Source organism: Emys orbicularis, chromosome 19 (assembly GCF_028017835.1).
Source record: "Emys orbicularis isolate rEmyOrb1 chromosome 19, rEmyOrb1.hap1, whole genome shotgun sequence".
NCBI classification, from domain to species: domain Eukaryota; kingdom Metazoa; phylum Chordata; order Testudines; family Emydidae; genus Emys; species Emys orbicularis.
This window is the reverse complement of record NC_088701.1, coordinates 7,436,560-7,677,472: the sequence shown is the minus strand read 5'-3', so window position 1 is coordinate 7,677,472 and position 240,913 is coordinate 7,436,560. Positions and strand designations below refer to the sequence as shown.

The window sequence follows — 240,913 nt, the reverse complement described above, 5'->3', positions numbered from 1 at the left end:
CCTTTTCCTTTCTCTGCTAGAACTTTTTCAGTCCTGTCTCGTTTGAGGTTTAAACAAAGTCCTAAGTTCTCACAGAGGTGGTGAAGGACTCCATCTTTCCTCTCAGTGTTTCCATGATTTCTAAAACATGCATTCTTGGAACAAAATGGCCTCTTCCATGCGGTGCTGGGACTTCTGGGGGTGATGCTGCATTTCAATGTGTAGAGGGCAATAGGGGGAGCTCTTAGAGGGGTCACACGATCCTCTTCTGTGCGGGTCATCCTGCCCCAGAACTCCCTTCCCCCCCAATTGGTCAAATCCACTCTTGGGAAAGTCCTCTGTGGCTGAAACCCATCCTGATTGGTAGAGAGCGATGGGTGGAGTTTTTAGAGGGGTCACATGACCCTCTTCCGGCCTGATCACTCCACCCCGGAACACCCCCAGATTGGTCAAATCTCCTCTCGGGGTGGTCCTATGGGTGTGTGTGAAACCCATCGTGATTGGAGGAGTTCTTAGAGGGGTCACATGTTACCCTTTACTTCTGGTCATGTGTCCGTCTTGACCCTGAAAATAGTACCCCTGGGTCAGAGATGTCAGGTGGAACTGGCCAACCCACTGGGTAGAATGTGCATCTAGGGCTGCATTTGGTGAAGAGAACCCCCATTTGCTGCAGTGCAGTGGGAATCCACATGAAGTTTCCTTAGGATCATTTTCCTAGCAAACAAAGGAGGAATTGTGAGCTGTGTCAGGTCAGCTAGTCAAGTGGGAAGGAGCTGGTACAGTCCAGAAAGTGAATCAGTCCTGTCTGGGAAATCAGACCCATGTTGATAAACATTGTGGTTGGAGGTTTTTCCCTGGGAGACTACGAGTATTCAGTTAATCTCTTTCCTCCTTAGCCAGCATGAACACAGAGCTATAAATAGAAATGCAAAGGAGTGATGTGATCTACCTGCCGAATACATGCATTCCAGCGATAGCCCTGGTTGGGGGGAGCTCTTACTGGGGCCAGTGATACCATCTCCTAGGGTCTGTCCTGGCTGGAGGGGATTATGGACAAGGACCACTGCCATTGTCCAGACAGGTGCTCAGACACCATGATGATACATGCAGTGTAAACCCCAGACAGACAGATTAAATAACAGAAATTGTGGCTCACATGCTGCCAACCACTCATTCTTTGCCCTTGCAGAGTGTGTTCCTCAGTTATCAGCATCCTTTCGGCCTTAGGTTGTCTAATGTTTGCTTAGATTAAGAAAGAAGTTGAGGTCCCATGCTAATACCAACCTTGTTTCCTAATCTAGACAAACCTAAAACTGGAACAGGTAGAGTTGGCAGATTCCAATAAGTGTATGTCACGGAGTATTGTGGTGATAGCAGCGGAGCCTGGGAAAGGCTTCTAAATACCCTAGGCAGACCAGCAGGTTCAGAATATGCATAGAAAGTATACCGTTTGTTTTCATCCTCTGAGTACTGTCACGGATCCATAGGGTTTGGTCTATGCCCCAGCCTGTAAGCAGTCCCTTGGGAGTGACCCCTTCAGTGTGACAGTCCCAAAAGACCCTCACAGTTACACAAGGGCAGGTCCGCAGCCTCCAAGACTCTGAAACTGGGCCTTCAGGCCCCAGCAAACCCTGTCTCTCTCCATTGCTCCCTGCAGTGAACACAGCCAGTCAGACTCCTGTGGGAGGTTTATACTACACCCCTTCAGGGCACAATGCTCTCCGAGAGTATTTGCAGTGACACAGGCAGTCTTTCCAAAACAAGGTAACAATTTATTAGTCACCTGGCCTAAAGAATCTGAAAGTCTTTAGGTTAACAAAGAAAAGCAAAGGTTAAGATAGAGTTCAGCCTGGCCAACCCTAGGCCTGGGCTCCCTAGTCCTAAGTGTGTGTGAGTGTCTCTCCAAAGGCCAGTTCTTAACCCCGCCACCTTACACCTTTCCTCTTCATTCTCTAGCTGGAGCCTTTGTTCTGATTACCTGTAGGGAGGTGGGGGAAATCTCCTTGTTGTTGACTGCTAGATGTGAATGTCCCAGCCACTGTGGTTCCCATTGTCTTTCCAGATCCTCCATTGATATGGGTCAGTTTCAGCCAATGCTTAACTACCTATACCACCCCAGACAGATATGTGACACAATGCCTCAGGTCCCCCTCTGCCTGAAGAGCAGCTTTTTAACCCTTTATGTTCCATGCATAGCAATGCAAAGCACAGAGGGAAAGTGAGGCATGCATAAGAATCATAAACATATTACCAAAATTCCCACTTTGTCATATTTACAACCTCAGGGAGGCAAACCGAGAGCCTGTGAGGGGAGAGCTCACACCTCACTGGGCTGATACAGGGGATGGATTCAGTCCTTCTCTTGTTTTTTGCTGTCAGACAGTTCATTGTTTGGCCAATTTAGCCCAGGTGCTTCCTTCTGGAAAAACCTAGAGATATTTTACTTTCCCTTATATTAAGCTTATTTATCACTATGGGCCAGAAATTGCATGCAACTCCAAGGGGGAAGATTATTACAGCTCCTCCAAGAACCAAAAATAGTGGGGGCATTTAAGGTGAATCACTCAGGTTGTCAACATCTCCAAAGAGGTGCCACCCCGGGGACGGTTGTATATACTGCTTTGAACTGGGTTTCCCAGAAACCAACAGACCAAGAAAAAGATTTTTATATAAAAAAGCTGGGTTTAAACTGACTCAGGGCTGTCTTCTGCCCAAGAGGGGCCTCAACCCTTGTGGAAAGTTTGGAAAGACTTTGGCCAATTAGGGCTCCATAAGACTAATTGGTGATTTCTGGTGTGTTTCGAGTGTTTAAATCTGTTTATTGTTTTTATTATGGTTTCTCTGTAATGCTTTTATCTTAAAAATAAATGTGCTTGCTTAGAAGGAGCTTTGTGATAATGTGGAACTGCTGGCAGCACACGGTTCCTAGCCCTTGGAGAGAAAGCAAAGCACGGGCCGTTAGGCAGACTGGCTTGCTGGGAATATCCCAGTGTAGGGTAGGAAGCTGTGCAGCCTTCAATTCCCTGGTGAAAAGGAAGTTGGACAAGGGTCCCTGCCAAGAGGCAAGTGACTGCAGGAGAGCTGAAACCTGACTGAGCATTCCTGGAGTGTACCACAAAGGGGGCAGACAGAAACAGGTGCAGTTACCCTGAAACTGTGACAACCATGCATCTGGGGCTGGGTTAGATAGGACAACAGAGGTTTTTCCAGCTCCTATGATGCTGTGGTTGTGGTGTCCCAGTGTTCCATGTATACATCCTTCCTGGGCACAACTGGTCTTCCTGGGGATCCTTTGGCAAGACATATCTAACCCTTAGATTTTGGCTAATGTTGGCTTTTTGTATTCATCCCATTTTGTTGTCTGAGTTTCACGACACAAAAGAACGGTTCATCTGAAAAGTAGTCTCGTTCTTCAGAGACAAAACCAAGCAGGTGCAGAACTAGCAATATAAGGCTGAGTTTGCTGCTTTCACAGGTTAGGCCAGATGGCGTGAGCAATTTAGCCACAAGCTCACCACGCAGGCTGCACCTCGGTTGGAAGCTCCTTTCTTCACAGATGAATACCTTGATCTTAGCTGTCTCCCTTGTCTCTTCATCACCTCAGCAGCCCTGTGTGGTCTCTCAAGAACTGCACACCTGACTCTGGCATGCTGAGTGCTATCAGCTGCTGAAACCACAGCTTGAACCAAGAAAGCCTTTGCTCTCACTCACTCAAGATAGATTTGTATCTAATGAAAAGAAAAATGAACCAGACTGTTCTCAGTCTTTCTCTTTAAAATTAATGTGTAGCTCAGTAGGCAGGAAATTATAGGCATGACTGTGACAACCAATTCACTAGCCAGACTCAGCATCTAATTGTAACACTGACAGACTCCAGTTGTCAGTGGGTGGGATTGAACCTGGGACCTCTGGAGCTAAATGCATGAGCCTCTACTGCATGAACTAAAAGCAACATGGCACTTGGCTGAGGCTGTAACACACTCATTAATCTCTAAGTCAGGGGTTCTCAAACTGGGGGTTGAGACCCCTCAGGGGGTTATGAGGTTATTATGTGGGGGGTTGTGAGCTGTCAGCCTCCACCCCAAACCCCGCTTTGCCTCCAGCATTTACAATGGTGTTAAATATATAAAAAGGTGTTTTTAATTTATTAGAGGGTTACAAGAAGGTTGCGAGGCATCAACAATATGGAGGAGGATCAGAATATTATACAGGAAGATCTGGAATGACAGAAATTGGATGAAATTCAATAATACAAAGTGCACTTAGGGTCTAATAATAAGAATTTCTGCTACCAGCTGGGGGTTCATCAGCTGGAAGTGCTACAGGAGGAGAGAAACCTGGGTGTGTGGGTCGATCATAGGATGACTATGAGTCATTACTTGTGATGCAGCTGTGAAAAAGGCAAAGGTGATCCTAGGATGGATCAGGCGAGGCATTTCCAGTAGAGATAGAGAAGTATTAATGCCATTGTACAAGGCACTGGTAAAATCTCATTTGGAATACTGTGTACAATTCTGGTGACCCATGTTCAAGAAAGATTAATTTAAACTGGAACAGATACAAAGAACAGCTACTAGGCTGAGCAGGGGAACGGAGGGTCTGCCTTATGAGAGGAGACTGGAAGAGTTTGGCTTGTTTAGTCTCGCAAAAAAGAAGGCTGAGAGGGGATATGATTGCTCTCTGTAAATACATTAGGGGGATAAACACCAGGGAGAGTGAAGAGCAACTTAAGCTAAAGGACAATCTTGGTACAAGAACAAACGGATATAAACTGGCCATGAATAAATTCAGGCTGGAAATTAGAAGAAGGTTTCTAACCATCAGGTGGGTAAGGTTCTGGAACAACCTCCCAACAGGAGTTGTGGGGACAAAAAACTTCATTAGTTTTTAGAGAGAGATGGATACATTTATGAATGCAATTGAATGATGGGGTTGCTTGTGATGGTAGGGGGAAGGGCTCAACAGCTTGCTTCTGGTTTATGTCTTCTGTTCCTAAAACTCATGTTTCATGATTCAGCTGGCTACCAGCAGGGATCAGGAAGGGATTATTTCCCCGCCAGTGTATTCTGGGTTTTTTTTTTAAATCTCCTTCCTCTGAAGCTTATGGGATGGCCACAATTGGAGATGGGACATTGGACGGGGCAGGTCAGGACTCTGAGTTGGCACTGAACATTCTCTCTCAGGTACTTGGCTGGCTGGTTCTTGCTCACATGCTCAGGGTCTAACTGATCGCCAGTATGGGGTTGGGAAGGAATTTTCCCCCAGGTCAGATTGGCGGTGACTTTGGGGCTATTTCACCTTCCTCTGCAGTGTGCGGGTACAGGTCACTTGCAAAGATTAGCTGGGTATATCTCACTTTAATTATTCTCTTGCCACTTCAGAGGCCTCAGGCATGGGTGCACTTCACTCCCTCCTGTTTTCTGCCTGTTGCACATAATAAGCTAGTTTCCTGAGGGTCTCATTTACTTTGGTCTCATTTCTGTTGTTGTGTTTAATGTATTGTGCCAGGTGGTGTTGGTGGCCTGTGATATACTGGAGGTCAGACTAGATGATCTAGGGGTCTCCTCTGGCCTTAACCTCTATGACTCTTTTACTCATCTGGACCCTGGAGAAGAATTTGGTGTTTGCTTTTCCCTCTCTGTACTTTCCACCTTAGTGATCTGTCAGCTGAGACGTTAAACTGACATGCCATCTGCTGCTGCAGTGGTTGCTCAGGTGCAGTTACAATTTCCCTCAGCTGCTGTTAGAGCCATGGAGAAAAAGAAGACAAAGGGTTAAGAGGTATGGCACTGAGATTAGAGGCCAAGCCAGCACCTTCTCTAAAACAATAATGGGCAGGATGGTGGGAAATGGCCGGTACAGACATTAGTCAAGCCTCCTAGACATGGAAGTGGACAAGGCAGAAAATATGAAGCCTCCTACTTCCTCCAGTAGGTCCCATTTCCTATTTACCCTGGTTTTGCCGAAGATCGTTTGTCTCTGGCTACTTTCCCTGCAACCCCACAAAGGTGCCTTACAACAACACACATAGGACAGAAAATATCAACTCAGGTATCTTGACCTCCTGCTGGAGTGGTAAGGGCTGGGCCTTAAAGGAGCACTCCACCTTTGGCCCTGACAGAGTTACTAGGTATCTGTCTCCAAGTATCACAAGAGTGTAAACACCCCGTGGGGCGTGTGTGCGTGCTATAAGTGACGGTGTAACTAGGAGGACTAAAATTGTGTTTCGAAAAAATTGGCTGAAAATGAAGGGAAACTGCACTTAAGTGAGCTGCATTTGGTTATGGAATGATCTCCTCAAGGGAAGGGTTTGGAGAAAACTTATACCAGCTTCAATAAATCTATTTTAAACCACTCCAGTTAAACTGGTGCAAATCCCTAAATAATACACATTTAAACCAGCTTACCACATCCTTAATTCACTTTAGTTTTTGTTGGTAAATTCCCTACAGCAACTGTCTAGTGGGAACAACCCCTCACTGACAACTCCTTGGACCCTGATTCTGAAGGCTCAGGCTAAGAGATGATGCTGGACAACAGCAGAAGCTTCCCACAGTTCATTCCCGGCAGCGCACAGAAACATTTCTTTTTAGTCATTGGGTGATTAGTCAGGGCTCATTTGCTGGTTAAAGACAGGCTTTGGGTGTGCACTTCTGTGCAATCTCTGCTGATGCAACGTACTCCTGACCAGTATCGCCACCTGTCCAGCACCATTCCTGCCGGTTTTGCCAATGGATCACAATCATGAACTGTAGCATCCTCTGCTAGTCCAGCTCAGTGAGGAGCAATGGTAATGCATCAGTGCAGTAAAATGCTATCAAATAAGAACACTCCAGTTGCTCACACTGGCAGCAGCATTTTACATCCTCTTTGCCCTCATAAGAACGGCCGTACCGGGTCAGACCAAAGGTCCATCTAGCCCAGTATCCTGTCTACCGACAGTGGCCAATGCCAGGTGCCCCAGAGGGAGTGGACCTAACAGGCAATGATCAAGTGATCTCTCTCCTGCCATCCATCTCCATCCTCTGACAAACAGAGGCTAGGGACACCATTCCTTACCCATCCTGGCTAATAGCCATTAATGGACTTCACCACCATGAATTTATCCAGTTCTCTTTTAAACGCTGTTCACTTTGCATTACTGAGTATTCAAGGTGTAGGGCAACAATGAATCAGTCTCTCACGCTGTATAATACTCTCTTTGCAGCACATTCCCACTTTTTGCCTAGAACATAGGTGCTGGAACAAGGGGTGCTGGAGGTGCTGCCACACCCTCTGGCTTGAAGTGGTTTCCATCATATACAGGGTTTACAGTTTGGTTCAATGGCTCTCAGCACCCCCACTATAAATTGTTCCAGCACCCCTGGCCTAGAGTCATTACATTTAAAGGTGTGCACAGAAAACAGAGTCATAGCCACATAGACTGGATTTTGCACCAGCACCTGACTGGTATCTCATCTGGTTAGGCACCTAGCATCAGGGCCCAGTGTTAAAGTTTTGGTTCCAATATATGAGGGCATCTAACCAGTGGCCTGAGAGACCTGCCATGCCATAAGCCAACTCTCAGCCCATCCAGTGGAACTGACTCAGGAATGGGCTGAAAGAGCATCGTCCTGACTTTCTGGTTTTGGCTGCTATTAGCTTTCAGTTCCCTCTGAGTCCTGCCCTGAGCAGATGGGGGGCACAAGAACAGTTTGGGTCTTGGGGTCTTTGCACCTGCAGAGAGAGGAAATGTGGTTTCTTTAATGATCTGATAGATGCCCTCCCATGAGCACAGAACGGAAGGGAAGGTGTGTTCAGCCCTTCGTGCTTTCTTGCACGTTATATTTCCTGCTTTGTTTTTTCCTTTAACCCTGAGGACTCTGAGACCACAAAGGCTCAACCACCTTTTCCTCTCCCTCTCCCAGTCATTCCCAATGGACATCTTACCTTCCACTTTCCCCAACTCCCTCACACCTTCTTAACTCTCCTAGCCCAGTTCCAGTTTCATCTCATTTATATAGGCCCCATTACCATTGTGTCAGGGCACCTCTCAGGCACTGTGGATTGATTCTCACAACACCCCTGAGAGCTAGGTCAGTATTAACGGATGAGGAAACTGAAGCACAGAGAAGTGATCAGCACCCAGACACTCCTATTGAGAACCCCCACACTCATGGGTGGCAGGTATCATAAGCTGGGGAAGGCTGTGCCTTCCCAAACAGCCAGGCATGACCCCACCCATGCTCCGCCCCCAGGTCCCCTCCTGCTTCCCACTGTGCCCCATTCTTCCTAGTTCACCCGTGCAGTGACTTGGGCTGGGGCTGGGGCTGTGGGTGCAGCCCACCTGCCCGGCGCTCCAGGGCTGGCGAGGATGGGGCCATACTACCCACCCTCCTGGCACTCTGGGGCTGGGGGGGGCTGGGACCGCTCTGGGGATAGGGGCGCTAGCCTGAGATGGGGGCCAGCAGCCGTGGTGGGGGGCTCAGGGCTGTGGTGGGGGTGGAAGGTGTTAGGATATAGATATTCAGGCCTGTCTGTAAAGGCCTATACTTTAAGAATTTAGGTATATGCTTATTATTTAGCTAGTTATAGAGATATAAAAGAAAGAATCTGTGTACGGGTCTTCTCTCCCTGTGACAGTCTGAGGCCCTGTTCTTAGGCCAATGCCTCTGGCTAAGCAGCAGAGGAAGCCATCAGCTGGGAAGCCTATGGTCCCATCCTCCCATCCCAAACCAGTCATATTGAACCAAGGCAATCTGGGGCTGTTAGACAGGGGATCCGATCGATCACCTCCAGAGAAAGGGAAGAGCCTAGAAGATGTAAAAGGAAATTTAGTTTGATAGTTTTCTATTTGGTAAGAACTCACTTATCAATAGAAACAGCTGGGAATCCCTTATGTCTTTATAGATGTAGTTGTGAAATCCTCACGTCTGCATTGTTTTGTCATTATAGTTCCCACTTTGCTGTTGTTTATTTGCAGGGTCTCTGGCTGGTTCTGTGATTGGTTCTGGCTGCTGTATAATTCATTTTGCTGGGTGTAAACTAATTAAGGTGGTGGGATATAATTAGTTGGCTAATCGTGTTACAATATGTTGGGATTGGTTAGGTAAATTTCAGTAGAATGATTGGTTAAGGTTTGGGAAACACTGGGTTAAGGTATAGCTAAGAATATTACTATATAAATTAGGGGCAAACAGGAAGTAAGTTGGGATTCGAAAATAAGGAAAAAGGAACTTGGATTTAAGCCTCCTGGAAGTTCACCCCAATAAACATTGAATTGTTTGCACCTTTGGACTTTGGGTATTGTTGCTCTCTGTTCATGCGAGAAGGACCAGGGAAGTAGGAGAGTGAAGGAATAAGCTCTCTAACAGCTTGGTGCCGTGACTCAGAAGGGGCAGGGCCTTGGCCAGAAGGGGTAGGGCTGGGGGCTAGCCTCCCCCAGCTCACGGTCCTTGCGCCTCCGATGCTCACACTCCCCTAATGGAGGCCAGGGCCGGCTCTGGCTTTCTGGCCGCCCCAAGCAAAAAAAAAAAAAAAAATGCGGCGGCCAGAACAGCAAAGCAAAAAAAAAAAAAACCTGCGGCGCGACCGGAGCCAGGGGGCAGGGGGACTCCCTGCCCTGCAGATGTGCCCCGACTAGCGGGGGGAGAGAGAGAAGGGGGGCGGCCAGGGCTTCAGTGGGGCGCTGCCACGCGGTCCCTCCCACCGTGCCCCCTGCCGGGAGGTCTCCTGTGACTGTGGGGCCTATTTCAGGTCCTCCGTTCGTTCACGTATCCGGGCAGAGTTCCTCTGGGCGGCGTCCACTGGCTCCCTTGACGCCTTCGAGGAGCAGTGCGCGCTGTCCGAGGTTCTCTGCTCGGTGTCCCCGTCTGGTTCGCTTCGTTTGACCCTCTGACCTCAGTCCTGTCCCTGTTCTTTTATTAGTTGTCCCCCGTAATTTTTTGGTCTCCAGGTCCTGTGCGCCCCCCCCCCCCCTTAGGCTGAGGGGGGATCCTTTAGGATCACTTTCCTGCTGTCCTCTGGCCGTGCTATATCACACCAGTTAGTAGGAATATGGCTTTTCCTTCATCAACTTGCCTTCCAAACCCTAGATCTTTGGAGCCACATGTTCATGATTCCATATTTACTGGAAAATGGGAAAGCAGGAACTGAGGTTGGCGCTCTGTGTCCTGTCCTTCTGAAGTCTAGTATTAATGGTGAGGCTGCAGTACGACTAGGTCACTTAACCTAGTTCTGTAACTGGAAACTCAATATTTAAACACGAGGAGCGTTAAAGGAGGACAGTACTCCTAACTTTCTCATCATTGGCAAGGAGAAAATTTGGTCTTTACTTAAATATGACGCATTCAGTCTGAGCCACAAAAGTGTCCAGGGGTCACATGTAACTTCTGTTAAATTGCAGTGACACCACTGAGCTGTGGAGATCTCTGGGGGGGAGACCCCTTGCTTGCCACTCAAGTCCTACAGGTCCTGATAGACAAGATAAAAACTACAACAAGCCAAGAAGGGAGCACCACCTCAGAGACTGAAATCGACAGGCATTTGGCAGCTGCTGAACCTCTCAAAGCAACATGGGCCATCTCTGAGGTGGTGTCAGCACTGCAGTCGAGCAAAGCTGTGCAGGAGCTGCTCCCAGAGTTGTTTCCTGTTCTCCTGCAGCAGGTCAGCCGAACCCTAGGACAAGAGATGCCTTTGCCGAGGATAAGCAGCCGGAGGGAATTCCGAGAAGACCTACAACATACTGAGGGCGACCCTTGCCGGCTTTCTATCCAAGCATTAGAGGCTGTGCTTTTCAAAGCTGGGAATGAGAGACTGGTGAGAGCGCTCAGGAAGCAGAGAACACGGAGTCTGCTTGAAAACCCCAAGACTCACCATGAGGGAGTGTGTCTGCTGGTGAGTGTTCTGCTAAGATCTGGACTAATAACACCTGAGATCTTACAGAGCCTCCTCCCCTGGGTGAATTCCCCAACAGAAAACCTCCGAGTCACCAGCACAGCTTTCCTTGCCCAGCTAATGAGTGATCCCATGCTCAGGGAGAAGAAGTTCCTTAAGTCTGTCTTGAGCATCTTGGAAGAAAGGTCACATGATAGGAACAGCATTGTCCGCCAGATGGCTGTGAGAGGCCTGGGAAATTTAGTCTATGGGGCACCTGAGAAGGTGAAAAAGCACAAGAAGTTTCTGATGGTCATACTGATCAGGGCCTTAAATGACACTCCTGAAGTCATTGGTGAGAGCATGAAAGCACTGGCCAAAGTCCTGAAGGAGCTGAAAGAGAAGGACATAGGTTCTTCCTTCAGAGACCTCACCCAAAAGATCCGGACCTACTTTGACAATGAGGATGATGCTCCCATTGTTCCCACTTCTACCCAGCCACTTGTTCTCTATCTTATTTACCTGTGGTTCGTAAAAGCATGTGCTGGCAGTCAAGGGGCACTTCTAGCCAGAGAGAGCTCATGTGTCCCTCATTCCCTCTAGGCCAAAGAGAATGCAGAACTGCTGGAGAACTTATACAAAAACACCACCATGTACTTCTATAGCAGCTGGGAAGAGATCCGGGCAGTTGCAGCCAACTTAGCTGGTGAGAGATGATGCCCAGTGTCCCTTTTGGTATTTCCATTGAGAGAGACAGAAACAATCCCACTGTGCAGCGCTGAGCTGCCATTAATCTCTCTGTGCCTCAGCTTCCCATCCATAGATGGAGATGTTAATATCCCTACCTCCCCAGTGTGGTGGATTAGTTGCTATCAAGTGCTTCGGGATCATTGCAGGGAAAGCACGGTGCAGTCATTTAGTAGTAGAGGCAGGGACATTGTCACGTAGGGCATGGTTACACTTTGAGCTGGGTGTATAATTCCCAGCTTGATGAGACATACCCGCACTAGTCCTGCGTGCTAAAAATAGAGAGTAGTTGCGATGGCAGGAGCAGCAGGAGGTTTAACCACCCCAAGTATGATCCCATCCAAACCCGCAAGTCTATTCTCAAGGTGGCTAGCTCCTCCCACTGCTCGTGCTGCCTTAGCTACATTCTAATGTTAGCATGCTAGCGCTGTCAGAGCCAGTGTTGATCCTGCGGCAGCCAAGCTCCCCCTCTCCCCCACTTCTTCACACAACGTGGTGCATTCCGGCCCCTCCGTGGGCAGCAGCGTGCCACTCAGAATCGGCTCGCGTGCCGTGTTTGGCACGCGTGCCGTAGGTTGCCGACCCCTGAACTAGCACAATGAGGGTCTGAGCCATGACTGGGGCTCCAAGATGTTACAATAATACAAATAAATCAATGTAGCTGCACCAGCGCAACCAGTCCTGGTATGCAGCACTGGTGCTAACACAGGTGTTAATGACCAGATTAAGGTGTACTGCATCTCAACAGAGGTGTGCAGGGATTTAATTAAAGCAGTTTAGTTACACACAGGGTGACCAGATGTCCCAATTTTATAGGGACAGTCCCGATTTTTGGGTCTTTTTCTTATATAGACTCCTATTACCCCCCAACCCCTGTCCTGATTTTTCACACTTGCTGTCTGGTCACCCTAGTTACACAAGGGTGAATTTCTAGTTATTCCTGCCTTATCCTTCCCATGATTTTGCTTTCTCGCTTCAGTTTGCATCTTCTACAGCACTAAGCGAATGGTTGGCGCTTAAAGAATAGCATGACGAACTCAAAGCCCTCAACCCCTGCTCCCAGAAGAGGAATGCACACCAGTGTGAACACCTTCCTCAGTGTCCTCAACCAGTTTAACTAAAACCACTTCAGTTAAATCTGTGCAAACCCGTTATGTAGCCACTCATAAAACGTAACTCAAACCCAATTTGTCAATATAGCTTAAAACAGGAAGAAACTGACTTAAGCTAAGTTGATACAAACCAGGTTTACATACATTTAAGTGCCTGCACAGGGGTTTGCACTGGTTTAGCATCACCCCTTGAGTAAAACTAGTGTGGAGACTAAGCTGTAGTAGTTTAGCTTCATGCCTTTGGCTTAGGCAACATACTTAATGCACATAAGTGGTTGTGCTAACCCCACGGCTACTTTTAATACTGGCGTGTTCTAGAGGCTCTCACTCATGGCCTCCAGACCCTGGCCCACTGTTTAGATGGCAATGCAGACCCCCCTAGTGACTGCAGGTGGGGTGAAGTGGGCATTTCCAACCCTGAATTTGTTTTGATTGAAGTGAGGCACAGCTAGGGTCCTTCCCATCTTCTAGTTCTAGGAGGCAGGGGCGATGGGTATCAAAGTTAGAGTCTTCCTCCACCCTCATCGAACAGCATTGTGGGTCTCCTCTTCATCACACTGCTCCAATGACTGCTATTAACTAGAGTTGACTAGGACATATAGTAAAACAAGGCCCATTGCTCCTTGATGTAGGAGGCAGAGGAGAAGGGTAATAATGCCATGCAAGGGCTGCTTAAAGAGTTGGGAGCTGTATACTGCATACACAAGAGTTGACCCACCTTGCATAAGAACAGCCATACTGGGTCAGACCAAAGGTCCATCTAGCCCAGTATCCTGTCTTCTGACAGTGGCCAATGCCAGGTGCCCCAGAGGGAATGAACAGAACAGGTAATCATCAAGCCATCGTGTCGCCCATTCCCAGCTCCTGGCAAACAGAGGCTAGGGACACCATCCCTGCCCATCCTGGCTAATAGCATTCACCCACAAAAGCTTATGCTCCAATACGTCTGTTAGTCTATAAGGTGCCACAAGACTCTTTGTTGATTTTTATTGATGGACCTATCCTCCATGAACTTATCTAATTCTTTTTTGAACCTTGTGATCGTCTTGGCCTTCACAACATCCTCTGGCATGGAGTTCCAAAGGCTGACTGTGTATTGTGTGAAGAAATACTTCCTTTTGTTTGTTTTAAACCGGTTACTTATTAATTTAATTTGGTAACCCCTAGTTCTTGTGTTATGAAGCATAAATAACACTTCCTTATTTACTTTCTCCACACCAGTTATGAATTTATAGACCTCTATCATATCCTCCCTCAGTCATCTCTTAAAGTCCCAGTGTGATTAACTGAAGCTGTTCCATACCCCTAATTGTTTTTGTTGCCCTTTTCTGTACCTTTTCCAATTCCAATATATCTTGTTTTGAGATGGGATGACCACATCTGAACACAGTATTCAAGATGGGGGCGTACCATGGATTTATATAGAAACAATTTGAGGCAGAACCACCTGCCCCTGCAGGGCACTTTAGATCTTACTGCGCTAGTGGCATAGTTACAGTGGTAAGTCCTGCAGGAACCACAGTTATAGCAGGGACCCACTTTGTTCAGGTTTGCTACAATAGATCACAGGATGCACTCCCCACTCCCACCCTTGTGCCCCAGTGGTTAAAGGGACCCTAATGTGCTTTACAGCAGCTGGACATTTCTAGAATCCTCTAGCCAGGTATAGCAGACAGTGCTGCCCATATACTGCCCTCCCACACCTGACCCTGGCTCCTGGCTGATGTGGAGGGGCCAGCTCTGGGGCTGTCAGAATTACCTTCTGTCAAGGCTGTATCCCCACTTTGAACTTTAGGGTACAAATGTGGGGGCCTGCATGAAGACTTCTAAGCTTAACTACCAGCTTAGATCTGGTCCGCTGCCACCATTCCCACAAGCTAATTCCCTTCCCTGGGAAGCTTTGAGAAACCTTTCACCAATTCCCTGGTGAATACAGATCCAAACCCCTTGGATCTTAAAACAAGGAGAAATTGACCCTTCCCCCCTCCTTCCTTTCACCAACTCCTGGTGAATACAGATCCAAACCCCTTGGATCTTAAAACAAGGAGAAATTGACCCTTCCCCCCTCCTTCCTTTCACCAACTCCTGGTGAATACAGATCCAACTCCCTTGGATCTAAAAACAAGGAAAAATCAATCAGGTTCTTAAAAAGAAGGCTTTTAATTAAAGAAAAAGGTAAAAATCATCTCTGTAAAATCAGTATGGAAAATAACTTTACAGGGTAATCAAACTTAAAGAGCTCAGAGGACCCCCCTCTAGTCTTAGGTTCAAAGTACAGCAAACAAAGATAAACACTCTAGTAAAAGGTACATTTACAAGTTGAGAAAACAAAGTAAAACTAAGACGCCTTGCCTGGCTTTTTACTTACAAGTTTGAAATATGAGAGACTTGTTTAGAAAGATGGGGAGAACCTGGATTGATGTCTGGTCCCTCTCAGTCCCAAGAGCGAACAACCCCCAAAACAAAGAGCACAAACAAAAGCCTTTCCCCCCCCCAAGATTTGAAAGTATCTTGACCCCTTATTGGTCCTTTGGGTCAGGTGTCAGCCAGGTTACCCGAGCTTCTTAACCCTTTACAGGTAAAAGGATTTTGGAGTCTCTGGCCAGGAGGGATTCATAGATTCATAGATTCTAGGACTGGAAGGGACCTCGAGAGGTCATCGAGTCCAGTCCCCTGCCCGCATGGCAGGACCAAATACTGTCTAGACCATCCCTGATAGTACAGTACGGATTTTATAGTACTGTACACAGGAGAGCTGTTACCCTTCCCTTTATAGTTATGACACCTTCTCTGCCCTATTCAATGCTTGGCTGAAGACTAGCAACATGCATAACTTACAGTGTGGTATCAGTTAAGCAGCAAGAATGGTCTTGCGGCTGAAGACTCAGGAGGTCTGAGTGCCAATTCCCACCCTAGCCCGATGCTTGCTGTGGAACCCTGGGCAAGTCACTTCACCAAGTTTCCCAGCTGCAAAACAAGGATAGTCCTTTTCACCCACACTCTGCCTGCCTTATCTAGTCAGGCTGTAATAATTTCCGTAGGGGGGCCACTCCATGAATGTCTGCCTAAAGATCAAGGGCCAGATCCTCAGCTAGTATAAACTGAAAGTGCTCTATGCCAATTTACACCCACTGGGGATCTGGCCCTTTTATTTTAATAGAGCTTTGCTGATTTATAGCAACTGAGGATCTTTTTCAGGGGAAAAAGCACATGGGATCTTTTTCAGGGGAAAAGGTCTGTAAAGCTGTAATCTCTGTCCCTACAGGTCTAGCTTTGGATAACGGTGCTGGAGCACCAATAAGAAGCATTAGAGGCAGTGATCTGATGAGCTCTCAGAGTTAAACTAAGGTGGCTCCCATAACCTTTCCCTCTGTGTGCTGCTGTGATACAGACAACACTAGAGCAAGGAGGGCATGGAGCAAAGAAAGGACTTACTTTGATCTCAATCTGCTCCTCCATCTCTTTGTTTTTGATTGCAGCATACTCCTTCTCCAGCCTGAGACAGACATGCAAGCCAGGTTGGATCAAACCTGCTTCAGACCCACACGCCCCCTCCCCCGCAGCAGAGCGCTCAGGGTCAGTGGGTACACCTGCAAAGGACAGGAGCTAACAATCTAGGCTGACACCACAACTCCCCTGCAGTGCCTTGTGCTGAGGCCCATGCAGCAACAGGCCACACATATTGAAGCTTCTGGGCATGATGGGGCAAATTAGTGACCCTGGATTGGGGGTTTTACATATATGCGGATTTTTACAAACACACTGCCTCACCCAAGTCTTCTATTTTTAAGTCCCCTAGCTGCATGGCTGAGGTCTTACACACTTGTAATCAACTTAAAGACCTACCACTGACACACTCCGGTCCTCAGCTCCTACTGCTTGCTCCTCAGTTGGAGCCACAATCCCAGAGAACTTGGCATCCAGATCAGCTGATGAGCAGCACAGTGGGTGGCCACAGGCCGAGGATCAGGATTTGTGGTGAGGAGTGAGCAGCAGCACAAGAGGAACAGAGAGCTTGTGTGCCTATGAGTGTCCCCAATACCATTCCTTAAACTCACCTCTCCAAGCAATCCTCCCCTGCCCCCGACTGAACCCTTTGGCTTGGTTTCATGGTTCTGCTGTTGGATAACAATCTGTCTCTCAGTACTGTGTGCTCCCAAAGGGATTCTCCTTTCTGTCCCATCTTTTGGGGAAGGGGACAGTTTTGCTCACTACACAGTACTGTTAGAGCTGGGAAGACCCAGCCTGATTGAAGGGCACTAGTCATTCAGTCAATTTACAATAAGGCAGAGCAGCTACTGTAGGCTACCACGGGGGTAGGAAGTAACTAGTCCCTTAACTGAACTACAAGAAAAATTGGAATAGGCCAATTTTGCCTGATCTTTATCTTTCCAGCTTCTGCACCCTCCTTCGTACCAAGTGTCAGGATGACTGTCCCCACTTAAGAGATTCAAATTGCAGGCTTCTATCTTCCAGGAGAGGAAGGCAGGAGGTCATAGCATCCCCTGCTTGCACAGCAGGAGATGGAAGTTCGGGGTAGGAGCTATACCCACTTCCTTGGATACACAAAATGCCCCCCCAACTCCTAACAAAGCCAGAGTCCCTGCCAAGGCCAAGCAGCTCTGCTGCCATCAGCCTGCCTTGTCTCTATAGTGCGGGAAAGCTTTCATGGCCTCCCACAAGCCCATCAGACCTGCTGTCAGAGAAGGCAGTAATTCCCTTGTTATTAGTGAGTCCTCCCGCACAGCACTCACTCATCTCTTCTCTATTTTCACTGCTGCTTGCTGTGTGGCTCTAAAGAATATCTAGAAGAGCCCGCAATGCAAGCTCCCTTTCCGTTCCCTGTCCTCCCGCTTAAGTCTAGCGCAGGATCCTCGAAACAGCACAGACCAGGGAGGGGTTTTTCTGCCAGTCGCCTGTCTAGGATCTTTCACAGGGTGAGGGAGCAAACTTACCTCTTCATTTTCTTGGGGTTGTATTTGACCTGGTATGCCTTCAGGATCAACTTGTCCGGGCAACTGTCAAACTGATGAGGAATCACCTTCTGGAAATACTGTGGGAAGGGAGCAGAGGGCAGGATGCATTTCTCTGAGCCCCTTTTGAGCACTCTAATAAATTCTACCCACTCTCCCCAAATCTCCCCCCATCCTCTTCATTCAGTACTTGCTTCCCCTCTCAAGCCAGAGCAGACAGCCCAGCAACTTGCCTTCCCTGCGCTACCTCAGCTCTAGTTGTTTCTGACCCTCTTGAGCAATCACGAGAAGTCTCTTACTAGTGACTACACCTTGGTGTTTCAGACCTGAGTGTTTCAAGTGCACCTGTGGAATGTGGGACTCTTTCTGAGCAGCACTTGGGTATGTTCAGGATCTGGAAAGTCTCCAAAGTTCCAGCTTCAGCAGCCAGGGAAAAGGGTGGGAAGCATAGCTGCATGAGAAGAAGCTGGATGGCTGGAGTCAGTAAGGGGGGGGGGGAGGGAAGAGAAAAACAGGAGGGTATTTCTAGGAATTCTGGAGGGGATTACACCCCTTCCCCCATTTATGGCCCAGGATCATGGACAGGCTCCTGCTGACAGGGCAGCATGGACAATGCACCACTCTTGGCATTTTTATAGTTCTTATCTTAACACCAGAGGGGTGAGTTAGGGGAAACTGAGGCACGGGCAGATGACATGACTTGTAGGCTCTGAGCTCCTGCACAAGGCAGGCACAGGAGCTTATCTAATACTGTCAGTTCCAAACACACAGAGGATGTTCATGTGTTTGGTCTCGGGACATCTCAAATCCAACAGAATAACAAAGTTATGCCTCATAGTGCCCAGGCTGCAGGGGACTGAAAGGAAAATCACTGCAACCTAAGCAGGCCTGAAAGCACTTCTTCACCTTCTGTCTGGTGCATGACATGGACAGCACAGCGAGTTAGAGCTGTAACTGCTGTTGGGCCAGGCTCACAAAGCCCAATTGTATTTAACACTGTAATGCATTCTCTTGTGATGCAATTGTTTTATTCGCCCTTCCCACCAACTGCTTGGACTCAGCAGTGGGTCCCACGCAGCCAAGAGGTTGGTACTGCATCATCTGCAGTCTAAGCAGAACAAGAGTCACAGTTACTGGGCTGTAAGATTAACCCTGTGCATGGCACTGCTGGGATAAATCTTACACATTGCAGGCAACTATTTCACTGTTTGGAGAGTGAGAATATCTATTGGGGATTCTTTCACATCTCACCTTTGAAATTGTGCCTGAGGAAAAAGGAGACTGCCTGTAGAAGTTGCTTAAACTCACTTTTCACAAAGTTCTGGACTCAGGTTCTGGGCTAGACAGGGACTAGAGGGTGGCAGGATGTAAGAGAGGCTGCTCAGACTCCTGGCCCACTGAGTTTCAGATGCATGGCAGGAGGAGCCTCTTCAAGGCTGGAAGCACACCAGTGTTACACAGAGCAGTGTCACACCACAAGAGCTCCAGACCACTCTGTGCTGATGCATGGGCCAGTCACTAGGAAATGGGCTGACCTTGGGAGTTATACTGGGCATCTTCTATTTATACACTGGGTATGGCCAGCCAATCAGAGCTCAACAGGATTATGGGTAGGGCCCTACCAAATTCACAGCCATGAAAAACACAACAGACTGTGAAATCTGGCTCCCGCCCGTGCAATCTGGTCTTGTGTGCTTTTAACCTATACTATACAGATTTCACTGAGGAGACCACAGTTTCTCGAATCGGGGGTCCTGACCCAAAAGGGAGTTGCAGGGGCATTGCAAGGTTATTTTAGGAGGGGGCGTGTCGCGGTATTGCCACCCTTACTACTGCACTGCTTTCAGAACTGGGCAGCTGGATAGCAGCGGCTGTTGGCCAAGCGCCCAGCTCTGAAGGCAGCCCCCCCGCCAGCAGCAGCATGGAAGTAAGGGTGGCAATACCATATCATGTCACCCTTACTTCCTGGCCAGCAGCCACTGCTCTCCAGCTCGGAAGGCAGTGCTGCCACCAACAGTAGCGCAGAAATCAGGGTAGCAGTATCACAACCCCCCTGTACTATAACCTTGCAACCCCCCTCCACAACTCCTTTTTGTGTCAGGACCCTTACAATTACAACACCATGACATTTCAGATTTAAATAGCTGAAATCACAAAATTTATGATTTCTAAAATCCTATGACCGTGAAATTGACCAAAATGGACCGTGCATTTGGTGAGGCTCTTTCTACCACAACTGCATGGCTGAAGTATAAACCCCTCCCTAGAGGGCAGTTTGAGTGCAATGTGGAGCTGCTCTGACCTGCGACATCCCCTCCATATCCAGCTGCATCAGCTCTGCCTGGTTGAACTGCAGGAGGGCCATCCCTACACGGAAGACGATCTCCAGCCCCTATGGCAAAGCACAGAGAAGTTTTAGCCCCAGACACAAGGCTCATGTGGCATTTGAGAGTGCAATAAAAATTAGGTGCCCAAGCTCTGGGCTGCAGAGAGGAGGAGGACAGGGAAAGGCACCCAAGGCCTGATTCTCATTTACAACCAGGCCCGGACATCACTCTGGCAATAAAAAGAGCCTTAAAGTAAATGTAATTGATGCCCACACTAAGCTCCCTTTACCCTGCCAGAGCAATGATGACACAAGAACTTCACTGCCAGAGCCACATAAAGGGGCCTTTAGCATAACTGAGAATTAGGCCCTGAATTTCTAGTGGGTCACACAAAAGTCTCACTGGGGGAAAATTGTGTCAGTTTCCTTAGGATCAGCTACAAGTTAAAGCTTACATCTCAAATTTGCACATACTGTGTGGTGAACCCAAACTCTGACCAGCTCAATGGTCCCTAAAGGCAACTTGCCAGGCTCAGGGAGGACAAACAACTAACTTGCAGAAAATGGGCATATGCAAATACCTCATCCTGAGTGCAGGTCTGGTCAGCCAGATTTAGGGTGACCAGATGTCCTGATTTTATAGGGACAGTCCTGATTTTGGGGTCTTTTTCTTATATAAACTCCTATTACCCCTACCCCATCCCGATTTTTCACATTTGCTGTCAGGTCACCCTAGCCAGACCCCTTGGATCAAGAAGGCTGACTAGGACCTATCTCCCCACAACTCCATGTGTTGCAGTTTGGCCACTGCTAGCATAGAAATGACTCCAATTTACACACCCACCCCAAGGATACTTCTGCTAATAGGGCCAGACTCAGTGGGGAGGAGTGAAGTGCAGTATAGGGCTCCTGCCACTAAGCTGTTCCCCTTGCTGGTCCATCAGGGCTAATCATTGCTGATTTTCAGTGTAATCTCATCTAGTCGCCCAGGAATGCAAAAGATTCAATGGGAGTTTGGGGTGCTCAGTGTCATTGGAAAAAAGAAAATCAGGACCCAGGTTTTTAAACACGTCAAGCACTGTGTAGCAGGGAAACCCCTTTTTTATTTTACAAGGCAGCCTACGCAAGATCTAACGAGGTTCTTCTATTCAAGCAGAAAATGCAGCTGTGTCTTGTTCTCAATTAATCCCTCCCAGATGCTGGCATCGTTGCCTTTGAACACTGCACTGAGAAAAGCAGTATCAGAAATCCCTGTGAGCCCATGCTCATGCCCCCAGTCGTCCTGGTATAAAGCACTTTACCTCATACATGAAGATGTCAAACACTCGGGTGGCCACAGGCAGAGGGAAGGTCGTGAGGAAGAGGGTGAGAAACCAGGACGACGAGTACATGGAGGTGAGGAAACTCTGGGAGCGGAAGTGGATGTTCAGCTCAGGCAGCTGCTCCTGAATATGAGAAAGACACAGCAGACGTTTTACTACCGCTGATAATTACAGCCAACTGGGTCCCACCATCCCCTCTGGGATATGGGAGTCTCTTGGCCAGAGGAGGCTCTCAACTATCAGAGCTAAGGACTCCATTGCAGGAACCAATTCCATTAGCCGCTCCGGTCTTCTCTAACACTCCCAGGGGAATCTGGAAAGGAGCCAGACTTCTCCAGCCTGGATTCACAGACCATTATGTGCACAAAGAAACCACTGGCCAGTTCCCCATACTTAGCCTTCTACTGCTCTGGATCACATGGTCTCATTGTCTAAGCTACTACCACCCTGGTCTCCTCGCTGTATTTACCTGCAGCATGTACTCAAACTGGTAGATGCAGAGGCCCAGCTCAGCCATGCTGGGTTTGAATAGCTCTCGTAATCGATATTCCTGCATCAGTCGCACAAACACACAGAAAGCCTCTTCTTCAGGCATCTACAGGTGCAAAACGAGACAAATCCCACATTAGTCTCGCAACAGAACCCGGCACAGAACCGACCCAGAACGATGCTCTAACATAGATCAGACAAACACTTGTTACGAGAGGTGGAGCAGCTTTACGTAGAACAATGCGTTACATTTGGGTTTGATTCCTGACACTTCTGGGCAGTGATCACGTGCAAACAGCAGGAAAATAGCTTGGCCAGCGACTGCTTACATAATCCCACTCGCAAACTGACTAGTACCTTGCCATGCCCAGTAGGTCTACATTGATTTTACGTGTCATTTGTACAGAGCATACAGTAAATTTATGCTGGCAAGGGTTTGGGATGCTGCAGAGAGCCCTGAAGAGGATCCATCCCTTCTCACTTGTGATTGAGATCGATAGATATGTGGGTGAGTAGGGAAAGAACGTTTGTGGCTCTAACCCTGTCCTAGGACTTGCCACAGAGGAAATCAAACCACCTTTGACCCTGAAAAGGATCTCAGGTTTTGCTGGGAAGGAGCATGGGGTGGGGGTGGGGATGTCTGTGCTATCAGCCTCTCAATTTCTCGCTAACCTGCCCTCTTTCCTCACCTTCAGCAGTTTCTCTTTCTTCTTCCGCCATTCGTCCCATTCGTTGACAATCCTCCCCCATAGGATCCAGGTGTCCTCCTCGAGGTGGCTTAGGTTTGAGGAGGCTGAGGAGCTGGAGACTAAGGAGGAGCCGCTGTTCCTGCGGGAGCCATTCATGGAGCGCATGGACTTGGAATCTGCTTCCAGCAGCCTGCAAGAGATGCCATTACCATGGTGAGACCAGAGCTACTGCCACCCCTTGCAAGAGATGCCACCACCATGGTGAGACCAGAGCTACTGCCACCCCTTCCCAGATTCCACGAAGCAAAGCCACAAGGGCAACAACCAAGCAACCATCCAAGCCACGCAGCAAGACCACCAGAGCAAGCCTGTCCCCTCGGTGCTCTACATCCCATGCAGGGAGCGAACACTCCTCATCCAAAAAGAAAGCTCCTCTGCAGGAAGAAGAGCTATTAAAGTCACCAACCTCTGCAGCAAAAGCAGAAACAGGAGGGAGCATTTAATGGGTTACTACATTTTATTTTTAAAAATAAGAGTTCAAGTTTGTGTGTTTCAGGAAGTGATTTGGACTCAAAGATTCCATCATGGAACACAGACGTTTTTTGTCAGGGGATCTTTGAAGAACAAAGTTTAACTAGACTTGCAATAGAGCTTTTTGAGCGGGAATTTACACCAGGAGTTACTCCTAGGGGAATTCTGCGCCAAAAAAACAACAACAACGAAATTCTGCAAAATTTATTTGCAAAACAACACTATATAATCAAGCCAGATTCAATTATTTCAGCAAGTAGGTCTGTAACAATACAAACACACAAAATTTCCCCCAGGAGTAGAGAGTTAAAGAAACTCCTACAACAACGCAGTTCCTGTTTCTCTGCCCCCTCCCCTACAGAGCCCAGCCAGGGGGCCAGACACCTCTCCTCTCCCCAGAGCCCAGCCATGTCCCATCCCAGCCCAGACACTCACACCCCCTCAGAGACCAGCCGCAACCCCCTCAGAGACCAGCTGCAACCCCCTCCTCCGCCCAGACACACTCACCCTATACCCCCAGGAGGCCAGCTGTAGGGCAACCCCCACACCCCAGACACTTACACCCTCTCCCCTCCAGAGCCCAGTTGCAACCTGCGCCCCCCAGCCCAGACACACACACTGCCTGCCCCCCTAGAGGCCAGCTGTGGGCGCCCTGCCCCGACCCAGGCATTCACACCCTCGATCCCTCTGGATCCCTGCGCTCTAGGGGTAAACAGCCTGATGCTGGGTCCCAGTTTCCTGCGCACCGCTGCCTCCTTCCTTCAGGGCTTGCTGGGAACCCTCCAGTTCCCTTCCCCCTACCCCCGGCCTTGTCTTCTATTTGTGAGCTGAGCTCTGCCGGGTCCAGCAGCCCCTAGTGGCGGCTAGCAGCACTGCAGCCCATTTCGGGTGGGGGGGGAGGAGGAGGAGGAAATTCTGCGTGCACAACATTCATTTCTGCAAAATTCTGCATTGTGCAGTGGCGCAGAATTCCCCCAGGAGTAAGGAGTGCAACCAGAGGCCAGGGCAAACCCTCTGTACTCCTGTGGGAGGAAATTAGAATCTGTCAATTTCCAATTTAAGCTCTTTAACCCTTCTTGTTTTCTGTTTCAAAGGAAGATACCAACCTTTAAATACAGTCAGAATTAACTGGCAACGTGAACTCCAGCATGTCACCTTTTGCAAGTCACTTTAATCATCTGTTTTGATACCCCTCTTAATCTAGCTGGGGGGGGGAGGGGCTATTCAGCACATTGCTACTTTTAAAAATAGATTAAATGTAAACCTTAATGTTATGTTGTTAGAACACAACACATTAAAGTTTACATTTTATAAGGGAAAGAATAACTGACATCAGCCTCTGTACAACACAGCCAAGTTCACTTATTCCTGGGCCCTTGATCTGACAACCCTAATGCTAGGGGCCTTTGCATTTAATTGCCTAGGAAAACAGAAGTCTGGAGTTAATCAGTGCACATACTTTCCACACTCCTCTGTGGCTTTATGTATTCTTGCTCCACTGCTGAACTCTCATGCCCTGGCCTGAAGGAATTCTGATCAAACTTAAAAAAAACAAAACCAACTTTAAAAAACTGCCTTTGGGCAGAGATCAAACTAGAAGGTATCAGACTAAAAGGTGAAGGATTCAGAAAGTGATGACCCTGGATTACAGGGTGTTAGGATAACTGAAGATGTCTGGAGACCTTACATAGGAGATATTGGCAAGAATCAGAGTCCTTTCACTCCGTGTCCATGGCACTTAGGGTGACCAGACGTCCCGATAAAACCAGGACTGTCCCAATTTTGAGGAGTTTGTCCTGCGTCCCGACCGAAGTACGGTATTTTGGTTCGGGCTATTTTTTTTTTTTTTAAACACACTCACCCGTCCGGGTCTTCGGCGGCATTTCGGCGGTGGGTGCTTCTGTCTTTGGTGGCAAGGTTTATTACCCGCTGCCGAAATGCCGCTGCAGACCGTCAGCGACTGAAGGACCCTCTGCTGAATTGCCGCCGAAGACCTGGACGGGTGAGTGTAACAATTAAAAAGGGGCCTCCCTGCGGCGGTCCCGGTATTTTCCACTTAGCATCTGGTCACCCTCATGGCACTTAGCACAATTGGGCCCCAACCCTGGCTGGGGCTACTGTAGCATTAAATTATTATTCCCTTATGATGCCACCACGTGGCCATTTAATATAATTGCAGGCTATGTGGTGTAAATCGGCATAGCTCTACTGAAGTCAATAGAAACAGGGCAATTTAAATCAGCTGAAATTCTGGCCCTACATTTCAGGATACCGAAGTGTTTTACAGAGAAACTGTATGCAGTGTTGTAGTTGCGTTGGTCCGAGGAGATTAGAGAGACAAGGTGGGTGAGGTAATAAGACCAACTTGCATTGATGAGAGAGAAGCTTTTGTGCTTACAGAGAGCTCTTCTTCGGGTCTGGGAAATTTAAGCAAATTTGTAACTTTGCAAGACACAAAAAATCATGGATTGAACGGACACTGGATTTATGGTTTATTACAACTCCTATCCCCCCCCACCCCCCAATGACTGGAGAGGTGTTAACAGGCCACTTCACCTTGAATGGTCCCTTGAAATGTGTTAACTGCTTATGCTAAACAATCTGTTCCACCTTGTATTTAGCTGTGACACTCTGAGTACATTTCCCAGATCTTAAGAAGAACTCCATGTAAGCTCGAAAGCTTCTCTCTCACCCCAACACAAGTTGGTCTTATTACCTCACCCACCTTGTCTTTCTTACAAGGAAACTGAAAGGCAAAGCAAGAAGAGAGCTCTTCTCCTTTCAGTGAAATGCTACCACCCCTGGGATGGGACACAGCAGGTATTTAACAGCACACAGCAACACTGTGCTACAGTTTAGGACAGGAAATGAAGATGAGCTACAAATTCAACTGCACAGGGAGTTTTAAGCATGCAAGATACAGTAACCCAATTTGTAATCTGGCCAGGGCAACAGAGATATCACCCCCCCACTCTTGCTAGAATTACCATTGATCTGCCGCCACCTCAAGCAGACAGGACCTCTGCTTTCATAGATTCTAGGACTGGAAGGGACCTCGAGAGGTCATCGAGTCCAGTCCCCTGCCCGCATGGCAGGACCAAATACTGTCTAGACCATCCCTGATAGACATTTATCTAACCTACTCTTAAATATCTCCAGAGATGGAGATTCCACAACCTCCCTAGGCAATTTATTCCAGTGTTTAACCACCCTGACAGTTAGGAACTTTTTCCTAATGTCCAACCTAGACCTCCCTTGCTGCAGTTTAAGCCCATTGCTTCTTGTTCTATCCATAGAGGCTAAGGTGAACAAGTTTTCTCCCTCCTCCTTATGACACCCTTTTAGATACCTGAAAACTGCTATCATGTCCCCTCTCAGTCTTCTCTTTTCCAAACTAAACAAACCCAATTCCTTCAGCCTTCCTTCATAGGTCATTTCATCTGAAGACAGAGTCATTTTTTAACAGGATTCTGCATTTTCCCTCCAGTCACTCAGACAATAAAGCTTAGAGCTGGTCGTGTTTCCTTTTAAACATTCAGCAACTAAGAAATCGGATGTGCTCAGGGACACTCAGGTACGCCCCCTCAGAGCAATCAGAGAGGGAAGGAAATCTACAACTGAGCTGAGTCCGATGCCTATTGGGGCAGAAATGGGTAATGAAAGTGGCTTTTGTTATCTGCAGCACAAGCTAGGGCCGTGTAGAGTGACTTCCTGATTTGAGACTAATAGTTACTCTTAATATAGTATTAAACTCAGCAATGAACCTGAACAGAAAAGGAGTCTCCCTTTCTAAAAATTCTCAACGTCACTTTAAGAAAAGTCACCTTCTTGATGAAAAGAACGTGGCATATTATGGGGCTGAGTGGGACACAGAGAGACGCAGAATGGAGGCAGTTTCAGTGCACAGGGGATACAGTATAGTTTCAGGGGACATTCTAAAAGATGGGAAAGGGTATTGAATCTGGTGCCTTTCTGAATATCAGTTCATCCTACCAACAGCTGCACCTTTCTGCTTTCAAGTTCAGCTGGCAAGGTTGTCCGCCATTTTTTGATTCAGTGTCATCAAATTAGGGACTGATTGATTGGCTGCTGAGGAACAGGGAGAGGAAAGTCTGAGGAAACAGGATGATCAGTACCTGGCAAGGTCAGTGTCCCCCATCCTCTTCCTCACACTGTGTAATTCCTCTCCCTCCCCACCACAAACTGCATCCCCCAGATGTCACCCTGTTGATAGGAACCTCCTCCAGCAGCATCCTTGCCATAGCGCAATCAGAGATCTAGGAGAAGCATTTGCTTTTGTGGCCTGGATTCTTTGAGACAGAGAATCATAGACTGAATTGTTTGCTAAAGTCCCTCCTGCTACAGGGGGAAGATTAGCCTCCGACTCATGATGAAAGGAAGGAAAATGGCATTTATAGGGTCAGGGCTGGAACTATGCAAAGCCAATAGACACAGATTCCAAGGCCAAAAGGCACCTTTGTGATCATCTAGTCTGACCTCCTGTATAACACTGGTCATAGAACTTCCTCAAAGCAACTCTGGTGCCCTCAGAATGGTTTTACCAGAACAGACCTCACTAACAAAACCATTCATTTTACACTCAGAAAAAAAATCTCACCTGGAGAATGAGAAGAGGCCTGGGGATGGAACTCAGGTTGGCAACGTGGCCATTGTGCTGTGTTGATACTGAGTGCACATACAGGGATTCACATTTGCTCTCGTGGGGTGTAGTGCTGGGCACTTGGTCAGAATCTCCTGTTAGCAGGATATGCTTCTTGCCAACGCAGAGTAGAAGATAATCAATTACTTGCTTAACTCATCTCCACTACAATTTAACAGTGGAGATCAAAGTTTTAAACTAATTATTTTTAAACTTTGAAAATTGCATTTAAGCACAGGAGATGGGATTTTTTTTTTTTTTTTTTTTTTTTTTTTTGAAGCAAGAATTATCTGGACCATCTTTTACTAGGGTAAGATGCAGCACATGATGTTATTTCAAATGGTCCTTGGCAGATACTTTAAGGAAATAACTTTAATAAAGTCCTCTTCAACAGATCCTCTAACCCATATGGTGGGTCACAACCCATTAATGGGTCATGAGAAGGCCCCAGGTGGGTGGGAAGGAGAATAAGCCCACCCTGTGCTCACACCAGAGCAACTCCTGTCCCATGGGGGTGAACCTGGCTCCCTGCTCTGGGAGTTGTGAACTGCTGCATGGGGTTGCAGCGCCACTCAGGTTTGGCCTGGCTGCAGGGTGAGTGTGGGTGGCCTTCCACTCCAATCCAACCCTGCCTTTGAGGCCTCCCCTCTGCACCTGACTGGGATTAGGGTTGCAGTGCCAGGATGGAGTGTGTTGCTGAAGGTGGTCAGTGCCTCCTCAGTGGGGCAAGGAGGAGGAGAAGCTGGCAGAGGAGTAGAAGAATGCTGGCATATGATTTTGGCCCCCACATGAATTTGGATCCTGTGTGGGTCACAGAAAAAAGGCAAGATGCAGTTAGTGGGTCATCTTAGTAAAAAGTTTGGGAACTCCTGATCCTAACTCCATCCATCTCCTACTAGGGATGTAAAATAGTAAACGGTTAACCGGTAAGCATTAGTCTTACAGGTTAACTGCTCTAACCATTAACCCCAGCTGCGCCAGCCGGAGCAACCTCAGCCCTGGGGCTGCTCCAGCTGGCCCAACCCCAACCGCACCAGCCCCAGCGGTTAACCGGTTAAACGATATAATTAGGGGTGTCAATTAATCGCAGTTAACTCACACGATTAACTCAAAAATTAATCATGATTAATCGCACTTATAATAATACAATACTAATTGAAATGTATTAAATATGTTTGGATGTTTTTCTACATTTTCAATATTGATTTCAATTACAGAGTGCTCCCTTTATATTACTTTTTATTACAAATATATGCACTGTAAAAATGATAAACAAAACAAACAGTATTTTTCAATTCACCTCATACAAGTACTGAAGTGCAATCTCTTTATCCTGAAAGTGTAACTTACAAATGCAGATTTTTGTTGGTTACATAACTGCACTCAAAACCAAACCAGTGTAAAACTTTAGAGCCTACAAGTCCACTCAGTGGTGCTTCTTATTCTGCCAATCTCCAAGACAAACAAGTTTGTTTACTTTGACAGGAGATACTGCCTGCTTCTTATTTATTTACAATGTCACCTGAAAGCAAGAATAGATGTTCGCATGGCACTTCTGTAGCCGGCGTTGCAAGGTATTTACAATCTAGATATGCTAAACATTCGTATGCCCCTTCCATCTTTGGCCACCATTCCAGAGGACATGCTTCCATGCTGATGATGCTCATTAAAAAAAATAATGCATCATTTAAATTTGTGACTGTACTCCTTGGGGAAGAATTGTATGTCTCCTGCTCTGTTTTATCCACATTCTGCATATATTTCATGTTATAGCAGTCTCGGATGATGACCCAGCACATGTTCGTTTTAAGAACACTTTCACAGCAAATTTGACAAACATAAAGAAGGTACCGATGTGAGATTTCTAAAAATAGCTACAGCACTCGAACCAAGGTTTAAGAATCTGAAGTGCTGTCCAAAATCTGAGAGGGACGAGGTGTGGAGCATGCTTTCAGAAGACTTACAAGAACAACACTCTGATGCAGAAACTACAGAACCCAAACCGCCAAAAAAGAAAATCAATCTTCCGCTGGTGGCATCTGACTCAGATGATGAAAATGAACATGTGTCAGTCTGTACTGCTTTGGATTGTTATCGAGCAGAACCCATCATCAGCACGGACGCATGTCCCCTGGAATGGTGGTTGAAGCATGAAGGGACACAGTGTATCTTTAGTGTATCTGGCATATATATCTAGCGACACCGGCTACAACAGTGCAATGAGAACACCTGTTCTCACTTTCAGGTGACATTGTAAACAAGAAGCCGGCAGCGTTATCTCCTGCAAATGTAAACAAATTTGTTTGTCTGAGCGATTGGCTGAACAAGAAGTAGGACTGAGTTGACTTTGTGTCAAGTATCAGGGGGTAGCCGTGTTAGTCTGTATCTACAAAAACAACAAGGAGTCTGGTGGCACCTTAAAGACTAACAGATTTATTTGGACATAAGCTTTCGTGGGTAAAAACCCACACAGCAAAGGACAAATTCACTCTTGCCCAGTAGAAAGTCCGCTTTAATTTTCCCTGAAGGAGGAAGCTGCAGAAGGTGTGTTAATATGAGTCAGTACATCTCCTGGTTGTCCTGGCAATGCCCCCTCCACAGCCAGTGCTATCCACTCTTTGGGCTTTATTGGCTCTCTGTGGACTCCCCACATGAGAAGAAGTTGTAGCCACTTTCTGCTACCTCAAATTTCCCATCAGCAATTTTTCTTCCAGTAGGTGCCCTGTATCATGCATAAACCTGCTTGGACCTGGCCTCTGTTAAATTCCAGGTTTATTTGAGCTCAGGCAGTGTCTGCTGAATAGAGATGGAAAATAAACTTAAAAGTGGAAGCTATTGAAACAATGGACCTTCTTCCATTTACAGCAGAGTGGATGACTTTCTGGTAGAGTCAGGGTCTCCCCGCAGTTGGGAGCATGGAAGGGACCCAGTGGAGGAACCTAAAGCTTTGTTTGTATTGGAGAGCTGCTGTAGCGTGGTATTCAGAGGTAATAAGTCTCCAGCTGTGTCTGGCACCATCCCTCAGGCCACGGGCCGTTGGTTGAGGCTGGTAGCCAGATCACAAACTAGATCCTCCGCTGGCATCAGTCTTTTGTCTCTGTTGACTCTAATGGAGTGGTGCCGATTGACACCAGGTGATGCCAATGGCATGATGTCCCTGTTCTGGGGTTAAATGGGGACCTTCCGCAGCTCTCGATGGGGCATCTGTATGTAATGGAAAACCCGCCGGGCTCGCTGCTCGGCTGTGTGTTGGCGGGATGGGGAGGGTGCTCTGGCTCAGACCCGTCGAGGGACTGTCTCTGCGACAGCGTTCATTTGGCCAAGCTCGAGTGCGAGCGGCCCCACTGCAGTCGAACACACGAGCTTCTGCATCCCCGCTCGTGTGCGTCGCGAGGACTCCTGGGAGCACCTCCCGTGGCTCTTAGAGCTGCAGTAAACTGAGCCGCTGGATGGATTTTCCCAGTGACTTGTGGGAGAACTCGTCTGTCCTCTCTGGCCACCTGGAGGGGAAGGGGGAATCGTGGAACGCCGTTGGTGGACTAGTGGCAGTCGAGGGAAGTTGGCCTGTGTCTACGCTACAGAGCAGTTGTCTTAGCAGCTGATGAGTTGGGCTAACTCACTCTGTAGCCCATTTCCTTCCTTTCATCATGGTAGCATTTCACTGAAAGGGCTCGCTCTGTAGCCCATAGCCTCTCTCGGGCCAGCCGACTTGTGGCTGGATTGGAGGCGACTCGAGTTAAGGGCTGCACCTTAGTTAACCGTGCAGTGAAGACCAGCCCTGAGCATGTATCCAAGCTCTCCCCATCTTGGAGCAGTTGCTTTCAGCTGGGCAAACTGGGCCATATTGGGCATAGATCAAAGATGCTTGCATTGAGCAACAGTGCAAGGGCAGTGGGTGCTTGTCTCCTCCCCTTTGGCTGCCTGAGGGTGTGGCTGAGCTGGGAGTTGCTCTGCCTGGGGTGGCAATTGGACAATCTGCCCCCTGGGTGTGGTGCGGGATTAGTATGTAAACGGTTGCCCACCCTACTCTGGCTCTGCTGCGATGAATCAGGGTCTGTGTGAGCCTTGAGGCGGTTGCTGGCATTGGGCAAACTGAGCCACCAGGGCCTCTGACCTCTCGGGACATGCCTGAGTGAGTCCCAGGAGGGATCAAACCGGCGACCCCTCCCCTTTGCCTGCACTGCACCTTCCCCCTGCACCCTCTCGCTTCCTCGCTGTGAGCTGCTGACCTGGGTCCCCTGTAGCAGCTACAGTGTAACAGGGGATGGGAGGGAGTGGGCCTAGGAACTTAGGACAGGAAGTGAAGATGAAGGAACCCCAGTTGAATTGTGGTGGGTATTTCAGGGATGCAGAATGGAATCACGCCAGGGTTTAACTCTGACTCTTGAGTAATGAGGAACGGTTGAGGAGATCTCTGGAGAGGCAGCCGGAGCAGAAAATCACAAAAAGGGTTAAGGGAAAACGGGGCTTTTGCAGACCTCAGGAGTAAAATAGGTACGTAGCAGAGGTGCATTAAGTCTTGTTGATGGACAGGGAGATAAAATTAATGATCTTAAAATGACTAAGAGCTGCTGAGCTGCTTTTTCTTTAATGCTGTCGAAGAAGAAATGAGGGGATAAAAATGTCTGGACAATAAGGAAGTGCGTTATCTTTCTGTCTAACGTCCTTATCTGGCTCCGGTTATTATAGTATCCGAGCACCTCACAACTGGTAATATATTTATCCTCCAACCCTCCCGGTGAGGCAAGGAAGTGCTATCATCCCCCTTTGTAGCATGGGGAAACTGAGGCACAGACTAAGTGACTTGCCCAAGGTTAGCCTGGGACAGAGCAGGGAATTGAGCCGGGATCTCCCAAGTCCCAGGCTAGCACTCTAACCATTGCACCTGCCTCCCTCTATGACGCAAAAGATCTGGTTAAATAAAACATGAGGGGTAGGTGGATGCTAGCGAGAGAAATCGGCCGGCTTGGGTGAAACGCTCGGTTCTTGGAGGGAGTTTGGTTGAAAGGCAGGGGAAGAATGCCAGCCTGGCACGGATCTTCCTGAGGCAGAAAGCAGCGCTTGCCCTCTGGCAAACCCGCATCACGTGAGATTGCTGCTGCCGTCTGTCTGACAGCAATGGCCCGTCCATCCGCAGGACAAACACAAACACACTGTCTGGAGGGGAGGGGAAAGGATTTTTTGACGCCACATGCTGCCCCTGCCCCGAACTGCAGCCCGTGAGGTTTGTGTGGCTTCCAAGGGGTGTCTGCTTGCCTCCTCGTATCGCTTTGATTTTCCTCTGCTTTAAATCTGTCGCCCTCCCAGCCCTGTGCAGGGGCAGATGCCCTGGCCTCAGACCTCCAGCCCCTATGGGGCCAAGCCCTTACCCCCACCCCCCATTGGCTCCCCTGGCCTGCCCACACCCGTCTATGGAATCCCAGAGGGCTCAGATCCTGGGTGGCCCCCACCCTCGTCCCCCAGCTACGGCTCCCTGGTGGGGTCAGTCGGCCCCACGCTTGGCAGAGTGCCGGGGACCCTGGCTGAGAGCGAGTGCCTCTCTCGCCCCCTGCAGTGCCAGGCACAGGGCCCGGGTGGATTGGCCCTTCTGAGGAGCCGTAGGCCGAGCACAGAGGAGGCCATAGGCTGGGCCAGCAAGATGGAGGCCGGAGGTGAGCCGGGGTGGGGGTGAAGGTCCTGGCGGTTTTGGGGGAATAGGACACATATGAGGACACAGGGCCTTTCCCCTCTAGGGGGTGCTGGTTATTCCCCCGCTCCGGGCCCTGTTCTGCCCCATAGGATATGGGTCACTTCCGTCACTTGTACCCTGTGGTGGCAGGGCAGGGTCTGTTTTTATCTGCCTGTGCTGGGCTGTGTTTATAGTGGAGAAGGCTGGTCAGAGGAGGGCACATAGCACTCGGAGCAGGAGATGGGGAAGTTCAAGATGATCCTTAGATCCTGCGCCAGGCAGTTCCACCGTCTTGGACGGGCCCCCAAAGCAGTTCTGTCTCTCTCACAGACGAGCTTCACCTGGGTGGTAGAAAGTGCCATGGGACTGGAGGAGTGGGGCTGTCAGCCACAATCCCCATCCCAGAGCTTTCGGCTCTAGGGGTCCTGGGCCCAGGGCCTGGAAGAGAAAGAACGAGACTCTAAGATGAGACAGACCAAAAAAGGGACCATTTTTTTGGTGTTGGGCCAAGTGAATTAGAGGCTGGTGGTGCAGAGAAGATTCCTTCATCGCTGTCTGGGGCTGCCCCCAGTTCATGTAATTGATTAGCAGAGCCTCACAAGTCTTCCTTGACCTCCAGAAGAAGGCAGAATGGCTGATCTCCCCTCCCAAGGCATTGATCTGGTGTGGATGCTGCTAGGGAAGAACAGTGGGGGAGGGGTGTCGCAGGTCAGGGCAACTGCCCCTGTATTTGCCCCTCATGGTCCAGCCAGGGAAACCACTTTAGGCTTCTGGCTCCCAGTCATCACCTCTCCTGGGCGGAGACCTGCGTCTCTCTCCTCCCTGCCCAGGGGATTTCCAGGCTGCACAGCTCCCTGCCTACACTGTGAGTTCCCCAGCAAGTCAGACCCCCTCAGCCGGCCTGCTTTGCCCTCCTTCCTCCGAGGCTACAAACAGCCCAGTCTCCCACGGGGATAAGGTACCACACAGCTGTTAGCAAGCACATGGATTCTGAAGGTAAAAGCATTGCAGGGAAACCCTCTTAAAACCCAGCAAAGAACCAACACGCCTGCTAATAAGCTTTCCAGAGATCACCCCGCTTCCAGCCTGGTAACTCACAGGCAGTGGGTTTCTCCTTGGGGAGCAGCTTCCAGTGGCTGAGGTTTTGAATAACCAGAGGCGTTACATTTGCATACCCCTCCCCCTAGAGATTTCCTGGGAAACGTACTTAACTTTAAAAGGCCCCATAGTTTCAGATGGTCCCTCAAAGCCCATAACCCTTCCCTGAGTTTCCATTGTAGACGTCGCATACAGTCCCACAATAATACATAACCGCCTGCCTTTGTAATGCAATGAACTCCTAAGCTACTTAAACTTAGTTCTGTAAGGTATGGCCAGGATAGTGCTGGAAATTGTCATCTGTCCTGTGTCCATGCAAGGATCCTCCTTCCCCCCACCCCCCGGTGCTGGGATCGATGGCGGGAGACAGTGGCTGGTGAGCCAAGCCTATTTCTATAAATAATCCGGAGAGAGTAGGAGACAATGTGAAAGTCAGTCAGACAGACTGAGCCGCGGCTCCTGCGCGCGGCTGGGGAAAGCAGATGTGAATTCAGCTCCCCTCTGTGGGGCTCCACGGGAGATGTGGTGTGGGGACAAGAGGGTATAGGGGTGTGGGCGGTTGTAGTTAGCCAGCAAATAGCTTGTCCCTGTAACCCTTTCAGGGCTGCCCTGCCCTATCCTGTGGGATCGGGGAATCCCCGTAATCTTGGTCTCCTTCCCTCCGGCAGTGAATCAGTCACATCTGTAGCATGTTGTCCTGCTTCGCTGGTGCATTTCAGGCCCTCGCCTGGCCTATTTCTCAGCCCTTTCTTTAGGACAGGGACAGGACTGGAAAGCGGTGGTGCCAGGTTTCATAGAAGTGTTGCTATTTAGTGATTCAAGTGGGGGGCTGGGAGCTAGGGCTCCTGGGGTTCTCTCCCCAGCTCTGGGACGGGAGTGGGTTGTAGTGCTGAGAGTGGGGCGGCAGGGCGTTGACTCCTGGGTTGTGCATCCGTGACCCCAAGAACCGCAGCACCCAGATCTGGATCTAGGCTTTTAGCTTGTCCCCTCCCTGGCGTCTGATCACCAGTGATCCCCGGGGGAGGAAATTAACTTTATACACCTCCGGTGTGGGGGAGACTTGCCTGTGATGGTGGGGGCAGGGGTGAGCTCTGGGTTCAAAGCCACTCCCTGCTGCTGCTCTGTGCTTGGCCTCGCGTCTGCAGCCATTCAAATCCCGTGGGCATCTCTTGCACTATTAAGAGCTGTGGGACTTGTCCCTGTTGGGAGCAGCGGGAGGCAGCGAAGATACAAGGGGCAAATATCCCTCCAGATGCTGCAGATTGCTCCAATCCCCCTCCCCCCTCCCATGGTTCTGGGATCCGGCTGCTGCTGTGGAGGCTGCGGCTGGTCGTTTTAACACCTTTGTGGGCAAAGCCCAACTGGGGTTTGCGACTTTCACGGCTGCTTTCTGCAGGGGTGTGTGTGTGTGTGTGTGTGTGTGTGTGTGTGTGTGTGTGTGTGTGTGTGTGTGTGTGTGTGTGTGTGTGTGGTACCCCCTTGTGGGCTGTTGGTGTCATTGGTGCGTGCTGCCTGCATGGTTGAGAGAAGGCTACACACAGGCCTCTGCCCTTTGAGCTAAGGGGGAATCTCCTCCCCCTTCATCCCTTTTGCTGGCAGCAGTAGTAGATCCCATATCCTCCCATTAGGGCAACGTGATCCATGCCTCTTAGCATCATTTGACTGGAGGGTTGTACGAGTGTCTCCTTGTGGGGTGCAGGTTGTGTGTTGTGAGGCGTGGAACAGGCACCCCCGAGTGGCATGTTCAGTGGGGGGGTAGAGGCACAAGTGCGCCCTTTTGGTAGGCGCTGGGGGCTGCATTAGCTCTCCCTGATGGGGCTGTTCGGTGTGTCCAGGGGCAGGCCTGGGGGTGGGGGTGTTGCGGGAGCGCCGCCGCGTGGACCTCTCTCTAGCCAATCCCCAGCTGAGCCACCCTTTGTGGCCAATCAGGCACCACCATCCCGCTGATATGCTTAAAATCCCTGCCCCCTTTTGTGCCTGCATGCCTCTTCGCTGAGCGGGGGGCAGGGAGGGCTGAAAGGGGAGCTCTGTCCACCAGGCTGGGTGCCCCACCCCTCCTGACTCCTCACGCTGCTCCCTCTCTGTTTCCCTTACAGTGAAGGAGTTCCTAGCCAAAGCCAAAGACGACTTCCTCAAGAAATGGGAGAATCCCTCCCAGGTACTGTGTCCCCAACCCAGATCACCCCTCACCCCCCCAATCAAGGCCTCTGCAGCCCCAGGCTGATTACTCTGCAATCACCCCCTGGATCTCTTTCCCCATCACTGAGCCACCTTGCCACACTGCCTCCGCTGAGGGTCTGGGGTTATTTTTGCTCCTGGGGGGCGGGACTGAGTGCTCTTCTTCCCCCCCCCCCAATCCTCCAATCTGCCCTCTGGTAACTGGAGGGCCAAGAACAATGGACGTTCAACTCCTCTCTGCTGGGGGATGGGAACACTAACCATGTGGGTCTCCTCCTGATCCAACCTGTCTCCCATCCCCCATCCTCCTCCCAAGGCTCCAGCCGAGCCCCAGATTGGCTCCCAGGGAGGTTGTGCTAACAGGGACCCTGTTCAAAGGGCCTCCATTTGCTGTCTGTCCCCACTGGAAATCCCGCCTGGGGTGGTTCTGGGTAATTCCTGAGGCAGAGCTGCTGGTCCCTCTGCAGCACTGTCACTTTGCTAGTCCTCCCGCACACCCTGTGTCATTAACGCCATGGCACAGATGGGGAAACTGAGGCCCAGAGGGGAAAGGGACTTGGTCAAGGGTATAGGAATTTGGTGGCGGAACGAGGAAGCGATCTTTTGACGCCTAGTCTCCTGCCCTCTGACCACTACACTTCACTCCCTCTCCTCACAGACCGAGGGCTAGAACCCAGGAGTCCTGACTCCCATCACCTCCCCCGCCTCTAAGCCACCAGCCCCCTCTGAATGGAGCTGGGTGGGTCGCCTGTCTGGAACTGGATTTTGGTTCTGCCCAAGGAGCAGGGAATCCCTTGTCTGTGTCTCATTCAAAATGTAGCAGTTACCTTTGTCACCCTCTGGTGGTGAAATGTGACATCTACTTCTTCATATCAATTATCAGGGGGGAGGTTTGTTAGTCTGTATCCACAAAAACGACAAGGAGTCTGGTGCTGGAGGGAGTGGGGAGCTCAGTAGGGGGCGCTCTCCTGTCACAGTCAGTGCTAATCCTGGAGGGGCTGCCTTTCTGGTGAGCTATAAAAACCAAAACTCTGACCCCCTCATGGTCATCAAATCCTACTGTCCCGGGCAGGTTCCTTCCTGATGCCCCCAGGACCAGTCTGGCCCCACATCAGGTTTATTCCCCCCCTTCCAGAACACGGCCAGTTTGGATCAGTTTGATCGAATCAAGACCCTGGGCACGGGCTCATTTGGGAGGGTGATGCTGGTGAAACACAAAGAGACTGGGAATCACTATGCCATGAAGATCCTGGATAAACAGAAGGTGAGACGCCGGGGGCTGCCACGGAGATATGGCCTGGGGCCGTGGAATCTCCAGTGCGGGGGAGGGATTTGGAGTTGAACCCTGCGTGGGGATGCAGGAGAGGGGAGTGCGTGGGAGGCGCAGGGGGTGCTGCGCCAGCAGCGGAAGATCTGATGTTGCTATTTCCATTTCTCTCCCAGGTGGTGAAGCTCAAACAAATTGAGCACACCCTCAACGAAAAACGGATCCTCCAGGCCATCAACTTTCCATTACTCATCAAACTAGAGTATTCTTTCAAGGTAGGTGTCCTTGGCTTGCCAGCCCGGCCCTGGGCTGTGTCTCCCCCCCCCCGACTCCCACAATCCCCTTGATTCGTTTCCTATTTAAAACCAAAGCTGTGCTGAAGGGGTGGAAGGGCACAGTCTGCGTCTCTTGTATCCTGAGAACAAACGTTCCTGGCGTGACGTCTGGGATCAGGTTTGGAGCTAAGAAAAATCAGTTTGGATCATTCCCCTTTTTCAGTCTCTTCTGTTCTGCTTTTGACTCCAGGTTTTGAACAGTGATACTCCCCAGCGGTCAGTTTTGCTTTCCTTCCTAGTCAGTTTCCAGCTCCCTTGTGCTGCCCTAGGGCATGAGGTCTGGCTTGCAGGGGAGTCTCAGAGGAAGTCCTAACTTCACGTACAATTGGCTTTGTGGAGACTTTGAAACCATCGCGTGGGATCGTTTCCTCCTGATGGGAGTTTCTATGGGGCTTGGACCCTCTTCTCTAAACCTGGATTTTGGAGCCTGTGAGCTGCGGAGCCCGGAGGCTAGGGTGATGGGCGTGTTAGCAGCAGGCAGTGCTGGCAGAGTCGTTTTCTTGGGGCCCCTCATCGTTCTAGAGTTAAATAGCTTTGATCTCTGGCCCCTTGTCCGCAGAAGGTGCTACAATGCAAATGTCACCCCTGCTCCGTGCCGGCTGCCTGGGACTGGGCTGGGTAGCTCTCGGGTGACACAGTAGCAGTGGGGCCAGCGGCTGCTGTTACACAGGCTGGCTCGCTGAGACAATCGATTCTCCTACGACAGCGTAAAATAAATACCTGAATCCGCGGGTGTAAATGTGGGAGAACTTTGTTGAAATCAATGCGACTGCTCTGGATTTACCCCGCTGAGCTAGGAGTCTGGCCTGGTACGTGCTGACTGGGCCCCATCAAGGTACCACTAGGGTGTTGGGGCCTGTTTAGTTGGTAGAGGGTCAGGAAGGCCCATGTCACGCAGACCAGAGCTGCCTGAGCAGGGAGACCAAGGATGGGCTGAGCTCCCTTCGTCCCCTTAGAGACAGCAGGGTTCAGGCTTCGTTCCCCTTACGCTCTAGGGCACCCACCTTTACCCTGCTCCTGGGGCTCAAGGCGTAACCGTCTTAATTTAGGCACCTAGCCTCACGCTTCGTGGGCTCAGGGCGTCACCTCACACTCTGCGGGTTTGCAGGGTCTTTTCCCAGTGAAAGAGCCTCACACAGAAATATCCTTAACCTCTGTTTATTAACAGTTACTGTCACGGACTCACAGGTCCTGCCCACTCTTGGTCCCGTGCAGTCCCTGGGGGGAACCTCCTTCAGTGTGACAGCCCTTCTCGGGGGTCCAGTCTCTCTCGGGGGTTAAGCTCCTCCAGCCCCTGGAACCGCACCTCTCTGACCTTAGCACACCTGTCTCTCGCCGTGGGCCCCCTCAGGGCGTCCACTCGCTCTGGACCCCCAGAGCCTCCACTCCCAGAGGGAATAATGCAACCCTGTTCTCTAGACCAGAGCGACTCTCAGCCAGCGTAAAACAGGAGGGTTTATTGAGCGTCTGAAGACAGCATAGGAAACTCTCAGGGCCCTCGGGCCTGCCCTCCCTCAGCACAGCACATCCAAGTCTTGCCTGCATCCAGGTAGGCTCTGCCTGCTCTCCCTCTCCAGCCCAGAGCCCCCCTGCTTCCCAGCTGGGCATCTGATATCACCTCCCCCAAGCCCCGCCTCTGTCCATTGTCTTCTCTCCAGGTAAACAGGATCGCCTGGGCCGCCTCTCCTTTCTTCTGTCCTCTGGCTGGAACCACCTGTTCAGGTCACCTGGGTCCTCTCTTCACAGCCGATTGTCTTCCCACTGGCCAGAACCAGCTGTGACTCCCGAGCTTGGCATCCTGGTCACCAGGTCACCAGTCGCTGGGGTATCCATTCTCCAGGCCATTGGCCGGAGTCCCAAGTTCCGTCCCCAGTCCTCTGGTACAACAAACTCCCTCTCCCATCACCTCATTAAACCAGTAACACCCAGAGAAACTGTGTCCCAACCCCACTGCATGCAAACCATTGAAAAAACCAAGAAAACCCCCCACTTCATCACAGTTACCAGAACAGAATACACACGCTACTCATACAATGCCCATCACTCCCAATAAGGCAGACGAATTTTCCCTGCTGGCCAGTTAGGATCAGGTTATCAGCTTCTGCATGGTGTCATTGGCAGAGTGTTGAGGTCTCGCAGCTCTGGTCTTGGGCTGTGTCCTGGAGCTGGTTCCCAAGAACTTCCTTTTGGACCCCAATTTATATAGTGAAACTTGAGTCCTGCTTAGCTCTACCTTAACCAATCATTTTACTGAAGTATTACAAAATAATGCTCTGACCAATCCGAACATAGTGTGAAACAATTCTTTACCCAGTTATACACCACCACCTTGGCTGATGTACAGCTGGCAAAATTAGTTATGTAACAGAAACAATCAAAGAAGCAGACAGATAAACAATAGAGAAGTGGGGACCAGCAAGGGAAAACAATCAAGACGTAGAGATTTCACACCCACACTGCTACTAAGTGATTCCTTTGAGCATCCTAAGATCTGTTTCTTTGCCTGGTGATGCTGGACACTATGAGGACAGGAGCCTTCTTACCAGCCCGGTATGACATTGTTCTGATATAATTTAGATGGAATGTGAGGATGTGACTTTCTGCTTCTTGGCTCCTGCTCTCCTAATCTGGCTGCAGAAAAAGGCCTCCGACCATACAGCATGGGGTGCTCAGCCCATGCCCCACCTGGACCCTCTCTCCAGGGCTAGCTGGAAATTCACCCTGGGCTCGAGGGCAGGGGCAGTGGTCTCCGCTGGCGCGTGCGCGGGTGCTTAGTGCTCATGTTCTCACCACTGAGCCGGGTAGGGTCTCCCTAGCGGAATGGCTTTGTTGGGCTCAGCGGAGTTACTTCGGAGGCTGTTCTTTGACTTTGCAGCCGCAAGGGAGGATGAAGCCAGCCTGGTCAATTTCACACTCTGCTTTTGAGAAGTTTCACTTCCTGCTTCTGCTCCTCTGGGGTGTCCAACCTGGCAGCAGGTTGGGTTTCCCCTTTGATCGTAGACGTCACAGCTGGAAATCCCTCTTGGGCCTGCCCGTCCCCGCCCCTAGACCAGAGGTGTGGGGAGGGGTTGGATTTTCTAGGGCTCTAGCACTAAATACTCCAAGCAAATAAACCTCGCGCCCTCTCATTAGTGAGTCTGTTCCCCAGCCGCGTCTGTGCAGCAACTCCCACTGCAGGTGTGTGCCTGGGACCTTCGGCACCACAGCACAGCCCCTCTGGCCCTTGAGCTAAAGGAGTAACAGCAGCAGCAGCTGGCGGCAGTAGTAGGCTGTTATCACCCAGACAGCGGGTGCACTGCATTGTGTGCTATGGCAAAGCCCGGCCAGTGCATCGGGCTCCCTGGAGACGTGTGGGGTTAGCACCCGGAAAGGGATGGGGCTAATAACAGAGCAGGGGTGTGGGGAGCACTTTCATCCTGGTGTCGCAGGCGCTGACGGGGGGCCCCCTTGCACTCCGTTGCTGCTGCATTTCCTTCTAGGATAACTCCAATCTGTACGTGGTAATGGAATACATCCCGGGCGGGGAGATGTTCTCCCACCTACGGCGGATCGGGAGGTTCAGGTGAGCGTTGCCACGGGAGCCAATGTTGGGGACAGTGTCGCTACTGGTTAGAGCTCGGTGGCGGTTAGACTCCTGGGTTGTCTCCCTGGCTCAGGGAGGACAGTGGGATCTAGCACTTAGAGCAGAGGGACTGGGAGTCGGGACTCCTGGGTCCTATTCCTGCCTCTGCCATTCACTCCTTGTGGGAAGGGGGGGGGGAATCACTCTGTGCCTCAGTTTCCACAGCTGTGAATTTGGGATTTAGTTCAGTAGAGAACTAGACCTTTTATCCACTAGCAGCATCTGCAGCGATGCTGGCTTTGATCCTCATGCTGGAGGGCGTGACCTGATCCCCAGCTGGGCTGGTCAGGAAGGGATTCCCCATGGAGAGGGCTGCTGAGGTCTTCTGCCAGCACTAGCCACAGTCAGTGGCCAGGGATGCCAGGGCTAGATGGGCCCAGGCTGGATGGAGCTGGGGGTCCATGGGTGTGTGTGTTGGGGCTGGGGGGAGATGCTGGTCTGGGAGGGGCTTGCCCTGGGTTGCCAGGCTGGATGGAGTCAGGGGTCTAGCAATGATGGATGGGATGTGTGTGCTAGGGCTAGTGGTCTGGCTGGGCAGATGGGGCCACCAGGCCTAGAAGCGTTGGGGCATCTTGCCAGGGTAGATGGAGTCAGGGATCTATAAGGAAGGTGAAGGTGGGGGTGGCAGGGGGCCGAGGGTGCTGGGCTGGCTGAGAGGGGGCGGATCTGGCCCGGGATGCCCACGTTCTCCTCCCACCTCATTGCAGTGAACCTCACGCCCGGTTCTACGCTGCTCAGATCGTCCTGACCTTTGAGTATCTGCACTCGCTGGATCTCATCTACCGAGACCTGAAGCCAGAGAATCTCCTGATAGACCAGCAGGGCTACATCGAGGTGAGGCTGCCCCCACGCCCATTCCCTTCCCCATCCCAGCACTGGCTCCTGGCTCCCTGCAGTGATCTCCTCCCTGCCCAAGTCTCTCTCTGCTGCCATCCCCTTCCCAAAGCCAAGACACCCCCAGAAATGTAACACGGATAGATTTTGGTTTTGCCAAGCGGGTGAAAGGCCGAACCTGTGTGGGACCCCAGAATACCTGGCCCCCGAGATCATCCTCAGCCAGGTGAGCTGGGGAGGGCCTCTCCGCTGCCTGATCTCCATCTGATTCCTGGTCACCAGGTGGTTCCCCCCACCACACAAATGTTCGGTGTGTGACCCTGGCCTGCTTTCCCCGGGCAGGGTTATAACAAGGCTGTGGACTGGGTGGGCCCTCGGCGTCCTCATCTACGAGATGGTGGCTGGTTACCCCCCGTTCTTCGCGGACCAGCCCATTCAGATCTATGAGAAGATCGTCTCTGGCAAGGTATTTGGGCTGGGGGAGGGGACACTTGTGTGATTTGGGGGGGCGGGGTTCGCCAGCTAAAGGGGGGTGCCAAGTCTCAGCGACTGATCAGAGTGATGCTCACACGCTGCGCCCCCGACATGCTCATGCCCTCCCATGCTCCCCCAATCCCCAACACGTGGGCATCCTCCCTGTCATGTACCCCATTCCCCCTGCACCCCAACACATAGACCCTCCCTTGCCACGTACCCCTGTTCTCCAACGCATGGACATCGTCCCCATTGTGTCCCCCACACATGGACCCTCTCTCGCCACGTGCCCCTATTTCCCCAATACGTGGACTCCATCCCCCACCCCACCACCCTGTAACTCTCATGGGGACTCCTGGAACAGGTGCCTTTGGTTTTCTTATACACTGTTTTGAATTGCAAAACCCTCCACAACCCTGTTATGTTGCAAAACTAAACGTTCCTTAAACACGTTAGTCATCTCCAGGCACTGGTAGAGCACTCATCGCCATAGTAGCCTGACAATTCATCTTTCAGCATGACTTGTTGTAGTCTCCCCTTGAATCAGTTCTTTACCCACCTTTCAACTCTCATATTAATCCTAATCTTCTCCAATTAAACTAATAATTTTCCAGGTAGATTAGATCAATTGCATTTCCTTTGCCTAGAAAATCAGTTCTCTTCTCAAAGAAAGAGATCAGGTTGGTCTAGCACAATCTACCTTTTGTAAAACCATGTGGCATTTTATCCCAATTACCATTTACCTCTATATTCTTAACGATTTCCTCCTTCAAAATTTGTTCTAAGACCTTACATACAACAGAGGCCAAACTAATGAGCCTGAAGTTTCTTAGATCACTTTTTTTCTTTCTTAAATATAGGATACTGTATTTGCAATGCTCCAGTCATAGGGTACAACCCCAGAGTTTACGGATTCATTAAAAATCCTTGCTATTGGATTTGCAATTTCATGTGCCAATTCTTTTAATATTCTTGGATGGAGATTATCCAGGGTCCCTGATTTGGTCCCATTAAGCTGTTTGAGTTTGGCTTCCACCTTGCTTATGGTAATTTCTACTTCCATATCTTGCTCCCATTAGCCACCCTGCCACTGCCCCTAAGCTCCTCATTACCCTTATTCAAAATTGAGGTAAAGTATTCATTTAGGCATTGGGCCATAATCTTTAATCTCCACCCCACCTGCAGTGCTTAGAGGTCTCACTTCTGCTTTCCTTGTTTTCTTTTTATTTATATGGCAGAAGAACCTTTTACTGTTGGTTTTAATTTCCTTTCCAAGGTCCAGCTCTGCTTGGCTTTTGGCAATTCTCACTTTCCCCCTACACTTTCTGACCCCCAAAAGGTTGCTGTCCTTGATGATCCCTCCCATTTTCCATTCCTTGTAGGCTTGCTCTTAATCATCTGTTTTAGATGTTTGTTCATCCTACTTGGCCTGCAGCCTTAGAATCATAGATGATCAGGGTTGGCAGGGACCTTAGGAGGTCATCTAGTCCAACCCCCTGCTTAAAGTAGGACCAACCCCCCAGACAGATTTTTGCCCCACATCCCTAAATGGCCCCCTGAAGGATTGAACTCACAACCCTGGGTTTAGCAGGCCAATGCTCAAACCACAGAGCTATCCCTCTCTTCCCACCCCAATATCTTTTTCCCTTCCCTACACATTTTTTCCCCTTGCTTGAGATGCAGGCTTCCGATAATTTCTACAACTTTGACTAAAAGTAATTCCAGGCCTCCTCCATATTCAGATCCTCGAGTTCATCAGTCCACTTCCCTGACTACTTCCCTTAATTTGTTTAAAGTTTGACCTTTTGAAATCAAGGACTCTAGTTACAGCAGTGGTTCTCAAACTTTAGTAGTGATGACCCCTTTCACATAGCAAGCCTCTCAGTGCGACCCCCTCCCCTATAAATTAAAAACACTTGTTTATATATTTAACACCATTATAAATGCTGGAGGCAAAGTGGGGTTGGGGTGGAGGCTGACAGCTCGCGACCCCCCATGTAATAACCTTGCGACCCCCTGAGGGGTCCTGACCCCCACTTTGAGAACCCCTGAGTTACAGCCCTATTTTTGTTTATCTGTGTCAAGTTGTCTTGCAGTTGTCCCAAACATTAAGAACAAGGGCACAAACCCCAAATTTGTTGAGTTCTGTACTTATATTTCATCAACCAATCATTAAGTGTAAACTCCTCAGGCACTATAACGGCCTTAACATGGAGTCAAAGAAAGTTCCCTGATTACTCCCATCTATCTCACCACTCAGGAGAGCATCCCTTTGTGATAGCTGGTCCCTTACACCAAGAATCACAGCAATATTCAGGTTACTCCCAGTCCCAAAGGACCAGTCACTTACACCTTAGATCTCACACCAAAGACAATGCTTGTATAATAAAATATCTAAAGATTTATTATTAGCAAAAAGGAAATGAGAGTTATTTACAAGGTAAAGCAGGTAAACATACCCACACAAGTTGCAATCATAAATTTCAAAAGATAATAGAAGCTTCTATGATAAGCAAGCCCAATGTGTCCTTTAGGGCTAACCCAGGCTGGGGTTCTCTTGCTTATGATTAGAAAACCTTGCCTCCCAGGGTCAAAGCAGCATAGAAATCCAGTTCCTTCTTGTTGGGGGTTTTTGTTCCCTCCCACCATGTCTTTTGTCCTTTTCAATGTCCCACAATAGTCCACATAGTGTTGATGCCCTTTTCCTGTTGGGGAGGACTTAACACCTTCTGCTGGAGACCAGCATTTTACATTAGTTAACATCTCTCTCCTGTCCGCTGATTTACAGTTACAGAGGCTCACAATATAAAGGTTTAAATATTAGCTTACAATATGGGATACAGATGTTATAAGTGATTAATGCTGCAGCAACTCACAAGCGTTCAATAAAGTCCAAACACATTCTCATGATCTTAATACATATTTTAATAATACTAACACACAGGTGAGCCAGACTGGTTCCAGCTGTGTATTTGTCAATGTTCAGTTGAGATGTGGGGGCCTTGGCATGAGCTGGCTCTTGGTCTGCCAGTGTCACAATCTGTCCATTTAGCTTAAACTGAATTAACTCATGATCACTCGAACCAAGGTTCCTCTACAGCCAGTTCTATGAGGTCCTTGCTAATTAACATATACTAAATCTAAAATGGCATCACCTCTTGTTGGTTTGGTGACTATTTGGTGAAGAAATCTGTCAGTGCCCTCTGGGGCACCTGGCATTGGCCACTGTCGGTAGACAGGATACTGGGCTAGATGGACCTTTGGTCTGACCCAGTACGGCCGTTCTTATGTTCTTATGTTCTTAGCTATCACATCCAGGAATATCTGGGCCTTACCATTATAAATAGCACTTGCCCTCCAATCTATATCTGGGAAATTAAAATCTCCCATAATCACACAATTCCCAATAGTATCTATTTTATCAAAAATAGTAAAAAGGTCTCTATCCATATCCAAATTGAATCCTGGGGGTCTGTAACAGACCCCAAGCACTATCCCAGTGGAGGCTCTGTTACCTTTCTTCCCCCAAAACAGATTCCATTTTATCCATTCAATCACTCCTAATTTCTTTACGGTCTACCTCGTCATTAATATAGAGTGCTACTCCTTTATTTCTGTCTTTCCCGAACAGCATATACCCTTCAATACCTGTGCTCCAGGCATGACTACTATTCCACCATGTTTCAATTATCCCTATATCTGGTTTCACTTTGAGACATCATCAAGTCCCCTGTGCTGAGGTAGGCCCAAATAAACCTAGACCACCATGCACAGGTGTTTGTCTAACCCGTTCTTAAAAACCTCCAGTAATGGGGATTGTACAACCTCCCTTGGAAGCCTATCCAAGAGCATAACTATCATTATAGTTAGAAAGTTTTTCCTAATATCTAATCTAAACCTCCCTTGCTGCAGATTAAGCCCATTACTTCTTGTCCTACCTTCAGTGGACATGGAGAACAATTCATCACTGTCTTCTTTATAAGGCCCTTAACATATTTGGAGACTGTCATCAGGTCCCTCCTCAGTCTTCTTCTCTCAAGACTAAACAAGGCTACGTTTTTTAACTTTTCCTCACAGGTCAGCTTTCTAAACCTTTGATCATTTTTGTTGCTCTCCTCTGGACTTTCTTCCATTTGTCCACATCTTTTCTAAAGGGTACATAAGAACTTAAGAACATAAGAACGGCCGTACTGGGTCAGACCAATGGTCCATCTTCTGACAGGCCAATGCTGGACATAGTACTCTAGCTGAGGCCTAACCAGTGCTGAGTAGAGCAGGACAGTTACCTTCTGTGTCTTAAATACAACACTCCTATTAATACACCCCAGAATGATATTAGCCTTTTTTGCAACTGCATCACATTGTTGGCCCATATATAACTGGTGATACATTAGAACCCCCAGATTCTTTTCAGCAGTGCTACCGCCTAGCCAGTTATTCCCCATTTTGTGATTGTGTATTTGATTTTTCCTTCCTAATTGAAATCTTTGCACTTGTTTTATTGAATTTCATCTTCTTGGTTTTAGAACAATTCTCCAATTTGTCAAGGTCATTGTGACAGGTTCCCCCCGGGGTTCCACCTGGAACTGGGGCACCACTGAGCCACCTTACCCACCAGCCTGGGCTCTCTCACACACTATATTGCTGTGACAAGCTGCAAAGCCCTCCAGCCTGCACTTTCACCAGCATACATACAGGTAGGGACACACCCAGATGCAGTTACATGCAGGCTCTCTGACCAGCCCGTGCATAGGAAGGCTACAGTTAAGACAACTCCCAGTTCCCCAGGCACGCACCCCCTCTGGAGTATAAACCCAAAATTATACCATCTTGTGTTGCACACGGAACTGTACAGCATAAGCTCATAAAATTCGCCCCCTCCCTCAATGTGGAGAGGAATATGCAACAGCCTTTGCCCTTGAGTTATGATTCCCACACACTTCACTCCAATTCACTGGTTTAGATAAAGCAAAAACAAGTTTATTAACTACAACAGATAGATTTTAAGAGAATAGAAATGATAGCAAACAGATCAAAGCAGATTACCTAGCAAATAAACAAAAAACACAAACTAAGTTTAATATACTAAATAGATTGGATATGAATTAGCAGATTCTCACCCTAAGAGATGATACAAGCAGGCTGCAGATTCTTAAGGGGAAAGCTGCACTTGTTTACAGCTTGGAATCCCCAGGTGTTTCATTCAGAGGCTAGAAATCCCTTTAGCCTGGGTCCAGCACTTCCCCCAGTTCAGTTTTTGTTCCTCAGGTGTTTCCAGGTCTTGGGTGGGGAGTGAACACCAGATGATATCACTCCCCACTTTATATAGCTTTTGCATATGGTGGGAACCCTTTGTTCCCAAAGCTTGGTTCCCAGACCAGTATTTTTTTCTGTGGAAAAATACTGACATCCCAAGATTGAGTCCATCACATGGCCTTGTAGCGTCATAGCAGCCATTACTCAGAGGCTGTCTGTGGCGTTGTCAGGAAGGCTCCCCAGGTGGGAGATAAGCTTCTCCTAAGGCCTATTGGTTCTTCCTACTGGCCCATTGCCATGACTAGGCCCTTCCCCACCCACTATCTCGACTGAAAGCATCTTGTCTAGTAAGCGTTACCCAGGTGTAACTACAGATACATAATCAATATTCATAACTTCAGATACAAAAAAGATACATGCACACAAATAGGATAATCATATTCAGCAAATCATAACTTTTCCATAGACGCTTCACATGACTTATCTTGCATAAAATACATCATAATTATGCCATACTTGTATCATAATAATATCACTGTGAAGAATATGGGGTGCAGTGTCAGTCATTTTGAATTCTAATCCTGCCCTCCAAAGTGCTTGCGATCCCTCCCAGGTTGGTGTCATCTGAACATTTTATAGGCATACTCTCCACTCCAAGTCATTAATAAAAATATTGAACAGTACTGGACCCAGGACTGACCCCTGCAGGGCCCCACTAGATACGCCCTCCCAGTTTGACAGCAAACCATTCTTTGAGTATGGTCTTTCAACCAGGTTTGCACTCACCTTATAGTAATTTCATCTATACCACATTTCCCTAGTCTGCTTATGAAACTAGTAAGTAATGAGTGGTGATATTATTGGTTGGTAGCCAATCATATGCTGAGTCATTGCCCTGATTGTGTATTTGTTCAGCATGAACCATGTGTAAGACTCCAAATTAAGGGCTGTTCTGCCTCAGCAGACAGAGATGGAGAAGGCAACACACATAGGGAGACCCAAGGGCAGATGTGAGCTCAGCTGAAGGCCAGGGTTGTGGGGAAGACACCTGGCAGAGGTACAGGGTTCTGGTTCTATCTCTGCTCAGACTCCCTGTCTGACCTGGGGGCAGGGGCCAAGTCACTCAATGCTCCAGATTCTTTCTTGTGTCAGAGCACTGCTTGGAGGGTGGGGGCAGGGAACTAGTTACAGCTCCCTCAGCCTAAGCCAGTCCCAGTTGCAGAGCTCCACACCCCCTGTGGGAGTCAGAGGGGCAGGGAGCAGAGCCAGTACTGATGTCTGTGCTAGCAGGGAGCTCCAGAGGAATTCTCTGCTGCCCATTGGCTGCCCTTTGGTGCTGTCTGACTGGCAGGAAGGGGCTGTAATGTGTTACAGAAAGTGTCGGCCTCTGTTCTCCGTCTGTAAAATGGGGTGATCCCGGCCCCTCTGGTGCATTTTGATGGGGAGCTCTATGCCAGGGACTGTCCCTCACTGTGTGTACATGCAGCAGTACAGGAGAGTTCCCTAAATGAGAGGTGTGTTTGCCACTAGTTAGTTAGTGGATATGGAGGCCAGAAGTTAGTGGATATGGGGCCAGCAGATGGCGCTCAAACACAGTGCTTGGGTTCTGCAGGCCCCGCAAGTGGCTCCCAGCATGCAGCTCTTACCACAAAGCACCTGATCTCTGGGGGGTCTGGTCTGGCCACTGCTGGGGTATGCTAATACAACACTCATTTCCCTTTGTTATCAGATCAAGCTCCCCTCCAAGGCCCCTTTGCAGGGAAATGCATCTCCTGCCATGCCCCTTGCCTTTTATACAGGGAGGTGCCAGTGTGTTTTGGAGGAATCTCTGTCCTGCTCCCAGCTGCACTTCACTATATCTGCCATTTCACTGGGCTCCAGCAGGGCCCTGGACAGGCACCCCCACAAGGAGGCCAGGAGTGAATGTCCATAAGAGCTGGACTCCCCTCGCACTCTCGGGAGCATGAGGCACATGGCCAGGGAGCGGTGGCTCAGGCAGCTTCCACCCTAGTTCAGGGCAGGCTTTTGGCAGAACCTTACGTGCTGTGAGTGCCACCTCATGGCCACAGAGCAGTCTGCACTCAGGCAATGCCTGCGTCCAGACAGCAACTACAGCAACCCCTCCCGCCCCTCGGTTCCCCATGAGTGATCTGGTGTACCCACCACCTAGTGGGTCCTAATGGCAGAGTCTCCACTCGGACTGGCAGGAAGGAAAGGGCATGATCCTTCTCCCTTAGGTGGATCCACATCACCCTCTATCCAGACCAAGGGCTAAAGGCCACTGTCTGGTCCTTAGATCTTGTCGGGGAGTCCAGTGGCTATAGAGACCATGGAAGGATTCTGCTCCCATGTACGCCAGTGTAAATCCAGGGTCTCCGGAGAGCTTCCAGCATTATAGAGGAACTTGGCGGGGCAGGGTCCAAAGGCAACCAGCATTGCCATGGCTAGGCCATTGCAGTTAAGGGGAGTTCTACCAGTGACTTCAATGTGAGCAGTTAGGCCAACGCCAAGCACCATCGATGAGCTGTGGCCGTGGGCCAGATGTTCGTGGAACTCCACAGGCCATGTACTGAATTTTCCAGGCAATCCCCATGGGCCAAACCCAGCCCGCGATGCCAGTGGAGAAGGAGAAGCTTTCTCCATCCCAAAGCAACCCTCAGCTTGTGTCGCCAATGGAAATTAGCTGAAGAAATTAGCACCCCCACATCCCAGGGGCAGGGAGAGGCGTCTGTGCAGCCAGACAATCACCATGTCACAAAGGAAGCAAGGCCAACTCCTTCAAAGCATCTTTTATTTAACTTGTCTGCATTAATTCCCATCTGTCACATTAGACACTCAACACTTCTTATCACTCTTCTGCTGGACGAGGGACACATGCTTGGGAAGGGAACCAGGAGCTTCTTCAGGGCTACAGACAGTTCACATTTCCTTTCTTCCTTCCTTCCTTCATTGTGCAGGTGTCTCAGAGGGCCCCAGCTTCCTTCAGCACCATGCAAACATAATGCATATGCAGCAAGATCATTTAACCCCACCAAGGCAGGGCCTAGGCCTGGCAGGTGCAGAAGAGAGTGATCAGCACCTTGCAAGTTGTGCCCCCTCTATGAGCCCAAGTTTCCTGGTGCAGCTGAATGCTCCCAGGATGTCACCACCACCCTTCCCCCTCCCTGTGCCTCCCCGCAGCTGGGATCGTTGGCAGCATCAGGATGATGTCACGTAGGCAGTCGCTATATACTTCCTGTCGTTGCCATAGGTGGATTTGGTCCAGGTGTAGGTCTTAATGCCCAGCTGATGGCCTCCCAAGCTCAGACGGCACCTGAAGGAGGAAAGTCCACATTTCAGCACTGCCTTGCTCCTGACTCCACCCCTCTCGCAGACGAGCAGCTCAGTGCTCAGGGACTGAGCCCATGCCAGGCAGTGCTGAGGGTAGCCATGCTGACCCCAGAGCTCAGTCCAGAATACAATTGGATTCATGTCTCCCCCACATCACCTAGGCCAAGACAAGCCTCCTCTTAATTCCCCTCACCCCATACTCTATCCAGAACCAGGCTCTGACTGGTTGCCCAGCAGGGAGGTCAGACCGAGAGGTCACCTAGAACAGGTATGCTGGGACAGGTCTGTGTGCCCACCTTGGCCCTGGAATTCCAGGGGGTGAGCGGAGCCTGGGTGAATATCCTTCCACCACAGGGCAGTGGAAGTGGGTGCTTCTGGCTCCACCGTCTTCCCCTCGGTGGGGCAGGCTGAGTGACACACAAGGTATGCAGTACTGTTGTAGCCGAGTTGGTCCAACACAAGACATGATCTCACCCACCATGTCTCTCTGACTTGGAAGGGACAGACGCTAGGGACAGGCACAGTACTTACATCTTCCCCGGCCGAGCAATGAAGCACAAAGTGTAGAGGCCAAATTCAAACTCAGGGCTGCAGCCAATGAAGGCAGAGCCCACCTCCTTGATATAGCCATCCCAGCTGAACTGCATCCCCAGCACGTCAGGGTATGAGTCCCACTAAAGAGAAAGAGAGAGAGCAAGGGATGAGAGCTGTGACCCACCCAGAGATCCAGGGTCACTCTCAGAGCGAGGGATCAGAGCTGTGACCCAGTCAGAAATCCAGCGTCACTCTCAGAGCGAGGGGTGAGAGCTGTGACCCACCCAGAGATCCAGGGTCACTCTCAGAGCGAGGGGTCAGAGCTGTGACTCACCCAGAGATCCAGGGTGGCTCTCAGAGAAAGGGGTCAGAGCTGTGTACCCAGCCAGAGATCGAGGGACACTTTAATTTGCAGAAATATCAGAGCAAGAGGATGTTAACACAAGGTAATTAATGCTTCCCCTGGGCCGTCCTTCCATGCTGGAGCTCGTCTATCCCATGCCCAGCCCTTCCCATCTTGCCCTCCGGGGTCCTGGCAGGAAAAACACACGGAAGGAAGTGTCCCCGATGTGACACTCAGACGGGGGTCAAATGGGCCATTGCTGATACTGGCTGGGATCCTCAACGGAACTGAAGAGAGCAAGCACTCAACTGCCCTTGGATTCCAATGGGATTGCACCGGCTGGGTCCCTGAGACTGCTCTGAAAACCCTCTGTGTCGCACATATGGGGCCAAACCCCCAGCTAGCGCGAATTGGCAAAATGTCATTGACTCCAGAGGAGTGATGCCAATTTACACGAGCCAGGGATCTGGCTCACTGACTCCAGTGGGGCTGTGCTGGGTTTCACTTGCCCATCACCAGTACTTACAGGCCCGTCATAGTTATGGCTGTGGTAGTCAACCAGCCCCTGCTTCTCCAGAAGGTAGAAACGAATCCAGTTGTGGAATCCGGACACTTTTCCTTTTTTGACTTCCCCTAAATAACAAAGGAGACATTCACTGGTTAGCTGCACCCTGAGGAAGAGGCCTAGCGACCCCTCAGCCCTGCCGACACTGGGCCAGCAGAACGTGGCTGGGCACACACATTGAACCCTAGGGGGAAGAGTGTTTCCTCTGCCTTCGTCTGGGAGCAAGTCTGCTCAGTACATGCTTGGCGCTGCCCATCACTCCAGCCAACCTCTGCCCGGGCTGTGTGTACCCAACACCGAGCACTGTACCTGAAAAGACGTGCTCAAAGCCGCTGGAATCCCCCTCATCCTTGCCTCTGGAGTAAAGGCCAAACCACATCTCCTTCAGGTCGCTGACAAACTCCTCCTGGGTGCTGTAGCGCTCTGGAGAGAAAGCAACATGGACAGGGCCCCGAGCAAGTGAGAGGAGGGAAACCAAATTTCAGAGAGAGGAATCTTCTGGCCATGTGTAACGCTGACAGACCCGGTTGTGTCGGTGGCTCTGGAGCTAAATGCATGAGCCTCTACTGATGGACTAAAAGCCACATGGCTCTTAGCCAAGGCTGTAGCAGACATATCAATCTCTAGCTGGGCTAGGTGCCACTACAGGGGGACAGAGCGCCACACCCAGCAGGCCTGGGTTACACATGCTCTGGGCAGATCCCCTCCAGACTCCTGACCAGGCTTTGGAAGAAGCAGAGATGAGGCTGCCTCTGCTCCAGAGCCGGCATCCCAGGTGTTACGGTGAGCTCTGGCCTGCCAGGCAGGACTTTGGGTGCTCAGCCAGTGCTTAGGCCAGTGGTCCCCAACATTTATGTGCGTCCGCCTAGTGCCCAGCAGGGGAGAGAAGCCGGGGCCCCGCGCCTGCCAGGGACAGAGAACTCAGGCTGCGGGCGCGGTGTTCTCAGTTCCCGGCAGACGCGAGGCCCACCTAATGCCCAGCAGGGGAAAAAGCTAGGGCCCCGTGCCTGCTGGGGACAGAGAACTCCGAGGCTGCAGACTGCAGGTTGTGGGCGTCAGTGTTCTCTGTCCCCGGCAGGCGCGGGGCCCGTCTAGTGCCCAGCAGGGGAGAGAAGCCAGGGCCCCGCGCCTGCTGGGGACAGAGTACTCCGGGGCTGCGGGCGCCGGTGTTCTCTGTCCTCGCAGCTTCTCTCCGGCTTCTCTCTTCTCTCTGGATTCATATATTATGTAATATTAAATATGATGGTTTTTGTATTATTTAATGTACAAATGCAAAATAAGCCTTGAAAAATTGTTAGCGCCTGCCACACTCTTCTGAAAACATGAATGTGCTACTGGCCACAAAAAGGTTGGGGACCACTGGCTTAGACAGTGCTGGGCGGCTGCCCATGCACCGTGCCCCTCTTTATATATGTTAATCTTCCCACCTGCAGGGACCCAGCCCGTTGCACAGCTAGCCTGCACCTTCTTGGTTCATAATTCTCAGTGCTGGAGAGAGCTGCTGCATTGACAGCCCTGGGAGCAGTGTGCCCCCGGCACAGCGGAAGCAGAGAGTGGGCCCCCCAGTGCCACCAGCGGGACTCACCCGTCCAGGAGGGAGGTGGTGCTCAGGTTCTGTGGCCCATTCAGACCCTGGCTTCTCTGCTGAGAGCAGCCACGGGAGCTGGTTGTAATGGAGGAGTGTCCTATAACGGTCCCTGAAACTTTGAGCAGGGGTGTGCACAGGAATTTAAATTTGACCCCTTCTGGGGGGACACAGAAGTTCGCTCTCCCCCCTTCCTCCCCAGCCCTGGCAGGAGCTCAATATTCCCTACCTCCATGGCCCCGGGACCGGAGAAGTTCTGTGCCCATGACGATTATTGGAGGGCCCATGCCCCTGCTTGCCCGCCCCTTGCGCACACCCCTGATTTTGCGGAACAGGTGATACCTGTTGCTGTCAGCCATTGGGAAATGTTTGGATGCAGCAAACACCTGTTCTCAGGGTAACTCACATGCTCAGACAGTCTGAGCAATACACTCGGCAGGAAGGTTGGTGACCAGGCCTATCCCTTGCTCAGCAGGTGCAACCCAGTACTACCCCAGCAGGCCCTGGCTGTCCAGTGCTACCCCAGCAGGCCCTTCCCAGTACAACCCCAGCAGGCCCTGGCTGTCCAGTGCTGCCCCAGTAGGGTGACCAGATGAGATGAAGAAAATATCGGGGGGCGGGGGGAAAGCCGAGTGCTGCCAGCCGGCCGAGCAAAAAAAAACCAAAAAAAGCCGAGTGATCCCGGCGGCGCAAAATATCGGGACAAAAATTGCGTCCTGACCACAGATCGGTCGGGACGCGGGACAAACAGCTCAAAATCGGGACGGTCCTGATTTTATCGGAACGTCTGGTCACCCTATACCCCAGCAGGCCCTTCCCAGTACAACCCCAGCAGACCCTGCCCAGTGCTACCCCAGCAGGCCCTGGCTGCCCAGTGCTACTCCAGGCACAGCACAGGATCCACTTACTTTTCTTGTGCAGGAAATTGTAAAGCTTTTTCATGAGCTCCGTTTTCATGACCTCCTGCAGGAAGTTCTCCTGCTCCTTCAGCTGCTCGGCACTGAAGGCTTCCCCTCTGCCCGTCATCCTTTGGTAATTATCCAGCAGCTTAATGAAGCTGGCATAGGTGGGTTTGGAGAAGAGCTTCTCATTGACATATGTGTAGAGTCTGAAATGGAGAGATCATTGGAGCTGGGGGGCAGGAACGGCCAGTACAGCAGCTTTCTGGAACCAGGGCCAGTGACCAGGGACGCCAGGTGCCCAATGTGAGGTTCCTTAAAGGGCCTGGACTGCAAGAGCCAGTGTGCTCAGCACACCCTGAGAATCAGGCCCCTTTAAACTGTCTCAGGTCCAGTGACCAAAATCACTGGGCACTTTTGAAAATTTAGGCCTCAGATCTTTGAAACTGCCCCCCACCCCACTTGCCCTGCCTGCCCCCTCCGCTCCCCCGACTCCCCCCAGCTGGGGCCCCAGCAATCAAGGGGCTCTCCCTGCTCTCTCCCACCCCCCAGGAACTCACATTCTCTAACATCGTCCCCTCCCGTGCAGGCTCCCTGCTCGGAGCCCTGCATGGCACCGGGCCACATTCCACCCTCATGCTGGAGCTGTGGGGGGGTTGGGAGCAGGTCACCCAGCCCAAGGCAATGGCGAGCGCACACAGCACTCACGGCTCAGGAGAATGATCTTCTCTGTCTCTGGTCTCGGCGGAGGACGCGAGATGCTGCGGGTTAATGGTGATGTCTGACTTCTGGGCTTTGTTGTGGTCCACCTTGAAAAGCTGCTCGGAGATGCTCAGGAGTTCTTCGTTGGTGATGGAGTCGTGACTGCTGGAGAATCCCTCTGCAGGGGTCAGGGCCATTGCACAAGCAGATGAGTGGATGTGAAGAGCCAAGCCTGGGAGCTTACCCTTGAGGGAGGGCCCAGCACCCCACTTTCAGCAATTCCAGCAACTCAGTTGCCCCACACCAGGGAGCTTGTCCTGATTTAGGCTTCCCCCTAACACAGAGCTGCAGGGAGTGGGGCAGGGCTATTGAAAGCCACAGCAATGCTGGGGAGAGGGAGAACTGAGGCTTCTAAGCAGGGGAGCCCCAAAATCCCAGTATGACCTCGCTGCTAAGGCAAAAGTCACCCCAGGGCATAGGGAGCACAAGGCTGTGGCACCACTTCAGTCCCACTTCAGCCCACAGGGTGCCCAGGCTTCGTGGTGGTCTCAGCCCCGCGCTGGATTATCTGCAGACTCCAAGTGCATTGGGGCAAGGGCATCACCTGCAATGTGCCTTGCACACAACATGATACTGAAGCTCTGGGAGGCAGTGGTAAGAGGTCATAAGGGCAGGGGAAATTCAGGAGCTAAAGGGGCTGAGCATTCCCAAAGGGGGCCAGGTTTGCAACTGAGAGGAGTTCCCAGCGGACAAGCCTTCCCAACCCTTGGAACTAGTGAGTCTGCAGGGAAGGGCCCTGGTTGTCTAGGGCAGGAGTTCTCCCTACAGACAGGCCCCTCGCCCTGGGCACCAGCAGGAGCAGTGCTGCTAGCTCTAACGATTTCACCAGGAGGCTCCCACTATTTATTTTTTTGCATCAAGCCCTGGCTCCTGGAGTCAGGTGATTATGGGGGAGTGACAGTTTACAGTCCGACTGCCCGATTTTGCCTGGGTCTAAGCTCAGGTGGCCAGCCCAAGCTGCTACCCATGCGGCAACGTCCATTCTGCTATTTTTAGAACATTAGCTCCAGCAGTGCTAATGTGTCTGTCTACCTGGGCTGCAAGGCACGCTACCAGCTGCACTGTAGACAGACCCTCTAAGTCTAAAAGGGACCACTCTGATCATCTAGTGTGACCTGTATAACACAGGCCAGAGACCTTCCCCAATTCAATTCCTTTTTTAACTAGAGCAGATCTTGTAGCACAGGGGTTTTCAACCTTTTTTCATTTGTGGACCCCTACAAGATTTCAAATGGAGGTGCGGACCTCTTTGGAAATCTTAGACATAGTCTGTGGACCCCCAGTGGTCCATGGACCATGGATTGAAAACCACTGTTTTAGGAAAGTATCCAGTCTTGATTTTAAAATGGACAGTGTTGGAGAATCTACCACAACGCTTGGTAATTTTTATAAAGTTTAATTACCCTCACTGTTAAAATTTGCACCTTATTTATCTGAATTTGTCTAGCTTCAACTTCCAACCATTGGATTGCATTAGATCTTTGTCTGTTAGATTGAAGAGCCCATTATTAAATATTTGCTCCCATGTAGGTACTTGTAGACTGTAATCAAGTTACCCCTTACCCTTCTCTTGGTTAAGCTAATTAGATTGAGATCCTTGAGTCTGTCACTATAAGGCAGGTTTTCCAATCCCTTAATCATTCACGGGGCTCTTCTCTGAACCCTCTCCAATTTATCAACACCCCTGTTGAACTGTGGGCACCAGAACTGGACACATTATTCCAGCAGCAGCCACGCCAGTGCCAAGCAGAGAGGTAGAACAACCTCTCTACTCCTACTCGAGATTCCCCTGTTGATGCAGCCCAGGATCGCATTGGCCATTTTGGCCACAGCATCACACTGGGAGCTCATGTTTACCTGATTATCCACCATGACTCCCAATTTTTTCTCAGAATCACTGCTTCCCAGGCTGTAAATATGCCTGCATTCTCTGTTCCTGGGTATAGATACAGATATAAATGCTTCCCCCAGCACCACACAGCACCATCTACCTGCACTGTGCACTGAAGGGGGTCGATGCTACAGATGCCACGGGTCGATGTCATGCCCCACATCTGAGCAGGCAGGGAGAGAGCCTGATCTCCTCACTCAGATAACCAGGGAGGGATCCCGGAGAGATCAGCTCCTCTCTGGCGTAGGAACAAAGAATGCCTGACATGCTGGCAGGATGGGCTCTGTGTGCTGGAGAGCAGGACTCTGAAAGGGACTTGGGGTTGATGATGGAAACCAACCGAACATGAGGTCCCAGTGTGGTTGCGTCTGGGAGTGTGAACACGGGGCTTGGCCATGACAACAGGACTATCAAGTCAGAGCAGGGAAGTGCTATTACCCTGTCTACAGCATCGGCGAGCCTGATACTGGATATTGTGCCCACACTTCAGACACAAGGTTGAACAATTGGAAAGGGTTCCGAGAAAGGCCACAGGAATGATTCAAAGTCAGGAAAACCGGACTGAAGGAGCCCTATCTGTTATCTTCTCCAAGAGCAGGTGAAAAGGTGATTTGAGCCGGGTCTGTAAGTACCACATGGGGAGGAGGTTTCTGGTAGCAGTGGGCTTTTTGAATGGCAAACAAAGGCAGAACGAGATCCAGCTGAACTCTGAAAAATTGAAACAGAAAATGAAATGCAAATTTGTAGCAATGGGAGAATTCCCCATTAGAGCAGCTCACCAAGGTGTATTCTCTGTCACTCGGAGTCCTTCAATCAAGCCCGGGCATCTCCTTCAGAAAGATCTGCTCTGGCCCAATCACAGACTATCACTACAATCACTGACTGCTGGGCCCATGCAAAGATCCTGGTGGATTCTCTGCCTTGTACTAGCCGGGAGCTCCAACTGGATGATCACAATGGCCTTAAAGTCTATGACTCTTTGAGGCCATAGAGGCATGTGGGGACCGAGAGGCCTTATGACATTGTCTGACACCTCCTAGCACCTTTCATCTGCAGCTTATTACAAATCCTGCCCCTCAGGTTTACACCTGGATTTACTTCTGTGGCACACAGCCCTACAACTTTTCTACCACAGACTGAACCACATTGCTGTAACTGCAGTAAAAATGCTGAATCATGAGATTCACGGCTTTGGAAACCCATGGCCTTTGTACTGATAGGAAATGCAGAAGAGCAATAACACATGTGCAGAGCCTTGTGTTTGGGGAAACAGGCAGGGGCTCGCTGGAAAATGGCCGCAGGTCACACACTTTGCTAGCGACAAGTGCAGCTACTCACCCATGGAGTCTGCAGGCCCTGCCATGGGGTCCTTCTGTCTCCCATCTACATTAAGTGAAAAGAAAAAAGAAAGCAAACGATCACTCAGTAGACAGTCCCAGACTCAGGCACCTGGGTTGTGTGGACTTCTCAGGGACTTACACTGAATGTGTTATCTAGAGAAACCGAGGGTAGCAGTTGGTGCCTGATTGTCATTGTTTTCTACTCATTAGAGGACCTCACACACGTGGGCACACACACACATGTTTGCACACGCAAGGGCACATCCAAGCACACACAGACACAAGCGCACACAGCCAGTGCATTGCTCTGCTGTGTCGTTCTCCGTGTTCCATTTGGGACCAATAAGTGTGAGAATTGGACAGACTAATAAGCATAATCACAACTGATAATAATGGTGGAATGGGAGAGCGACAGCAGTGCCAGGAAGCAACCCAGAGCCCAGCCTAGTCCCGTGTCCCCCCAGAAGCCGCTCACCCTCACTGCAGTGCATATGGTAATCTTCACAGCAGTTGCGATGTTTTTCACACTGGGTATTACAGTGACACTCATCCTGCTTGTTGTACGGCTCGTGGCAGCGCCCCCTGCAGGAGTCGGGATCTGTGTACAAGCCTGGGGGAAAGGAAAAACAAGCTTTCAGTTTAAAAGGCAGCAACACCGTCCCTTGGGCTAGTCATGCAGGAATCACGCTGCTGAATCCGACCAATGACGTGGGTCGGGATCAGGGCCGGCTCTAGGGTTTTTGCCGCCCCAAGCAGCACAAAAAAAAAAAAAAAAAAAAGCCGCGATCGCGATCTGCAGCAGCAATTCGGCGGAGGTCCTTCGCTCCGAGCGGGAGTGAGGGACTGTCCGCCGAATTGCCGCCGAACAGCTGGACGTGCCGCCCCTCTCCGGAGTGGCCGCCCCAAGCACCTGCTTGGCAAGCTGGTGCCTGGAGCCGGCCCTGGTCGGGATCCGCATTGTGACAGCTGCCCATGCCACCCACTCCAGAGGAAAGTGCAGAACACTCCTTCGTGGGTAAGTGGGGATCACCTGGGAGGATGGAAGTTCTTTCTCAGTGACCAGCAACCTGGAGCCACGTGGTCGTGTGCACAGACGCTCCAGCCCGATCCCCTGGGAGAGGCTGTTCTGGCCCAGGCCAGGAGAAGGGGCGTCGATCGCACTCAGAATTTTGCTGCTGACCGAGTCAGCTACGTGGCATAGGTGAGTAGCAATGGTCTCAACCCGCAGCGTTTGGGTCCCAGCCTGACGTTCTCTAACATTCAGGGGTGTTTGGATCGGACCTGGCGGTTCTGTTTGGGCAGAGGCTGCGAGTCATTCTGCACAGAGCGTGCAGTGGACTCTCCATGAGCTGGAGTCTGCTCATCAAGTGTGGGACTGGCTCAGCCAGGGGTCGCTGGGTGGTTCCATGCCCTGGGCGGTGCTGGAGCTTGAGCTGGATGGTCACGATGGTCCCTTCTGGCCTGGAATTTGATGACTCTGTGAATGAGGCCTAGGCAGCTCGTAAGCCCCATTTAACCCTGCTTTCATAGCTTCTGCAATTCTAAAGCCAGGAGGGGCCGTTCTGATCATCCAGTCTGAGCCCTACGCAGGCCTGAGAATCCCCTGGCCCCAGCCGCTGGCTTGTGGCAGAGCCCTGAGGTGACTGCAGGCCTGTGCTGAGGTGAATTTCACCCTGGGAAGGGCCAGCAAGGGAGTTAATAGAAAGCTGTGTTAATTCCCAGCATTGTGAATCCCGGACTGCAGCCCCTAGGCATTGCTAGAGACTCACCGGCAGAGCTGGCATGTGCTGTCTCTGTTTCCTCTTTATCCTCAGCAGCTGCAATAAAGGGAAAGGAAAAGCCATGACTGTCTGTAACTGGCGGTGGAGGGGCTGAGAGACGGGAAGGTATGAGCGGGGCTACCCTGTCTTATTTGGACATGGCCCACTCATGGCTGCACCACCCGACGAGCAGCCCATGAAAATAATTAACCACTGGAACAATATAAGGGTCATGGTGGATTTACCATCACTGAAAATTTGTAAGTCAAGTTTGGATGTTTTTCTAAAATATGTCCTCTAGGAATTCTTTTGGGGAAAGTCCTGTGGCCTGCGTTACACAGGAGGTCAGACTAGAGGATCACAGCAGTCCCTAAGGTGCCACAAGTACTCCTGTTATTTTAGCAGTCCCTACTGGCCTTGGAATCTAGGAATCTTGAATCGTGGTGGGACTGGGTTTGCTGTAGAGCTGCCTGGGAACTGGTGTTTCTTCCCTGCCAAAAGTTTCAGTGAAAAAGGAAACGGTTTTGTTTTTGCCAAAAACAATTGTCTGACATCTGGTGCGGGAGGGGGGGGTTGCTGACCAATAGAAAGCATTAGAAATGAATGTTTTCCCTCTTTTTGTAACTGAAAACTGAAACATTTTATCTGGGTGAGTGAAATATTTTGGTAAGACCAAAACTTTCCACCCAACGAGTTCATATTTTTCAGTCACCAAAAATATGAAAAAAATATTAAAACATTTTGTTTTCTGATTCCTGAAATCTGTTTTGGCCTTTGGCTTTTCACCGAAAACCCAAAGAATTTCATCTGATGCGGCCATTGTGGAATATTCCAATGAAAGAGCCAGAAAAGCATTTTGAGGTAAAATTCTCAGCTGCCTCTCGTCTGGGTCTGAAGTGAGAGGGAGCTGAGGCTGCAGGCTGGGAGAGTGCATGAAAGAGCAGGTGGGCGACACAGCCAGCCAATGGCGACTGGTGTCGCTAGCCAGGACAGGCCTGCCAGGTGCAGGCAAGAAGCATGAATGTGATGGAGAAGCAGTGGAGAGATTCCTGGGAGGGGAGTGACCCGGTCGCAGCGCAGGCCAGCGACACTTTGATCTGACCAGCCAGGCTCCAGCATGGCCCCAAGATCAGGAATAGCAGTGACTTAAAGGCATCTTTGCCCATGCATGCCCGCACGCAGGCCCCTCCCTCACTGGGCTGCACTGAGTGCTCCTGGACCCCAGCTGAGGTCAGTGTCTTTTAGCTGCACCTGGTGACTGCACCTTTGAAATGTCACCAACAGTAGCGACTAAGAGAGGCTTTTAGTTTCCCTGCCATAAATCAGCTGTAACTAGAAACTCGCTGCTGTGCCAGGGTTTATGAGATGCACTTGAAAACGGAGGCAATTAGCATTTGCCCTGGAGTGATCCCACAATCCTGTACTCACCTGCCCCACGCCAGGACTGTGGGAAATTTCTGCACGCTGTCATACTGTGATATTGCACCTGGGATCCAGCAATCCCCATGGAAGGAGCCAGGCTCCTGCTGGCTTTGCTCCGTGTGGGAATCAGTGGGGGCTGTTAGTGAGCCCATAGCATGGCCATGCCTCACAGTATCAGTGCTTCAGTGTCGTATAGCTCCAGGAGCTGGACCTGTGCCCTGGACCTGTCAGCTTCCCTGTTAATATCTTAGTTGTATGCAAATTCCTCACAGATTGGGTTCCTTTATGCAACTTCTTTTGCACTGATGCAACACTAGATGATAAGCCCCGAAGCATGATTCTCCCTGGAATGGAGCAATGCCCAGGGGCCGAAGCTGAGGGCAGGGACGGAGCTGGGCGTGACCAATAAACTTCTTTAGAAGTAGGCCACGTTATTTTAGGCTAGGTCTACACTACAGCGGGGGTCCGACCTAAGATACGCAACTTCAGCTACGTGAATACCGTAGCTGAAGTTGCGTATTTTAGGTCGGCTTACCTGGCGGTGAGGACGCGGGAAAGTCGACCGCTGCCGCGCTGCCGCCGACTCCGCTGCCGCCTCTTGCCGAGGTGGATTTCCGGAGTCGACGGCAGAGCGATCAGGGATCGATTTTACCGCGTCTTCACTAGACGCGGTAAGTCGATCCCCGATAGACCGATTGCTACCCGCCGGATCGGCGGGTAGTGAAGACAAAGCCTTAGACTAGTCACTTTCAAACAAGAATAACTTCTGCCCTTGCATTAGTCAGGAAACAAATTACAAGGGCAACCAGTAATCCTCATGCTTCAAGGGCTAATCGAATTGCTAGACAGCATCAGGAGACAAAAAGTTCCTTCTACGTGGCAGCATTGCACAAATGCCCTCTTCATGAGCGTTCAGGAGGGGGTGAGTTTGCCTTCTTCTAAAGTGTCTCTGCGCTGGCAGAGGCAGGACCTGTGGCTAGCGGGACCACTGGGCTGTCCCCATCTGCTGACTGCTACCTTCTAAAGCTGGTTGGGAATTTCCCATCACCCCTTTTTTGGATGAAGAATCGTGGATTTGACTAAATGAAAATGTTTGTGGAACGCGTCTGAAAATTCTGATTTCTTGTCAAAAAATCAAAAACCCGAAAAGAGAAAAATATTCAATGAAAAACCCCATTTTCTGAGGAGCTCTAGCAGTGCCTGATGTGTTGGAGCATGAGCAGTGCCCTGCAAATCTACTCTCTGGGCCCCAGGAGTTCTGCTGTCAGTGCCATGGCATCTAACAGGACAGATGAAGCAACAGAGCCTCAGTACGTTCCTGTCCCAGTCCTCCCACTCCAGTCAGTGCAGTGGTGCAAGTGGGCCCCAAGCTGCCTGCTTCCAGCTGCTCTTGCAGATAGATCCTGGTTTGCAAATCAGGGCAGAAGAACCTGGTTATGATTAAACGTCCCGGTCTTGGGCCACCTAATGCTGCGAACTCCTGACAAATTGTGAGTCAAACCGAGCATCTCCCGTGAGTCCGGTGTGTCCTCAGGAAGTACCGTGAGCTCAGTGTACAATGAAATCATCCAGGCCACTTGCTGCAAACCACCACCAAGGCACCAAAGAAATTCCTGACTTGGGACATCCCGGATGCTGGCAGGAGAGAAGGGTGTGGGGTTCAAGCATCACGCAGTGCTTAAGGCACTTTATTCTGTGTCCCATTCCAACTGGCTGTGCTTCCCAGCACCACACCCAGCCTCTCTGTCTGGGAAGCTCAGCCCTTAAAGCAGTGGTCCCCAAACTTTACAGGGTTGCACCCTCCCTTACCCCTGTGCACGCTTCCCCCCTCCCCACACAAGCCAGGGCCGGGAGCGGGGCCACAGCTCCCAGGGCAGGTGGGAGGGAAATGCAGATGCGGGTAAGGGGGTTGAGGCTGGGGCTGCAGCTCAGGGTGGGGACGGAGCTGGGAGTGAAGCCATAGCTGGGCCCCGGTGGGGGCTGGCAGCCATAGCCACAGACAGGTGTGGACCTGTCCTGAGGCTGGGGACGCAGCCAGAACAGACAGAGCTGGGGGTGGAGCTGAAAGTGGGGCTGGGTGGTGCTCCCTCCCCATCCCCTGTGGGGGCTGGCCCAGGCCGCACTGCACCCCAAACATTCTTGTGTGCCCCCTTAGGGGACTGCACCCCACAGTTTGGGGACCTCTGCTTTAAAGGCATTGTCCCCAGTACCACAGGATGCCACCAAACAGCTGATAGGCAGCGCCACCAAACCCGTTTAGTGGCTTGAGGAGGGGCTTGGGAGAGGGCGGAGACCAGCGAGCAGTGGGCAGGGCCTCAAAGAAGGCGCAGAGTGGGGGCGGAAAGAGGCAGAGCGGGGTTGGGGCCTTGGGGAAAGGAGCGGAGTGGGGGCAGGAAGATATGGAGCAAAGGTGGGGTCTTGGAGGAATGGGCCGAGTGGGGGCGGGGCCTCAGGGCGGAGCGGGAGTAGAGCACCCCCGGAGAAAAGTCAAAGTCGGCGCCTATGAGTGGAGATGGCTCACAAGGTAGAAGACAGCAGAAAATCAGGCTTTTGGCTAGTGATTTGGGCTGAGACTTTCAAAGCTGGCTAAAGGATTTAGTTGCACAATTCCTGGGGGTTTCTGGGACTGGAGTGTCCAGCTCCCCTGGCGGAGCAACAAGTTCATCCTTGCTGACTAAAGAGTCAAACCTGCTCCTCGGTCGTTCCCAGAGACTGAAGTTTGCCCCAGGCCTTGGGAGCTTGCACAAAGCCCCTGCACTTCAGCCCCCCGCCAGAGATCCAGGCCAGTAGAGCATGGGGGTGGGGCTAGGCCTCTGCAAAGGGATTGATTTCAACCGGACATAAAAAAGGAATCCTCCTGTTTAGAAAGGTTAGGTCATTCAATCTGGAAACAGTGACTGCGGGCTCCACGTGCAGCCAAACAAATAAGGCGCTGCTCTGCGGGGGAGGGACTCTGGCTCTAGAGGCCCCAGTGGCTGCGAGCGGCTTTCAATCAGGCCCAGCCGTCCAATCAGCCGCGCCGCACTCTGCAGGAGGGGAAGGGGGAAATCCCGGACATTTCTACCTTATTAGAAATCCCCCCCGGACGGCTATTTAAAGCTAAAAAAGCCGGACATGTCCGGGGAAACCCGGACGGATGGTAACCCTACGTGACTTGACTCACCATTCAAACAGAGCAAACACCCTATCATAGAGAGTTAATACTCACAGCAAATATAAACTGTTGAATTCATTATTCAGAAATGTAATGTATCAGAATAGGGTAATATCCCTTTAAATAGTGTGTGAGCCTTCTAGAGGTACTCACCATGTTCTCTGTTTCCATAGCTGCAAGAACCAGCCAGAGCAGCAGCCTGCCTGTAGCTAGTGTGAGCATGCTGTGTGTGTTTAGTAAACCTGGTTCTTTGGGACCTTACTGTGCCCTGGTGATTTCTTCATGTTGTCTTTGTTGCATAAAGAGCAAAAGACACACACGAACTTTGCATTAGCCACTATCATCTGATTAGCACCAGAGCTAGTCATAAACTGCTCACACAATGTGTCACTTGGTGAATAATAGTGATACTTGTGAAAGAAGGTATCTGAGGGAAAAATAGTCATGGCCTCCACCCAGCACTGGGAGACTCCAGGCTGCCGAGGAGCCCATGGAAAGTGTCTCACAGACTATCCATGAATGAAAAACAAATCAGAGCAAATCACCGCCTGAGCTTGGACAGAAAGTAAAGGGGACATTTGCAGGGATGGGGTGTAAATTATTCACAATAAATAATTGGAGGAGCCCAGGCAGTATTTCTGAGACGGGTATAACCCCAGCGGTGGCTGTGCCCAGCGGTGCTGGAACAATTTGTATAGTGGGGGTGCTGAGAGCCATTCAGGCAAACTGTAAACCCTGTGTCTAATGGAAATCACTTCAAGCCAGGAGGTGCGACAGCACCTCCAGCCCCAGCACCTATGGCTGTGCCATCACAACACTCCAAATACTAGAGCAGCCTCCAGTTTCTACCTTCTTATCAAACCTTCTCCTGCTAAGTCCTAGGGGCCTCAACTTCACAAGGAGCTGAGCAATTCCTAGAGGCACTTAGGATGACCAGACATCCTGATATTAGGGGCTTTATATAGGCCCTATTACCACCCATAGGACCCTATTACCCGCCCCTCCACCCCCCTTAGAACCCTATTACCCTCCCTATCCCAATTTTCCACACTTGTTATCCGGTCACCCTAGAGACGCTAAGCGCCCCAATGGGAAGAGGCCTCAGACCCTTCCATGGTCAAGCCCCCGTTGGGAAGATCTGCTGCCTGGATCATATGAATGCTGTCATAGCATTCTGTGAAACAAAGCATCTCTACTTACTGCCAAAGGCCAAGCTGCAGGCAATTCCTGCTGTGATGAGAAGGATCCAGGTCTTCATTGTTCCAGAGACACAGCAGATGAAGCTTCCAAGGTGTCAGTGAGACGGAGACTCCCGAATTCCCAAACACCTGTCTGCCCGTCCCTGCTATCTATGGGAGGCTCACAGCAATGCCAGGGGAGAGGGTGCTGGGGAAGTTTGCTTGAATCCCTTGTGGGAGGAGAGTGCGGTGGATACGGTGACAGCTGAGTGATGCATGGAGAGGTGTGCACATCAACCTTGCCAAAATTCCACTTTTAAAAAATTTTGATTGCTTAAGATAGGCGGAAGGTTGGAAATTCCGGCTGAGTCTACAGCTGTGCTCTGCCCGCCGCAACATGCATGTGGCCCCAGGACTCTGGGTGCTCTGGTAGCAGAAATTAATAATCCAAGTACTAATGTGTGAGACATCTCTGAGTGCCCTCTCACTGGGGAGTGTATTGCTGACGTTGTCATCCTGCCAGACTCTCCAGACCTGGGCTGCAGTGTGCTGCTCCCTCCAGTGGCCAGGAGAGTAAAGAGGAAACATGCAAATGAAAAGACTGCGGCACTCATTGGGCTAGTTACCAGCTCCTCACCCTGCTCCGCTGTCTGGCTGCTGGCACGTCCTACGCAATAGCTAACCCCCCTCACCCATTGTCTCCCAGACCCTCTGTAGGAAAGCCCCACCCCATTCCCTCCCTTTGAAGTGGCACCGGGCGCTCCCAGTTACCCAACAGCAGTCTCTACAGTTTCTTGCTCCCTGCCCTGTTCCTTCTGCCCTTTGGGGCCTTCAATTATGTTACCTCAGAGTCTCTGGGAGACGCCCGACTGCTCCTGATGGTTTCCAGTCCCAGAACACGTTGTGTAAGCTGGGCAGGACACACACAAGGACCCAGCTCATGGGAGCTGCCGGATGGGATCAAACCAGGGGCCATCTAGCCCAGTCTCCCGGCTCCGAGACTGCCAGCATAGTTGCTTCAGAGGAAGGTGCTAGGAGCCCCGCAGTGGCAGTCATGGGATAACCTGCCCTAGGGAAAGTTCCCAACTCCTGCCCCCTGGTAGTGACCAGTTGGCTCATGCCCCAGAGGGAGAGAGTTCCAAGCCCTTCCAAGCTTACTTAGGTCATGTCTACACTACAAACTGATGCAAGTGTCACTGATCCATATGATCAGTGCTAGACTCCCAGCTTTGGGACAGTCCCTTGGAGGAACCCCTTCCATGTGCCAGACCCCCAAGGGGTCTCCCTCTTCCTTCAGCCTCACTGCCTCTGGGGCTCCAGCCCTCCTGCCTCGTCCCGTGAGTTCTGCTCAGTGAGTCCAACTGAGCCAAACTCCTGGTGGAGACTTGTCCACTCCTCAAGGATTAGTGCATCTCAGCAAGCATTTGCAGTGACACTCAAACAGTGATGTCAAAACAGTCGGGTTCATAAGTTTCCTGGAACACAGCATAGGAAGTCCTTAGGTTAGCAGAGAAATGGAGGTTAAAGCATAATCCAAGTCCACTCTGGTTAGGCAGAGCCCAGCCAAGCTGTAGTGAACTCCATCATTCAAATTTTGTCTCTGTCTGACCTCCTTGGTCAGATCCCAGGTGACAGCACTGACTCCTTCCAGCAACCAACTCTTATCCCCCTCACCCCCACCCCACATACACACACCTTCCCCGTCCTTTGTTCTCGAGCTGGGGAATGTTTCTCAGCTTCCCTGCTGAGAGGTGGGGGAATCCATCTCCCTCTGGGTCGTTGGTTGCTCATGTGAATGTCCTGGTGATTGGCTTTGCTGTTGCCTTCATGTATTCTCCATGGATATGGGGTTGGCCTCAGTGTGACATTCTGTACCCCAAAGCAACACCCTGATACCCCCATTTTCACCATGGTGATATAATTATGATATGTTTTGTGCAAAGTCTGCCTTGTGAGGTATCATTTTAAAAGCCTTGATCTGTTGAGTATTAATATCCTGTTGGATTGTATGTGCTGTCATTGTATCTGGGAGTTAGGAAGTTTTGCTATGTGTGTGTTGCCAAAATATGCTGTGAGGTTAAAAGCACCCAAAACCAGCCTTTCAGATACAACAATAAAAAGGCCCAACAGTATTGATAGCCTATTGAGGGAAATACACACACTAACAAGGATTACCCCAGAAACTGTGTACAATAGAAACCTCTCAGAGATAACACATACACAGTGGACACTGTTTGAATCATGTCACAGCAAAAGATCTTTCCAGCAAGATGGAAGAAGCTATAAAAGGGGGAAGCAACTTCATCACTTGGCCTCACTCTCACTACAACTCAACACCTGGAAACACCTTAGGAGCAAAGACTTAACTGGGGAGGGTGGTCCCAGGCTAAAGGGATTTCGAGCCTGTGTATGGAAGATTGGTGGACTGATTATACCATCACAGTGAGACACTGCTTGATTCAAATCCTGTCTAGTGTATAGAACTTAGATTGTGATTTTGTTTTATTCCTCAGGTAACCAACTTTGATCTGTACAATATTACTTATAATCACTTAAAATCTATCTTTCTGTAGTTAATAAATCTGTTTTATATTTTTTATCTAAAACAGTGTGTTGTTTGAAGTGCAAAGGGAAATCTGCTCAGGAACAGCTGGTGCATTGTCCTCTCCACATTGAGGGAGGGGCGGACTGGGTAATAACTTACACTGGTCAGGCTTCTGGCCAGGGCAGGACAGTACAGCTCTGGGGTCCTAGGCTAGGGAGCTGGGGGAAATTGGCTGGAGCCTCTCTATTGTTATTTCATGAGTGGCTAGGAGAAGCATTCATGTAACTGCAGCTGGGTGTGTCCCTGCATGTGTATGGCTGTGTGGGTGTAAGACCTGCAGCTTGTCATAGCCTTACAATATGAGAGGGAGCCTAGGCTTGTGAGATAGAGGGCTCAGCAGTAGACAGTTCCAAGTTGCACCCCGGGGCAGTACATCACACTCAACCAGTCTTTTTTAATGACTCATCACAGCTCACACACCTGGGCAACATTCAGACCTAGGTCTCTTAGCCTGCCCTGTGAGCAAACAGTCCTTTTTCACTCACTGGGTAACCCTACTGTGTATAGGGGAAACTGAGGCACACATAGGATTCATAAACATATTACAGAAAATTCTCACTTTATCACATTACCTTACATTGGTGTACAGCCACTGAAGTTTGCCTATAGCTCCTGTGCATGCATACTTGGCTGCTTGCATTGGCATTCTGTGTACTCATCAGGAGAGCTTGTGGTGATGCAAAGTCTGCTGCACCACAGGTAGGTATCCCAGTGTGACGTGCTGCTGTTCCACACAATGTCTTTTGGAAATTTTTTGCAATGTGTTGTGGGACAGAAATGACTGGCCCAGGGATCTCTGGGAGCTAGGGGTCAATTTCCCTACCTGCAACATTATCCATCCCATAATGTCATCTGTGACACTCTGGCACCCCAATATTCACCACTGTCATGTAGTTAGGAAATGTTTCGTACAAAGTATGACTTGTGAGGTATCATTCTAAAAGTCTTGCTCTGCTGGACATTAATATCTCGTTGGATTGTATGTGCTATTGTCATATGTGAAGTTATGAAGTCTGGCTATGGATGTGTTACTGAAACACGTTGTGAGGTTGAAAACACCCACAAGCAGCCTTTCGGGTACAACAGTAAAAAGGGCAAACAATGTTAATGGCTTATTGAGGAAATGCACCCAAGCACAAGGATTGCCGCAGGAATTGTGTACAATAGAAACCTCTCCGAGATAGCACTACACAATGGGAACTGTTTGACCCAGGTCAGAGCAAAAGAGCTTTCCAGCAAGTGGGAAGAAGATATAAAAGGGGGAGTTCACTCTCCCTGCAACAACACACCTGGAAACACTTGAGGAATAAAGGAACGGGGGGAAGTGATGGTCCCAGGCTAGAGGGATTTCTAGCCTATGTATGAAAACCTGGAAAACACAAGCTGCAGAGCCAAGGCAGCTTGTGCCTTAGGAATCTGCCAGCCTGTTTATCACGCAGGATGAAAATTTGCTAATTCATATCCTACCTATCTAGTGTGTTAAGATCAATATTTATTTACTAGGTAATCTGCTCTGATGTGTTTGCTATTACTTATAGTCACTTAACATCTATCCTTTTGTAGTTAATAAACGTATTTTATGTTTTAATCCAAACCAGTGGATCGGCTTTTGTTTGACTAAGGTGTCTGGGGAACATCTCAGCTTGGTTACCACAAGTGTGCATGGTCCTCTTCACATTGAGGGAGAGGCAGACTGGGTGTTAAACCCATATACTGGCCACATTTGACCATGGCAGGACGGTACTGCTCTGGGGTCCTAGGCTGGGAAGCTGGGTGTGTCCCTACCTGTGTGAATGCCGGTGAAAGTGCAAACCTGGAGGGCTTTGCAACTTGTCATAGCAGCACAGCGTGAGAGGGAGCCCATGCTGGTGAGTCAGAGGGCTCAGTGGCACTACAGTTCCAGGTGGCACCCCGGGGGTAACCCGTCACACCATCCATATCCCATAATTTTCACACCTTTTTTAAAAAATCCCACAACACTTTTTGGTGTCTGCCATCCAGCCTTGAGAGAAGCACAGAACCCCCAGAGTGCTGAACTATTCTCATGACCGATGCAAACACAGGACGCACAATCCTCTTGTATTTGCAGACCTGCAGGCAGTACCACAACCACAGGGGACATGACAATTTCTTCAAGGACAATTTGCTAAAGGACATGGCGAAAATCATTCAAAGTTTTTGGTAGCATTCACAGAGGAGCTGCAGATGACAGAGCACCACTTCTGGGCCCAAGAAATGAGCACTGACTAGGGAGATCACATAGTAATGCAGGTTGGGGATGACAAGCAGTGGCAGCAGACCTTTTGGTGCAAAAGCTCACATTTCTGGACCTGTGTGCCATGCTCGCCCAAGTCCGGAAGTGTAGAGCGGAATTGACAGTGGAGAAGTGAATAGCGATTGCACTATGGAAGCTTTCAACGCCAGATTGCTACTGGTCAGTGGGAAATCATTTTGGAGTGGGCAAATCCACAGTGGGGGCTATTGTCATGCAAGTGTGCAGAGCCATTAATCATTTCTGCCATGCAAGATTGTGAGTCTTGGCAATGTGCAGGCACATACCAGGTGGATTTGCAGCAATGGGGTTCCTGAACTGCAGTGGGGTGCTAGAAGGCATGCATATCTCTATTTGGGCACCAGCCCACCTTGCCACGGAGCACCTCAAAAAAAAGGACTGTTTTTCTAAGGTTCTGCAAGCTTTAGTGGCTTCACTGATATTAGGGGCTACTTAGGCACCTGAAAACTCTGGGTTTTTGTTTGTTTTTGCAGATAACAACTTAGCAATTAGCTGACAGGAGCATGGTATCTAATTCCTATATAAAGAAAGAAAATTAAATAAATATTAGACCCACTCTGCTCTAATACTAACATGTTCTGACAGCTTGTGTCAAGTCACTTAAGGGACACTGGTTAGGTTTCAGATTTTAATGTATATTCTTACCCTTGAACACAACAATTGAAACAGTTGTAGAAAAATCTAGATTACGTTCTATCATTCAGCCTACTTACTTTTTGCAGTTCACAAAGCTTGGAATAGATCATTTAGTTGGGGATTGTCCATTTAGTTTTTGATTTAGTTGGGGATTGGTCCTGATTTAGTTGGTGATTGGTCCTGCTTTGAGCAGGGGGTTGGACTAGATGACCTCCTGAAGTCCCTTCCAACCCTGATCTTCTATGATTCTATGATTTAACTTTTGGAAACATCCTACTAGGGCAAGGCCCTGTGAGTTTATACTGCACCTGGGGCTCTAGAAGAGTTACCCCACTACAAATAATAGACTAGGCACTGACTTTAAACAGGAGTGAAACTGACACTTTCAAGTCACTTTCAAAGTGTTGCCAACCCCAAATGCTCAAAAATCATGAGTCAGGCTCACCAAAAATCATGAGATGGTCTTAAAAATCATGAGATTATGAACAAATAATAGATTTGGGTTTTTTTATTTGCCTTCTGCTTTTTGAGCCTTTAGGGTGCATTGGGGGTCCCATTTTGAAGCTTTCTCCACAGCCATCCGGGCTAGAAACTTCATTTGTCTTTAACAATGAAGGCTGAAATCATCATGTATCTACTTGGCTCCAGGAATTGGGGCTTTAAGGAGAACAAAAATTATCATGAGACTCATGACAAAATCATGAGACTCATGACAAAATCATGAGAGTTGTCAACACTGCTTTCACTTCTGTTTAAAGGGTAGTTACTTTCCAGAAGGCCCTTAAACACAACACTGCAGTGATTGAGTTGCAGTTCTCTCAGGAGAATATTTAAAACCAAACAGCAAGAAAATGTCACATTTTAAAACTGAGAAAAAAATTGGGTCTTCTGAGGTATCTCAGGGCCACTACAGGCAGGAAAGGAAAATAAACAGACACAGGAGGTCTGGGCAGCTCTTCCTCTTGAAAAAAAGTTGGAGGGTCAAATCTTCTAGTCCTTAATCAGGTAAAACTTCTATTGTCATCAGCGCCTCCACTCATCGATATAAACATGTGTGCAATAACGATACACTTCACACTTATATATCTGAGCCATCTTATCCACGGCTACACATTTTATACACATTGGCTCAGGGACTATATTTTCTGGCATATTCTGAACAGTGCTTGTGTGTCAGTGAATAATACAAATCATGACAATAATCATCGACTTTATGGACTCTGTGGATCAGTTTCTGTTCTTTGTTCTGGAATTGGCCTGAATACAGCTGAAACTTTAAGAATTTGAGGCATAACCTGATGCTCATACGACACTTTCTCATTCCTTCCTTTTCTCAAACTCAGAACAAAAAATGACAAAACAAATGGTTTTCAGTAGGGTTACCATATTTCAGCAAGCAAAAATCTCCAGCCCCAGCTGCAGTGGACGGGGCCTGTGGCTAAATCCAGACCACAGGCCTGGGGTTTAAAAGACCCTTGGAAAGTGGATTCAGTTCAGATGTTCCATGGTTGCCCCCAGAACTGGGACAGAGCAAAAGTGGCCCACAGGTCAGGACCGCCGGTGGTGCTAATAACCCTTAGCTCTTCTCTTAGTTTTTCCTCAGTAAATCGCACAATTAGGAGGGCCTGAAACGTGACTTTTGAATACTTGGGCTGGGCCATACTGCCCCGGTTCAAGAGGGGTCTCTGAACAGGAATAGCAGGGGGCTGCAGGTCAGGAGTGAGGGGCATCTGCAGAGCCGTGAGGGGGGGAACCCAGGACTGAAACAGCTGCGGGTCAGGAGTGAGGAGCTCTGGCAGAGCTGGTGTGGACAGACCAGGGCTGGCATAGCAGGGGGCCGCAGTAAAGGGCACTGGCGGAGCTGGGAGTGAGAGCTGGGATCTAAGGGCTGGGGTAGCAGGGGGCTCCAGTCAGTAGTGAGGGGCACTGGCACAGCTGGTGGGGGCAGCCCAGGGCTGGTGTGGGGGGCCGTAGCTGCAGTTCAGGGTTGAAATGCCTGTATTATGGTAGGACCCAGGAGCCCAAGTCATGGACCAAGGCCCCATTTTGCAAGGCGTTGTACATTATTCATTAGGTGTATTACGGAGTGCCAGTCATGGGTCAGGGTACCATTCTGCTGGGCATAACAAAAAGATGGTGCTTGGCCCGAAGAGCTGACTATCTAATTGCTTAGCTTGGCCGTGAAAGGTGCCCAGGAGACAGGCTGGCAGTTCCCTGAGCGGGGCATGCCTTGGAGGGGTTCTTTGTGCAGGACTCAGGATTTGAAGTCTTTGTCGTGTTGTCGTCCCCCACACACAGTAGAGGGTCCCTGGATCCCCTCCAGTCAAGAGGTGCTGGACAGGATCTGTTCTCTTGCTGCACGGGGCCAGATCCTTAGTTCAGCTGCGCTCGTATCCAGCCTGGCAGAAAGGAAGGGGGATCAGAGCCATGGCCCATCTAGCCTGCCACCCCACCACGATCGCTGACTGGGGGCTCTGCTAGGAGCACATCGCTAGCTGGCCTGAGAGCAGCCTCTGAGCCACTTCCCCGAGGGGTTCTTCCACCAGCCAGTGGGTCCTGGCTCAGGGCACAGCCGTCCCATCCAATCCCCATCACTAATCCCCATCTCTTTCCCTCGCAGAGATCCTCAGCGTTGTCTTTCGCAGCGTGAAGAAGGAAGGAGAATGGAAGGTAAGCAGGCCGGGCCTGCTGCCCTGGTGTTCCCCTGGGGATATGCTGTATCCATATATCGTGCTCCTTCCCCTCCAGCCTCTTGGGATTCATTAGGACCCTGAGGTTTTCCAGGCTGGATCAGATCCCTACTCTGTCTAGCCGATCATCCGCCCCCAGCTAGGCTTGGGTATGTCTGCCTTCCCGCTGTGCTGGATAAGACCCAGCTGGTCCAGCTAGCCCCATATCTCCCCCCACACACACCGGATCAGACCACTGGGCCCAGTGAGCCAGCCTGGGTGGGAGGAGGAGCAGGAAAGCGCCAAGCATGGGGGCAGCATGCACCATTGGGCAGGCAGGTTATTGAGCCCCCGGCATGGACTGGGCTGGGGTGTGTGGAGCAGTGAGCTTGGCCGGTGCGGCAGAGGGAGCACAGGAGACTAAGTTTCCCAGTGGCTGGATCTGGTGCAGCAGGATGCTGGGCTGCACGGAGCAATGGGTTCATTTGGCACGGCAGGAAGGCAGTAGAGATGTTGGGCCGATGGCCTACAGGGCTTTCCTAGGGGAACACGGAGACTCCCCTCGTTCCATTTCTCTGTGCCCTGATCCTGGTTCTGTCCGAGGGCTGGGGAGCGGGTATCTGGTGGATCAGAGGAGGGCACTGGGAGCTAGGACTCCTGGGTTCTGTCCCTGCCTCTTGCACTCACCCTGTCACCTGGGCCAAGAGGCTGATCTCCTCCAGTCTAGGAGGATGGAACCATTCGGAATGGCCGGGTGTCCCAGGTTTGTCTCCGACATCTCGTACCAGCCACTCTGCTCGGAGCCGCTCTCCTTGTCGCTCCTCACGCAGTCCTTAGCACGGTCAGCTCAGCCAAGTGCAGGCTTGGTAACGGCCCTGCCGCTCTGCTGTGGAAGGGCTGGGCCAGGAGCCGTCGGCTCTGCCGTTAGCAGTCGCTCTGCTCCCTTGGCTGTGCCGTGGATGATGATGGTGGGCGGCTGGGCTCAGGGCAGTGACTAGCTCGTCCAAAGCGGCGCGCTCCCCTCTCGCTACCTCAGGTGCTGATCATGGACCACCCCAGCACGCGCATCCTTTCGTCGTGCTGCAAGATGTCCGACATGGACGAAGGCATCACGCGTGAGTGGCCCCTCCCTCCCGTCTGCTCCCCCCGCCAGGGCTCCCCTCCCCCTTGGATACACCTCACAGTCGGGGAGTTGACTTGTCTACATTCACATTTGCATCTAGTTTCCCCCCTTTGCAGCCCCCTAGACACCCTCCTTGCTATTGGTACCTTCCCAGCCAGATCTAGTTCCCTTAGCCCGGCGCTTTCAGCCCCTGGAGCCTCTTCACTGCTTTCTCAGACCCCCGTTAACTCCTCGCTGTTCCTCCCCCATGCTGCGGGCAGGGTCCTGGCAGGAGAGGGGGAATGCTGGCTCCCTGCTCCAGGGTGGAGGAGCCCTGGGGTTGAGGGGCACAGAGCTGAGCCAGCGCTCTAGGGGGCTGTCCCCAGCACAGTACAGAGGGACGTTTCCTCCCTGCTCCGTACTGGGGCAGCATCGCAGCCCATGGCCCCACATCAAAGCTGCTGCTGCATTGTAGCCTGTGGAGCCCCTCAGCCTGCTGCCAGCGAACATCCCTGTTCCCCTTGGCTTCCCCTCCCCCCATCCCGGTTGAGAGCGGCTGGGGTGGGTGGCTAGGACACACTGACCTGCGCCCAATGTCTGCTCTCTCCTAGTTGTGGAAGATATTAACAAGCGCCGGGAGCCAATCCCCAGCCTGGAGGCCATCTACCTGCTCAGCCCTGTGGAGAAGGTAGGAGCTCGGGCCTGGGGCAGCTGGATGGGGAGCAGGGGAGACCCCGGGGCAGCACCTAGTGCAGCCTGGAGGTGACGCTGTCCGGGGGGATGCGCAGCACAAGGTCAGGATGGGAATGGGGCCAGTAGGGGCTCCCCAAGAGGCTGTTTCCCCGGAGCTGGGCTTCGTGTTCTTTGCCACGTGAGGCACAGACTGTCCCCCAGACCTCTCCGCAGTGCAGTCCCGTGGGGGTTGGATGGGAAGGTGCAGCAGGCGGAGAGAGGCAACCTCAGCTAGGCTGACCAGATAGCAAGTGTGAAAAACCGGGACAGGTGTTGGGGGGTAACAGGAGCCTATAGAAGGGGAAACAACTAAATATTGCGACTGTCCCTATAAAATCGGGACATCTGGTCACCCTAAGTCCTCAGCTGAGACTCAAAGTGAAGGAGAATCGCTGAGGCAGAGGCTCAGGTAGCAGGGGCTGTGGGGGAGGAGGCTCCTGCGTCTGCAGCAGGGAGGCCAGTGGAGGGAGACCAGGGGCAGGGGGGTGAAAACCAGCCCACCTCCCGATGGCATCATGCTGGGCCCTGAGTCCCCAGGGGCTGGGCATGGGCTGGGCCCTTCGGGCAGCAGGGAGGGGCCTTGGCTGGTGCTGACAACCCCTCCTCTCCCCCCTTTGCAATCGGTGCAGGCTCTGATCGATGACTTCCAGGGCACCCCCACCTTCACCTACAAGGCAGCTCACGTCTTCTTCCTCAGCCGTGAGTATCGGGGGGCGGGGAATCCCCCTGCCGGGAGCCTGGCCAGCGGCACACTGGAGCCTGGGGGTGGGGGGGTCTCTCTCTGCCGGCAGGCCAGTGCGCAGCACCCTGATTACGCTCTGCCCTCCTGCAGGGGGATGCAGACCCAGCAGGCCAGACCGAACGACCCCACTGATCCCTTCCCCCCCTTCTCCCCCATGGGCCTGCCTCCAGCCAGCACGGCTCACAGACACCTGCAGGGTGCGCCCAGAAAGGCGGCCTCTGGCTACCATTCCCAGCATGCATTGCTCCATCAGTCCCAACTGGGGTGTGGGAATGGTATACCCAGAATACCCAGTGTGTCAAGGTCACATCTGCTTCTCCCCATTACAGCCCAAGTCCCTGTTCCTCCTTGTGCATCATCCTGAGTTGTACACTCCAGTCACTTCCCCCTGCGGTGGGCTGAGGGCAGGGTGTGAGAAAGGGACTGCGTAGGAGAGATTGTGCCCCTGCCTTCCTCGCTGCTGATGCTGCAGAAGCCGAGAACCTGGCGTGACTCTGGTTCAGGGGGGTTGGACTCATAGTTGACTCCTGTGTGGCCCTGCTGACCTGCCCAGGTTCCCCACAGGTGTGCAGCACTACTGCCCCTGCTGTGCCCGTCCTGGCCCCGTCTGTGGGGGCTGGCGCTGTGCTGGGGGTCCTGAGCCCTGTGCCTGTCACCCCCACCCACTGCCTTTGCCTTGCAACCTGTCCTGACCCTCTGTTCAACGAGCTGCGGAAGTCACGGATCACCAAGGCCATCAAAATCCTCAAGGAGATCAACATGGCCTTCCTGCCCTATGAGAGCCAGGTAAGGGGTGACCGGGCTTTGGAGGAGCAGGGCCGCAGGGCAGATGGGTGACGTACGACACCCCAACCTTAGTGTTCCACATGGCTCGGGGCGGGGACACCTTTCCCTTCTAGGGCCCTGGGTTTGACGCCAGCACAGGGCAGCACGTTTTCCCCAATGGCTCGTTCTGTTCGTCCAGTGAAATAAGCGACAGCGGCAGACGCGCGTTGATGCCGGGTTTGCCTGCGGCTACGCTGGGGCTTTCGCCAGACTAGAAGCATGTCCAAGCCCCCTCCCCCAACATTGACTTCTCCAGGGCAGAGATACACCGCTGCAGCTCAGTAAGGACCTGAATCCGGGGCATCTTCATCCCAGGCTGGTGCATGAATCTCTGGGCCGCTGTCCCTCTACCACAACAGGAGTGGCTTTGGCAAAGGGATCTCTCCCTCACTAGGGGCTCGTTCCGGCTCCGCCAGGCTGGCCTGGTCCAACAGCGCATCTTAGGGGCGCGGTATGGGGCACAGCTGGCCTGGCTGCCAGCAGTTGGCACCAGGGTCTGACCTCTGCTCCCCCCGCCCCCCAGGTGTACTCCCTGGACAGGCCACAGTCCTTCCACAACTGGTTCAGCCCCTGCTGCGCCTGGGAAAGGAACAAGGAGCTGGAGATGCTGGCAGAGCAGATTGCTTCATTGTGTGAAACCCTGGAGGAGTATCCAGCCATCCGCTACAGGAAGTGAGTGTGCCCGGGGGGAGGGGTACCCGACCATCCCTACAGGAAGTGAGTGTGCCTGGGGGGAGGGGTACCCGACCATCCCTACAGGAAGTGAGTGTGCCCGGGGGGAGGGGTACCCGGCCATCCGCTACAGGAAGTGAGTGTGCCCGGGGGGAGGGGTACTCGGCCATCCACTAGAGGAAGTGAGTGTGCCCAGGAGGAGGGGTACCCAGTTATCCCTTATAGGAATTGAGTGTGCCATGGGGAGGTACCCAGCCATCCGCTACAGGAAGTGAGTGTGCCCAGAGGGAGAAGGTTACCTGGTCATCTCCTACAGGAAGTGCGTGTGCCCCTGGGGGAGGAGCTGTTTCTACCCACAGGGTTTGTCTTTGCTGCAGGGACCATGAAGATAACTTCCACCTGGCGCATGCTGTACTGGCCAAACTCAAGGTGTTCAAGACTTACGAGCCCAGCATGGGAGAGGTGAGCGAGCTGTGCCGGCCACGCCCTCACCATGGGACAGAGCCGCGAGGGGAGGGGGAGTACATGAGAAGTAGAAGGAAGGAGGAGTGATTTAGAACCTGCTCGGAGATCCTGGCGGGGGGAGGGGTGGGGTCTAGACCCCCTTGGAGATCCTGAGGGCTCGGGAGAACAATAGCATTCCCTGTGTGGTTGGACTAACGGCCCCAGCCCTTCTCTAACAATGGCCGTGGGCGGATCGCAAAGTGCTCTACAAAGGCCAGTGTCCTTATCCCCTCTCTACGGATGGGGAAACCGAGGCACCGACTGGGGAAGTGTGTGCCCAGCACAATCTCTGTTTATAAACAGGGCAGTTTGGTCACAGAAGTAAGCTTTGAACACAGAGCCTCTTCCACACCTGGACACTCCTGTCTGTGTGTGCTCCTACACCCACCACCGTGGTATCAGAACCTCACTAATGAATTCAGCCTCCCAGGGGAGGCAGGGGGGCCTGTGTTACAGATGGGAAACTGAGGCATGCAGGGAGTCTGTCAGAGCAGGAGTAGAACCCAGCTCTCCTGAGCCTTAGCCACAAGTCAGCCCTGACCCAGCTCCTGCCGTCCCCGTCCCACCCCCAGCAGAGGGGAGCTGCAAACACACCCTGCCCTGGATTCTCGCATGGGAAACCCAGTGGCTCCTGTCCCCCTAGGAGAAGCAAAGTGATGTAAAATCCAAGGCCTGCCCAGATCTCTCCCTCCTGTTGCTTCTGCTCTTGCTTCCAGCCTTTGCCGAGCTGCTGGGAGACTGTGCACCTGTGACCAACTGGGAATGTTTGTAATATCTTTTATGAAGCCGATGCATGCCTCAGTTTCCCCTATATGTTTCATGGCTTCTCTGGTGGGGCGTGGGGGGAAGGACTCTCAGCGAAGGTAAGAATCATGGTGTGGGGGGGTGTCACATCCCTGTCTTGGTGAAATGAAGAGAATCCAACCCAGATCAGCCTGGGGGCCAGAAAGACCATGACATCTCCAATGGCTCCTGGCTGGACGCTCCCAGCAGGGAATCGGAGCAGGGGCCCCAGCTCGAGAACACAGGGTTGGGAAGGTTTGAGCTGGGGGATAAGTGGGGGAAGCTGGGAGCTCTCGCCTGAGAACTGACCAAGGTCAGACTGAAGAGGCCTGGTCTACAGGAGGCAATTGCCTCGCTCGGGGGTATGAGAAAGGCGGCGTCACTGAAGCGGCGCAGCTGCAGGGGTTTACATGTAGACAGGCCCTGAGCGAGAGACCCGGAGCCTGAAAACAGGTTTCGCTGCAGCTCGGCCGGGCTCTGGGCTAACGAGAACGGCCTCTTGCTTTAACCTTCAGTGGGCTGGGCTGCCCGGGCTGGGGTCCAGGTGCCTAAGAAACCCGACTGTTCTGACAACGCTGGGGGAGTGGCCCTGTCACCCGGGCTGAGTGGCGTTGGGCCCTGCGGAGTGGACGGGTCTGTCCCAGGGTCTGTCTCAGCTGGACTCGCTGGGCAGGGCTCACGGGGTGAAGCCCAGCAGTTCGGTCTCAGGAGGTGGGAGGCCGTATGGCTTGTCCTGGAGGAAGAGAGAGACCTGTTGGGGTCTGGCACAGCAAAGGGCTTCCTCCCAGAGACTTCCCCAGCTGGGGCCCTGGCACCGACCCTGTGAATCCATGAGCGCACCTTTCCGCTCTACTTTCCCATCCACCGAGGCAGTGTTGCCTAGTGGCTAGAGCCCTGGACTGGGACTGGCTCAGATGCAAGGTGGGGCATAGGGATAACGTCCCATTGTCCCCCTCTGAGACCTTATATCAAAGAGTCTCTGGGCCTGGTGTTGGTTAACAATAGACTAGCCAGGGCCTTCTGGTGTAGTTCCCCCCCTCCCCACGCTGCATATGGGGCAGGGCACAGTCGGGGGGCTGCCTTGTAAGGGGCATGCTCCCGTTGGTGGAGAGGCACGAGCAGAGAGCGTGCTTGGGGGAGTGGCCATTGCTATTTGCACGAGGGGCAGGTGGCCCGTCCCTGCAGGGGGCGTTGCAGCGCAGCTGGGTGGGGAGCTCTCCCGGCCGGTCAGGGCGGGACCCCAGGGCACGTCTCAGCTAGCTTGGTGGGTGTCTCCGGGCTTCCCCTGGGGTTGGGGGCTGGGCCACAGAGAGGGCGGGTGGTGAAGTTTCAGGCCCACCAGGGCCCATTGGATTGTGCTGTGTAAGCCAGGCCAGGAACCATCCGCTGGAGCAGCGGGTGACGGGTCTCTCTCTCCTTTGCCCCAGGGCCCCGACAAAGCCCGCTCTCAGCTGCTAATCGTGGACCGGAGCTTCGACCTGGTGTCCCCACTGCTGCATGAGCTCACCTTCCAGGCCATGGCCTACGACCTGCTCAGCATCGAGAACAACACCTACAGGTAGGGCCTGGCTGCCAGCAGGGGGCGCCCCACACTCCTCCTCAGGCGGGCTGGGGGGGTGGACCCAGGCACCTGCACTGCTCTGTAGCTCCCACGCTCGGGGGAGGGGTGTCGCAGCCTGACCCCATCCCCCCTCCGCAGGTACGAGACAACGGGCACCAGCGACTCGCGGGAGAAGGAGGCGCTGCTGGATGAAGATGACAAACTCTGGGTGCAGCTACGCCACATGCACATCGCTGACGTCTCCAAGTGAGCGCGCTCCGCCCTGCCCCTGACACGCCCCTTTGTGCCCCGTCCATCACCCCGGATATGCCCCTCTGTGCCCCACCCAGGGCCGGGACCCATCCGTCCCCGCCCCCCCCGGACACACCACTTTGTGCCCCACCCAATGCCTAGTGCCGGGACTTGCTACCCCCCCCTTCGGCACACCTCTCCCCTCCCCGCCCAGTGCCAGGACCCCCTACCCCCACTTTGGCACAGCCCTCTCCTCCCCGCCCACTGCCAGGACCTCCCCCTCGGACACACCTCTCCCACCCAGTGCCAGGACAGCCCACCCCGTTGACACCCCCCCTCTTTTCCAGTGCCGGGACTTCCCCCATCCTCCCCTTCAGACACAGCCCTCCCCACCCTGGGGCCCCCTCGGACACACCCCTCCCCTTCCCTTCCCACCCAGTGCTGGAACCCCACTCCCCCTTGGATACACTCCTCTCCCACCCAGTGCAAGGACACCCCCCAGCAACACACCCCTCTCCTGCTCACTGCCAGGACTCCCCCTTCCCCTCCCACCCAGTGCTGGGGCCTGTCCCTCAGACATGCTCCTCTCTGAGTGCTGAGACCCCCTGGACCCAGCCCCTCTCCCCAAAGGACCCCTGAGCGCTCCCTTCCAGAGCAACTGTCTGCATCTCCTCTCGGGGATCCCCCTGGACGCTGTCTTCCCCCGATCCCAGGATCTCCCCAGGCACCTCACAGCCCCTTGAGTGAGTCCCTCACCGACCTCCTGCTGGGCCTGCCTCTGCCCCCCCCCCCCCATCAGGGCACCAGGAGCCCCCAGAGGTGCACTGAACTCTGCCTTGGGGTAACTTGGGAAGAGCCCCCCCCGCCCCATCTGAGACTCTCGAGGCAGAGAACCGTGGTGCCCGTGGGGTGGGGGCTCCATCCCCTGTAGCATAGGACAGGGCACCCCCTACCTATAAGGCAGTGCCTGGCTCCAGCCTGACCCCTCTCCCTGCTGCAGGAAGGTGACTGAGCTGCTGCACACCTTCTGTGAGAGCAAGAGGCTGACCACGGACGAGGTGCGGTGGGGGCTGGGAGGGGGAGCGATTGGGGAGTCTGGGACGGGGGGACCCATCCCACTGCCACTGATGGGGAGGGGAGGCTGCCCTGCTGCCCTAGGAGGGGTTGGTGGGGGGGGCTGTCCAATTGCTCCCAGGGTTTGCCTGTAAAGGGCTAAGAGGTGTATGTGGAGCCCCCTGCCCCCCAGCCAGAGCTCTGGAGCTCCCCACGGTGAGGGAGGGCAAAGGCCCATCGGGCGGGGTCAGAAAGCAGGGTCAGGGCCGCGCAGGGAGAGCTGCAGGGAGCCAACGCTGGCATCTCCCTGGCCCGCTGCCGCTTTACACCTCAAGGGGCACTCGGGTTGCGGGGCTCCCGTCACATTCCAGCTGGCCTGGGAAGAGCAGGTCTAACCCAAGCCACAGCCACACGTGGCCTGAGTGACCCGCCCTGGCATGCGTGGCTGGGCTGCTGACGCTGGCCCCAGGCGAGGCCTCTGCCCTGCAGGGGGCTCTGTGTGCTGGGAGGGGCCGGGATCTCACCACCGCCTCCCACCAGGCCGACATCGAGGACCTGTCCCAGATCCTGAAGAAGCTGCCCGAGTACCAGAGAGAGCTGAACAAGGTAACGGGGCTGGGGCTGTTAGTGGGCGGGGGGCAGGGCATTCAGTGGGGCTGATGGGGGGGCAGGGTGCTCTGTGGGGCTGGTGAGGGACAGTAGGGACTCTCTGGGGGGCAGGGCACTCTGGGGCACTCCGCTTTACTGCCTGATGAGAGCTTCTTACCTGTCCCGTCGGGCAGAGCCATTTCCCCCCCAGGTGCTGTGTGGCACCATGGGCAGCAGCCTGCCCATCAGTGCCCAGAGCTGCCATGTTAGCCGCAGCAATGGCAGCCCTTGGGTAACGCCCACGCCTTGCTGCTGCAGCTCTCAGGAGAGGGCCTTGGTGGGCTTCCAAACCAGCCCGTTGGAGCCACTCCTGGTGCCACTGGGCCACGTGCCAACAGAAAGCTCCTGGCCACTGGCATAGGTACCCCGACACCTGCTGGTCTCCAAGCCCCCAACCTCATGCTGACTAACAGAGAAGCCGTGGGCTGATTTGGAAGCTGCTCCCTCCTCCTGATCCTCCCCTCCAGCTGCCCCACTCCACCCCAGAGGTGGCTGCACTTCAGTGCCGGGCAAAACAATCCCTATATACTCGGCTTACACAGCCGATTGGGGCTGCTCCTCTGGCCAAGGGGCCCTCCTTGGGGGCTGGGGGTGCTCTGGACCAGCCGGTGATGCAGTGCCGCAGTAAACTCCCCCCTGTCCCGGTCTCTCCCCGCAGTACTCCACGCACCTGAACCTGGCCGAGGACTGCATGCGGCACTTCAAAGGGACGGTGGAGAAGCTGTGCAGCGTGGAGCAGGTGGGTCTGTGGGCAGAGCCTGGCTGGGGGCCAGAGTCTGGCTCATGGACTCAGCCCGGAGAAAGGGGTCTCAGAGCCGCAGGCTCGCTGGAGCCAGGGCCAGCCCCCCCATGTAGCACCGCGGGTGCAGAAGGGGGACATGGGGCTCGGGTTACTCCCTGGGGGCCCGTTGCTCACCCCAGGGGGAGCTGACCCCAGGGAGGAGGGGGCCCTGGCACAGGGGGTAGGGTTTTTTTTTTTTTAAACCACACTCACCCGTCCAGGTCTTCGGCGGCAATTCAGCAGAGGGTCCTTCAGTCGCTGACGGTCTGCAGCGGCATTTCGGCAGCGGGTAATAAACCTTGCCACCAAAGACAGAAGCACCCGCCGCCGAAATGCCGCCGAAGACCCGGACGGGTGAGTGTGGTTTAAAAAAAAAAAAAAAAAAAAATAGCCCGAACCAAAATACCGTACTTCGGTCGGGACGCAGGACAAACTCCTCAAAATTGGGACAGTCCTGGTTTTATCGGGACGTCTGGTCACCCTAAGTGCCATGGACACGGAGTGAAAGGACTCTGATTCTTGCCAATATCTCCTATGTAAGGTCTCCAGACATCTTCAGTTATCATAACACCCTGTAATCCAGGGTCATCACTTTCTGAATCATTCACCTTTTAGTCTGATACCTTCTAGTTTGATCTCTGCCCAAAGGCAGTTTTTTAAAGTTGGTTGTTTTTTTTTTTTAAGTTTGATCAGAATTCCTTCAGGCCAGGGCATGAGAGTTCAGCAGTGGAGCAAGAATACATAAAGCCACAGAGGAGTGTGGAAAGTATGTGCACTGATTAACTCCAGACTTCTGTTTTCCTAGGCAATTAAATGCAAAGGGCCCAGGAATAAGTGAACTTGGCTGTGTTGTACATAGACTGATGTCAGTTATTCTTTCCCTTATGAAATGTAAACTTTAATGTGTTGTGTTCTAACAACATAACATTAAGGTTTACATTTAATCTATTTTTAAAAGTAGCAATGTGCTGAATAGCCCCTCCCCCCCCCAGCTAGATTAAGAGGGGTATCAAAACAGATTATTAAAGTGACTTGCAAAAGGTGACATGCTGGAGTTCACGTTGCCAGTTAATTCTGACTGTATTTAAAGGTTGGTATCTTCCTTTGAAACAGAAAACAAGAAGGGTTAAAGAGCTTAAATTGGAAATTGACAGATTCTAAGATCCTCCCACAGGAGTACAGAGGGTTTGCCCTGGCCTCTGGTTGCACTCCTTACTCCTGGGGGAATTCTGCGCCACTGCAGAATGCAGAATTTTGCAGAAATGAATGTTGTGCACGCAGAATTTCCTCCTCCTTCCCCCCCCCCCCTGAAATGGGCTGCAGTGCTGCTAGCCGCCACTAGGGGCTGCTGGACCCGGCAGAGCTCAGCTCACAAATAGAAGACAAGGCCGGGGGTAGGGGGAAGGGAACTGGAGGGTTCCCAGCAAGCCCTGAAGGAAGGAGGCAGCGGTGCGCAGGAAACTGGGACCCAGCATCAGGCTGTTTACCCCTAGAGCGCAGGGATCCAGAGGGATCAAGGGTGTGAATGCCTGGGTTGGGGCAGGGCGCCCACAGCTGGCCTCTAGGGGGGCAGGCAGTGTGTGTGTCTGGGCTGGGGGGCGCAGGTTGCAACTGGGCTCTGGAGGGGAGAGGGTGTAAGTGTCTGGGGTGTGGGGGTTGCCCTACAGCTGGCCTCCTGGGGGTATAGGGTGAGAGTGTCTGGGCGGAGGAGGGGGTTGCAGCTGGTCTCTGAGGGGGTGTGAGTGTCTGGGCTGGGATGGGACATGGCTGGGCTCTGGGGAGAGGAGAGGTGTCTGGCCCCCTGGCTGGGCTCTGTAGGGGAGGGGGCAGAGAAACAGGAACTGCGTTGTTGTAGGAGTTTCTTTAACTCTCTACTCCTGGGGGAAATTTTGTGTGTTTGTATTGTTACAGACCTACTTGCTGAAATAATTGAATCTGGCTTGATTATATAGTGTTGTTTTGCAAATAAATTTTGCAGAATTTTTGATATTTTTTTTTGGCGCAGAATTCCCCTAGGAGTAACTCCTGGTGTAAATTCCCGCTCAAAAAGCTCTATTGCAAGTCTAGTTAAACTTTGTTCTTCAAAGATCCCCTGACAAAAAACGTCTGTGTTCCATGATGGAATCTTTGAGTCCAAATCACTTCCTGAAACACACAAACTTGAACTCTTATTTTTTAAAAATAAAATGTAGTAACCCATTAAATGCTCCCTCCTGTTTCTGCTTTTGCTGCAGAGGTTGGTGACTTTAATAGCTCTTCTTCCTGCAGAGGAGCTTTCTTTTTGGATGAGGAGTGTTAGCTCCCTGCATGGGATGTAGAGCACCGAGGGGACAGGCTTGCTCTGGTGGTCTTGCTGCGTGGCTTGGATGGTTGCTTGGTTGTTGCCCTTGTGGCTTTGCTTCGTGGAATCTGGGAAGGGGTGGCAGTAGCTCTGGTCTCACCATGGTGGTGGCATCTCTTGCAAGGGGTGGCAGTAGCTCTGGTCTCACCATGGTAATGGCATCTCTTGCAGGCTGCTGGAAGCAGATTCCAAGTCCATGCGCTCTATGAATGGCTCCCGCAGGAACAGCAGCTCCTCCTTAGTCTCCAGCTCCTCAGCCTCCTCAAACCTAAGCCACCTCGAGGAGGACACCTGGATCCTATGGGGGAGGATTGTCAACGAATGGGACGAATGGCGGAAGAAGAAAGAGAAACTGCTGAAGGTGAGGAAAGAGGGCAGGTTAGCGAGAAATTGAGAGGCTGATAGCACAGACATCCCCACCCCCACCCCATGCTCCTTCCCAGCAAAACCTGAGATCCTTTTCAGGGTCAAAGGTGGTTTGATTTCCTCTGTGGCAAGTCCTAGGACAGGGTTAGAGCCACAAACATTCTTTCCCTACTCACCCCCATATCTATCGATCTCAATCACAAGTGAGAAGGGATGGATCCTCTTCAGGGCTCTCTGCAGCATCCCAAACCCTTGCCAGCATAAATTTACTGTATGCTCTGTACAAATGACACGTAAAATCAATGTAGACCTACTGGGCATGGCAAGGTACTAGTCAGTATGCGAGTGGGATTATGTAAGCAGTCGCTGGCCAAGCTATTTTCCTGCTGTTTGCACGTGATCACTGCCCAGAAGTGTCAGGAATCAAACCCAAATGTAACGCATTGTTCTACGTAAAGCTGCTCCACCTCTCGTAACAAGTGTTTGTCTGATCTATGTTAGAGCATCGTTCTGGGTCGGTTCTGTGCCGGGTTCTGTTGCGAGACTAATGTGGGATTTGTCTCGTTTTGCACCTGTAGATGCCTGAAGAAGAGGCTTTCTGTGTGTTTGTGCGACTGATGCAGGAATATCGATTACGAGAGCTATTCAAACCCAGCATGGCTGAGCTGGGCCTCTGCATCTACCAGTTTGAGTACATGCTGCAGGTAAATACAGCGAGGAGACCAGGGTGGTAGTAGCTTAGACAATGAGACCATGTGATCCAGAGCAGTAGCAGGCTAAGTATGGGGAACTGGCCAGTGGTTTCTTTGTGCACATAATGGTCTGTGAATCCAGGCTGGAGAAGTCTGGCTCCTTTCCAGATTCCCCTGGGAGTGTTAGAGAAGACCGGAGCGGCTAATGGAATTGGTTCCTGCAATGGAGTCCTTAGCTCTGATAGTTGAGAGCCTCCTCTGGCCAAGAGACTCCCATATCCCAGAGGGGATGGTGGGACCCAGTTGGCTGTAATTATCAGCGGTAGTAAAACGTCTGCTGTGTCTTTCTCATATTCAGGAGCAGCTGCCTGAGCTGAACATCCACTTCCGCTCCCAGAATTTCCTCACCTCCATGTACTCGTCGTCCTGGTTTCTCACCCTCTTCCTCACGACCTTCCCTCTGCCTGTGGCCACCCGAGTGTTTGACATCTTCATGTATGAGGTAAAGTGCTTTATACCAGGACGACTGGGGGCATGAGCATGGGCTCACAGGGATTTCTGATATTGCTTTTCTCAGTGCAGTGTTCAAAGGCAACGATGCCAGCATCTGGGAGGGATTAATTGAGAACAAGATAAATCATTTAAAAAAGACACAGCTGCATTTTCTGCTTGAATAGAAGAACCTCGTTAGATCTTGCTTAGGCTGCCTTGTAAAATAAAAAAGGGGTTTCCCTGCTACACAGTGCTTGACGTGTTTAAAAACCTGGGTCCTGATTTTCTTTTTTCCAATGACACTGAGCACCCCAAACTCCCATTGAATCTCTTGCATTCCTGGGCGACTAGATGGGATTACACTGAAAATCAGCAATGATTAGCCCTGATGGACCAGCCAGGGGAACAGCTTAGTGGCAGGAGCCCTATACTGCACTTCACTCCTCCCCACTGAGTCTGGCCCTATTAGCAGAAGTATCCTTGGGGGTGTGTGTGTGTGTGTGTGTAAATTGGAGTCATTTCTATGCTAGCGGCGGCCAAACTGCAACACATGGAGTTGTGGGGAGATAGGTCCTAGTCAGCCTTCTTGATCCAAGGGGTCTGGCTAGGGTGACCTGACAGCAAATGTGAAAAATCGGGATGGGGTAGGGGTAATAGGAGTTTATATAAGAAAAAGACCCCAAAATCAGGACTGTCCCTATAAAATCCGGACATCTGGTCACCCTAGATCTGGCTGACCAGACCTGCACTCAGGATGAGGTATTTGCATATGCCCATTTTCTGCAAGTTAGTTGTTTGTCCTCCCTGAGCCTGGCAAGTTGCCTTTAGGGACCATTGAGCTGGTCAGAGTTTGGGTTCACCACACAGTATGTGCAAATTTGAGATGTAAGCTTTAACTTGTAGCTGATCCTAAGGAAACTGACACAATTTTCCCCCAGTGAGACTTTTGTGTGACCCACTAGAAATTCAGGGCCTAATTCTCAGTTATGCTAAAGGCCCCTTTATGTGGCTCTGGCAGTGAAGTTCTTGTGTCATCATTGCTCTGGCAGGGTAAAGGGAGCTTAGTGTGGGCATCAATTACATTTACTTTAAGGCTCTTTTTATTGCCAGAGTGATGTCCGGGCCTGGTTGTAAATGAGAATCAGGCCTTGGGTGCCTTTCCCTGTCCTCCTCCTCTCTGCAGCCCAGAGCTTGGGCACCTAATTTTTATTGCACTCTCAAATGCCACATGAGCCTTGTGTCTGGGGCTGAAACTTCTCTGTGCTTTGCCATAGGGGCTGGAGATCGTCTTCCGTGTGGGGATGGCCCTCCTGCAGTTCAACCAGGCAGAGCTGATGCAGCTGGATATGGAGGGGATGTCGCAGGTCAGAGCAGCTCCACATTGCACTCAAACTGCCCTCTAGGGAGGGGTTTATACTTCAGCCATGCAGTTGTGGTAGAAAGAGCCTCACCAAATGCACGGTCCATTTTGGTCAATTTCACGGTCATAGGATTTTAGAAATCATAAATTTCGTGATTTCAGCTATTTAAATCTGAAATTTCATGGTGTTGTAATTGTAAGGGTCCTGACACAAAAAGGAGTTGTGGAGGGGGGTTGCAAGGTTATAGTACAGGGGGGTTTGTGATACTGCTACCCTGATTTCTGCGCTACTGCTGGTGGCAGCACTGCCTTCCAAGCTGGAGAGCGGTGGCTGCTGGCCAGGAAGTAAGGGTGACATGATATGGTATTGCCACCCTTACTTCCATGCTGCTGCTGGCGGGGGGGCTGCCTTCAGAGCTGGGCGCTTGGCCAACAGCCGCTGCTATCCAGCTGCCCAGTTCTGAAAGCAGTGCAGTAGTAAGGGTGGCAATACTGCAACACGCCCCCTCCTAAAATAACCTTGCAATGCCCCTGCAACTCCCTTTTGGGTCAGGACCCCCGATTCGAGAAACTGTGGTCTCCTCAGTGAAATCTGTATAGTATAGGTTAAAAGCACACAAGACCAGATTGCACGGGGGGGAGCCAGATTTCACAGTCTGTTGTGTTTTTCATGGCTGTGAATTTGGTAGGGCCCTACCCATAATCCTGTTGAGCTCTGATTGGCTGGCCATACCCAGTGTATAAATAGAAGATGCCCAGTATAACTCCCAAGGTCAGCCCATTTCCTAGTGACTGGCCCATGCATCAGCACAGAGTGGTCTGGAGCTCTTGTGGTGTGACACTGCTCTGTGTAACACTGGTGTGCTTCCAGCCTTGAAGAGGCTCCTCCTGCCATGCATCTGAAACTCAGTGGGCCAGGAGTCTGAGCAGCCTCTCTTACATCCTGCCACCCTCTAGTCCCTGTCTAGCCCAGAACCTGAGTCCAGAACTTTGTGAAAAGTGAGTTTAAGCAACTTCTACAGGCAGTCTCCTTTTTCCTCAGGCACAATTTCAAAGGTGAGATGTGAAAGAATCCCCAATAGATATTCTCACTCTCCAAACAGTGAAATAGTTGCCTGCAATGTGTAAGATTTATCCCAGCAGTGCCATGCACAGGGTTAATCTTACAGCCCAGTAACTGTGACTCTTGTTCTGCTTAGACTGCAGATGATGCAGTACCAACCTCTTGGCTGCGTGGGACCCACTGCTGAGTCCAAGCAGTTGGTGGGAAGGGCGAATAAAACAATTGCATCACAAGAGAATGCATTACAGTGTTAAATACAATTGGGCTTTGTGAGCCTGGCCCAACAGCAGTTACAGCTCTAACTCGCTGTGCTGTCCATGTCATGCACCAGACAGAAGGTGAAGAAGTGCTTTCAGGCCTGCTTAGGTTGCAGTGATTTTCCTTTCAGTCCCCCTGCAGCCTGGGCACTATGAGGCATAACTTTGTTATTCTGTTGGATTTGAGATGTCCCGAGACCAAACACATGAACATCCTCTGTGTGTTTGGAACTGACAGTATTAGATAAGCTCCTGTGCCTGCCTTGTGCAGGAGCTCAGAGCCTACAAGTCATGTCATCTGCCTGTGCCTCAGTTTCCCCTAACTCACCCCTCTGGTGTTAAGATAAGAACTATAAAAATGCCAAGAGTGGTGCATTGTCCATGCTGCCCTGTCAGCAGGAGCCTGTCCATGATCCTGGGCCATAAATGGGGGAAGGGGTGTAATCCCCTCCAGAATTCCTAGAAATACCCTCCTGTTTTTCTCTTCCCTCCCCCCCCCACACACCCCTCCCTTACTGACTCCAGCCATCCAGCTTCTTCTCATGCAGCTATGCTTCCCACCCTTTTCCCTGGCTGCTGAAGCTGGAACTTTGGAGACTTTCCAGATACTGAACATACCCAAGTGCTGCTCAGAAAGAGTCCCACATTCCACAGGTGCACTTGAAACACTCAGGTCTGAAACACCAAGGTGTAGTCACTAGTCAGAGACTTCTCGTGATTGCTCAAGAGGGTCAGACACAACTAGAGCTGAGGTAGCGCAGGGAAGGCAAGTTGCTGGGCTGTCTGCTCTGGCTTGAGAGGGGAAGCAAGTACTGAATGAAGAGGATGGGAGGAGATTTGGGGAGAGTGGGTAGAATTTATTAGAGTGCTCAAAAGGGGCTCAGAGAAATGCATCCTGCCCTCTGCTCCCTTCCCACAGTATTTCCAGAAGGTGATTCCTTATCAGTTCGACAGTTGCCCGGACAAGTTGATCCTGAAGACATACCAGGTCAAATACAACCCCAAGAAAATGAAGAGGTAAGTTTGCTCCCTCACCCTGTGAAAGATCCTAGACAGGCGACTGGCAGAAAAACCCCTCCCTGGTCTGTGCTGTTTCGAGGATCCTGCGCTAGACTTAAGCGGGAGGACAGGGAACGGAAAGGGAGCGTGCATTGCGGGCTCTTCTAGATATTCTTTAGAGCCACACAGCAAGCAGCAGTGAAAATAGAGAAGAGATGAGTGAGTGCTGTGCGGGAGGACTCACTAATAACAAGGGAGTTACTGCCTTCTCTGACAGCAGGTCTGATGGACTTGTGGGAGGCCATGAAAGCTTTCCCGCACTATAGAGACAAGGCACGCTGATGGCAGCAGAGCTGCTTGGCCTTGGCAGGGACTCTGGCTTTGTTAGGAGTTGGGGGGGCATTTTGTGTATCCAAGGAAGTGAGTATAGCTCCTACCCCGAACTTCCATCTCCTGCTGTGCAAGCAGGGGATGCTATGACCTCCTGCCTTCCTCTCCTGGAAGATAGAAGCCTGCAATTTGAATCTCTTAAGTGGGGACAGTCATCCTGACACTTGGTACGAAGGAGGGTGCAGAAGCTGGAAAGATAAAGATCAGGCAAAATTGGCCTATTCCAATTTTTCTTGTAGTTCAGTTAAGGGACTAGTTACTTCCTACCCCCGTGGTAGCCTACAGTAGCTGGTCTGCCTTATTGTAAATTGACTGAATGACTAGTGCCCTTCAATCAGGCTGGGTCTTCCCAGCTCTGACAGTACTGTGTAGTGAGCAAAACTGTCCCCTTCCCCAAAAGATGGGACAGAAAGGAGAATCCCTTTGGGAGCACACAGTACTGAGAGACATATTGTTATCCAACAGCAGAACCATGAAACCAAGCCAAAGGGTTCAGTCGGGGGCAGGGGAGGATTGCTTGGAGAGGTGAGTTTAAGGAATGGTATTGGGGACACTCATAGGCACACAAGCTCTCTGTTCCTCTTGTGCTGCTGCTCACTCCTCACCACAAATCCTGATCCTCGGCCTGTGGCCACCCACTGTGCTGCTCATCAGCTGATCTGGATGCCAAGTTCTCTGGGATTGTGGCTCCAACTGAGGAGCAAGCAGTAGGAGCTGAGGACCGGAGTGTGTCAGTGGTAGGTCTTTAAGTTGATTACAAGTGTGTAAGACCTCAGCCATGCAGCTAGGGGACTTAAAAATAGAAGACTTGGGTGAGGCAGTGTGTTTGTAAAAATCCGCATATATGTAAAACCCCCAATCCAGGGTCACTAATTTGCCCCATCATGCCCAGAAGCTTCAATATGTGTGGCCTGTTGCTGCATGGGCCTCAGCACAAGGCACTGCAGGGGAGTTGTGGTGTCAGCCTAGATTGTTATCTCCTGTCCTTTGCAGGTGTACCCACTGACCCTGAGCGCTCTGCTGGGGGGGAGGGGGCGTGTGGGTCTGAAGCAGGTTTGATCCAACCTGGCTTGCATGTCTGTCTCAGGCTGGAGAAGGAGTATGCTGCAATCAAAAACAAAGAGATGGAGGAGCAGACTGAGATCAAAGTAAGTCCTTTCTTTGCTCCATGCCCTCCTTGCTCTAGTGTTGTCTGTATCACAGCAGCACACAGAGGGAAAGGTTATGGGAGCCACCTTAGTTTAACTCTGAGAGCTCATCAGATCACTGCCTCTAATGCTTCTTATTGGTGCTCCAGCACCGTTATCCAAAGCTAGACCTATAGAGACAGAGATTACAGCTTTACAGACCTTTTCCCCTGAAAAAGATCCCATGTGCTTCTTATAAGCATAACACAGATGCTCCCCTCTCCCATCTGGCCTTTCACATTTGTGTAGCTAACTGCACTTGGGTACTGAAATTCCCCCAGCAACTTCAGTCGGATGCCCCCTTCATTTTTTGTGTGGTGATGCTGCATGCTGTTAAACAGCTGCCATGTTCCACCCCAGAGATAGCTGCACTTCAGAGATGAGTGAGGTGATCTCTATATATACTGTCTGGATTCCTAGGGAATGAAAGGCACTATGTAAATGTAAGAGATTACTCCTCCTTCATTCTTATGGCTGAATTTGGAGCCTACCCCAAAGCACTGGCAAAGGGTTTTCTGCAGCCCAGAAGTTCTCTTTAGGTCTCTGGTCCATCACTTGCTGTGATTTCAGTTACTTCCCAGTAGAGGGCAGACCCAACCTATTTAATAAGCCCAGGCTTGCATACAGGAAGCTCCAGACTAGCTTGGCTTCCAAAAACGAGGCCTTGCACAGCTGCCTGTCCCAGCTCACTATCAACGTGCCCAGGAAAGGCAACCATTAGGCCAGGCCATGTAGGCCGCATCATAAGCTCACACCACTACCTGGCATGTCAGTCTAATGCACTGTCGACAATAGTGATGGCTTCTAAAGGAAGGCTTTGGAGCCGGGTCAAAGGGCAGGGACTAGACGTACTGTCAGGGTGACTATTAAAGTGATGCTTGTGTGTTCAAATGTCTTGCAAGCTGGATGAGATGCTAAAGCACTTTACATCTTACTTGCCAGGTCACTGAACTGATGCTTAGATTGTTGTTTGTTTTTTTTGTTTTTTTAAATCTTCAACTGCAGAATAAAATGCATCGAGCCCAAGTCGTGAAGATACGCTGAGGTCACTTGTAAAAGGGTATCTCTGGAACTGAGCAGAGTGCTGGATTTCTTTTCCCATGTGGCATTGACCATACTTTGGTGTGGCTTTTAAAACTTATTTACCTGGCCTGCAATTGATTTGATTGCCCTGCCCTTGAGTTCTGTACCTCAGCCTCTAATTCTGTCACTCAGCCTCACACTGTAAAATACTTCAAACTACTTAGTTCTTGTGTAAAAAACTTACAAAATGGATTTAAATAAAGCTTAAAAGGAAAATCTACAGAACCAGAGAGAATCCCTGATTACCCTAGGGCTTCCTGGCCCCATGCATGACCGAGGGTCATCTACCAGCCTATCCACACTGCTGTCCTGCACTCTGGCACTATCGTCCTGATCTTCAGAGGTGCTGAGCACCTGCAGCTCCCATCCACCTCAGCAGGTAAACGTGAGCATTCAGCACCTCTGTAAAATCAGGCCCTAGATGCTAGGTCCTCTCTCTGACCGCACTTGCCAAGATCAAGGATTTAGTATCATCTTTCCAGGTGGTAAGGACTCTGGCTCTCATGGATTTTCCATTGCTAATTACTACGATCTTGTAGGACATCACTGAGAACATCTTCAAGGTCTGCAGGCAGCATATGGCCCCTATAGTCCGTCATAGCAGCTCTCTATCCCCCTGGAACTGAAGGGTTCAGACCCAGCTAATCAATGGCAGGTTTATTGCTGGTGAACACAACGAGCAATTAGCCTTCTATCAAGGGAGACACTTGGACAAATTCCTGTACAGATTTGGGGTGGCTTCTGGCAGGCTGCCACTGTTTGCAACAAAAGGTAGTCGGGTGAAAAAGTTTGGACTCCCCCGCCCTAGCTGATCTGGAAGACTTCTCTTCTTGGGTGCACTTATCTCACTGGGCTCTGCTGGGTTCTCTTCCTGCTGCTAAGTCTTGCTGTCCTGTGTGCTTCTAGCTGTGGTTGGAGCGCTTCTGCAATGACCTTGTTATTGTCGTGTCTTTTTTTTTTTTTCTTTTCTTCTTCTTTCCTTCTCCATCTTTCCTTCCCTGTCTGGATCTCCACTAGGAGAGCGCTGCCTTGGCAGATAGACTGATCCAGGTACTGTAAAACCTTTATTTTCATCTCTCCTTTCTTGGTTTTACATTTCAATCCAGAAACAAAACAGCTGCACCCACTGTGTGTGTGATTTGCATTTGCTCCACTTCTTTTTATACAGGGTCAGAGCAGCACTCCCACACCACATTCAAAGGGTTACAAGTGAATCCTTCCTTTATCACAAAGTTTAAGTCCCCTCTCCCACCAAAGACCTCTGAAACACATACTCGAAAGAATTTTTGAGGCCAGAGCCTCAGTTGCTATAAATCAGCAAAGCTCTATTAAAATAAAAGGGCCAGATCCCCAGTGGGTGTAAATTGGCATAGAGCACTTTCAGTTTATACTAGCTGAGGATCTGGCCCTTGATCTTTAGGCAGACATTCATGGAGTGGCCCCCCTACGGAAATTATTACAGCCTGACTAGATAAGGCAGGCAGAGTGTGGGTGAAAAGGACTATCCTTGTTTTGCAGCTGGGAAACTTGGTGAAGTGACTTGCCCAGGGTTCCACAGCAAGCATCGGGCTAGGGTGGGAATTGGCACTCAGACCTCCTGAGTCTTCAGCCGCAAGACCATTCTTGCTGCTTAACTGATACCACACTGTAAGTTATGCATGTTGCTAGTCTTCAGCCAAGCATTGAATAGGGCAGAGAAGGTGTCATAACTATAAAGGGAAGGGTAACAGCTCTCCTGTGTACAGTACTATAAAATCCGTACTGTACTATCAGGGATGGTCTAGACAGTATTTGGTCCTGCCATGCGGGCAGGGGACTGGACTCGATGACCTCTCGAGGTCCCTTCCAGTCCTAGAATCTATGAATCTATGAATCCCTCCTGGCCAGAGACTCCAAAATCCTTTTACCTGTAAAGGGTTAAGAAGCTCGGGTAACCTGGCTGACACCTGACCCAAAGGACCAATAAGGGGCAAGATACTTTCAAATCTTGGGGGGGGGGAAAGGCTTTTGTTTGTGCTCTTTGTTTTGGGGGTTGTTCGCTCTTGGGACTGAGAGGGACCAGACATCAATCCAGGTTCTCCCCATCTTTCTAAACAAGTCTCTCATATTTCAAACTTGTAAGTAAAAAGCCAGGCAAGGCGTCTTAGTTTTACTTTGTTTTCTCAACTTGTAAATGTACCTTTTACTAGAGTGTTTATCTTTGTTTGCTGTACTTTGAACCTAAGACTAGAGGGGGGTCCTCTGAGCTCTTTAAGTTTGATTACCCTGTAAAGTTATTTTCCATACTGATTTTACAGAGATGATTTTTACCTTTTTCTTTAATTAAAAGCCTTCTTTTTAAGAACCTGATTGATTTTTCCTTGTTTTTAGATCCAAGGGAGTTGGATCTGTATTCACCAGGAGTTGGTGAAAGGAAGGAGGGGGGAAGGGTCAATTTCTCCTTGTTTTAAGATCCAAGGGGTTTGGATCTGTATTCACCAGGGAATTGGTGAAAGGTTTCTCAAAGCTTCCCAGGGAAGGGAATTAGCTTGTGGGAATGGTGGCAGCGGACCAGATCTAAGCTGGTAGTTAAGCTTAGAAGTCTTCATGCAGGCCCCCACACTTGTACCCTAAAGTTCAAAGTGGGGATACAGCCTTGACAGAAGGTAATTCTGACAGCCCCAGAGCTGGCCCCTCCACATCAGCCAGGAGCCAGGGTCAGGTGTGGGAGGGCAGTATATGGGCAGCACTGTCTGCTATACCTGGCTAGAGGATTCTAGAAATGTCCAGCTGCTGTAAAGCACATTAGGGTCCCTTTAACAACTGGGGCACAAGGGTGGGAGTGGGGAGTGCATCCTGTGATCTATTGTAGCAAACCTGAACAAAGTGGGTCCCTGCTATAACTGTGGTTCCTGCAGGACTTACCACTGTAACTATGCCACTAGCGCAGTAAGATCTAAAGTGCCCTGCAGGGGCAGGTGGTTCTGCCTCAAATTGTTTCTATATAAATCCATGGTACGCCCCCATCTTGAATACTGTGTGCAGATGTGGTCATCCCATCTCAAAACAAGATATATTGGAATTGGAAAAGGTACAGAAAAGGGCAACAAAAACAATTAGGGGTATGGAACAGCTTCAGTTAATCACACTGGGACTTTAAGAGATGACTGAGGGAGGATATGATAGAGGTCTATAAATTCATAACTGGTGTGGAGAAAGTAAATAAGGAAGTGTTATTTATGCTTCATAACACAAGAACTAGGGGTTACCAAATTAAATTAATAAGTAACCGGTTTAAAACAAACAAAAGGAAGTATTTCTTCACACAATACACAGTCAGCCTTTGGAACTCCATGCCAGAGGATGTTGTGAAGGCCAAGACGATCACAAGGTTCAAAAAAGAATTAGATAAGTTCATGGAGGATAGGTCCATCAATAAAAATCAACAAAGAGTCTTGTGGCACCTTATAGACTAACAGATGTATTGGAGCATAAGCTTTTGTGGGTGAATGCTATTAGCCAGGATGGGCAGGGATGGTGTCCCTAGCCTCTGTTTGCCAGGAGCTGGGAATGGGCGACGGGATGGCTTGATGATTACCTGTTCTGTTCATTCCCTCTGGGGCACCTGGCATTGGCCACTGTCAGAAGACAGGATACTGGGCTAGATGGACCTTTGGTCTGACCCAGTATGGCTGTTCTTATGCAAGGTGGGTCAACTCTTGTGTATGCAGTATACAGCTCCCAACTCTTTAAGCAGCCCTTGCATGGCATTATTACCCTTCTCCTCTGCCTCCTACATCAAGGAGTAATGAGCCTTGTTTTACTATATGTCCTAGTCAACTCTAGTTAATAGCAGTCATTGGAGCAGTGTGATGAAGAGGACACCCACAATGCAGTTCGATGAGGATGGAGGAAGACTCTAACTTTGATACCCATCGCCCCTGCCTCCTAGAACTAGAAGATGGGAAGGACCCTAGCTGTGCCTCACTTCAATCAAAACAAATTCAGGGTTGGAAATGCCCACTTCACCCCACCTGCAGTCACTAGGGGGGTCTGCATTGCCATCTAAACCGTGGGCCAGGGTCTGGAGGCCATGAGTGAGAGCCTCTAGAACACGCTAGTATTAAAAGTAGCCGTGGGGTTAGCACAACCACTTATGTGCATTAAGTATGTTGCCTAAGCCAAAGGCTTGAAGCTAAACTACTACAGCTTAGTCTCCACACTAGTTTTACTCAAGGGGTGATGCTAAACCAGTGCAAACCCCTGTGCAGGCACTTAAATGTATGTAAACCTGGTTTGTATCAACTTAGCTTAAGTCAGTTTCTTCCTGTTTTAAGCTATATTGACAAATTGGGTTTGAGTTACGTTTTATGAGTGGCTACATAACGGGTTTGCACAGATTTAACTGAAGTGGTTTTAGTTAAACTGGTTGAGGACACTGAGGAAGGTGTTCACACTGGTGTGCATTCCTCTTCTGGGAGCAGGGGTTGAGGGCTTTGAGTTCGTCATGCTATTCTTTAAGCGCCAACCATTCGCTTAGTGCTGTAGAAGATGCAAACTGAAGCGAGAAAGCAAAATCATGGGAAGGATAAGGCAGGAATAACTAGAAATTCACCCTTGTGTAACTAGGGTGACCAGACAGCAAGTGTGAAAAATCAGGACAGGGGTTGGGGGGTAATAGGAGTCTATATAAGAAAAAGACCCAAAAATCGGGACTGTCCCTATAAAATTGGGACATCTGGTCACCCTGTGTGTAACTAAACTGCTTTAATTAAATCCCTGCACACCTCTGTTGAGATGCAGTACACCTTAATCTGGTCATTAACACCTGTGTTAGCACCAGTGCTGCATACCAGTCCTGGTTGCGCTGGTGCAGCTACATTGATTTATTTGTATTATTGTAACATCTTGGAGCCCCAGTCATGGCTCAGACCCTCATTGTGCTAGTTCAGGGGTCGGCAACCTACGGCACGCGTGCCAAACACGGCACGCGAGCCGATTCTGAGTGGCACGCTGCTGCCCACGGAGGAGCGGAGGGGCCGGAATGCACCACGTTGTGTGAAGAAGTGGGGGAGAGGGGGAGCTTGGCTGCCGCAGGATCAACACTGGCTCTGACAGCGATAGCATGCTAACATTAGAATGTAGCTAAGGCAGCACGAGCAGTGGGAGGAGCTAGCCACCTTGAGAATAGACTTGGGGGTTTGGATGGGATCATACTTGGGGTGGTTAAACCTCCTGCTGCTCCTGCCATCGCAACTACTCTCTATTTTTAGCACGCAGGACTAGTGCGGGTACGTCTCATCAAGCTGGGAATTATACACCCAGCTCAAAGTGTAACCATGCCCTACGTGACAATGTCCCTGCCTCTACTACTAAATGACTGCACCGTGCTTTCCCTGCAACGATCCCGAAGCACTTGATAGCAACTAATCCACCACACTGGAGAGGTAGGGATATTAACATCTCCATCTATGGATGGGAAGCTGAGGCACAGAGAGATTAATGGCAGCTCAGCGCTGCACAGTGGGATTGTTTCTGTCTCCCTCAATGGAAATACCAAAAGGGACACTGGGCATCATCTCTCACCAGCTAAGTTGGCTGCAGCTGCCCGGATCTCTTCCCAGCTGCTGTGGAAGTACATGGTGGTGTTTTTGTATAAGTTCTCCAGCAGCTCTGCATTCTCTTTGGCCTAGAGGGAATCAGGGACACATGAGCTCTCTCTGGCTAGAAGTGCCCTTTGACTGCCAGCACATGCTTTTACGAACCACAGGTAAATAAGATAGAGAACAGGTGGCTGGGTAGAAGTGGGAACAATGGGAATCTGTGGCAGATTTACTTTTCCTCAGTCATATATCCCACTCTTACAGTTATTTACATTATCCATCACACATCCCCCCCCTCCCACCTCTACACCACCACTCCAGTCAATAATCTCAGACAGTTCAACAGCTCACTCACAAGGTGTCTGCAAATGTCCACCTGGAGTTCTTCAGGCCTCAGCTCGGCTGTGCCACCAAGGTGCTCATTAATTGCACTTTGGAGTCTCTTCAGTCCCCAAAATGGGAAACAGAGGTGAAACGTAGCTCTGCATTCCTGAAAAAGAGTGTCACACCATTGAATTGTTCCCTACTGAGTGCTATGTTCATTCAAAGGGAACTCATCTGCGTGACTGCTCATCTATTCCAGGATCAAAAAAAGGGATTCATCTGGATGTAATTGGCAGAAAACATGCAGGAATGACTAATAGACGGGAGAGCTTCAACTGAAACCTGGAGATAGCATCAATGTCTTTTGGGAACAGATATACCGATGAAAGCTGCTGCACCAGGCATAGCTGTGGTCTCTCTGTTCTGGGGAGGCAGGGGTCTGGGGTGCAGAGACAGACAGGAACAGAGACCTGTCAGGGTCAGACCCATGACCTCTCCTGGATTCTGGTGAGGCAGCCATGGACCAACCTGGCTGGAACTGACTCAGCAGGAGGGTGTCGCAGAGTGTGGGGGACTCAGGGCCCTGTACTCCCGGCTTCCTGCGATTCACCATGACACTCAGCCAGCCAGTAAAGCAGAAGGTTTATTTAGACGACAGGAACACAGTCCAAGACAGGTCTTGCAGGCACAGACAACAGGATCCCGCTCAGTTAGGTCCATCTTGGGGTCCCCGGGCACCCCAGCCCCCTTGGGAGGTCAGAGCCCCGTCTGCCTCCCAGCCATATCACCAGCCAGCTCCTGAAAACTCTCTCTTCAGCGACCCCTCCCACAGCCTTTGTTCAGTTTCCCGGGCAAAGGTGACCTGGCCTCTAACCCCTTCCTGGGTTCTCATGTTACATGCTCAGGTATTCTCCGTCAGTCAGTCTCCCATCCCCCAATGCAGACCATCCTAGCCACACTCCCCTGTCAGCATTCAAAGACCACAGTAAGAACAGTCCCAGTTCGTCACAGAGGGCAATGAACTGAGGGGAGAATTTGGGCCTCCACAGCAGGCAGGAATAGCAGAGCTCCCCTGGCATTGGGAGGAAGATTCCTTTTGCTTAGTAAATAAGTCACTATCAGTCTTACCATTGAAATCTCAGGGTTTGGGTCTTGCAGGTGCAGCAGAAGTGTGACCTAGCTCTGTTTAACCTGGTCGGCGAAATAGGTCTTTCATTTTCTCTTTGTCAGCTGGGCCAGGATGCCAAATAGGACAAAGGCCATTGAGCGAAGAGCATCATCCTCATTGTCAAAGTAGGTCCGGATCTTTTGGGTGAGGTCTCTGAAGGAAGAACCTATGTCCTTCTCTTTCAGCTCCTTCAGGACTTTGGCCAGTGCTTTCATGCTCTCACCAATGACTTCAGGAGTGTCATTTAAGGCCCTGATCAGTATGACCATCAGAAACGTCTTGTGCTTTTTCACCTTCTCAGGTGCCCCATAGACTACATTTCACAGGCCTCTCACAGCCATCTGGCGGACAATGCTGTTCCTATCATGTGACCTTTCTTCCAAGATGCTCAAGACAGACTTAAGGAACTTCTTCTCCCTGAGCATGGGATCACTCATTAGCTGGGCAAGGAAAGCTGTGCTGGTGACTCGGAGGTTTTCTGTTGGGGAATTCACCCAGGGGAGGAGGCTCTGTAAGATCTCAGGTGTTATTAGTCCAGATCTTAGCAGAACACTCACCAGCAGACACACTCCCTCATGGTGAGTCTTGGGGTTTTCAAGCAGACTCCGTGTTCTCTGCTTCCTGAGCGCTCTCCCCAGTCTCTCATTCCCAGCTTTGAAAAGCACAGCCTCTAATGCTTGGCTAGAAAGCCAGCAAGGGTCGCCCTCAGTATGTTGTAGGTCTTCTCGGAATTCCCTCCGGCTGCTTATCCTGGGCAAAGGCATCTCTTGTCCTAGGGTTCGGCTGACCTGCTGCAGGAGAACAGGAAACAACTCTGGGAGCAGCTCCTGCACAGCTTTGCTCGACTGCAGTGCTGACACCACCTCAGAGATGGCCCATGTTGCTTTGAGAGGTTCAGCAGCTGCCAAATCCCTGTCGATTTCAGTCTCTGAGGTGGTGCTCCCTTCTTGGCTTGTTGTAGTTTTTATCTTGTCTATCAGGACCTGTAGGACTTGAGTGGCAAGCAAGGGGTCTCCCCCCAGAGATCTCCACAGCTCAGTGGTGTCACTGCAATTTAACAGAAGTTACATGTGACCCCTGGACACTTTTGTGGCTCAGACTGAATGCGTCATATTTAAGTAAAGACCAAATTTTCTCCTTGCCAATGATGAGAAAGTTAGGAGTACTGTCCTCCTTTAACGCTCCTCGTGTTTAAATATTGAGTTTCCAGTTACAGAACTAGGTTAAGTGACCTAGTCTTACTGCAGCCTCACCATTAATACTAGACTTCAGAAGGACAGGACACAGAGCGCCAACCTCAGTTCCTGCTTTCCCATTTTCCAGTAAATATGGAATCATGAACATGTGGCTCCAAAGATCTAGGGTTTGGAAGGCAAGTTGATGAAGGAAAAGCCATATTCCTACTAACTGGTGTGATATAGCACGGCCAGAGGACAGCAGGAAAGTGATCCTAAAGGATCCCCCCTCAGCCTAAGGGGGGGGGCACAGGACCTGGAGACCAAAAAATTACGGGGGACAACTAATAAAAGAACAGGGACAGGACTGAGGTCAGAGGGTCAAACGAAGCGAACCAGACGGGGACACTGAGCAGAGAACCTCGGACAGCGCCCACTGCTCCTCGAAGGCATCAAGGGAGCCAGCGGACGCCGCCCAGAGGAACTCTGCCCGGATACGTGAACGAACGGAGGACCTGAAATAGGCCCCACAGTCACAGGAGACCTCCCGGCAGGGGGCACGGTGGGAGGGACCGCGTGGCAGCGCCCCACTGAAGCCCTGGCCGCCCCCCTTCTCTCTCTCCCCCCGCTAGTCGGGGCACATCTGCAGGGCAGGGAGTCCCCCTGCCCCCTGGCTCTGGCCGCGCCGCAGTTTTTTTTTTTTTTTTTGCTTGGGGCGACCAGAAAGCCAGAGCCGGCCCTGGCCTCCATTAGGGGAGTGTGAGCATCGGAGGCGCAAGGACCGTGAGCTGGGGGAGGCTAGCCCCCAGCCCTACCCCTTCTGGCCAAGGCCCTGCCCCTTCTGAGTCACGGCACCAAGCTGTTAGAGAGCTTATTCCTTCACTCTCCCACTTCCCTGGTCCTTCTCGCCTGAACAGAGAGCAACAATACCCAAAGTCCAAAGGTGCAAACAATTCAATGTCTATTGGGGTGAACTTCCAGCAAGCTTAAATCCAAGTTCCTTTTTCCTTATTTTCGAATCCCAACTTACTTCCTGTTTGCCCCTAATTTATATAGTAATATTCTTAGCTATACCTTAACCCAGTGTTTCCCAAACCTTAACCAATCATTCGACTGAAATTTACCTAACCAATCCCAACATATTGTAACACGATTAGCCAACTAATTATATCCCACCACCTTAATTAGTTTACACCCAGCAAAATGAATTATACAGCAGCCAGAAACAATCACAGAACCAGCCAGAGACCCTGCAAATAAACAACAGCAAAGTGGGAACTATAATGACAAAACAATGCAGACGTGAGGATTTCACAACTACATCTATAAAGACATAAGGGATTCCCAGCTGTTTCTATTGATAAGTGAGTTCTTACCAAATAGAAAACTATCAAACTAAATTTCCTTTTACATCTTCTAGGCTCTTCCCTTTCTCTGGAGGTGATCGATCGGATCCCCTGTCTAACAGCCCCAGATTGCCTTGGTTCAATATGACTGGTTTGGGATGGGAGGATGGGACCATAGGCTTCCCAGCTGATGGCTGCCTCTGCTGCTTAGCCAGAGGCATTGGCCTAAGAACAGGGCCTCAGACTGTCACAGGGAGAGAAGACCCGTATACAGATTCTTTCTTTTATATCTCTATAACTAGCTAAATAATAAGCATATACCTAAATTCTTAAAGTATAGGCCTTTACAGACAGGCCTGAATATCTATATCCTAACACCTTCCACCCCCACCACAGCCCTGAGCCCCCCACCACGGCTGCTGGCCCCCATCTCAGGCTAGCGCCCCTATCCCCAGAGTGCCAGGAGGGTGGGTAGTATGGCCCCATCCTCGCCAGCCCTGGAGCGCCGGGCAGGTGGGCTGCACCCACAGCCCCAGCCCCAGCCCAAGTCACTGCACGGGTGAACTAGGAAGAATGGGGCACAGTGGGGAGCAGGAGGGGACCTGGGGGTGGAGCATGGGTGGGGTCATGCCTGGCTGTTTGGGAAGGCACAGCCTTCCCCAGCTTATGATACCTGCCGCCCATGAGTGTGGGGGTTCTCAATAGGAGTGTCTGGGTGCTGATCACTTCTCTGTGCTTCAGTTTCCTCATCCGTTAATACTGACCTAGCTCTCAGGGGTGTTGTGAGAATAAATCCACAGTGCCTGAGAGGTGCCCTGACACAATGGTAATGGGGCCTATATAAATGAGATGAGACTGGAACTGGGCTAGGAGAGTTAAGAAGGTGTGAGGGAGTTGGGGAAAGTGGAAGGTAAGGTGTCCATTGGGAATGACTGGGAGAGGGAGAGGAAAAGGTGGTTGAGCCTTTGTGGTCTCAGAGTCCTCAGGGTTAAAGGAAAAAACAAAGCAGGAAATATACCGTGCAAGAAAGCACGAAGGGCTGAACACACCTTCCCTTCCGTTCTGTGCTCATGGGAGGGCATCTATCAGATCATTAAAGAAACCACATTTCCTCTCTCTGCAGGTGCAAAGACCCCAAGACCCAAACTGTTCTTGTGCCCCCCATCTGCTCAGGGCAGGACTCAGAGGGAACTGAAAGCTAATAGCAGCCAAAACCAGAAAGTCAGGACGATGCTCTTTCAGCCCATTCCTGAGTCAGTTCCACTGGATGGGCTGAGAGTTGGCTTATGGCATGGCAGGTCTCTCAGGCCACTGGTTAGATGCCCTCATATATTGGAACCAAAACTTTAACACTGGGCCCTGATGCTAGGTGCCTAACCAGATGAGATACCAGTCAGGTGCTGGTGCAAAATCCAGTCTATGTGGCTATGACTCTGTTTTCTGTGCACACCTTTAAATGTAATGACTCTAGGCCAGGGGTGCTGGAACAATTTATAGTGGGGGTGCTGAGAGCCATTGAACCAAACTGTAAACCCTGTATATGATGGAAACCACTTCAAGCCAGAGGGTGTGGCAGCACCTCCAGCACCCCTTGTTCCAGCACCTATGTTCTAGGCAAAAAGTGGGAATGTGCTGCAAAGAGAGTATTATACAGCGTGAGAGACTGATTCATTGTTGCCCTACACCTTGAATACTCAGTAATGCAAAGTGAACAGCGTTTAAAAGAGAACTGGATAAATTCATGGTGGTGAAGTCCATTAATGGCTATTAGCCAGGATGGGTAAGGAATGGTGTCCCTAGCCTCTGTTTGTCAGAGGATGGAGATGGATGGCAGGAGAGAGATCACTTGATCATTGCCTGTTAGGTCCACTCCCTCTGGGGCACCTGGCATTGGCCACTGTCGGTAGACAGGATACTGGGCTAGATGGACCTTTGGTCTGACCCGGTACGGCCGTTCTTATGAGGGCAAAGAGGATGTAAAATGCTGCTGCCAGTGTGAGCAACTGGAGTGTTCTTATTTGATAGCATTTTACTGCACTGATGCATTACCATTGCTCCTCACTGAGCTGGACTAGCAGAGGATGCTACAGTTCATGATTGTGATCCATTGGCAAAACCGGCAGGAATGGTGCTGGACAGGTGGCGATACTGGTCAGGAGTACGTTGCATCAGCAGAGATTGCACAGAAGTGCACACCCAAAGCCTGTCTTTAACCAGCAAATGAGCCCTGACTAATCACCCAATGACTAAAAAGAAATGTTTCTGTGCGCTGCCGGGAATGAACTGTGGGAAGCTTCTGCTGTTGTCCAGCATCATCTCTCAGCCTGAGCCTTCAGAATCAGGGTCCAAGGAGTTGTCAGTGAGGGGTTGTTCCCACTAGACAGTTGCTGTAGGGAATTTACCAACAAAAACTAAAGTGAATTAAGGATGTGGTAAGCTGGTTTAAATGTGTATTATTTAGGGATTTGCACCAGTTTAACTGGAGTGGTTTAAAATAGATTTATTGAAGCTGGTATAAGTTTTCTCCAAACCCTTCCCTTGAGGAGATCATTCCATAACCAAATGCAGCTCACTTAAGTGCAGTTTCCCTTCATTTTCAGCCAATTTTTTCGAAACACAATTTTAGTCCTCCTAGTTACACCGTCACTTATAGCACGCACACACGCCCCACGGGGTGTTTACACTCTTGTGATACTTGGAGACAGATACCTAGTAACTCTGTCAGGGCCAAAGGTGGAGTGCTCCTTTAAGGCCCAGCCCTTACCACTCCAGCAGGAGGCCAAGATACCTGAGTTGATATTTTCTGTCCTATGTGTGTTGTTGCAAGGCACCTTTGTGGGGTTGCAGGGAAAGTAGCCAGAGACAAACGATCTTCGGCAAAACCAGGGTACATAGGAAATGGGACCTACTGGAGGAAGTAGGAGGCTTCATATTTTCTGCCTTGTCCACTTCCATGTCTAGGAGGCTTGACTAATGTCTGTACCGGCCATTTCCCACCAACCTGCCCATTATTGTTTTAGAGAAGGTGCTGGCTTGGCCTCTAATCTCAGTGCCATACCTCTTAGCCCTTTGTCTTCTTTTTCTCCATGGCTCTAACAGCAGCTGAGGGAAATTGTAACTGCACCTGAGCAACCACTGCAGCAGCAGGTGGCATGTCAGTTTAACGTCTCATCTGACAGATCACTAAGGTGGAAAGTACAGAGAGGGAAAAGCAAACACCAAATTCTTCTCCAGGGTCCAGATGAGTAAAAGAGTCATAGAGGTTAAGGCCAGAGGAGACCCCTAGATCATCTAGTCTGACCTCCAGTATATCACAGGCCACCAACACCACCTGGCACAATACATTAAACACAACAACAGAAATGAGACCAAAGTAAATGAGACCCTCAGGAAACTAGCTTATTATGTGCAACAGGCAGAAAACAGGAGGGAGTGAAGTCCACCCATGCCTGAGGCCCCTGAAGTGGCAGGAGAATAATTAAAGTGAGATATACCCAGCTAATCTTTGCAAGTGACCTGTACCCGCACACTGCAGAGGAAGGTGAAATAGCCCCAAAGTCACCGCCAATCTGACCTGGGGGAAAATTCCTTCCCAACCCCATACTGGCGATCAGTTAGACCCTGAGCATGTGAGCAAGAACCAGCCAGCCAAGTACCTGAGAGAGAATGTTCAGTGCCAACTCAGAGTCCTGACCTGCCCCGTCCAATGTCCCATCTCCAACTGTGGCCATCCCATAAGCTTCAGAGGAAGGAGATTAAAAAAAAACCCAGAATACACTGGCGGGGAAATAATCCCTTCCTGATCCCTGCTGGTAGCCAGCTGAATCATGAAACATGAGTTTTAGGAACAGAAGGCATAAACCAGAAGCAAGCTGTTGAGCCCTTCTCCCTACCATCACAAGCAACCCCATCATTCAATTGCACTCATAAATGTATCCATCTCTCTCTAAAAACTAATGAAGTTTTTTGTCCCCACAACTCCTGTTGGGAGGTTGTTCCAGAATCTTACCCACCTGATGGTTAGAAACCTTCTTCTAATTTCCAGCCTGAATTTATTCATGGCCAGTTTATATCCGTTTGTTCTTGTACCAAGATTGTCCTTTAGCTTAAGTTGCTCTTCACTCTCCCTGGTGTTTATCCCCCTAATGTATTTACAGAGAGCAATCATATCCCCTCTCAGCCTTCTTTTTTGCGAGACTAAACAAGCCAAACTCTTCCAGTCTCCTCTCATAAGGCAGACCCTCCGTTCCCCTGCTCAGCCTAGTAGCTGTTCTTTGTATCTGTTCCAGTTTAAATTAATCTTTCTTGAACATGGGTCACCAGAATTGTACACAGTATTCCAAATGAGATTTTACCAGTGCCTTGTACAATGGCATTAATACTTCTCTATCTCTACTGGAAATGCCTCGCCTGATCCATCCTAGGATCACCTTTGCCTTTTTCACAGCTGCATCACAAGTAATGACTCATAGTCATCCTATGATCGACCCACACACCCAGGTTTCTCTCCTCCTGTAGCACTTCCAGCTGATGAACCCCCAGCTGGTAGCAGAAATTCTTATTATTAGACCCTAAGTGCACTTTGTATTATTGAATTTCATCCAATTTCTGTAATTCCAGATCTTCCTGTATAATATTCTGATCCTCCTCCATATTGTTGATGCCTCGCAACCTTCTTGTAACCCTCTAATAAATTAAAAACACCTTTTTATATATTTAACACCATTATAAATGCTGGAGGCAAAGCGGGGTTTGGGGTGGAGGCTGACAGCTCACAACCCCCCACATAATAACCTCATAATCCCCTGAGGGGTCTCAACCCCCAGTTTGAGAACCCCTGACTTAGAGATTAATGAGTGTGTTACAGCCTCAGCCAAGTGCCATGTTGCTTTTAATTCATGCAGTAGAGGCTCATGCATTTAGCTCCAGAGGTCCCAGGTTCAATCCCACCCACTGACAACTGGAGTCTGTCGGTGTTACAATTAGATGCTGAGTCTGGCTAGTGAATTGGTTGTCACAGTCATGCCTATAATTTCCTGCCTACTGAGCTACACATTAATTTTAAAGAGAAAGACTGAGAACAGTCTGGTTCATTTTTCTTTTCATTAGATACAAATCTATCTTGAGTGAGTGAGAGCAAAGGCTTTCTTGGTTCAAGCTGTGGTTTCAGCAGCTGATAGCACTCAGCATGCCAGAGTCAGGTGTGCAGTTCTTGAGAGACCACACAGGGCTGCTGAGGTGATGAAGAGACAAGGGAGACAGCTAAGATCAAGGTATTCATCTGTGAAGAAAGGAGCTTCCAACCGAGGTGCAGCCTGCATGGTGAGCTTGTGGCTAAATTGCTCATGCCACCTGGCCTAACCTGTGAAAGCAGCAAACTCAGCCTTATATTGCTAGTTCTGCACCTGCTTGGTTTTGTCTCTGAAGAACGAGACTACTTTTCAGATGAACCGTTCTTTTGTGTCGTGAAACTCAGACAACAAAATGGGATGAATACAAAAAGCCAACATTAGCCAAAATCTAAGGGTTAGATATGTCTTGCCAAAGGATCCCCAGGAAGACCAGTTGTGCCCAGGAAGGATGTATACATGGAACAGTGGGACACCACAACCACAGCATCATAGGAGCTGGAAAAACCTCTGTTGTCCTATCTAACCCAGCCCCAGATGCATGGTTGTCACCGTTTCAGGGTAACTGCACCTGTTTCTGTCTGCCCCCTTTGTGGTACACTCCAGGAATGCTCAGTCAGGTTTCAGCTCTCCTGCAGTCACTTGCCTCTTGGCAGGGACCCTTGTCCAACTTCCTTTTCACCAGGGAATTGAAGGCTGCACAGCTTCCTACCCTCCACTGGGATATTCCCAGCAAGCCAGTCTGTCTAACGGCCCGTGCTTTGCTTTCTCTCCAAGGGCTAGGAACCGTGTGCTGCCAGCAGTTCCACATGATCACAAAGCTCCTTCTAAGCAAGCACATTTATTTTTAAGATAAAAGCATTACAGAGAAACCATAATAAAAACAATAAACAGATTTAAACACTCGAAACACACCAGAAATCACCAATTAGTCGTATGGAGCCCTAATTGGCCAAAGTCTTTCCAAACTTTCCACAAGGGTTGAGGCCCCTCTTGGGCAGACGACAGCCCTGAGTCAGTTTAAACCCAGCTTTTTTATATAAAAATCTTTTTCTTGGTCTGTTGGTTTCTGGGAAACCCAGTTCAAAGCAGTATATACAACCGTCCCCAGGGTGGCACCTCTTTGGAGATGTTGACAACCTGAGTGATTCACCTTAAATGCCCCCACTATTTTTGGTTCTTGGAGGAGCTGTAATAATCTTCCCCCTTGGAGTTGCATGCAATTTCTGGCCCACAGTGATAAATAAGCTTAATATAAGGGAAAGTAAAATATCTCTAGGTTTTTCCAGAAGGAAGCACCTGGGCTAAATTGGCCAAACAATGAACTGTCTGACAGCAAAAAACAAGAGAAGGACTGAATCCATCCCCTGTATCAGCCCAGTGAGGTGTGAGCTCTCCCCTCACAGGCTCTCGGTTTGCCTCCCTGAGGTTGTAAATATGACAAAGTGGGAATTTTGGTAATATGTTTATGATTCTTATGCATGCCTCACTTTCCCTCTGTGCTTTGCATTGCTATGCATGGAACAGAAAGGGTTAAAAAGCTGCTCTTGAGGCAGAGGGGGACCTGAGGCATTGTGTCACATATCTGTCTGGGGTGGTATAGGTAGTTAAGCATTGGCTGAAACTGACCCATATCAATGGAGGATCTGGAAAGACAATGGGAACCACAGTGGCTGGGACATTCACATCTAGCAGTCAACAACAAGGAGATTTCCCCCACCTCCCTACAGGTAATCAGAACAAAGGCTCCAGCTAGAGAATGAAGAGGTAAGGTGGTGGGGTTAAGAACTGGCCTTTGGAGAGACACTCACACACACTTAGGACTAGGGAGCCCAGGCCTAGGGTTGGCCAGGCTGAACTCTATCTTAACCTTTGCTTTTCTTTGTTAACCTAAAGACTTTCAGATTCTTTAGGCCAGGTGACTAATAAATTGTTACCTTGTTTTGGAAAGACTGCCTGTGTCACTGCAAATACTCTCGGAGAGCATTGTGCCCTGAAGGGGTGTAGTATAAACCTCCCACAGGAGTCTGACTGGCTGTGTTCACTGCAGGGAGCAATGGAGAGAGACAGGGTTTGCTGGGGCCTGAAGGCCCAGTTTCAGAGTCTTGGAGGCTGCGGACCTGCCCTTGTGTAACTGTGAGGGTCTTTTGGGACTGTCACACTGAAGGGGTCACTCCCAAGGGACTGCTTACAGGCTGGGGCATAGACCAAACCCTATGGATCCGTGACAGTACTCAGAGGATGAAAACAAACGGTATACTTTCTATGCATATTCTGAACCTGCTGGTCTGCCTAGGGTATTTAGAAGCCTTTCCCAGGCTCCGCTGCTATCACCACAATACTCCGTGACATACACTTATTGGAATCTGCCAACTCTACCTGTTCTAGTTTTAGGTTTGTCTAGATTAGGAAACAAGGTTGGTATTAGCATGGGACCTCAACTTCTTTCTTAATCTAAGCAAACATTAGACAACCTTAGGCCGAAAGGATGCTGATAACTGAGGAACACACTCTGCAAGGGCAAAGAATGAGTGGTTGGCAGCATGTGAGCCACAATTTCTGTTATTTAATCTGTCTGTCTGGGGTTTACACTGCATGTATCACCATGGTGTCTGAGCACCTGTCTGGACAATGGCAGTGGTCCTTGTCCATAATCCCCTCCAGCCAGGACAGACCCTAGGAGATGGTATCACTGGCCCCAGTAAGAGCTCCCCCCAACCAGGGCTATCGCTGGAATGCATGTATTCGGCAGGTAGATCACTTCACTCCTTTGCATTTCTATTTATAGCTCTGTGTTCATGCTGGCTAAGGAGGAAAGAGATTAACTGAATACTCATAGTCTCCCAGGGAAAAACCTCCAACCACAATGTTTATCAACATGGGTCTGATTTCCCAGACAGGACTGATTCACTTTCTGGACTGTACCAGCTCCTTCCCACTTGACTAGCTGACCTGACACAGCTCACAATTCCTCCTTTGTATGCTAGGAAAATGATCCTAAGGAAACTTCATGTGGATTCCCACTGCACTGCAGCAAGTGGGGGTTCTCTTCACCAAATGCAGCCCTAGATGCACATTCTACCCAGTGGGTTGGCCAGGTCCACCTGACATCTCTGACCCAGGGGTACTATTTTCAGGGTCAAGACGGACACATGACCAGAAGTAAAGGGTAACATGTGACCCCTCTAAGAACTCCTCCAATCACGATGGGTTTCACACACCCCCATAGGACCACCCCGAGAGGAGATTTGACCAATCTGGGGGTGTTCTGGGGTGGAGTGATCAGGCCGGAAGAGGGTCATGTGACCCCTCTAAAAACTCCACCCATCGCCCTCTACCAATCAGGATGGGTTTCAGCCACAGAGGACTTTCCCAAGAGTGGATTTGACCAATTGGAGGGGAAGGGAGTTCCGGGGCAGGATGACCCGCACAGAAGAGGATCGTGTGACCCCTCTAAGAGCTCCCCCTATTGCCCTCTACACATTGAAATGCAGCATCACCCCCAGAAGTCCCAGCACCGCATGGAAGAGGCCATTTTGTTCCAAGAATGCATGTTTTAGAAATCATGGAAACACTGAGAGGAAAGATGGAGTCCTTCACCACCTCTGTGAGAACTTAGGACTTTGTTTAAACCTCAAACGAGACAGGACTGAAAAAGTTCTAGTGGTGAAATGGTTGGGGTGGGCCGATAAGTTTAACAGCTGGGTCAAAGCTTCTCAACTCTGTGACATTTAGAGGTGAACGAAAACGATTCCTTCTGCAAAGAGAGAGAGGAAGAGAGAGAGAAATGAGCGACAGCAGGTTTTACATTACTTTGCCCAGCAATGCCAGCTCTGGGTTTTTCCCCCCAAAACATCAGCTCGAACTTTACAATACAGCTAATTAAGCCCTTGGATCTCCCGGGTGCCTGGGAGGTGGGGTTAGTGGAAATACAATACCCGCACAGCTGGAACACTATCTAAGGCTCATTGAAATAGGATAGAAAAGTTAGACTTAGACTAAAGTCATGCTCCAATAATGGGTATAGTGCAGAGATACTTGAAAGCAGCCTGTTTGCTGGAGCATGCTACTCTTTCTATATGGCAAAACTGCTTCACATTCCCAGTGAACTTTGCCCAATATTGCTTTTAAAAATGAGTACCTATTGGGAATTTCTTAGCACTCAGTGCTAGTACAAATCAAGCCATTTATTTGGGGACCTAGATGTGAACTCAATAGCCTAACCTAAGGCAATCTTTTTTTTTTTTTTAAATCAAACTTGGCTTGTATTCATGTGTTACCTATTTCCATGGTGGCATCAGCAAGAGGCACATATGCAATGAAATTCACTGTACATAAAGTTGCCGTAAGAGTCTGAAGCTAATGCTTGTTGCCTCACTGCACTTTGGGGGAGAGCTGATCAGTTAAAGAAAACACCTGCCATTCCAGACATAATCCATTCTCCAAAATTCCTCTTCATCCAAATGAACGTCACCTCCTATTTCTTCTCCAGGTCCATATACATGACCCAGCACACCACAAGACCCATCAAATGGGAAAAAAGTCTCCAGGCTGTGGCAAAGTACACATAAAGGTTTTAGCTGACAGCTGATGGAACCAAGTAATCAACTCAACTTCAAACTACCATAATTTGAGCAAAGATAAAAACATGGTCCTCAGACTTTCCATCTCATTTAACTTCTCTTTGTTGCTAATGTTTCAAGCCACAGAGGCATGTGTTAGGTCAACAACTCAGAGCTACACCCCCAGATTTTCCAGAGCTCTGCTTCATGTTCTGGGGAAATAGAGGATCACAGGTAGGTTCAAGCCACCTTTCTCCTGACCCACCCAACCTCTTAAGCTGCCTGGGGCCAAGTTCTAACTTTCTGTGCCAGGTAGCTACTCCCATGATGCTGCTGGCCAAGATTGCAAGAGCGCATCATGCTCCAGTCCCACCTCTCATACCTTTGCCATGCCCCCTCCTGGTCCTTAGCCTGCCCCAGAATGCCTCCTAGTATTTACAGGGGAATCTTCAGCTGCTGCTTTAAAGCAACGTTTAGTTCCTTTTTGCCCTCTGAGCCAATGCAGTGGCTCAAAGGGGACATACAAGGAAATAAGGATCTGGGCCATCCAATTTCAACATTGTGAATATTTCTTTCACATCTGTCCTGTGCACATGTATTTCTAAATATTAAAAACTGTTTCCGTGTGAGTTCCCAGATTTTTCTTAACAAATTTAAATGATCCCTATTAAAGTAATCAATTTTATGAAGAGACTGATATCTACCGTACAGGGTAGATTTACACTATGGCCCCAATCCTGAAATCTTTGGAGTAGTAATTCCTTTCAAAACCTAAATTGTGCCCTCAGTTACAGCCATGCTATTCCCATTGCATTCAGCGGAAGTTTAACATGTGTATCTGAGGGCAGAATCAGGCCTTATACTCAGTCTCCAATTTGTGCTTTCTGCTGAGCTGCACTCTGTGCGGGACGTGACAGGAAAGGAGAAAAGTATCTGTACGCCACCTTTCTATTCTCCCCATCCCCTGGGCTGCCATAAAGTAGAGCAGCCTTAAGGCAGCTCAGCTTACACTGGCTTGTAATAGTCACCACGTAGGAAGGATGGTCTAGTGGCTGATGCACTAGACTGAGACTCAGTTGTGCTCCAACACTACAGTGATGGTCAGCTGTATAAAACCCTAGGATAGATGGAACCTGGGATCAATTCCTGGCTTAACGCCAGACTTCCAGTGTGTGACCTTGAATAAATCATTTAATCTACCCTGTGCCTCAGTTCCCGCTCTGTAACATAGGAATAATGTTTCTCTACCTCATGGGGCCCTGTGAGGACAAAGTCCATTTCTGATTGTAAGCTGCTCAGATATTATGGGGATGAGGGCCAGATACTGTACATCAATAGGAGGAGTAGCCTGGGACTTGATATGAGAAGATAAGCAGCACTGAAATTCATGTTGTTTACTTTCCTCAAAAGGAAACCTTAGCACTTCAAAATGTCTTTTGGAAATACTCTTTAAGGAAGCACCACCAAAGAAACCAGGCAGCTTTTAGAAGCAAATGTAATCATGATATTAGCATTGCCATTGTCTACTGTCACAAAATGTAGTGGTGTGATATCACTCCAGACATTTACAGTCATCTCTACTGCTTGGTCCACTTCCTCATGCCTCAGTTTGTTGGTATAGTTCACCATCCTACATGCAAGGAAAGTGCAGGACATACATGTTAATATGCAGTGTTGTCAGAGCCGAGTTGGTCCCAGGATATTAGAAAGATAAGGGGCGTAAGGTAATATTTTTTATTTGACTAACTTTCAAGTTGCCTCCAACTTCCCACTTCCAAACTGGTCCAATAAAAGCGATGATCTCACCCACCTTGTCTCTTTAATAAATGATAATAGACATATTCAGAGTTGTGGTTTGTGAGCTCAGAGGGCTGTATTCTCTGGCCCACCAAGTTCATTTTGCACCATGTAAGTAGCACTCAGTGAACTTAAACCAGCTGCAGCTTGATGTGAGAGAATTCTTTCTGTATAAGGGAATCACCGCAGGTATAGGGCTGGTGATGGTAGTATAGCTGCCTCCCATGCCAGTGTAGATCCTGGAGCAGTGTTGTAATCTACATTGTTTTATATGTAAATTGCAGCTAATTACACCCATGTTCAAACTGTCTCTCTCTTTGGATTAATCGCTCCCTCTCATTATTTTAGTGCTGTGTTGTAAATCAGCGGTTCTCAACTGCGGGCCCACGGCCCACTGGACCCCGATCCCCCTGCTCTGTGGGGCAAGTCTTGAGCCCCCCCACATCCCGTGGAGCTCCCAAGCCCCCCACTCCTAGCCCCATAGGGCAGAATCCTGCCCGTGGCTGAAGCCCAGAGGCCCCCCCCCCCCAGTCTGAATCCTGGAGGGCCCTCCATCGCTGGGTCATGGAGTTTCTATAGCATGTTGGGGGGCGGGGCCTTCAAAAGAAAAAGATTGAGAACCTCATTGTAAATAACTCTAAAAAGTCCATCTGGGCACCACAAAATAGTTATTAGCACTTCTGTGATGTGCAGCAGCCAATCTCAATCTGCAACATCAATCAACATCTTGTCCCAGTGAGGTTAGATTTGGGATTTAATAGCATCTCTGATGAAATACAGCATTTCATGATCATGTCAGTAGACATTGTCAAGTGTATGCCACCCCCAACACAAGACAAGCTCTCAGAGATTTATTACTGCTGTGACTTACTCCCCTTTTTCTTCCCAAAGCCACATACTGCAGAGCTCTCTCTGGGCTCAGGCTGTATTCTGACACAACAAAATGCCAACTGGAGCGGAGCCAGTTTGGAGGATACCAAGGGGTGCATGGAATGCAGGACAGACCCTTCAATCCTCATTCAGGTAAATTCCTTCTGGCTTCTATTCTGCTTAACTAAGGACTGGACTGCAGCCATTAGCTCATAGGACTGGGTCCCTCTGCCCTTATTCACATTGAACAGATCTCCTGGAAGTTGTAAACAAGTTCCAGTCAGAACCAGTTTTCCTAAGGGGTTTCCCAGCAGGGGCTCCCTGCCTTTCCTAAGGGGTTTCCTGGGCAAGCTTATAAAAATAACAGGAGTACTTGTGGCACCTTAGAGACTAACAAATTTATTAGAGCATAAGCTTTCGTGGGCTACAACCCACTTCTTCGGATGCATATATATATATATGCATCCGAAGAAGTGGGTTGTAGCTTTATATATGCATCCGAAGAAGTGGGTTGTAGCCCACGAAAGCTTATGCTCTAATAAATTTGTTAGTCTCTAAGGTGCCACAAGTACTCCTGTTATTTTTGCGGATACAGACTAACACGGCTGCTACTCTGAAGCTTATAAAAGGCTGCCCTGGACACAGCCTCAGGGCTGTCCATCTGAGTGGCAGCCAGGGACGGTCATGGGTCACAGGTCTTATCTGCAGCCTCATCTGTAAAGAGAAGAGAGAGAAGGAGAAGAAACAACACTTACCTTTCTCATCATCCATCATGGTTCTCCTGTGCGTTCAGACAGTGTGTATTGAGCAGAAAGAACACTCAGTGCAGGAGACGAGGGGACTGAGTTAAACTGCAGATGTCAAGTTCACATACTTCCATTTTCAGTGACTAATCTCTTAAGCCAGTGGGGATGGCCACGGTACAAAAGTATTTCTGTAGATCAGCATGTGATTATTTGTATTGCAATACTGCCTCATAGTCCCAGTCACAGACCAGGATCCCATTGTGCTAGAACCTGTACAAACATAGAACAAGATGGTCCTTAACTGTCATTAATGAACACATTAACAGCACAAACAGACAAGAGGATAATAAAGCAAGAAAAAAAGCCCCCTTTGACCAGGTACCAGCATATAACTAATAGAATGCTACATATTTAGGGAACTTTCTCCCTGATTCAGGGTCTGATGTGACTAAGCCCCTGTTCCATACCATTGTGTAAACTGGGGACTTGTACAATTGCACAAGATGGAAAGTATACAGCGGCACAAAGTTGAGGCCTACTCCATTTGTAATACATAAACAGGAGGCCACTCTGCAAGAAGCTAAGGGCATGGTCAGCACAGAGAGTTTGCCTGTCTCTGCTGGTGTTATGCACCCCTCACTGTCTACACCTGGCTCCCTAAAGTTGGGCCTTTCAAAAATGCAGCATCATGTAGGAGCACAGGTAATTGTAATAATGCTTGTCTGTCATAGGACAGACAAATAGGAGGGTGAAGGGATAGCTCAGTGGTTTGACCATTGGCCTGCTAAACTCAGGGTTGTGAGTTCAATCCTTGAGGGAGCCACTTAGGGATCTGGGGCAAAATCAATACTTGGTCCTGCTAGTGAAGGCAGGGGGCTGGACTCAATGATCTTTCAAGGTCCCTTCCAGTTATAGGAGATCTCCATTTTAAAAAAAGATAACATAATTTATTAAAGGGATTTTAAGCAGGTTCTTGTATGGAAAAAAAATTAAAGATCCAGCACTCTATAGATGACTCTGCTTAGCTGTGAGCCTTATGGCTTAAAGCAGAATTCCAAGAACATTACTTTGCTTTTTGAAATAGTTTCTCAATAAATGACAACTCAAAATATCTGCTTCCACCTAGTGGTGCAGATTTGCATAACATGTGTTATTTATATTCCCTTTTTTAGGTATCTTTGCCTAAAGGATAGAATACATCAGAATCTACTGAGACAATTCACACTTCTGCACAAAGCCACAACAGCACTAAGAATGTATATATTTGTTAGCAAATAGGATCATTAGGGAGAAGGAAAAGGATAATCTCAGAAAGAGGCTCTCTCTTTCTCCTTCACTTTCTTCTATATAGGTTTTTATCCTGTTATAATCAATGCAGTATCTGAGCAGCTTCCCCTAGTACATTAATAATATGACTAACATCTGTCATGGTAATAACTTTTATTGGACTAACTTCTGTTGGTGAAAGAACTGCACAGAGTTCTTCTTCAGGTCCTTGAAAGATTATTTCTTTCACCAACAGAAGTTGGTCCAACAGAAGATATTACCTCAGCTAGGGTGACCAGATGTCCTAATTGTATAGGGACAGTCCAGATATTTGGGGTTTAGGTGCCTATGAACCCCACCCCACCCCCATCACAATTTTTCATACTTACTAGCTGGTCACCCTATACCTCACCCACCTTGTCTCTCTAATATCCTGGGAATGACATGGCTACAACACGGTTGCAAATAACATTTGTCATGTCCAGTTCATTCTCTCTCATCCTCTTCTCATGGGGAGAATTGTGTGTGCAGTTTTGTTTTGGTAGGGCTTTGATTTTTGGTTTGTTTGGGCGTGAGGTTATGTGTACAGATTGCTCTGTATTTATATTAGAGAAGCCAGGTTGAAGAAATGCACCTTGCACTGGGAAAGGTGGGAAGGTTTGTGATGGTCCTTAGTTCCTTTGGGAGTTTGTTCCACTGTCACAGACTGTCCCCTGAGAAAGCTCCACCACTAGAGCCCTGATGCAGCAAGCCACCCCTATTCAGCAAAGCATATGCTTAACAAGCTTTTGCTTGAATCCCATTAAAGTCAATGGGATGTAAGCACATGCTGAAAGTTAAACATGTGATTATGCAATGTAGTTGTAGCTGTGTCAGCCCCAGGATATTAGAGAGACAAGGTGGGTGAAGTAATATCTTTTACTGTACCTCACACCCCCCTTGAGTGAGTCTCTCACCAACCTCCTGCTGGGCCTGCCACTGCCCCCAGGCTCCCCCAGCAGGGTGCCAGGAGCCCCCAGAGGTGCACTGAACTCTTTGCCTTGGGGTAACTTAGGAAAGAGCCCCAGATATACTGGGCCCTGGCCATTGAGCACCTTGAAGAGAAGGGCTGAGACCTGGAACCTGGCTTGATATGTTCATGTTGCAGAAGTATGTACACAGGTGCACAGTGTCTGAAGGCAAACAACAAACAAAACTTCAATTACCACTGAATGGGGGGGTCTGTGGAAAAAAATAGTACAATTGTGCAATTAAAGACTCTGTCAAAATGCACGTGCACAGTACTCAGACTACCTGAATCCTGGCATTTCCTAACTTGCCATTGCTCAATTTTGCAAACTTACTAATCGTTATTTTAATGCAGATTTTTATATATTTGTTTGGCATCTAAATATATAAAAATACAGACATTGATTCATATCATTTTAGTGCAAACATCCCCATTTCATTGTTGGTTTGTTTTTAAATAAAAAATTACAGGACTAGGTTCTGGCAATTTCTGTATTGAGCTGTAAAGAAAGATATTTTTAAGGGTTTTAAACTGTTGAAACAGAGGCACAGAGATTGTCTCACATAGGGAGGAGTGAGTGATGCAGTGCACACTTTCCCAAGCCAGCAGAGTTGCTGGACCCGAAGAGATTCCCCCTCTATTCCTGAGTCAACCTTTGCCAGAAGCAAGCAGACAGAAGGACAAAAGTAGCTCTCCATTTTAATAAAGGCTCTTGTAACTTCCTAGGTAAACTGTTCCCTTCCATTCTTTAGCTGACTATTACTCAGGCTCTGTTCTTACTGGCAAACTTGAATTCTGATTTTTCTACATCGTGGCCAGTCTTTATCATCTCTCTTGTAAACTTGAATATGCCAATCCCTGAGAGGACAGACTTTCTGGTTTTTTCCTGATTCGGCAATCAGAGCTCTGGGGATTGAGCTCCCATTTAAGATACTTTTAATGATGACCCCCAGTCCTTTATTTCATCTATCAGGATGTTCAAAGAGAGCCGCTACACGTCACTGAACACCATTGCTCTGACTTTGGATTCCCTTGTAGAATGTGTGGCACTGGGGTAGCTGTCTCAGCTGGATTCTTAATCCAGAGGAAAGACGCTCTGTCCTGTTAAATCAAGATCAGGAATGGCACATAGATTTGGGATAAAAAGTACATTTTACTTTTACTCTATTTTCTTATTTCTCAAAAGGAACAGTACAACAAAGATAAAAACATTGTGAATAAACAATATAGATATTGATGTATCTTGTATGAAATGGGACAGCTGCTCTTCTACTACAGGGATGGATGCCATATCAATAGATAAGATAAAAAGACAGGCCTAACTGAGAGACTGAACCCATATTAGGGCCAAATTCTGCTCCTCGGTTACATGAGTATGTCACCCCCTGACTAGGGCCCAAATCTGTGTCAAGAAGAGTAAATCTGGTCCCGAGGGAGTATAGGACAACTTCCAATTGTTTTATTTTCTGTGTCTTCCAGCAGATGGTGGTACAAGTCAATAGTATTGTTCATGGTGTAGCTGTATTACATTTCCTTGACTTTGGCTTGCTCTATGATAATTTTATATTTGTTATCAGGGCCAAACCCTCGGCTAATGTAAGTCATATCATTTCATTAAAGTCAAGGAAACTTTGCCAATTTACCCCACCTGAGAATCTGATCTTTGCAGTTTAATACTAATTAACCCCCTTCTATATTTATAGGGAATCATGTTTCCTCAAATGGTTTTAAATTTGATGTCAAATCATTTCAAGTTTAAATGTGTTTAACAAAGATTAACTGGTTCAAGTTAACATACTTGGAGGCCCAGATATGTTAAAACTGTTTAAGAAGGGTGGTTGAGTCTAAACTATAAAGACAGTTCCAAATATGGACCACAATTCAGGAAAGCAGCCCTATTCATCATAGCATATGAATGATGTAAGCAAGTTCTTACAATTTGGATCTTAGATCATGGTCATGATTTAAAAAGTTAATTGACACAGCTGGACACCAAGAGACAGGGGAAGAGACTCTGAGTTACACAGTGGTTTCCTTGTAACTTCCTTACCTTTGTAAGGTATGGTGTCAGGGTTCCTTCCCTACTCTGAACTCTAGGGTACAGATGTGGGGACCCACATGAAAGCCCCCTAAGCTTATTTCTACCAGCTTAGGTTAAAACCTGGTATGCTACCACCACCAAGTGATAAGAAACAGGGAAAGGACTACTTGGAGTTCCTCTTCCCCCAAAATATCCCCCCAAGCTCTTACACCCCCTTTCCTGGGGAGGCTTGAGAATAATATCCTAACCAATTGGTTACAAAGTGATCAAAGACCCAAACCCCTGGGTCTTTGGACAATGGAAAAATCAGTCAGGTTCTTAAAAGAAGGATTTTATTAAAAAGAAAAGGTAAAAATCATCTCTGTAAAATCAAGATGGAAAATAACTTTACAGGGTAATCAGATTCAAAGAGCCCAGAGGAACCCCCTCTAGCCTTAGTTTCAAAGTTACAGCAAAACAGGGATACCTCCCTCTAGCAAAGGTAACATTCACAAGTTGAGAAAAACAAAGATAAACTAATACGCCTTCCCTGGCTATTACTTACAAGTTTGTAAATCTCTGACTCTTCCCTGCTGTAACACAAGAAACAATCTCCACCACGGTTCAATGGTCTACTCACTTCAAACATTTCCTGGAACCAGTCTGCGGTTGGTTCTTCCTCCAGCAAAGTCTTCATTAGCTTGCCAAGGGCTTCCAAGGACCTCACATACAGTGACTGAAACCAGAAGAGAAGGAGTGAGGCTCAGCACAGATCATTTGTGTGTGTGGGCCGGGGAAAGCTAACCATAACCTTGCCAGGGAGGCCATGTGTGACTGCCATCACCCAGTGCCTGCTGGGCAGAAATACAGTGGATGGTGCCAGAGGAGAATTGTTGTCACGTACCTGTATATGCAGAGCATCCTTTGCTGTCTCGCCTTCCTCTTTCGTCTTCTCCAAGGGAGGAAGGGGAAATAAACTTTTGAAACACTGATCAAGAAGTTCACGGTTTTCCTCCAAGGTCAAAGATGGTTTGAGTTTGCTGGCAGAAGAAAGATAGGGAGAAAAGTCATGCATTAGACTCAGTACCACCTCCAAGTACAAGAAATGGGTCCAATGACTAGAGATTGCCCCAGTCTAGAACCCCAAATGCAAACAACCCTTCACTTTGCAGCTGAGCACCTCTTTGCACCTCTATTAAGTATTGGCTCATCTAGAAGTAAAGCTAAAGCGTCAAGTCCCCTTTTTAGAGAAACCCACAAGCTTCCTTCCCCCTGCCAGCTAGCCAGACACCTCCCTCCCCATCTGAACTCTCCTCCATTGTACTGCATGCCCCCCAACCTCCAATCTTGTGTCTTTCAAGCACAAACCTCCAAATGGACACATTCAAACCCTCAAGAAGGAAAGTTCTGCTGGTGAGCAGCATGTGAGCCCAACCCTGCAGGCATCAGACTGCTCCCAACCTGACACTCATGAATTAACAAATAAGAAGTCATCACAGTGCCAGGAAATATGGCAGAAAATAGCCTACCTCAGATGTTCAATGGCAAGAATTGCCTTGTAGCGAACTGGAGATGCCAGGGAATCCAGTGGTTCCTTTTTAATGAAGTCCTGAAATGCATTAATAGGGACATAAAAAATGGGAAATGGATTTGAAAGGCAGAGAGGTCTTCCTCTCACACCCTGAAATAGGGCCATATGCCAGACCTGTAATAAACAGACACCGTACTCAGCAGGCTCTCTGCCTCTGAAATGGACCGTAGGGCCATCTGCAAGTTATACGGAGGACAGAAAGATAACTCACCAGACACAAGCCATTCCTTCCAGTTACAGCCCACAATATGTCAGCGTCTCTGCCGAGCTCAGAGTGGACCCAGCATTCGGGGTGCCACGCAGGTAGTTCATGAGACTGCAGTAGTACAGTCACAGCCAATGGATAAAATAACATCTCCCTGGAAAACCAGTCTTATTACATTACAACAAACTCCTTTGTACTTCAGTCCTCAAAGCTCCTAATCACTCACATGATTAAGGCAGCCATGCTGGACTAGGTGGGGCCTGTTCACAGAAAAGTACTGCCAGAAATGGAGAGTTGAAAGATGGATTGAGGGATTATGCTTCTGTGCATTTGGACAGAAATTAAAAGATTGGGCCACTCATTGGTAAGGCCAGATACTCAAACTGTGGGGGAGATCATGGACTGCATGATTCTGGAAGTTTCTTCAGAGTCTCCCTGAGCATACCTGAGCATGGGTTACGTGGCGCCAGCCAGTTAATCTGGACCTCACAGTTAAAGTTACAGAGGAATTTGCAGAGGTGGACATTCCCAGAGTGAGTCAGTGGTTTAAGGGACTAGATTTGAGAAGGACCAGAGTGCCTCCAGCTGGGAAGGGCAGCAAGAAGAAGAGGGAGGCGCCTCAAGGATCTGTAGTGGGAGCTTGTCCTACAGTGTGCTACCGACATAGACGTGAAGGACATCTAAAAAGAGACTGTCCTAAAATGGACTGTGGGTTTGCACAGTTTTGTGGCTGGGATAAGACTCCCAGGCAGGGAAGAAAAAAGAAAGTACCTACCATATCGGTATGGGTAGGGAGGAGCCACCAAAGGGACTAATGGACACAGCTTTATCCTGTTTGTTAATCGGGCAGGAGTTAGTGAAACCCCACTGGATACTTCCCAGAGGTAGGATCAAAACTGAATATGTACATGGGGACAATAAATTCTGCCCAATGGCAGAGGTGACTCTGGAAATCAAGGGGAAGTTTAGGCAGAAACATGTAGGGGTAGTGGATGGATTGCCCCACTGCCTTCTACTGGGCATGGACTGGGATCCCTTTCTAACAGGGACACCAAGGCATGTATGGAGGCTCAGGAGGGTGGAAACAAAACCTGAAGGGCCAGGTAAAGAGGAAATATATGTAAAGGGGCTGGAGGAACCTAGACACGAAAGTACAAGCCACAGAGAAGGTGAGGATGCAGAAGTCCCCTGAGAGACAAGAGGGAGGAGAAAGAAAACAAAGGTCAAGAATAAAGGTGACTTAAGATCATCCATTGGGGTCAAACAGTCATCAGAGCCCTTACCACCAGGATCTCAGGAGCGGGCATCCCGAGAACACTTTGGAGGGACTCAGCGCAGTCTGTGTTCATGGAAGAGGCCGGGGCACAGCATACCACCCCTCACATATAGGTACCTAAAATAGGCCTGCACATGGGCTAACAGCATGAGCAGAACACTTGTGTCTGCAGCGCCAGCAATCACCTAGCTAGGTACCCATCCATGTGAACAAATTCAAGTTTTGTGGACAAAGCTTAGGCACCCATGTTTGAAAACCTGACTCACTGTGGCCACTACATAAGACCAGCCTTACTGGGTCAGTCCAATGGTCCATCTAGTCCAGTATACTGTCTTCCAACAGTGGTCAATGCCAGCTTCTTCGGAAGGAATGAACAGAGCAGGGCAATCATGAAGTGATCCAATCCCTGTTGTCCAGTCTCAGTTTCTGGCGGTCAGGCCTAGGGACACCCAGAGCTTGGGGTTGTATCCCTGACCATCTTGCCTAATAGCCATTGATGGACCTGTCCTCCATGAACTTATCTAATTCTTTTTTAACCCAGTTATACTTTTGGCCTTCACAACATCCCTTGGCAATGAGTTCCACAGGTTGACCGTGTGTTGTGTGAAGTAGTACTTCACTATGTTTATTTTATACCCGCTGCCCATCCGTGAATAGAGTTTAGAGCCTGGTTTCCTAGGAAAAGTCAGAGACATGATAAAACCCTGAAGTCTGTAATTTGAGCACCTTGTTGGCACGGAATAAAGAAACACAACAATAATAGAAACTAATAATGTTGTGAGATTGGTGGGAAATGTACATTAATGGGCTACCAGAGCTGAAGTCACTGAGGACTCAGGAATCTCTTAGTGTTAACTGGCGAGGGGCACAGCGTGGGGGCCGAGGGGTCTGGTATGTACATTCTAGTTCACTAAAAGATTGCCATATGAGTCTCAAATAAAAGCCCATGTCACCAATATCATTGTGAAACACATGTACAGATGCGGTGTAAAGAGTCATGTATATGCATTGAAAATTACATTCTTATGATCTGTGTCTAGGGACTCGTCACCAGGAAAAGTGAAAAAATGGTTTTCTTTCAGGCAAGAAATGTTTATCCATCCGTTTGTTTACCTGTAAATTAAGCATGTAGGGTTCACATTCCGTTCAGAAGGACTGTGAGAACTTCAAAGAAAGAAAAGTAACAGGAAGTAGACGGGGGTGGGGACCCAATTTTGGGGTACACATCAAAGGTTTGCTCTAGTATATTTGGGGAACAAAGAAGACACCCTGGCATCTTTCACTTAGGAAGTCGATGGACAGCGAGATGGACAGTGGGGTCGCTATCAGGCTTGGTTGAGAACTTTGGGTGAGAAACATCTTTAGACAGGAGGTTAACCTGTTGGTTAAGTTTAGTCTCTAGGAGCATGTTATGATTTCATTTTACATGTAACCATTTTTTGCTCGCATTCTTACTCACTATCACTGGAATCTCTGTTCTTTGATCATCTCTGTTCTTGTTTTCACTATAAATATACCTAAGTGCTGTGTGTTTTGCAGTATAGAGTATAAGTAATAAAGTATAGAGTCTAAAGTATAAGTAATAAACTGGTGTGTACTGTTCCATTGGGAACAGCAGGCCTGGTAATTCTGTGGGTGTTCAGTGGATAAAGGTCTGGACACTATATGGAACGGTCAGAAGACTCGGGGGTTGGTGTGTGCCTATCACTAACTTGTACAAAGAGTCTGAGGTCTGAGGAGGCCTGGATGGCACTGTTTGTTTTGCCAGAGCCTGGTCGTTTCAGGGAACTGTCCCACATCAGGCACAGACAAGACTTCCTCACTCTAAGGGCAGGTGATGGTAAGGTGCCTCGTAACCCTGGGAACTCCTGGGGAGTGTCACACAACTCTATTGGAATTCTCTTTGTTTCTCTCCCTTCCTTCTAATTACCGGCAAGGGTCGCCCTTAGTATGTTGTAGGTCTTCTCGGAATTCCCTCCGGCTGCTTATCCTGGGCAAAGGCATCTCTTGTCCTAGGGTTCGGCTGACCTGCTGCAGGAGAACAGGTGAGGATGCAGCACCTGGGATCAGCTCCTGCACAGCTTTGCTCGACTGCAGTGCTGACACCACCTCAAAGATGGCACATGTTGCCTGAAAGGAGAGAATGGTAAAAACTGAGAGCTCTTCCCAACACCATCACACCCTCTCTCCCCTTCTGAGATCTGCTGTACGAAATTCTCACTTCTGCCAGTAACTTGAATGACTGCGAGCAACTCGCTTAACTCGTGGCTCAGTTTCCCACATCTGTACAAATGTGGATGACCTACCAAGGCATGTTGTGGGTCCTAAAGAATATTTGCAAAGCTCTGTGAGAAACCTGGTTCAAAGACTTGCTAATTGCCAGATGTTATTAAGTAAATCAGCCACGTACTCTAAAACTGCCGTATTTGTTCCACAGACAGCAGAGCTGGACTCAGGGAAACAGTACATCAGAGGAGAAGTGCCCACACAGCAATATTATACCAGACTTCTAGCTTTCCATCAGCAGGATTGTCACAGGGCAGAGGAAAGCCTGAAAGACGTGTCTGTCTTTACTTACTGAGAGAGGTTCAGCAGCTGCCAAATCCCTGTCGATTTCAGTCTCTGAGGTGATGCGGCCTTCTTGTCTTGTTGGAGTCTTTATCTTGTCTATCAGGATCTTTAGGACTTGAGTGGCAAGCAAGGGGTCTCCCCCCAGAGATCTCCACAGCTCAGTGATGTCACTGCAATTTAACAGAAGTTACATGTGACCCCTAGACACTTTTGTGGCTCAGACTGAATACGTCATATTTAAGTAAAGACCAAATTTTCTCCTTGCCAATGATGAGAAAGTTAGGAGTACTGTCCTCCTTTAACGCTCCTCGTGTTTAAATATTGAGTTTCCAGTTACAGAACTAGGTTAAGTGACCTAGTCTTACTGCAGCCTCACCATTAATACTAGACTTCAGAAGGACAGGACACAGAGCGCCAACCTCAGTTCCTGCTTTCCCATTTTCCAGTAAATATGGAATCATGAACATGTGGCCACAAAGATCTAGGGTTTGGAAGGCAAGTTGATGAAGGAAAAGCCATATTCCTACTAACTGGTGTGATATAGCACGGCCAGAGAACAGCAGGAGAGTGATAGATGGGAGATATGTAAGCCCCAGGATGATGAGAGCCTTAGTCCCTGTAGAGGGAAGAGAGGCTGCTACAGATTAATTAGAGCACCTGAAACCAATTAAGCCAATTAGAGCACCTAAAGCCAGTCACCTGATAAAACCCCCCTGCTTCAATCAGACAGTTGGAGGAGTTGAAGCAGAGTGGTTTGGTGTTGGAGCAGAGAGCAGTTTGGAGGAAGCAGTTTGGAGAAGTGCTGTGGCGGGCCAGAAGACCAAGACCCTAGGTAAAGGGAAACCCGGCTTGTGCAGAGCAGAGGGACTCTACAGACACAAGGGGTTGGGAGAAACTTGGCCCAAGCGGAGAGCGGGCAGGAAGCCCCACAAGCTGAAGGGCCGGAGAGGGAAGTAGCCCAGGGGAAGGAATCGCTAGTTCAAGTGGTTCACTGCTATCCCTAGAGCCCCTGGGCTGGGACCTGGAGTAGAGGGTGGGCCCAGGTCTCTCCCTCTCCACTCCCCTTTTCTGGGACACTAATGGGACAGCTGATACCCCAGTTCAGGGGTGAGAAACGGTGCCCTGCACCCCCACAAGAGGAGAAAGTGCGGGACGCAACATAATAGTGCCGGCAATTTGCCACACTGGACATACAACTATGAGACCAAATATTCGTGGCCATCCTATGTCCCCTTCACAAAGGGTGTCCCTATCCTCTGTTTGCCAGAAGCTGGGACTGGGCAACAGGGGACGGATCACTTGACAATTACCTGTTCTGTTCATTCCCTCTGGAGCATGTGGCACTGGCCACTGTTGGAAGACAGAATACTGGGCTAGATGGACCTTTGGTCTGATCCAGTATGGCCGTTCTTATGGTCTTAGATTCCAGCACTGATAACTCAGTTAGGGATCTTTAAATGAAATGATGGATCTGCTTCCAGTCCAGTTTTAAGTACCCAGGACAGCAACTCTATTCTAGCAGCCGCACCCTGACTGATACCAAGCAGAGGTCTGATGATAATATTGGCTCTATTCTTTGTAATCAGCCAGGGATTTGGACTTGAAGCTGTCATGCTACCAGGAAACCAACAGCCACTGCTAATTTCCAGAGTGAGGTCAATTCAGGTGTCTAGAGAGGTAGATGTTTCCAACAATACACTCCAGTTATACCAGTAAAGATAGGTCTTTAGGATATCAAAGCAGCTATTAATTAATGGAAACAGAATGACACTTAGTTTCTCTCCGCACCCCACCTTAACATGCTCTTGAACCTTCCTGCAGAAAGACCCAGGCTATTAACCTTTAGGAATTATCCCAAACTGTCTGCTGCTTAAATAAAGCCCTACATCTCCCAGTAAAGCTGTGGGATCCATGTTTCATCAAGATGAATGCAGTAGGTAGCGGTGTCACGGAGTGTGGGGGGACTCAGGGCCCTGCACCCCCGGCTCCCTGCGATTCACCATGACTCTCAGCCACCCAGTAAAGCAGAAGGTTTATTTAGACGACCGGAATACAGTCCAAGACAGGTCTTGCAGGCACAGACAACAGGACCCCCCTCAGTTAGGTCCATCTTGGGGTCCCTGGCACCCTAGCCCCCCTGGGAGGTCAGAGCCCCGTCTGCCTCCCAGCCCTGGTCACTAGCCAGCTTCTCAGACTCTGCCTTCAGCAACCCCTCCCACAGCCTTTGTTCAGTTTCCCGGGCAAAGGTGTCACCTCGCCCCAGCCCCCTCCTGGGTTCTCATGTTACAGGCTCAGGTATTTCCAGTCAGTCTCCCATCCCCCAATGCAGACTATCCCAGCCACACTCCCCTGTCAGCACTCACAGACCCCAGTAAGAACAGTCCCAGTTCGTCACATCTCCCCCCTTCGAGACCGAACTGAGCGGGGTCACTTCAGCCAGTGACCCGGGGAAGTTCGAACCTACCCCCGTTCCCATGGATGCCCCAGCATCCCTCCCATTCCTTGGTGAGAATTACACCAGGCCCCTCCAGTTTCACGCCCCCCCTTAGGTCGGGGGTGCTCGAGGGCATTCGCAGTTCGCATGTGGGAAGGGTTATGCGGCCTGTGCCCTTTTCCCACCCCAATACCCCTGGGGTTCCAACTGGGCTGTGGTCTTCTCCCAGCGCTCCAGTCTGGAGGTCTGTGCTTCGGGCTCTCTTGGTTCAGAGCCCCCCTTTTAACCTTGGCCACCCTCCGGAAAAGCTCCTCTATGCTGGGCAAGGGTCCTAAAGCCATTTTCCCCTTGTCCCGGGCCTTCCTCCCCCTCTGACAGGGGTCACAGGATCGGCAGTACTGCCGGACAGTAACAAAGACCCCAGGCCAGTAAAAGCTCCGTAGCAGCCTCTGCTGGGTACGCCAGGTTCCCTGGTGCCCTGAGAGGGGGGTGTCATGGGCCCGGTACAGCAGCTGGCAGCGATACTTCTGGGGTACCACCAGCTGCCTCCTGATCCCCCCTGACTCCATTTTCCCTGGGGGAGCCCATTCTCGGTACAGGAACCCCTTCTCCCACAGGAACCTTTTCCGGCCACCTCTCCCCATGGTCTGTACCGCACCGAGGTCGGCCAGGTCCCTTATCTTCCGCAAGGAGGGATCTTTCTGCACCTCGGCCTGGAACTCAGCAGCTGGGACAGGGATGGTCACCTGCTCTTTCTCGCCGGCTGGGTCTGAAGCCGCAGCCTCCCTGAGCCGTGTCCCTGGGTGTTCCCTCCCCACCAGGTTAGGGTCCTGCGCCTCGGGCAAGGCACCCTCCCCAAGGTCAGGGCGCAGTGCTCCTCGCCGGCTCTGACTGCGGGTCACAACCAGTGCATTCTGGGGGTTGCTTGGCCAGTCCTCCAGGTCTCCCCCCATCAACACCTCAGTGGGCAAATACGGGTGTACCCCCACGTCCTTGGGGCCCTCCTTGGCCCCCCACTTCAGGCGTACCCTCGCCACGGGCACTTTGACTGGTGTCCCGCCCACCCCCGTCAGGGTCAGGTAGGTGTTGGGCACCACCTGATCTGGGGCCACCACCTCGGGCCGGGCCAGCGTCACCTCTGCGCCCGTATCCCAGTATCCATCGACCTTCCTCCCATCCACCTCCAGGGGAACGAGGTACTCTTTTCGGAGGGACCGCCCCGCGCCCACCGTATAAACCAAAAACCCTGAGTCTGGAGCATCCCGCCCCACAGAGGAGCAGGCCTGGAGCTCTCCTCCCTCCTTAGCAGGTGGTACTCTGCCAGCCCCCCTTCCCTGGGAGTGCTGCCTCTCGCCCGGCTGGGTCTCTACCCAGTCAACCCTCTGTGGGTTTGGTCTGCTCAGTCTGTCCCTGAACCGGGGGCACTGGGCCCGTATGTGGCCTCTCTGGCCACAGTGATAGCAGCCCATGTCCCATGGGGCCCCTCGAGTGGGTCGGATGGCCCTGATGCCGGATGTTCCCCTTTGATGGGGGTTTTCCGTATTTTCCCGCTGGGAGGTCCCATGGTGACTCTCTCTCTGCGTTGTGGTGGGACTGTTCCTTTGGGACTCCTCCCTGTTATCCCCTGACCGGCTCTTTACAAACTCATCGGCCAGCCGGCCTGCATGTCGCAGGTTCTCTGGTTTTTTGTCCCTCAACCACAGCCTCAGGTCGGATGGGCACCGCTCATACAGTTGCTCCAGTACCAGCAGTTTAACCAGGTCCTCCTTCGTCTGGGCCCCATCTGCCCACTTGCTGGCGTATCCTTCCATGCGGACGGCTAGTTGCAGATATGAGATCTCAGGGGTTTTATCCTGACTCCGGAACCTTTCCCGGTACATCTCAGAAGTCAGCCCAAACTCACGTAGCAGGGCCTTTTTGAATAGTTCATAGTCCCCTTTTTCCGCCTCTTCCAGTTGGCGGTACAAGGCCACGGCTTTGGGGTCCAGTAAGGGGGTGAGAACCCGGAGTCTGTCTGCAGGATCAACCTGGTGCAGCTCGCAGGCCGTCTCAAAGGCATCCAGGAAGTCATCCATGTCCTCCCCCTCCTTACGTGGGGCCAGGATGCACTTATCAAAGTTCCGTGCAGTCCTGGGTCCCCCCTCACTCACCGCAGCCGGGGGCTCGTGGCCCTTCAGCCTCGCCAGCTCCAGTTCATGATGCCTGTGTCTCTCATTCTCCTCCCGTTCATGATGCCTCAGTTTCTCTTCATGATGCCTCTGTCTCTCTTCATGCTGTCTCTGGTGTTCACGATCCTCCAGCTCTCTCAGTTTTAGCTCTATCTCCCATTCCAGCCCATTCCGCTCCACGGATGCTGCGCGTGGCCGGGAGGATCCCCTGCTGGCCGGCGAGTGTTGCCGGGAGGATCCCCTGCTGGCCGGGGGGGTCACGGCGCCCTCGGTATTCGCTGGGCTCCTCCCCACCCTTCCCCTAGGCATATGAAGGAGGGGTCTCTGGAAGCCCTCAGCAGCCAGCTCACCACTCCCAGCTGGGACAGACACTGGGGCCTGCGCTGCATCTGCCAGGCTGCTTCCCTCAGATACAGGGATCAGTTCATTCGCGCGATCTCCCTTCTCCAGCTGGGCAATGAGCTGTTCTTTGGTGAGCTTCCCAATGCGCACCCCCCTCTGCTTGCACAGCTCCACCAGGTCGCTCTTAAGCCGCTTGGCATACATCTTCCTGCTGGCCACTCACAGGCCTGTGTGCTCACCGCTCCCCACAGTTTCCAGGGAGACCCCTAGTGTGCCAGCACTTCTCGAGGTCACCACCTCTCTTTCCAGGGTCGAGCTGCAGACTCCTCCGCCCCTGGGACCGCTCGCTGCGATCCCCCGGGGAACCCTGTTACTGCAAAAGTCCTTCTCGCTGGTCACACACTCCCAGGGGTGATAACCGTCTCTCTCTGACTCCTCAGCACGCCTGGTCCCCGTCAATCCCCCTTCGTTTTACTTCTCCCCAGTCACTTACTGCAGGAAGTGCCGTCCACGGGGTGCAGTAGATCCCACCACTGCCACCAGTTGTCACGGAGTGTGGGGGGACTCAGGGCCCTGCACCCCCGGCTCCCTGCGATTCACCATGACTCTCAGCCAGCCAGTAAAGCAGAAGGTTTATTTAGACGACCGGAATACAGTCCAAGACAGGTCTTGCAGGCACAGACAACAGGACCCCCCTCAGTTAGGTCCATCTTGGGGTCCCTGGCACCCTAGCCCCCCTGGGAGGTCAGAGCCCCGTCTGCCTCCCAGCCCTGGTCACTAGCCAGCTTCTCAGACTCTGCCTTCAGCGACCCCTCCCACAGCCTTTGTTCAGTTTCCTGGGCAAAGGTGTCACCTCGCCCCAGCCCCCTCCTGGGTTCTCATGTTACAGGCTCAGGTATTTCCAGTCAGTCTCCCATCCCCCAATGCAGACTATCCCAGCCACACTCCCCTGTCAGCACTCACAGACCCCAGTAAGAACAGTCCCAGTTCGTCACAAGCGGTATATACCTGTCCATCGGCAGATGTTCGCCGAGGAGGCTGGAGATCACTGGCTCTAGGTCACGGTGAGCTAAAATGGACACCGCCTCCACCAGGAACTGCCTCAAGCTGCCCTCCTGGATAGTAGGCATGTGGCTATATATTATAACCAGGATGTCTGGCACCTGGAAGGAACAAAACCAGAAAGAAATGTCCCTTTTTCTTTCTCTCCATTCATTCTACAGAATCAAAACCTTTATTTAGCCATTTAGCCAGTTGCTGCTTTTTTAGAAATTCTTCACTTCAAGAAACAAATGTTCAAATATGTCTGCATAAATTTAACCCACAAAAATTGCCCACACTTGGCTGTAAAAACTAACACTGACACACACATATACATACCAGGTAATTTAATGTGGTGGTGCCCAGCTATGCATTAAATAAACCAGTTCGCATGCACAAAAGAAGGCTTTGCTTGCCCACATTTTGCAGGTGTGATTTAAGCAGCCAAATCTGACCATTTGCCTCGAAGAATGCGGAGTTCATAAACAACCACAAGCACAAAATATGCAAGTGCTTTAAACACAGTGTGCAAATGCCTGGGACTATGAACAGGTGATGACCTCTCATATTCACTCCTAACCCTTCACATCTTCAAAATACTGTGCAAACATGGCAGTTCTGCTGCGAGGGTTCCCTGTCCTGAGACCTGTATCAAGACAGGTTTCAGAGTAGCAGCCGTGTTAGTCTGTATCCGCAAAAAGAACAGGAGTACTTGTGACACCTTAGAGACTAACGAATTTATTTGAGCATAAGCTTTCGTAGACTACAGCCTACTTCATCGGATGCATAGAATGGAACACACAGAAAGAAGATATTTATACATACAGAGAACATGAAGAGGTGGGAGTAGCCATACCAACTGTAAGAGGCCAATCAATTGAGATGAGCTATCATCAGCAGGAGAGAGAAAAAAAAACAAAAAAAACCTTTGAAGTGATAATCGAGATGACCCATAGAAGGTGTGAGGATATTTTAACATATTTTAAAATGAGGAAATAGACAGTTCACTTGCATGTGAATTTCAAAGAGATGTATTAGACTAGCAATCAGCAACTCATTCAAAAATGAACACTAGTTGCTAAGTGTATTTGTCTGTGTTTATCTATACCCGGTTAGAAGTTTCACAATGTAACCAAATTAGCTTGTAGATGCTAATTCCCTTTCATGTCTTAATTGCCTTAATTATGTGTGCAAGGTGTTCAGTTAACCTTAAAATCCAACATGTCAGATATTGCAGGAAACTAATCATTTCTACATTGTCTTCAGCTTAACTATCTGTGTTATAATGGAAGAACAGCTAATTACCTGATGTGAATGAGTGTAACTACTTTACTGTGTATGCACAGGAAATAGAAGGTTTCAGAGTAGCAGCCCTGTTAGTCTGTATACGCAAAAAGAACAGGAGTACTTGTGGCACCTTAGAGACTAACAAATTTATTAGAGCATAAGCTTTCGTGGGCTACAGCCCACTTCTTCGGATGCATAAATAGAAGATTAGCTTCAAAGCAAAGTACAGCAGGCGATCTGCATTGCCTATTCTTCACTCACCAGCATGTAGCCAAGGAGCTCCTGTTTGCGGGTGCCCTGGACCAGCCGGTGATGCAGTGCCGCAGTAAACTCCCCCCTGTCCCGGTCTCTCCCCGCAGTACTCCACGCACCTGAACCTGGCCGAGGACTGCATGCGGCACTTCAAAGGGACGGTGGAGAAGCTGTGCAGCGTGGAGCAGCTGGGTCTGTGGGCAGAGCCTGGCTGGGGGCCAGAGTCTGGCTCATGGACTCAGCCCGGAGAAAGGGGTCTCAGAGCCGCAGGCTCGCTGGAGCCAGGGCCAGCCCCCCCATGTAGCACCGCGGGTGCAGAAGGGGGACATGGGGCTTGGGTTACTCCCTGGGGGCCCGTTGCTCACCCCAGGGGGTAGGCGACCTGTGGGTCGTGGGGCCATTGTGTCTCCCATCCTGCTGCGGGGCAGGAGGAAGCGGAGCAGCCTGACCTGGGCCTTGTGTGTGCGCCCCCCTCCCCCCCAGGACCTGGCCATGGGGATGGACGTGGATGGGAAGGTGATCAGGGACCCGATGAAGATCATCCGGCCCGTCCTGCTGGACCCCAGCGTGCAGGCCTACGACAAGACGCGCATCATCCTGCTCTACATCCTGAAGAACGGTAACGCCACAGGCCTGCAGGGCGCAGCCCTGGGAGGCCTGCTGCTGCAGGGGCACTCCTGGAGGCGGGGCCCAGGCCTGTGGGGGAAATAGCACTGCTCAGACTGGCACACCCCCCAGCCACGCAGGGCGTCTCCCAGCCAGCCGCTTCCCGGGGCCTGTGTCCAGCTTGGCTCTACGGCCCTGGACCCCTGCCCCCAGCGCCCGAGAGAACCTCTGGAGGGAGGGAAGAGCATCAAGAACCTAAATTCAGTCATTAACTGCGTGGGGTCTAGTGGGTTAGAGGGGGGCTGGGAGCCAGGACTCCTGGGTTCTACCCCCAGCTCCGGGAGGGGTAGGAAGAGCAGGATCTCAGGGTTTGATCGGGGAACTAGGACTCCTGGGCCATGGACTGAATGTGCCAAGGCTGTGGGTGCGTCCCAGGGGTGCTAGCGCTGACCTGCCTCTCCCCATGCAGGTGTGAGCATGGAGAACCGTGACAAGCTGATCCAGTGTGCCAACATCCAGCAGCTGAGGGGCAGCATCAACAACATGGACTTCCTGGGCACCTCTCTCACGCCTGGGGTAAGGGACTGGGGCCAGGGGCCAGCAGCTGTACCCATGGCAGGGGAGCCCAGGCCATCCTGGAGGTGCCCCCCATGGCAGTGACCTACTCCCAGCACAGAGGTGGCCTCTGCCCCATACAGTGGGGTGACGCCCTCCCCATATGAGGGTGAGTCCCGAGTTACTCCCCATCTGGGGTGACCTCTTCTGCCCTGCAGAGGACCCTGGGGATCAGGACCTCAGATCGCCAGGGAGCTGGTGACCACTGCATGGGGTGGCCATGCGACGAATGGGGGGAAGCGGCTCTGTTCTCCCATCAGTCTCTCTCCCCTTCTCTCTCTCTCTCTCTCTCGCTCAGTGATCCATTCTGTTCTTTTCTCTGCCCCTCCCCTGCCAGCCCGGCTGGAGCAACTCAGGTAGGCTGCGCTCTCCCTGTCTGTCCCCGTTCCCATCCCGCACCCCCTCCCTGCTGCCTCTCACCCCCTCTCCCTTCCTCCCCCAGAGAAGGCAGGTGTGGCCGCAGTCCACCTACCTGCTTTCCCGCTGGACCCCCAGGCTCAAGGACGTCATGGAGGTACCAGGCCGTCTGCTTCCTGGCCTTGGGGGTGGGGGTCACACCTGGCAGGCTGGGCCCAAGGGGGAGGGGCTGGTTTGGGGTCAGCCATGTGTGGAGCCCTGCATGTCCGTGCACCATTTCTGCGGACAGTGGATCGGTTGCAGATACAACCGGGTCGGGCTCTACTCCCCAGCAGCGCCTGGCCCGCGGCATCCGGCTCAGGCAGCTTGGGGGGCGCAGTGCACTCGGGACCGCCGGCCAGCAGCCAGTGGCTGGGTGACAGGTCGGAGTCGGGGCTGGCCGGCACCCACTCGCCTTGCCACGCTGAGCAGCACCAGCGTCCCCACCAGCTCCCGGGCAGCACCCCACTGTGATGCAACATGCTCTGCTGCTGCCGTGTACCGTCGCTTGTGACCCCCCCCAGGAGCATCACGTGATGAGAAACCCCTCCCCCCAGCCCCCACCCCCTCCACGCTGCCCCTTCTTGAGACCCCGCCCCCGCGCTACCCATTCTCCTCTAGACCCTGCCCCCTCCACGCTGCCCCTTACCCCCAAGCCCCACCCTCGCGCTGCCTCTTCCAAGCAAGACCCCTTCCCCCCCTCGCTAGCCCTTGTGAGGGCTTGCTGCTACCCATGAGGATGCGGATACAGACGGCTAGTGGATCGCGGGCTGATGCACATCCACATTTTTGTATCCGTGCAGGGCTCTAGCCATGTGAGGGGCTCATCAGAAAGTCCTCTCCTGCTGCCATCCTTAGGGGTCTTAGATCATAGACACGAGTGCAGGGCAGTTGTCTTACCTGGTACTGAGATGCTGCCACCTCTGGGGTGGGGCAGAGGCCATTTATACAGGGGTCCCTCACTGGGGCTGAATTCTTCCTGAGGAGTGGCAGGCAGCTGTTAACAGCCGCACAGCAGCACTGCCCGAGAGTCTAGGGCAGGAGGTGATCAGCGTGCGGGGCTGGAAGTGCAGGGGATCCAGGCAGCACACTGTCATGACTGGCACTGGAATCTGAATGGCCGGCAGGGTCCTTGGCCTAACCTCTAGTGAGGAGCAGCTGTTTGACGTTCATCTAAAGGACGAACTCCTGCAGCACAGTACTGGTCACTGACTGCCAGGGGAGAGCGCCCCCTGCTGAGCCCCCCGCCCGCTCCTGGCAGTACAGCGCCCCCTAGCGCCGTACTGGGGACATAAAGCACCCTCTGCTGACTCACTAGCACCCCCCAGCACCCACTGGCTTTTCCTTAGAGGTCTCCTATCCAAGCGCTGCCTGGGCCCAAACCTGCTTAGCTTGTGAGAGGTGACATGGTCGCTCCTTCCCCCAATGCTTGCTGGGGGCTGAGCCCCTCATCGCCCTGCCCTGTGGGGCACTCTTCAAGGGGGTGGGGGGCACACTTAGTTGCCTTCAGCCTACTGGCTTGGGGCTCCTCCAGGCCAAGAATTAACCCCCCCACCCGAGGGAGGCTCCCAGGCCCCTGCTCCAACGCTGTGATGGTTCCTCCTGTGGGATTTTGGGGCAGGCAGTTGAGGTAGCCTCAATCCTGTGCCTAATCCAACCCCCCCCCCTCCCCCACCCCCCGCGCTAGCCGCAGCTCGGCAGGCCTTAAGCCTCCCTGTACAAGTCAACGCAGCGGATTAATGTAAAAGCCCCTTGTAATAGTGTGAGTCGGGGCTCTACCCTGCCGGAGGCGGAGGGGAGCCACGCCGACTCACTGCAGACCAAATCTACAGCCGGTTAGCTCAGGACTCAGGCCCTCTGGGGTGGGGCTGAGGAAAAACAACAGTTACAGGGTCCAGGCCCTCTGGAGCAGGGGCTGGACAAACACAACAGTACCGGAGCCCAGGCCCTCTGGTGCAGGGGCTGGGCAAGCACAGTCACAGCTTAGGAGCCCAGGCCCTCTGGAGCAGGGGCTGGGCAGGCAAACCGTTCAGGAGCCCAGGCCCTCTGGAGCAGGGGCGGGGCAGGCAAACCGTTCAGGAGCCCAGGCCCTCTGGAGCAGGGGCGGGGCAGGCAAACCGTTCAGGAGGGGGGCTCAGGTCCTTACAGCAGGAGCTGAGCACTAACAACAATAGTTCACAGGCTCAGGCCCTTGGGCAGGGAGTGAGCACACCAGTAGTGGCAGCCCAGGCCCTAGGTCAGGGCGGGGCAGCAAGCACTCACGGCTCAAGCCCTTTGTGGCGGGGGTTGAGCAACAAGTAGGTAAGGCCTCAGGTTCCTACCTGAGGCTTGGGTGAGGGGGAAGCCTGCCACCCGTGAGTGGGGGTGGCAGGGGGGGACGCAGGCCCACCCACTCCACTGCGTCCCAGCCCGGGGCCCTAGCAGCGATGACTCTCGCTGCCGGTCAGTGGGGTATCCTGACCGAAACACACTGACATCGGCTCACAGGCCTCTGCAGCCTGACCGGGGTCGGCTACCCCCGGGCTACTTCCTTGATCCCCCTCAGGGCCTACCTCGTCCGTGGGGCTGGGTTCAGGCCAGTCCACCAGCATCGGCTCCTCGGTGGCGGGGCTGGGGGGCTGGTTCGGTAGCTCCTCCCCAGGATAGCTGGCACGGGGCAGACTTGACTCCTCCTCGGGGCCGCTGGTCCGGGGCCGGCTGGGCCAGTCCTCTTCTGGGTACCGGGTCCGGGGCAGGCTGGGCCAGTCCTCCTCGGGGCAACGGGTCCGGGGCAGGCTGGGCCAGTCCTCCTCGGGGTACCTGGCGAGAGGGAGGCTAGACCGGCGCGGGGCGTTAGCAGGCGGTTCGCGGTCTGCCGGTGTCTCCCAGGCGGGAGCTCGGTCCGGGACGTCTGCTCTCTCTGGCCGGCTAGCTCCTACTGAGCTTTGGTGGCGGGTTCTTATACTTCCGGGTCGGGGCCGTGACCTCGGAGGGGCGGGCCCCGGACCCGGAAGCTCCGTCCACCCTGGGGATGGAAGCTGCTCTACCCTGCCGGAGGCGGAGGGGAGCCACGCCGCCTCACTACATACCCCCCCCCCCTCAAGGCCGGTTCCCGGGCCTCGGGGCCGGAACCGTCTAACTCTCCGAGGCGGGACATAAAGTCGGCGTTGGCGTCGTCCTTACCGGCCCTATGGCGGATGGTATATGCATAGGGTTGCAACGCCAGGTACCACCTCGTCAGCCGCATATTATTGCTCTTCATCCGGGCCAACCAGCGAAGCGCGGCATGGTCCGTGACCAATGTGAAGGGGGCCCCCAATACGTAATAACGGAGGGCGTCACAGGCCCATTTCACCGCCAGGGCCTCCTTTTCTATCACTGCGTAGTGTCTTTCCCGCGGGAACAGTTTTCGGCTGAGGTAGACGACGGGGTGTTCCTCCCCATCTACCTCCTGGGACAGGACGGCCCCTAACCCTACCTCCGAGGCATCCGTCTGGAGGATAAATTCGCGGTCAAAGTTGGGGCTGTACAGGACCGGTTTCCTACAGAGACAGTCCTTGAGGGCCTGGAAGGCTCTGTCACAGTCCGGGGTCCATTCCACCCGTCTGGGGCTGGTCTTGGTGAGCAGCTCCGTTAAAGGGGCCGCAATGGAGGCAAAGTTGGGGATAAACCTCCGATAATAGCCCGCCAGGCCCAGAAATTGGCGCACCTGTCGCTTCGTCGTGGGTGGCGGGCACGCGGCCAAGGCTTGCACCTTCCCAACAAGCGGCTTCACTTGTCCTCCCCCGATCGTGTAGCCCAAGTAGGTGGTCTCCTGCCATCCGATGCGGCATTTTTTTGGGTTGGCAGTTAAGCCTGCCGCTCGCAGGGACCTTAGGACAGCTGCTACCCGCTCCAGATGGTTCTCCCAGCGGTCACTATAGATGATCACATCGTCTAAGTAAGCGGCCGCGTAGTCACCGTGGGGAAGCAGGAGGCGGTCCATGAGTCGCTGGAATGTCGCAGGGGCCCAGTGGAGGCCGAAAGGCATGCGGGTGAACTGGTAGAGGCCGGAGGTGGTGGCAAATGCAGTTTTCTCCTGTGATGTGGGGTCAAGGGGGATCTGCCAATACCCTTTACACAGATCCAATACACAGATCCAAGGTCGTGAGGTAGCGGGCTTTGCCTAGCCGGTCCAGCAGCTCATCGACGCGGGGCATGGGGTAGGATTCGAACTTCGAGATGGCATTGATGCGGCGGAAGTCTATGCAGAAGCGCTGGCTGCCGTCCGGTTTGGGGATCAGGACTACTGGACTACGCCACTCGCTCTGGGAGGCTTCAATGACGCCCAGCTTCAGCATCGCTTGTACTTCCTCCTCGACGACTTGGCGCATGCGGTAGGGAAGAGGTCTCGTCGACTCACGAATTACTACCCCCGGCTCCGTGTGAATATGATGGTACACGAGGGTCGTGTACCCCGGCTGGTTGGTAAAGGTCCTGCGGAACGCCTGCAGGAGGCACTCAGTCTGTTTCAGCTGCTCCGCCGTCAAGGATTCCCCGAGCTGCGGGGTGCCGACGTCCTCGACCGGCGTAACCCGGGGTCCCAACTCAGGGTCGGGTGGACAGGGATTAATCAGGAGACCCTCCCGCTTCCTCCAGGGCTTCAAGAGATTAACGTGATATTTCTGGAGTTTCTTCCGGCGGTCGGGCTGGTTGATCTCGTATGTGACCGGCCCAACTTTCCGGACCACCGCATAGGGCCCCTGCCACCGCGTCAGTAGTTTGGACTCACTGGAGGGTAGGAGAAGGAGAACCTGGTCGCCGGGCTGGAACTCGCGGACTTGGGCCGCCCGGTTATAGGTTTGAGCTTGCGCCTCCTGTGCAGCCCTCAGGTTCTCTCGCGCAAGCGTCCCCGCTCGCGCCAGGCGTCCCTGTAGTTGGAGGACGTACTGGAGAAGGCCCTGCGTAGGCGACGGGGTTTGCTCCCAGGTCTCCCTCATGAGGTCCAGCAATCCTCTCGGCCGACGGCCGTATAACAACTCGAATGGAGAGAACTTGGTGGAGGTTTGGGGTACCTCACGGACGGCCAGGAGTAATGGCGGGATCAACTGGTCCCAGCGGCGCAGGTCTTCTGGGGAGAACTTGCGCAGCATGTCCTTCATGGTCCGGTTAAACCGCTCGACTAGGCTGTCGGTTTGTGGGTGGTATACCGAGGTATGCAGCTGTTTAATACCCAGAAGCCGGCAGACCTGTCGGAGTAACCGGGAAGTGAAGTTGGTGCCCTGGTCAGTTAGTATCTCCCGGGGCAGGCCCACGCGGGCAAAGACTTTGACGAGCTCGTCGGCGATAGCCTTTGCCGTAATACTCCGGAGTGGGACGGCCTCCGGACAACGGGTCGCGTAGTCGACGATGACCAGGATATATAAAAATCCGGCCCGGCTTCTCGGGAGAGGTCCTACCAAGTCCATCGCCACCCGTTCAAACGGGGTCTCCATAATGGGCATGGGGACTAGTGGAGCGGGGGCTGTTCGTGGGGGAGCCGCCAGCTGGCACTCGGGGCAGGAGGTGCAATAGTTCCGCACGTCTTGGTGCACTCCGGGCCAGAAGAACCGGGAGAGTATCCGCGCTAGGGTCTTCTCTTGACCCAGGTGCCCGGCGGCGGGGACATCATGGGCGAGCCTCATCACCGCCCGGCGGTGGCAGCGGGGTACCATCAGTTGTCTCTGGGTTTGCCCGGTGCGGGAATCATGGTCGACCCGATAGAGGCGATCCCGTCGCAGTTCGAACCGGGGCCACGTTTTGGCCCGGGCGGGATCTATCAGCGCATCGTCGACTGCGGCCAACTGTTCGTAGGCCCGGCTCAGGGTGGGATCTTCCCTCTGGTCCCGGCAGAAATCAGTAGCGAGTTGGGGGTCGTCGGCCGGTACTGGTGGGGCCCCCTCCGCCTCGCTTTCCTGGCTATGAGGTTCCACCTCGTCAGTCTCCTCCGGAGGGGCCGCGCGGCAATCTCCCTCCAGGGCCGGGGTGATGTCGGGCGTCTCCTGTACCCGGGTGGCTAAGAGACTCGGGAATTCCGGCCAGTCTCGTCCCAAAATCACGGGGTAGGCCAGCCGCGGGGCCAGGCCTACCACCATGGTCCGCGTGACCCCGTCCACAGTCAGTGGGACTCGGGCACTGGCATACGGGCAAATATCCCCGTGGATGCACTGCAGGAGGATGTTCCCCAGCTGGGGGTCTTCGGGGAACCCCAGGCTTTGGCGGACTAAGGTTTGTCCGCAACCGGAGTCAACCAGGGCGCGGGTCTGGGAACCTCCCACCGTGACGGGTACGGTGACTTTAGCAGCCTGCGGGGGTAGATCACGGTTCTCCCCGGCACACACGTGCCCAAAGCTGCACTCCATCTCCGTGCAATCCCGTTGGAGATGCCCCCGCTTCCCACAGGAGAAGCAGGGTCCGATTTCTGGCCGCCCGGGTCGGGCCGGGCCCCGCACGGGGTTCTTAGGGGGACTCCGTGGGCCACGGCCGGTCCCGTTCTCAGGTCCGATGGGAGTAGGCCGAGGCGCACCCTCATGACGGCGGTACCGCAGCTCCTGACTCCCCGGGGAATTCCGTACCTCGCCTCGGGGGTTCATCCGTCTCTCGGGGTGGGGGCGCTCCAGCCCCGGGGGATGACCCCGTATACTCAGTCCCGGCGCGGTTTCGGCCGCCAGAAAGTCCTCCATAAGTGTGACGGCCGCTGCTACCGTTGCAGGCCGGTGGCGGAGGACCCAGGCCCTCCCCCGGGAGGGGAGGATATGGACAAACTGCTCCAATATCACTTGCTCGGCGAGCTCCTCGGGGGGTTCGCCTCTCCGGTTGCAGCCATCGTTGGCACAGGTCCCTCAGTTCCTGGGCCACCAACCGAGGCCGTGCGCCCGGGTTGTAGGCCAGGGCCCGGAACCGCTGTCGGCAGGTTTCGGGGCTAATGTCTAAGGCGTCTAGTATCGCCGCCTTGACGTGGACGTAATCTCGCGCCTCCTCTGTGGACAGGCCCCGGTAGACGGTTTGGGCTGTCCCCGTCAGATACGGGGCGAGGAGGGTGGCCCACTGGTCCGGCGCCCACCCGGCAACGAGTGCGACTCGTTCAAAAGTCACTAAGAAGGCTTCCGGGTCGTCCTGTGGCCCCATCTTAGTCAGTCGCACCGGCAGGGTGGAACGGGGAGCTCCGGCCGCGTCTCCTGGCTGGAGCCCCGCAGGCCGGGGCAGCGCGGTCGCCAGCTGCTGGAGACACTGCTGCTGGAATTCTTGGGTTTTCGCGATCAGGTCTTGGACCAGTTGCTGCTGCTGCGTTCCCATCTGCTGGAGGAGTTGCTGCTGCTGTTGCAGTTGGGCGGCCTGTTGTTGTTGCTGCTGCTGAACTTGGGCCGCCTGTTGTCGCTCCTGGCTCTCCGTCAGGAGCGTGAAAAATTTTGTCACATCCATGTCGCCGGCGGGGGATCGTTCCCCCCCGGACCCCTTCTCACAGGGGTCTAGGGCTCGTGCCCACATACTGGGGCAAGGGCCCCACGTAGAGCGCCAAGTGTAGTAGTGAGAGTCGGGGCTCTACCCTGCCGGAGGCGGAGGGGAGCCACGCCGACTCACTGCAGACCAAATCTACAGCCGGTTAGCTCAGGACTCAGGCCCTCTGGGGTGGGGCTGAGGAAAAACAACAGTTACGGGGTCCAGGCCCTCTGGAGCAGGGGCTGGACAAACACAACAGTACCGGAGCCCAGGCCCTCTGGTGCAGGGGCTGGGCTGGCAAACAGTTCAGGAGCCCAGGCCCTCTGGAGCAGGGGCGGGGCAGGCAAACAGTTCAGGAGCCCAGGCCCTCTGGAGCAGGGGCGGGGCAGGCAAACAGTTCAGGAGCCCAGGCCCTCTGGAGCAGGGGCGGGGCAGGCAAACAGTACCGGAGCCCAGGCCCTCTGGAGCAGGGGCGGGGCAGGCAAACAGTACCGGAGCCCAGGCCCTCTGGAGCAGGGGCGGGGCAGGCAAACCGTTCAGGAGGGGGGCTCAGGTCCTTACAGCAGGAGCTGAGCACTAACAACAATAGTTCACAGGCTCAGGCCCTTGGGCAGGGAGTGAGCACACCAGTAGTGGCAGCCCAGGCCCTAGTTCAGGGCGGGGCAGCAAGCACTCACGGCTCAAGCCCTTTGTGGCGGGGGTTGAGCAACAAGTAGGTAAGGCCTCAGGTTCCTACCTGAGGCTTGGGTGAGGGGGAAGCCTGCCACCCGTGAGTGGGGGTGGCAGGGGGGGACGCAGGCCCACCCACTCCACTGCGTCCCAGCCCGGGGCCCTAGCAGCGATGACTCTCGCTGCCGGTCAGTGGGGTATCCTGACCGAAACACACTGACATCGGCTCACAGGCCTCTGCAGCCTGACCGGGGTCGGCTACCCCCGGGCTACTTCCTTGATCCCCCTCAGGGCCTACCTCGTCCGTGGGGCTGGGTTCAGGCCAGTCCACCAGCATCGGCTCCTCGGTGGCGGGGCTGGGGGGCTGGTTCGGTAGCTCCTCCCCGGGATAGCTGGCACGGGGCAGACTTGACTCCTCCTCGGGGCCGCTGGTCCGGGGCCGGCTGGGCCAGTCCTCTTCTGGGTACCGGGTCTGGGGCAGGCTGGGCCAGTCCTCCTCGGGGTACCTGGCGAGAGGGAGGCTAGACCGGCGCGGGGCGTTAGCAGGCGGTTCGCGGTCTGCCGGTGTCTCCCAGGCGGGAGCTCGGTCCGGGACGTCTGCTCTCTCCGGCCGGCTGGCTCCTACTGAGCTTTGGTGGCGGGTTCTTATACTTCCGGGTCGGGGCCGTGACCTCGGAGGGGCGGGCCCCGGACCCGGAAGCTCCGCCCACCCTGGGGATGGAAGCTGCTCTACCCTGCCGGAGGCGGAGGGGAGCCACGCCGCCTCACTACACCCCTATTATGTGGTATTAGGATGTATCATAGCCTGGGCCCCCTGCGTGGCTGGGACACACCTCATGGGGCAAGAGGCAGGGCCTGGATCTGCCCGCAGCAGGGAAGGGGCACTGAGGGCAGCCCCCTGCCTCCCTCCTCCCCCAAGTGAGGGGCCCTGGATCTGGCTGCAGGAGGTCTCTGCCCTCCCCATAACGGTGGATGGGTGGGGAGTTCACAGCAGGGCACTGAGCAGCTGAGGGGAAGGTGGGGAGATGGGGGGGGCATCACGGGAGGAGTCAACGTGCTTTTTGCTGGCTTCCCATGTCCCACCTCAGAAAGGGGGCCCCAGGCTGCTCCCACAGGGACTGTCAATCATTCAGGGAGGAGCCGTCCCAGCCCCTCCCCCCAATGGGGCCTGGCTTGGCCACCAGGTCCAAGGTTCCTGCTGCTTAGCCCCTGCTGAACTGTCCTCTTCCCCCCTCCCCCTGTCCAAGGGCTGTGGGGGGTAGAGCCTTGACACCCCCCACCCCCACCCCCCGGGTGTAGGAGCCTCTGTGCCTGGGAGTGCGTGGCCAGGACCCTGCCCTCTACGGGGGAGGGGGTGTCCAAGAGCCTGGAGCCCTGGACCCCTCTCACCATGTCCCCCGCACCCCAGCAGTCCCTCAACACACCAGTTCCCAGGATGGAGGAAAGGGACTGGCTGAGCTTTAGACAGCACCCCCAGCCCAGGGCAGGTGCCACCCTCCCCTTCTCCCTCTTGCCTCCTTTGGGACTCCTGTCCCACTGCCTTGGGCAGGGCCTGCCCCCCATCCTCCTCCAGGCCCTGCCCTTCCATCTGGCCTTACCTCAGCAAGCCCCTGGTATCCACACAGTCCCTCTCACCCCCAGCCCCCGCTTCGGGCAGTGCCCATCCCTCTGCCTGGCCTTCCCTCAGCGAGCCCCTGGTATCCACACAGTCCCTCTCACCCCCAGCCCCCGCTTCGGGCAGTGCCCACCCCTCCGCCTGGCATTCCCTCAGTGAGCCCCTGGTATCCACACTGCTCCTTTCTCCCCCAGCACCCGCTTCGGGCATTGGCACAAGAGCAAGCCAGCAGCCGAGTACCGGACGGGCCCGCGCCTCATCATCTACGTGCTGGGTGGGGTGACCATGTCTGAGATGCGCTGCGCCTACCAAGTGACCCGGACCACCAAGGGCGAGTGGGAGGTTGTGATCGGTGAGTGGGGCGAGTCCTGGGGGGAGAGGTGGCTGGAATGCCCAGGTCAGGGACAGTCGGGATCCCCTGGGAGGGGGAGACCCTAGAACTGCCTGCCTAGCACCCACAGGGCGCCCCTGCCACCCTCTGTCCTCCCGCACCCGGGGGCCTGGGAACAGATGCGCTTGCCCCACCTGCCTCAGCCACGCATGGCCTGTATCTAGACACCTGATCTCCTAGTCCCTGGCTCCCCAGGCCTCTCCTTGCCCAGGGACCATGTGTGGGGGTCCAGTCAGACACCCCCAGTAACACCCATAGGGATATGGCTCACCCCCTGCACACACCCCTCTAAGACCCAAGGGTGAGGAACGCTGTCAGCGCGTGGATTCTTGCCTGGCCGTGCAGGGTACAGCGGCACGAGGGGTGCGGTGCCAGGCCGCGGGGGGCAGGAGACAGCCCCTCCCCCCCTGCACTAGAGCAGGGTCCAGCTGCAAGGATGGGGGAGATGGTGATGCCAGCCTCATGCCCGCCCCACTGTGCCCACCGCTGCCAACCACCTCTCTCCCCCCCAGGTTCCAGTCACATCCTAACCCCCAAGAGCTTCCTGGATGACATCCAAACCCTCGACCGGAAGGCCCCTGAGGAGGTCTAGAAGCAGCCCCCTCCCCGCAGAGACTCTGCCCCCCACAGCTCGCTGCCCCCAGAGGCACCTGCTCTTCGCAATAAAGCACCTTCCCCGCTACTCTTGGGAGCGCTGTCAGTTCTTGGGGAGGGACGGGAGAGGGGACGGGACCCCCAGGCTGCTTGGCTGTTAGGGCAGGGGGCAGGCCAGGCTCCCATCTAGGGTTGTGGCCCTCTGTGCCCCATGGCCACCGCCCCACTGATGGGATAGGGGAAGAGTCAGACTCCGTTATGTACAGCCTCAGCCATTCCTAACTCCCCTCCCTGGGACCCAAGGCATAGCCCCTCCCCCTCCTGTCACCCCTCTGCCAGCGATGGGGGGCGCACAGAGGCTGCTACCAGCGACTGGCTTTGGGGGGATTGTGATCCAGCCACTGAGCCCCAGGCTGTGTCTGTCCAGTCTGCAAAGGGTTAAAGAGAACCCCCCTTCTGCCCCCATCTCATCCCCCTTCACCGCCTTGGGGTGCTGGCCCAGCCCTGGCTCCCTGCACCCAGGGCCGGCTCTGGCTTTTTTGCCGCCCCAGGCAAAAAAGCCGCCGCCGCCCCCCCCCCCCCCGCGGGGGGGGGGGGGCGGCCGGAGCCCGGGGGGGGGGGCGGCGGCGAGCCCCGGCGGGGGCTCCGCTCTCCCGCCGGCAGCCGGGGGGAGGGCGTGGGGGGGAGGGCGGCGAGCCCGGCTGTGGCCCCGCTCTCCCCGGCGGCCCGAGCGCCGCGCCGCCCCCCTCCAGGTGCCGCCCCAAGCACCAGCTTGGTTGCCTGGTGCCTGGAGCCGGCCCTGCCTGCACCCCTCCCAGCACAGCCTGGCAGCCTGGCCTCTCGGTGGGAACCTCGGCTCCAGAAGGGGGGAGGGGTCCTAGGAGGACTTGCAGTCAGAGTGCCCAAGTAAGTGGGGGTGGAGCCAGGACTGCATAGGAGGCGTGTCCAGGGTTGGGCAGCAGCAGCAGGGCAGAGCCAGGCTGCATCTAGGACCCCGCAGGACGGGTTTGCCGCCCCGATGGGCCTGGATCAAATGCCCCTGCCCAGTGGCAGACACCTCCCCAGTGCCTTTCCCTGGGTATCAGAGCCACCCCCTGGGCACCTGGAGCCCCAGCTCCAGCTGAGGCAGCCAGCTCCAGCCCCCTTGGGTCTGACCAAGCCCTGAGCCAAGCCTCACCCCCTGCATCCCACAGGCCCTAGAGGTCCCCTCCCTCTTGCCCGCCAGCCGGGCTGTGCTGGGGCAAGCGCTGGCAGGAGTGACCCCAGGTAAAGCAGTGACCTCATTTACCAGGAGTGACCTCCCAGGGTGGTAAAGAGGACTCGGTGTGTGTGTCTGTGTCTGTGTTTTCTCTGCTCTGAGCCCCCCACCCCATTATCACACAGTCAGTGCTGGCCCTGCCCCCTGCTCCTGCCCTACTGGGCTTGTTCCTGGGCCAGTAAAGTGCGATGCCAAAGGCTGGCCAAGGCCTTTGCTGCTGTTCACAGGCGGGGAAGGGGAAGGGGAAGGGAGGGGACGGGGCGGGGTGTGAGGCTGAGGGCCCATGGTACCAGGGAGCGGTATCGCCCCAGCTCCCCCTCTGGCCCTGCTCCAGGTCCCTGGCTCCGAGTCACCCGGCCAGCCCTGCCCCCTCCCAACCTTCCGCCCCCAGGAGGAGGGTGGGGCAGTAGCTGGAGTGTTGGACCAGGGCCTGGGGGCAGCTCTGCTCTGGCCTGTGGACGCCCCCTGCTGGTACAGTGCTGGCTCACCCAGCCATGCCCCAGAACCTACACAGTTCCCCGTGTCCCGCTGCCCCGACTCCCTTGTTCTGCCTCTCTGGTCCGTGTGCCAGAGGGACCAGCAGGGAGCCCCAGGAGTCCCCCCAAGCCAGCTATAGGGTCCCCATCAAGTGTGGGGTTGGGGCAGGCACTGAGCGAGCACCAGGGCCCAGCCCCCAGGCTGGCCCCCACAGGGAACCATACCCACCCAGCCCCTGCCCCTCCCAATAATCAGCGCTGGAACCCAGCCCCCTGCGTCCCAGCTCCCGCTCTAAGCAGTAGCGCCTGCTTCCCACTCAGATCTGGGACAGAACACCTGCCTCCTTGCTCCCCCTCTAGGGCCTGGCCTTTGCCCCAACCCCCACCTCCTCCATCCTCCTGTGCCTAGAGCTGCCCCAGGGTCCCGCTACCCCGGCTGCTGCTGGCCCCCAGCCCTTGGGGCCCTGTTCCTGCGCTGGCACCTGCATTGTGTGAGCAGCTGCTGTAGGCTCATCCTGCCAGCCAGGCCAGGCCTCCCCTCTGGCACCCTCTAGCCTGTGCCAGCAGCTGGGGGTGCAGTGACAGTGTCCCCAAACCCCTCCACCCCCCACTGGAGGGTGAAAGGAGACAAGGAGGGGCTGTGAGAGCCCCATTCTCCTACCCTTCCCGCAGCCTGCTCCCCCGGCTCAGCTCGGAGACTCGCCCTGCCTCTGTAGTCACTGAGCATGGGGGTTAGCGCCATCAGCAATCCCACCCCACCCCCCACCAGCTGGAGACAGAGACCAGTGCCAGGTCAAGGACCTGCCCCAGGTCCCGGAGGAGTATGGGGAATCAGGGCCCAGACCAGGGGTGACCGTGGCGGGGGATCAGACACATCACTCATGAGGGTTGGGGGTTGTCTAACTTCTCCTCTCAACCTGCGCACAGGCCATTGCCCCTCCTGCCCTCTCCCAGCCCATCCCCTGCTCCCTTGGTGCCCCGGGGGCACATAGTCGTGCACCCCACAAGGTGGGAGGGAGGCTTCAGGCCTGTGAGCTGTGCTATGCTGTGACGAAGTGGGGGGGTTTCTTGTTTTCTGTGGAGTTTCAATGGTTTGCATGCGGAGGGGGTGGGACTCAGTTTCCCTGGGTGTTACTCGTTTAACAAGGTGAGGGGAGAGGGAGTTTGTTGTTGCAGAGGACCGGAGAGAGAACTTGGGGCCCCAGCCGATGGCCTGGAGGATGGATACCCCAGCGACCGGTGACCTGGCGACCTGGTGACCCGGAGGCCCAGCTTAGGAGCTGCAGCCGGTTCTGGCCAGTGGGCGGACAATGGGCTGCAGAGCGAGGACCCAGTGACCTAACCAGCCGGTTCCAGCCAGAGGACAGAAGAGGGGAGAGGAGGCCCCGGTTTACGACCCTGTTTCCCTGAAGAGAAGACAATGGACAGAGGCGGGGCTTGGGGGAGGTGATATCAGATGCCCGGCTGGGAAGCAGGGGGGCTCTGGGCTGGAGAGGGGGAGCAGGCAGAGCCGACCGGGGTGCAGAGAGACTGGGGTGTGCTGGGCTGAGGGAGGCCAGGCCTGAGGCCCTGAGAGCTTCCCGTGCTGTGTTCAACTCTCAATAAACCCTCCTGTTTTATGCTGGCTGAGAGTCACTCTGGTCTAGAGAACAGGGTTGCATCAACCCCTTTGGGGGTGGAGGCCCAGGGGTCCAGAGCGAGTGGACTCCCTGAGGGGGCCCACGGCGAGAAACAGGTGTGCTAAGGCTCCGAGAGGTGTGGCTCCAGGAGGTGGAGGGGCCTGACCCCGAGAAAGAGTGTACCCCCGCGAAGGGCTGTATCACTAACAGGGGCACCCCCCACGGACTGCATGGGGCCAGGAGTGGGCACGATCTGTGAGTCCGTGACAACGTGGTGTATGAAGTGGGATTGTTCGTGGATGCACCCTGTAGACGTGGGCTGCGAGCGCCGGCGCTTTGCAGTGAGTGGCTGCCAGTGATAGAATGAGGGTATTGAACGGAACCAGCCTGGAAATGGCCTAGAACCAGCTCTGTAAGAGCGACCTGGCACGTCTGTGCAGGGAGAGGGGGCTGAGCGTGGGGAGGCTCACTAAGGAGCGGCTGATTGCTCAGCTTGTAGAGAATGACCCGTCTGAGGTGCAGGCTCCAGACCCCAGGGGGACTCCCGGGGTGCCCGGAGAGCTGGGGAGTAGCCGTGGGGGCAGTCTGTGTAGTGACCGGGAGTGGGTCAGACCTGACTCCCCAGTCAGTACAGGGAGACCCCAGTCAGGTTCCTCCCTAGAGGAGCTGCGGAGACTGGAACTGCAGCTGAAAGCAAAGGAGCGGAGGCTGGTGGACCGTGTAGAACAGCGGAAGCACGACTTGGAGATGGACGAGAGGCGGGCCAAGAGGGCCTGCCGGGGGGAAGTGGGGAAGGGCCCCGAGCCGCCAGTGGTGTGGGGAATCTAGACACCAAACTGCTGCCCCAGTTCGAAGGGGGGGGATATTGATGCCTACCTCACAGCCTGTGAGAAGGCTTGTGAACTGAACCAGATTGACCGCGCAGACAGGCTTCGCTGGCTGACCCCCCTGCTGGGTCCCAAAGCCATACAGGCATTCAGCCAAATGGATGGTGTTGAGAAGGGGGACTATGACCTGTTCAAAGAGGCTTTGCTGCTGAAGTTTGAACTGACCCCCGAGGCGTACAGGAAATGATTCCAGGGTGTACGCAAGACCCCAGGTGTTTCTTACAAGGAGGTCGCCAACCTGCTGCGGGAATATCTCCGCAAGTGGGAGAAGGACGCAGGGGCCACTACCGCAGAGGACGTGTATAACCTGGTGGGGTTAGAGCAGCTGTATGACATCTGCCCTCTGGACCTAAAGATGTGGTTAGGGGACCAGAAGCCCAAAGATCTGTGCAGTGCAGGGGCACTAGCAGATGAGTTTGTGGACAGCAGATCGGGGGCAGGAGGGAGACCCACATCAGGGACTCATAAGGGGAGTCACCCAGAGACCTCTCAAAGGTGGGACCCCAACTCAGGGGTGCCCGGGAATGCCGGGGCGGGGCCACCCCCGTCGTGGGACTTGAGGGACCTGAAATGTAATTACTGTGGCCAAAAGGGGCACAAGATGGCACAGTGCCTGAAGATGAAGGAAATGGCAGCCAAGCAGAACCCGCGGGGTGTTAACTGGGTGGAAGCCCACCGAGAGGGGGCACCGCCGGGCCCGGGGGCTGCAGTCGAGAGGGCTGTGCCAGGGGGAGGGGATCACCAGGCCAGGCCAGCAGGGGAATGCGGGGCCCCAGGTCCAGAGCACCCGTACCTAATCCGCCGGGTGAGCGTGGGACAGGCCCTGGGGGACAATCGCCACGTCATCCCCATTGAGGTGGGGGGAAGGAGCGTCCAGGGGTTCTGGGACACGGGCGCAGAGGTGACGCTGGCGCGGTCCGAGGTGGTAGACCCAGACCAGCTAGTGCCTGATGCCTACCTGACCCTGAGGGGAGTGTTCGGGCCCCCCGTCAAGGTGCCTGTAGCGAGGATACACCTGAAATGGGGGGGCTAAGGAGGGACCCAAAGAGGTCGGGGTGCACGATCACCTGCCTACCGAGGTGCTAATGGGTAATGACTTGGAGAACTGGCCGGATGGCATTCAGAGCGCCCTGGTCCTTACCCGGAGCCAGAGCCAGCGAAGGGCACGGGACCTCCCGATGGGGGGGCTGAAGCGCCGAGGGTAGGGCTCGACAGGGTTGGGCCGGAGCCTCCGTCCCAAGGTGGGGAAACTGAGGCGCCACCAGCCAGGGCTGTATCCTCAGACCCAGCAGCTGAATTCCAAATGGAGCTGCAGGTGGATCCCCCCTTGGAGAAACTGAGCGCCCTGGCCGGCCACAGCAGTGCACGGTCCCAGGAGGAGGACCGCCGGGAGCGATTCCTGTGGGAGAAGGGATTCCTGTACCGGGAATGGGCTGGTTCAGGGCGAACTGAATCTTGGAAAGTCGGGAGGCAGCTGGTGGTTCCCCAGAGGTACCGCCACAAACTGTTGTACTTGGCCCACGATATCCCCCTTTCGGGGCATCAGGGCATCCGGCGCACCTGGCAGAGGCTGCTGCAGGACTTTTACTGGCCCGGGGTCTTTGACACTGTCCAACTGTATTGCAGGTCCTGTGACTCCTGCCAGAGGGTGGGGAAGGCCCAGGATAAGTGTAAAGCCCCGCTGAGACCTTTGCCCATCATAGAGGAGCCTTTCCAGAAGGTGGCCATGGACATAGTGGGGCCCCTCAGCAGGGTGACCCGGTCAGGGAAGAAATACATCCTGGTGGTGGTAGATTTTGCTACGCGCTACCCCGAGGCGGTGGCCTTGTCCTCTATCAAGGCAGACACCGTGGCAGACGCGCTGCTGACCGTCTTCAGCAGAGTGGGGTTCCCCAAGGAGGTCCTTACAGACCAGGGGTCTAACTTCATGTCAACCCTGCTCCAGTGCTTGTGGGAGAAGTGAGGGGTCCGACACACCTGGGCCTCAGCCTACCACCCTCAGTCCAACGGGCTGGTGGAGAAGTTCAATGGGACCCTAAAGAGGATGCTGAAAACCTTTATGGACCAGCACCCGCAGGACTGGGACAAGTATTTACCCCACCTGCTGTTCGCATATAGGGAAGTGCCCAGGAATCCACAGGGTTCTCCCCGTTCGAGTTGCTGTACGGAAGGAGGGTGAGGGGGCCCCTGGACTTGATGAGGGACGAGTGGGAGGGAAAGGCCTCTCCCGATGGGGAATCAGTGGTAGAGTATGTACTGACTTTCCGGGAAAAGCTCGTGGAGCTCATGGGCTTGGCTAGGGGGAACCTAGCAAGGGCCCAGAGGAAGCAGAAGGTCTGGTACGACCACTCAGCACGTGCCCACTCATATGCTACCGGGGACCAGATGATGCTCCTCATCCCCGTGAGGAAGAACAAGCTGCAAGCGGCCTGGGACGGCCCCTTCACGGTCAGCAGACAGGTAAACGAGGTGCACTATGTGGTGGAACTGTCCAACCGGGCTCACAGCCACCGGGTGTATCACGTCAACATGATGAAGCCGTACTGGGACAGGGAGAAGTTGGTGCTGGCTGTGTGTGGGCAGTGGGAGGAGAAAGGAGAGGACCCCGTGGTGGGAACTCCTCCCTGAGGCTGGGGCTAACCCCTTGCTTGAATCAATTCCCCTCTCAGACCAGCTAACCCCTGCCCCAGCAGGCAGAGATCAGAGAGGTGCTGCATTCATACCGGCAGCTGTTCTCCAGCCGGCCTGGGCTCACTAACCTGGCTGTCCACTGGGTGGAGATGGGATCCAACCCTTCCACCAGGTGTTCCTTATTCAGGGTCACTGGGGAAACAGCCCAGCATCTGGAGAGAGAAGTTGGGCTTTAGGGGTGATCCAGTCGTCCTCCAGCCCCTGGGCCCCACCCGTGGTGCTGGTCCCCAAGAAGGATGGGTCGATCTGGTTCTGTGTGGACTATTGGAAGCTCAATGCCATCACCGTGGCCGATGCCTACCCCATGCCTAGGACCAATGAGATCCTAGACAAGTTGGGGGGCGCCCGGTACCTCACTACCATGGATCTTACCAAAGGCTACTGGCAGATGCCTTTGGACCCGGAGGCCAGGGCGAAATCTGCCTTCACCACCCCAATAGGGCTCTTCAAGTTCCTGGTCCTGCCTTTCGGTCTCAAGGGGGCACCTGCCACCTTCCAGCGCCTGGTGGATCAGTTGCTAAGGAGGATGGAGGACTTTGCTCTAGCGTATATTGACAGATATCTGTGTCTTTAGCTAGACCTGGGAAGAACATGTGTCCCAGGTGAAGAGGGTGCTGGGTTGCCTCCAGGATGCAGGACTGACCATAAAAGCTGAAAAGTGCAAGGTGGGGATGGCAGAGGTGTCATACCTGGGCCACAAGGTGGGGGGTGGCCTCCTGAAGCCGGAGCCAGCCAAGTGGAGGCAATCAAGGACTTGCCTGCTCCCCAGACTAAGAAGCAGGTCCATGCTTTCATTGGGATGGCTGGGTACTACCGGAGGTTTGTGCCCCACTTTAGCTCCCTGGCAGCTCCCCTCACGGAGCTTTGCAGGAAGGGAAAGCCGGACAAGGTGGTCTGGACCGAGCAGAGCCAGAGGGCCCTCTGTGCGCTGAAGGGGGCACTTGTCCAAAGCCCGGATTTTAACAAACCCTTGTTCACCGATGCCTCAGACACAGGGCTGGGTGTGGTGCTGATGCAAACTGATACTAAGGGGGAGAGACACCCCATTGTGTACCTGAGCAAGAAGCTGCTGCCCCAGGAGCAGCACTATGTGGCCATAGAGAAGCAATGCCTGGCCATGGCGTGGGCCCTTAAAAATCTGCAGCCGTATCTATTTGGGCGGCGCTTCACTGTGTACACTGACCATTCGCCCCTGACGTGGCTGCACCAAATGAAAGGGGCTAATGCCAAGCTGCTGAGACGGAGCCTGCTCCTCCAGGGATATGACATGGAGGTGGTCCATGTGAGGGGGAGTGCCAATGTTATAGCCGATGCTTTATCATGGGACGGTGGCCCTGAACTTCCCCAGGTCACTGGCTAAGTGATCCCGCTCAGTTCAGACTCGAAGGGGGGAGAGATCTGACGAAGTGGGGGATTGTCTTGTTTTTTCCTTGTTTTTCCAATGGTTTGCATGCAGAGGGGGTGGGACTCAGTTTCCCTGGGTGTTACTGGTTTAACGAGGTGATGGGAGAGGGAGTTTGTTGTTACAGAGGACCAGCGAGGGAATTTGGGACCCCAGCCAATGGCCTGGAGAATGGATACTCCAGTGACTGGCGACCTGGTGACGCGGAGGCCCAGCTCAGGAGTCACAGCAGGTTCTGGCCGGTGGGAGGACAATGGGCAGTAAAGAGAGGACCCCGGTGACCTAACCAGCCGGTTCCAGCCAGAGGGGGCCAGAGGACAGAAGAGAGGAGAGGAGGCCCAAGCGACCCTGTTTACATGGAGAGAAGACAATGGATAGAGGCGGAGGCTTGGGAGAGGTGATATCAGATGCCCAGCAGGGGGGCTCTGGGCTGGAGAGGGGGAGCAGGCAGAGCCCACCTGGATGCAGGGGAGACTTGGATGTGCTGTGCTGAGGGAGGCCAGGCCTGAGGGCCCTGAGAGTTTCCTATGCTGTCTTCAGACGCTCAAAAAAACCTCCTGTTTTACGCTGGCTGTCACTCCAGTCTAGAGATCAGGGTTGTATTATTCCCTCTGGGGAGTGGAGGCCCTGCGGGTCCAGAGCGAGTGGACTCCCTGAGGGGGCCCACGGCGAGAAACAGGTGTGCTAAGGCTCCGAGAGGTGCGGCTCCAGGAGGTGGAGGGGCTTAACCCCCAAGAGAGAGTGGACCCCCGAGAAGGGCTGTCACATTGAAAGGGGTTCCCCTCACGGACCGCATGGGGCCAAGAATGGGCACGACCTGTGAGTCCGTGACAGGCTCCCCGGGCTGGAGGCTGCAGGGAGGAGCCCCAGAGAAGCAGCTGCCTGTATCAGCCGCCAGTGCAGTCTCTCTGCAACTGGGCGTGGGGAGGGGAAGAGGCCATATGGTTCTGCCCAGCTCCAGATGTCGGCACGCAAGCCAGGGCCCCATATCAGGCAGGACAGGGACAGAGGAACTCCGTGGCCCAGTCCGTCTCCCCTCTGCTGGCTCTGGCCTCCAGGACCCAGGCTCCCACCGGCATTGATCAGTGGGGGGCTGAGGTTTGAGGTCTAGGTCTGGGAATGCAGCTTAAGGGACCTGCCCCCAGGACATGAGGGGGGAACTGCGCTGGGGGGTGGGAGGTGGGGGGAACAGTTGAGGGGCTGTGGGAGGAGGTGCCCAAGCTCTGCGCAGGTGCCACTGAGCCACCCACAAAGTCACCTGGCGCCAGGCACAGGGGGCCCTAAATACAGACATGGCCCAGCCAGGGGTCAGCATCCCCCCTTTGGAGACACAGGGAAGCAGGGCGGGGAGGGGAGATGGACAGTGCAGGACCCAGTGGGTGCGGGCTGTGCACCTGCCGAGGGAGGGGAATGAAGGGGAGGGGATAGACAACAGAGGGGCAGGGAGATGCTTCCCCAAACAGCGCCCACATCTGCAGATGTCTCAGTCAGACCCAGCACCCCTTGGGGGGATGAGGCCCCTCCAGCCTTCCCCCTCCCCCCAAAGTCCTTCCTTCTACAGAGAGTTGGAGACAGAAGGTGCCTGTCTTGTGCCCTTCCCTCGGGCAGCCGCCCCATCAGCCCAGACTCCTCAATCAGACTGAGGCTGGGGTGATCCAGGGTGGGGAGGCAGTGACTGGACCCCCTGGCAACCGCATTAGGGAGATGGTAGAGTCCCACTCACCACCTGAACTAGAGGGGCAGGGCACAGAGAGGGTCAGGGACTGACCCCGGGTTGTGCAGCGAGATAGTGGTAGAAAATCCAAGAGTCCTGGCTCCCAGCACCCCTTGCGCTCTAACCTGTAGACTCCACTCCCCACCCAGAGCTGGAGATAGAACCCAGGAGTTCTGACTCCAGGGCTGCACCCATCCCCCCTGCCCTCCCCACACACCTTTGTCCTGCTGCCAGGAGCTCCCTCCCTGCTGTGGGTGGAGGGGTGGGGTGGGGGGCCAAGTGGACAGCCCCCTCCCCACCCCCTAGCCTCCATGACCAGGTCACCTGGGCCATGTCTGTATCGCGCCCCGTGCCATAACTATGGTTCCTCTGGTCCCCCTTTCTGCTTCCCCCACGCAAGGTCATGTGGGCGGCTGTGGGGCCTTAGAGGGCCTGGTCTGCACTGAGCTTCCTCAGTGCCCCCTGGACGCCAGGGCTTCCCCCAGGAGAGGGAGCTTCCCCTGCAGAGTCCATGCTGACCGTATGTTGTGACCTTGCTCCCCGCAGGCACTGAGTCTGGGCTGGGCTCTGCCATGATGGGTCTGGGCCCAGGCCAGCTGCTGTCCCCAGAGGGGATAGGGGAGAGCCCTGCATTGCAGGGCCAGGCTCAGAGCAGCTGTGGGATACTTGGCCCAGAGGGGGCTGGTGCCCTGAGTGGGGGTGGGGGGGTCCCAGTCCCCAGGACCCTTAGCCCAGCCCTGTGGTGTGGGGATGGGGAGACCCCCAAGTGGTGGTGGGTGGAAAGCCTGCACATTCTGGGGCTCCCTGTGCTGGGGAGAGCAGCTGGGCGGCTCGACTCAGGGGAGGGGGGCTGCGCTGGGTGCCCACAGAGCAGCTCTCCTTGGGGTGGGGCTGGGGGGAAGTGCCCCTGACATATGGGGCAGGGAGGGCTCCTCTCCTCAGCAGTTGCTGCCACTTCCCTTCCCCTCTCCCCCCGCATTCTTGCGGCCTTGTATGGGCCCCGGCACCAAGTCCTGCCTGGATCTGCCTCACGCCTCCCCAGGGATGGAGTGCGGAGAGCGGAGCTCATGGCCCAAAAGTGTTGCTGCCCCAGTGCCTCAACCCCTCCTACCCCTGAGACAGCCCAGCCCCCAACCTCCTTCCCCCTCCTCACCACCACCCCCATTCGGCCACCTCAGGTCCCCTCTAGCACCCTCACCAGCTGCCCCTCACTATCCTTGTAGCAGCTCCCTTGTTCTAGGGCAGGGGCGGGCAAACTTTCTGGCCTGAGGGCCACATCGAGTTTCCGAAATTGTATGGAGGGCCGGTTAGGAGAGGCTGTGCCTCCCCAAACAGCCAGGCCTGGCCCGGCCCCCACCCCCTATCCGACCCCCCCTGCTTCTCGCCCCCTGGCAGCCCCCCGAGACTCCTGCCCCATCCAATCCCCCCTGTTCCCTGACGGCCCGCTCTGGGACCCCTGACCCATCCACCCCTCCCTGTCCCCTGACCGCCCCCGGATCCCCTGCCCCTGACTGCCCCATCCAACCCCTCTTCTCATTCCTGACTGCCCCCCCCCGGGACCTCTGCCCCATCCAACCACCCCTTCTCCCTGACCGCCCCCAGAACCCCTCCTCTCCTTCCTGACTGCCCCCCCGGGACCCCTGCCCCTATTCAACACCCCTGTTCCCTGCCCTCTGACCACCCTGACCACCACCCCGAACTCCCCTGCCCTCTATCCAACCCCCCCTGCTCCCTGCCCCCTTACCGTGCTGCCTGGAGCATGATGGCTGGCAGCGCTACAGCCGTGCCGCCCAGAGCCCCAGGACAGGCAGCCGCGCCACCTGGCTGGAGCCAGCCACGCCACCGCGCAGCCCAGAGCACCGGGTCAGGCTGTGGCTCTGCAGCTGCGCTGACGCCCAGAGCATTGCGCCGGCGGCGCAGTGAGCGGAGGCTGTGGGGGAGGGGGAACAGCAGATACAGACCAGAGTCCCCAACAGGCAGCCAGACTCCATCTTCCCTGCTATGACTGCGACCTTCACTTCCTGTCCTAAACAGCCATGTTTGCACAGCCATGTAGTGCATGTGGCTGTTAAACTGCCCCTGGCCCACCCCAGAAGTGGCTGCAGCTCAGCGCTGGCTGGTCCCTGCATACCATGTATGTGGCAGTAGGGATGTGAGAGGCAGGTTGTGGGGGGCAGTGGGGCCTGCGCAGGTTCGTTCTGTCCCAAATCATCTCCCAGGCTCCGCCCCCCCGGGCCGCAGCTTCTGCTGGGTCCCAGCCCAGCCGGGCTTTGCTGGAATCGCTGCAGCTGTTCCCTGGTTAGGCACGGATGACAAAGACGCATCTTTTCAGCTTCAAAACGATCCTTCCCAGCCACCCCCCTGCTCCCCTCCAGCCCCACATACCCCCTGCTCCCCTCCAGCCCCACATCTCCCCATAGCTGCCCCTCCAGCCCCATATCCCCCACACCTCTTCAGCCCCACATTATCCCCCCCACTGCCCCTCCAGCCCCACATCCCTCACACCTCCCCTCCAACCCCACAGTCCCCCTGCTCCCCTCCAGCCCCACATTATCCCCCCACACCTCCCCTCCAGCCCCACCTACCCCCTGCTCCCCTCCAGCCCCACATCTCCCCATAGCTGCCCCTCCAGCCCCACATCCCTCACACCTCCCCTCCAACCCCACAGTCCCCCTGCTCCCCTCCAGCCCCACACACCTCCCCACCACCCCTACATTTTCCCCACACCTCACTTCCATCCCCACATGCCCCCTAGCCCTGCCTCCCAGCACTCGCTATTAAAGGGCAGGGAAGCCACCCATCCCTCCCCAGCTCCAGCAATGTGCTCCCTGTAGTGGTGGTGGGGGCAGTCTGAACCAGTCAGGGGGTGCCCCCAGGCACCCCCAATCCCTCACTGTGTGAGCCCCCCTGGTACCACTGAACCCTCACTGTGTGAGCCCCCCTGGTACCACTGAACCCTCACTGTGTGAGCCCCCCAGGCACCCCCAAACCCTCACTGTGTGACCTCCCCAGGCACCCCTGAACCCTCACTGTGTGACCCCCCCTGGCACCCCCAAACCCTCACTGTGTGAGCCCCCTGATACCCCTGAACCCTCACTGTGTGAGCCCCCCAGGCACCCCCAAACCCACTGCTGTGTGTTCTTGCCCCCCTGAACCTGTCACTTTGCCACCCCCAAACCCTTCACAGGGTGCACTCCTAGGCACCCAAACCTCTCATTGTGCTCCCCAAGTCCCTCTGCTTGTGTTCCCAAGCCCCACACGCTGCCCTCCAACCTGTCTGTGTCCCCCAGAGCCCTTGCTCCCCCAGCCCATTGCGCTGACTGCACCTTGGCACCCCAAAGCTGTTGCTGAGGCTGCTTCCTGGTCCCCCAAACCTCTGCAGATGTGCTCTGAGAGGTCTAGGGACTTGGCAGCTCTTTCCCAGCGCCTCGGCTCCCGGCCCTGCCCACAGCTGGCTTTAGCAGCATTCCTCTGGGCTGTGAGAATCGCACAGAAAGGGGGGAGCAGGAAGGGCTCACAGAGGAGGAGGCTGTTGGGCCAGGCGCTCTGCAAAGCCTGGGGTAGCAGCAACATGGGGAGCTAATGCTGTGGGAGCAATAGAGGAGCTGTGGCCAATTCCCCATGCAGAGATCGCAGCCCTGGGGCAGGCAGCTGCCTTAGGACCTGTCTATGCCAGGGAGCAGGTGGCCTGGGTCTATTCCTGCTCTGCCATTGAGTTGCTGAGGGACCTTGGGTGACTCACTTCCCCTCTCTGGGCCTGTCCCCCCACCCCCCGGGATGGTATTTCTTTTCCTAGAGCTGGGGGGGCCACCCATCTGGCTGTGAAGCCCTATCCAAGCGCAATGTTAGTGGTGGGTTTAGAGTGGTGGGATCCAGCCCTGTGCCCATTCCACCAGACAGGCACCTAGAGCCTGGGTCACCCTAGTCAGACAGACGCTTCCTGGCATGTGATAGCCCAGGGAGGTGGCACGTGAGCCTTGGCGCAGCTGTGCCAGCCAGACCCAGGAGGACCCCAGTGCGACTCAGGTAGGAGTCAAACTGCCTTTGCCCCAGAATTCCTCCTCCTCCTCCAACAGGTTTCATGGAGCCCCACAGATGAACATCTAGATTGTGCCAGGGAAATTTGAGGCCAGTTGGCTCCAGGCAGGCAATTGTAGTGTGGTGGGAATCCAGATGGAGTGAGGGGACTCAAAGAAGGGATGAGTGGCACTTTCCAGCCATTGAGCAGATGGGGCAAAGGGGCAGGAGGTGCCAGAGTCCCCGTGCTGGGTCTGATCTGGCTGGGACTTGATGAATTGTTCTGACCCAGCCAGGACTCGATTTCTCCATCTAGGCTTGCTCCATCCCCAGAATCTGCATCCCCCTCCCAAATGCCAACAAAGTATGTGGGATCCTGCCAGGGCTACGGACTCCCACCATCCTGACCTCCACATCCACGTTGGGCTGGAGTCACCACAAACAGGGTGAGGGCGTGGAGAGGATGGATGGGGGATGGCGAGCTGCCCCCCAGCCAGAGCCAGCAGGCGATGGAATCTTTCCCCTCCTTGGGGTCTTGGATGCTCAAAAAAAACCCAAACTGCTTTGTATCCAGAACACAAACGTCAATAGAAGTGATGGCTTCTGGTCAGTTTAAAAACAGAAAAATGATTTATGTCAATCTTTCCTAACTAAAAACGTCCGTCTCTGATTCACTGGGGAAAGGATCTGGGCAGACAAATGACCTCAGAGGAATGGAATTTGCTCTGGGAAAGAGGAGCCGCAACCTCGGTCTGTTGCACAATAAAACAACGATTCTTTAGGGCACCGTTTCAATGGTACCTCGCACCAGTCAGGTTATAGCGAGAGCGAATGGGGACAGATGTTGGAGAGAGAGAGGAGATTTTATGCACGTGACACAGACACCTCAGGCAGACACATCACTCCTGTGTCCAACTGTCTTCTCAATATCTCACCAAAGGGGTCGTGTGTGGTCTCTGCAGAAAGCCAAGAACTAGCTGGTTGTCATGGTTATTGGGAGCTGTTTGTATGGGAAATAGCTTCAGAGACATGGAAAATGCAGATGAGTAAATTGCAAAAGCGTTGAAGTGGGACTGGTTAGCTGGGGCAAGGCTGGATCTCAGGGCTACCTCAATCAATGCTGAGCACAACAGACAACCCCAGAGACAGCACTGCGATTACACACCTTTAAGTCTGTTACTGAGTGACCAGAGAGGTTGAAGTGTTCTCCTACTGGTTTTTGAATGTTATGATTCCTGATGTCAGATTTGTGTCCATTTATTCTTTTGCGTACAGACTGTCCAGTTTGGCCAATGTACATGGCAGTGGGGTATTGCTGGCACATGATGGCATATATCACATTGGTAGATGTGCAGGTGAATGAGCCCCTGATCATAGAATCATAGAATATCAGGGTTGGAAGGGACCTCAGGAGGTCATCTAGTCCAACCCGGTGCTCAAAGCAGGACCAATTCCCAACTAAATCATCCCAGCAGTGGATGGCGTGGCTGATGTGATTAGGTCCTATGATGGTGTCAATTGAATAGATATGTGGACAGAGTTGGCATCGGGCTTTGTTGCAAGGATAGGTTCCTGAGTTAGTGTTTGTGGTGTGTGGTTGCTGGTGAGTAGGAGAACACTTCAACCTCTCTGGTCACTCAGTAACAGACTTAAAGGTGGCAATTTTGTAACAGAAAAGATTCAAAAACAGACTCAATGAGAAACTGCTGAACTTGAATTAATATGCAAACTAGATACCATTAATTTGGGCTTGAACAGAGACTGGGAGTGGCTGGGTCATTACACAAATTGAATCTATTTCCCCATGTTAAGTATCCTCATACCTTTTTGTCAGCTGTCTGAAATGGGCCATCTTGCTTATCACTATAAAAGTTTTTTTCTCTTGCTGATAATAGCTCATCTTAATTAGCCTCTTAGAGTTGGTATGGCAACTTCCACCTTTTCATGGTCTCTGTGTGTATATATATCTCTTCTTACTATATGTTCCATTCTATGCATCTGATGAAGTGGGTTGTAGCCCACGAAAGCTTATGCTCAAATAAATTTATTATTCTCTAAGGTGCCACAAGTACTCCTGTTCTTTTAGTGTGATAGATATGCTTGCTTTGATCTGCTTAGCTCTTGGAAGTCCAGGGGCTCTGGGCTGCTGGCCCCATGCTCCCCGGGGACCCTAGGGACAGCTCTGTCCGCCATTAGGGAATTTTTTCCTGAGAACCCCCTGTAACATTTCACAAACCCCCAGGGTTCACGAACCCCAGTTTGGGAACCACTGATCTAGACCATCCCTGACAGGTGTTTGTCTAACCTGCTCTTAAAAATCTCCAATGATGGAGATTCCACAACCTCCCTAGGTAATTTATTCCGGTGCTTCACCACCCTAACAGTTAGTTTTTCCTAATGTCCAACCTAAACCTCCCTTGCTGCAATTTAAACCCATTGCTTCTTGTCCTAACCTCAGAGGTTAAGAAGAACAATTCTTCTCCCTGCTCCTTGTAACAACCTTTTATGCACTTGAAAACTATTATCATGTCCCCTCAAACAGTCTTCTCTTTTCCAGACTAAACAAACCCAATTTTTTCAACCTTCTCTCATAGATCATGTTTTCTAGACCTTTAATCATTTTTGTTGCTCTTCTCTGGACTTTCTCCAATTTGTCCACATCTTTCCTGAAATGTGGCGCCCAGAACTGGACACAATACTCCAGTTGAGGACTAATCAGCACAGAGTAGAGTGGAAGAATTACATCTTGCTTACAACACTCCTGCTAATACATGATGTTCGCTTTTTTGCAAGTGTTACACTGCTGACTCGTATTTAGCTGATGGTCCACCAGACCCCCAGATCCCTTTCCGCAGCAAGCGCGTGCCTGGGGCAGCAAGCCGCAGGGGGCGGCCTGCCGGTTGCTGTGGGGGCGGCAGTCAGGGAGCCTTCGACGGCATGTCTGCGGGAGGTCGGCCGGTCCTGTGGCTTCGGCGGCGGGTACGCCGAATCCGCGTGACCGGCAGACCTCCCACAGGCATGCCGCCGAATCCGCGTTACCAGCGGACCTCCCGCAGGAGCGCCGCCGAAAGCCGCCTGACTGCCGTGCTTGGGGCGGCAAAATACATAGAGCCGCCCCTGCCTTTCCGCAGTACTCCTTCCTAGGCAGTCATTTCCCAGTTTGTATATGTGCAACTGATTGTTCCTTCCTAAATGAAGTACTTTACATTTGTCCTTATTGAATTTCATAATATTTACTTCAGACCATTTCTCCAGTTTGTCCAGATCATTTTGAATTTTAATCCTATCCTCCAAAGCACTTGTAACCTCTCCCAGCTTGGTATCGTCCACAAACTTTATAAGTGTACGCTCTATACCATTATCGAAATCATTGATGAATGGGGTGGCACAGGCTGAGGGGAGGAGGGGCAATGGGACAGGGGGCGCAGGCTGACAGAACCTGGAGCGGAGCACCTGCATGGCCAGCAGCCAGCGGCTGGGGAGAGTTCCCTCCATGGGCACAGACAGGGCTCCCTCCTGCTTTAAGCAGGTGGTCGTGATTCATCCCAGACACCTTGGGTAATGGAACCCCGAAAAGTGTCAGAGCGTAGATGGTGGATGTGTCCAGTCATTAGAGAGCGTTGGGGTGCAATGCGTAACCAAATATTACAAACTGTAGGGCTATTTATTACCAACTGATATTTGGTGCAGTGGGAGAGTCAGAGGTGCAGTGGAGCAGGGGGGTGGCGCAGGCCTTAGGGAGGGGATGCAGTTGGACAGTAGAGGGATGCAGGCTGAGGGAAGGGGGTGCAGTGGGACTGGGGGGTGCAGGCTGAGGGGAGGAGGGTGCAGTGGGATGGGGGGCACAGGCCAAGGGCAGTGGGGTGCAGTGGGACTGGGGGGCACAGGCTGAGGGAGGGGGTGCAGTGGTCAGTGTGGGAACAGGTCAAGGGGTGGGAGTGCAGTGGGACTGGGGGGGTGCAGGCTGAGGGGAGGGGAGGGAGTTCAGTGGGAGAGCAGACCGAGAGAGGGTCTTGATCGTCCTTCACATAGGAACGAATGACACGGCTAGGTTCTCGCTAGAGAGAATCAAGGGAGATTATGCCAGGCTGGGGAAGACGCTTAAGGAAGTTGAGGCTCAGATTATCTTCAGTGGGATTCTGCCTGTTCCTAGAGAAGGACAGCAAAGGGCAGACAGGATTGTGAGGATAAATAGCTGGCTGAGGGAGTGGTGCTATAAGGAGGGCTTTGGGATGTATGGCCACTGGGAGGCATTCGGGGACAGACAGCTGTTCTCGCGGGATGGACTTCACCTGAGTAGGGAAGGAAATAGACTTCTGGGAGGGAGGCTGGCTCATCTCATCAAAAGGGCTTTAAACTAGGAACTTGGGGGAGACGGTTGGGAGATGTCCAGTTGATCTCCACGCCAGATTCCAACACTGAAAATGAGGGCGAAGAGATAAGCGCAGATATAGATAGGGGTAGGGAATTGGACATTAGAAGGAGGGGGCGGATGGACACTAGGGGGTCCGTACCAAAGTGCATAACTAATGGGAGAAAGGATAGACAGCATACGGTAAGATGTTTATACACCAATGCGAGAAGCCTAGGTAACAAAATGGAGGAACTGGAGCTCCTGGTCCAAGAAATAAAACCTGATATCGTAGGAATAACTGAAACATGGTGGAACTGTAGTCATGACTGGAGTACAGGTATCGAAGGGTATGTGCTGTTTAGGAATGACCGGAAAAAAGGTAAAGGTGGGGGTGTGGCACTGTATGTGAATAATGAACTAAAATGTAAAGAAATAATAAGTGATGGAATGGATAAGACAGAGTCTGTCTGGGCAATGATTACACTAGGTAAAAGAACTAATAGAGCCTCCCCTGAGATACTGCTTGGGGTGTGCTATAGACCGCCGGGATCTAGCCTGGATGCGGACAGAGAACTATTTAATGTTTTTAAGGAAATAAAAACTAATAAGAGCTGTGTGATCATGGGGGACTTTAACTTCCCGGACATAGATTGGGGAACAAATGCTAGTAACAATAATAGGGCTCAGATGTTCCTAGACGTGCTAGCAGATGAATTCCTTCAGCAAGTAGTAGCTGAACCGACGAGGGGGGATGCCATTTTAGATTTGGTGCTGGTGAGTAGTGAGGACCTAGTTGAGGAAATGGTAGTAGGGGACAACCTTGGCTCGAGTGACCATGAGCTAATTCAGTTTAAACTAAATGGAAGGATTAACAGAAATAAAACTGTGACTAAGGTTTACGATTTCAAAAAGGCCAACTTTAATAAATTAAGGGAACTACTTAGGGAAGTGGATTGGGCTAACATACTTAGAGAGCTAAAGGCAGATGAGGCCTGGGATTATTTCAAGCTGAAGTTGCACGAGCTGTCCGAGGCCTGTATCCCGAGAAAGGGGAAACGGTTAGTAGGCAGGAGAATTAGACCTAGCTGGATGAGCGGGCGTCTCAAAGGGGCGATTAAGAAAAAACAGAAAGCGTACAAAGAATGGAAAAGGGGGCAGATCGACAAGGAAACCTACCTTATTGAGGTCAGAGCATGTAGGGATGCGGTGAGAAAGGCCAAAAGCCGTGTAGAGTTGGACCTCGCGAGGGGAATTAAATCCAATAGTAAGAGGTTCTATAGCCATATAAATAGGAAGAAAACAAAGAAAGAGGAAGTGGGACCGCTGAAGCATGTAAATGGAGTGGAGATTAAGGATAATCTAGGCATGGCACAATATCTAAATGAATATTTTGCGTCGGTGTTTAATAAGGCTAACGAAGGGCTTAGGAATAGAGGGAGCGGGACAGAGGGGAATAAAGGAGGGGCGATTGACATTACAGTATCAGAGGTGGAAGCCAAACTTGACCAGCTAAATGGGACTAAATCGGGCGGACCGGATGATCTCCATCCTAGAATATTGAAGGAGCTGGCGCGAGAAATTGCAAGCCCCTTGGCGATAATTTTTAATAAATCTGTAAACTCGGGGGTGGTGCCGATGGACTGGAAAATAGCTAATGTGGTTCCTATTTTTAAGAAGGGGAAAAAAAGTGACCCGGGTAACTACAGACCTGTTAGTTTAACTTCTGTAGTATGCAAGGTCTTGGAAAAAATTTTGAAGGAAAAAGTAGTTAAGGACCTTGAGGTGAATGGCAATTGGGACAAATTACAACATGGGTTTACGAAAGGCAGATCGTGCCAAACCAACTTGATCTCCTTCTTTGAGAAAGTAACAGACCTTCTAGATAAAGGAAATGCGGTGGATCTAATTTACCTCGATTTTAGTAAAGCGTTTGATACTGTGCCGCACGAGGAATTATTGGTTAAATTGGAAAAGATGGGGATCGATATGAAATTCCAGAGGTGGATAATGAACTGGTTAAAGGGGAGACTGCAGCGGGTAGTACTGAAAGGTGAACTGTCGGGTTGGAGGGAGGTCACCAGTGGGGTTCCTCAAGGTTCGGTTTTGGGTCCGATTTTATTCAATCTATTCGTTACTGACCTCGGAACCGAATGTAGGAGTGGGCTGATAAAGTTTGCAGATGACACAAAGTTGGGAGGTATTGCCAATTCGGAGAAGGATCGGGATATTCTGCAGGGAGACTTGGATGACCTTGTAAATTGGAGTAAAAATAATAGGATGAGATTTAATAGTGAGAAGTGTAAGGTGATGCATTTAGGGATGACTAATAAGAATTTTAGTTATAAGTTAGGGACGCATAGGTTGGAAGTGACGGAGGAGGAGAAGGACCTCGGAGTCCTGGTTGATCGCAGGATGACTATGAGTCGGCAATGTGACGTGGCTGTGAAAAAAGCTAATGCGATTTTGGGATGCGTTAGGCGAGGTATTTCTAGTAGGGACAGGGAGGTGCTGCTTCCGTTATACAAGGCGCTGGTGAGACCTCATTTGGAGTACTGTGTGCAGTTCTGGTCTCCTATGTTGAAAAAGGATGAACTCAAACTGGAACGGGTACAGAGAAGGGCCACTAGGATGATCCGAGGAATGGAAAACCTTTCCTATGAAAGGAGACTCGAGGAGCTCGGTTTGTTTAGCCTAACCAAAAGAAGGCTGAGGGGGGATATGATTGCTCTCTTTAAATATATCAAAGGGATTAATACCAAGGAGGGAGAGGAATTATTTCAGCTCAGTAGTAATGTGGACACGAGAACGAATGGATATAAACTGGCAGTGGGGAAGTTTAGGCTTGAAATTAGAAGAAGGTTTCTAACCGTCAGAGGGGTGAAATTTTGGAACCAGCCTTCCGAGGGAAACGGTGGGGGCGAAAGACCTTTCTGGCTTCAAGATTAGGCTTGATAAGTTTATGGAGGGAATGGTTTGAAGGGATAACGTGGTTTTAGTCAATTAGGCATTAACGTGCCATCGCGGGTAAAATGAGGGTCCGGCTGTAGAATCTTGCCTGTATGCTCGGGGTACTGCTGATCGCCATATTTGGGGTCGGGAAGGAATTTTCCTCCAGGGTAGATTGGCAGTGGCCCTGGAGGTTTTTCGCCTTCCTCCGCAGCATAGGGCAGGGGTCGCAGGCTGAAGATTCTGTTGCGGGTGGGTCAGCTTTTGTGGCCTGCATCATGCGGGAGGTCAGACTAGATGACCATATTGGTCCCTTCTGACCTTAAAGTCTATGAGTCTATGAGTCTATGAGTCTATGAGAGGGGGTGCAGTGGGACTGGGGGGGGTGCAGGCTGAGGGGCAGGAGTGCAGGGGGATGGGGGCACAGGTCAAGGGCAGTGAGGTGCAGTGGGACAGGGGGGTGCAGGCTGTAGGAGGGGGTGCAGTGGGATGGGGTGGTGCAGGCTGTGGGAAGGGGGTGCAGTGGGACTGCAGGGATGGTAGAGGCTGTGGGAGGAGAGTTCAGTGGGGGGTGCAGGCTGAGGGGAGGGGGGTGCAGTGGGAAAGTGCAGGGGCACAGGCCAACAGGAGGGGTGCAGTGGGAGAGTGGGGGGGTGAAGTGGGATGAGGTGGCGCAGGCTGTGGGTGCAGTGGGACAGCAGGCCGAGGGGAGGGTGCAGTGGGACTGGGAGGTGCAGGCCGAGGGGAGGGGGTACAGTGGGACTGGGGGGGCAGGCTGAAGGGAGGGGGGTGCAATGGGACTGGGAGGTGCAGGCCGAAGGGAGGGGGGTGCAGTGGGACTGGGGGGTGCAGGCCGAAGGGAGGGGGGTGCAGGCCGAAGGGAGGGGTTGCAGTGGGACTGGGGGTGCAGGCCGAAGGGAAGGGGTGCAATGGGACTGGGAGGTGCAGGCTGTGGGGAGGGGGGTGCAGTGAGACTGGGGGGCAGGCTGAAGGGAGGGGGTGCAGTGGGACTGGGAGGTGCAGGCTGTGGGGAGGGGGTGCAGTGAGACTGGGGGGCAGGCCTGAGGGAGGGGGTGCAGTGGGACTGGGAGGTGCAGGCTGAAGGGAGGGGGTGCAGTGAGACTGGGGGGCAGGCTGAAGGGAGGGGGTGCAGTGGGACTGGTAGGTGCAGGCTGAAGGGAGGGGGTGCAGTGAGATTGGGGGGGTGCAGGCTGAAGGGAGGGGGGTGCAGTGAGATTGGGGTGCAGGCTGAAGGGAGGGGGTGCAGTGGGACTGGGAGGTGCAGGCTGAAGGGAGGAGGGTGCAGTGGGGACTGGGGGGGCAGGCTGAAGGGAGGGAGTGCAATGGGACTGGGAGGTGCAGGCTGAAGGGAGGGGGTGCAATGGGACTGGGAGGTGCAGGCAGAGGGGAGGAGGTGCAGTGAGATTGGGGGGTGCAGGCTGAAGGGAGGGAGGTGCAGTGAGATTGGGGGGTGCAGGCTGAAGGGAGGGGATGCAGTGGGACTGGGGGGCAGGCTGAAGGGAGGGGGTGCAGTGAGACTGGGGACGGTTGCAGGCTGAAGGGAGGGGGTGCAGTGAGATTGGGGGGTGCAGGCTGAAGGGAGGGGGTGCAGTGAGATTGAGGGGGCAGGCTGAAGGGAGGGGGTGCTGCCGGACAGTCGGGGGGCAGCTCTGGTAACTGCTGTCTGGAGAACCGGGGAGGGGATCGCGCCAGCTGTGAGTCCCAGGGGAGCCCCCCTCCTCCCCGGTGGTCTCTACCTGCAACCCCCCGAGTTGGGGGTCTGGCGCAGTTTCTGGGGTGGGGGGCACCCCGCTTCCATAGCGGTGGGAGCCCTGGCGTTCCCGGGGCCCTCGTGGCGGGTCTGCGCCGCCCCGGTTTGAAGCTGCAGCTTTGTCTCCTTATTGCCTAGAAGTAACTTTCCCGCAGCCTGCGCCAGCCAGCCTGGGCGCGTGGGGAACCCTGGAGCTGGAGCGCGGAGCCGGCTTCTCTCGGCGGCGCCCGGCGCCCGGCTCCCTTGTCGCCCTTCCCCCACTCTGCGGGCACGGCCTCCTGCCCCCGAAATCCCCACGAGCCAGGCGCAGAGCGTGGGGCGGGGGGATCCCATTGCATTGTGGTGGGGCTGTGCAATGGGGGGCTCGTGGTGACTTGTTGCGGGGGGAGCAGGGCAGGAGCTGAACTTGTGTTTGAGGTCACGTTTGTTGTGGTTCAGTGTGTGGAACAGGGCAGAGGTTCTCAACCGTTTTCTTTCCGAGCACCCCTGCTCCCCCTCCCCCACCAACATGCTATAAAACCTCGACAGCCCACCTGGGCCACAAGAACTGGTTTTCTGCATGTACAAGTCAGGACCGGCAGTAGAGGGTAGCAAGCAGGGCAATTGCCTGGGGCCCCATGCCAAGGGGCCCCCACAAATCTACATCGCTCAGGCTTCAGCCCCAGCCCACGGGGCTCAGGGACCTGGGCCTTGGAAGGAAGCCAGCAGGGATGTTTTTTGCACATGGGACTGGCTGGAAAGGCAGACTTGGATTTCTGATCAAGGAAAGTGGTTGGGGAATGGTCTCTGTTCGTGCTTTGTAAATAAACAGGACTGTACTGCAGAAATACTGGACTCCACCTCAATTTCTCCTCCGAATGGAAACAACTTAGCGAGGCCTCCAATAGCAGCGAACTGCTGAGACCAAAAGGCGCACCACATGTCAGGAGCACAGCTGGGAATGGAACTTGGGAGTCCTGGCTCCCAGACCCACCAATCACTCAAAACCAGTCTTTTCCCCAACCTGGGACTAGAACCCAGGAGTCCTGGCTTCTAGCCTCTCCTTCTGTAACTCACTAGACCCTGTGTGCTCCCAGACCCAAGGATAGAACTGAGGTGCCCTGACTGCCAGTGCCCCCCCCGCTCTAACCACTAGACTCTGCTGTCTCTGAGCCCAGTAATGCCCTTCTTTGTGAATCACTTCAATTTCCTTCCTGCATCTGACTGCAGTGTGAGATCTGGGTGTGGGGGCTGCTCAGGGGGGCAAGGCAGGCCGAATAGGGAGTGGCTCTCTGGGAATCCTGTTTCCAGGGCAGGGCTAGGAGCCCTGATATTGGGGCTGTTGGAACCGGACAGGGCCGAGCCCTGTGGACCGGGCGGCATGCGCCTGGGCGGGCAGGCAGTTAGGCTGGGCCCCCCCGTTGGCTCCCAGTAGAGTCTCTGCAAAGCCAGCTCTGCCCCCCTCACCCGGGTTGTGGGCTCCAGGCAGAAATGGCTGGCACTTGGGGGGAGTGAGGGCAGTCGCTGGCTGAGTGGTGTCAGCCTGGGTGGCCCCACAGTCACCACTTCCTGCCAGCGGAGCCAGGAACAGCTGCACGGGCTCGGTGCTGCGCCCTCGCCAGGCAATGGCACCGTGCAGCCCCTTGTGCCTCTAGAGCTAGGCTGCCACATGGGCAGGTGCCAGAGCTCAGCCAGGCAGGTACCCGTCTCCTTGCTGCCTGCCTCGGAATGCCAGACAGGTGGCTGGGCCTCCTGCCACCCTGCCCAGAACAGGTGAATCCAGCTGCTGCCCTGCCTGGCCAGGAGCGGGATGGGCCTGTGCTGCCTGGCTGCTGGAAACCGTGGGCTGGGGCACCTGGCTGAAAGTTGCCATGGCCCGATGCTGAGATGGGCACAGTCCCCCTCCCCCATCCTAGACTGTGGCTCAGCTTCCACCCACCCAGCCTGAGAACAACCCGGTGGCCGTCAGTGAGGGGTGAGAGCAGAAGTGTGTGTGAGGGGGGCAATAGCACAGCCAGATCTCAGCCCAGGCAGGCTTGGCTTCCCTCTCCTCCTCTCCCCTTGCCCTGGTAGAGCCCGGGTCAGCCCCTCCTGTCCGCATCTCCAAACCCAGCATGAGGGAGTGGCTGAAGCCCCATCCCCAGTCCCCACTGCAGAGCTCCCAGCATGCACTGCTCTACATTGGCATGGGCAGCTGGCTCAAAATCAGGATGGAGGTGGGTAATAGGCACCTATATAAGGCAAAGACCCAAATATCAGGATTATACCTATATATTTGGGACATGTGGTCACCCCAGCTGGACCCCACTTGCCAGGGGGCTGGGACCTGCCCTGTCTCAGTCCCATTGGGCATACATAGAATCATAGAATATCAGGGTTGGAAGGGACCTCATCTAGTCCAACCCCCTGCTCAAAGCAGGACCAATCCCCAATTAAATCATCCAACAGATTTTTGCCCCATATCCCTAAATGGCCCCCTCAAGGATTGAACTCACAACCCTGGGTTTAGCAGGCCAATCCTCAAACCACTGAGCTATCCCTCACAAGGGGGGGGGGGCGGGGGGGGGGAGAGACAGAGTTCAGGGCCCCTGCATGTCCCGATTTTATAGGGACAGTCCCAATATTTGGGGCTTTTTCTTACATAGGCTCCTATTACCTCCCACCCCCTGTCCCGATTTTTCACACTTGCTGTCTGGTCACCCTACTCTCACCCCACAGCAGGTCGGAGCTGACCCCGGCTCCACTCCCCACAGGAGCCTGCTGCTGGGCTTCCGCCTGCCCCAGCTGACAGCCCACGCCTCTCCTGCCTTGCTCCCTTTCCATGCCCTGGCTTAGCCCACACAGGGCCGGCTCTAGGTTTTTTGCCGCCCCAAGCAAAAAAATTTTTGGCTGCCCCCCGTCCCAGCCCTGGGCTCCTCGCCGCACCCCCTGCTGTCCCAGCCCTGGGCTCTCCCCCACCACCCGCACCCCCCTGCGGCCCCAGCCCTGGGCTTTCCCCCCCCCACCTGCATCCTCCTTCCGCCGCAGCCCTGGGTCACTGGTAACTCGCTCCCAGGGCAGGTCATTCAGCAGGAATTTTGGATGTGCACAGAACACAGACAGGATTGGTTCCCATATGGTTACAGAACTGCAGTAAAGTGGAACAATTTTCAGCTTGTGTGATTGGAGGATATCTGGATGCATATTATAAGACTGTCCTACATAAATGAGGAAAAGTTGAGGTGCCTTTATTATTCTTTTGTTCCACTCTTTCTTTCTATGGGGAATTTGCCAATGCAATATCACTGTCTTCCTTTTAAACAAACAAACAAACAAACAAAAGGCAATGGCTGTTGAAAATAGCAATTCCAGTCCTAATAACCACTGGGAAGCATTTCTTGCTCAATTTTATCCTACTTTTTCTACAGCAGGTTACAGTGGATCAGTATATTTGATTTGGGAGAAATGAAGTAACAGCTGCCCAAACTGAGCTTGAGCACTCCTGAATTTTGAGGTGTTCAAATCTGGAAGGCAGGTGCTGGCCGGGGGAGGGCTGTAGCCCCGCAGGGGAGCACGGCAGCATGTATGCAGCAGCGTGTCTGGCGCTGCGCGAAGCCAGACACACTGGTCTGAGTGGCACGGTAAGGGGGCTGGGGGGTTGGAGAAGGGGTAGGGGGTTCGGGGGGGGGCAGTCAAGGGACAGGGAGCAGGGGGGGTTGGATGGGGTGGGGTCCTAGAGGGGAAGTTGGGGGGGTCTCAGGAGGGGGCAGTTGGGGCTTTAATAGGGGGTGGGCTCCTGGGGGGCAGTTGGGGCAAGGGTCGGATGGGTTGGGGTTTCTGTGGGGGGCAGTCGGAGGGAGTGGATGGTGGCAGGGTGGGGCTACCCTCCCTCCCCGTGGAGTGTCCTATTTTTTGAATGTTAAAATATGGTATCCCTACTCACAGTGCAGCTCTCCATTCAGAGCAGGCTGCAGTATGAGGTCTCAGCTTCCTCACTCCCTCCCCCTCTTTCCTGTTGGTAGTGGCCAAGGGAATGCTGGGAAATGTAGTTCTTTCCCTGCTCCTGGGCTGGCTCTATAGGCAGGGAGCTAACCAAGGAACTACAGCTCCCAGGGCCCCCTGTTGGTTCTCAGCTCCCATGCTGGATCCCTGCCGCCCCTGCAAATGGGCTGCCCCAAGCATGTGCTTGCTTTGCTGGTGCCTAGAGCCGCCCCTGAGCCCACAGTCCCCTTCCCCTCTGCTGTTACCCCCTGCTGGGACTCTTCTTCCCCAGCCCACTGCCCTCTCCTCTGGCTCCTGGGAGGACAGGAGCAGCTAAGGGGGAAAAGGACGTAGCAGAGAAGAGCTGGGTTCCTCCAAGCAGGTGCGAAACCCCTTTGTCCTTAAGGCACCAGGGATGAGGTGCATCAGGAGAGCAGGGGCTGAGCCAAATTGTGCCATCCCAGAGCAGCGAGTCCCTGGGTGAGGCCGAGGCCTAGGAGCTCAGCTGGGCCGGGCCATGGTGCAGGTACACTATTTTCCTCCACAGTGATTCATGTTCTTCCTCCGAGAGACCCCAATGCTCTGCCATTGTCCCTCGTTAACCAGCGCTCAGAGCATACATCCTGAAGACCTGTGCTAGGACAGACTTGTTCTAACGGGGGCCCCTTGAGAGCCTGTGCTGGTCCAGTGCAGTGGCTGCCTTTTCCTCTGTCTGTCCATCCAAGGCCCCCCCTCACCCAGTCCCATCACAGGCTGGGCGCCTCCCACTCATTCCTGCATTTATCCTCACGCACCCTGGGAGGCAGGGCAGAGCTGTTTTCCCCCTCTGTCCAGTGGGGCTCTGAGGTACAGAGCCACCAAGGGACTTAGGTGCCTAAACCCCAGTTTAAAGTACCCCTGCAATCCACAAAGCTGCCACTCGGCTGCTGCCGAGCACTGCAGGCGCCTAACATCCCCCTACATTTCTGCCTCTGGGCACACGCATGGCAGCCGCAGTTTAAGCATCTGGACGCGTCTCCCACCCAAACCCCAGTGCGAGCCACAAATTCCAACGTGAGCACTGCCCCACTGCCGATTCTGTGGGGTGTCGGGGGGAAGGCACAGCTCCATTCCATGCAGGGTAAAGGGCAGCTGAGCCCGTCTACACGAGGGTTTGGGCTGGGCCAGCTGCAGCAGGGGATGCCAGCATCTGCTGGGATTGGGGCACCCCCGGCAGACCAGGCCCTAGGGGGACGAGCTGCAGTTCCAGCAGGGAGCTCCACAGGCAGCTCTTGGAGGCAGGGTGGAGGCTTTAGCCTAAGAAAGGTGAGCAGAGCAGCCGAATGATGAGTGTGCCTCAGCGAGAGAAAACCGCGCCCTGCTGGAGGGACGAGCACAGATCTATTTCAAGGGGGCTGGGACAAGGTGGCCCCAGTGCTGGGACGCTCCAGTTTCCCTGCAGCAGCAGGCCGAGTGTCACAGCCTCTCCCTGTGCATGAATCGCGTACAGGCCTCGTCCATCCCAGGAGAATGTCTGGCCCAGCCACATGGGGGCGCCAAATGGAATCACAGATGAATCCTGAGACAGTCAAAGGCTCCACCCAGAGCAGCCCAGCCTGGGCACAAAGCTTCCCCCTCACTCCCACCCCCCGTTGCACTGCCCTTGCTGGCTCTAGTGCCCAGCGCTCTGCCCTAGAGCCCCCACTAAGCCCAGCCACAGGAACCCTGATTCTCCATGGGTGGCTCTTAACTCCTCCTGCTTGGGAACTGGGCCCGATCTCAGTGGGAGATGGTCCAGTTAAAATATAAAATTGCACAGCAGGCGTTGCAGAACCTGCTACCCCTAGAGGGTTAAGTGATCTCCTCTCATCTGACTCGCATTCTCTCTCTCTCTTCATCCTTCCTGACCTCCGTGCTGCTTTTCATGCTGGCAGCCATGACATCCTTCCCAATCGCCTGGGACTATTTGCTGGCGTCTCAGAGAACTGTCCTTTTTGGTTTTGCTCCCATCTATCAGAGTCCTCTTTGAGGAGAGAGAAGCTGGTCCAGTAGGTAGAGAGCTAGCCCTGAGAGCCCTGGGTTCTATTCACCCCATGGACTTCCTGTACGACCTCAGGCCAGTGCCTTAGGGACAGAGTTTCAAAGATTTTTCGGCACCCAAAGATGCAGCTATGCATCTAGTGAGGTTTACAAAGCACGTAACCTTCTAGGTGCTTTTGAAAATCCCACTAGGTGCCTAAATACCTTTGAAAAACTGGCCTTTAGTCTGTGTGTGCCTCAGTTCCCCACCTGTACAATGGGGATAACAGCACTGCTCAACCTCACTGAGGGGCTGTGAGGAGACATAGGTTGGACATTATGAGGAGCTCAGATACTATGGTGATGGGGCCACATAAGTACCACAGATAGAGTGGGAACTTCTCTATACCGCTGCTATTCCTTCCCTGGGTTTTGGTCCCTTCTTTTCTCCTAGCCCCCTCACATCTCCCTCTTTTCTGAATGTAACCTTGGCTCAGAGGGCTTGGCTGTATGTCTTCTAAGTCCCCTGAGTTCTGTCTTCAATTCTCCTCTCTTCACCCCCCCCCCCATATGCGCCGACTCCCTGGGTGCTCCAGACCTGGTGCAGAGCACCCACTAATTTTTCCAGGTCTGGAGCACCCACGGGGAAAAATTAGTGGGTGCTCTGCACCCACCAGCAGCTCCCCGCTCCAGCTCACCTCCGCCTCCGCTCTGCCTCCTCCCCTGAGCATGCCGCCGTGTCCTGCTTCTCCCCCTCCCTCCCAGCGCTTGCACCCAGAAACAGCTGTTTCCCGCGGCAAGCCTGGGAGGGACGGGGGAGGAGGGGGAACGCGGCACGCTTGGGGGAGGAGGCGGGGCCAGGGCAGGGATTTGGAGAGGGGTCCAATAGGGGCAGGGAGGGGAGGAGTTAGGGTGGGGACTTTGGGACAGGGGTGGAGTCAGGGCGGGGCCGGGGGGGCGGGCACCCGCCGGAGGAAAAAAAAGTTGGCACCTGTGCCACCCCCCCCCCAAGAGATTCCTGTTTTACAGGTTCAGCTAAGGACTTCCAGATCCTTAATTTAATTACCAGCCCTTTTAGATCTTAATCACCCTGCCTCTGTTTATAACCAAAATAAAGACTCCCTACCCCAGGGGCACAAGCTGGGAGCAGCACCTCTCTTCTGAGAACACACATTCCACACTCAGCTAAGAGCTCTGCCTGGGGGCTAGGACCTGTGCAGAAACTCGGGGGGGGGGGCCTCTCCCCCTGCCCCTTCCCCCTCTCCCCCTGCCCCTCCCCCCAAATGGCACCCCTGCAGCTGAGGCCTAAAGTCTTGGCGAGAACTACCCCCTGGTTTGCCAGCGTCATAGATGTGTTAACTATGGATCTAATAACGACTGTTGTTAAGTTACTAACAGTGAATTGTTACTAAGACTTGTGGATTATTTGACCACAAAACACCACGTGGTACCATGAGTGAAGGATAACAGAACTGGAAGACGTTAAATGGTCCCTTCCGGCCTTGGAATCTACAAATCTATAACACTGGGGGAAATCCCAGCCAAGAAATGGCAGTTTATCATTTCTTAGCTTAGTAGGTCGGGATGAACACTAGAGGGCAGCCTAGTCTTTAATTAACCTGCTAACACACGTTAATACTTCGAGGGCCCTATCTTCACTAGTGCTCCCTGGTGCTAGGTAACGGCTGACTAACAGGAGGTTAAAAAACTCACGGTTTTGCCTAGTGGAGACGAGGCCTTAGCTTCTGTGCAATGTCCTTGTACTCATCACTCCCTTCGCCCCAGGAGACCCAGCCATCCCTCGATTCTCCCACAGGCTTCCTGCCCCAGGCAGCCTCCAGAATCCCTGCTTGTCTTTGCAGTTTGTTGCTCTGCATGTTCCAGTTCTCTGCTCCTAGCCCTGGGGCAGTTTTCACTCCTGTGTATTGGCCTCACTGGGGCAGCATTTCCATTTCCGGAAGGATCCCTGTTTGGCTCAAATCACCCCTGGACGTGCCATTGGCCAGACTGGTTTACTACCCCTTGCCCTCCTGCTTCCCTCTTTGCTCAGGGGGTTCTGTGCCCCCGAGATGCAGCTATTGGTCCCTGCAGGAGCATCCTAGCCAAAATCCTGGAGTTCAGTTTCCAAAATCCCGGCGTCCAGTTACTTTACTTTTGACTTCCAGCCTTTCCTGTGAACCTGCTCCCGTGTCTGAAGTCATCTTAGTGTCCCCTGCCAGTTGGGGGCTGAGGGAAGGGGAGAATGGAGGGGAGGGAGCAAGGGGGTTGGTCAAGGGGAGGAGTAGGGTTAGGGAGGGTGGATACAGAAACTGAAAGGTGGGACATGACAGTGATTAACAATAGTTTAGGACAGGAAATGTCTCCAGGTGAGTGGCCTGGGTTGGAGTTTGGCCATGATCCTGGGGTTAACACAGCCCACTCTTGTGAAAAGTGCACAAGAGTTCAGGACCACGGCTTTACATCTCATTTGAGAAACGGCATCCCCAAAATCACAGTGCCCCCTAGTGCCATTGCTTGGTCACTGACTCAGTGGTAGCACCATTCACTGAATTGTCCATTAGGAATCACTATCACCTCTTCAAGCTGCAAAACACCCTTGAAGGCCAGGCTGGGACAAAGCCGCAGGGAACCCCTGACCAGCAGCCTGGAGAAAACCCGAATTGTGGGAAGGAGGTTGGACCAGCGGCATTGCTCCCAGGGGCCCTTCCTGGATCATTAGTGCAGGAGAGAATTCATCACCTGAATCTGCAAATGCAAAGAGATGGGGCAGACAATTCATGCTGGATAGACCCAGGAGATTCTGCAACCATCCGCCTGCTGGAGAAAGACATCAAGGTGAACTTGGCCCAGCCTGGAACTCCCTGTAGCCAATGGGATACATTTGGGCCAGGGTGAATATATGTCAAGAAGGCAAAACCGCTCCTTGAGAGGGGCATGGCAGTGAGCTAGGCCCAGCCTGAGGGCCTCAGAGGCCCCCTCGCCCCACCCTCTCTGCCTAGCTTCAGAAGAGTCTCGCGGGTTCTCTGTGTATGAAATTCCTCTCGCTGTGCCTTCATTACCGGGGCTGGAGGGGTGTTGGAATATTTAGCTGCATGCAGCACGTGGGGGTAAGCAGCTCTCAGGACACAATGAATGCTTTGCCAACTTATACAAGGCTATTGTAGTGCATTGTTTATTGGTGGGAGAAAATTACCTAGAGAGGTGAGGCTTATGGGCGAACAGGCTTCCAGGTCCCCCCTGGGTTTGAGTGCTGATGCACAGTCAGTGAGACCACGGACAGCACATGCACAGGGCTGTGGACAGCTCTGGCCCCCAGGCTGGGCTGGGATAGGCTCAGAAGCATCCAGCGGAAGGAAGGCTTCGGTATTTCACTCAAAGGGGGGATCGGTCAGAGGCAAATTGCTGATTGGAGCTGGCTCACTCGTATTGGCAGGCCCCACCCTTTACAGACACACGACTCCATCCTCGTGTCCACGCTCCACGAGCCCTTTAAAACAAGGGTAGTCAAAGGAAATGTATCCCATGGCCGCCCCAAGGAGCTTGGCTGCTGGAGGTTACAGGACTCAGGCAGCAATGCTCTACCTTGAACCAAGCGGCTAGGCCAGGAGCATGACATGCCAGAGACCCAAGGTCTCCACCAGCCACGCCGCCTACTAAATACGGTGCAGCTGCATTCTTTGCAAACTGGGCAAGGCCCTCAGGTCCTCTCACCCATCCCCTCCTGCTCCCTGGGCGTCCCCGCAGATGCTGCTGACTCTGCATTCCAGTGCTGGGGAATGGCAATGCTGGGTGGAGACTCCCCTACTGGGGCTGTGCAGGAAGGCCTAACAGTATGGGGGCGTTTATCGTGGGTCAGTGCTCCTGCTCTGTGGCTGAATGTCAGCTTCAGTGACCAATTGCTTGTTCTATCCGCACCAGAGAGCACAGGATTTGCCGTGCTAGGTCACCGCAGTGCCCAAAAGCCAGGTATCCTGTCTTCATAACCAGAGGCTTCGAGGAAGGTACCAGAGACCCTGTAGTGTGTAATTATGGAATAACCTACTCTTTGGGGGAATGTGCCCCCGTATAGTCAGTGGCAGGCTCCTGCCCCATGGAGGTGGTTTTATAGTCCTGGTGTCCATAGGCGCCAACTTCTGCTGGCGCCGGTGGGTGCTCGACCCCCCCCCCCGCCTCCAGCCCCGCCCTGACTCCACCCCTGCCCCACCCCCTCCCGCCCCTGCCCACCCCCATTCCAACCCCTTCCCCAAAGTCCCCGCCCCAACTCTGCCCCCTCCCTGCCCCTATTCTGACTCCTTCCCCAAATCCCCGCCCCGGCCCCGCCTCTTCTCCACCTCCTCCCCTGAGCGCACCATGTTCACGCTCCTCCCCCCTCCCTCCCAGAGCTTGTTACGCCGCAAAACAGCTGTTTTGGGGCGGCAAGCACTGGGAGGTAGGCGGAGAAGTGGGGACGCAGCGCGCTCAGGAGAGGAGGCGGAGCGGAGGTGAGCTAGTGCGGGGGGGCGGGGAGGGAAGCTTGGCTGCTGGTGGGTGCAGAGCACCCACTAATTTTTCCCCGTGGGTGCTCCAGCCCCGGAGCACCCACGGAGTCGGCACCTATGCTGGTGTCTCCTGCCCTCTCTAGCTGGTGATGTTCGGATTATCCATATATATGTCTCATCCATTTTTGAATCCCACTAGACATTTGTCCCCCTCAATATCTTGTGGCAGTAAGTTCCACCGGTGAATTATGTGTTGTTAAGAATGCCTTTCATTGGTAAGTCCTGAAAGCCCAAGGCGCCAAGGCCGCAGCGACTGGCTCATGGCTGCTGTGTGCCCGGTTGGAGGGTCAGCGGTGCATCATTCAGGCCACCTGCCCGCACCCCCGGGTAGAAGTATGGCCGCAGGGGCTCCGAGAAGGTGTCACTGAAGGTGTAGATGTGAGAGCTACCAGTCACGTTGTAGAAGGACACCTCTCCGGCCTCATAGTCCAGGAGGATGCCAATCTGCCGGGGCTTCACTCTCAGCATGAGCTCGGTCAGGGGGGAGGTGAGCGCTGCATACTCATCCCCATTGCGCAGCCACACCGTCCAGAAGCCGGTCGCTGGTGAGGGTGTGAATATTCCCTGCCTGCTCACACGCTCCTCACAGACCCCCAGTGTCCAGCACGTCTTGTCCCCCACCTCCACCTCCCAGTAGTGCCTCCCGGCTGTGAACCGCTCCCAGCCCAGGATGCAGGTGCACGTGTCAAACCGCTCGGGGTTACTGGGGACATCCTGCCTCTTGTCGCCCACCCTCACGCTCCGCCGATCCTGGGACAGGAGCAGGTAGGCATTGGCTGTGTTGGGGTCCAGAGTCACATCCACTAGGGACAGAAAGAGAATCACATGGTGCATCCCATTAGTGTCTGTTGGTTAGTTATGTCCTGCCCTTTCCTAGCACCTCCCTCAGAGGTGCTGTATAGACTGGAATGAATCCAGCCCCAACCCCCGGGAGCTGGGTCAGTGTCATTATCCCCGCATGACTGAGGCACAGAGAGGGGGAGAATTGCCCTCAGTCACACAGGGAGTCAGCAGCAAAGCCAGGAGGAGTCCTGACTTTCCATCTCCTGATCTAAGCAGTAGACAACCCTCCCTCACAGATCCAGGAATAGAACTCAGGAGTGCTGACTCCCACCCCCAGCCCCCCCATTCATGCCCACTAGACCTCACTCCCTGCCCAGAGCCGGGGATAGAACCCAGGAGTGCAGACTCACAGCCCCCCCTGCTCATACCCACTAGACCTCACTCCCCACCCAGAGCCGGGGATAGAACCCAGGAGTGCAGACTCACAGCCCCCCCTGCTCATACCCACTAGACCTCACTCCCCACCCAGAGCCGGGGATAGAACCCAGGAGTGCAGACTCACAGCCCCCCCTGCTCATACCCACTAGACCTCACTCCCCACCCAGAGCCGGGGATAGAACCCAGGAGTGCAGACTCACAGCCCCCCCTGCTCATACCCACTAGACCTCACTCCCCGCCCAGAGTCGGGGATAGAACCCAGGAGTGCAGACTCACAGCCCCCCCTGCTCATACCCACTAGACCTCACTCCCTGCCCAGAGTCGGGGATAGAACCCAGGAGTGCAGACTCACAGCCCCCCCTGCTCATACCCACTAGACCTCACTCCCCACCCAGAGCCGGGGATAGAACCCAGGAGTGCAGACTCACAGCCCCCCCTGCTCATATCCACTAGATCTCACTCCCCGCCCAGAGCCGGGGATAGAACCCAGGAGTGCAGACTCACAGCCCCCCCTGCTCATACCCACTAGACCTCACTCCCCGCCCAGAGCCGGGGATAGAACCCAGGAGTGCAGACTCACAGCCCCCCCTGCTCATATCCACTAGATCTCACTCCCCGCCCAGAGCCGGGGATAGAACCCAGGAGTGCAGACTCACAGCCCCCCCTGCTCATACCCACTAGACCTCACTCCCCACCCAGAGCCGGGGATAGAACCCAGGAGTGCAGACTCACAGCCCCCCCTGCTCATACCCACTAGACCTCACTCCCCACCCAGAGCCGGGGATAGAACCCAGGAGTGCAGACTCACAGCCCCCCCTGCTCATACCCACTAGACCTCACTCCCCACCCAGAGCCGGGGATAGAACCCAGGAGTGCAGACTCACAGCCCCCCCTGCTCATACCCACTAGACCTCACTCCCCACCCAGAGTCGGGGATAGAACCCAGGAGTGCAGACTCACAGCCCCCCCTGCTCATACCCACTAGACCTCACTCCCCGCCCAGAGCCGGGGATAGAACCCAGGAGTGCAGACTCACAGCCCCCCCTGCTCATACCCACTAGACCTCACTCCCCACCCAGAGTCGGGGATAGAACCCAGGAGTGCAGACTCACAGCCCCCCCTGCTCATACCCACTAGACCTCACTCCCCACCCAGAGCCGGGGATAGAACCCAGGAGTGCAGACTCACAGCCCCCCCTGCTCATACCCACTAGACCTCACTCCCCGCCCAGAGTCGGGGATAGAACCCAGGAGTGCAGACTCACAGCCCCCCCTGCTCATACCCACTAGATCTCACTCCCCGCCCAGAGCCGGGGATAGAACCCAGGAGTGCAGACTCACAGCCCCCCCTGCTCATACCCACTAGACCTCACTCCCCACCCAGAGCCGGGGATAGAACCCAGGAGTGCAGACTCACAGCCCCCCCTGCTTATACCCACTAGACCTCACTCCCCACCCAGAGCCGGGGATAGAACCCAGGAGTGCAGACTCACAGCCCCCCCTGCTCATACCCACTAGACCTCACTCCCCACCCAGAGCCGGGGATAGAACCCAGGAGTGCAGACTCACAGCCCCCCCTGCTCATACCCACTAGACCTCACTCCCCACCCAGAGTCGGGGATAGAACCCAGGAGTGCAGACTCACAGCCCCCCCTGCTCATACCCACTAGACCTCACTCCCCGCCCAGAGTCGGGGATAGAACCCAGGAGTGCAGACTCACAGCCCCCCCTGCTCATACCCACTAGATCTCACTCCCCGCCCAGAGTCGGGGATAGAACCCAGGAGTGCAGACTCACAGCCCCCCCTGCTCATATCCACTAGATCTCACTCCCCGCCCAGAGCCGGGGATAGAACCCAGGAGTGCAGACTCACAGCCCCCCCTGCTCATACCCACTAGACCTCACTCCCCGCCCAGAGTCGGGGATAGAACCCAGGAGTGCAGACTCACAGCCCCCCCTGCTCATACCCACTAGACCTCACTCCCCACCCAGAGCCGGGGATAGAACCCAGGAGTGCAGACTCACAGCCCCCCCTGCTCATACCCACTAGATCTCACTCCCCGCCCAGAGTCGGGGATAGAACCCAGGAGTGCAGACTCACAGCCCCCCCTGCTCATACCCACTAGACCTCACTCCCCACCCAGAGCCGGGGATAGAACCCAGGAGTGCAGACTCACAGCCCCCCCTGCTCATACCCACTAGACCTCACTCCCCACCCAGAGCCGGGGATAGAACCCAGGAGTGCAGACTCACAGCCCCCCCTGCTCATATCCACTAGATCTCACTCCCCGCCCAGAGCCGGGGATAGAACCCAGGAGTGCAGACTCACAGCCCCCCCTGCTCATACCCACTAGACCTCACTCCCCACCCAGAGCCGGGGATAGAACCCAGGAGTGCAGACTCACAGCCCCCCCTGCTCATATCCACTAGATCTCACTCCCCGCCCAGAGCCGGGGATAGAACCCAGGAGTGCAGACTCACAGCCCCCCCCTGCTCATACCCACTAGACCTCACTCCCCGCCCAGAATCGGGGATAGAACCCAGGAGTGCAGACTCACAGCCCCCCCTGCTCATATCCACTAGATCTCACTCCCCGCCCAGAGCCGGGGATAGAACCCAGGAGTGCAGACTCACAGCCCCCCTGCTCATACCCACTAGACCTCACTCCCCGCCCAGAATCGGGGATAGAACCCAGGAGTGCAGACTCACAGCCCCCCCTGCTCATACCCACTAGATCTCACTCCCCGCCCAGAGCCGGGGATAGAACCCAGGAGTGCAGACTCACAGCCCCCCTGCTCATACCCACTAGACCTCACTCCCCGCCCAGAATCGGGGATAGAACCCAGGAGTGCAGACTCACAGCCCCCCCTGCTCATACCCACTAGATCTCACTCCCCGCCCAGAGTCGGGGATAGAACCCAGGAGTGCAGACTCACAGCCCCCCTGCTCATACCCACTAGACCTCACTCCCCACCCAGAGCCGGGGATAGAACCCAGGAGTGCAGACTCACAGCCCCCCCTGCTCATATCCACTAGATCTCACTCCCCGCCCAGAGCCGGGGATAGAACCCAGGAGTGCAGACTCACAGCCCCCCTGCTCATACCCACTAGACCTCACTCCCCGCCCAGAATCGGGGATAGAACCCAGGAGTGCAGACTCACAGCCCCCCCTGCTCATACCCACTAGATCTCACTCCCCGCCCAGAGCCGGGGATAGAACCCAGGAGTCCTAATTTCCAAGGTTGTTTCCTAACCACTGTCCTCTTTAATATTCCTCCTAGAAAGCACACTAGGCATTGCCTGTGATTGGCAGGCACTCAGTTTCATGTGTGTAGAAATCACCCCCTTTCCTCCCAACAGCTGGGCCTGTTCCTTTGCAGAAGGTAAAGGATGTCATTGGATGGTTATAAACATAGCTCTCTACTATCCATGTGTGGAAAGGTCCATGCCGCTCCCTTTGGCACAATTGAAATCTTCTGGGGCCAGGAAACACAATCTGTCCCCACCCTAGTGAACAGAGCTGTCCTCTGTTCTAACTCGAAGCCTCAGCTACCCTCAATGGCTGACAGAGTTAAAATGAAACCACCATGATTTGATATCTTTGATGAAATGATACATTGGGTTGACAAAGGTAAATGACTTGGGCTTCTGTAAAGTGTTTGACTTGGTAACACACAACATTTTGATTAAAAACTAGAACAATGTAAACTTAACATGGCCCACATTAAAGGATTAAAAACTGGTCAACTGATAGATCTCAAAATGTAATTGTAAATGGGGATTCATCAAGCAGCTGTGTTTCTAGTGGGTTTCTGCAGGGATTGGTTCTTGGCCCCTGTCATAAACATACAGCTAAGGGTAGCATAAAATCCCTCCTTTACTTGTAAGGGGTTAAGAAGCTCAAATAACCTGGTTGGCACCTGACCAAAAGGACCAATAAGGGAAAAAGATACTTTCAACTCTGTGGGGGAAGGTTTTGCTTGTGCTTCTTTGTTGTTCTCTCTCAGACAGAGAGGGACCAGGGCAGGAAAAACCATCTCCTAAAACCCTGCCTGAAATAAGCATCTAAGATTACAAACATTGTAAGTAAATCTAACGCATTTCCTTGCTTTATCTTTTGTTTTAACTTGTGAATTTTCCCTATGCTAAGAGGTAATTTTATTCCTGTTTTGTACTGGGAAGCAGAATCAGAGGGGAATCCTCTGGGTTATAAATCTTTTTATTTACCCTGTAAAGTTATCTTCCATCCTGATTTTGCAGGTGTGATTCTTTTACTTTTTTTTTAAATAAAATTCTTCTTTTAAGAACCTAATAGATTTTCAGTGTCCTAAAAACCAGGGATTTGGTCTGTGCTCACTTTGTTAACCTAACAGTTGGTATATGATTCTGAGACAAAGCCGGAGCCAATAGCCCTGGGGATGATGGAGAAAGGAAGGGAGAGTTGAGGCTGTGCAGCTCAAGCCAACAACCCTTAATCCAATGACTGCTTCATCTTGAGCAGATCCTTCTGAATAACAAATTCCCTTCCAAACTGAGGTGGCACCTCCTCTCCTCCCGCTACCCCCAGATGATACACAGGAAAGGGCCCAGGCTGTCTGGCTGCGACAGGCCCGGGGCTCGCAGCCCAACAGTGTCTGCGCCAGGCCTGGGGCTTGCAGCCCTTCAGCATCTCCACCAGCCTGCAACTCACAGCCCTTCAGCCCAACTCAGCCCCAGCCACTGAAAAGTTGGAATTCTTTTTTAAGCAGAAAGTGGATTTGTGCCCATGACTCAAAAGCAGACAAGCTGTGCTCTTGGAGCAGGGCTCTTCTCTGCGCAGGTTCAGACCCTGCCTCACAGTGTCCTTACCTTTCCTGAGTTGGCGTTTATATCCCGTAGCCTTGGGCATGTTTCACTGGCCCTCATTTTCCCTAATAAGGGAGGGGTTTGCTCCTTCCTCTCTTCCCGAAGCCCTGAGGATTGTCCAGCCCTGCTGAGCTCTCGATGGCTCCCTGTGACTGCCTTGACCTCACAGCCTGTCACGTTTCCCACTTCTGGTTTGGAAGGAACGTGCCTGCTAACATACAGCTGGTCTAGGCTTGGCCAGATGCCGGTTGAGGCCAGTGCAGGGTCTCAGGCAGGGCCAGTTTGTAGTTTCATAATTTTATAGACTTTAACGGGACGTTGGACTATCTAGTCTGACCTCCTGTATAACACAGGCTAGACAGTCCTTCCACCCTGACACCCCTTCCACCTGGACACCCCAACACCCTGTTGAGCCCAATGACTTCAATCAGACCAAAGCATTCCAGTCCCCAGGAGACTCCATTGTTGTGGGCCACAGGCAGAGAAGAGGAGGGACCGAGGTGCTGCCAATGCCTAAGGCCCCTGCTAGGGCAGGGAATTGATTAGGTAGGATCTGCCCAGGTGATCCCAGCAGGTGATCCCCGCTCCCTGCTGCAGAGGAAGGTGTACACCCCCTCCCCACCCACACATTAGGTCCCTGCCAGTCTGATCTGATTCCTCTTCAATCCCAAATCGCCAAATTGTGACTCCGAGCATGTGAGCACAGCCGGACACCTACACAGAGGCTTTCACACAGCACAGCTGGATTGGTTTGTGGGCAGGAGGCTGAATTGGGCAGTGAGGGGTCTGCACCTGGGACCTCAGCTACTGTACAAAGGACACTGTCACACCTCCTGAACACCGCTGTATGGCTGAGTGTGGCTCTGGTAGCGGCTAATCAGCCCTACGTGTCCTGGGCTTAGGAGCTTCTCCTCTAAGAATCCCTGGCTGAGGTAGGTAGGGGAACCCAGATTGGCCCTGGATCCAAGCAAATCATGAAGATTTTGCTCTGAATTTGGGGCTTTGTTCAAGCATAAAACTGCAGGCAGATCTAGGAGATACACACAGGCCCTGCGACCAGAGATGAGCTCCACATTTGTCTAATACACACACACACACACACACACACACTCATGCATTCAGTCACACCCACAAGCACACATGCTCGCTCTCACACACACACATACTTATGTGCTTGGCACTTGTGGTTCTTCTCTGGCCCTGTATTTCCGCCCCTTTCATCAACACGCTAAATAAACCCACACCTCAGCATTTTGTTTTGGGGACTCATGCCTTTGACCCAGAGATCCATGAGCCCCAAATCACACAGCCCCATGAGCTCCCCTGCATTCCCTTCCCATAGACTGTGCCATGCCCAGCCCCTGGTTGCCCCCTCTGTATCTGCCCTCCTTTACCTCTGTATTTCTGCAGTGTTTCCCTCACCCTGGGGACCTCATAGGAATCCTGTAGCTCCGTGGGAATGGCCCCTGGCTCCTGAAGCTTCACACTGTGGCTCCTAAGGAGAAGACGTTAGCTGTTTAGCATACAACAGCCAGCCATAGGGACCATCTATGGTGCCTCTAACAGGAACACAATGGGGAACTGAAACGTGCCTCGTACCTGATCAAGGTGCTTTTCACATCCTAAAGGGAGAGAAAACACAAAAGCAATTAAAGGTCTGTCTCTTAGTGAGGATTTTCCATGCCAACCCAGTCCAGCATCCTGCCTCCTCCAGATTCATCTCTCTCTCTCTTCCAGCCTTTGCAGCCCCAGGAAGCCCATGGCTAAGGACTTCCCTAACGTACAGGGCCTGGGACTCAGATCCTCCATGGTATTTAGGTGCCTAATTCCCACTGATTTCAATACCTTAAATACCTCAGAGGATTTGGGCCTGGGAACATAAAGAAAAAGCTCAACTTTCATTTTCTAAAACGTTCAGTTTCTTCTTCTCTTGCAAAGCGGCTTGGAAATGTACCTGGTAGAAAACAGCCACCAGGAGATGGATGGTGAGTGGTCGGGGTACCAGCCTTGGGCTCAGGAAATTGAGGTTCAGTTTCTGGCTCAGCCATGCACTCCTTGGGTGAATCACTGAGTCTCTCTGGCCCTCAGTCTCTGCACAATGGGGATAACAGCACTGCCTAGTTCACAGAGTGTGTGAGGATAAATGCATTAAAGACTGTGAGGCTCTGACACCATGGCAGCCAGATAAGTGCCACAGAGGGAGAGGGCTCTTAACTGCAGCATGAAGCACAGACTTCAGCAACCCAGCTCCTAGCCCTGTCTTGCACAGCACTGTGCCTTGCTGTGGCTTCAGCAGATCACGCCGTTCTGAAGCCAGACTTGATCAAGAGGTGGTGGGGGGTCTCCAGCGAGCGCAGAAAGACTCTCGGGAGTCTCAGGATTTCCAATGGTATCGCTGGAACACAAAGTGTTCCTCACCCTCCCAGCCAATGGCCTCAGAGTCACTCCGATGCCAAGCAAGCAGGAAGGTCCCTTGGGATTGGCAGGTGCCTGCCTTGAAGTAGCTGAAAACGGCCCATGAGACGGAGGGTGTTACTGAAAATAAAAAGTTCATAGACCCACAGAGGTCACGGCCAGGAGGGACCATTCTGACCATCCAGGCTGAGCTCCAGCATCACCCAGGTCAGAGGCTCCCCACAGTGACCCCAAAGGGCCTTGGGAGGCTGCTCCGGTGGCTGCTCCCCTTCCCTGTTACAAACCTCCTCCCAGTGAGTGGGCCGCCAGGTTTCCAGGCTGGGAAGCAGGGCATTGGTGTGGGGGCAGGAGGACCCTAGCGGAGGGGTAGGGCAGTTTGGCAGCTGCTTGCTGGAGGGCAAGTTGCCCACTCCTCCCTCAGTATCAGCCATGGTTTTCTCTTCTCTGTCTCTTTTTACTCACTCTCTCATTCTCCCCTCTCACCCACTCACTGCAGAGTCCAGTCAAGAGTGGGTGGCGGGTGTGACAAAGTGGGAATTTTTGATAATATTTTTGGGGGCTGTCAAGCGATTAAAAAAATTAATCATGATTAATCGCACTGTTAAACAATAAGAGAATACCATTTATTTAAATATTTTTGGGTGTTTCCTACATTTTCAAATATATTGATTTCAGTTACAACACAGAATACAAAGTATACAGCACTCACTTTATATTTATTTTTGATTACAAATATTTGCACTGTAAAAACCAAAAGAAATAGTATTTTTCAATTCACCTCATTCAAGTACTGTAGCGTAATCTCTTTATCGTGAAAGTTGAACTTACAAATAAAGAACGATGTACAAAAAAAACTGCATTCAAAAATAAAACAATGTGAAGCTTTAGAGCCTACAAGCCCACTCAGTCCTACTTCTTGTTCAGCCAATCTCTCAGAGAAACAAGTTTGTTTACATTTGCAGGAGATAACGCTGCCGGCTTCTTGTTTACAATGTCACCTGAAAGTGAGAACGGGCATTCGCATGGCACTGTTGTAGCCGGCGTCGCAAGATACTTACGTGCCGGGTGCGCTAAAGATTCATATGTCCCTTCATGCTTCAACCACCATTTCAGAGGACATGCTTCCATGCTGATGACAGGTTCTGCTCGATAATGGTCCAAAGCAGCGCAGACTGATGCATGTTCATTTTCATCATCTGAGTCAGATGCCACCAGCGGAAGATTGATTTTCTTTGTTGATGGTTTGGGTTTTGTAGTTTCTGCATCGGCGTGTTGCTCTTTTAAGACTTCTGAAAGCATGCTCCATACCTCATTGCTCATAGATTTTGGAGGGCACTTCAGATTTTTAAACCCTGGGTCAAGTGCTATAGCTATCTTTAGAAATCTCACATTTGGTACTTTCTTTGCATTTTGTCAAATCTGCAGTGAAAGTGTTCTTAAAACGAATAACATGTGCTGGGTCATCATCCGAGACTGCTATAACATGAAGTATATGGCAGAATGCAGGTAAAACAGCAGGGGACATACAATTCTTCCCCCTCCCCCCGAGGAGTTCAGTCACAAATTTAATTAATGCATTATTATTTTAATGAGCATAGATTGTTTTTAATCAGCCTGGAAGCATGTCCTCTGGAATGGTGGCTGAAGCATGAAGGGGCATATGAATGTTAAGTATATCTGGCATGTAAATACCTTGCAATGCCGGCTACAAAAGTGCCATACAAATACCTGTTCTCACTGTCAGGTGACACTGTAATTAAGAAGCGGGCAGCATTATCTCCTGTAAACTTGTTTGTCTTAGCAATTGGCTGAACGTGAAGTAGGACTCAGTGGACTTGTAGTCTCTAACGTTTTACATTGTTTTGTTTTTGAGTGCCGTTATGTAACCGGGCAGCATTATCTCCTGTAAACTTGTTTGTCTTAGCAATTGGCTGAACGTGAAGTAGGACTCAGTGGACTTGTAGTCTCTAACGTTTTACATTGTTTTGTTTTTGAGTGCCGTTATGTAACCAAAAAACAATCTACATTTGTAAATTGCACTTTCACGATAGAGATTGCACTTCAGTACTTGTATGAGCTGAATTGAAAAATACTATTTCTTTTATCATTTTACAGTGCAAATATTTGTAATATAAAATAATATAAAATGAGCACTGTACACTTTGTATTCTGTATTGTAATTGAAATCAATATATTTGAAAATGTAGAAAAACATCCCAAATATTTAATAAATTTGAATTGGTAAAACTGCGATTAATCGTAATTATTTTTTTGAGTTAATCGCGTGAGTTAACTGCAATTAATCGACAGCCCTACTATTTTTATGAAGCCTGTGTCTGCCTCAGTTTCCCCATGTGCTGATTTGTTACCTAGTGGGTGAGAAAGGACTGCTTGTTCTCAGGACAGGCTAGGAGACAGAAGTGTGGGCGCCTGGGCCTTAATCCCCATATCAGTGGAGCATCTGAGAAGACAATGGCAAATCCAGACACCAGAACATTGACACTTAGCAACCAACGACCCAGAGGGATATGGACTTCCCCATGGTCACCCATAGGGAAGCTGAACAACAACCCCCCCAGCATGAGATCAAAGGACTGGCAGGGTATGGGGGGATAAGAGCTGGCTGCTGGAAGGAGTCAGGGCTCCCAGCTGGAGTCGGATGAAGGAGGTCAGAGGGTGGGACAGACAGAGCTTGAACCAAGGGGTTCAGTACAGCTTGGCTGGGCTCTGGGTTAACCAAAATGGACCATGCTTTACCTTCACTTCTCTAGGCTACCCTAAGGACTTCCTGTGCTGTGTTCCAGTTAATGAATAAACCTTCCCACTTTGACAATGCTGCCTGAGTGTCACTGCTAATGGTGTGAGGTGCATTAGGCCCTAACGAGCGCACAAGTCTCCATCAGGGTCTGTCTCAGTTGGACTCACTGAACGGAGCTCACGGTGTGAAGCAGGAGGGTTGCAGGCCCAGAGGTCCATTCTAAGGAAGCGGTGAAGCCACGTGGCTTGTGCTGGAGGAAGAGCAAGACCCCCAGGGAGTCTGGCACTGAAGGGGTTCCTCCTAGAGACCGTTCCAAAGCCGGGGCCATAGCACCGATCCTGCAGATCTGTGTGTGACACTGCTTCCCATAGTTTTCATAGTAATATTATGATATGATTGTATCATCATCATAATGTATTTTATGCAAGATAGGTCATGTGAGGTATCACTGGAAAGGTTATGATGTACTGAATATGATTATCCTATTTGTATGCATGTATCATTTTTGTATCTAAAGTTGGGAATATTGACTATACATCTGTACTACAAAAGAGTTTGCACCTGGTGAACGCCAGCCAGACAGAATGCAATCAATCTGGCTGACTAGCTGGAACAAGGCAATGGACAATTAGGGAGAACAATTGGTCTTTGAAGATGCTAATATCCCACCTTCCTGAGAAGCTTTCCTGGGCTGCTACAAACCGCCTCTGACTCATGGCTGCTTTGACGCTGCAGGATCATGTATTCAAGTCACCTGGTACCGGATTCCATGATAGAATACCAGTATTTTTCCACTGAGAGGGGTGGGAATCGCACTGAAAGACAAAGGATTCTCACCATATGTAAATCCTATTTAAGGCAGGGGAGTGAGATAATCGAGGTTCATCTCCCCGCCCAAGATGATTGCTGTAAACACCTAAAACTGAACTGGAGAAGAAAGGACTGAACCCAGGCTCAAGGGTGTCTGGCCTGTGAAAGAAATACCTGGAGTTTTAAGCTGCAAGCAAGAGCAGTTTGCCTTCAAGAACCTCTGCAATCTGCCCAAAACAACCTTTAGGGTGAGAATTTGCTAGTTAAAACCAGTGTCTTTAGTACATTAAGCTTAGTTTGTGTGTTTGTTTCATTTGCTAGGTAATCTGCTTTGATCTGTTTGCTATCCCTTATAATCACTTGTTTTCTCTAAAACCAGTTCGTGGAATTCATAACTGGGGCGGGGGGCAAAAAGGTATGCATCTCTTCCTCCACAATGAGGGAGGGAGCAGATTTCAACGAGCTGACGCTGTACAGTTCTCTGTGCAGCACAAGATGACACAATTTTGGGTCTACACTCCAGAGGCAGTGTACACTTGAGTGCTGGGCAATTCCTTAGCTGAGCCTTCCCATGCAGAGCTGATCTCAGCTAGGGTGACCAGATGTCCCGATTTTATAGGGACAGTCCCGATATTTGGGGCTTTGTCTTATATAGGTGCCTATTACCCCCCACCCCCTGTCCCGATTTTTCACACTTGCTGTCTGGTCACCCTGGGTGAATATAGCTGCAGCTGGGTGTGTCCCTACCTGTGTGTGTGCTGGAAGGGGGCTTGAGAGCCTGTCACAGCAGCAGAGAGTAAGGGGAACCCAGGTTGGTGGGACAGGCGGTCTCAGTGGTATCCCAGTTCCATGTGACACCTGGGGAAAACCTGTCACATCGTGAGAGGGGCTCTCACCTTGAGCAGGTCAGCGGCTGGCTGCTGGCACTTCTGCTCGATCTCCGTTATCAGCTGGGCCAGGCTGGAGCTCTGCTCTACCAGGAACGCCGCGTTCTGCTGAAGCTTCTGCAGTGTCTCCTCCTCCTCCTCCTCCAGCCTGCACACGAGGAGCTGCTCTTCCTCTGCTAGAGCCTGACGGCGCTTGGCAAACTCAGCTACAATGACCTCTCTCTGCGCCCTCACCTTGTCCTGCAGGGGCAGAAACCACGGGGGAGGAACCTCAGTGGGATAAGGCCAAATTTGACACAGGGCAGTTTGCTGAGGGTTATGGGGTAGTAGGTAGTAGGCTGGTGGGCTGTTTACTGGGGGGATCTAGAGGAGGAGGGTTGGGCCTCACAGAATGTTTCCTGGGGATCTAGAGGTGGTGGGTTGGACACAGGCCATTTGCTGGGGGTCTAAAGGTTGTGCACTGGGCCCCACAGGCCATTTGCTGGGGGTCTAAGGGTTGTGGGTTGGGAACCATGGCCCATTTTCCGGGGATTTAAAGGAGAAGGGTTGGGCCCTGTGGGATCTTTTATGCCAGAGGTGGCCGAACTGTGGTTCACGAGCCACATGCAGCTCTTTTAGCGTTAAAGTGTGGCTCACAGAGCCCCCCATATCCTCCCCCCCCATTCTCCGCCTACCAGACTTCGGGGGGGAGCTTGGGACCTGTGCCTTGTAGCAGGGTAGTGGGGTAGAGGTTTCTGCCCAGCACGGAGGGGGGGGTGGGCTCAGGGCTTCAGCAGGAATGGGGCTGAAGCCCCAAGCCCCGGCAGGCATCTCCTGTGGGGCTGAAGCCCCGGGCCCCAGCTCTTGAACTTCCGAAGATTGTCGTATATGGCTCAGAGGGCCCATAAGTTTGGTCACCCCTGTTTCATGCTATAATATTATGCTCCTAACACATTGTAACAAACTGCCCCTTTGTCCCTGCCATTGTCCTCCCTTGCCCCTAGGGTGTCCCCCCATTCATTCTGTCATCCCCACTTGACCCTGCCATCATGCCCCAACCCTCCCCACCCCCTATTCTTGAGCTGTTAGAGGGGCTGGTGGAAATTCTTTGTGCTGGAGGTTTTCCCACAGAAAATGGCTGTTTGGTCAGCTCCAGTGGGTGAGGCTACACGGGCAGGGGGCAGGAATGGCTCCTGCTTGGCACACAGTTCCTGCAGTTCCAGCTCTGGGCACACAGACTCCTCTGGGCTCATCTGCACTGGCGTGCCACCTCAGCCCCACAGCAGGGCAGGAGGGAATGCCAGCCAAAGGGTAACGGAGCACACTAATTGCACAGCCACAAGCTCCGCAGGCTGATGAACCAGCCAGAGGCAAGGTCCACTCTGCATGGGCAGGGGCAATGCACGTCCCTCCGACACACACGCACGCACACACACACACACACACACACACCCCACCCCCTACCCTCCCTTCTGTGTTTGCCAACAAGATGCCAATTGATGTCCATTGCAGGAGTGGGTATTTTTGTGTTGTGGACACTTGTCTGCTGGCAAGTGGACTGAGAACTCCCCAAACTCAGTCCATGAGTCCCTAAATAGATCATCAGCCAGCAACAACTTTCAGCCACTGCTGGATTGGACCTGGAAAGGGGTGAAAGACTCCACATCCCATCAGCAGCCCCTGAGCCATGCAGTCCCCACTGCACTCTGCCATGTGCTCTACAAAGCCCCTCCCAGCTATGGTGGCTCTGGCTAAGCCTGTCCGGCTGGCCTGGTGCAGCAGTACTTTGGTTCCATGCCATGCCAACAGGGCCAGGAATGCCTCAGGGCTCAGGGGCTCCCCTCTCCCCAGGAGCCCAGTCCCTTTCTCCCCCAAGCAGTCAGGGCCATGGGCTGCATTAACCCTCATGGGGCGGAGGCTGGGAGTGAGGGGCAGGGCTGTGTCACCAAAATGCTTTTTACTGTTGGCAGGAGGAGGTGTGGACTCCAGGGGGCTCAGTCACCACTCTCCCCTGCTGCCTGGCAGGGGTGGGGAGAGATCCTCACCCCACAAGCCCTGTCCCTCTTCCATTGATATGCAGGAGCTGGGATTGCTGCTCCTTGAGGATCTCTGTGCCTGCCTGTCACTCCCAATGGGCCCTGGCAGAGTCAGGTAGGCACTGTGGGTGCCCATTTCCTTCCTGCCACCATTCCCCCACCCCTGAGCCCAGAGATGTGGGCTCATGGAGTGAAGATGGGGCATGGCAGCTGCATAGCTGCTTCAGGGAGGGGGATGGGAGCATTGCCCTCCCCAGCACCAAGCCAGGGCAGGGAGTCAGGCCGAGCCATGCACCATGAAGCTGGGCCCTGCCCCCCCTCGGACGGAGCAGAGCTGGGAGCAAGCCCAGTACAAGAGCTGATCAGACTCTGCGGTTACACAGCACTTCCTGGTCCCTCGGATTGTGCAATGAGGGGAGCTTGCACAACTGCCCGGGCAGGATAGTTTGAAAGTGACTCAATCAGTTTCCAGGATACTGGGGAAATAAGATTCATTTGCAAAATGTGGGGGGCTCCAGCTAAAAACAGAGCTGGGGGGGGGGGAGACACACGGTCCAAGCAGGCCTGGCACCTTGCCACAGGGGCGCATTATGATAAACTGTTGAGATTGAGCTAAGCTGGCCTCAGGCTGGCAGCAGAGGCTGAGGAGTGTGACTAGGATGCCATTCTGCTGTATGTTCTTCTCCTGGGAACAGTGCAGCAACGGGGCCCTCCCCAGCTCTGCCAGACTTATGTCTTAGTCCCCTCTGGAGGGAATTTTCCATTGGTGCCCCACCGGGATGCTCCATCATAGTCTCAGGGCCTGATGCTGATCTCAGTTACACTGGGAAAAATCAGGAGCCACTGGAGTTAAATTGATGTAAAACCAATGTGAGCAAACAATCAGGTCCTCAGTGTGAATGTCCCCCCTTAGCGAATGTGCCAGACCCCCGTGCTATTGCTTGGGGCCCACAGTCCCATGGCACAGGGGAGGATGTGGTGGGATCACACTCACGACACCTGCCTTCCACTGGGCGGTTTTCTTCCCCTCTTGTGCCTGGAGCTTTGCAACCTCCCCCGTCACTTGTCTCAAAAGATCCAGAGCTTCCTGCAGTTTCATCTGTGGGGAGAAAACGGGGCTGAATCCTCCCAGTGCCCACTTAGAATTATAGAATCATAGAATATCAGGGTTGGAAGAGACCTCAGGAGGTCATCTAGTCCAATCCCCTGCTCTAAGCAGGACCAATCCCCAACTAAATCATCCCAGCCAGGGCTTTGTCAAGCTGGGCCTTGGAGATTTCACCACCTCCCTAGGTAACCCATTCCACTGGGGGGGCTCAAGGAAGGATTCCGAAATGGGGATCCAATGGCTGCAGAGAACCGCTCACCCTAGGGTCCTCGAGCTGTGGAGCATTGGGCAAGGGCATGGGTCCCTGAAAGGATCCTTCATTCCCATAGCGACCATTGAACTCGTCAGGGGAAGAAGCAGAGAGGCCGGCACCTCAGGGCTGTCAGAGGTGACTGTGCAGGGGTCCCGCTCCCCTCTTCTCGGCAGTTATCCATTCCAATACAAGGGCTCAGGCTCGGCTCCAGGGGACAGCGGTGAGGGGGCAGCCAGCTGGGGCCCAGTTCTGGGTAGGGAGCAGCCAGCTAGGGCCTAGCTCCACCTAGGGAGGCAGCAGTGAGGGAGTGGCCAGCCAGAGCCCAGCTCCAGGGTGGGGCACAGCAGTGAAAGGTCAGGTAGATGGGGCTCCCCACCAGGGGGCAGCAGTGAGGGGGAGGCCAGACAGGACTCACCTCCAGGTAGCAGTGGTGAGGGGGAGGCCAGATGAGGCCCGTCTCCAGGGAGGGGGTCATAGGTGCTGGAACTGCGGGTGCTGGTTGTGGCAGCACCCTCTGGCTTAAAGTGGTTTCCATCATATACAGGGTTTACAGTTTGGCTCAATGACTCACTATACAAATTGTTCCAGCACCACTGGAGGGGAGCAGCAGTGAGGGGGAAGATAAACTAGGCTTGTCTCCGGTGATCAGTAGTGAGGGGGAGGCCAGATGGGGCTCTCCTCCAGGGGGCAGCAGTGATAAGGAGGCCAGAGCCTGGCTTCACAAGGCAGCGGTAAGGGGGCAGACAGCCAGTGCCCAGCTTTGTGGCAGCAGTTGTGAGGGGCCCAGCTCCGGGGCCAGTAGCAGCGTAGAACCATGTCCTCCATTAGTTTGTTCACATGCTCTTGGTCTGGGTGCCCAACCTGCTCAAGCAGGTGGTGGGGTCGCAGCCTGGTAAGCTGTGTTGGGGAGAGAGCCCCTCACGGCCGCTCCTTGGATGCCCTTTCTAGCTGAGAGAGCTCTGTTCATGGGCTCTGGAGGATGGAGAACTTCTCTATGGCTACAGGTGGGACCACCCAACCAGGGCCCAGGGCATGGGTCGGCGACAGGCACCTTCCCTGTCTAAAACCCCAGGCAGGAACCACAGCCCAGCCTCCTAAGAGCCCAGAACTCAGAGGGCTGGGAATGGGGCTGGAGCACATCCCTGGGGCTTTGCCCGGCAGCCCCGACCCCTCTCATGGCTCTGTCTAGCTGGATGCTTGTCACTGTTCCTACCTTGTAGTCCTGGGCAGCCTCCTCGATGGGGATCACAGTGTGGGAGCGGTGCACCCGGGACTTGTCGCACACCAGGCAAATGGCCTCCCCATCATCCTCGCAGAAGAGACGCAGCTTCTCGCCATGCTTCTCGCACAGCTTCTCCTTGGGCTCCTTGTCTGGGTGCAGTGCCAGCTGCTCGACGCCCTCCACAATGTTCGCCAGCTGCTTGTTGGGCCTGAACGTGGTCTGCAGGAACCCCACTCTGCACTGAGGGCAGAAGAACACCCCAGTTGTGGAGCCCTCCCACCTCTCGCAATAGTCGGTGATGCACACGCAGCAGAAGTTGTGCCCGCAGTCGATGGTCACAGGGTCCCTCAGATACTCCAGGCAGATGGAGCAGGATACTTCATCTTGGAGCTTCTCCATCAGGTTATTCCCTGAGGCCATGGCTGCTGCACTCAGAATATTTCCACTTGCAGGGCTGCCAGCCTGTCAGCAACAGGAGTTACTCCTTCCTGGCTTTCTCAAGCAGGGGTGCAGCAGGAGGGGCTGGAACAGGGAAGGGCGGACACTGGAGAGTGGGGGAGGGGCGAGAGGTTGCTGTGCACTGCGGATTTGTTTTTGATTGCAATTTCCCCCTCGGAAGCCCTCAGTGGGTTTTATTGCTGGGAATTTCCTCTCCAGATTCGCAAAGGCATCGGAAGGGAAACAGCTGTGGCAATGCATGGAGTTTAGGCTTCGATACTTGTCCAGCCAAGTCAAGAGCAGTTCACCATCCAGACAGCCACAAACCAGATTAATGGGTTTCTGCCTCACCCCATCCCCGATGCCCAGCTCTGTTTGGAGTGCCCTGACACTCCTGCTGCTGGTGCGAGGTTAACCCAATGTTAACCTTGCACTAGGGAATTGATCCATCTGGAACCGACCCAAGTCAGTGCTCCCCCCCAGCCACAGTGGATCAGTTCAAGAACCATTGCAGTTTTGCGTCACATCTGCACTAGTTGTTGCATTATCAACACTCTCTGGATACCTATCCCACAATTACTATCTCAGCTCTCAGACGCAGTGCTTTATGGGAGATTTTGAAAGGCCACTGGTGTGTTGTGGGACAGTAGCAGAATGGCTAGTTGAACTCTTAGATTGTCCCTGTTCACACTGGTACTAAAATAGTCCAGACCAAAGCTGATTAGCCTGAATCTGTCCTTTAGCCCTGTTAAAAGTCTCATCTACTTCAGCCAGTTCTTAGGGTGCTTGGAGCACTCTCGGTCAGGAAACTAGTTCACTAAAAGTAGGTCATTCTGCCTTAAACAGCCTGGAAGCTGGTCTGTACTACAGCACTCACAGGGTCAAAAATCAGTTTAGCAGCGCTGGTTTTAAAACCAGTTAAACGTTTCTTCAGCATACACAGACCCTTAAACTCCAGGCCCTGACATAGAATCATAGAACCATAGAGTTAGAAGGGACCACAAGGGTCATCTTGTCTAACCCCCTGCCAAGATGCAGAATTTAGGTCCCTCTGGAAATGGTGGGGTTGGGTAGGCTTCATCTTAGACTACAAATAACTAAAATATTCACTCTTAAGTAGAACTGGTAAAAAAAATTGATGGGACAGTTTTCCTTTGGAATATGGTGCTTTGACAAAAGCAAAATGTTTCACAGGAATGTGTCAATTTCAGCATATTTTCCAACAGAAGAGTTTTGAAACTATGCAAAATGAAAATAGGACATTTTGTTTTGTTCTGATTTTTTCATTTAATCTTGTCTTTTATAATATATTAATTTTAATATTACATTTATTATGTATATATTTAATATATTCAACATTTTATATCAGTGTTCTGACATTCTCAAATAAAAATGTGTAGATAGGGATGCTTTGGTGTTTCAAAATAAAAATATTTCAGAATTTCCATTCTGCTAGATATTTCAAGATTTCAACTTTTTGTCCCAATGCAGGACAAAAAAGTAAATTTCAAGATGTCAGAATTTCCCACAGGATGGAAATTCTGTGTTCTGACCGACTCTAATTACAAATTACAAATACCCTGGCACCTAATGCTGATGCTACCAGATGAATGGCAATGTAGTTGTCATAACCAGGCAACTACATATTTGGTTCATTTTCAGTTGGTGCCTGTCAACACAGTATCTGAGTGTCATTTTTCCTGTTGGGAGGCAATCTCTCTTCCCTGTTAGCAAGAACCAGACTTTTTTTTAAAATTTAATATAAAGGTGCATGAGTGTTAGTGAGGTGCATGGGTGTTGGTGTTTACACTAGAAAGTTGTACTGCTTGAGCTTTACTAGTATAGTTAAAGCAGTACAAAGCAGACACAGATCAATATAAAGGTGCTTTATACCACTAGTATAGCTATTCCAGTACAGGGAGGATAATAAGCTATATTGGTGTAAGGCACTTTTATAAAGAATAACTGTGTCTGCAATAGAAGTTGTGCCAGGACAACTATTTCAATAAAAATAAATAAATAAACACACTCGTAACCAAAATAGTTATACAAAAAACTGTGTGTAGACCAGGCCTTTAAATGTAGAAAACATCAGAATGAAGGTTGCTTGTACTGTTACCCCAAAAACAGAATGTAGGTACCCCCAGAATAACTCACCTATTGCCCCCTCCTAGGTTTACCAAGGGTTCCCTCCAAACAGCTCACCTGTTTACCAATCAGGGCCGGCTCCAGGCACCAGCGCAGGAAGCAAGTGCTTGGGGCGGCCAATGGAAAGGGGCGGCACGTCCGGGTCTTTGGCGGCAATTCAGCGGCGGGTCCCTCAGTCCCTCTCAGAGCGAAGGACCCGCCGCCGAATTGCTGCCGAAGAATGAAGCGGCACAGTAGAGCTGCCGCCGAACTGCCGCCAATCGCGGCTTTATTTATTTATTTTTTTTTCCCTTTCGCTTCGCCGCTTGGGACGGCAAAAAAGCTGGAGACGGCTCTGTTACCAATCTGTTCTCATTAGCTATGGGTCTCCAGGGTGGCCAAGGAATATCTTGGGCTGGCCAGGGGGGTCTCTCTTTCAGAAACTCCCCAGAACAGGTTGGACTTGTTACCCCCAGAGGACATGGATACAGCCTTCCAATTAATGATTGACCCAAGCAGTGTTCTTTCAAAACAAAGCACCTTTTATTGGTGCAAACAACAACCCCTGACACATTAATAATCTGAAACACAAATCCCTCACAAGTTAAAGAGCACCCTAAACCATATGGCCTTACAGTTTGAAGAAATGCTAAGTGATGAGCCCAGCTTCAGATCGTCAGTCTTCCGCAGGTCACTGACAGCAGTTCTTAGGTGTTCTTTAGGTCTTATATATATATAAATTCCTCTTGCAGTCAACACAGCACATACATTCACCTTTATTAACCCCCCCACACATATATATACACTAACACTATACCATACTGTATCTCTGACTGTAGCTATAACTAGAACTTTCTCTGACAGTGACTATGCTGCACTGTCTCTCCTGCGTGCTCTCTCATCGTTCGTCTCAGCTGCCCCTCTCGGAACTGCCTCCTCAACTGTCAGCTGTCAACTGACTCACAGACTTTTATACCTTTTTCAATTTTATTTTTAGACACATGCGGGGGCGGCTCTAGGCACCAGCAAAGCAAGCACATGCTTGGGGCAGCCCATTTGCAGGGGCGCCAGGGATCCAGCATGGGAGCTGAGAACCAACAGGGGGCCCTGAGAGCTGTAGTTCATTGGTTAGCTCCCTGCCTATAGAGCCAGCCCAGGAGCAGGGAAAGAACTACATTTCCCAGCATTCCCTTGGCCACTACCAACAGGAAAGAGGGGGAGGGAGTGAGGAAGCTGAGACCTCATACTGCAGCCTGCTATGAATGGAGAGCTGCACTGTGAGTAGGGATTCTATGTTTTAATGTTCAAAAAATAGGACATTCCACGGGGAGGGAGGGTAGCCCCACCCTGCCCCCATCCACTCCCTCCGACTGCCCCCCACAGAAACCCCAACCCATCCGACCCTTGCCCCAACTGCCCCCTCCTGAGACCCCCCCAACTTTCCCTCTAGGACCCCACCCGCTACCTGTCCCCTGACAAACCCCTGGGACTCCCATGCCTATCCAACTGCTGTCTGTCCCCTGACTGCCCCCTCCAAACCCCTGACCCATCTATCCCCCCTTGTCCCTGCCCCTGACTGCCCCCCCGAACCTCCGCCCCATCCAACCCCCCCTGCTCCCTGTCCCTTGACTGCCCCCCCCAGAACCCCCTACCCCTTCTCCAACCCCCCAGCCCCCTTACCGTGCCACTCAGACCAGTGTGTCTGGCTTCGCGCAGCGCCAGACACGCTGCTGCATACATGCTGCCGTGCTCCCCTGCGGAGCCACAGCGCCCCCCCCCCCCCCCCCCCCCCAGCACCTGCCTTCCAGATTTGAACACCTCAAAATTCAGGAGTGCTCAAGCTCAGTTTGGGCGGCTGTTACTTCATTTCTCCCAAATCAAATATACTGATCCACTGTAACCTGCTGTAGAAAAAGTAGGATAAAATTGAGCAAGAAATGCTTCCCAGTGGTTATTAGGACTGGAATTGCTATTTTCAACAGCCATTGCCTTTTGTTTGTTTGTTTGTTTGTTTGTTTGTTTGTTTGTTTGTTTAAAAGGAAGACAGTGATATTGCATTGGCAAATTCCCCATAGAAAGAAAGAGTGGAACAAAAGAATAATAAAGGCACCTCAACTTTTCCTCGTTTATGTAGGACAGTCTTATAATATGCATCCAGATATCCTCCAATCACACAAGCTGAAAATTGTTCCACTTTACTGCAGTTCTGTAACCATATGGGAACCAATCCTGTCTGTGTTCTGTGCACATCCAAAATTCCTGCTGAATGACCTGCCCTGGGAGCGAGTTACCAGTGACCCAGGGCTGCGGCGGAAGGAGGATGCAGGTGGGGGGGGGAAAGCCCAGGACTGAGACAGCAGGAGGTGTGTGTGGGGGGCAATGGTGGGGGGGTAGGGGGGAGCCCAGAGCTGGGGCAGCAGGGGGGTGCAGGTGGTGGGGGAGAGCCCAGGGCTGGGACGGCAGGGGGTGCGGCGAGGAGCCCAGGGCTGGGACGGGGGGCAGCCAAAAAATTTTTTGCTTGGGGCGGCAAAAAACCTAGAGCCGGCCCTGGACACATGACATCATCCTACTTGTTTACCTTCTTTTGCTAACTGTCAATTCTGTTTTTAAACTTGCAACCGTTATTTACCTCATGGTGTTATGATGTGCTGAGTCATTGTTGTTTACCACCTTTTCCCCGCCAATTCTATATTTAGCGCTATGTGATCTGCAGCTTCCATCTAATGGTAGAGTGACTCTTGCTTATTCAAAATGGAAGCCAGGGATATAAAATGAAGTCTGGGGACTTCAAAATGGACTTTCTCTGGTGTCAGTACAACCTTAGTGCAGTTCCATTGTGCATATGTATTATGATACAGACTCACATGTGAGGCCTTGGGGTCAATCCCCTTCCCCTCACTGCATCAGTTTCCTCCTCCAGAAAATCTACACTGCGGAAAGGGAACATAACCCCCCACAACCTCCTGTGGGTGTTTGGCTCTGAGAGCATAAACCAGTTGGGTCATCTGCCCCATCACTGAAAACATTCTGTCTTTTCCGCACAGGGCCTCTTCCTGTGAGCTCATTGTGGTTCTTTCCTGGCCCTTAACAGATTGGACCAAGTCTCATCTCCCTGGGATCTCAGTCCAGCCTCAGCACAGGCTGTCCTTATATCTCCCAGAAGGCCTGGTTCCTAGTCACATGCTGCCCCTTGTCACTCATTCCCTTTTCTTTGAGAGGTGGCTAAACCTGGCACAGGTGCAGCTGAGCCCCACCTCCGTAAAGGGCCACCTCACTCTGTGACAATCTGAAATTGGGACCTGTTGGTTTAACATACATTGTTTGCAATCAAAAGTGCTCAGGACACAATGAAAGAGGAAATCCTTTTACTGTATTTAAATTATTCCAACTGCAAGTGAATGACAGAAAATATGATTTTTTTCAATAGGAGCAGAAAAATGCCTAGATGCACAGATTTTAAGGCCAGAAAGATTTTATGCCTAGATGCATAGATTTTATGACCATCTAGTCTGACCTCCTGTGTAACACAGGCCGTAGATTGAGGCAGAGCACATCTTTTGGACAGACATCCACAGGCATTAGAGCCAATTTGGATAACAGAAAATCTTTCCACATGGAATTAAGGGAAATGGAGATAAAGAAAAACCTCTAGAGAGGCTGTGACTGACGTTCAAAAAAAGAAGCCAGGATAACAAGAGCAAGGGCCCAGGACTGACTATCAGGAAGACCTGCCGTTTTCTATTTCTGGCTTTGCTATTGAGTCACTGTGACCACAAGTAAGTCACTTCACCGCTGTCTGCCTCAGTTTCCCCAATGATAAAATGGAGTTCAACGAGATGGGATTTATTATGTCAATTTTACAGGGTGGGAAAATGAGACAGAGATGTGGGCCCTGTCTACACTACAGACCTGTAGTGTGTTTGTAAGCAGGTGGCCCCTCCCTCACATTTGGTTCATACCCCAGCTGACATGGTTCCTTAGCATGTGTGTGTCCCTTGCTTCACCCCATGTGAGAGCAGGGCTAGACACCCTTTTCTGGCTGTGCAGGAGGGAACAGGTACTTGGTGCCTCGGGTCTGAACAAACTCTCAAAAACTAACTGTGTTGTTATCTGATTAAAATATGACCATATAGATCATTGTTGCAACCGCTGTTATATATTTGCAGCAAATATTGTACAAAGGTTGTCGAGTGAGGCGTCTATGAAAAAGTTATGATTTGCTGGTTATGATTATGCTATCTGTATGCATGTATCATTTTTGTATGTGAAGTTATAAGTATTGGCTCTATACTTGGATTTCAAATGTTTGCTCCTGGGATAACGCCCACAAGGTAACGCCCAGAAGATCTTGGAGGGACTATTCAAATTAAGTGGCTCATCAAGAAACACTTGGTTGACAATGGACCATGGGAGACACCCATCTACGCTGAGTGGACTGTCATGTAAATGTGCTGTCTGGAGTGTAGGTAATAGCTTCCTGCAATGACTGAGGGAAATTGGGCATGAGCATGTGACTTGCCCATGTGACTCCAAACTCCATCTTGTTGCTGTAATTTTCCACAGTAAGAACGTGATGCCCTCCACATGGCAAAAGCTATAAAAGGCCCTGGAAACACCTCCATTTGGTCTTCAATCCTGTTTCTTATCTCTGGAGGAACTTTGCTACAAACTAAAGGTCTAAACAAAGGACTGAATGACCCATCCAAGCTGTGGATGTACTCCAGAGACTTGACTTAAGCCAGCAGTTTATTCCATCACTGCTACAAGCCTGAACCAAGAGCTTTGCCATTACTGTATGTAACTGATTCCTTTAACCAATTTTAACTCTCACCTTTCTTTCTTTTTATTATGAATAAACCTTTAGATTTTAGATACTAAAGGATTGGCAACAGCGTGATTTTTGGGTAAGATCTAAGTTATATTTTGACCTGGGTGTGTGGATGGTACTTTGGGATCAGAAGAACCTATTATTTGATCAGACTGGTTGTAAAGAACCACTCCTCTCTGAATCCAGTGTTTTTGGTGTTGATATAAGAACTGGAATGCCTGAGGAAATTGCCTTTATGTTTTCTTGTTAGCCAGTGTGGTGAAACAGTTTACTTTTGTGGCTGGTTTGGTATATCTTATAAAAGAATAACCACCAGTTTTGGGATGTGTTTGCCCTATTTCTCAGTAGTTCATCCTGAATTTGGCATCCACAGTTGTGACCCACTAAGGCATGATTACACTAACATTTTATTCAATGAACTGGAAGTAAATATAAATCACTGCTGATAACATTTGTGGATGGAACACAATCTGGCAGAGTGATAAATAATGATGAGGACAGGGCAGTGATGCAGAGTGATCTTAGATAGGGTTACCATATTTCAACAATCAAAAAAGAGGACAGGGGGAGCCCCGCCCTAGCCCCACCCCCATCCCACTCCCTGCCACTTCCCGCCCCCTGACTGTCCCCCTCAGAACCCCCAAACCTCCACCCTGCTCCTTGTCCCCTGACTGCCCCCTCCTGGGACCCCTGCCCCTAACTGCCCCCCAGGACCCCACCCCCTATCTAAGCCTCCCTGCTCCTTGTCCCCTGACTGCCCCCTCCTGAGACCCCCCATCCTAACTGCCCCCACCATGTTCTCTGTCCAGACAGCGGAGGGGCAGAGGGTTGGTCCCACACTGCACAAGATGTGGCAGGATCCAGTTCTAAATTTACCCCCTGCCCTTGCTTCACTGAAGGGGGGAGGGGAGAGTTGCTCTTGACTTGTGTGGGGTACCAGGGAGTGGAAGCCCCGACCCCGCCTGAAGTCACTGGTGCAACCCCTCCCGCTCCAGCTGGGGAGCTGCACCTGGCCCTAGGGGCTGCAGGGTCCGCCACTCCCAGAATCTCCCTCCCTCCTGCTTGGCTGCAGGAGGCTCCCTTGTCCCGCTCGCAGCCTTGGCGGGCACGATGCAGCAGCCGGAGGGGAGGGGAGGAAACCCCCCGTTTCTCCCCCCTCGCCAGGCAGCCTCCTTTGTGAGGGCTCGGCCCTGACGTGCTGCCCTGCCCGAGCTGCAGCCGCGCCGGAGAGCATCCGAGGGCTGCAGGCAGCGCTGGAGCTGCCGGAGCTGCCGGAGGATGAGTCGGAGCTGGCCCCGCACCAGCAGGCTGAGCGGGGAGTTGACCCGGGAGAAGTTTCCCTTCAGGCTCTGCTCCGGCCGGCAGAAAGCCAGGAGCCCGAGGGCGCCCGTGCTGGCGGCACCGCAGGGAGGGAGGTTACGGACTTGGGTGCCCAGGGAAACTTTTCCCGGGACAACTCCACGCTCTGTCCGCTGGTGCGGGGCCGGCTCCGACTCATACTCCGGCAGCCCCGTCGGCTCCAGCACTGCCTGCAGCCCTCAGACGCTCCCCGGCGTGGCTGCAGCTCGGGCAGGGCAGCGCGTCAGGGCCTTGGCACTCGCCACCCGGGGCTGGGGCTGGGGCCCTGGATGGGTCCAGGCAGGGCCGGCTCCAGGCACCAGCTTACCAAGCAGGTGCTTGGGGTGGCCGCTCCGGAGAGGGGCGGCACGTCCAGCTGTTCGGCGGCAATTCGGCGGACGGTCCCTCACTCCTGCTCGGAGCAAAGGACCTCCCGCCGAATTGCCGCCGCAGATCGCGATCACGGCTTTTTTGTTGTTGTTTGGCTGCTTGGGGCGGCCAAAACCCTGGAGCCAGCCCTGGGTCCAGGCTCAAGGAGCGCCCAGTTGTGAACGTGGCGCCAAGCTCAACAGAACCCCTAGTGGCTCCTCGGCGAAGAACCTCTCCGAGCCCTGCAGTCCCTGGGACGGGTGCTCAGAGACTTGCTCCGGCAGGGTTACCATACATCCATATGCCGGCCGGCCGGGAGGGATTTTTAAATATCGAAAAACCCGGACTTTTTTAGATATGTAAAAATTCCTCCCGGACGGCCATTTAACAACCAAAAAGCCGGACATGTCTGGGGAAATCCGGACGTATGATAACCCTATCTTAGATCACTTGATAATAGGGTGACCAGATCACCCAGGTCAAATATCGGGATGCGGGGGGGGGCAAAAAAAAAAGGTGGCAGAGCAAAAAAAAAAAAAAAAACCCCTCCTCCACAAGTGCTGGAGGGAGGCCCGGAGATGCAGGGGGAGTGGGGTGCCGTGAGTGAGAGTCCGGCCTGGCCCCGAGCGCAGGCAGGACTCAGTCGGGCGGTAGGGATAGTAGAGGGGAGGCCCGTGGGGCCAGGCGGCGGCTGTTCTCCCCCCCGGGCAGCAGGACTCGGAGCAGCTGCTGCTGCAGCTCCCACTGCCGCGGGGGGAGGAAGCGGCCAATGGCCAAGCTCGGCGGCTGCAGCTCTGGTGCCCGGGCCCGAACCCCCCGAGCCTGGGCCCGCTGTGGCAACCCAGCGCACACACTGCGCCCAGCCCCTGGCCAGTCGCGTTTGGGCTGCTGCCCAGCTGGTGCTATCCCGCGGCGGCCCCGGAGTGGGGGCAGCAGGCCCCGGCCCCAGCAGGGGAACGAACGGGGCTGGGCTGCCGATGCCTCCGCCCCGGGCCGCCGCGGGATTGCACCAGCTGGGCAGCAGACCTTATTGTCTTTTGAATAACAGTTTAAGTCCCAGATCGTCGCTGGCAGTCTTTTCCATAGGCTGGACGGTCCACCGTTCAGGAGCGGGCACTGCTTTTAGACAAGAGTGATGGATCCAGTTTTTGTGTCCCTCAACCTTTGCTGCTGTGTGCGAGACCAGCAGGACGGTGTGGGGTCCCTTCCACTTCTCTTGGAGAGGCTCGTCCTTCCAGGTACGAACGAGAATGGAGTCACCTGGTTGCAGGGAGTGGACAGGGGCATCCAGCGGGAGAGGCTGCAAATCTTTGGTATACCTGTGGAGAGAACAGAGAACAGCAGACAGAGAGCACATGTACTGAGATAAGAAGCCACAGCCTACCTCCCACTCCCCTAACAGAACCGGTGTACCGTTCATAGGCCATGCCCTTCCAAACATAATCTCGAAGGGACTAAGCCCTAATCTGCCCTTTGGGAGAGCACGAACTCGGAGCAAAACAAGGGGTAAGGCATCAGGCCACCGTAGGGAAGCCTCCTGGCAGACCTTTGAGAGATGTTGCTTGAGTGTCTGATTTGTACGCTCCACTACCCCACTGGCCTGCGGTCGCCATGGACTGTGGAGCTTCCAGGGGATTTGCAGGGCATCCGATATCTTCTGAACGACTTGAGATGTGAAGTGTGTTCCGTTGTCAGATTCCATCTACTGGGGGAGTCCGAAGCGGGGAATGATTTCCTTGACAAATTTAAGAGCCACCGTTTTGGCAGTGTTGTTTCGGCATGGGAAGGCTTCAGGCCATCTGCTGAATCGATCCACGAAGACGAGGAGGTATCTGAACCCTTGGGTTCGGGGGAACTCAGTAAAGTCTATTTGCCAAACCAGCCCCGGGCCTGGGGTAGGTTCCAGAGTGGCTGGTGGCACTGACACTCCCAGTCGAGGGTTATTCTTTTGGCAGATCAGGCATTCAGCCTGTACCTGGGAGGCCAAGGGTCTAAGTCCAGAGGTTAGAAAATATTTATTCATAAACTGGGTAAGAGCCTCTCTGCCGGTGTGGGTGGTCTGATGTAGTTTCTGTAGCACTGACCGTATTAGATTCTTTGGTAGGAGGATTTTTCCTTCCGTGGAGTGGAACCATCCCTCCTTTTCCTGGAGCCCAAGTGTGTCGGCCAGGTTCCTCTCTTCGTGAGAGTACTGAGGGGCCGGGAGCTCCCCCACTGATGGGATGAGGGTATGCATATGGGCATTCTCAGCTTCCCGTGGTTCCAGGGTAGCAGCTCGCTTGGCCTCCCTGTCCGCCCTGGCATTACCCCTAGCCACATCTTGATCTTCCCTTTGATGAGCCTTGCAGTGCACCACTGCTACCGCCGAGGGGAGCTGTACCGCTTCTAAAAGCCGGAGAATTTGAAGCCCATGCTTGACCGGAGAATGCTGTTAGCATTCCTTTCTGCTTCCACAGACCTGCATGAGCGTGTAGCACTCCAGAAGCATATCTGGAATCAGTAAAAATGTTAACTCTTTTTCCTTTTGACAGTTCAAGTGCACGGGTTAAGGCTACCAATTCAGCCAGCTGGGCTGATGTCCCAGCAGGTAAACCCTCTGCTTCCACGGTTTCGTGGAGAGTTACAACAGCATAGCCCGCCCTCCTTTGTCCGTTTGTAACAGTACTACTGTCGTCGGTGTACCACTCACAGTCTGCATTAGGGAGCGGTTGATCTTTTAAGTCCGGGCAGCTGGAGTATTGGGCATCTATGACCTCCAAACAGTCGTGTTCCTGCTCCTCTGTTTCTGGCAGCATGGTGGCTGGGTTAAGGGAGGGGCAGGTCTGTAGGGTAACTTCAGGATTTTCTAAAAGTTTAGCCTGATACCGAGCTACCTGAGCCTGTGTAAGCCAGAGACCACCCTTAGTATCCAGCAGGGCTTGGCCCATATGGGGAGTATACACTTGCACAATTCCCCCCAGTGTCAGTTTCTCAGCTTCCCCAAGCACTAGGGCAGTTGCTGCGACCGCCCGTAAACATGCCGGCCTCCCCTTGGCAACTTGATCCAGTTGTTTAGAGAAATATGCCATGGGACGTTTCCAGGTGCCTAATAACTGAGTAAGCACTCCCAGGGCCACCCCTTTCCTTTCATGCACATACAGTTGGAACGGCTTAGTGAGGTCCGGCAGACCCAGGGCTGGGGCTTCCATTAAAACCTTAAATGCCTTGTCGGCTTCTGAGGACCAGTGAAAGGGGTCGTGATCCGCTCCCTTAATGCATTTGTACAAGGGTTTAGCCCACAGTCCAAACTCCTAGATCCATGTTCTGCAGAAGCCTGCCATGCCCAGAAACGCCCTGAGCCATTTACGATTGCTTGGGATAGGAATTTGACAGATAGCTTCCTTCCTTTCCTTTGAAAGCTGACGCTCCCCCTGCCTTATGTGAAACCCTAAGTACTGTACTTCTGGGAGGGCAGTCTGAGCCTTACTCTGTGCTACCCGATATCCTCGGAGTCCAACAAAGTTCAGGAGGCTCACAGTGGCTTTAAGGCAAGGGGTTAAACCCACAGCGGCAATTAACAAGTCATCTACATATTGCAGGAGGAGGACCTTGTCCTCATTGTCCCACTCCTCCAAGTCTCTGGCCAGGGCCTGGCCGAAAAGGGTGGGGGAATTTTTAAATCCCTGGGCCAACACTGTCCAGCAAAGCTGCTTTTTAACCCTTCTCTTGTCCTCCCACTCGAAGGAGAAAATCTCCTGAGATTGGGTGTCGACCGGAATCGTGAAGAAAGCGTCCTTTAAATCTAGGACCGAAAAATGGGTGTACTGCCCCCCTATAGAGGCCAACAGTGTATACGGGTTTGGAACAACGGGGTGCAGAGTCTTACCCCGCTCATTAACTGCCCTCAGGTCCTGGACCAGCCGATATGTGCCATTGGGGGCTTTTGTACAGGCAAGATAGGAGTGTTCCAAGCTGACTGGCATTCTCGAAGTACCCCGCACTTTAGGAACTGGTCTCTAGTCTCCTGCAGTCCCTCTCTGGCTTCCCTTTTGATCGGATACTGCTTGATTCGCACTGGACCTTTTCCTGGCAAGAGCTGAACAGTAATAGGAGTATGATGGGCTGCCTTTCCTGGGATCCCTGATGCCCATACCAGAGGAAAAACCCGCTTCTCCCACTGACTCCACTCTGGGGCTTGCATGGCTGAGGGCTCAATTGCAAGGGTCATTATCCCCGCATTCTCGGGGGGTAAGGTGAGGGTTATTTCATCTTGGGTGAAATGCAGGGTGGCACCTAAGCGACAAAGCAGGTCCCGTCCCAGTAGAGGCGTTGGACAATCGGGGAGGTAAACCAGTCTGTGAGATAGAGTTCTGTTCCCCAAAGCACATTCCGCTGGGGCATATACTGGGCACTTGGTTCCTTTTCCTGTGGCGCCCACCACAGTGAGGGAATCTGCCACGGGCAGCTGCAGGGGTTGGTTTACGGCGGTTCGTGCCGCTCCAGAGTCTATTAAAAAGTCTATGTCCAAATCTCCCACCCGCATGTTTACTCGGGGTTCCGGGGGCAGGATAGTCCGTCTCCCCTGACACCCCTATTCCTGATCCTCCGCTGCCATCATAGGGGTACCTTCCCTTTCGGGGCACTCATTTTTCCAATGTCCCTCCTTTCGGCATATGGCACACTGGTTGCAACCCAGATGCCTTTCCTGTGAGCCAGGGCGCCCACGTCCACGGCCTCTCATTCCCCGGCCCCTTCCACCTTCCTGAAATCTTCCCCTGCCACCAGCCTGTACTGCTGCAACCATCATTTTCACTTGCCTCTTTTCCTTTTCTCCCTCCCTAAGGCTGTAAGCCCTGTTTGCAGTTTCCAGAATCTGTGCCATGGTCATGCCCATCATCAAATCCTCCTTTTTCTGTAGTTTCCTTTTAATATCAGGGGCGGCACGGCTGGTAAAGATACCCTTTATAATTGCCTCGGTGGCCGGATCATCGGGATTGGCATTAGTAGTTTGCCTGATGGTATCCCGAATACGCTGCAGAAAAGCAACCGGACTTTCTTTTGGCTCCTGTACTAGCTCATACGGCTTTGCCCAATTGTTATATCGGACAGCTGAGTGTCGGAGACCATGTAATAGGAGCTCCTTGTATACAGTGAGACGGGTGAGATCAGCCGGCACGTTAGGATTCCACCGGGGGTCTGCTGTAGGGACCTGAACTGCAGCAGCAGGGACGTGTGCTGCGTTTTCCTCATGTCTACGCTGTGCCTCCTTCCGTGCCTTTGACACGACCTGATTACGCTCCACCTCAGACAGCAGGGTCCGCATAAGGACATTACAATCATCCCAGTCAGGCTTATGGCTAGCCAGGCACCCCTCAAAGACCGAGATAAACTTGCTTGGGTTCGTGGAGAATTCCCCTGCCTGTGCCTTAAAGGCTGCTAGGTCCACCGGGTTAAAAGGCACATGCGTATAGACCTGCATAGTAGTGGCCGGGCGATTGTTTGCTTCAGGACGGGCTATCCGAGTCTCAGTAATCAATGGATAGAATCCCACCGAGGGGGCAATCTCTGGGACCTGTGGCACCTTGTCTTTATATGGTGGGGGTGTTGGAGCCGAAGGGGACACCAGCTCCGCCATCACAACCGGGGAGGGGTTCGAGGGACTAACATTAGCCACTGCCGATCCTGTCGGGGTTAAATTACACCTCAGCAAAAGATCTGACCTATCTCTTAGCAACATAAACAACTGTACATACATATGTTCATTCCATTTACCCGTTCGCTGAGAAAACAGAAGTAATTGAAGGATCGTATTATAATTAAGTGATCCTTCCGGTGGCCACCTTTCCTGGTCCTCTAGCTGATATTGAGGCCAGTCTACTGTACAGAACCTTTTCAGTTTACTTTTAGTCAATGGATCCGATTCAAACACTTTCCAGTTCACCAAAATGCCTTCTAAAGGCGTACACCTTGCCCTGCCTGGAGTACTGTGTCCCTGCCCCATACCCTAGGGAGACACTGGGCGTCCCCAGGTCAAAACAGGTAAAGTCCCCACTGGACTGTTCCTACCTTATCCAAGGGTCCGGTTTCACACCGTCGCCCTATCCATGGGACCGGTTCCCCACCGTCGCCCGCAGCCGCTTCTCCACTGTACGAGCGCGTTGCACTGTTGTGCCCTCCGGGGTCGACCAAACCGTGTCTCCGCCGAGGCCCCCGATTAAGTCACCAGTGCGCGCTGGGCGTCGGTTGTCACCGCAATCCGTCGACCTCTGAGAGGGGTCCGGGCCAGGCTAAATTTCAGCCTCGAGCCCACCCAGGGACGCCAAGACTGTTGCCGGCACAGAGTGCCCGAGGAAAGCAACAGCGGGGTTCGTTGCCCGGTGTGCTTCGCGCCAATGAACACACCAGGGTGGAGAAGCAATCAAAGTTTATTTGAGATCTCAAAGCGGTGCAAGGAGACTGGCACGTCTCAGATCAAGCACACCATCATAAGCAGCTTTTCTCTTTTTATACATTTTGCAGCTAAGCTTTTCCCTTCTTCCCCCCTTCCCCCTCCCTCCTCCTATAATAGTTTACATTAAGCAAGTAGCAAGCAATTACATTTAAGCAGTTAAGTCATCTTGGCGGCTATAAGTCCAGCTTGTTAGTAACTTCTTTTTGAATTATTATCTTGTCCCTTTCCTTTGCTTTGTTATTTTGCCTTTCAGCCAGAAGTATGGAGGCCTCATTATTACCGCTTGGCACCGGTATGAGTGGTGCTACACCTGATAACTGACTGCTACACATTCCAATTTCTGCATCTGGCTTTTGAGGTCGATTAGAGTTTAAACATGGAAGGAGTTTGGTTCATTTAGGCCTAGTGCAGGAAGGCTTCATCGACACTCGTGGTCTTCCACCCTCCCGAGTTACCTAGGGTTATGCCTAATGACACCAACACTACCGCCCGACTGAGTCCTGCCTGCTCGGGGCCAGGCCAGACTCTCACTCATGGCACCACGCTCCCCCTGCGTCTCCAGGGCCTCCCTCCAGCGCTTGTGGAGGGAGGAGGAATGGTGAGCCTGGGGAAGAGGCGGGGATTTGGGGAGGGAGCCAATGGGGGAAGGAGGGGGCAGAGTCGGGGCAGGGGGGGGCGCGAGCACTTCCGGGCTCCGGAGCATTTGCAGGACAAACAAGCAAATATCGGGACAGTCCCGATAAAATCGGGATGTCTGGTCACCCTATTTGATAAGCTGGACCAATTCAAACACAAGTTTTAACAGAGCCAAATGCAAGGTCATTTACCTAGCAACAAAGCATGCAGGCACAGGCGCCAACTTTCTCCAGCGCCGGTGAGTGCCCACTCCACCCTTTCCCCGCCCCTGGCCCCGCCCCCATTCCAACCCCATCCCCAAAGTCCCCGCTCTAACTCCACCCCCTCCCTGCCCCTATTGGATCCCTTCCCCAAATCCCGGCCCCGCCTCTTCCGCCAGCGCGCGGCGTTCCCCTTCCTCCCCACTCCCTCCCTGCCCCGCGAATCAGCTGTTTTGCGGCGCAAGCGCTGGGAGGGAGGGGGGAGAGGGGGAACGGGGGAGAAGCAGGATGTGGTGGCACGCTTGCAGAGGAGAAGGCAGGGCCAGTGTTTCCTAGGGTGGCAGGATTTGGGGGGCGGCATTTTGCCGCTCTTGGCGGAAATGCAGCGGCGGGGGGGTCCTTCCGCTCCAGGTCTACCATGGAAATTTGGCAGCGGGTCCTTCACTCACTCCGGGACCCGCCGACGAAGTGCCCCAAAGACGCGGAGCGGAAGGACCCCTGCCGCCGAATGCTCAGAGGAGGAGCGCTGCCGTCTAGGGCAGCAAAAACCCTGGCGCCGCTCCTGGGAGGCAGAGATAAGCTGGGGCGGGGGGGGGCGGGGCAGGGAGCTGCCAGTGGGTGCTGAGCACCCACCAATTTTTTTCCGTGGGTGCTCCAGCCCCGGAGCACCCACGCAGTCAGCGCCTATGCATGCAGGCCACACCTATAGAATGGTGAACTGTCTCCAGGAAAGCAGTAACTCTGAAAAGGATTTAGGGGTCATACTGGGCAAGCTACTCAACATGTGCTCCCACGGAGATGCTGTGGTGAACAGGGCTAAAGCCATCATTAGATGTATGAGCAGAGTCGTGAGTAAGGTAGGGAGGAGATACAGCATCGGTGATACTGGAGATTGGAATACTGCAGTCCAGGGATTTCCCCCACCCCACCTGAATTTCCCCAACATCCCCCCCACCCCCACCCCAGTTACATGCAGTGCTGCCAGTTTAGTTATTGGTTGGAAATTGAAATTGAAACACTTTGAAAGCATATACAGCATATGAGAAAATACTTGTACCTTAGAAAGCATAATGGGTTTGGAAAGTATGACCAAAGACTAGCCTCCTCATACAGCTGTTATTTATGACAATGCCGCCACATTTGTTTCGGCTGTATTGGCCCACCTAATAATTTCAAATGATGATTTGTAAGCAAGGTCTGAATGAGCTCTCCCCTGACAGCCAGTGATGAGCCAGGGGTGGGTGGAAAGGCTTCAGGAGCAGACTGTGTTTACATGAACTCACCTACTCTCCCTAGGTATCCAGTAGACAGAGCTGTGCTGCCCAAGTGACCGATTTTGGCTGGTGTTGGATCACAAATCACTTAAGTATTAAATGTGGGGGTCATGAAATGTTGTTATCCCTATTGTAAGAGAAAAGGGCAGCAGAACCGTACTTAGCCTGACTGAATAAGGGGGTCTCCCTCAGTGCTAATTTGTGCTAGGGCTTGCCAGGGCTGAGCCGCAGCACCTCTTTCATTACAAATTAAGCACTGGTCATCCTCACCTGAACTGCACTCCCTAAGCAGGAGGTTTGGATGCCATATCCTAGTGAAGAGAGAGAGGGTAGGGGCACAGGTGTTTTGCTTGGTGGTGTGGGCTCTGCCTAAGGCCTTGGCTACACTGGCAATTCACAGCGCTGCACTTGCTGCGCTCAGGGGTGTGAAAAAACACCCCCCCTGAGCGCAGCGCCTGCAGCGCTGCAAGCTATTCCCCTCGGAGAGGTGGAGTACTTGCAGTGCTGCGAGAGAGCTCTCGCAGCGCTGGCGGCGCGACTACACTCGCGCTTCACAGCGCTGCCACGGCAGCGCTGTGAATCCGCAAGTGTAGCCAAGGCCTAAGTCACAGGCACTATTTGACCTGCCCCTCTCTCCTGTTTAGAGAGAGAGCTGATTAGGTTCTATAGAGAGTCTTTTGGTTTGTTAAATGACCGCTAGAGCTGAAATCACTGATAATCAGGTCTAAGTGCTTAGACCTGCTGTGGAACAATGTTTCTGTGGAAGGGATAGCCCAGCCTGCACTAGCAGTGGGTTCCCCCACTGAGAGCTGAAATCACTGAGAGCTGGGTAAAACCTCGCGAGACCGACTCGCAGAGGTCACAGTGGTAGGTGGCAGCAGAAGGTGACAGTGCAGGGCCATTGGGGACGGAGCGGTAGAGTGAACGTTGGCATGACAAACAACAGCGGCCAGAGCATTGGACTATGTTTTAGTGACTTCGCTCCAGAATGCTAGATTTGTGACTGGGAAACTTATATAAATATACGTTTCCTAGTAGGCCAAGATTTTTAAAATGCATTATTTGCTAAGGTCATTATCTCACATCATTGCTATCTCAAGAGGTCATTATCTTGGGGAGTTTCTGTACTAAACATTTTTATTATTATAATTATTTTTGTGTAAGAACAGCCATATTGGGTCAGACCAATGGTCCATCTATCCCAGTATCCTGTCTTCCAACAGTGACTATTCCAGATGCTTCAGAGGGAATGAACAGAACAGGGAATCATCGAGTGATCCATCCCCTGTTGTCCACTCCCAGCTTCTGGCGAACAGAGGCTAGGGACACTCAGAGCATGGCGTTGCATCCCTGCCCATCCTGGCTAATAGATATTGATGGCAAAAAGTGCCATGGATGACTGTGCACTGTGTGAAGAAATACTTCCTTTTATTTGTTTTAAACTTGCTGCCTATTAATTTTATTGGGTGAACCCTGGTTCTTGTGTTAAGTGAAGGAGTAAATAACACTTCCTTATTCATTTTCTCCATCAGTCAAGATTTTATAAGCCTCTATCATATCCCTTCTTAGTCATCTCTTTTCCAAGGTGAAAAGTCCCAGTCTTTTAAATCTCTCCTCATATGGAAGCTGTTCCATACCCCTAATCATTTTTGTTGCCCTTCTCTGTACCTTTTCCAATTCCAATACACCTCTACCCCGATATAACGCGGCCCGATATAACATGAATTCGGATATAACGCGGTAAAGCAGTGCTCCAGGGGGCGGGGCTGCACACTCCGGCGGATCAAAGCAAGTTCGATATAACGCGGTTTCACCTATAACGCAGTAAGATTTTTTGGCTCCCGAGGACAGCGTTATATCAGAGTAGAGGTGTATATCTTTTTTGAGATGGGGTGACCAGAACTGCACGCAGTATTGAAGATATGGGCATATCATGGATTTATATAGTAAAAGTGGAGAAGCTTGGTTTGCCACACTGATTAGCTAAGCCAATACTGACAACCTATATGAAAAGGCTGCAAAACACCATGCCTCTGGACTGCATCAACATGCAGAAAGCCTTACAAGCCAGTCACTGTCAAAGCCAATTTTAGAAGAACTTAATGAGGCTGTTAAGAATGCTGGAGACCAGGGCCGGCTCCAGTCACCAGCATTCCAAGCAGGTGCTTGGGGCGGCACTCCGTGTGTTTTTGCCCCCCCAAGCAGGGCGCCTAATTGCCGCCGTGGACGGTGGGGGCAGTCCGTGTGCCATTAAGGGCAGCACGCGAGTTTCCACGGCGGCGGCAATTCGGCGGCAGCTTCTATATTCAGCTGCCCACGGCAGCAATTCGGCGGCTTCTGGCTGAAGACAGAAGCTGCCGCCGAATTGCCGCCGCCGCCGCGGAAACGCGCGTGCTGCCCTAACGGCACACGGACTGCCCCCGCCGTCCGCAGCGGCAATTCGGTGCGCTGCTTGGGGCGGCAAAAACAGTAGAGCCGGCCCTGCTGGAGACACAACTCAGTTTATGTGAACCAACGTGGCTGTTGCATCATACTTTCTATTTAAGCAAGAGATACCACACACTACAAACTGGAGGCCAATGTTAAGTGCATTGTCACTTGTTAATCTTGAAGTTGGACACTGGTTTCAAACAAGACTGGCAAATGCTCGCTATCTTTCTGAAAAAACTCAGCTGACTCTCTAGAAGCGTGTGATGCAGCAACAGTGAAAGACTCAGCAGTTGAAAAAATGAAGAACTCTCTCACCATGTTCAAAATATGTGCATACATGGCTGATGAATGCACCAATGCAAATAGGCATGAAGTATTAAGTCATTGTGTATGTTATCTTGATGTCCGTGGTAGGCCAGTAGATGCATTCTAGATGTTCAGGTTATAGAAGACACATCAGCTGCATCTGTGACATCTTAGAAGAGTTAAATGCTTGTAAATTGAACTCCAAACAGATGGCTGCCTGTGCATTTGATGGAGCTACAAACTTCTCTGGAAGACATAGTGGAGAACAAGCTTTGCTCAGAGAAAAGTGTAACCCTAATCTCTCCTATACACACTGCAGAGGCCATCTACTCCAGCTCGTGCTAGTACGAGCTGCAGAATCTTCAAAAGACATTAAAAAGCCATACATTTAATGGCTTTTTACACTCTTTTTTTCAGCAAGAGTCCAGAAGGACTGAATGTCTTGGAAAATATAGAAGATACACTGGGACTGAAGTTCAAATTAGTCCAACCTGGGAAAACCTGCTGGCTTTCTCATTAGCGATTCTTGGCTGTTGTCTTAAAATTACTGCAACCGTTACTAATGGCTTTGGAAAGTATCCACCAAGATAGGACAGATCTAAATAGTGAGGCTGGTGGACTACTTTTGTCACTAAGTTCAGAGAAGACTATCGCCATTCTCTCCTGTAAGTCTATTGAAACCACTTGGGTCATTAAACAATGTCATCCAGGCATCTACTACAACAGTAGTAGATCTTTGTCCAGCAATAAAAGCTACCCTTGGATCAATCAGAGATATCCATTGAAAATGTACTGGAAGAAGCAAAGACTTCAGTTCAGAAGTTGACTAATGAAGGTACTTATATTGACTCCTTAAGTGAAGAGGACAAGAACTGTTTGTTAAGCCAGCTGAAAAAGTACACAGACTTGATTCTTACAAATCTACAATAGAGATTTCTGGATTCTACTTAACCTCTACGTAGCTTTTACAGATGCTGTTCTATAAAACACCTACAGTTGAGTGGAGTGAGGCACTAACAGCAATAGGGTTGCTATGTGATCAGGACAGAATAGAGAATTTTGAACACAGAGTGGAATATTATACAATAAATTAATGAAGATTTAACTTCAACTTCTTATTCCTCACTAGTGGTTCGACCAATCTTTGTGCTATGTTTTCTGGGATGAAAGAAGTAGGAATTCATCTCTTGCTACTCCCAGTCACAATAGCTACAGCTGAGCATTCTTTTTCCTTATTGAATAGAAAATTGTGTTCTGAAAGAAGTCGCCTTCTGCCGGATCATGAGCATATCACGAAGGACTGGAAGTAATGGACACACAAGTTGAGTGCAGCTGGTCAACTTGAGTGCCAAGGAATTTTAAAATTTGCTAAAATGTCTAGTCAAAAGAAACAAGAAATGGTTGGGGCCAAATTTTAACCAATGTCTTTCTTTAAGCCCATTCATGGATGTGATTCCCGCTATTTTAGTCACCTGGGGTTCTTTGCCAGGGGGAGAGAAGAGGTTCCTGGCTCAGATTTTGTGGTCTTAACAAACCAGATGCTATACACCAGTTCTCTTCTGAGAGCCTAGAAAAAGAATTTCTTCACATCCATTAACAAGATAGTACCTCTCTTGAAAAAGGGGAACAAAGAGGACCCAGGGACTTACAGACTAGACAGCCTCACTTCGATCCCTGGAAAGATACCGGAACAAATTATTAAACAGTTTGTAAGTATTAGTAAGCATGGATTTGTCAAGAACAAATCATTCCAAATCAACCCTGTTTCCTTTTTGAGAGGGTTCTGGTCTAGTGGATGTGGGGAAGCAATAAACGTGATATATCTTGGTGTTAATAAGGCTTTTGATGATGCAGTCCCACATGACAGTCTCATAAGCAAACTAGGAAAATGTGGCCTACATGAAAATACTATAAGGTGGGTGCACAACTGGTTGAAAAACCATACTCAAAGAGTAATTATTAATATTTGGCTGTCAAACTGAGAGAGTATCTAGTGGGTTTTGCAAGGGTCAGTCCAGGATCTGGTGATAGTCAATATTTTCATTAATCATTTGGATAATGGAGTGGAGAGTATGCTTATAAAAATTGCAGATCAAATCAAGCACTTTGGAGCACAGGATTAGAATTCAAAATGCCCTTGTCATATTGGAGAATTGGTCTGAAATCAACACAATGGAATTCAATAAAGACAAGTGCAAAGTACTTCACTTAGGAAGGCAAAGTCAAATGCAGAACTACAAAATGGGCTATAACTGGCTAAGTGGTAGCAGTGCTGAAAAGGATCTTGGGTTCTAGTGGATGACAAATTGAATATGAGTCAACAATGGGATGCAGTTGCAAAAAAGGCTAATATAATTCTGGGGTTTATTAACAGAAGTGTTCTAAATAAGCCGTGGGAGGTCGTTGTCCTGCTCTACTCAGCACTGGGGCAGCCTCAGTTGGAGTACTGTATTCAATTCTGGGTGCCACTCTTTAGGAAAAATGTGGTCAAATTGGAGAGCCCAGTGAAGAGCAACAAAAATGATCAAAACCTGGCCTCTGAGGAAAGTTTAAAAAACTGAGAATGTTTAGGCTTGAGAAAAGAAAACTGAGGGGGCACCTGATAACAGTCTTCAAATATGTTAGGGGCTTTACAATTGTTCTCCTTGTCCACTGAAGGAAGGACAAGAAGTAATGGGCTTAATCTGCAGCAAAGGAGAATTAGGTTAGATATTAAGAAAAACTTTCTAAATATTAGGGCAGTTAAGTACTGGAATAGGCTTCAAGGGAGGTTGTGGAAACCTCAGCACTGAAGGTGTTTAAGAACAGGGTGGACTAATACCAGTCAAAGATGGTCTAGGTTTACTTGATCCTATCTCAGTGCAGGGAGATGGACTTGATGAGCTCATGAGATTCCTTCCAGCCCAACATCTCTATGATTCTATAAGATAGGTGTGGGTGGAGGGTTGCCTTCCTTTTTGAAAGGACACTCTTATTGATGCTGAGTGTTTGCTTTTTAACCAAACAATTCCCAAGATCACACTCAACAATAGCTTCACCTTCAATTCACAATGAAAAGCTCCTACCAAACATGATACCACAAACAATTTATAATAAACTAATATTGAAATATCTCTTTCTAACATTACATCAAACAAGCTATAGAATATTGCAACAACATACAAGACATGCCATTCAAAAAGCACCATTTTGGAGTCTGCCATTGGTCCTAGACAGAATAATTACAGATTGATGGGCAGGAGGAGGTATCTCCTTAAAGATTTCTGTGCCTGTCACTTATTGGGAGAAAGCAAAGAGTTCCTAGGAGTTTCTTTAACTGGTTGGAACAGTTCATTTATGAAAACAAGCAACTCAACCCATAAATCTAAAAGCTATTATTCTCCAAGCTCCACATATAGAAAAATACTTATGAGTATTTCTTCAGATTTAGTAAAGGCTCAGCCAAGCTTGTAATGACCTAACACCAGAAAAAATATAATAATTGCATGACTAACCATTTCTGCATCTAGAGTGAGGTTTACCCCCTTCCCCCTTTGAGCTGAGAAGGACAATGGAGGATTGTTGTTTGGGACAAGAATCCATACTGATTTCCTGCTGAAAGGCAATAACACATCTTTGGGTTGGAATCAAGGGTTGGAAATTCCCAGTGAGCTTCTCCTTCCTTGCATTGTCTCCTGGATTTAGATGCTCAGATGCCATTGGGATTGGAAGTTGTTACAATGTTCCTGGGGTCTAGGTGAGGAGGGTCTGAGTCTAGCCTCCTAGGCCCAGAATCCTAGACATTGGAGTGGGAAAAGCCTGTTAGCTCATCTCTCTGCCCAGGACGGGCTGATCCTCCTTGAGCCAAACTCCATGGCTGGGCCCTTTCTATATACTGGGCTGAATTGAAACTCCAGAGCCAAAACATTCCTCATTCTGGGCAGTGCGTTCTGAGCTTCAGTGGTCCAATGCTGCTTAAGAGCAGCTTTTCCTGGCCGACTCTCCCAGCATTTTACAATAGCAGTTAAGTATTAGATCCCCATTTAACAGCTGGGGACTGAGCCATTCAGAGAGGGAGCAACTTGCCCAAAGTCGCACAGGTCAGTAGGAAACCCAGCAATGGAACCCAGGAGTCCTGACTCCCAATCCCCTGGTCCAGTCACTACAGCAGAACACACTCCCTCTCAAAGGCATGGGGACTGGACATGAGGGCCTGGTTGTAATTGCCAGCTCTGGGAGGGAGTGTGCAGCAGTGGTTAGTGAAGGGGCCTGGAAATGAGGACTGCTGGGTCCCATCCATGGCTCTAACACTTTGTGTGACTCTGGTAGCTTCCCCTCCCCAGACCCATTTCCCATCAGTAGGGTCCCAGTCCCTACAGCCCAGGGGGTTGAGAGGCTTCATGAATGTGTCTAAAGTTCTAGGATGTCAGGGGAGGTGTTGTCACCCCCACACCAGGGCAGTGTTCTGAACCCCCTGCTGCTGCTGGCTGAGTTTCTCTGTCCCTTGGCAATAAGACAGACTCTAGTTTTCACAGCCAGTCGATCGCGCAGTGTTAGAGCCCCGCGTGGGACTATTTTTTTAATCCCCCTCCTACCCGCTCCTGCATTGTTTCTTGCATTTTTATAGATCCAACCACAAAAATCTTAGATCCCGCAAATCCCACAAGAGAGACAGATTCCCCCCAAACACCTTTAAAAAAAGGGTCAGTTAATATATTATATATATAAATGGAATCCAGACACAATTTTTCCTTGGTAAACTGATGAGAGATTTAGTGTTTTCCCGCAGATTACCACACTCTGTTTTTTGCCCACCCAATCCCGCCCACAACAAAGTACATTTTACCTAGTCCCACTATTATGTCAGCAGGTCCTGAAGGACCCACGGGATCCCAGTCCCACTGCAGGGCTCTGCCCAGTGTCAACACCCTGTCTGCTGGCTGGGCGGGATAACGCCCCAGGGCACCACCCCCTCCAGCCTGCCTTGGGCTTGGAAAGTGAGGAGGAGGGCGAGGGACAGTTGACGAAAATGAACATCCGCCATCCATTGCTCCATCATCTAGATGAGCGGGGGAGTGGCATTTAGGGTTTCCTCTGTGGCTTCCCCTTTCTGTCTGCAGGGCTCTGGGCAGCTGGCACAGAACTGCCATCTTTCCTGGGGACCTTTACACCTGTCTGTGACATACCAGGGTACAATCTGGACTAATGAGCAGCTGGACCACCCTTGCCCTGCAACCTTGGGTGCCTTACAATGCCTATCTGAAGAAGTTCGCACCTGAACTGCTCCCAGCCTCCCAGCATGCAGGTCACTCCCAGAGTGTCTGTGTGTAACTGCAGCCTGCCAGCCAACTGGGTTACCTGGCTCTCACCAGCCTCAGTTATACTGCAGGGTGACCCAACACCCCCCCAGGATCAGATATTTGCCCCCAGAAGTGTGTGACCTGTACTGCCCGCCCTCTCCTGGACAATACAAGTTTATATAGAGTCCTATTTCTTGACTAGAAACAATATGCACATAACTTGCCACCGCAAATGGAGTTTCCCAAACACCGCAATTCAAACACATGGGATTAGATAAAACCAGTTTATTAACTACAAAGAGATTTTAAGTGAATACAGGTAATGAGACATAAAAGTCAGAAACGGTTACAAGAAAAACAAAGATAAAATGATACTTGTGCTTAACTTAATAATCTGCTAAATTCAAAGCAAAGTTTTCTCACAACATGCTTTCAGCAGCTTTACTGACCAAACTTCTTAGCTCAGGACCCCTTCTCCCAGAATCCAATACCTACTTCCTTTGTTGCTATGAATGTGATGGATAGAACGGGTTGTTGTCAGGTGTTTGTCCCTCCTTTTTATAGTTTCAGTCTCCTTCCTGAAAAACATTTCGTACCAGGAGAAAAAAATCTATGGGGAAGGATGTTCCCTGCTGCTTTTTCCTCACCTGCTCGAGATTCCTTTGTTTCCCTTCCTACTTGACTTTATCTATTGCTTAAATGCAAACTAAGCAGAACACATATTCCTTTGTTTAGGACAGATCTGTTTGCCAATCTCTGTTTGGAACATGTGTTAATAACACCATGCAGTGAAATCTTATAACTTCCCATACAATGTTGCCACTCATATTTTATCAGGAAGATACTGATCAGCAAGATACCTCACATGGCATACTTTGCACAAAGATGATTACAGTAGTGTGCAGGGTGTGACTACAGAGGTACAACCTGTCATACTGTCCTACAATGCGTTTGGCCCACAGTCTCTGTTAAGCTGCTTTGTTCAGGGCCTTAGAATTCCTGCAACTGGAAAAGCCCTGCAGAAGGAAGGGCAATACCCTGTTTAAAACTTGTCACTAATGATGCTGTCTCTGGCGAGTCTTCTCCATACAAACGTCCAGTCCCTCTCTGACTTTTGCCAAGCTTTTGGCCTCAGCGATGTCTGGGGCAGGGAGTTCCACAGTCCCATTATTGCACGTTGGAACAGCATTTCCTCTTATCGGTTTTGAATTCCCCACCTTTTAGTGTAATCAAACAGCCCCTTGTTGTGCTGAGGGACAGAGAGGACAGAAACCCCAGTTCTGTGAGGCAGGAGGAGCAGAAGCTCCACTCTCCCAGCTGTAGACCAGTCATGACCTTATAGACGTTTATCCTGTCCCCTCTTAGTGGTCTCCTTTCTCAGGTAACGACCTCGATTCCAGCTCGCTGCAGGGGAGAGCTGGAGTGCACGTGCCCTTTCACGGGGCACGTCTCGCTCCCTCACTGCTCTCGCCACGTGCTGCCTGGCGCTCTTCATCCAGAGACCTCTAAGAGCGGCACTGAGCTTGGTGAGGATTACAACCCCCTTCCTAGTTAGGTGAAAACTGAGGCATGGGGGCAGTGACAGGTCCAAGGTGACAGTGTCAGAGGGAGGGGGGCCATTATCCCTGGCAAGGGCTGCTGGGGGGCTGGACCCAGCACCATCCACCATGCTGGTTGGGGGATGTAGAACAGTGCAGCTGGTCCCAGGGTTTAAGGGAGATCCTGCTCCCTAGTGGCCCGCCTGCCAGCTCTGAGGCTGCACCTGGGAGCTCTCCCACTCTGCTGTGGTCTAAAACCTCTGTCTTTCCCTTGGCAGACGGTACCATGGACTCCACCTTCCAATCCTCTCTCCTCCTTGCTATCCTTGTTGGGATCCGGTTGCTGCTGCTGTCTGTTCTGCTCTGCTCCTCTAGTACTGCAGGTACTGGATGAACCCGGCCGAGAGAGCCCCTCATGCCCACAGTGCCTGGTGACCAGGAGTTCAGAATTTATAGGGCTAGAAGCTGTGCCCCTAGCAGTGCTCAATGGGGCCTGAGGCTTGCTCCGAAGCCTCTGTAAGGTGACACTTGCTGCCAGGGCAGGCTTAGGGAAAATGGTGCCTTGGGCAAACTTGTGTTTTGGTGCCCCTGGCCCCCATGGGCTCCCCAGGCTCCCCACCCCCTAACTCCTGCACTGTGCCCCCTTCACCCCTAACTCCTACACCCCACTCCTGTGCCCACATGGGGAAATTGACCTGTATGCAAGGAGCAGCTGGCATTGCTGCTCGCTCCTCCCTCGAACACTGCTCCCTCATGCCCACCCGAGGGGGCTGTGAGGGGGGAGCAAGGATTGACATCAGGGCTCCCCACATCCAGGTCACTTTCCCCACCTGGGCTGCCTAAGGGGTGGGCAGTGCAGGAGAGCAGCAGCTGCTGATGCTCACCTCACAGCACAGCCCATGTGGGGAAAGTGACCTGGAGAGATGGAGCGCTTGGTGCTGCTCCTTCCTCCCACCCTCATAGCTCCCTGGGGGGGGGGGGGGGGGGAGGGGCATGGAGGAACATGGTGGGGGGCAAGCAGTGTCTGTGCATCACCATTTCCCCTCCCCCATGTTCCTCCACCAGGGCATCTGGGCACTCCCCCACACACGGTGCTCCCCTGCCAGCTAGGAGCAGTTTCTGACTCTACACTGGCAGCCTGCACCTCTGCACTGCCACACGGGACCCCCTTGACCATGGCACCCCTGGGCAGTTGTCTGGGTAGCCCACCCCTAAGGTCGGCCCTCCTTGCTGCTATTGTATGTGGATGGGACTGCGCCAAAGCCCTGCTCCAGGACTCCCTGAACATTGGGGATGTCTATGGGGGTGGCATGTTTCCAGCTTCTGCCTGGCCTAGCAGAACATGCAACACCTCACTGATACCAGGTTGTAGGTGCTGGCCTGGCCTCTCCTGCTGCTTGGCCCCAACGGGAGGGAAAAGAGGGGCCGGATGTTGAAGGAAGCGGCTGAGTTTGCTTGTATCCTGAAAGTGGCCGTGGGGGAGGAACTGGTGCCCAGCCTGAGCCTGTGAACTTGGCATGAGTGGGGGGGGCTTCTCCTGGCCTAAGAATGGGCAAAGATATTCCTGTGGTAGCCTAAGTGCAACTTCTTAAAAAGGTGCCTTTGTATTTACCCCTCAGGCTGAAAACGTCCCTGTGCAGGGAGCCTGCTGGGTGGCCTCTCTGCACTCCTTCCTGCCTATAAAGATACTGATCGGGACTGAACGTGTGATGACCCCCAGTCCCTATGGGCTGCCAACAGGGTTAGCACCTGAGATCTTCCATGCCAAAGCACAGGCTGCTTCCCTTGAACTAGAGGGGGAAGTCTGTTTGGTGGTAGCAGTAGTAGGCTGTTATCCTCTGCGGATCAGCCACTAGAGGGTGACATCGGACACACGTCACATCTTGTGAAACCTTTAACAGTCAGGCAGGCTTGTCACTGTGAAGAGCAATGAGGGAAGGGCCCTGAGGGGACACGATAACGGTTTTCAAGTACATAAAAGGTTGTTACAAGGAGGAGGGAGAAGAATTGTTCTTCTTAACCGCTGAGGATAGGACAAGAAGCAATGGGCTTAAATTGCAGCAAGGGAGGTGTAGGTTGGACATTAGGAAAAATGTCCTAACTGTCAGAGTGGTTAAGCACTGGAATGAATTGCCTAGGGAGGCTGTGGAATCTCCATAGTTGAAGATTTTTAAGAGGCGGTTAGACAAACAACAGGGATGGTCTAGATAATGCTTAGTCCTGCCATGAGTGCAGGGGACTGGACTAGATGATCTCTCGAGGTCCCTTCCAGTCCTGTGATTCTATGAGGTGTGGTGCAGGATGTCTCTAGTCAAGGCCCTGCCCCTCTCTAACAAGACTCTGAGACATCTGTTCTGTAGAGGGGCCCTCCCACTCTCAAAGGGAGGGGCAGGGTTGTAGCCTTCTCTGACCCATTTGTGAATGACTCTCGGGGTGCACTAGGTCTCTGCATTGGTATGTCCAGCAGCCCTGCTCTTTGGAGAAACCTGCTCTGGACTCCCAGGAGTGAGGGAGCAGCTCCCTGCCCTGAGCCGTAAGGCTGAGCCTGCCAGACCCCAGCAGGGGGATGGGCCCCCAAACCAGCTCCTGGGTTGTCTGCTGGCTGCTCGGAGACAGCGCACGGGCATGTGTCCCTGGCGTTTCGTCCCAATGGGGTGGAATCATGTGCTGTCCATGCCGCATGTGGCTCCTTGGGACTCCGCCCTTGGGGCAAGAGCACGCAAGGCAATCTGGGGCCCTAGGTGTACCTTGGCCCTGTCCCCACACACTGGCCCCACCCCCATGCAGGAGTGATGGTAATGGGCCCCCCTCCCCGCAGCAGCCTCACAGAATTCACCACCAGCTGGCAGGGGTGTCTTTCGAGGGGAGGGGGAAGTGGTCCCCAAGCCTCAGTCTGACCCTTCCGGCGCTACATTTCTGCTGGGCCTCGGATAGGCACCACAGCTCACTAGCAGGAGCCGTGGTGTGTTGTCAGCCCCCAGTGATGGCCCCTCTAGCCCCTAGCTGCCTGGAGAGCTTTGCTGCACGTCACCATAGGGACCCAGCCCTACACCTTCAAATAGGGCTTCTGCCCCAGTGGCTGGGTGCTCGGTGCCTCTGAAAACTGGCCAGCTTTTCTCTAGGTGCCTACGTATGGCTTCTTGAGGCACCTGTGCTCCATGTTTGAAGAATGGCCAGGCCCAGCATTGGGCCAGCTGCCCATGAGGGAGCACCGTCTGGGGGTGCCCTGGCTAAGGAACTCCTCGGTGGGCTCCTCTGCCACTGAATCCTGGATGTGCCCAGCCAGGTACATGGCATTCATGGCATCCCCCGTGCTCTACATGGTGCATACTCCCAGCGCAATCACAGCAGAGCTGCTGGAGGAGTTATTACAACACTAGAGGGTCTAGCTCCCATTCTCACCATGTATCTGACACATCCAGGATGTCTGGAGATGGTGCCTGCCGGGCTGGGAGTCTCCAGCTGCAGGCAGCTCCTGTTTCCAGTGGCTGTGTTAACAGGGTGGGTCCAGGGATTACTTCGCTGCTGCTAAACTGGAGTCTCTCTCTGTACCAGACAGAAGTGCTTCAGGAGCCACCAGGGAAAGTCCTTTCAGTTCGAGGCACTGACCAGAGACCAGGCCACGTCTGTGCACAGCCTCAGCCTTGTCCTCTCCGGCCCAGCCAGCGTGCGACAGAACCCACCAGCCTACGGCTTCAGTCAGACACCTTGCGAGCTGTCCCACCAGTCTGCGCTGGCGAGCTGGCTCTCCCCCGAGCAGGGAGCTGGGGCACTGAATCAGGGACTGAGCGCAGGGCCTGAGCCAATGGCGGGGCAGCGTCAGGAGTGGGACGAGAGCTCCACGCTGCGCTACGAGTGCCCTGGGGCCAGTGGAGGAACCTGACTGCGCTCAGTTCCTTCCGCATGGCAAGGAGGAGCAGTGTGGACGTGGATGGTTGCCTGGTTCCTGCGGACTCGCCCGTTTTGGGATCTCCCATCCTGCCAAGCCACTCAAGGGGCCCTGTGCTGGCCATGCAGCCAAGGCGCTGTACTGGGCTGGGGGTTGGGAGCATGCTGCCGTCCTGGAGCTCATCCCCCATGACCCACATCTTGAGACCACCTTCTAGACAGCTCCCAGTGGCAGAGCTGCCCAGTCCCACAGCTCAGGGTGGGTCGGTCCCTGTGCTGGGTGCTTGCCCTGGGCTGAGCGTGGACACCAGCTATCCCAGTGCCCAGTCCCCGATGCCTCTCCCTGATGCGGCCAGGCTGCTCTGGTTTATCTCCCTGAGAAGTGAGTCCATCTGTGGGGGATCCTGGCCTGAAGAGGAACAGGAGACCATGTGCCATGAGCCACCTAGGACATATTCTGGGCTTGAGGGAATCACACTGCCCCTGGGGAAGAGTCCCAAGAGCGCTGGCTCCCCAAAGGTAGCTGCGCCCACCCCCAGCATCTCCCAGGAGATCCCAGAGGCTTAGATGGAGCACGCTGTGAGTGTGCTCGGGGACAGCTGGCAAGGCCAGCGCTGCCTGAGGATGGTCTGGGGAGACAGGGTGCAGCTGGGGCCAACGAGCCGGTCTCCTGTGCCGCGGCAGCGCTGGGGCTGCCCCTAGGACACCGTGCAAACACGAGGAGCCTGTGGCAGAAGTTGGAAGAGAGGCCACTCATTGGGATCAGTTAAGGGAGGTTCACACCTCTGCCTGGAGGAGACTGAGCTCCGGTGTCACTTGCTCTGGGTGGGGAAAGGGGGCTGGTTCTCAGAGTCTGTACTGGGGGGGAGGGGGGCTGGCTTTCACCAGGCTGGAGGGTGGAAGTGTCCATGAAACACGTCATTGTCACAGCTCACCCAGCCTGGTACCCTTCCCACACTCTCCCCTGCAGCCCAGCGCTGTCTCCGTAGCTGTTCGTGGGGTCCCTGAAGCTTGTGGCAGCGGCTGGCTCGCACAGGCCACCAGGTGGTGCAGCCTGGCTGGTTTTTAATAAATATTTTTAAATGGCCAGCCCCTTGCATCCCCCTCAAACTGTCACCAGGGAGCTTGGGGGTCAGGTGCCAACAGCACTGCCTTTAGTGTGTGTCCAGGTCAGAGCGACTCCTCAGCTGCTCCCAGCCTGCTGCTGCCCTGAGCCCAGCTCTGTTCACCTGTAAGAACCTCATGGCAGCTGCTGCCCCATTCTTGCTCTATTGCTGAGCTCAGGTCCTGCTTGCTGCAGGATGCCTGGGCGTTAACTCCACCCTGCTCCCATCCCCAGCAGAGCTGAAGGACAAACCTCCCCTCTGGCAATGCCTAAGTCCCAGCCAACTGGCCTGGACCCAGGGGAGGACTAGGTCATGCAGAGACAGGCTCTCCCCGAGCCTTCAGGCTGCTGGCTGATGAGCTAGGCAGCCCAGGGCCTTGCTGCCAGCTGGGAGCCTTGACCTCACCCAGCCAGTGAGGACCATGTTATCTGTAGGCAGCCTGCTGTCTATGTACCAGGAGCTGCAGCGCAACAGAGCTGAGGCAGGAATTATAAGCCAAGGACCGTTCCCCCTACAGCAGGTGCACGGGACACCTCCTGGTGTCTCTGCCCCAGAGGGGGCTTGGCTGCAGAGTCCAGCTCCCCAGCAGGATGCCATCCCTCCTACATGCTGCCCCCAGCACAGGCTGTGTTGGGAGGGAGTGGTGTGAGCACATGCCCAGTGACCCCTGGGGGAGAGGGAGGCACTCAACTTGTGTCATGGTGATGCTGGTTCCATGGCTGGTACCGCTGGGTTTCTTTCCCCTCCTGCTCTCTGGGGCATTGGCTGCTCTGTCCAGACCCCCCAGAGCCTTGGGCTGAGGCTCCTGTCGAGTACTAACTTAAGGAGGTGACTGAACATTTGGCTGAGGCCTTGACCCCCAGGCAGCTCACATGGGTGCCCTTGGCCAGCCCCCTCAGCACTGGGCCCCCAGAACCTTGCACCCCTGTGCCCCACTGCTGGGCTGCAGCACCATGCCTGGGGCCCGCCCTGGCCCGCAGTGAGCAGTGTGCCCAGAAATCCTGCCTCTTCTCTCTGCAGCAGCTGGGGAGGGGGATTTTTATTCCCCGCTCTTGGAACTCGAATGACGTTTCAATCCATCTTAGCAGGGGAGCACCAGCCGCCACCTCATGTGGAGCAGTCAGCACAGGCTCTCCGGCTCCTGCTTCCAATGGGACCTCTTCTGAAGCCACCACTTGCTAGGCACTAGTGGGCACAGCTGGGCAGGGCCTGGTAACCATGGTGCCAGCACACACCATTTACCCCCATGTCTACACTAGCATTTAGAGCCAGACTGGTCGTTCTGCAGCATGGGCTAAGCTAGGCTAGGGAAGCCTGGGCCTGAAAGTATTCTATCTCCTCCAGTTTAGCCGGGGCTGGAGTGCCCGCTGCCTTGTCTGCAGGAGGGCTCTGGTACTCGGGCTGGCACAATTTAACCCGCCCCAGCTTTGCCCAGACAGGTCCAGCAGTGGGCGCTGTAGCTAGGGCCCAGGCTCTGACATGCCTGGGGGCTGTCCCCTTCCGCAATGGTGCTGGGGGCGTGGGAGGCTCTTGAGCAGAGAAGCCGCATTCCCTCCTCCCCCCTTGCTGGAAGCTCCATGCTGGAGATGCTGCTGCAGGACCAGGAAGGAAAATATCCCTGTGTACAAAAAATACTTCTATTGACAGCGGTGGGTAAAGCCAGAGTGTCCAGCCCTCCTTCCCCCGGCCTTGCCCCTCCCTGTCTCTCTTCATAGCAGACGCCATCATTGGGGCTGGCCCGTTACTGCTCCAGGCTCTAGCCAGCTGGCTCCAAGTCTGAGAGGAATGGTGCAGCCCGAGTGGTCCCCGGTCCCGGCTGGGCAGGCGGTCTGGCAGATGGGCTGTGGCGGGGTCCCTCTGCAGTGGGGACAGTCGGAATGCATGGCCAGCCCTCTCACAGGAGGTGGAGGGCATGCACAACTGCCCCGTTGCAGCCAGGCAGGGGCAATGTGCTGGTGGGCTGAGGAGTGCTCCCCTTGGAGGTTCTAGCCTGGCCCCTCCTGCTCCGCCCCTGGTCCCAAGCATCAGGACTCGAGGTCCCGGGAAAGCCGTGACAGCTCCTTCTGGTTGTCGATCACTTTCAGGTGCTGGAGGTAGGCCCGGGTGGAGGCAGGACTCCGCCCGCCCAGGGACTGCTCAGAGCCTGCAAGGAAACAGCCCCAGATCAGAGTGGGGGATGGGGGGGGGATGGGACACTCTTGGCTAAAGCCCACGGCTCAGCACAGGCAGCTGTTCCCTCACTGCCCCACACCTTGACACTAGCCCTAGGGCTGCAGTGTTAGCCCAGTGCAGGGTAAGGAGGGGTAAGGGCAGCGCAGCTCATGCCTGGCTCTGTTGGGCTGTGCAAAGAGGGAATTCAAAGCCAGGTCTGCAGGCGCATTCCAACAAGTGACCAGTGGGAAAGGCAGGGCGGTGCAGCCTCTGTACGCTCTAGGCAGGAACTGGCAGCCAGGAGATCCTGTGTTTGAGTCTCACCTGACAGACTGGTGACAGGACAGTCCCAAGGTCCCAGGGCGCGTCAGTGGCAGAAGCAGCCCCTGACTACCTGGCCCAGCATCCGAACCCAGCAAGGAGAGGAGCGAGTACAAGAGGGGACTGGGAGGCGGAGGCTGAATGACTGCCAGACTCCAGCAGCTGCTCCTGTCCCTCTTGAGGCTGTGACAGGTGGGGAAGTGGGGAGTTGGGCTGCAGTCAAGAAGCCAGCGGAATCGCAGTCAAGCAGAACAGGGCACTACGTGCACAGGGGCTGGGCCCTCAGAACAGGAGGGGAGGCAGCCTCGGGCTATGCCCCCCAAGCAGCCCCCTGCACCGGGACCCTCTCCTGCTCCTCACACAGAGCGCATTCTCAGAGCCTCTGCCGCGCTGGGGGCTGCATGGAGGCTGATCCCCCTTCCCCCTTTGAGCTGAGAAGGACAATGGAGGATTGTTGTTTGGGACAAGAATCCATACTGATTTCCTGCTGAAAGGCAATAACACATCTTTGGGTTGGGAATCAAGGGTTGGAAATTCCCAGTGAGCTTCTCCTTCCTTGCATTGTCTCCTGGATTTAGATGCTCAGATGCCATTGGGATTGGAAGTTGTTACAATGTTCCTGGGGTCTAGGTGAGGAGGGTCTGAGTCTAGCCTCCTAGGCCCAGAATCCTAGACATTGGAGTGGGAAAAGCCTGTTAGCTCATCTCTCTGCCCAGGACGGGCTGATCCTCCTTGAGCCAAACTCCATGGCTGGGCCCTTTCTATATACTGGGCTGAATTGAAACTCCAGAGCCAAAACATTCCTCATTCTGGGCAGTGCGTTCTGAGCTTCAGAGGTCCAATGCTGCTTAAGAGCAGCTTTTCCTGGCCGACTCTCCCAGCATTTTACAATAGCAGTTAAGTATTAGATCCCCATTTAACAGCTGGGGACTGAGCCATTCAGAGAGGGAGCAACTTGCCCAAAGTCGCACAGGTCAGTAGGAAACCCAGCAATGGAACCCAGGAGTCCTGACTCCCAATCCCCTGGTCCAGTCACTACAGCAGAACACACTCCCTCTCAAAGGCATGGGGACTGGACATGAGGGCCTTGTTGTAATTGCCAGCTCTGGGAGGGAGTGTGCAGCAGTGGTTAGTGAAGGGGCCTGGAATGAGGACTGCTGGGTCCCATCCATGGCTCTAACACTTTGTGTGACTCTGGTAGCTTCCCCTCCCCAGACCCATTTCCCATCAGTAGGGTCCCAGTCCCTACAGCCCAGGGGGTTGAGAGGCTTCATGAATGTGTCTAAAGTTCTAGGATGTCAGGGGAGGTGTTGTCACCCCCACACCAGGGCAGTGTTCTGAACCCCCTGCTGCTGCTGGCTGAGTTTCTCTGTCCCTTGGCAATAAGACAGACTCTAGTTTTCACAGCCAGTCGATCGCGCAGTGTTAGAGCCCCGCGTGGGACTATTTTTTTAATCCCCCTCCTACCCGCTCCTGCATTGTTTCTTGCATTTTTATAGATCCAACCACAAAAATCTTAGATCCCGCAAATCCCACAAGAGAGACAGATTCCCCCCAAACACCTTTAAAAAAAGGGTCAGTTAATATATTATATATATAAATGGAATCCAGACACAATTTTTCCTTGGTAAACTGATGAGAGATTTAGTGTTTTCCCGCAGATTACCACACTCTGTTTTTTGCCCACCCAATCCCGCCCACAACAAAGTACATTTTACCTAGTCCCACTATTATGTCAGCAGGTCCTGAAGGACCCACGGGATCCCAGTCCCACTGCAGGGCTCTGCCCAGTGTCAACACCCTGTCTGCTGGCTGGGCGGGATAACGCCCCAGGGCACCACCCCCTCCAGCCTGCCTTGGGCTTGGAAAGTGAGGAGGAGGGCGAGGGACAGTTGACGAAAATGAACATCCGCCATCCATTGCTCCATCATCTAGATGAGCGGGGGAGTGGCATTTAGGGTTTCCTCTGTGGCTTCCCCTTTCTGTCTGCAGGGCTCTGGGCAGCTGGCACAGAACTGCCATCTTTCCTGGGGACCTTTACACCTGTCTGTGACATACCAGGGTACAATCTGGACTAATGAGCAGCTGGACCACCCTTGCCCTGCAACCTTGGGTGCCTTACAATGCCTATCTGAAGGAGTTCCCACCTGAACTGCTCCCAGCCTCCCAGCATGCAGGTCACTCCCAGAGTGTCTGTGTGTAACTGCAGCCTGCCAGCCAACTGGGTTACCTGGCTCTCACCAGCCTCAGTTATACTGCAGGGTGACCCAACACCCCCCCAGGATCAGATATTTGCCCCCAGAACTGTGTGACCTGTACTGCCCGCCCTCTCCTGGACAATACAAGTTTATATAGAGTCTTATTTCTTGACTAGAAACAATATGCACATAACTTGCCACCGCAAATGGAGTTTCCCAAACACTGCAATTCAAACACATGGGATTAGATAAAACCAGTTTATTAACTACAAAGAGATTTTAAGTGAATACAGGTAATGAGACATAAAAGTCAGAAACGGTTACAAGAAAAACAAAGATAAAATGATACTTGTGCTTAACTTAATAATCTGTTAAATTCAAAGCAAAGTTTTCTCACAACATGCTTTCAGCAGCTTTACTGACCATACTTCTTAGCTCAGGACCCCTTCTCCCAGAATCCAATACCTACTTCCTTTGTTGCTATGAATGTGATGGATAGAAAGGGTTGTTGTCAGGTGTTTGTCCCTCCTTTTTATAGTTTAAGTCTCCTTCCTGAAAAACATTTCCAGCTGAGTACCAGGAGAAAAAAAATCTATGGGGAAGGATGTTCCCTGCTGCTTTTTCCTCACCTGCTCGAGATTCCTTTGTTTCCCTTCCTACTTGACTTTATCTATTGCTTAAATGCAAACTAAGCAGAACACATATTCCTTTGTTTAGGACAGATCTGTTTGCCAATCTCTGTTTGGAACATGTGTTAATAACACCATGCAGTGAAATCTTATAACTTCCCATACAATGTTGCCACTCATATTTTACCAGGAAGATACTGATCAGCAAGATACCTCACATGGCATACTTTGCACAAAGATGATTACAGTAGTGTGCAGGGTGTGACTACAGAGGTACAACCTGTCATACTGTCCTACAATGCGTTTGGCCCACAGTCTCTGTTAAGCTGCTTTGTTCAGGGCCTTAGAATTCCTGCAACTGGAAAAACCCTGCAGAAGGAAGGGCAATACCCTGTTTAAAACTTGTCACTAATGATGCTGTCTCTGGCTCGTCTTCTCCATACAAACGTCCAGTCCCTCTCTGACTTTTGCCAAGCTTTTGGCCTCAGCGATGTCTGGGGCAGGGAGTTCCACAGTCCCATTATTGCACGTTGGAACAGCATTTCCTTTTATCGGTTTTGAATTCCCCACCTTTTAGTGTAATCAAACAGCCCCTTGTTGTGCTGAGGGACAGAGAGGACAGAAACCCCAGTTCTGTGAGGCAGGAGGAGCAGAAGCTCCACTCTCCCAGCTGTAGACCAGTCATGACCTTATAGACGTTTATCCTGTCCCCTCTTAGTGGTCTCCTTTCTCAGGTAACGACCTCGATTCCAGCTCGCTGCAGGGGAGAGCTGGAGTGCACGTGCCCTTTCACGGGGCACGTCTCGCTCCCTCACTGCTCTCGCCACGTGCTGCCTGGCGCTCTTCATCCAGAGACCTCTAAGAGCGGCACTGAGCTTGGTGAGGATTACAACCCCCTTCCTAGTTAGGTGAAAACTGAGGCATGGGGGCAGTGACAGGTCCAAGGTGACAGTGTCAGAGGGAGGGGGGCCATTATCCCTGGCAAGGGCTGCTGGGGGGCTGGACCCAGCACCATCCACCATGCTGGTTGGGGGATGTAGAACAGTGCAGCTGGTCCCAGGGTTTAAGGGAGATCCTGCTCCCTAGTGGCCCGCCTGCCAGCTCTGAGGCTGCACCTGGGAGCTCTCCCACTCTGCTGTGGTCTAAAACCTCTGTCTTTCCCTTGGCAGACGGTACCATGGACTCCACCTTCCAATCCTCTCTCCTCCTTGCTATCCTTGTTGGGATCCGGTTGCTGCTGCTGTCTGTTCTGCTCTGCTCCTCTAGTACTGCAGGTACTGGATGAACCCGGCCGAGAGAGCCCCTCATGCCCACAGTGCCTGGTGACCAGGAGTTCAGAATTTATAGGGCTAGAAGCTGTGCCCCTAGCAGTGCTCAATGGGGCCTGAGGCTTGCTCCGAAGCCTCTGTAAGGTGACACTTGCTGCCAGGGCAGGCTTAGGGAAAATGGTGCCTTGGGCAAACTTGTGTTTTGGTGCCCCTGGCCCCCATGGGCTCCCCAGGCTCCCCACCCCCTAACTCCTGCACTGTGCCCCCTTCACCCCTAACTCCTACACCCCACTCCTGTGCCCACATGGGGAAATTGACCTGTATGCAAGGAGCAGCTGGCATTGCTGCTCGCTCCTCCCTCGAACACTGCTCCCTCATGCCCACCCGAGGGGGCTGTGAGGGGGGAGCAAGGATTGACATCAGGACTCCCCACATCCAGGTCACTTTCCCCACCTGGGCTGCGTAAGGGGTGGGCAGTGCAGGAGAGCAGCAGCTGCTGATGCTCACCTCACAGCACAGCCCATGTGGGGAAAGTGACCTGGAGAGATGGAGCGCTTGGTGCTGCTCCTTCCTCCCACCCTCATAGCTCCCTGGGGGGGGAGGGGCATGGAGGAACATGGTGGGGGGCAAGCAGTGTCTGTGCATCGCCATTTCCCCTCCCCCATGTTCCTCCACCAGGGCATCTGGGCACTCCCCCACACACGGTGCTCCCCTGCCAGCTAGGAGCAGCTTCTGACTCTACACTGGCAGCCTGCACCTCTGCACTGCCACACGGGACCCCCTTGACCATGGCACCCCTGGCAGTTGTCTGGGTAGCCCACCCCTAAGGTCGGCCCTGCTTGCTGCTATTGTATGTGGATGGGACTGCGCCAAAGCCCTGCTCCAGGACTCCCTGAACATTGGGGATGTCTATGGGGGTGGCATGTTTCCAGCTTCTGCCTGGCCTAGCAGAACATGCAACACCTCACTGATACCAGGTTGTAGGTGCTGGCCTGGCCTCTCCTGCTGCTTGGCCCCAACGGGAGGGAAAAGAGGGGCCGGATGTTGAAGGAAGCGGCTGAGTTTGCTTGTATCCTGAAAGTGGCCGTGGGGGAGGAACTGGTGCCCAGCCTGAGCCTGTGAACTTGGCATGAGTGGGGGGGGCTTCTCCTGGCCTAAGAATGGGCAAAGATATTCCTGTGGTAGCCTAAGTGCAACTTCTTAAAAAGGTGCCTTTGTATTTACCCCTCAGGCTGAAAACGTCCCTGTGCAGGGAGCCTGCTGGGTGGCCTCTCTGCACTCCTTCCTGCCTATAAAGATACTGATCGGGACTGAACGTGTGATGACCCCCAGTCCCTATGGGCTGCCAACAGGGTTAGCACCTGAGATCTTCCATGCCAAAGCACAGGCTGCTTCCCTTGAACTAGAGGGGGAAGTCTGTTTGGTGGTAGCAGTAGTAGGCTGTTATCCTCTGCGGATCAGCCACTAGAGGGTGACATCGGACACACGTCACATCTTGTGAAACCTTTAACAGTCAGGCAGGCTTGTCACTGTGAAGAGCAATGAGGGAAGGGCCCTGAGGGGACACGATAACGGTTTTCAAGTACATAAAAGGTTGTTACAAGGAGGAGGGAGAAGAATTGTTCTTCTTAACCTCTGAGGATAGGACAAGAAGCAATGGGCTTAAATTGCAGCAAGGGAGGTTTAGGTTGGACATTAGGAAAAATGTCCTAACTGTCAGGGTGGTTAAGCACTGGAATAAATTGCCGGGGGAGGTTGTGGAATCTCCATCACTGGGGATTTTTAAGAGCAGGTCAGACAAACACCTACCAGGGATGGTCTAGGTAATACTTAGTCCTGCCATGAGTGCAGGGGACTGGACTAGATGATCTCTCGAGGTCCCTTCCAGTCCTGTGATTCTATGAGGTGTGGTGCAGGATGTCTCTAGTCAAGGCCCTGCCCCTCTCTAACAAGACTCTGAGACATCTGTTCTGTAGAGGGGCCCTCCCACTCTCAAAGGGAGGGGCAGGGTTGTAGCCTTCTCTGACCCATTTGTGAATGACTCTCGGGGTGCACTAGGTCTCTGCATTGGTATGTCCAGCAGCCCTGCTCTTTGGAGAAACCTGCTCTGGACTCCCAGGAGTGAGGGAGCAGCTCCCTGCCCTGAGCCGTAAGGCTGAGCCTGCCAGACCCCAGCAGGGGGATGGGCCCCCAAACCAGCTCCTGGGTTGTCTGCTGGCTGCCTGGAGACAGCGCACGGGCATGTGTCCCTGGCGTTTCGTCCCAATGGGGTGGAATCATGTGCTGTCCATGCCGCATGTGGCTCCTTGGGACTCCGCCCTTGGGGCAAGAGCACGCAAGGCAATCTGGGGCCCTAGGTGTACCTTGGCCCTGTCCCCACACACTGGCCCCACCCCCATGCAGGAGTGATGGTAATGGGCCCCCCTCCCCGCAGCAGCCTCCCAGAATTCACCACCAGCTGGCAGGGGTGTCTTTCGAGGGGAGGGGGAAGGGGTCCCCAAGCCTCAGTCTGACCCTTCCGGCGCTACATTTCTGCTGGGCCTCGGATAGGCACCACTAGCAGGAGCCGTGGTGTGTTGTCAGCCCCCAGTGATGGCCCCTCTAGCCCCTAGCTGCCTGGAGAGCTTTGCTGCACGTCACCATAGGGACCCAGCCCTACACCTTCAAATAGGGCTTCTGCCCCAGTGGCTGGGTGCTCGGTGCCTCTGAAAACTGGCCAGCTTTTCTCTAGGTGCCTACGTATGGCTTCTTGAGGCACCTGTGCTCCATGTTTGAAGAATGGCCAGGCCCAGCATTGGGCCAGCTGCCCATGAGGGAGCACCGTCTGGGGGTGCCCTGGCTAAGGAACTCCTCGGTGGGCTCCTCTGCCACTGAATCCTGGATGTGCCCAGCCAGGTACATGGCATTCATGGCATCCCCCGTGCTCTACATGGTGCATACTCCCAGCGCAATCACAGCAGAGCTGCTGGAGGAGTTATTACAACACTAGAGGGTCTAGCTCCCATTCTCACCATGTATCTGACACATCCAGGATGTCTGGAGATGGTGCCTGCCGGGCTGGGAGTCTCCAGCTGCAGGCAGCTCCTGTTTCCAGTGGCTGTGTTAACAGGGTGGGTCCAGGGATTACTTCGCTGCTGCTAAACTGGAGTCTCTCTCTGTACCAGACAGAAGTGCTTCAGGAGCCACCAGGGAAAGTCCTTTCAGTTCGAGGCACTGACCAGAGACCAGGCCACGTCTGTGCACAGCCTCAGCCTTGTCCTCTCCGGCCCAGCCAGCGTGCGACAGAAC

The 240,913-nt window shown here is 52.6% G+C and overlaps 6 protein-coding genes and 1 pseudogene across 6 annotated transcripts; 3 read left to right on the top strand and 4 right to left on the bottom strand.

Annotated features, from left to right (window-relative positions):
* Nucleotides 1-15,951: 15,951 nt before the first annotated feature.
* Nucleotides 15,952-24,905, bottom strand: LOC135891968 (EVI5-like protein). The gene is made up of 8 exons (XM_065419651.1): nucleotides 24,880-24,905; nucleotides 22,492-22,681; nucleotides 21,783-21,908; nucleotides 21,293-21,436; nucleotides 19,968-20,057; nucleotides 17,648-17,745; nucleotides 16,128-16,188; nucleotides 15,952-15,978 (listed from the first exon to the last, which is right to left on the bottom strand). The coding sequence occupies exons 1-8, from the start codon at nucleotides 24,903-24,905 to the stop codon at nucleotides 15,952-15,954; spliced, it is 762 nt and encodes a 253-aa protein (XP_065275723.1).
* A 1,969-nt stretch (nucleotides 24,906-26,874) lies between these two features.
* On the top strand, nucleotides 26,875-44,871 carry LOC135891967 (cAMP-dependent protein kinase catalytic subunit alpha-like; annotated as a pseudogene).
* Nucleotides 44,872-51,612: 6,741 nt separating this feature from the next.
* Nucleotides 51,613-67,257, bottom strand: ENDOU (endonuclease, poly(U) specific). Its single transcript, XM_065419590.1, has 10 exons — nucleotides 67,200-67,257; nucleotides 61,433-61,480; nucleotides 60,139-60,273; nucleotides 59,662-59,706; nucleotides 56,379-56,550; nucleotides 55,680-55,879; nucleotides 53,496-53,609; nucleotides 53,148-53,254; nucleotides 52,276-52,418; nucleotides 51,613-51,727 (listed from the first exon to the last, which is right to left on the bottom strand). The coding sequence occupies exons 1-10, from the start codon at nucleotides 67,255-67,257 to the stop codon at nucleotides 51,613-51,615; spliced, it is 1,137 nt and encodes a 378-aa protein (XP_065275662.1).
* A 7,549-nt stretch (nucleotides 67,258-74,806) lies between these two features.
* Nucleotides 74,807-147,726, top strand: LOC135891966 (syntaxin-binding protein 2-like). The gene is made up of 21 exons (XM_065419650.1): nucleotides 74,807-74,816; nucleotides 75,332-75,381; nucleotides 76,417-76,495; nucleotides 77,094-77,170; nucleotides 77,844-77,912; nucleotides 78,638-78,742; nucleotides 79,305-79,453; nucleotides 79,831-79,915; nucleotides 82,168-82,298; nucleotides 82,440-82,547; nucleotides 83,533-83,590; nucleotides 84,126-84,191; nucleotides 84,892-84,972; nucleotides 135,889-136,024; nucleotides 136,481-136,587; nucleotides 137,069-137,140; nucleotides 141,171-141,701; nucleotides 141,970-142,194; nucleotides 142,629-142,903; nucleotides 146,938-147,095; nucleotides 147,647-147,726. Exons 1-21 carry the CDS (start codon nucleotides 74,807-74,809, stop codon nucleotides 147,724-147,726), a joined length of 2,652 nt encoding a protein of 883 aa, XP_065275722.1.
* Nucleotides 87,561-94,527, top strand: LOC135891905 (EVI5-like protein). The gene is made up of 7 exons (XM_065419594.1): nucleotides 87,561-87,716; nucleotides 88,300-88,425; nucleotides 88,772-88,915; nucleotides 90,180-90,269; nucleotides 92,505-92,602; nucleotides 94,062-94,122; nucleotides 94,522-94,527. The coding sequence occupies exons 1-7, from the start codon at nucleotides 87,561-87,563 to the stop codon at nucleotides 94,525-94,527; spliced, it is 681 nt and encodes a 226-aa protein (XP_065275666.1).
* On the bottom strand, nucleotides 100,506-133,955 carry MRO (maestro). The gene is given in 9 exon segments (XM_065419593.1): nucleotides 100,506-100,529; nucleotides 100,829-100,912; nucleotides 102,279-103,301; nucleotides 122,927-122,974; nucleotides 123,143-123,278; nucleotides 123,768-123,841; nucleotides 127,339-127,440; nucleotides 127,889-128,051; nucleotides 133,834-133,955. Coding segments are annotated over 9 exon segments (1,776 nt in total).
* Nucleotides 147,727-181,596: 33,870 nt separating the features above from the next.
* On the bottom strand, nucleotides 181,597-199,291 carry LOC135891826 (E3 ubiquitin-protein ligase TRIM39-like). The gene is made up of 6 exons (XM_065419496.1): nucleotides 198,863-199,291; nucleotides 197,292-197,387; nucleotides 194,283-194,513; nucleotides 189,003-189,025; nucleotides 188,798-188,898; nucleotides 181,597-182,141 (listed from the first exon to the last, which is right to left on the bottom strand). Exons 1-6 carry the CDS (start codon nucleotides 199,289-199,291, stop codon nucleotides 181,597-181,599), a joined length of 1,425 nt encoding a protein of 474 aa, XP_065275568.1.
* Between the last annotated feature and the right edge of the window lie 41,622 nt (nucleotides 199,292-240,913).

What these genes read in the sequence shown, in the direction of transcription:
- ENDOU (XM_065419590.1), bottom strand. Translation starts at nt 67,257, where the DNA reads ATGAAGACCTGGATCCTTCTCATCACAGCAGGAATTGCCTGCAGCTTG. An exon ending in CAATTTCCTGCACAAGAAAA is followed by an intron (nt 53,610 to 55,679) that starts GTAAGTGGATCC and finishes CTTTCTCTCCAG; the next exon opens with AGCGCTACAGCACCCAGGAG. An exon ending in ATTGCTCGGCCGGGGAAGAT is followed by an intron (nt 51,728 to 52,275) that starts GTAAGTACTGTG and finishes TTCCTCCTTCAG; the next exon opens with GTGCCGTCTGAGCTTGGGAG.
- LOC135891826 (XM_065419496.1), bottom strand. Translation starts at nt 199,291, where the DNA reads ATGGCCTCAGGGAATAACCTGATGGAGAAGCTCCAAGATGAAGTATCC. An exon ending in CAGCCGCTGACCTGCTCAAG is followed by an intron (nt 189,026 to 194,282) that starts GTGAGAGCCCCT and finishes CTCTCCCTTTAG; the next exon opens with GATGTGAAAAGCACCTTGAT. An exon ending in GTGAAAAGCACCTTGATCAG is followed by an intron (nt 188,899 to 189,002) that starts GTACGAGGCACG and finishes TCTTCTCCTTAG; the next exon opens with GAGCCACAGTGTGAAGCTTC.
- LOC135891905 (XM_065419594.1), top strand. Translation starts at nt 87,561, where the DNA reads ATGAATGGCTCCCGCAGGAACAGCAGCTCCTCCTTAGTCTCCAGCTCC. An exon ending in TTGACATCTTCATGTATGAG is followed by an intron (nt 88,916 to 90,179) that starts GTAAAGTGCTTT and finishes GCTTTGCCATAG; the next exon opens with GGGCTGGAGATCGTCTTCCG. An exon ending in AACCCCAAGAAAATGAAGAG is followed by an intron (nt 92,603 to 94,061) that starts GTAAGTTTGCTC and finishes TGTCTGTCTCAG; the next exon opens with GCTGGAGAAGGAGTATGCTG.
- LOC135891968 (XM_065419651.1), bottom strand. Translation starts at nt 24,905, where the DNA reads ATGCCGCCGAAGACCCGGACGGGTGA. An exon ending in ATATGGAGGGGATGTCGCAG is followed by an intron (nt 17,746 to 19,967) that starts GTCAGAGCAGCT and finishes CCCTTCCCACAG; the next exon opens with TATTTCCAGAAGGTGATTCC. An exon ending in AGGAGCAGATTGAGATCAAA is followed by an intron (nt 15,979 to 16,127) that starts GTAAGTCCTTTC and finishes TTGGTGCTCCAG; the next exon opens with CACCGTTATCCAAAGCTAGA.
- LOC135891966 (XM_065419650.1), top strand. An exon ending in ATCGAGAACAACACCTACAG is followed by an intron (nt 82,299 to 82,439) that starts GTAGGGCCTGGC and finishes CCCCCTCCGCAG; the next exon opens with GTACGAGACAACGGGCACCA. An exon ending in CACATCGCTGACGTCTCCAA is followed by an intron (nt 82,548 to 83,532) that starts GTGAGCGCGCTC and finishes TCCCTGCTGCAG; the next exon opens with GAAGGTGACTGAGCTGCTGC.